The 267,734-nt window shown below is 39.1% G+C and overlaps 6 protein-coding genes and 3 long non-coding RNA genes across 20 annotated transcripts; 6 read left to right on the top strand and 3 right to left on the bottom strand.

Annotated features, from left to right (window-relative positions):
* Window positions 1-31,063: 31,063 nt before the first annotated feature.
* Window positions 31,064-56,349, top strand: CD99 (CD99 molecule (Xg blood group)). 2 transcript variants are annotated; one of them, XM_052664726.1, is made up of 10 exons: window positions 31,064-31,203; window positions 47,835-47,867; window positions 48,370-48,402; window positions 48,646-48,684; window positions 49,648-49,689; window positions 51,129-51,209; window positions 52,571-52,612; window positions 53,120-53,230; window positions 53,905-53,958; window positions 54,511-56,349. In XM_052664726.1, exons 1-10 carry the CDS (start codon window positions 31,146-31,148, stop codon window positions 54,534-54,536), a joined length of 519 nt encoding a protein of 172 aa, XP_052520686.1. In that variant the 5' UTR covers window positions 31,064-31,145; the 3' UTR covers window positions 54,537-56,349. The 2 variants fall into 2 exon arrangements, with proteins under 2 accessions (XP_052520686.1, XP_052520685.1); XM_052664725.1 differs by having other exon boundaries at window positions 53,902-53,958.
* A 4,698-nt stretch (window positions 56,350-61,047) lies between these two features.
* XG (Xg glycoprotein (Xg blood group)) lies at window positions 61,048-85,539 on the top strand. The gene is made up of 9 exons (XM_052664780.1): window positions 61,048-61,283; window positions 72,277-72,318; window positions 72,752-72,808; window positions 76,679-76,714; window positions 79,184-79,249; window positions 80,348-80,404; window positions 81,031-81,069; window positions 81,362-81,481; window positions 85,166-85,539. The coding sequence occupies exons 1-9, from the start codon at window positions 61,223-61,225 to the stop codon at window positions 85,537-85,539; spliced, it is 852 nt and encodes a 283-aa protein (XP_052520740.1). The 5' UTR covers window positions 61,048-61,222.
* On the top strand, window positions 85,404-105,805 carry GYG2 (glycogenin 2). The gene is made up of 9 exons (XM_052664718.1): window positions 85,404-85,676; window positions 91,885-92,026; window positions 94,041-94,215; window positions 95,471-95,633; window positions 96,154-96,280; window positions 97,195-97,417; window positions 98,842-98,982; window positions 100,665-100,775; window positions 102,395-105,805. The coding sequence occupies exons 1-9, from the start codon at window positions 85,670-85,672 to the stop codon at window positions 102,554-102,556; spliced, it is 1,251 nt and encodes a 416-aa protein (XP_052520678.1). The 5' UTR covers window positions 85,404-85,669; the 3' UTR covers window positions 102,557-105,805.
* A 3,402-nt stretch (window positions 105,806-109,207) lies between these two features.
* LOC128071714 (arylsulfatase H-like) lies at window positions 109,208-132,382 on the bottom strand. Of its 6 annotated transcripts, none has more exons than XM_052664710.1 (11): window positions 132,181-132,382; window positions 129,731-129,809; window positions 128,644-128,784; window positions 127,871-127,992; window positions 127,160-127,282; window positions 125,278-125,701; window positions 124,090-124,226; window positions 118,699-118,833; window positions 117,407-117,569; window positions 116,377-116,498; window positions 109,208-110,877 (listed from the first exon to the last, which is right to left on the bottom strand). In XM_052664710.1, exons 2-11 carry the CDS (start codon window positions 129,763-129,765, stop codon window positions 110,507-110,509), a joined length of 1,773 nt encoding a protein of 590 aa, XP_052520670.1. In that variant the 5' UTR covers window positions 129,766-129,809; window positions 132,181-132,382; the 3' UTR covers window positions 109,208-110,506. The 6 variants fall into 6 exon arrangements, with proteins under 6 accessions (XP_052520670.1, XP_052520667.1, XP_052520673.1 ...); XM_052664707.1 differs by having other exon boundaries at window positions 129,741-129,809; XM_052664713.1 differs by lacking the exon at window positions 132,181-132,382 and adding an exon at window positions 131,553-131,778.
* On the top strand, window positions 131,919-132,874 carry LOC128071727 (uncharacterized). Its single transcript, XR_008201997.1, has 2 exons — window positions 131,919-132,225; window positions 132,771-132,874. It is a non-coding gene; the product is annotated as an uncharacterized LOC128071727 (long non-coding RNA).
* Window positions 132,875-134,463: 1,589 nt separating this feature from the next.
* On the bottom strand, window positions 134,464-148,277 carry LOC128071715 (arylsulfatase D-like). 3 transcript variants are annotated; one of them, XM_052664714.1, is made up of 11 exons: window positions 148,141-148,277; window positions 145,428-145,493; window positions 143,120-143,269; window positions 142,224-142,345; window positions 141,154-141,276; window positions 139,261-139,684; window positions 138,213-138,349; window positions 137,869-138,003; window positions 136,149-136,311; window positions 135,396-135,517; window positions 134,464-134,950 (listed from the first exon to the last, which is right to left on the bottom strand). In XM_052664714.1, the coding sequence occupies exons 2-11, from the start codon at window positions 145,472-145,474 to the stop codon at window positions 134,583-134,585; spliced, it is 1,791 nt and encodes a 596-aa protein (XP_052520674.1). In that variant the 5' UTR covers window positions 145,475-145,493; window positions 148,141-148,277; the 3' UTR covers window positions 134,464-134,582. The 3 variants fall into 3 exon arrangements, with proteins under 3 accessions (XP_052520674.1, XP_052520675.1, XP_052520676.1); XM_052664715.1 differs by lacking the exon at window positions 148,141-148,277 and adding an exon at window positions 147,037-147,207; XM_052664716.1 differs by lacking the exons at window positions 142,224-142,345; window positions 143,120-143,269; window positions 148,141-148,277 and having other exon boundaries at window positions 145,428-145,499.
* On the top strand, window positions 134,703-157,970 carry LOC128071725 (uncharacterized). The gene is made up of 2 exons (XR_008201996.1): window positions 134,703-134,816; window positions 157,644-157,970. It is a non-coding gene; the product is annotated as an uncharacterized LOC128071725 (long non-coding RNA).
* On the bottom strand, window positions 147,506-170,714 carry LOC128071713 (arylsulfatase D-like). 4 transcript variants are annotated; one of them, XR_008201992.1, is made up of 12 exons: window positions 170,602-170,714; window positions 167,986-168,035; window positions 167,613-167,762; window positions 166,637-166,758; window positions 165,238-165,360; window positions 161,302-161,725; window positions 160,279-160,415; window positions 159,601-159,735; window positions 158,824-158,986; window positions 158,415-158,536; window positions 157,069-157,777; window positions 147,506-147,515 (listed from the first exon to the last, which is right to left on the bottom strand). XR_008201992.1 is itself a non-coding variant. In XM_052664704.1 (11 exons), exons 1-11 carry the CDS (start codon window positions 170,692-170,694, stop codon window positions 157,407-157,409), a joined length of 1,890 nt encoding a protein of 629 aa, XP_052520664.1. In that variant the 5' UTR covers window positions 170,695-170,714; the 3' UTR covers window positions 156,424-157,406. The 4 variants fall into 4 exon arrangements, 3 of the variants coding, with proteins under 3 accessions (XP_052520664.1, XP_052520665.1, XP_052520666.1); XM_052664704.1 differs by lacking the exon at window positions 147,506-147,515 and having other exon boundaries at window positions 156,424-157,777; XM_052664705.1 differs by lacking the exons at window positions 147,506-147,515; window positions 170,602-170,714 and adding an exon at window positions 170,115-170,395 and having other exon boundaries at window positions 156,424-157,777.
* On the top strand, window positions 155,121-157,524 carry LOC128071722 (uncharacterized). Its single transcript, XR_008201993.1, has 3 exons — window positions 155,121-155,418; window positions 156,733-156,940; window positions 157,413-157,524. It is a non-coding gene; the product is annotated as an uncharacterized LOC128071722 (long non-coding RNA).
* Window positions 170,715-267,734: the final 97,020 nt, after the last annotated feature.

The raw sequence follows: 267,734 nt of genomic DNA, 5'->3' as shown, positions 1-267,734 counted from the left end.
CAGAAAAAAATGAGCATTTCTTGAATAAAGTTTAAACAAGCACTTACTTGACAGGCTGAAAGAGTTGGGGCTTTTTATCCCGGAGAAGACTCCAGGGAGACCTGATAGTGGTCTTTCATATCTAAGGGAGGCTAGAGGAAAGAAGGGGATGAACTCTTAAACAGGGTCTGTGGTGATAGGAAAAGGGAAAATGATTTCAAACTTAAAGAGAGGAAATTGAGATTGGATATAGGGAAAAAATATTTTACAGTGAGGGTGGTGAAGCATTGGAACAGGTTGCCCAGAGGTGTGGTGGAAGATCTGTCCCTAGTGACTTTCAAGGCCAGGGGTTGGACATGGCTCTGAGCAACCTGAGGTAGCTGTAGGCATCCCTGTTCATTGCAGGGAGTTGGATTAAATGGCCTTTAAAAGTTCCTTCCAACTCTAAGGATTCTATGCTTTCTATAGTTCTATTATTCATTTAGAAATAAGCTCACTTGATGGTATTTAAGGGGCTAGGAAAAACAAGAAGACAACAACAAAGCATTACAGAAAGCAACAACTGTGAAAATTAAGTTTTCCCTAATCTTGAAAAACAAAACAAAACAAAACAAGAAAAGATATCAGGAGAATCCTGTTATAAAAGAGTGAAAGACAGATAAGTACTGATGTTTTTCACATTAATTGCAATTTACATGACGTGTGTTTCAACAAGAACAGAAAAAAAAAGTATCTCAGTCCCTGGGGAAAATCTTGAGGGCTCCAGAGTGCTGATCCACAGGCCTGCAATTGGCCTATTATAGTGAATTGCCTCACTCCTGGCCTGTTGACCAGGAGTCCTCTTTGCCAGAGGACTGCTGCTGGACTGCAGACCACTGTGGGCTCTTCTGGGATGCTTTGTGTTAGCTGTTTGCATCTGTTAAACTCATGTCTGTCTAATTTCTAAAGAAATTGCCAGGTATCTTTTAAATACTTTTCCATTAGCAGCTCCTGACATGGGGAATCACTAGAAATCCTTGCAGGCTTTTGGCAAAACGGGGAACAAGAAGTAAAACAAAAGACAATAAGGTTAGATGTACAGACATTTATATAAGACCCCTGAAATAAAACAAATGGAGTAAATAAGAACCCAAATAATGCTACTGCAACTTTACAATCCCTCCCATGCATGAAGATCCACTCTGAGCTGTTCAAGTCAGAAAACAGACTTTGAAAATCAAGCCACTGCAAGGGAGGAATAGTGCAGCGATATGGGCAACAGATGTGGTTCAATGGCCTTTGACTAGTCTTCAGATTTGCTTCTAAGCAAAGAGGAAGGAATGATCATCAATGTTTTTATTTCTTAGATTTCCAACACATTGAAAAGTCAGTATAAGAAATGCTGCATCAATGTTTGGAAGCATTTTTTCTTTTCTTTTCATTAGCCCCCAGTTCCGTTCCTTTCCTGGCACATGCTGAAAATCCAGGACCAGCCTCCTACTTTAATTCCTAGGTGTCTCCTTGATCTCATCTTATATCTCCAGCATTTCCATGACTCAGCTTCCTTATGTGTAACACCATCGAGATATCTCTAGTTGTAAAATAAGAAAAGATATGGAAGTTGGGAGAGTTGGAAGGACTGTGTTTCTGGAAATTTCATTTCAAAGTGTCATTAAAATACGGAATATGAACTGAGGCCAGGTAGGAAGAGGCATCACTGCATATTTCTAGCTGAAGGCTGGGAAGAGAGGGAGAAAGAAAATAGTGCTAATAGATTTAGCAAACCTTTACCTATGAGAATAATTAGTGTAGGAAGTTATATTGTCTTCAGGGGCCTAGATACATTTTATTCTGCTGGAATTAGATCAAGTTTTAAAAATTCCCCATTGCTTGGAAGCAGGTGTGTTTTGTAAGATCGGGAAAGCTAATTTAGGAAGAAAGAACTGTGACTGGCATCAAGCCAGTTACAGTTTGGAAAGCAGAGTCTGAATAATGGACAAAGTGTTTCTTATGCTGTTACTTTTTTCATTAAATCCCTACTGCATAGAGCCGGATCGGGGCTGCTATCACTTAAAAATGTCTCTGGAGAGGCAAACAGCACTGTAAACACTCCTTTGCATGCTAAAGTCATCTACCCTAATGAGATTCTATTTGCTGCTTCACCACAAAATTTCACTATGGGTCAAATTTTGTCATGGTTCAGAAGAAAATGAGTCAGGAATTAATAAAAAGAATGATTCAGCAGCATGGTAATGGGAAGTTAATACTGCTGCTGTTTCAAAAGCTGGGGTGGGGAGAAGAGGGAGGAAAATATTATCTACAAAAGACATTTGCTGCTCTTTATATCTTCATGGGCCTATTTCTTGGAACTTCAATTCTCCAAAGAGATCATCTGATCACTTATTATTTTATTAACAAGTCTGATTTCTTCAGTGATTTGAGCATTTCCAGTCTAGATACCTAAAGCCTTGTGAGGTTACCGAATACCAAATGCTACCAGGAACTAAGTTATGCTTGTAAAGCTGATGAAAGAATAACACAAAATTCAAAGACTGAACACAAAAGAATGTGTACATCATAGTTGCCTACAGTGACCTGAAAGGAGGTTGTGATGAGGTGGGGGTCTCATTCTCCCCTCTTCTCCCACATAACTAGCAATACGACTCGAGGGAATGGTCTCAAGTTGCACGAGGGGAGGTTACAATTGGGTAGTAGGAAAAACTTCTTCTCCAAAAGAGTGATGAGGCACTGGAACGGGACGCCCAAGGAGGTGGTGGAGTCACCATCTGTGGACATGTTAAGAAACATCTAGATGTTGTACCAAGGGACATAGTTCAGTGGGGAAATATTGGTAGAGGATGAATGGTTAGACTAGTGATCTTGGAGGTCTTTTCCAAACTTGGTGATTCAGTGATTCTGTGATCCATGAGTTGAGTCCATCTGTAACAAGCATTAATAGATTAGATTCCTCAACCAACAGCAGCACTCAGCTAAGGTCAGTCTAGCTACAGCTGTGAGCTTCAGGTGCATAGCATTGATAATGTTCTTAAAAAAGAGGAACTCTTCCCTTGCCAGCATGCATTTATTAGGGTGCTCACACAGAGCTCTGATCATATGCTCTTTCTCTCTTTACTTGTTCTCCAAGGAGCTAGGATTGGTATTAACATGACATCTCAGCTTGTTTGACTTCTCGTGGTGTAGTTCCTTATTATCGGTTCTCTGCCACAGCTGAGACAAGACTTATTAACTGCTAGTTTTGCAATGCATACTAGGAAAGTCATAACTTTTGTATTTATGAGACAAATAACAACATAATTATCTTGTCATAACAAGATTTCTCTCTTTCTCTCATAACAAGATTTTCTTGTACAAAATTGTAACTATTTTCTCCATCCATCACTCTTCCAAAGGCTTGCCTAGCAGGCTGCTGGAGTGCTTGTATAAAGGTCTAACAGCTGCTCCCTTGCTACATAGTTTCCCTTCAGGGCTATGAAGTGTAATAACTTTCTGTAAAAGATAATAAAATTAATCATGATTACTTTTCAATGCATCCTCTGTCCTCATACAAGCCATCATTAATTATTTATCTTCTATCTCTACTATCTTCACTGGTGACAAATGCAAAGACAAGGGAGTCATCATCTAATTTTGAAGCTTTCTTGCTGCCGCTGCTTGAGGTAAAACTACCTGGCTGTCAACAGAGAGGTGTGTTGTTTGTTTTTTTCATTTTACATGAAGAACAGGCAGTTCTATCCAAATGATGGCAAAAGTCTCGAGGGAGGACAGTAGGTGTGACACAAGCATGGGTGGTTTATTCCCATCAATGATATTTTACATTTATGTATATAGTAGTAGGGTCAAGAAGTGATCCTCGTTGCACAGTAGCACATGCATAACCACTGTTTTCCATCACAGCTTGAAATCCTTCATCTCTGCCTATTCAGGTTGGCACACACTGCTCTGTCTGAGATCAGGTGACCTCCGTACCAAAGCTGGTTTCTGTTCCTGTTATCTTCAGCATTCTTTAGGATAACCTTACTGTCTTCTTCACCACAGCATGGGGTTCACCTAAGAGAGAGATCAGTGACTGACTTGTGGGCAAGGTGTCTCTTTGTGGGGTGACTTGGCTTGTGCCATAGTCAGCTGTCTTCTCTTTTCTCAGAGGTCTGGGCCACTTGTGGGTAAACAGCTGCAGTTTGCAGCCCTGGATTTTATCTTTTATAATCAAGATCTGTTACAGTTTCAATGCATGGGTCAATGCATGAGTCGCTGAACTCATCACAACCAATTGCAAATTACTTGGTAGGGGCATGAACACGTCACTAGCCTTCATTTTCACAGGCTCCAGTGTCAGCACCGAGAGCTCTCAAAGTTTCTTGTAGCATCAGAATAGTTTTCAGAATAGTTCTGCTTCATTGTGTTCACCATACATCTTATATACCATTCACTTGCAAGCCAGGAATTCCTGTCCCTCTAATCAGTTAATTGGCCCAGCTTCTCCCAAGCAACAGCGATAAAGGATGAAAGGTTTCTTAAGTGTGATAAGATTAACAGTGCATACAAACAGAACCTCCCGTTTACCATTAGATGCAAACAGATACCATTTGCTCTCTGTCTTACACTCCAGACTCCCAAGGTTTCAGGGTGATAGGGCCTATCAAGGAGTCTGATAAGCTCTTTGCTGACTGGCTCACAGTTACATCTTCCCCCACAGTCCAGATTTCAGTTTCATCATTTTTCTCAAGCCAGATAGAAACCAGGTGAAATTTTGGAGGGATCAAACAATGTTGAGAAGAGAAGCAAGCATGAGCAGTGCCCGCAGGAGAATGATGGGAGATAAACTGGAATGGGAAGAACTTCCCGTTCTACTTTCTATTATCTGCAAAACTTCAAGAACTTTTCTCAAGATTTAGACCTATTGGACTAGTTACTGTCAACAGGAAAAGGCAGGGATGCACTCCAGGAATTAGGTCACACTCTTCACTTTCCTGATAGTAAATAATGGAACTGTATCTGATGGAACATAACAGTCAACAAATAAGTGTGTTTTCTTAAAGTCAGGAAGCCTGAATAGTTGAACTTTTTTGTTTTTTTCTTATACTGCACTTTGTTATTTTAAGTATCTTGAAAGATTCAGAAACATTGTGAAGTTATCTTTCAATTTCACTCAGCAGATCAGAAATTTTATTGTGAAATTGTATTAATAAAATTGAAAGTTTACTTCATTTTTGTTAAAGTTTATTGATTATAACAGAAATATTTATTGATTATAACTTCTGATCTTTCTTCCGTCAAGTTTCATTGAATTCAGAAAAAAGGGCAAATGGGATCCTGGGCTCCATCAGAAGAGGGGTGGCCAGCAGGGACAGGGAGGTGATTGCCCCCCTCTACTCTGCTCTTGTGAGGCCCCATCTGGAGTGCTGTGTCCAAGTGTGGAGCCCCCAGTACAAAAAAGACAAAGAGCTGTTAGAGAGGGTCCAGAGGAGAGCCACAAAGATGATCAGAGGGCTGGAGCACCTCCCCTATGAGGACAGGCTGAGGGAGCTGGGCTTGTTCAGCCTGGAGAAAAGAAGGCTGAGGGGGGACCTCATTGCAGCCTTCTACTGTCTAAAGGGAGCCTACAGAGGGGAGGGGAATCAAATCTTTGAAAGGGTTGATATGTGCAGGATGAGGGAAAATGGTTTCAAGTTGAGGGAGGGGAGATTTAGGTCGGACATTAGGGGGAAATTCTTTACCCAGAGAGTGGTGAGGTGCTGGAACAGGCTGCCCAGTGAGGTTGTGGATGCCCCGTCCTTGGAGGTATTCAAGGCCAGGTTGGATGGGGACCTGGGCAGCCTGGTCTAGCATTAAACGTGGAGGTTGGTGGCCCTGCATGTGGCAGAGGGTTTGGAGATTCATGATGCTTGAGGTCCCTTCCAACCCTGGCCATTCTGTGATTCTGTGAAGAGCCTGAGATAAGAGGTTCTATATCTGCAAATACACAGGAAACAGCATACAATAAATAAAAATGTTCTTACTGAAAATCCTCCTCTAAGAAATCTTGTCAAATTAGACTGAGCTTACTTTAATGAGCCATAAAAAGCCTTTTTTCCCTGTTAGTAGCTTCCAGCAGAATAGGCAGAATACGACCTACTAGGACCCTTCAACAAAGCCTTCTGGCAATTGGTGATAATGCAGAAGAAATACAGTAATGTGGAGGTGAAGTAATTCGTAATTTCCATGGGAACCTTAAAACCATGTCACCCTTTTCAAAGATGACAAGGTAAGATTAAGAAAAGTTAGAAGAACAAACCTCAGAATGAATTATCCCCACTGAACCTTGCAGTTAAAAACAAGATTTTCAGGATGTTTTTGAATTAAAAGCTAACTATACACTCTTGGTGTTCTTGCTGCTTATTTTGTTCCAGCTCCAGGACTGATCCTTTGAGAAACCTTGAGGTATTATGCATGCCACGTTACTCATATGAAAAGAGAAGTCTCCTGTCTGAAAGATCTTGATGGAGTCCTCAAATGATTAAAAATAGATGTTTAGAAAACAAGGAAGAAAGTGCAGGGTGTGGTGCATGTGAACAAGGGGGAATATTTGACAATGAGATGACAAACAGGAATGCTTATGAATCACTGAATGTCATGTGCTGAAAGTGCAGATGGCATAAACAAGAATTTGAAGCATCCAGAAAAGAGAAGCAAAGAATAACTATCGGCATTTTAAGATTTTGGAGCAATTTATCATTCCTGTACTTTGTTTTGAAGCAATCAAGTCATACAGAGAACAAGTAGAGTGACCTTCTTCTCAGAAAAGTCATGATGGTAGCTGAGATCACTTGTGGATTCCTGGTGACACAGCTGCAGGCTTTCATCTCTGATCCGAGCAAAGCTTGAGGAAATTTTTGATTCTTTGATTCATTGTCTTCTCGTTCCAAATCGTTGGCTTATATCTACTGCTCCTCTCCATGGCTGGCTGTTAATTCTAGCCTTCACAACCTTGTGTAGAGTCTGGATTGGATATGATGCACTGTTTGCAGTGACTCAAAAATCCCTCTACATATAGAATCATAGAATCACAGAATCATGGAACACCTTGGTTGAAAAGGACCACAGTGATCATCTAATTTCAGTCCCCCTGCTATGTGCAGGGTTTCCAGTCACTAGACCAGGCTTCCCAGAGCCACATCCAGCCTGGATCGTTGTAATAAATATAGTTGTGATAAACTCCAGCTCTTAGAATTATGTGATTAAAGGAGAATCTTTTGTGGCTTTTTTTTTCTTCATTGTCATGGTTTCAGAGAAACAGTTGAAAGCGGGAACTGTGAATGCTAAGAATACAGTGCAATAAGACAAAATACACTGACTTAAGTATTACAATTCTAAGTCACTACCATAGTTTTCTGTTTACTTTTTCCTTTGTTTGTTTTATAAGACAACAATTATGCAATGGTCAGCAATAGGCTTGTCCTGAGCAACCTGATACTGCTTGAGAAGGGCCGTTGGACTAGGTAATATCATAGATCCCCTCCAGCCTCAACAGTTCTGTGCTTCTGTATTTTCAATCTCAGGCAATTGATTATGATTTTAAAGAGATTCATTTCACGAACAGAAATGGCAGCTATTCCTTTCTGTTGTTACGTGCCAGTCATTCCCCAAGCGCTCCCCCCTCTCAGTGACTGCGCACACACACATTGCTCTTCACGCACAAACTCACACCCAGACGATCCTCGCTCATATCTAGTCTGTGAGTAATGGCTTGGATGTATTAAAAAGAATAACCAGAATTACTTTTAAATACCTGTGTCAGAAAAATAATGTGATCCAACATGAAGATGACATTAAATTAATCATATTAAGTCAGTGACAAATGAGACGAACATGAAAGTGCCGTTCTCAGAATTCTCCCAAAAGCAATTTGTTACAGAACTCTGAATTGTCACATAATTCTGCAAAAAAATGTGGTGATATTTGTGAAATAAGCCTTCGTGTGCAAGCCTACCACTTCCCACTTCCACCACGATCAAGCTTCTGTGGATCTGATGAAGAACAGTATTTCAGAACGCTCTTAAAACACTGGTGTACACTTTAATTCACTACCTTCCTGATCAGCCATGTGTGGACAAGCCTTAAGCAGATCACCTGCAGTGCCTAAGAGCTGTGATTCTGAAACACAGGACAAAATCAGTGGATTCAATTACACAATGCACTGTATGGAAATGATGAAGCATACGTGCTACTAGTTTTATCTTGCCATTTTTCACAATAGCTCCTCCGCTCTGTCTATGGTGAGGCGCTGGCACAGCTGCCCAGAGAAGCTGTGGTGCCCCATCCCTGGAGGCACTCAAGGCCAGGTTGGATGGGGCCCTGGGCAGCTGAGCTGATGGGGGGCAGCCCTGCCCAAGCAGGGAGGTGAGACTGGATGGACTTTGAGATCCCTTCCAATCTAAGCCATTCAGTGATTCTATGAAGTTATTGAAGCCACTGGCATCGGACTTCTAATGAAAATGGAAATAGTGGCCAGCCCTGATTTTAGGGCATTTTCTTTCTGCTCTGAGCACTTTAGTAATAAGAAGAATCACCTACTTGCCTTTTATTGATCAGATTCCATGCAGTTTATCGGAAAGTCTTTTTTTTTTTAATAATAAAATGGAGGATTGTGTTAAATGCAGTCTGAGGCTGTGATATACTTGTGAAGGACAGTAGAAAGGAATTACTGTTCATATAAAAAAATGAAAAGAAGTTTTTTTCCTTTGAAGTTGTTACAGTATGTTCAGTTCACTGACAACATAGCAAAGAAATTCTGCAGCAGACAGAACCGTAGGTTCAGTTACAAAAACATTGGTGTTCAGAGTTTGATAGAAATAACACAAAATGGTAGCAAGATATCATTTTGAAAGAATATACTACATGAGTTGAAGTTGTTTCCATCCTCTTTTTATAGAAATCTTAGCTTATTACAAAACCCATCTGTTAGGTAGGTGCTTTCTATTCCTAAAACAGCTGAGAGTCAAGGCCACACTTATGAAGAATTGCTCTGCCAGAACCACAAGCCTCAGGAATGCATGGCCTGCAGGGACCAGGAACCTGCAGCTAAGAAGCTGTGTAGAAAATTTTGCACTTGCTAATCGTCTTCAATGAATATATTTTACTTCTTTTTCCATTGAAAAGAAGTACTCTGTTTTCAGTTCCCAAGGAAAACTAAATAACAGAAGGAAAGGTCGCAACCTGACATCAAATGTCAGCGTCTGTCAGCATTCTCAATAGCTGTTCTCTTTATATGAAGAGTTACTCAAACAGTTCAACACAGCCGCTTGCGTGATTACTTACTTCCTTGCTGTGTAAACTTACATGCTTACTGAAGTTGTCCCTGCAGAAAATATCTCCACGGCTAAAGCAAATAGTCCTTACTTTATGGACTGAATATATTAACATTGCCCTAATGTGTTACTCTGCACGTTGCCATGCTACTGCACTGAAAGTGTACAAAACCACTTAGCTGGTAACTCAGCAGCACATCTGCAGTTGTAAATGCTGCATTTGTTGAGCTTTCCAATATACTTTTCCTATTTAGCATCTGGAACAGCATCAACTTCAGCTGCTCTTCAATCATGCACAGCAATCAAGCAATGTGAATGCAGAAATCTTTGTGAAAACCATTATCTGTCAGTTGTGATGTTGCCTGGCTTGACACTTTCTGTTCAACATATCCATATGGGAAATCTTACACAGTGACAACTACCTAATTTGCCACTCATCTAGTAACACTGTTCTTGTGTTATTGCTGTAGTGAAAAAATAGTTCCTCTATCTGCAAGAACAACTTCATTGCTCTAAACTTAAACACTGGTGTGTCCTTTTCTTTGGGAAAGCAAAGTAAAATGAATGAACAAGAGCCACAACAATAAACAGAACGATCAACATTAATCTGCTGCCCATTGACATTAATCAAATGTTAACAATGCATCTGTGGTAAATATTTACAGAATGCTTGCTCTTGCGTCCTGGGAACACACCGTAACTCTTACGGAATAGCTAGAAGCCACATGCTTCTCTGAGGTGCACTGCCGTACTACTATGTAGTTCTTCAATGTTTGTATCTATGTAGGAAGGGACATTTGCTACTTGTTAACAAAGAATAATTCACTCACTGTCTCTTGTTTTTATAAACATTTACTTTTCCATTAAAAAAAAAAAAAAAAAAAAAAACAATAAAAAAGAAATCTTCATGGAAAGCTAGTTGTTCCCCCTGTGTTTACAATAGATTTATCTTTCTGGTCTGTTAACCACTTGAATACACAGATCTCTATTGTATTTTAGGCCAGCTTCAAGAAGAGGCATAAAGTCTGTTCCCAAAAGTCGTTCTGCATTTTACCCAGTGACTGCTTCATGCAAAATCCAGACACAGGAAAAAGAGCAGGGACACTTACCTTGACATCTCTTCCAGGCTAAAAGCTCTCAGCTGTCTGACATGTCCCTTATGTTACCCTCTGCTTCTTATACCAATGGCTGTTTTATGGAAAGGTTCATTACGGGGTCTTGAAACATGTTTCTCACCCATCCCACAACCTGATGTTGAAGACTGTGCAAAACAACAGATATGGCATTCTTGCTTCGTACTCCTAAAGGATTTTAGAGGCAGTGCAGAGGGAATACACGCAGGAAAGTGTACAAAAAAAAGAGATTAAATACATATTATTACTCCCCTTTTTTCCTTACCTAGTCAGCAACTGTCATCCGTGTGATTTCCTCCCAGATGAATTTACTGCACAGAAATAAAGATTTAGAACAAAGTTGCCAATTTCCAATTGTGAAAATCGTTTTCTACAGTGCAGGAAGGAAGTGAGACAGTCTCCAGATATCATGTGAGTCATACCACACCAACAAAAGACAATACCACACCAACAAAAGGTGGGCATGCTAATTCACCAAGATTGAATAACATCTCATTTGGTGTAACTATTCTCTTAGCTCTCTCCTTCATTACACTGATATGAGGTGGAAAAAGCAAGAGGTTCTAGGATGTTCAACTTGTGAGATTTGCCATGAACTGCACAACTATGACTGATTCATTGATTTTGTCATCTGGGCAAGATGTGGGTAGGATGGAAACAGAAAGCATCTGCACTGTAGCTCTGTTGGTCTTGCAAGTATCATGCACAGCTCACAGGAGTGCTGCTTCCAACAGGGCAAGGGAAATGAATGCTCAAAGGGTTTTAACAACCATAGATGCTGTAGGTGTTAGGGCTTTGCAGAAATAATGCAGCACAGAAATAGAGTATTTTAATCCTGCAAGATTATGTAGGCTACATTTATTTATAATGCTTATTTTTTTGTCTACAGCTCTATGTCCAGGTAGAGGCTGGTAACAAGTGGTGTCCCCCAGAGCTCTATCTTGGGACTGCTGCTCTTCAACGTCTTATCAGTGACATAGACAGAGAGACTGAGTGTACCTGCAGCAAGTTTGCTGATGACACCAAGCTGAGTAGTGCAGTTGACACCACAGAAGGGAGGAATGCCATCCAATGGGACCTGAGTGTGCTCAAAAAGTGGGCACATGGGAATCTGAAGTTTAACAAAGCCAAATGCAAGGTGTTGCATTTGAGTCAAGGCAATCTCGGGTATGTGTACAGACTGGAGGAAAAACTCATGGAGAACAGTCTTGTGGAGAAGAACTTGAGGGTCTTGATGGACAAAATGCTGGGCATAAGCCAACAGAGTGGGCTTGTAGTCTGGAAGGTGACCTGTATCCTGGGCTGCGTCGAAAGAGGAGTGGCTAGCAGGAAGAGGGAGAGGATTGTCCCTCTCTTCTCTACATTTTGAGACCCCATCTGGATTATTGCATCCAGGGCTGGGGCCCCAGTACAAGAAAGACACAGAGCTCTTGGAACGAATCCAAAGGAAGGCCACTAAGATGATCAGAGGGCTGGAGCACTTCTCCTATGAAGACAGGTTGAGGGAGATGGGCTTGTTTAGCTTGGACAAGAGAAGACTCTGAGGAGAATTCATTGCTGGAGGGAAACCAACCTTTAGATGATCTGATACTGACAAGAGGAAATGTCTTTAAACTAAAAGAGGGAAGATTTAGGTTAGATGTCAGGAAGAAGTTTTTTATTCAGAGGGTGATGAGGCATTGGCACAGCTGGATGTTTGGCAGCTTGGATGGGGTCCCGGGCAGCCTGAGCTGGTGGGGGGCAGCCCTACCCATGGCAGGGAGATGAGACTGGATGGGATTTGAGATCCTTTCCAATCTAAGCCATTCAGTGATTCTATTAAATTGTTGAAGCCACTGGAGAAGGTTAGCAGACGTTCTCACAGTTCTGCAAAGTCAGAATCAAGTCAACCAGTGTAGCTCTCCACGTTTCTTCTAATTAGTAGCCCACAGAGGACTTGGACTGCTATGAAATTAAAGTAATACAGAATCATAGAACTGCCTGAGTTGGAAAAGACCTTAAAGATCATCAAGTCCAACTGCAGTCTAACCATACTACCCTAACACTAACAACCCACCATTAAATCACGTCCCCAAACACCACATCCAAATAGTTTTTAAACTCATCCAGAGATGGTGACTCAACAACATCCAGTGCTTAACAAACCACTCTGTAAAGAAGTTTTTTCTGATGTCCAGCCTAAGCCTCCCCTGGCACAACTTCAGGCCATTTTCCCTCGTCCTGTCACCTGTCACCAGTGAGAAGAGACCAGACCCACAGGTATTTGAAGTGCACAATAAGGTCTCCCCTCAGCCTCCTCTTCCCCAGACTAAACTGTCCCAGTCCCTTTAGTCTCTCCTTGTAGGGCATATTCTCCAAGCCCTTTACCAGCCTTGTTGCCCTTCTTTGGACCTGCTCCAGCACCTCAATGTCCTTTCTGTACTGAGGTGCCCAAAACTGAGTACAGTACTTGAGGTGAGGCCTCACCAATGCTGAGTACAGGAGCAGGATTACTTCCCTTGTCCTGCTCACCACACCATTCCTGATGCAAGCCAGGATCACATTGGCCTTCTTGGGCCAACCTGGGCACACTACTGGCTCATATTCAGCCAACTGTCCATCAGTACACCAAGGTTCCTTTCCATCAGGCAGCTTTCCAACCACTCCTCCCCAAGCCTGTAGGGTTGCCTGGAGTTGTGAGCAAAATGCAGTACCTGTCACTTGGCCTGGTCGAACTCGTACAGTTTAACTTGGCCCATCAATCCAGTCTATCCAGGTCAAATATGGTCACGCAGAAGTGCAAATCTCTTTCTGCAGCATAACACATGCTGCAGAATGTGGCATTGTGTCATTCAGCAGACATTCGTACCAGCTAGGACTCTGGCAATATTCACTCTTCATTAAGGTTTTGAGGCTTTACTCGAAAGTCTTTTCCCAAATGCAGAACAAGCAGAAATCTTGCAAGAAGTGAGGTCCTCTGTGCCTTCATGAGAACACTCCAAGCCTGCTCTATTACTGAGCAAAGCTCTCTGGAGCAAGAGAAGAAAAGGCAACTTTTGTTCAGCCAAAAAGTTCAGGCCCTTCTTACAACCAGAAGAGAGACTGTGCCTGCAGCCCTTCCCAAAAAGCTGCATCTGCTGTAAGCACAGGGCTGGGTTCTGCAGGATGTGCAGTAGGAAGATGACTAACACTCACTGCTCACACCCTTGCATTACTTCCAGTTTGACTTAGACAGGACTGCCCTTTTCTAATACTTGCCATACCTTCACTTACCTCCAGAGGCAATTTTTTTTTTTGATGTCTGGACTTTTCTCATGCAGCATTCAATCTTTTGACAAAACCATTTGGTCTCCAGCAGGCATTTTTAGGACAGCTGAACTGCTGTTCTAGCAATCTCAAATGAGCTGATCACATCTGACAGAAACCACTTTCTGTCATGACTAGTTTCATATCCTCCCTACCAAATATTTCTTATGCAAAATCCACCTTTGTTCCCTTATACACAGAGAATTAAATTTTGTGCCTGCATTTCCTTCTGACCTTTCTGCTGGAACACAAACTTATTCAAAACAAGCAGACAAACTTTGGAGGCAACACAAAGACATCACCAACAGCAGTTGCTCCCAAACCTTCCAGGGCCTTTGCATTAAGCTAGATGATGATCCCTTGCCAATCTTCTTCCCAAGACTTCAGTATCTTCTTCCCATAACCCTCAATCAAAGTTCCTCTTTATTTTCTCTCTTTACCAAGGAATGTTTCCTGCTCAGCTGTAGGACAAACTCTAGTCTGCACACTCCTATCAGCATTTTTACCTTTTTATGTTTTTCTGCTTTTTCTGGCTCTGGTAGGAAAAGAACACCTCTGTCAGGCATGAGTATCTCTACAAACATGCATTATGCACACTGTTCCTGAGTAGCTGCTGCTGAACGATATTTCTCTTCACAAGTGCATCAGGTAGTGCTGCAGACTTTAATTTGGCTTTTGCACCTCCATAGACAAATGCTTGATGATTGTATACAAGTCAAACCTCAGAGGAGGTAAAGCACTGCCCTGTTTATAAGGTTATCGTTCTGTAAGTGAAGCTAACATACACACAGGTACTGCTCTAAGAAGGACATGTTCATTATGAAACACGCTTTAACAATGAATAATTAACCTATTTTAGCAAATACAGTTTGTGACGAAACAAAGCTACAAATTGGAATATAACTTCTGTTGTTGTCAGTAAACCTGGCATGCTTCTCTCTTGACTGATAGAATGCTATGTTTAGAAATAAAGCTCCTGGCTTTGCTTACAGCTCACCATTCACACCTTTCTCTGAATATTTTATGAAAGCAACACAAGGTGCGACAAATGTTGATCTTTATGGCTGCCACTGCAATTACGAAACAGATCTCCTATTATTTTCCCCTTATCTGTATATATGAACTGCTTGTGTAATAGTCATGCCTTCAATTTTTTTGCATCCATGACTATATCTACCCAGAAGGACAGATGTGCTCCTCTGCAGGACCATGGCACAACTTGATTTCAACCTATGCCCATGGAAAAGACTGTGGCTCCCTCTCATGTCTAGATTTGCAGGAGAGATGTGTACCTGGGTTTTCACCTGACTCAGTACCAGGATAGCACTAGGTTGTACATCTGAAATCAAGGGTAGAAATCACTACCAGGATCTTCTGGCAGAAACACAGCCAGAGAGGATGCCAAAACATAGCTTTGGCTTTGCAGATGAGCTGTCAGCTCACCATCTCAAACAAACATGAAGGTTGGCTCCTTCTCCAGTTCCCAAAAAGAGACCAAATCTTCCTCAGAGCCTTCTTCCAGTGTGCACTTCAATTCAAATAAAAGCTGTCAAAGAATTTTTCTTACTGAGCATCTTCATGACAGCAGAGGCCAACTTCACCCAGACAACCCTAGGAACGCCCCCCCCCCCCCAGTCTATCTCCCTCTGAGACGTATGTAAGCAACCAGCCAGCTGCTTTGAACAACTCACAAAGATAAAAGCAAAGCAAATACTTTAAATTTTATGTTAAGCCTACAGAAGTAATTAGAGAAGTATAATCAACATAAAAAATCATGTTGAAGATGACTGTTTGTGTATGTGCTATGGGAAGCAAAATGGAGATTATAGATATTACAGCACAGATTAGATAATAGAGATACAGAAGTAAACCAGCCAGGCAATGCAGGACTGATCTCAGAGCTTAAGAGCTGAACATTAGTTTGTCTTTAAACGACACATTCAGCAACCATCAGTTATTTGGGACTAGCTGTGTTACACCCACAACAATTTAAGAGATAGGTGCAATGGCCTGAGGCTGGAATAGCTTCATTTTTTTCCACAGTCCCTTTTTCATACTGTATTTAGTCAAAAGATTACAAGCCCAATGCAAACAAACAAACAAACAAACAAACAAATAAACAAACAAAAAGTCAAAATTTTCAGCTTCAGTTGTTTGCAGCACAAGCTATACTGACCTTTTCCAAACAATTACATAAAGCAGCACTGATAAGCAGTAGGGATCCCTATTAAAATATAACCCACGGCTTTGGTATGTGTGCATTCCTTTATCTTGGCCCACAGCTATTGACGACACTGCAAAAGGATTTTATGAAGAAAAACACCAGATATGTTAAATTCCAGAAGAAATCATCTTCCAAATATGAATGGCAAGCATAACCACAGCTCAATCCCACATTAACTTAATTCACCAGGGATGGTCTGAAACATCTTTTGTCCTTTATATTCAGCTCAAACTAGACATGCCAGTAAAACCCCATTAATCTGCTTTATGAGTCATAGAAATTTCTTTGTGCTTTGCTGACAGTTTCCTTTATCTGAGGGTGGAGAATGTAGAAAGTTTCAAACTATGTGTAAGATATTTGGGGCACCACTCGTGCCCTAGCCAAGCTGCAGCGTTTTCCTGTATGACATACTGTTACAGCTAAAATTAGCTGAAAATCTTAAGCAGGAAATCTCATATTGCAAATGACAGAGTTGTGATTGGGTAGCCTGTAAAAGTAGGCTGTTGCAGTTGAACTTTAGCAATGAGCATAACTAAATCTAGCATCAGAAGAGGGGTGGTCAGCAAGGAGAGAGAGGTGATTGTCCCGCTCTACTCTGTGTTCATGAGGCCCCATCTGGAGTGCTGCGTCCAGGTCTGGGGCCCCCAGTACGAGAAAGACAGGGAGCTGTTGGAGAGGGTCCGGACGAGAGCCACAGAGATGATCAGGGGACTGGAGCACCTCCCCTATGAAGACAGGCTGAGGGAGCTGGGCTTGTTCAGCCTGCAGAAAAGAAGGCTATGGGGTGACCTCACTTCCAATATCTAAAGGGAGCCTACAAACAGGAGGAGAGTCAGCTCTTTGAAAGGGTAGATAACAGCAGGACAAGGGGAAATGGTTTGAAGTTGAAGGAGGAAAGATTTGTGTTGGATATCAGTGAGAAGTTCTTTACCCAGAGAGTGTTGAGGTGCTGGAACAGGCTGCCCAGAGAGGCTGCGGATGCCCTGTCCCTGGAGGTGTTCAAGGCCAGGTTGGATGTGGCTTCGGGCAGCCTGGTCTAGTATTGAATGTGGAGGTTGGTGGCTCTGCCTCTGGCAGTGGGGTTTGAGCTTTATAATCCCTGAGATCCCTTCCAACCTGAGACATTCTATGATTCTGTGATCTGTCACTTGTTGGATCATCAGTGCAGTGATTGCTGTTTGGAAATACATTGGGTTTTCCTTAGGAGAATGCATCACTGTATGGAAAAGCAATGTGAGCTTCTTCTCCACAGTTTGGAGAAGATTGGGCTTCAGCTCACTGCTGCTCATTTTGATTCTGCCAGCAATAGTAGGGATTAAGAAAAACCCCAAATGGTGTATGAGGATGGCAAAACAAATGATTTACTTTTCTTGAAAACAGGCTTGAAGACACAATTGATAATGCATATGTATTTACACACAAATACATCTGCATCTCCTTGGGAAAACAAACAAACAAACAAAAAAAAAGAAGTAAACTTCTACTTTTCTGGTCCTGCATGGTATTAGCTGAATAAGTCATTTTCATAGAATCACAGAATGGTTTGGACTGTAAGGGAGCTTAAACATCCCCCAGCCCCAACCCACCAGCTCAGGCTGCCCAGGGCCCCATCCAACCTGCCTCCAGGGATGGGGCATCCACAACTGCTCTGGGCAGCCCGTGCCACTGCCTTCTGCTGTCTCAGTGAACAAGATTTTATATACATTGAATTAGTTGTGCATATTTTATACTTGTAAAATCCTTTATATCATTACATAAGTTCCTCACCAAAGAAATGTTGTTACTTGGGGAAAAGATCATTTATATTAAACTATCTATGGTAATTAGGCATGCCTGGAAACTCACTGGAATGAAGAATATGTTGAATGAAGAAAGGATAAGTTACAATGCCATTATTATTATAAAACAATTAATGCTGGAAATCATATGGCTATTCTCAAGAATTGTGTGAAAATTTGGAAGAAAGTTCTGTAGTCAATTATTTGTAAATAAAGATGAAGAAGCATGTGCAAGAACAGCACAAATGAGACATTCAGCAGTTGCCAAGTGAGATGTTTAAGCCTCACAATAAAACAGTAGAACTGATATGCTGAGTTGATGTTTTCTTTAAATCCCATTGTGCAGAGTTTAAAAAGTTCACTGCAAAAGCACTGGGCCAGAACAGAACCTGTCAGTTCTGATGCATGTTTGCCTGCCACTTCCCACTCCTCGTGCATCTGCTCCTACTCAGCATTGCTTCTGAAGCAGAAAATTCATTACCATAAGACAAATAGGTAAGCAAAGCTCTATTTTCCTTCTCATTAGCCTGCTGTAGGATGGTGAGTAGAGTTAAGGCAGAACAGAGAAATACTGTGGATCTGAAGGTGTTACAGAAATTTTTCAGCTGTACTCAAGAAAGCAAGGAAGTGTTTCTTCTTCCTGCTTCTTCTCTGCATCATCAGCAGCAGCACGGAAGAGGAAGGGGGAGTGAGCTAGGAAGCTCTGGTTGACAGCAGTTGATAGAGGGGGGATGATACATGCTGACTCTATTGTATAAGGTTAAACTTCTGGAAATAGATGGATTGTTGGTTCTTATTGTGTTAGAGAAATAGCATGCTGTAAACATCTGATTTTTCAGATGTTGCCTGTTTCATGCAGCCCTATTTCCCTCTTTTCCTGCTGCCTGCTTCTGCTAACTGCACGAGCTGTAGAGGATATTGCAGTAGTGTTTCAGTTCATTTCACAGCTGTGCTAAACTCACCTAATAGGACTGACTGGGTATCTTTCCCAGGTTCTGTATTCAGGAAGACAGAAATTGTTCCACTTTCATATAACCTGTGGTTTTCTCAAGCCATCCACTGCTTTGACAATGACTGCATCCCAGCATCTCATCCTGAACACTTCAGCTTGTTAAAAACAAATTTTTATATATTCAAGGACATCAGTCTACTGTAGAGCTATGGAAAGAAAAAAAAAAAAGGAAAAGAGTCTGTTATTTTCAAAATCACAAATTAGAAATGGAAACTGGAATCTCAGCTACTAAGCTTTCTATATGCAGCACTTAAGAATTTCTACTTTTTCTCAAAGTGCTTTTGAACATTTCCACAAAACAAAAATAATTTCATGGGCTCCGTACTTGAATACAGTAGCAGTGGCACTTTGTAGTACTCAGCTCGTTTAATTATAATAGAAAACAACTCATTCCCCACAGTTACTCTCACGATATTCACAAAAGCTACATAAAGTTCTTTGCTTTTCTCTGACAATTTATTGGAACCACAGGCCACAGCTGTTGCTAATGCTCCACTGCACAGGAGTCTCCTATACAAACCCGTTCTAGGGGGATGCACGTGGAGGGAGGGCTCTGAGATGGCAAATATACATTCATCACTCAAAGCACAGATGCACTGTGTGCAGGCCATTAGTTCATTCTATCGAGAGAAAGCACTTGTAGATTTTTTAATATTTTGAATATGTAGAGAGACATTTATATCAGCTGATGTCAACCAGAACTGGGAACAATCTGTAGTAAAGCACATAATAGTGATAGAAATGTCCTGGATAGTTTTCTGAACTTTGCCTTTTCTCTGAGATTTGATCAGATCACTTCAACATGATTTCAACCACTTTCTTAGCTGGTTTTAAAGCATCTAAGTCTCACTGCACTCAACAAAGCCAAAACTGATGCGTAATCATCTCAATCATTAGGGTTTGGCCAGATTTTGCACAAGAAATGAGATACAGCATAAAAATCAGCACAGCAATATCTCATCAATACATATATTTATGCTTTTGAGCCCTCCTCTACATCTGATAATGCTAGGTAGGTTCTGCTTCTTTTAAGTCTTGACAAGCATAAAGCAGAATACATAGAAGCTTCAACCCAATCTTAAGCTGATTGGTGTGGCTGCTTTTTTACCTCTCAGTGACATCTTGACTTTATTGTGGGTGATCCTGAACCCTGCTCCTTCCCACGGAAACTTAAACACATGCATAGCCTCTTACAGACATAAATACCAGCAAATCTTACCTCCACACGGTCTCTCCTCTGACTCCATAGTGCCAGACGCAGCCAAGGGTGCCTGAAACCAAGGACACAGTAAATTCCTTTGCTGGATCCTGTCTAAAGCCCTCCGTAGACAGAAAGCAGAAGCTTAAATGGCTTTTCCAATTACCCAGATACAACAACAACAAAAAAGGAGATAAGACAATACAGTGGAATAGTGTATGACAAAAAGAAAGTGAAGCACTGATAAGAAAGGCAAGCAGTGATAGTCCTGAAATTTTAGAACCTGGTAATAACAAGCACCTAATGTGGAAATCTCTCTCTGTCAGAACCAGTGAGAAATCACTTCAATGCCTTACTTCTCCTCCACCAAGATTAAAGCGTACAATTTGCATTCATTTGTTTAAGTTCTCTGATACTGTTCTGGGCATTTAGGAAAAGAACAGCATAAAAATAAATGAGTTGGAAAAAATGGATGCGGGAATGACAAATGTATGAGCTATTTTTCCCAAGTGACATTTGCTTTCCACATTTCTTCAATTCTATGGAGAAGTTATTCACAGCTAGTGTTCCCAGGGCAGGTGCAGTTACGCTGGCTTGTTTTATGAACTCAGACTTTATGTGCTCAGATGGAAAATGCTATATTGTTTGACTTAACAACTTTTCCTACACTAACCAGACAGGAAAAGGGGGTGTTTCAGCTGTGGGGTTTGTTTCTCACACACAAATCTTTCCTCCCATTTTTGTCTGTTTTTTTTTTTTCCCAGTAAAAAATTATACAATCGAAATCAAGAACATTATAAGTTTACTTTAGTAAGCTGCAGTTAAGCTCTTTATCTTTTCCTTACACTATAAGAGAAAAAACACTTTAAGAACAGAATGCAACGTTGTGTGTTTTCATGCTCAGAATTACAGTGTGGATCTGCCCCCACAGATCCCAGAATTAGCAACAAATTCATATACAAACAAATAAACACTTACTCATGAGATGTCCTTTAAGGAAATAATAAAACAGAAATTGAATTACTCAGGCTCACTAACTGCCTGTCTGTTATATTTACTTTTTCTTTTTTTTTTTTTTTTTTTTTTGAGGAGGTGGAAAGGCAGAAGCAAAAAGGAAGCAAATAATTAGCAGAGAACTGGAGGAAAATTGTAGAATCCTAGAATCATAGAATGGCCTGGGTTAAAAAGGAACACAGTGGTCATCCAGTTTCAACCCCCTGCCATGTGCAGAGTTGCCAATCACCAGACCAGGCTGCCCAGAGCCACATCCAGCCTGGCCTTGTATGCCTCCAGTTGCCCAACCTCCTTGGGCAATCTTCCATCAGAACAGGGGTGGCCAGCAGGGACAGGAAGGTGACTGTCCCTCTCTATTCTGCCCTTGTGAGGCCCCATCTGGAGTACTGTGTCCAGGTCTGGGGCCCCCAGTACGAGAAAGACAGGGAGCTGTTGGAGAGGGTCCGGACGAGAGCCACAGAGATGATCAGGGGACTGGAGCACCTCCCCTATGAAGACAGGCTGAGGGAGCTGGGCTTGTTCAGCCTGGAGAAAAGAAGGCTGTGGGGTGACCTCACTGCAGCCTTCCAGTATCTGAAGGAAGCCTACAAACAGGAGGGGAATCAACTCTTTGAAAAGATAGGTAACAGCAGGACAAGGGGAAATGGTTTTAAGTTGAGGGAGGGAAGATTTGTATTGGATATCAGCGAGAAGTTCTTTACAGAGAGAGTGGTGAGGTGCTGGAACAGGCTGCCCGGAGAGGCTGCGGATGTCCCTGGAGGTGTTCAAGGCCAGGTTGGAATGGGCCCGTGGCAACCTGGTCTGGTATTAAATGGGGAGGTTGGTGGTCCTGCGTGTAGGAGAGGGGTGATTCAGGAGATTCATGATGCTTGAGGTCCCTTCCAACCCGGGGCCATTCTGTGATTCTGTGAACCTGTTCCAGTGTGTCATCACCCTCTGTGTGAAAAACTTCCTCCTGATTTCTAACTTAAACCTCCCTTGTCTCAGTTTAGGTCCATTCCCCCTTGTCCTATCACTATCCACTCTTGTAAACAACCATTCCCCCTCCTGTTTATGTGCTCCCTTCAAGCAATGGAAGGTCACAATGCGGTCTCCCAAGAGCTTTCTCTTTTCCAAGATAAACAAACCCAGTTCCCTCAACCAAAATCTATTTCCCTACTTAATATGGAAAAAATAAAAATAGAAAAAGAACACCTAAAAAGTTACTCCTGTTGCTTCAACCGACTTTAAATCAACAGTTTTATAAAAAGAAAGTCCAACGGAAAGTTCTTTCGGTTTATTCTCAGCTGGACTACGACATCAATCTTTGCAGCTCTTCACAGTTTTGCTTTTTTCCACCTCAGCTTCTCCAGCATTACACCCACTTCTCCACCAGTGCAGTACTGACAGCTGCAAGGGAAGGACATAAACATTCATCTTTCAGGAACCAAACTCAGGAAGTCTACTTGGTTCACCAGCAAAGTGCACGAGGATAGCCAAGCATTTCTGCGTTATGATCCAATAAATTGGGCTGAGGAGGGAACCTCGTGAGCTAGCTAATAGGCATCATCGAGCACAGAGGCACAGATCATCATATGTTCCTACACAGATGGTGAGACAAACCACAGGAATGATCCTGAAGCAGGAAATACACTCTAGTGCTGGAAATGATCCTTTAAAGAACTGAGCAGTTTTGTAAGGGAAATAAGAACACAGTTTTGCCACACACCTTCTTAAGAGTTGTGAGATACTTGATTAATTGGTTCATTAGTTCCTGAGACTATGGATGACTAGTCATGGTTTCAGTTGTCTTACATGTGAAAGGAAATTCTTTACCTATGTCTGAAGAATAATTCAAAGCATAAATACTCATGCCTGAGAGACAGACACTGAATGCTGTATGAGGACAAGGAAATATAATCCTATGGATCATACTGTGAGTTTGTGGGAAGAGAGGGGGCAAGAGGAGCACAGTGTGTGAATTCAAGGTAAATTAACAAATTATTTTCAAAGCAGCAGCAATCCAGACATTAAAAAAGGACTAGAAGCCTAGATTCTTCTTGGGTTATAGATAGCATTCACTGTTGAAGTATTCTTAGGTTGAGGAGTATTATTTCTCTGTGGCAATGTAAATCAATTATCGGTATTCTCATATTTAAAGCATTGCAAGGTTTCTGCTGCCATGATTTTTTGTCTATATAGCTTTGGCTTTACTAAAGTTGGCAGTTTCTATCACATAGCACAGACACCAAACACTGTCTTTCCATATACAAATGACTCGGAGACTCCAGCTTCTTTGGGTCATTGATTCCTTAGCCAGATATAAGTCCATACCAAAGTGGGAGTCGGCCTCTTCTTCCAGGTGATCAGCAATAGGACATGAGGTAATGGCCTTAAATTACATCAGGGGAAGTTCAGGTTGAATAATAGGAAAAGTTTCTTCTCAGAAAGTGTGCTGGAGAGAAAGTGGCACAGGCTGCCCAGGGAGGTGGTTAAGTCACAGTTCTGAAGGTGTACGAGAACTGTGTGGATGTGATACTGAGGGATGGTTAATGGGCATGGTGGAGATGGGCTGCTGGTTGGATGATCCCAGTGGTCTTTTCCAATCTTAATGATTCTGTGATTCTATACGCAAAGACTGAGGCCACTGTCTGTCAAATTATGCCAGGGTCCGAAGAACTCATTTAAAAGCTTTAAAGATTACTGCAACAACAGCATACTTCATAACACACTCTGGAACAGCTGCATCTTGCAGTCTTCAACACACAACTCAAATAGCTGATGCCTGTCTTAGACTGTAGACTTGTGATAGCATCTTAATGAAGACCTTTTCATACGGAGAAGAGACAAATGAATATATGCTTCTTGCCATATCAATGCAGATTAATTTTTGCCCTCTTGTGAAACATCTAGCACACATACACAAAAATCATTATGAGTAAAATGCCTTCACAAATGGCTGCTAAATTCTCACCACGTCTGTCAAATCTCCTAAACTCTGTAAAGAATACAGCTACACCCTCACCATGTTTATGAAATTGAGGCAGTTATGTAACCTGTGCTATGTAACAGGTGGAGATTTAGAAGAGAAGAATCCACAGGAAAAAAAAAAAATAGCTCTCATTAAACACTGGTATTCTTCCCTGCTAGAAAGCTATTGTTTCTAAGCTGAGCTCTCAGTATAGCACATGAGGTTATCCAGGTTACCTCACTGGATAATGACTGAAATTCTTAAATCATGTTGCCCTTAGAATTCATGCACTTCTGTGGCAAACTAACTGCCTCTTGAGGCAGCTGGTCCAATCTGTATCTCTGGAATACACGGCCTTGCAGCATATGCTGGAAGAGGCATTAGCAGGATGGTTCAGTGCGCATGAGGGAAAGCAAGCTGGATTCACATGGCAGAGAATGGAAGGGAAACACACACACGGATCTGTATGGCTGCTTCTTCCAGGGGGGATATTTTCTGAAAGCTTGATTCCAAAACTCCAGGATGTGAGCACTTGAAAGGAAGACTTTTTAGAAAGAGAATTTTCCACATGTTTTTACTGCCTAGACAATGTCAGTACTGGGAATACAACAGAAATCACAGTGGTTGAAAAAGAAGCCATCCCAACTTTGTTTTATCACTTGGGGATATTACAACTTATAGAAGTGAGTTATTTTTCCTCAGAGGAGAAATATGAACAGCAACAAAAATACTGAAGAAAGTACGTTTTGATAATACAGCAAATGGCAACAGTGCACGAACAAAACATATAATTGCATGTTCCTGTTTTATGGAATAAAACACCTCCAACATATAACAAGAGTGCCTAAATTGCATTCCTTTAGACTCAGAAGGTTGCAGCCTGATTAAGCAGTCTAAACTGAACATGACATTCACCTGTTTAAGAACTGGATTGGTCAGTTTTTCTCCTTCCTTCCACTCCTAAGAGCAGAGACTAATAGGAGTTAGCATCATGGAAAGAAATGTACAAAACCTGAGTTATCATCTTAAGACTGAGTTATTTTGCTGTTTTAAGCAAAATAAATATAGAAATAAAGCACCTCATTACTAAACATGTCACTTTATCAGAAACAGATATTTTAGATTTTCATTCAAGCAAACCAAATATTTACATTAAAATTGAAGAGGCTTAAAATATTCAAAACTAAGTTTCATCTTGAAATGCAGCGATAGGAGAAATAGGTTTCAAAAAATATGTGGTAGACTGTGAAACTTAAGAGATCTATCTACAGCATAACACACTACAACAAGACTACTGTCCTCATTTATTATAAGACTAGATATTTCCAGTCCATACTATTCTGAGGACAAACACAAAAACAGCTCTCTAGACAGAAAAAAATAAGAAAATCCATCCAGCTTGCTGGAATTTAGTAAGGATACCACGGTCTACTGAAGTGGGAACTAAAGAAAACAAATCATAAATCATGAACTGAAGAATACAATATTTTAATAAATAATAGAAATGTTGATATATTGCAGTAACTGAAGAAAATGAAAATCTGTTCCGACAGAAAATAAAAATGCTAAATGGTTACTAAAAAAAAAACACCACACAACCAACAATGTTTGGTACACATAGCCTAAACACTCCACAGTATTAATATCAACAAAAAGGCCTCTTTATAACATGCCTGTTCTGACACTACTAGATCTTACAGAGGAACTATTAAAATATGTACAGAAGGCCGTTGTTTATGCATAAGTACTTCAATATCCAAGATAATGGGTATCTAGCTGTTTAATGTCCGATCCTAATAAAGGTTTACTAGTTTCATTTCTACTGATGTAGGATACTACATAAGAAAAATAAGTTGACCTTAAGGCAAAAAGGTTGTATATGCATGTGTTAAATAAGAGAACTCATACACAATAGAAAAATATAAATAGGAGTTTGCTCAGAAAATCACAGCAAAGTTAGTTCCTCAAGTTTCAGTTATTGAGATAAGATAGCCAGAAAAGAATTATCAGTGAGTACTTGTAGTTATAGGTATTTAGATGGATACACTTGAATAGTGCATTTAACACTACTGCAAACCTGGCTGACAAACCTGAAAGGTATTACCTAGAGAATGAAATAATGCTTTATTTCTAATAAAATGGAATTATGCTAAAAAAAGCCCAACCAACATTTCTTATAAAGCAAATAAGTTCTCTATAATGTTTCTGTGAATGACCTGGGCAGAGGACTTGAATGTATACTAAGTTTGTGGATGACACTAAACTGGGAGATGTTGACTCCCTTGAGGAGAAGTCATGACAAAGTAGAAGGCTGGGGAATTACCAACCACTTGAAGTTTAACAGGAAAAAGCAATGGATTCTGCAGTCCTCTATTTGTGTACAAACTGGGGCCAAGAGGCTGAAACTCTGCAGAAAGGGGTCAAGGGGTTCTAGCTGATGGCAAGCTGAATGTGAGCCAGCAGCGTGGCTTGCAGCCAGAAGAGCCAACCATACGGTATTGGGCTGCATCAAGCCCAGCACTGCCAGCTGGGTGTCTGATGATCTGAAGGGCAAGATGTGTGAGGAGCAGATGAGGTGCCTTGGCTCGATGAGCGCAGAGCAGAGATGAAGGAAGGCCCGATGGCGGCTGCAGCTCCTCACAGGAAGCGGAGGGGCAGCGCTGAGCTCTGCTCTGTGTGACAGCGACAGGGCTGAGGGAACGGCATGGAGCTGTCAGGGGAGGGCAGCTGGGGGTCAGGGAAAGGGGCTGCACCACAGCGCGGTGGGCGGGGAACGGGATGCACAGGGCTGTGGGCACGGCCCCGAGCTGCCGAAATTCGAGGAGCATTTGAACACTGCTCCCAGAGACAGGGTTTGATTTTGATGGTCCTGTACGGAGTCATGAGTTGGACTAGATAGTCCTTGTGAGCCCCTTCCAGCCCAGGATATTCTATGATTCTATGATTAATGAATAAGCTGCATAGTGTATTACGGAACTAAACTCTGTATATTTATGCCATAATATGCGTTTGCTTTTTTAACAAGTCGTCACCTAATGTCTCTTCATATGCACATTAATAGGCAAAAAAAAATATGATCTATAAAATCATATTTGTTTTTATGTACTGTTCGGAAAAGTACAGTAAAATTTGGCCATAGATCTTTGGATAGTCTACAGCATAAGGAAATGTAGTCAGAGTATTTACAGAGGTTAGTGAAAGGGAAAGCTAACAAAAAAAATCTGTTGGAGAGAATCTGAATAGGAAACCATAATCAGTTTATACTTTCAGTAAGAGAAATGTCTGTAGTTGTAGAAATGGGATAAACTTTAAAAGAGATGGTATCCATCCCAGTAGCCCTGATGCCTCATAATTCGAGCTAATGTTTCATGTCACAAAGACAAGTGAAACAATTTCTGCTAGTAGAAGGGAACAAGTGGTACCAAAGGCATTGATAGAAGGAAAAGCAGAATGACTGAGACCAGGTAACAGGTCTTTGCAGATACCGCTGTGGAAATACACATCTTCTGCATAAACTCCTGAAAGGAGTTACTGAACAGGCTGCTTGTTGAGGTTTATTATCTGCATCCTTAGGAAGAAATTCTTATGCTGCAGTGCCTTCAGTCTAATCCTTTTCTGCAAAGTAGAGACCATGAAAACATAGCACACAACAGGAGAGCTAGTGAAGTTTACATGGTAGATTCTGGAGCCTGTTTGGTCTCTGCCTTGTTCTTCTTCAAGACTTTGCCTGTAGCAACTTCCGAGGTTGTGCCTGCCCCCAACCTCCTCCTTCAGCCAGGCTGTTATGCTGAAGGCCTCACTCAGAACTGATAACACTGTCCTGCTAAATACTCTGTCAGCAATCTTACCTCATAAATAGTGAGCAGCCCGAGAGTTCCTTGAGATGTAATCCCCATAACAAGACTGCATGTGACCTCCCCAATTCCTCCTAAATACCGAGAAGCTTGAATGACTACACTCTTGGGGCAGATTATGTGGAATAATTATTGGAAGTTATTTAGTGGGATACTCTTAAAAGAAGAAAAGCATTGAAGAAACCTTCAGGGTAGAATGCAGTGAATATTCAAGGATACTGTTCTATGATAGCTCCCTAAGTTGCATGAGACCTGCAAAGCTTAGATTAGGAGCACCATGGGAGGTTGGTGTGCTGACTCTAGAAGATACAGCATGGAGGGTGGAGCCATGCAGCCAGGCTCTGTTATAACATTGCAGGGAAGGGAATCTGGTGGAACTCTGGAACTGATAAACTTCACAGTAGTCACCCTGAGTGAGCTGTTGTTCATTTTTCTGTCACCTGAGACTAAGAAAACAGTATAAAAATGAATCATAGAATTATAGAATTGCCTGGGTTGAAAAGGACCACAGTGATCACCTAGTTTCAATCCCCCTGCTATGTGCAGGGTCACCAACCAGACCAGGCTGCCCAGAGCCACATCCAGCCTGGCCTTGAGTGCCTCCAGGGATGGGTCATGCACAGCCTCCTTGAGCAACCTGTTCCAGTGCCTCACCACCCTCTGAGTGAAAAATGAACTTGAAAAATGGCTTAAGAAAGGGGGAATAGGAATTCTGAGGGAAGATACCATCTCAGACAAGTCGGGAGGACATTGCTGACTTCTGTAAGAAGTTGATGGGCTGAACTTCTCTTCCCCCCACATAGGGATGCCTGTTGAATGAGATTTACACACCCAGTTATACCAAGTGATTCCCTCACAAAACTTAGAGATCTCTATAGAGATTCATCAGTAATTCAAAAGAATCTGTAATCTGCTACTCCAACAAAGAGCAATGTTCTGTACACTAGTCATAAGAGTTCTTCTCATTGGGCATAGTAAAATTCCCTGAAGGTGGTCATACAAGTCTATTTGAAAGCAAGCAGACCTAGAGCACCAAACTGGTATTTATCCCTTTAACACAATGCAACTAAATCACCATTTCTGTTTATTTCCTTTGCTTCTTTGAATATCCAAGGAATGATGCTGTTTCTGGAAAGGTTGAGAACAGGTAAAATGAGCAAAAAACTGTGTGGAGGCAGGAAAATAACAAGGTTTTAACTTTACAAGAGGAATTAGAATAAATTGAGAGTGCAGTTACCATCACAGCTCATGGACAGCTGCTAAGACAAGTCTTTCATTTAGCTGCTCTCATAAAAGTATATTCAAGCTCGGACAGTGTCATAGAAGTTTAGGTTTACAACTTCCAAACTTGATCATGCTACTTTAATATATTCTTCCTCAGGTCAAGCCACAGAGCATGCATGTCCTTTAAAGATCTCATTCTTTAAGTCTTAAGGAAATATTCAACTTGCTCCTCCTCTTCCTTGGAGATCTCCTTCCTTGATCCAAATCAAGCAAGTGCCTGAGCTGTTAGTAGAGGCTTCCTGGCAGTCTACAGGCAGGAGACAGTGAGGGAGCTGCTGCTAGGACAAGCACTGCAGTATGAGCAGGGCAAATACAAGTGTTACTGAAAAAGGTTGGTGTCAAATTCAGATTTCAGGTTGAATATTTGGAAAAAATACATTCTCAGAAAGAGCAGTGATGCAGTGGCACAGGCTGCCCAGGGAGGGGATGGATTCACCATCCCTGGAAGCGTTCAAGAACCACGTGGATGTGGCACTGAAGGATGTGGTTAGTGGGCATGGTGGGGGTGGGTTGACAATTGGACTAGATGATCTTAATAGTCTTTTCCAACCTTAATGACTCGATGAGATTATGCATATTACTCATGCAGTCAGATAAGCAGCCCTAGTACTCATTTTTTATTTTATTTTACAAATGTATTGGTTTTAAGTGTGAAATAGTAAAGACTGTGAATTAAAGTTACAGGCACAGTAAAGCTGGTAATCTCAAATAACTGAACTTGTTTTCACAAGATGTCAACTAAAAAAATTAGTAAGACTAAAAAAAAAAAAAAAAAAAAAAAAGGCTTGGTATTTATACATCTGGATAATTTATTAGCCATGTAATGACTGGCACTGGAGATCTATATCCATACCTCAAGGGTAGGGCCAACTGAAAACCAGGAGGAACCAGCAGGAGCTCCAGTGTCAAGTGCAAGTACGCTCATCACAGCTATCTCATTACCTCAAATAGGTGATTGCTCCCATCTCATCTGAAGATGGCAACACTAGTAAGGACTAATTTAGATAACGGGAAGTAAAATGGGCCTGATTTGATGTGGTTATTTCAGAGAGGTGAAGTAGGCTTTCTCTGCAAGTTATGCAATTCTTCAGAAAAATAAAGTTTTGGTACAAAAGAGTTAAATAGAGAATTGCGCTGCGCTGTGAGGAGTACTAAAATTCTTATTCTTTTTATCGGGAGAGCAACTTGGAAGGTGATGAGGCGATGATTAGCAACGGTTATAAACAAACACTCTGTTAAAGGACTTCTTTAGAGCACGTTAGTAATTTCCTACGGGTATCCACACAGCACCGCTGAATTACATGCGCATTTGTTCGGTCTTATCCTCTAGACAAGAAGTCCCAAAAAGAAGAAGGTTAAGAGGAACACAGTGCTGATTCCATAGGCATTATGACTAGAAAAGCTACTCTTGCAACTTACATCCTCCAGCCTGCAGTCCTCCAGGGACTCCAGTGCTCCTCCTGCAAAACTCACCTATTTTATAGTAGTTTATCCTTAATTTTAAGACAGTAATTTTATGACTGTAATTAAACTCCTTATTGCCTCAGGTTAAATCTGTCAAGGAGGAAAAATATTCCCATCAGTTCATGACAGTGATTCACTAACAAGCTGATTTTGTACTTTTCCAGCCGGCAGAGTCCCACGAATGCTAGAAGAGGAATACATAGGCTGGTGCAAAATGGATCCGAGTGGGCATGGTGGAGCTAGGTTGATGGTTGGACTGGATGGTCTTAGCAGCCTTTTCCAATCTCCAGGATTCTATGAAAGCCAGCTGCAAGTACGCATGCCTCTCCATGACCACCACCACACGTGCCAGTTATTTAAGCCCTGCAGCTCATTCCACCCACGAAACGGCCTGTTTGGGGGGACGCTTCAGTGGGGATACCGCTCGGAACCGGCAGCTCCCGGTCCCGCGCAGCCCGCCAGGCCGGGTTCTGTCCCGCGGCGGCAGGGAGCGGCGCGGGCACCGCCCTAATCCGAACGGCCCCGGCGGGCCGCGCCGCCCTCCTCTCGATGCTCCCCCCGCGGAGGCACGGCTCCCCGGCCTGATAGGGCGGAGTGGCCGGGGAGCCGCCCTCGAGCCGGTCGGGCGGGGTGGCTGTCGGCGTTCCCGTAGAGGGGGTGAAAGCGGAGTTTAGCGGGCAACAGCCATGCCGCGCAGCGGGCTTCTTCTGGCGGCGCTCCTCGCCCTCTTGGCCCCCGTCAGAGGTGAGGAGGGGCGACGGGAGCGGCCGCCCGGGGTCCCCCCCAATCGGGGGCCGCCTCCCGCCGTGCGTCCCGGGGCGAGGGGTTCCCCCGGCGGCCGCGGCATGGGGGGCGGCGGAGCGGGAGGCGGCGGGACGGAGGGACAGCGGGCGCCTCCTTTTCTTTGTTTTTATAGTTTCGACTAAGTGGAAAAGTGCCCATGAACTTTCCGCGTGGCTCTCCTGCTCGCAGTCCTGCCGTGAGCGCTGCGCGGGGAGCCCGCTGCCTCACCACGGGGCTCTGCCTGTCGGGCCGGGCGGTGCCCGACCGCCCGCTGCGGCGCTCTTCCATTTTAGGAAAGCGAGCGGGGTTACGGGGATTTCGGGCAACGGGGGCTTACTCATCAGAAATCTTCCTTAGGCCACGTTAATAAGCTTATTCGATGTTATGCTTTAGTGTTTTGGGGTATTTTTGGTTTTGTTTTTTTGTTTGTTTGTTTGTTTTTTTCCAAGTTCTTTGTGAACTGTTTGGAGACCTACGTCTCTGCATCTCTTTGCGGTAGGATGTGGGATGGAAGGAAGGATGCCGTCCCCCAGCCTTAGCTGAGAGCTGTAGGCACGGCAGGATGCGAGAAGCGATTTGGCTTTAAGCCTGTTTGAATTGAGTTCTGCTGTTACGGCCACACTGCAGTCTGAACTGCTGGATTAGCAAATCTGGACTGTGGAAAAATAGTACAATTGTATATTAACTGACTCCGTCTTACTACTTGCTTGGAAAATCTGCTCTTCTGCAAACAGTCCTCACAGCCTTGGACTACAAGATCTTTTTGTACGATGCTCTTAAGGTGCAGAAGTATTTGGAGTCACTCAGAAACAGCATTTCTGAATGCACTGCCTAGAAATGTAGTGCAAAAAACACCTTTGGGGATTCGGTTTGGAGTGCTGAAGAAACTGATATTACATTTTTAACGGACTGCTTCTAAAACTCGGGTTAGCTTATCGGAGTATTGGTCTATGCTGATAATATAAACCAAATAATTAGGTAATAATGAATTTGGGAGCTCTTTCTTGAAACAAAATGCCTATGAATGCCTAAGAATCCTGAAGAATGTTAGTTTGGGGAGGGTGGAGCCGCTCAGAAGAATTTCAGATCACTGATGGTGCAATCTTAGATCAAAATAAAGGTGAAGCCTGGATTGTGCCATTTTGAGAATCTGAATTTCACTGTTGGTAGGCTGTTTATAGTCTGAATTCACAGAACTACCATAACAAGTTAAGGAACTTACACTATAAGCAGTTCAGCTCTTGTGCAGCTTTGGACACGAGTTTCCCTTGGACTGTTGGCTTCCAGAACCCAGGCACACAAGCCTATGGCCTTGGGAATGAGAACTTATATTGAGTCATGCATTTTAGGCACATGAAAGGCATCGGGGTTAAAACAATATTCAATCTATCATGAGTATTTGTGTGTGTTATTGAACAGTGGTGAACTCTCAGCTTGTGTAGATGAGCTTGCAGTTTTAACTTCACAGCTTTTTTTTTTTCTTTTCTTTTTTTCTCCAAGCATGAGCTCTGCAAATCCAGCAGAGCTGGAATTTAACTATCATTGAGGCTGAATGCAGAGGAAGGTCGAATAGAAGTTTTTATGTCATCACTTTATATCTTCTTACAAGGGCAGGCTGAGAGAGCTGGGGGCTGTTCAGCCTGCAGAAGAAAACGCTCTGAGGTGACCTGATAGCTGCCTTTCAATATCTAATGGAGAGCTATAATTAAAGAAGGAGAGACTTTAGCAGGGTCTACTGTGACAAGACAAACGGAAGTGGTTTCAAACTAAAGGAGGGGAAATTTAGGTTGGATATAAGGAAGGAGTTTTTTGCAGTAAGGCTAGTGAGACATCAGAACTGGTCGCCCAGAGAAGTGTGGATGCCCCATCCCTGGAAACTTTCAAGGTCAGACTGTATAGGTCTCTGAGCAACCTGATGTACCTGTAGGTGTCCCTATTCATTGCTGGGGGTTTGGACTAGATGGCCTTTAGAGTTCCTTTCCAACTGAAATGATTCTGTGATTATATATGGCCAATCTAACAGTTTGCCTCTGCTGAGAAGTGGGATCCTCCCATTTCTCTCCATCTGCATTTGATCTAGTGCCCATCTGAACAGTACTGAGATGATTCAGCCTGATGAGTCAGCAAAGGGCTAATCCCGTGCTTTGAGCCTGTTCTGCACAGGGTTTGAGAGGAGTTGGAGCCAGCACAAAGGAGTGGCAGGGCTGAGAGTTAAAGAGTGGAAACGAGATGGGAGGAGGGGAGCAGATTAGGAAAGAGACTTCCTGCTTTGGCTGGTTGTGAGTTATGAGGTTGACTCTGCCTTTTTAGCTCTGCAAAACCACCGGATGAGCCTGGCATCTAATTTTAGGTATCTGCTTCTCAAACTGCACTGATGAGAAGTATTAGGTAACAGGTTTTAGTACAATTTATGGAAAGAGCTCAGGAGAATGAAATCCTTGCACGATGAACAGTAGAAAATTGCTATATCTTGCAAACAGGCAGAAGATGTCAGTTTTCCTTCTGTACTGCTGAGGGACCAAAAGATGTTTGCTCAGTGAGGACTCAAGACTCAAAGGTTATAAGCTTGAAGTATGATTACTCACAAGAATTGAGTAGAGCTTATTGACTGAAATACCATTGCTGCCATAAGTGGTTGTGATAGTGAACACTGGGTGGTGAGGAAAATGCTGGGTGCCTTCATATCTCTGTTACAAAATCAGTAGCCTCAGGTGTGTTACAGAGAGATCCCTTCTTCCTAAGGCTGCTGTAATTATAGGGCTATGAGTGCAGGGAAGGAATTGTGTCCTCTAGATTCTTGTTGAGGCAAGTCAGCATTGGGAAACACGGTTAGTTTGATGACAGCGTTAAGTGAGTAATCTTGTGGATAGAGCTTTCATCTGAAGCAGGGGCATGGTGTAGGAACTGCTGAAGACTGATATCTGCTTTGTGGGCTGTACAGCTGTGCGCCTTTTACATCTAAGTAAAGGAATAAATAAACTTTCAGTTAAGCATTATTAGTAGGAGTGTTAGCATGCATACATGGCAGCATGAACATGGAAAGTGCAGAAAATACTGTTCTGTGTTTGTTTCCTCTAATCTGAGATGGCTAAGAGCTTTTAATGTTTATTATTTATATGAAATGGCCACCGCACTGCTACAGCAAAATGACATCACTGCAACAATCCTTAGTCTTTCTGCAGTTACAGTGATTTAACTTGGCCGGAGTTAAATGTGACTCAGCCTGCTGCCATCCAGCCAAGACCAATTCCAATATCTTCTGATGTTACTCTGGTGTGTGTGTAATGAAGTTCACTGCACTTGAAAAAGAAAGAGCTAAAGCAGAACCCTGTCTTGAACCTCTCACTGCTGTGAAGTTGTATTTCATCAAGTGACAGCTGTGTTAGTGAAATACTGTAATAATAGTAATCTTCATCAGTTAATATCAGCTTGACGGGGGCAGGCCTCTTTCTTTTGGTCAAACTGCTTTTCCAAGTTCTGGCACAGGAGCCTACACTTTTGAGTATAGAATAAGTGCCTTGAGAGAATGTCATAACCAGAGCAGTCTTGACTTGCTGTCACTTAACATGAACTGAATCGTGGCTTTGAGTGTTGAAAAAAAGAATCAATCAAAGACTTCAGCAGTTTCTCTTTCTAAGGTTCAGCTTTAAGCATAACACCTCTCCTCCCTGCCTTCCTACTCTAATTTCGTGTTTTTTGATGTCTGTGCTCAGTCCATCCCTGCTCTTTCGATGAGGTGACAGGCAGAGCAGAAAGGCCATATGTCTAATGATTTCTTTCCACAGCTTCTTTCTGGTTTGCCTCTGCTCCTCTGCCTTATTGTGGGTTGCCCACAGTCCCTCAGGCTGTCCCTGCCCTGGTGAGAGGGGCCCATGGCTGCAGATCTTCAGGGACATACCCCCTCTACGTGGTGCTCTTCCTGCCCGCAGCACATCTCCAGTTGCCATCCTTTCAGCAGTCTCTCTGTATGCCTCGTGGAGCCGCTCCTTACATCTAGGAGCAGTTCAGGGCCTTCTCCCACAAAAGGCACCCTGCAGCCTTCTGCTACTGAAACCCTGCCCAGGTTGTGCCCAGAACATTTTTGAGAAACAAGCATTGAAGAACTGTTGGCACGTTCATTTTGTTCTAAATTCTACTTTTAACATCATCACAACCTAAACAGATGTTTGTCACAAACTCTGGCCGGTATTTTGTCATGTGGATGGATGAACTTGGTACATGTGATTTTTATGCAGGGCTGCTATGATAATATCCTGCCCTTATCTTATCTAGCTCTGCAGCTTCCTAGCTTTGCAGTTTTCTTTCCTTGGAGCACAGTTTTAAACAAGCCATTGTATCATTTGCCTCACTGGATGCCAGGGGATTACAGGGAATATGATAAACCCACTCTACTCCACAATCTTTCTCTCCTTTTTGGACCACTGTGTTTTTTCAAATGACTGCTGGTATCTGATTCCAGCCTAGGCTACATTCCGTGGTACCAGCAAGTATGTGTGTTTATTTTTTCTAGCATACTGCCTACATTTTACTTTCTGAGTGGAAAAACCTCAAGCAACTCATTGCTAGCTTTGCTGCGGTGGGAACACAGTACCTGCTGATGTTTGAAATGTAGATGCACACATCCACACCATGTGTTGAAGTAGCTGTTTCTCTGTGTGGCTATTATATTGCTTTCCATTCTGCTGCTGCTGTGGTTTGTTGCTCAATCTCCCAGCCCTGCTGGGAGCAAACAGCCAGCCCTGGAGCCACAAATGAGGGGTACCACGGCCACTGCATCTCCTTCCTGATGTTCCTGGTTCCTGCGCAGTGCTGGCCCGCTTCTTAGCATTCTCCTTCTGGCTGGCAGACGTTTTCATGCCATGGGTCCCCCATGATTCTGCATTTCCCACTGGTTAAAATCTCGTTTGAATCTTCACCATATGGAGTGGGCATTGCACTTCTATTTTAAACACCACCACCATTTCCCAATCTGGGAACTCAGGCTCTGTTTGGAGCTTTGGAGTCCTCACTGTTATCCTCATCCTGCGCTGTGCCAGGTCTAGATGCTGTCAGTGTTCTCCAACAGTTCCTGTGGTAAGCCAATCTCAACTCTGGGAACTTCTGAGTTTATCTTCCTGCTAGTTACTGCAAGCATCTTATCATAAATTTGTATACTAAGAAAGAGAAAACTCCTTCAGGGGTGTGTGACTAGTGTTGGTCATTTGGGTTGGGGACCCTCAGGGACACCCTAGTGTGCCATCAAGTTGCTCCATCCAAGAGCGCGTTCTCAGCACCATTTTCCCCTGCCAGTCTTTCCCCCTGCATCTTTCCAAATCCCTGCTGTTCTTTCTTAAATATGCTCAAGCTGGGCCATAGGTGCTCTTCTGGGACTTGCTGTGACACTTGCAGTTCTATCAGCGCTGTATCAATGTACCATAACCAGCACAGGGCAGGTCGTGGCTTACTGCCATATAGGGCACCCTGTAGCCCCCTGCTACCCAAGCCTTGCTGTTATTTCCCATAGGGAGAAAGAGTGTTTTAACTTATGTATCTTATGGCTTTGGGAGGTCCCTGCGCTTCCTCCCCAAGTCACTTTTTTGCACTTTGGACCAATACTCCAAAAGCTACCATTTAGAAGGCTTCTTGGTGTGATAAGAGCAAATTTTAGTTTGCTTTTCCATTTTAAAAAAAAAAAAAAAAGTCTTTGTTGATACACTTGCAATGTAAACTGTGGTCTGGAAAAGATTTCCCTGCTTGCTGCAAGAAAGCACATTTTCCCTGTGCTGAAAACAAAACTATTGCACTGAGACTATACACAAACTTCTTTCAAACTTGCTTGTTCTCTGCCTTTGATGTGACTGGAGAGCCCAGAAGAGCAAGACTCTAGACTGTTTTCTTTGGAGAATTCCAAAAAGTTATAACACAAATTTTTGTGATAGCCCAAGTGCTTAGTATAGTTCCTACATCTGATTTCTTGATAACATTTTATAGGAATTGTTCCATATCTAGAAAAGTTACAGACAGGACTTATGCCACCAAGAACTAAGACGTTCTAGAGAAAAATAGCAAATGAAGTGCATTTAAACAACAACAACAACAAAATTAAATTTAAGTCAGGTTTCATCACAAAACATCATTGGCTACATAACAAATCCTGTTTATGCTGGTGATTTTTTTTTTTTTGTACAGGTTTCAGTCATCTGTGAAGGGTTCACAAGTTACTAACTTTAAGAAACTGTCTTTAATTGTGTTCATAAAGGAAAGCTATTGACTGAGGCAACTGTTAATTAGCTGCAGATGGTAATTCAGCTCTAATTTCCTCTTAGCTTGAGTCCTGTAGTGTTCACGTTGGACCTCTTGTTTGTTATGAATGTTTTATAAAAAATGGCATTTTAAATTGTTTATTATTCTTTTATATATATATATTTTATATATATATATATATTTGCTTAACCAAAGAAAGTATTGCTTGCATCTTTTGTCTATGAATAAATCCAGTATTTTAAAGGAAAGAATAAGTGAAAAATCTGTTCAACTGATACTTCCATGAGAGCAAATTAAGTGAAGTGAATGTGCACAGAAAGATCATTTTTATGACACCTGATGCAACTATTGGACAAAGCAGACAGCACTGGAGGAGCAAGAAGTTTCAGGGTAAGGGTTCAGGGAAGCCTATGGAGAAAGCTTTGTGATAGAGTTACCTTTTTCTCTATCTTTTAGTCTTGTTTCCTCACTTGCCTCCAGCTGTACGTGCCTGTTTGCATTCTCCTTTTGTGCCAGAAATCTCTTCCTGCCTCTGTGTTTCTTAAAGCATCTTGGAGGCCAAGCGTCGTGGATTTGAATCCTGAATTCAGCAGTCATTTCAGCAATCATTCCCCACCTCTGCCTCTCCAAAATGTTGCAAAGAAGTCTGATACATAGCAGTAACTTCTTCAGATCAGAACTCTTTCTACCCGTTGACTTCTACGTCTGGTTTACAGCACTGCTTCCTGCTCCTCTTTTCACAGCAGCTTGGCCTTTTGAAAAGACTCGGTCTTTGCAAACCGAGTGAAGTCATGGACCTTTTTTTTTCCCTAAAAACTTCAGGCAAGAACTGTGGTTGTGAAACTTGTGGCTATAGTTAGCTGACAACTTTACTGCACCCAAACCTCTCTGACTCTAATCTGTCCTCCCTGCCCATTTTTTGTTCTCCTTTCCCTCTGGTGTTGCCATTTCATCTTTGTTGCTTCCTCTGCTGGCAGCCCTGTGCCCACTGCTCCCTTCAGCATATGGTTCTTACTGCCCTAAGGACAGTTCTTCCATCTGCTCCCACTGTTTTCATATGGTATTCTACAAAAGAGCAAGTGTACAGGGCAGATTAAAGTCTGGCATGCATAATGGCTCCCTGCAAGTGGTAGCTCTATTGTTAGAGGGGGAAATAGAAGCATGAGTGGAGATGGTGAAAGTGTTTCTTGGGTGGGGTATGGAAAATTCTTGATAAATGTTTTTGTCTATATATATAGCAAAATAGATGTGCTTTCAGCAGATGCACTTGAATTAGAAATGCTCAAGATTTATTCTGAATGCATTTCACATATTTTACTGTGTACATGAACATGTCAGACCTACTGTGTCCCAGGAATGTAGCCTTGGTACAGGAGGAAAGGTTTATCTTATTTCTCAAGTAATAGTAGTGAAGGATTGGAAGTAAAAATCTTTTTTTTTGACAGGAAACTGAAAGAAAACCTCATTGTGAAAGCATTCAGCTCAGTGGCAACTAGCAAGCAAGAAGTGTGGCACATGATCAAACTAGTCTGTTTAGTTTATCTACCTGCTTGGCAACGAAACCTAGTCACATTGACCTGTGTGCATGGCTGCCTTTCAGCAATATTTTCTTAAGGAGCAATTTCGTTTACAAGAGACTGTTATTTGAAAAGAAAAGCAAGCCTGCAGCGTTCCTCTTCATTCAGAGAAGCAGGTTGATATCACGTCACGTGTCTTGTGGCTGAAGTTAGTTCTGCATGTTTCCATACCAATGATGGTACTGTGCAAAGAAGTGCAAATCATGAAGGCCTGTCTTACTTAATTGTCATTTATTGCAGCTTTTTCTCAACTCATTGCAAGTAAATATTTACAGGAAGGAAAGTGTCCCTGCTGCTCCTGAAACACTTTCAGCATAACTATATTGCTTTTGTTTTAAATTGCTTGTTTGGTGCCAGAAAGGATTCAGTCTCATAGAAGTGGATTAAAATGTGAATTGAGTCATTGCAAATAATTGCACCAGGTCTGGTTTCCTCTGCCACTACCTTCCCCACAGGAAAACTAGATTGTAAAATGCAGTGTCTCTCTCTTCAGCCCTTCAGCAAAAGCTGTGGGAGCTATTTTTAAGACGTGGAGTTCTTGAAAAATCTGTTTGGTCATAGTTACACATGTCTAATGGAAAAGAGTCTGTGAAAGCAAACTAGTTCTCTGTTCAGTTAATGTTTCTGACTAGATTACAGAGTCTTTTTTTGCTGCTACTGTATAAGCTGTATTGAAATTGTATGAGTTCTTGTGAGAAAGGTAAAAGAGAATCAGGCTGTGAAATGAGTTGTCAGCTTACAAATGCCAATTGACCTAAAACTGTTTCCCTGCTTTACAGAGCCATAGTTTTAATGAAGTGCTGCAAATGGAAGAGTATTCTTGTCTTAGGTCTGTGTACATTGTCAGTGTATATCTCAAATTTTATGTTAAAGGAAGAATTTCTGAATGGAAGGCCAAGTTCTGTTCTGAAGGCTTGTTCACCATAAGTTATAATTTAAATTATTTTTCCTTGATCACAGTAAAGATTATTTTTCACTCTTTAGCTGTTGAGCTTATGGAACTTTTAGTTAATTGGCAGTCAATCCATAAATCTTGGCTCCTTAATTCTTCCCTTTTCTCTGTTCTAAAACATATTCAAGAGACTGCACAGTGCCCTGAACGAGCTTCTCCCATCCTCTGCACGTAACTGGAAGGAGTACCACGTAAAGAGTTCAGTGAAAAGAGAAATTTGAATGTTGATCCGAGTACAAGTATAAATAAACCTCTAGTAATTAAATAGCACTAATTTACTTGATGGACTAGCTGATACCAGAGAACCATTAATTTTATTAAATTACACAATTTGGAAGAGTTAGCAACTTTCCTGGAGAAAGTAGTTTTCTGAAATTTGAGACTGACCATTTGGTTTACTTCCACTGTGGCTTTTCCGTTGCAGTTTGCTTATTTTTTGGTGATAGTTGTAACTCAGTTATCTCTGTGAGGTTTTCACATTCACAAACACAAGTGTCAGCCTGGTGTGTGTGTCCTCCCCAGCCCCACCATCTGCTCCAGTGACTGCTTATTTCCATCAGTATGTATGCTGCTCTGCAGCTTTCTAAGTACAGTTCTGGCTGCTTGCGATGTGCTCTCTGTTCTGAAGTGCACGCTTTAGAGGAGAAGGCTTCAGAGACTTGAGTCCACTATGGTGAGGTTCCTGACAAAAGCTGTTGAAGCTTTAGGTGCAGAAATCCTCAAGAAGTAAGATGATCCCTTAGCTTCAGAAGAGGATGAGGTGCTGGCATGCTGACTTTGACCTTTGGAGAATAAATGTGAGCCTTGTGTAGGAATGCCGCTGGTTATGGAAATGTAGGCTATGTGAGTAGGAGCTGCAAGGCTTGGTGAAAGCTTGAAGACCTGTCAGTTGAGCACATAAACTTTGAAGCTGTAGAATGTGAGCAAAATGTATTATGAGGGTTTTGGTTTCTTTGGCTTAGAAAAAGACTACTATGGATGCTGCTAAGCCAAGACAGAATTCCAAAAGTGGCCAAAGCAGAAGTGGCTGCCCCATGACTGTTTTGCTTGGTTTTGGTGAGATTTGAGTGTAGGGCTTTCCAAGACTGATTCTGAGCTGCCAGTCCCACTGTGGTGTGGGTTTCAAAAGAGGCAGTGATGGAGAGCAGAAGAACCGTAGACACATCCCCGGGCCTCCCTGTGATGGTGACTGTGGCATCATCTACGACCTAGGAGGAGGGACAGTGAGGTGCTCCCTGCCCATCTCAGGGCTGGTGGGACAGGGCTGGATTCTCTAGATGCTGTGTTGAAGCAAGGCTGCAGTGGCCCTAGGGATAAGGATCAGCTTGCTGCTTTGGGAGGAAGCAAATTTGTAGGACTGGCATTGCCTATTAACTCTGATTTTTTTAGCTTGAGGCATTATAATATAGCTCACAGAACCACGATGTTTGGCTCATCCTGCTCTAAACTTGTACTAACTTATCTCTTCAGAAATTAGATTTTGTTACAGCTTATCTTTGGTACATACTGCAGATGCACAAAGTGCAAGCTGCTGAATGGCTACAAAAGTTCTAAACTTGGGTACAAGATCAAGCTTCTTGCTATTAGCAATGCTTCTGTGGTCTAGACTGTTATGAGAGAGAGTACCAAGAACTGAAGAGCAGTTATTAGAAGAAATTGTCACTATGCCTATCACTTGCAGGTACAAGTACCAACATGTAGGTTGTAAATAATGTAAGGCTCTGCAGTATTTGATCAGATGCCTGCAGCTTCTGTCTGCCGGTCACATTTTGCCTTAGTCTCTGAAGTTACATGGGAGGAAACTTAGTATTTGATTTTTATAAAAGTACTCACTGCTTCTAGTATTCTTTTTATGTGCCTGTTTGAGGTCAAGTATTAGATGAAATAGCAATAAGCATAGTACGTGATGTTTGCCATCTTGAAGTGTCATCAGGCTGTCCTGGAACCACAGGTAAGAAATGAACAAAAGTAAAATGAACATCTCTAATATATTTTTATTAGTTGCATTCTGAATTCACCTTATTAAAGCACCACACTTTTTCAATGTTTTCCCACCCTTTTTGATTCAAGAAAATAAGGCTTTCTGCAGTAAGGTTTTTCTCTGTCCCAGTATCCCTAATCTTACCTTGTAATTTCTATATGAAAAGTGCTTTGTTTTTGTCATGCCCAAACGTTCTTCCACCAGTCCTTATTAGTGTTGTTTAGGTCTCTGCTTACTAACTTTGTGCAATGGAACAATACATTTCAATTCTCATCGGTAAAAAGAATTGCAAGGCAACTGAGTGGTTTATTTTTCTTGTCGGAGGTTTGTAGAACAATTCAGTCAAGTAACTACAGCTGACCCACATCACAGAACCGCAAGATGGCTGAGCCTGGAGGGTGCCTCTGGGGATAGTCGCTAAGATGCTGAATATTTGCTTTTGTCTTTACTGCTCAACGGAATGGACTCACAGGCGTCCTCAGACATCGTGTAACCGTTGTGCAGTTCTCTTTCACTCCTTTTCTGGATAAGCTGCTCAGCATTTGGCAGCACTGTTGTCATTGTGTTAATTCTCTAGCTTTGTGGTGTGCCCAGTTCTTCTGCATAATTTCTGCTGATTTACAGCTATTCATTCTGTACGTTTATTCCTACATCAAATCCTTCCTGGGAAACTCTGCTTACAGCTGATGTTCAGAGCACCATTGTATTTTCATTGCTTCCTACTGCTCAAAGGGGCAACAAAAGTAGTACAGTGCACAAGAAGCTTTTACATAGAGAAAATTCCCCAAACTGTGCTTTGAGATGAAGGGTTTTCTTCCCCAGTGAAAGGCTTGTTTTATCACGTTCTGTTGAAGTAACTCAGATGATTACAGTTGTTTAAGCAAATACTGTTAAATCTAAATGTGGTTTTGTAGGCTTTCACTTTGTCTTAACCTAAAGTATTAAATTGTCCTTTAAGGGGGGAAGAAATTACTCAAAAATTTAATACAGCGCAGATTAGTCTAAGAATCTATTTCCCAGCAGCCAGATCAGGAAAAAAAAATTACACTGTGTTACTGTCCAACTTTTTAAATATCGTATTTTCCAGGTTGGTGCAAATAAAGTAACTTTCTCAGGGAAACAGCTTTTGGATGGCTGTTCAAAAATTAAACATGGTATTTATTAGTCTTACACATCTGTTTGCAGCAGAGCCCTAGCTGACTTCATTCCAGGCAGATACGTTGTTGAAAACTCCAGATGTGCAGAAAGAAGACACTCCCTAAATGCAGAAAATTGTCTTTCCTTTTTTTGTCTATTTTACAGTTGTTATCTGTGTTTGGACTGTATTTATTTTAGATAGGAGGGGGCTTTATTGTTCAGAACACAACTTTATGCAAAGCTGTTTTGTTTTCTGTCGCTCTGTGCGTCTGGTAGAAACTAAACATGAAAAGCAGTGTTAACAGGGGATCCTTATAGGAGGAACTGGGTTTGAAAGCCAACCACGTGGGATTTAATTCCACTAGACTTCATGCAGAACTAATTATAAACTGCTGCCTGGCAATGGGAGTAAACGTCCCAGTTGTGTTGCTGTTACAGAGGGACGTTGCTGAGAACCTCTGCCCTGGCTGAGAGCAATGGTGCGGGCGTATGTTCATTCCTCTGCCCACAGCAAGTGGTCTTCATGTTCCAGGCTCTCCATCTCAAATCCTGGAAGGCAGTTCTTGTAATTATATTTGGAGAATAATGTCATTTTTTCTCGCAGGTTTTTGTTTGTTAGTTTTGTGATCCAGTTGCTTATCTCGGTTTTGCTCATTTATGGCATGTTGGAAAGTAAGTGTCAGAATGTGAATTATGGTAGGTAACTAATGCCAGTGGGGCAAAACCTGAATTGGAAACAAGCTTAAGAAGCAATTCTAAGAGTGGTAATGACTTTGCTCTTATTTGAACTGTTTCATAAACAAGGTTCCCTGTGTTGGTCTTCCTGTACTTTCTTCAGCTTCTCTTACGATTAGGTGTTGAATATTTCTACTTCTTTTAAGTCCCCTGAGGAGAATGTGAGACATAGGAGAGTAAAAACCAGCTACCCAGTGGAAGCTGGGGAGGATGTGTTTAGATTGGTTTCCCACGTTTATGCACTTGCGGCTACCAGCCTTCCCCTCATCAGACATACTGTCAAACCACATGAGAAATTAGAGGCCTCACTAATATGAACATTTCTGCAGATTCCATGAAGAGGAGTGGCTAGGGAGAAGGGTAGAGGCTGAATCCAGGCCACTGAAGGAGCAGCAGGCAGCACTCAGAGGTAGGACAGGAACAAGCTCCCTGCTGCCACCCAAGTCTGTGCCAGCCATAGTGTACAGGCTCTGCACTGGGGTGTGAACAGGGCCCTGGGAGAGGGGGGGAGCTTCTGCCTTCCAGGACTGGGGAAGGAGAACACCACTGTTTTTAGAAAAACAACATTCCATCTGTCTGTTGCTCAAGTAAGAAAATTTGCCATGATTCATAGCAGCTTGCTTTTCTTGGTGTGTTGCCATGCACGTGACTCATGGAGGAACTTCTTTGACTCAGAGCTGCTGGCTTCTGCAGTACTGCATAGATGTAAATAATACTCTAACAGTAAATATCTGGGAGCACTAATGAGTTTTTGTGAATGACCCCTGTTTATGTAGCTGCTTGGCTGTCTTGAATACTTTCTGGCTCATCAGCTTTCCAAACGCTTGTGTTGCTCTGAGTACTTTGTCTTGTGCAAAGGTAAAGTATTTCACTTTTCATTTTAAGTGCTGTTTATCAGTCCATCTGACACAAACTCTACCAGTTACTGGGGATGGCCTGATGAAGGGACTGACTGATGAGAATTTGTATCGTGGATATGGAAGGAAAATGGTGTGAATTCTTCTGAGATGTTCTGGAATCTGCTCATGGCCCCAGGAGTTAGAAATACCTGCTGTATGGAGCTAATCAGCTTTATTTGCAGTAATCTTTTTTTAGGCTAAGAAAATGCTCATAAGCTCAGTTGCTCTGGGTGCTGCTTAAACCTTTAAGGAGCACAGCGCATTCATGCTGATTTTGTTTGCTCTTGGATCCTGCAACTACCTTTAATCTAATGCTGTATCTTTATCTGCATTATCTCATGGCTTCTTCCTGGTACGGAAATTCTCCCTTTTCAAGCTGACTATTTGAACTGTTACTTTAGTTGTTCCTACCTATACTAAAAGCTGAGTGGGTATAGTCTTAAAAGCAAGTGATTTAAGAGATGTGAAGGTCTGTCACAAGCAATGGGGAAATGAGACCACAAGCACTTTTGTATACAGATTATTGTAATGAGCTTGGTAAGGAAGATGATGATGATTTTGCTATCATTATTGGGATAAATTATGTTTTTGAAGAGCCTGAAATTTTGCTGGATGCTTGGGAAGTAGAACCGTGGTTACTGAATACTGAATGATTCCAGCCAGTGTTGAATGAGTTCTTCTTTATTAACCCTCAAGTTTCTTAATTGCTGTCTCAAAACATGTCTTATGTCAGATTGGCAGTTAGCAGTATCACTCTAAATTATTTCTTTGTGAACATCATGTGCAAAAAACAGTCTCTTAAAATAGTGATGTCATTGTGTGCACACTCTTTCATATGGTTTCTTCTAGAGAGAAACTGCTGTGACTAAGACCATTTGCAATCCTCAGACTGAGTTTTAAGGTGGTCACAGTGAGACAAACAGTTCCTTTTCCGCTCCAGCTGAAACTTCCACAGCATGAAAGTATAAAGATGAATGTGTATGTTTGTTCAGGCATTCCTCCTTGAAGGACTGGAACTGGAAACATATAGATACTTCAGGAGAAAAATAAGCTAGAATTCAAATTTGAGTAAGAACAATGTAATTGCTTCTTAAAATTTCTTTTATCCTGTGTGTTTTGTCCATTTGTGTTTGTTAATATGGAGATTTCTTGCTGGAGTTTAAATGAAGGGGTGACTCCAGAGGTGACTGAGATTTTGGTCTAGCAGTTTGGGTCTGCTCATTTTACTGAGGTTTTTGAGATTGTACTGCAAGATGATGTACATCTAAGATAGTGACTTGTAAATATATTGCAATCTGTGAATCAGAAAGAGCTTATGGTCTCCATCTGGAGTGATGAAATCCAGCTAAAAAAACTTTTTTGTCTCCTGTCCATGATCTTTGCCTAACAACCTTATCTAGGGGTTTCTAAATTCACTTTGCTCTTGTACCACAACAAAGCCATGAGTTACCTCTGTCAGTTTCTATGAAGGAGCAAGTAAATTCCCAGGCAGGGCTACCTCCCTGCTTAATTGTGAGCAGGGTGATACTCTGTTTGATTGTTAGAGTAAGGCAATCACTGATTATACTTCTTGAAATAGTTCAGTTGTTCAAATTGAATGAAGGGAACTCTAGTTTGCCTTTGAAATCTTTATTCCAGTTGTCATTCCTTTTTTCCTTTTTAAAAGCAAACAAACAAACACAGAAATGTATCTTAGTCATACTTATTCTGTGGAAAGCAAATGGTATTAATAGTGCAATTATTTGAGAAAGAAAAGAAGTTTCAGTTTTGATGTCATTTGGAATGAATGATGTCACCAAATACATGAGCATCCCTCAGTCCTGGTACTAAACTCATGGTTTATCTTTGTCTTAACTTGGTCTGTCCCATAAGCAGAAGAAACATTCAGTTTTATGGTATGATATTTTTTGGTTTCGTTCCCTTCTGCAGATTTTGCAGTAGCCATTTATGTTTCCTTTTCTGTAGCTGTGTTCTTAGAAGAAAAGCCAAGCACACCAGTGCTTTATGTATATATCTTCTGAATTAAATTAGCTATGACTAGAATTAAATGTACACTTCTGGTTCATGTCCAGCTTCTCGTCCCTTAGGATCCTCAAGTCCTTCTCCACAGTGCTGCTGTTAGTGAGTTGTTCTCCTGGTCTGTACACAGATCTGTGCATAACACCCTACACTCGGCCTTGTTGAACCTCATTCTGTTCTTGTAGGCCAACTTTTTGAGCCTGTGCAGATCTCTCTGAATGGTGTCCTTCCCTTCTATGGTGTTAATTGAGCCACTCAGATTAGTGTCACCTGCTAACTTACTGAGTGTGCTTGGTCCATCATCTATTTCATTGATAAAGATATTAAAGACTACTGGTCCAAAGACAGGCCCCTGTGGGATGATACAACTTTAACCAGATCCACCTTGACATAGAGCCATTAACAACAACCCCCTGGTTATGACCATCCCACCAATTATTTATCCAAGTCTAGACTTCATATCTTTCAACTTAGAGATATGGATGCATTGGCAGTGGTCTTGCACAAGTCCATAGAATATCCCAAGTTGTAACTGACGCCCAAGGATCACTGAGTCCAACTCCTGGCTCCACGTGTGATCACCGAAATATCAGACCAGATGGCTGAGAGCATTGTCCAGATACTAATTGAACTGCAGCAGCTCAGTACAGTGATCACTTCCCTGGGGAGCCACTTCTATGCCTGGTGATGAACCTTCTCCTGATAAACAGCTTGACCCTTCCCTGATAAAGCTCCTAGGCATTCCTTCAGGTTCTATCACTGTCACTAGACAGCAGAGATCAGAACCTCCTGCCCAGATCACACTACTTTATGTGTGCTGGGAAGCCACTTTGTATCGTGAATGTATTGAGGTAGTGTGTTGTGGGTGACTGGGTAAATAGCAGTCCTTGGGGCTGATCTTGAGAGGAAAACTTCTTGCTGTGTAGAATTCATCTTGTCCTTTCTGCAGTATAGATAATGGGCTTAAATTCGTCTTTTGTGTATCTTAGAACAGTGTAGGAAATTGTATTTCAACTTCTTTGTTTGTTTGTTCCTCTTTCCCTTGACAGGAGCTACAGTGAAGCCACCATCATCAGATTTTGGTGAGTTCTGATTTCCCTGTAATGCCTTTTACTGTCAAGTGTAATTGTACATACCAGTTTGAGACCTTGCATTTTTCAGTTTAGTGGCCCATGGAGCTGTGATATTTCTATAAAAAACAAAGTAATTCCCCAATGGCAAAAGAATTTCTGCATTTTGGAGTCTTTTGTTTCTTGCCTTTACAAAGTTGCTTCATGATTTCACAATCTTCGAGGTCCTGTGAGAATTCCTTCTGTTGGTTTTCAGTCTGCATGTTCTGAGCTCGCTCATCTTGAGCGTGCTTACATTGAGCTGGCTCATGGGATGTCCCATGATCTCCAAAAGCAGCATGTTGTTTGGCAGATAATGCCTTGTAGCTCTGTGATGCACTTCTGTGGACTTCTGTTGAATGGACATGTCATTATATTCTTGGTGAGAACATTGCTAGGTGTATTTTGTGTAAAAGTAGTTTAAAATTAATTCAGTTTTCACACCACGCTTAAAATGTCCCTTCTTTCTTCATAGATGACTTCAACTTAGAAGATGCTTTTGGGCCTAGTAAGTATCATGATTTTCTGGATACTGCTCAGAGGTATTTGGTGCAGTGTTTATCCATCCTATTTTATCTAAATGTAATAGGGGCACTGAGTTGTTTAAAGTAACAGGCCTCACATTTCTTAGCCAAGTCCTACTTGTTTCATTGCTGTGTGTTCACTAGGTGGCACTAAGTCCATAAATAATTACTTACAGGAAGTAGCATTTAAATATGAAGTAATCCATTCAAACACTCTTTGTCTATAGGTTCCAAGCCAGATCTACCTGCAAAGCCTAAAGACTCTGGTAAGGCTTCTAGCACAGATTCTTGAATCATGATGTGTTTTTACTGTCCCATTTAAACTTCTAATAATTATTCATTTTTAATTGGCTGCGATTCATGTGAGCTGTTGGTTTGGATAAACGCTTTGGAGAAGCGAGGAAAAATTGCCTTGCAAATAAGCTTTGAAACATTCTTGAAATTCTGTAACAAACCTGTTGAGTCAGTTTTCCTTCATACACCTGGTAGAAGAAACATCTAGTTAGGCAGATAATGCCTGGTAGCTCTTTGGGCACTGTCATTAGACCTGTTGCGGTACAGCCAGCTGAGCTAACACCACGTGCACACCTCTAGAAGACTTTTGCTGCTCTGATTGATTTAGCACTGAAGTTTTCTGTCTGTTAAAGCAGTCTGTTTCCAAATGTTGATATTTTGAAAATGGAGGTGGCTAGTTGGGAAACAATTGGGTGAGTGGATCAGATGGTTAAGGTAAATGAAGAGAGAGGATCCTCTGTAGGATCGGAAGCCTAAGTTGGGGTCTTAGAACTGTGCTCTCAATGGGCCAGCCTCTTTATATTGAGTATGCACAGAGCCTGTGGACACCTGATCTGACTTGTCCTAGAGCTAGGAAGAGATTGATCTGGTACTTTTAAAAGAGAAAACAGCAAAATAATTTGTATCTAGTAGAAAAAAAAACCCTGAAATTTGGTGCTTCGAAATCAGATTTAAAAATTGAAATGCTGCATAAGACTTAGTAAACTTTGCTGTGTATGTTCAGGTATAAAAAGGTCTGACATACAGACAAATGTAACAAACACTATTAATTGCATTAACTCAAAGTACAGTGCTAGCTAATGTTAAAAAAAAAAAAACAAACCATAATATGGGGATGATTGATACTATATATAATAATATATGTTGAGTTATAAGACTGCTTTTGATCTTTTAACCTCTCTTCGTTTTTCCTCTGTGTATCTTTTTTTGTGCAGATAACCCCAGGCCAGCTACACCTGTAAAGCCTAGAGAATCTGGTAAGGTTTCTAGCACAAGCACTCAAATTATAATGTGTCTTTACTGTCCCAGTTAAACTTCTAATAATTATTCCTTTCTAATTAGATGCACAGCATGTCAGATTTTGGTTTGGATGACACTGAGAACTTGGGGAAAATTGCCTTGCAAATAAGCTTTGTAGCAGTCTTGGAATTCCATAACAAACTTGTTGAGTCACTTTCCTTCCAACTTTAAAGAAGGGGACAGAGTGTGAGTGTTCGAGACAATGTTTTTGTTAGGTGCATATACTAGTGCACATATATATTGGATTGACTCTCTCTTTACAAACTGAATCCGTGCTAGACTTAAAAAAGCAAGGAGGAACTACATTTGATCTATATTCTTAAAGTATCTAAATTAAAGGTATGCTCAAAAAGTTGTTTTTAAAATATATATTTTTATTTTTTTAGGATTTTGTTAAAGCCCTAACTAAAGCAATACAGTTTTTTTTGTGTGTGTGTGTGTTACAAAGATCGGCAATACACACTCTTCCTATAGTGCTTTAGAGATCTTCTCTGTCTTTGCCCAGCTCCAAATAAAACAGATGAAGGTGGATGCAGCTATCCTGCTGCCTTAATTGAGGCATGTGATGATGAAGAGTTCTTACTTGCAATGTGTACCCTGGTTCATGCTCCTTTTCCTGCCTTGTAGACAATGTATGTTTGAATGCAGGTCACGTGTGCCTCAGTACAGTTCTTTTGCTACCCAAATAAAACCTCCTCTGATCTGATGGCTTTAGCTTTGCTGTTTCAAACAACTTTGCTTTTCATAAAGTAAAGATTCATTTGGCAGCAGAGGGAAGGAGTAGAACTTGTAGAATTTCAGGCTCTATCAGGTGGGGTCTGTTGGAAGTGGAAAAGGATTGGTTCTTCCCATTATCAAGCTAATACAGTAGCCACAGGACTGGCATGGTGAACTCCGGGTTTTTTTGCTTTTTTTTTTTTTTCTTCCCTCTAGCTCATTGTACAGTTTCAAAGGATCAGTTATGACATAGAAACTGAACTCTGAAAAAGCACTCACAGCTGCAACTTTGAACATAAATGTTCGTTTTCTGTCCTTTTTCTGCTTTAACAGAATAGTGAGGCTTGGATCATTCCAGTTAAGTAGCCTACAGAGGTTCTTGCTTGTTTAGCAAGTAATGTTTGGAGTAACACCTGATCTTGGACTGTGGCCTCTCTCATTTGTTCAATGTCTATATCTATATGTATATATATATATAATGTATAGTGCTCAGCTGATGCTAAGCTGAGGTTGGAAGGGCTTTTGGAATGTGAACATGTTGTAACCATGACCCTGAGCCTAGAACCCCCACAGATTCTAATTGAATGAACTACTGAATATTTGCATGTCATTATGTGCCTTTCAGTGAAAAGACACTTCACTTGGAACACATAAGATAATAATATTTAACTTTTTATAGGCAGCTTTGATGATTCAGATCTATTTGATGGTGATTTACCAAGAGAAGGAGGTGGAGGTGGTGGCAGCAGTGGTGGCAATGGTAAGTTAGTAGTTTCTGCTTCCTATTGATCCCAAGGCTACCTGAACTTTTGATAAAAGCTTATTTGCAAGCTGGTTAACATGGTCTAATTTTTAAAAACTTTGGTTCTGGTATCTGAAAACATGACAGAATATCTTTTAGTTCAAAGCCAATGTGTTCTGCATTTGGCAAAAAAAACCCAGATAATTAAGAGGTGAAAACAACTGTCAGGGGATTTTACTGTTATGCTTAGTTCGATAGATTTTAAAACTGAGATGTGAATGTGGCATTTGTTTCAGAATTCATCATGAATATGGTTTTTAAAGGCATCCAGGTATTTGATTGTTTTGTTTGTTTGTTTGTTTTAAGATATTCTGTGAAATACTCTCAATTTATTTTAGTTCTTGTGGTTAAGAAGCCCAAGATTGGGCTACAAGAAGGTCTTTGAGATGTATTCTCAGATTTCACCTGTTCCACAGAATGAATTGATCCTTAGACTTCCAAATAATGCAGGGTATATCTACACTGAATGATATGTAACCATTTTATAGCTTACAAATATTGCTGTAAATAGTTTTCTGAGCCTAATTGTAATGGTGCATCTGAGTATGGAGATGGTCATGGGGAGCAAGTCGCAATATTGATCATCGTTAGTGTGTGGTAGTCAGTCCTGTGTGCATTACTGCCATCTCATTACTTGCTGGTCAGTGTTAGTTTGAATAACTTGATGTGGATCTGACATGTACCAGGTTTCTGACCCATCTTAGTGGGTACTGAGGGTGGTTTTGGGGAAGTTTTCACCTTCCAAGATTCTTTTGGAGCGGTAACTTAAAAATTGACAGGTATAAATAGCATCTGTTGAGACACGTGCAGTGTTTTTATCAGCGTGAGTTTCTGTTTCAGAGTGCCCAAGTTTTATAACTTTTATAATGACAGATCAGGGGAGTGTTTATGGAACTTTAATCTTTTTTGCTAAGAGAGTAGCAAAGCTATTTAGTAAATGAGGCTGAGATTTGAGGAATGGTAATATATTTTAAGGCTAACCTAGAATTATGTGATGTTCCTCTCCACTGAGTATTCTCCTATGGTGGAGGGCAAGTTAATTAAATTGGCCTTCACAGATGTGCTGTGCTCATTTTTGTAGAAGCACTGAGTGCCAAAGCCTGGAGTTAACATTACAGTGACTTGTGCTTTGAAAAAAGAAATTTGGAATACCAGAAAGCTTAATATTACATGGATGTAATTATCTATGCTATATAGATGTATAAGAATTCCTTCATCAGCAAATGGCTTGTCATTTTCCTTGACTAACTGCCAAGAAAATTTGTAATACCACTATTCTTAGGACGTATAAAAACTAAACCTTCCGTTCATTCTTTTAGGAGAAAGGGACTCAATTTCAAACAAGGGTGGAGATGGTGAGGGTAAGTGCAAGAGTTTCTGTACATGGTGTCTGCATGCCTGAAACTTGTTTTCTGGCTTTTCTTTTGTTGCTAATATTCCACTGGAATGCTTATTGGTGTCAGAGGGTTTAGCTTCAAAATGTAGAATCTAGAACTCTTACCTTCAAGCTCTTTTATAAATCTTTAAGATCTCTTTTGGAAATGATTCAAAGTGGTAAGGTCTCAGAGATGCTGGTGCAGAGACTGTATTCATATAACTTAGGTTTGGTCATGAAAGGGGAGCTTTTTTAAAGTAGCAGAACTTAAATCACACGTACTCAAGTGTTTTAATGATAGACACTACTGAGAAATTAATGGCTATTAAATTAAAAGATTTAATTACTCACAAAGATATAAAAAGTTGCTTAATACAGTTTCATGTTATAATTTCATGTTTATTGTGTTTTACAAGTGTTCATAAGCTTAGATAATACAAGTTTGACATCGCTTTCAATACTAAAATAATGTCTATAAAACCTTTTTTTTCAGCTTCTCAGGGAGCAATAGCTGGGATTGTAAGTGCTGTGGCTGCTACTGCGATTGGAGCAGTATCTAGTTTCATTGCTTACCAGAAGAAGAAACTCTGTTTCAAACAAAGCGGTAAGAATTCTAAATTACTTTGTTTTCACCTCTTATAGCGTTGCTTTTTTTGTATTTTATATGGCAGATAGAATTTTTACTTTAGGCATCAAGTAGTTTTAACAACTCAATGGATTCATATCGACTAGAAGTAACCTCTTCTATCCAAGACAGGGATCCTCCAGAAAGCTGTGCCCAAAACTTAGAATTTCAGAAGCAAACAGCTCAAGTTTCTGTTTTCTTGAAATTACCTCGTGCTAAAGAGTGAGCAGGAGAGACTACAAGAAAAAAATATTTTAAGAAAACAGAGAAGGCTGGGGATTAAGACCATCTTCTTGCTGGAAAATACACAATCATTTCTGACTTCATAAATCTTGCGTATGTGTCTTCACAAAATGCTTACCTCTGTATAAGGTTTTTGACATCTACAAGGGCATTTTTCCCCACATGATCTTTGTTCTGTGGTGGTCTGTTCCTTTTCACCTGAATGGTTTGGCACTTGGATCAGAGAACTTGGAGAGCACTTTAGGTGATAGATGGGACAGAAGCTTTGTTTCTGTCTTTCTAGTCTATCTGATCTTTCTAGTACAATGTAGCATTGGTGAAGGCAGGTAATAATACATCAGTCCAAACAGGCACTGGTATTTTCAAATTTGGGAAAGTTCAGTGCTAAGCATCTGTTTATTTCTCAGCAGATGAAGAGAATGTGAATATGGACAGCCATAGAGGAGCGCAATCTGAGCCACCTGGTAAGAGGAGATTCTAGATGGAAATGCAGGTTTTTTGTGGGGATCCTATTTAAATACACTTTATCATCATCTAACATTGTGAAGAAAATCTCTTGTTTGTAACTAATGGTACAACTAACTTAGCGCTAGGTCAAGATTTCAATCCTGATCATGGGGCCCTCCTTCCCTAGTTTTTAGACTTGGACTTCTAAGAATGTAGGCAACAGAGGCTAAGATTATTTCCATCAGATATGCAGCTGCACTCCATCTCATTTCTGCATTGGCAGAACTGCAATCTGTAACTGCATGTTGGGTTATACAAACCACTAGTGTAGAGACCTGTATGGATCTACTAGGATGTGGTTACTTGAGTAAAAATCTGGAATGCAGTATCCCTTGTTAGGCAGGATACTGGCTTCATGGCATCAAGCCTCTGCTTACCTGAGTTTTTCCCACTGTTTCAAATGTCTACTGAAAATACTTGTTGTCCAAATATGCTGTTACTTAACAATATATATATTAGAACATATGTTAGCTTAGTGTACTAATCTTAAGTTGTTTCTCACTTTTTAGTTCAGCGCACACTTCTGGAGAACTAAGAGAAATGATGGTGACGGTTGAAACTGGATAGAGAGCCTGCATTTTGCCTGGGGGGAAAAAAAAAGAAGAAAAAAAAAAAAAGAAAGAAACAAAAAACTACAATGTAAACAGTAGAGACTGAAATTGTGTGAGAAAACAGTCCATGGTGTTTGAAACATTTCTGAGAGTGTGACTTAAACCTGAGTACTTCTATATGGTTAGTCCTATGAAGCAGTGTTGCACACCAATACATGGCCTTAATGACAGGAGATGTTCTTACCTTTACTCCTATAACAAATGGGTGTGCCTCAAGTGCATTCAGTATGTTTAACTTTTTCTTACCTCTTAAAAAAAAAATAAGAAGTTTATGTTTTGTTATGCCATTGCTTTTAGGCAGTTCAGACTTTTTTTTTTTTTTTATATATCCTCTATGGAGTGAATGTACCAACCAAATAACTTGGGATATGATGCAGGCACCTGGAAGTAAAGCAAATGAAATAGCTCACTGTGTTTGTGATAATGGATCTTGATGTGGGTGCTGCTGATACAATCTGTGTAGCTGCCTTGGTCAGCCACCAAAAGATAAAAAATTCAGATGTTTTTGTATTATTTTTCATTATATCTGTCTGGTACAGATTCTGAACAACCAAACTAGTGCACACAGACCCTTGATCCTCTCAGGCTATTCTTGCATAGCAGCTACTAAGCTGGTCAGATGTGGGAAAGTCCGATTTACAAACCAGAACCATGACTGTATTTTGTAAGACTGATAATCTGAATTGTTAATGAAGCACTGGAGAGTGGGAATTAATGTCACCAGGCTCACAGAACCAAAAACGGGAGAGAAAGTAATGTGTTACTTTGAATTCAGAAGGATCATAATACGCCCTTACAAGATGGAAACTGTACTGCAGTTAACAAATACAGACTAACAAGACTGACCAGAGCAACCCTGCCTCACTCCACAAGCATCCACTAAACATACGTGTGAAGAATGCTTTTGGATTTGTGAAGGATTGCAATTGCGATGAAAGGCAATGATTGCATTCTGAGCTGAAAGCACTTGTGGGATTTGCTGTGGCTTTTGGAAGCTACCAGGAGTTTTCAAAGATCCATGGAAGCATAGGAAACTCTGCATTTCATAACAGTTAAAGGACTAAGCCTGGAATAATAAGCAGTTCAGGCTGGAAGGAATAGCCCAACAGTTCTGTTGGCTTTCATTTTAAGTGGTTCTAGTTTTTGTGCAGTTTTACAATATTTGTCTTACTAATGTGCCTCAGCCACCTGACAGAGTTCTACAGGAAGATGGTATTTCGTGGAATATTTTAGAAGTCGTTATGAATTTGGATATTAAACATGTACATCTACGCATTCAAATATGAATGTATGCCAATGATAATTCATTTAAGAATTTATTGTACTTATTTCGTAGCCTGCAACAAAGCTTTACACAGATTTTAGTATTTTGTCATGATGGAATTAATTTGTAAACTTCTTTTTGCCCCACTTGTGCTTTTAACAGAAGAGTGCTAAAACTTCTAAGTATTTTCAAGGGTGGAAGAGCAGTTTATATGTAAACATCTGATCTACGTAAATAAAAGAAATTAAATGTACAGCTTATCTGCATGAAGAAACATATCAGTGCCAAGTGTAGAAGAAACAGAAATAAATTGATGTCTATTAAGAACAGAGTGAAGGGGAAGTTCAAACTTGCTTTTGGTAACTAGACTCTTGAAATCTTTTTCAGCTTTTGCAAGCCATAAAAAATACTTGCTAAACCCTCTTGTCATCATTGTGATTTTTCTTAAAATAAATAATAATTTTAAAAAATTACTTATTTTCATTTTTAGTACGTCCAGAAATGTTGGCAGCATTTTGGTGCGCTACCAAAGAAGCAGAATTCAAAGGGGGGTTGTCTTCCTGCTTGATTGGGAATTCAGATTTATTTCTTATAAAATCAGTTTAGAAGTTGGCCATTAGCAACAAGGCTGTGAGCTGTTTTCACGGGTTTTTGTCAATGCAGAGAAGACAACAACAGAGAGCAGAGAAGATGCCTGTGTGGAGGAAAGGTGCACCTTTTGAACAAGAACACCAAGATCTGGTAATGCAATCTGGAGAAAGCGTGTAGAGAAAGTTTAGTGTGGGAAACCTGTAAGTAAGTTAAGTGTTTCTGATGCAGCTATCATCTCAGCCTTTAGGAGCTGACACCATTGCAGAATTGTTTCAGTTGTGTTCTGTTAGTGAGAGGATCAAAACTAAACGAGATGGCAGTGTGAGGCCAAGTGGCTAATCAGTAAAAAGCTTACTCATATTTTCATTCTAAACAGGCATATGAAATTTGGGCACAACTATACTTCACAAAGCAGGCAAGCCTCGAGTAATGTTTGGGCCATTGTACTGCTGATTTCAGCTGCTCTCATCCTTGGCTTTGTCCACTTATGACTTCACTGTCTGGAGTTTTGAGAGAAGGAAGAAAGACTGGGTGCTGCCATCTAGGGAGAAAAGGCTGAAGGGAAGGCGTGAAAGTTCAGGCAGTTATGTAGCTGGGAGCAAGAAACTGCCAATTTCTGGATTTCTGTTAGTTATTTGTGGATAAAAAGTAGCGTTCCACTTAGTTCTCAACTATCAGGCAATTAATTGATACACTTCTACATGCCTTACTACTCACTGAAGTTTTGGTTTTGTGTTGCTGTAGCTGAACTGCTCTTGCACTGTAACTAAATCATAGAATCATAGAATGGGTGTTTTGGAAGGGACCCCTGAGATCGCCTAGTTCCACTATGCTAATCCATTAGTTCTCACACTCACTGGGTCAAGAAACATGAAGTAACTTTTTTTTTTTCCTCACCATTCTGAGGTGTATTGATGGTCATCTCTTACTGATCAGTTGCTGCCTATCATGACCATGTGAGTTGCTAGTGATCTTCAGATCCTGTTTTGGGAATTCTTGTTCCAGTTTCCATACAGGTCTCAATTTGCCTGTGCAGTGGAATGAAAAAAATTGTTCAGGCCCGAACTGACAGTTTCAGTCCTGCTGAGGTACTGTTCACTATTAAAAAGGGAATGGCAACAGAGTGCTCTATTTTTCCTATTGCTTATCTCTGAGTTCTGTTTTTTCTTCAGTCTGCCTCCTTGGAGGCATCACTCCTAGAGCTGTTAAAGTTATCTACAGTAATAGGAGAAAAAAGTATTAAGTAGCACTATTTTGTTCTAGGACATCACGTTACTTTTCTACAAGGGAATTGAGGTTGTAGGCTAGTACTTCCTAACAGTAAAAGGACTGATAACAAATGTTCTGATACTTTTCATATGTGATATCCATTTCAGTTGCTTCTCCAAACTTATCCAAAAGAATCATCAAATCGTGGAAGTGAAAATAAGCAATTCTTAAAAATGAGATCTGGAAGCCTTTTACTGTAGTTTTTATTCATGCTCATTTCAAAATCTGTGCCAAATTTTGAATGCTAAGGAAAACTCATTAATACACTTAGCCTTCAGTGTACACAGAACTAATTTGCACTCTCAGTTCTGTATTTCCATAGTTTTCTATTTATTTTAGGTCACTATCTAAACTAGATTATCTGTTTTTTCTTCCTTCTTTCTTCTACAGATTTCACTTGTCAAGATTATGAAATACAGCCTAACCTTTATATAGACTGAGATGTTTATCTTCTTTATGTCGTTTCTCTTAGGCAGATATAAAGGACAAAGTTGAAAGAAGATGTAGAGTTGATTAGGATTAGGAAAAGGAATGGAGTAAAAATACAGTTTTTCAAACCCCTGCATTTAGAGTACATAAAAAACCTGAAGGATGAAATAGCAAAATGTATGTTTCTCCACCTTCAATGATAAAACACTGAAATTCTAATTAAGATGTAAAAATTATATTGTTTTGTTGCCAAATTATATCACCGATTCTCTTGTGCATTTGGCTTACATTTAGATGACTGTCTGTGATAAGCAGATGTTTCAAGATTTTAATTAAAATACCTCTATTTTTATTATAAACAATACTGTAGGCTTTCCCTAGTAATTCTAGTTTATAATTCGATTCTTTCACCTCCAAACGACTCACAAAGTAGGTTGCCCATGCCAAACAGAGTAATGTCCAACCTCTCTCCACATGAAGGATGAGGTCAGAACTGGAGAGTTGTGATTGTCTTCTTGTTCTCCTATGGTCTGTCTCATCTAAAAGAGGCCTGATGTGCTAAAAGCAATTAGTGTTAGAGAATAGACAGACACTGGCTCCATTTCTCCACCCATTTGCTGTTTTTTAAATATATGGGGCCTTTTTTTTGTGAAAGAACAAGTCAAAAACAAATTAGGCAACTTGTCAGCTTTGTCAGATGAATATTAGGTAGAACTATTTTCTCTTAAAATAGGAAAAGATTGATAAATGCTTTCTCAAAGTGATAAAACTGCAATCTATGATCAGATAAAAAGCCCTATATTTGTGCTTAATATGCAATACTTGCCACCTTTGGCAAGCTTTTGCACATCTATTTGGCAGAGAGAGCTGAATTTAGTAAGTCCTACAGGGCTTGAAGAACATAACTTGAATAAATATTTGGGGTCTCCTGACTCCAGTGGTAGGTCTACTCCTTTAGTATATCCTTGGGCCTTTTCGATATTGCTTTTATTTAGCTTGATGAAGTAGTAGCTGGTTTTGGAAGAACTAGACAAGAGACACATCATCTTCAAACTAAATTTAATAATCTCAATATCCAAAGTAAGTATCTGGAAGAACTAGCTTCAGCAAACAGGTGACATAAGGTATTTTGGGAAGATACACTGTCAAGAACAGCTTTGAAGTAAAGCTACTGAAGTTTATGAGGTGCTTGGACTTGCCTGGGACAGGTATACAGCCTTGCTATCTTTTCTGTTCCTTCAGGCAAATTCATCACTGATAGGAAGATTAGTACACATGCCTGCTTTTTTTGTGTTCTGGAAAAAAACAATCCTGTGGAAATGCTAGTGTCATGCTAGCAAATTTTACGTTATATCTTCTGCTTTATTGTAGGTGACATAAAAGCATAAGTTCAGGACATAGAACTACTAGCATCCAAAGGAGAGCTATGAAGATGGTGAAGGGCCCGGAGGTCAAGACGTATGAGGACAGGCTGAGCTCCCTTGCTTTGAACAGAACTGAGGGGAGGCCTGATGGCGGCTGCAGCTCCTCGCAGGGTGCGGAGGGGAAGCGCTGAGCTCTGCTCTGTGTGACAGCGACAGGGCTGAGGGAACGGCATGGAGCTGTCAGGGGAGGGCAGCTGGGGGTCAGGGAAAGGGGCTGCACCACAGGGCGCTGGGCGGGGAACGGGATGCACAGGGCTGTGGGCACGGCCTCGAGCTGCTAGAATTCAAGGAGACTCTGGGCAACACTCTCAGACAGCATTTGGATTTTGGGTGGTCCTGTATGGAGCTGGGATTTGGGCTCGATGGTCCTTGTGGTTCCCTTCCATGTCGGGATATGTTTTTGGTTCTACAATTCCATACTTAACTCGGTAGAAATGCACTTAGGGCCAGCCAGCCTTTGCTCCTCACCAGAAGGGAACATCCAGCAACGCCAAGAGTGTACAGATATGCTATTAATAGTAGCAAAGTCCTGAGTGCATTTGCTGCCATAGTTGAAATATTGCTGACAAAAATGTCTGCAGCCTACATCCCAATGAAAAGGAGAGCTCACCAGTGTCCATGTTGCTTCTGTGTGCCAGTAAGATGATGGCAATAGAGTTCAGCAGGCAAATGAACTGGCATACATTTACCACAGAGGGATTATGGCAAGCTGCATTTTAATGTATGTAATTAACTGTGATTTTAATATAAGCTCATGCACGTATACATGATTTCTGTTCTTCCAAAGCTTTTTTCCCCCTCTTGTTTGGATTTTGGCATGGCACTAATTGCAGGATATGCATGGATATTTTTATTTAGAAAGTACATTTAGATTAGTGGAGAAAAGCGAGACAGACATATTTACCTCGTGACTAAGAGCATCCACCTGGGACCTGGCCATGCTCCAGGTCAGCAGTCTGACATTCCATGTTAAGTTCACAGTCTTAATTTTTTGTTATGCCTCTGTAGACTATCCCCAATCCTTGCAAAGCAGACTGTTGGCCTCTCACTTCCCTAACTATGGCCTTCATTTGGACTCCAAGAGGACTTCTTTTAGCGGCAGTGAGGTGTCAGCTGAGAACTGAACAGGGAAGGAGTGCTCTGTGCGCAGAGTACGTTTGAGAGATTGTTCAGGCATGCTTTGGAGAAAACCTACCTCCTCTCCCAGGTCATTTCAGCTCCTGTGGCACCACACCCTACTTTGGAGAAGACGTCAAACAGGTTGGCTTTCCTTCAGGGGAAGAGGTGGAGTAAAAGCACGCTGGTTCCCATCTCATTGGGTGCTGCAGGCAGCTCCCCTGCTCTCCGCCTTCGCCTCCTGGGTGATAAATGCATTTGTTAGAGGGCAGGTGTCACCTACGGGTGCTGCACGTGGCTTTGCCAAAGGGCTGCCTGTGTATATCACCTTCTCCATACCAGGTGAGGCATTTAGGGGCTTCTCCCTGGTCCTCAGTACATGAGTGTGATGGTGAAAGACCTCTTTGGACGTAGCCTCTGATTAAAAGTGTCTCCCTCAGACCTTGGCACTACCAACACCTACCCATCATTGCCTGGGAATAACAATCGGCGCAACCAAAGCTCTGCATAGAAGACCATGGGGAAATTCAGAAGCATCTTTCTTGTTTTCCTTGGCTATCTTCTAGTCCATGTAAGAGGTAAGTGAAATTGGCTTATTTCTAGGGTGCGGTTACTAAAAATGAAAAACAACAACAAAAGCAAAGCCTCAGCCCCTCAACAAATACACTTGTTTAGAAATACTTGCTATTTTTGTTGTGACTATTTCATGAGAAACATTCAAGAGCGTTTAGGTAAGTACTTTGGCAGTTTCTAAAGAGATACATAGCTTTTGGATCTTCACCGATAATAATTGTGCTAATTAGAGTTTGCTTATTATCATTTTGTAGTTTCCCTTTGGTGTTACTTTCCTAAAATTATTCACAAGCTTGAACTTGAATATATACTTGTATTAATGGAAGCTGTAAAATCAGTGTCCAGGAGAACTTAAAAATTCCAGAAAGATCCTTAGTCAAATGTTTTTCTCATAGTTTTAAAGTTTTTCTTGGTTATTGATGTTTAGAAATATGTTGTGTATTTTATAAAAATAAATGTTGCTGCAGTTTTAAAATGATCATGTTATAATATTGATATCAATTGATTAACTTTAGCCAACATATTCCTGAATATATAAAATCCAGACACAGGCATATGTATTTCTTTATATGGATCAATGCAGATCTGAAGATGTTTTGTGAATGGATTTTGAAAAATGAATGTAGGTGGAGAAAATGTAATCCCTTTGCATTGAGTTTTCATTGTAAACTCTGAAGTCATTTTCTTTTAGCAAAGCATTCTGTAAAATTTCATTTGCCATCAAACCAAATAGGATCATCCTCATGTGCATCTGACATGTAGCATTCTGGTGATCTTTTTATTTTGTTGTGTGTTACTGCAAATACTTTTAGAGCTATGTTTGACCGCAGGAAGAAGCTGATCATTAACCACTAGTTCTAAAATAGCTGCTGCTGCTCTTCCTCCTACCAGCCTGGATTTAAATGGAGTCCCAGGGAGATCTTGCAGGGATGAGCAGTGAAAAAACTCACCTTTAATTAGAAAGGGTTCTTGTAAATATCCCCTAAAATGCAGTAAAAACTTTGATGATAAAATTCAGTGTTTGTTACCATATACTTACAATAATTTCTTTAAAAATGAGGAACTACTTGGAAGTCTTCTACAAGTAATGTGTCACTGAAACGGCAGAGCGGCAGGTCAGTGATGGCCTGCCCTGTAGCATGTTGTGAACAGGGATGATTCACACTCTCTCATTACTGGCATGTAGTCTTTCTTGTTCTGGAGATCTCTCTTATGCTGAGTATTTCTATTTGAATTATCTGAGCATGGGCAAGCTGATTTCCATACACTGTGACACTGTAATTACTAGGGCAGCCAGGCTAACCGTTCCTGCTGCACACATGTAATTAAGAGGCAGTTCAGGCCCTGCTTCAGGGAAAAAGTCATTGCTGGAAGCTGCTGAGGACTTCTGGCACAGTCTTATGACTGTGGAAACTATTTAATCCACTTTTGAGAAACAAAATGAATTATTTTAATTCTGTTGCAACAGCCATTTAATTTTATCATCAAAGTATTTACTTGCTTCAGCAGACTTCTATAGGAACCATGTTTCAGCCCTAGTCAAGACACAGTTAGGAAAGGCTTGGGTATGCTATGGAAAAACTGGTCTAAGTCTTCAGGATATGAATGTCTATAGCATGATTCAGCCTTTTATATGCAGCCTTAATTTTTACCTAGGCTTTAACCATCTGTGATAGCTCCTAGAAACTGCCAGGTCACTGTGGCCAGGCCAGATGCTATGACTCCCCTTATGATCTAGAGCTTCCTTTGTATGAAGGCACCTTCAGCTAGTTGGCTGGACTCTTCTCAAGAGAGACACAGCACAACTAAGGACCACATTGCTCAAAAAAAGTGAGATCTGACACTGTTTAGAAACTTGCATGCTTACTGTGATTTTCTGTGCTTTTTCAGCTTCTGTAATTTTCAAGCTTGGGCAGGTTACACAAGTTCTCCTATACAAGTTGAGATGTAGCAGCTAATTGCCTGGGTGGCTTTTAGGCCAAATCCAAATGAAAGAAGCCTCTTAGAAACTTCTTTTGCCAAAGTTCATGCTAATTTCACAGGTCAGATACTGTGGCTCAGCTGACCTGTGGTAATCCAACTTCAGCTGTGCCTATACATCTTGCGTAGGGCGTGCAAAGACACAGTTAGGACCTCACCCCCAGTAACTGAGATTTTCACCTTTTAAAAACATATTGAAGGCTTCAATTGGGCAATACACCTCAGTTTTCATCCTATGTGTACATGTCAGAGATGAGGTGGTACAATCTGAGGTGTTCTCTCCTGTATGAAACTGGAAAACAGTTGAGACCCTTGCTCAGACCTGAATGATCAGAAATACTCCTTGGGTACCCAGTATAGATACAAACTAGCTATCCATGTTTTTTAAGACCAGATGGTAGGTTACATAGTTATTCAGTAACATCGACTATACAGAAGTTGATGATTCAGACAAGTTAATTTTACTCCATTGCATACTGAGTGCTATACAGGTAAAGGGAACAGCATTGCTAGCAAGTAAACTATATATCACTGTCAAACCAAGGCTTACTAAGATTTTGACTCAAAACTAGTTGTGTTCTCAGGTAATTGTCTGGGCATTTTGCAGGGAGAAAATTACAGACCTGTTTGGATTTTAGACGCCGTGTCTTAGTTATTATGAATAATGTAGTTTCCACTGGAGTTAAAAGACAGAATGGGAGAGGTGCAAACCCAGTCGCATTTATCTCACACAACTCCATCAAACTCCTGTCCTGCCCATCAGTGCGTGTGGTCCCTGCATACCTGCTGAAGTACTCATGGTATCAGAGGGGATGTATTAAACAACAAATTCCCTTGTTGCTGAGTACCAAAGCTGTTCCACTCCCAGCAGCAGAGTTGCTATCCTCTGTAGGCAAGTCGGTACTGCCATCCAAGGGTGTGACTGCAGTGCGATAGGTAGCATACCTGAACTGTTTGAAACACTGCTATCAGCTGAGCTGTTGCAATGCCAGAGCTCAGGAAGAGCCAACAACAGTTGTGTTTGCTCAGCTTCTCTAGTCGCTTCTCAAACACTGCTGCCACTTTGCAAGCAGCGCCCAAACTGCCGGTTTTCAGTCTGCATTTTTCCTCATTTGCATCAGAAATTGTCAATCTCTTTCCATCCTGTTGAGGACAACAAATAAACAACTGAATGCCAAAAGTCTTTCAAGAGCAGAAATCAACAAAAGTATGCATTTCTATGGCATTTTGTTTTCTGGCTCTGAGGAGATAATTCCATATTGTTTTAATCTTCTCTTTTAACATTAATCTTCCTTCATTTCCACATGGAATCTAAAATCCATGTCTGCTAACGAAAAATATATCTAAAATACTGATTGTAAGACAGCATCTCAGGAAGCCAAGTAGGCCATCCCAATTAAAAGAAACCACTTGGATGGGCTATGAAAATATGATCCAACTTCTGCTGTGTATGCTTTTTCTGACAGCCATACATTTGAATTTCTGAGTAATTTATTAACAAAGCTACATCACAGCAATATGTTTTCAGGAGTCAGCAATCCTCCAGATTAAATAAAAACAATGGCCAGGGTAGGCACTAAGATTAGCAGACAAAATAAAGCAAAGTCCTTCCTTTTTCCCAAAGCCTCACAGTAGCTGTGGTGGAGGAACCAGGCATGCACAGCACACAGAGAACAGGCCTGAACAGCCACAACCAATGGATCACAGTTTCACTTGTTGTTTTTTTTTTATTTAATCTAAATAAGACTGGGGTGGCACTTGAGACTTAGAGACTTTGTTGCTATACAGACCTAAGTGCTGACCTCTAATGCCTTCCAGCCTTATTGTCTGAAAGAAAACACATTGCCAATGGGGCAAAGCAGAGCAGTTGTAGGCCTTGCTTCTTTGTTACTTTTCTAGAGAGCACAAGTGAAGAATGCATATCAAACACACTGGCAAAACCCATTTTATGACATAGCTGTGTTATTAATCCCCTTGGAACCTTGGTAGTTATGCCCATGAAGTACTGTGACTTCAGGTGCACAGGCTTTGTTACACATGGAATTTCTGGAACAAATTTATCTTGTTGGTTACGGAACAGCACTGCTGAGGTCTGTGCTGCCCATCCTGCCTGCTGAAGAGCCAAAGGTAGTTCTCTGTCTCTGTTCTGATGGTGGAGAGGGGATGAGGTACATGAGAAGATACTCTGAGAAACCAAGGCTAGTATTTCTCTGCTGCTTTATTAGAGGTCCCAGCTCCTTTATTCTGCATGTAATTTTAGGAGACACATCAGCTTCTTCTGCACTCATTCTGGAGAAAAATTCAGAAAATTGTATCTATTTGATGTTATGTATGCAAGGGTGCATCACATCATAAGCAGCAGTAGCTACCTTTGAATAGCTGTTGTTTGTCTGCAGCAAAGCAAACACCATAAAAATAGAAGACCTTTAATGTTTGATGAGGCCATGCTGCCCAGACACAAAGCAGCGCTACACTCACGCTTTATTAATACATCTTATTGGCTGGTAATTATTTAAATGTGCTTTTGTATGAATAAGTGAGAAAGACTTTTTCATTTCCTTTGAGTTCAAAACATAAACAGAAGTGGCCTGGCAAAACACATGAACCCAATAATCAGGTCCATACGCTGTGGTCTGTAGACTGGATCTTAGATCTTAATTACAGATTTTAAAGCACACTCAGTTTCCACCATGCCACCGAGGGGCTGAAATGGCAAACATTGTTTATGAAAGGACCGTGGTGGAGAAAGAAATGATCTAATGTAACTTCATCAGGAAACGTGGATCATTAGAGTTTTACATCAAAGAAATATACCCGCTCACTGAGGTTTTGTCCATAGTGTCCACTGGGGGCATAAACCTTTATGTTCTCACACAACGTTTCTTATGTGAGTAATTTCCTTTAAACAAACATAGATGTTTTGTGAACAAAGCACGACCAGTAAATGGGTATGCTCTGAACCAAAGACTTGGGAGAATACGTACTATTTTCTCATAACAGAGGAAGTGCGTACAATGATTATATAATATCTTACCATTTCTGCTAAAAAGTACAGAAGTCCCACAGGTGACTTATGTATCATGTTCATTTCAGATACCTAATACTTTCAGAAAATTTGTTCTCATCTGTATGTCATTCTTTTCTTCCTCAGAATCTGCCAACTTCATCATCTTTTAAGCTCACTGTATTCAAAAAACAATTCTTCTCTAATCATGCTGAAGAAACCTTTTTTGTTGTTTTTAAACAATGCTAAATCAACTTATTTTCCCTTTTGAGATACTTAATATTTAGTTGTTACTTTATATATATAATATATATATCTTTATATATATATAAATAAATATATATAATATAAATATATAAATAGATATAAATATATAAATACATATATAAATATATAAATATAAATAAATATAATATAAATATATATTTAAATATATATAAATATATATTTAGTTTAGGTTTTTTTATTATTTTTTTTTTTTTTACTTTTTTTGCTTTCTGATTTACTTGTAACACAGTCAATATTATCTCAGTCGTATGACTGCTATCAGCGCACTCAAAGCCCATTAATTTAATCATCTAATTGACAGAAGGACAGAATTCGTCTAACACACACATACATTAAAGTTGTATGGCCATACAGATGTACATATACATACAAGCATATTTTCTCATGTATCTAAGCTTCACCTTGAACAACAGACTGCATGTACTGAACGCCTGAGAAATTAATTTCCTTTGCTCTATTACCTGACTCTCATTTAACAATGTTTATGCTGTCTTGTTTAAATGTCTGTCTTTTTTATGGCCACAAACTTTGTTCATACAGATGCAGTGCAGGACTTACTGAGGTTCAAAGTCACATGGTGATGCTATGGTAGCCTTTTGTGAGAAAAATTCTGTCCTCGGTCATGTCTGGAACAGGCTGAGAGATTTGGGGCTGTTCAGCCTGGAGAACAGAAGGCTCTGGGAAGACCTAGGAGCAGACTTTCAGTATCTATAGGAGGGCTATAAGAAAGAAGGGGACAGACTCTTTAGCAGGGTCTGTGGTGACAGGAAAAGGGGAAATGGTTTCATACTTAAAGAGGAGAGATTTAGTTTGGACATAAGGAAACAGACGTATACAGTGAGGGTGGTGAGACACTGGCACAGGTTGCCCAGAGATGCAGTGGATGCTCCATCCCTGGAGACATCTAAGGTCAGGTTAGACTGGGCTCTGAGCAAACTGATGTAGATGTAGGTGTCCCTGTTCACTGCAGGGGAGTTGGACTAGATGACTTTTAAAGGTTCCTTCTAACTCAAAGGGTTCTATGATTCTATAGTGAATAGGTGGCATCCACCTGCAGAATCTGCTCTTTCTCCTTGTAAACTCTCAAAAACTGTGGGAGATCTGAAAGAGCTCTGAAGTGTGATGAATCCGTTTAACATTTAGGCTTCATGTTCAACTACAGGCACAAGATGCTGCCATCTGTATTTTAATTACTTGGGCCACATTTTCAAATAACAAATATGGGCAAATGCTAGTGCGTATTAAATGTGTATCTGACTTTGCAAAGGAGTGATCACCTTGGTGGAATAAGTTGGCCTGGCTAATAGCAAATATGAGCACTAGTGAAAGAAAATATCCTGTCTGAAAGAATGATGCCTGTAAAAATAAATGCAATAACTCTATAATTTGAACTACTGTGTTTGGCTTCATGGAGTCCGTTCTCTCGTGTGGCTGTCACAGAGAAATCTAGTGGTAGCAATTGAAGCCAGGCCTATTCTTCAAAGTTCTGCTGGCACAACTACATATGTTTTGTGGAGAGGAAGGAATTACATCCCCAATAATCCTGGAAGTGCCAGAAAAAGTCCTGCTGTTAGTACTGTTCATTGTGTTTGAGCATATTGTACAAACATCATTGAAACAGCTTCTTTCCCAGTGCAAACAGCATATCCATCTGGAAGGCTTGCTTTCTTAGCTTAGCATTTTCTTGTTTGCCAGTAAGGACTGTACTGTGGTGTCAGACAGGAGCATATAAGCATCTTCAAAGAACAGTTTAAGAACAATTGTGGGCCACACAACAAAAAGCACTAGTGCAGTCATTTCATTTCTATGTGCAAACAGGGATATTCCCAGAAGAAAGGCTAGAACTAATGCCAAGAGATAGCACACCAACCCAAAGCAGTAATAACAGAGGTAATTCTGAGCTAGCACAATCTGCATAACTAAATCTTTTCATAACTTCATGCATGTTATATATATATACACGAAAGGAATTTTTATTTTTTTTTCCAATTGAAATTCCTCCCTTCTTCCTTCCCTCCCTCCCTCCCTCCTTCTTCTTCTCTCTCTCTCTCTTTCTCTTTTTCTTTTTTTCCCCGTATCTCTCTTTCTTTCTCATTCTCATGAGTATACTTCCTGCAGAGATGCAGTTGTTTCTATTATGGAAGCAGTTTAAAAAAGGTCATTTATTTAGGTGAAAAACACAATTAAGTCTGTTTGTTCTATGATGATGCTTGTCCAATTTATTCTTCATGCCATTTATCTTAAGAGATCCCTGAAGGGACTGTAGTTCCTATTGAGGAAAATATTCTCCGAGTCTCTGATTTGGTTTTCTTTTTATACCCACCGTTTTGTGGATGAAATTTGGGCTTTTCAGCTAGTTAACCATCTGTTATCCTCTCAAATTAGTTTCTTAAAATGTCTAGGTACAGTCCCAGAAATGGGAATGATCATTTAAAATTCTGTTCCACAAAATCTTACTTCTTGGCAACAATTTGATGTTATTATTGAAGGAAGTTGGGATAGAAGTCCAAGCAATCTTTTCAGTTTATTGGAATATCATTTACAGTGCTACACAGATGTCCACATACTGCCCATCTGTCAAGGCTTACATTTACATAACCAGAGAAACTTCAGTGTAGGTTCCTTTCTTACTCTCTATCAGTCATTCTGTGTTGGTGCCATGATGTCTGTTTCTTTTTATTATCTGTTTGATCATCAGAAATAATAAAAATCCAATCTGAATATTTTCTGCAGGGGATCCTCAGGCTTCTTTTTTATTCTCCTTAACATTTTGCTAGTCTTGCATTTCTCCCTTGCTGTCTCAAAACAGCACCTCTTTTCTTTATTTACCATTTTTGGCCATAGAGCAGACATACAGCAGAAGAGGGAATCCAGATGATGTATTTCAGGAGAAGGACAAATGTCAGCTACTGCTTCCCTTTCTCATGCAATTGGAGTCATCTGCATGATCTTGTCTGAATGCCACCTACTTTTGGATTAGAGAACTCTGTTATTTTTTTTCTTTTCCTCACTTGAAAGATATGCTATACTTGGAAGTTTCCCATAGGTTTCACTTAGAAACCAATTTTATCAAGTTCTCTAAGACCTCCATAGCTCCTTTCCCCACCATTAGTTGCTGCATACCAGGACTTGTAAACCAGGACCAGATTTGGCCAACAGCTTTTTGGTCTTTCAGAATTATTTCGATGACTCTCCCCATGGCAAAGTGTGAGCCCTTCTGGGATTAACCTGAAGTAGGGCTCAGATTAGACAGCCATCAGCTCTCGGGATGCCATTTGAGAATGATGATTTATACCGAGGACAAAATTGAAGGACACCCAAACTGAACTTGCTGGTATTTCTGTCACTAAAATATACTTCAGAGAAACATAATTTGAGCATATACGATCTCTGAGGTACCTTCCAACCCTAGCAATCCTATGTTTCCCTGTGCCTGATCCAGTAAGTGGCAACCCTGCCCACAGCAGGAGGGCTGGAACTAGTTGATCTTTAAGGTCCCTTCCAACCTAGCCTGTTCTATGGTTCTGTTGTTTGTGATTTAAGTGTTAGGAGCAGGATGCACCCAGGCTGGCAGGGCTGGGTGACGAGGCTGGCCAGTGGGTAGAATCTACCCTTGGCCTGCACGTTCATAGCCAGGCATGGCACAGCTGTGACACAGATCCAGGGGAAGGGCTTGGAGCCAGCGAAGGAGTACTGGCTGAGGAAACCCACTGTCAATTTCATGTCTTGTTTCATTTAATGGATTTATACAAAATTAAGAACAGGCATTAGGATATTATTGATGTAAGGGACTAGCTGAAAGGTTTGTGGACCCAGCTGGGCTGGTCAAGCAGCCAGGATAAGACTAGAGGACATTCCATGAGCAGCTCAAATAATGAGATAAAATGTTTGTATGATAGCATTAGCGGGACAGTGTTATGCTGTTACCTGCTTTTCCCTTCCAAACATAAGTTTGCCACATTATTGTGTAGGGACAGTTTTCCTTCCGAGACCACTCACTGTTCAGCATTCTGGCCTGGATTTATCTTTCCTGTCAGACACCAGCTATAATTAAGTTCACAGACTTGGGTGAGAATTTTCACAGGATTCAAAAAGGTTTCACTTTATACTTTTGTGCTGCTTTCTATTCGAGGATCATGCAGTGTTCTACCACTGATTAACTGATCTTCCCATGGAGTTCTCTGACACAGACAAGGGCCATTATTGAAGCAGCAATTAACAGGGGGAGTGACATGAAGTTTGCCAGCACCCGTGGAGCCAAGACTGACACCAGTGCTGAGTTGAGGGGCTTCTCCAACAGCTCACATCTACTTCCCAGCTTCCCCACTCCAGTAATAAGACTTTTCTTGCTGTGAAGACTTTGATCCCTTCCAAGAAAAACTTTAGCCTAGAGCTAGGTACTAAGCCTTTTATGCAGACTGATAAGCAGGTGCAGAGTAGGAAACCTGTGTGGTAGACACAATGTTTTCCTTCTTGGAAAAGCCAAGACATGGGGTTTCTTTCAGTGGATCTGTATGTGCTGACCTTTTATTTGGCATGCAGACAGGAAAAATGGGGTTTTGATCTGGATGAGAACTACTGGATACCTGATCTGTAAAGAGGTGAATCACAAAGGCTATGTATTAAAAAGACATGGTGGATCACAGAGAGAGGAATGTATGTAGATCACTGCAAAAGTAATGCTTCCTATTTATTTCCTTAGAAACTACAACAGATACAAAGAGTACAATAATATTATTCGATAGAGCAAATTCTCAGCTACAGAATCCTGTTTTTCAACATAATCACCACCATTATCTACACTTTTTTACCAGTGATGAATAAGAAAAAGCCTGCATGCCACACTTGTAAAAATCTGCACTAGCAGAGGAGATCAACTGTTGCTGTCACCAACAGCTGAAAAGCACCACCCACCTCTTCACTGTGCTCGTATCCACTGTTTGGTCTTCATCAATGTTCAGCATCAGTCAGTGTCAGAGGGTATCATTCCTTTATGCATGGAGGAATTCATTGAGACACCCTGGCTTCATCCACACTTCCATGTCAGATGCCATATGGACAGACTGCCCCTCTGCTACTATCTGTCACACAGCAACAACATGTAATAGAATATTGGTGAGAATGTTCAACCTCTACTGCCATACCATGAACATCCACCTCTGACATTGTGGGCCAACACTGTAAAATAGGAGGCACTACAATCAGAGCAGCCCTTGTAAATCTCAGATGAATACCTGTGTTCACTCAATTCAGACTTCAGTTTACATATATTTAATATTTTCCTTTTTTATTCTTTTTTTTTTCCACCTGCTAACTTCAAAGATCAGGATGCTCATTTCCCTGCTGTGACATTTAATGATGTCATTGTCACCTAAGACAGAACACAAAAGGTTCTTTTCTCTCTTTTCCTATTTTTTTAAGGTTCAGTGAAACTAAATTAGGTAAACACTTCTGTCTATCTGTTAGTGCTCACATATGTTACAGAAAGACTTGAAAAAACAAGCTGATTGAGGTGGCAAGAGACCTCAGGGCGGGCATGCCAGGAAAGCTGATGGCTGTGGTCATTCAAGCCTATGTGGGGCAGGGACAAGGGCTGACAGCTTGCTCTGGGCAAGCTCCTGTTTGGGTGGGTTTCCATTCTGCCTATTGTAAGCAGGGTTCTGGTTTTATCCAGAGCCTTCAGAGGTCACAGATATCTGCTTCTAATGGTCTCTGCTTCCTTCTAGGTCAACGTGACTTCGATTTAGCTGATGCTCTCGATCACCCAGGTAGGTGTCCTTATTTTCCTATGGTATTTAGATCTAGTAATAAATTTTAAGTGCTTTCTATTTTTCTTGAGATCTGGGAAATGAAGAGGGTTGTACTGTAATTAAAAGCGTGGAGGGCAGGGAAATGCCAGATTTTTAATTTGCATACAACTGAAAACTGCTGCTTTTTCTGTTTTGTTTTGTTTTTAAAACATAACTTTTTTGACATAAAATTATCTTTTCTCTTTAAAACAAATAAACAAAAAAAATAATTAAAAAAAGGGTTTTGGAAACATCTCAACATATCCTTTTTAGTTTAGTTTCTCTTTAGTTTATGATGCATAAAGATTTACTAAATACAGCTCTCTTAATTTGCAGATACTTTCTGTTGATAAGTTGAACAATGTTAAGAGTTAAATTGTGTTTTTTTTATATATATCATTGGGTCACACAGATGATATAATTACCAGGAAGCCCACAGTGATCAGAAGACCAACAAGACCTCTGATGAGTGAGTAATACAGACAACAATCATGACTTGATATCCATTATATATATAAATATGTATAATAGATATTATACATTACAGTCTTGTGTGAGATTCTTGCTTGTGTTTGTTAATGTGCCATTCCTAAGACAAGTTGTGTGAATTTGTGTCCTCTGTATGTAAAGTAAGTATTTTTTGGACAACTACCAATTGCATGTCTTTATTATTCTCCGTAAGTCTTTAGTGCATGGCTGGCCACAGATGGCATTTTATTTCCAGATGGTCCTCTTAATACTTTTGTAACATGTATTGACATCCCTGGGGTCTATAAAAGGGGTAAATGTAGCTAAAGATTGGTAACTGTGCTTCTTCTTTCTTTCTTTTTTTTTTTTTTTTTCCCTAATCTCTTCTTTTAGCTTCTTTTAGCATAAGTGTTCGTGATGCTTGGTAACAGACTTGAATATTATCTAGTTTTGATTGCTACAATGACCTAAGTCAGAAAGGAAAAAAACTGAGAAGAGCAGAGAGGACTGAAAGGTTTCAGCTGTATTTTTGAGTATTAGCAATGATAACTTTTCAATGAATGGCTGTTACTGTTGGACAAAAACAAACTCCAAACAACAACAAAACCACATGCATATTTATGACAACATTTTATAACAACACAGATATTTTTCACCTAAATTACACTGAAGGAAACTGTGAATCAGGAAATGCTGGATAACATTAGCCACAGAACAACTTTATACCTTTTCCTAATAAATATTACAGTAAGATTTTTAGGGTTACGTGTTCCACGTGATGCTGGTTCACTCTGTACAAGCAGGGCAGTGTTTTGTGAACATGGTAGCCATTAGATCCTGTGCACTCTTTCTTCCCTCTTGCTTTTGCAAAGAGAATCTGTGTTTGACCTAGATTAGAAGCACCTATTGCAAAGTACAGTGAAGCCACTGCTCTCTACTTCCTTTAAAATCAGTGGGGAGTAATCAGCAAGTCTAACAACAGTTCAGGTAATCCTAAATGTGGATCAGTTCTCATCCTAATATAGACATTCAAAGTAGGTTACTTGAATCATGCCCTCAGAGACTCTGTCCTTAGTCATGCTAGGAGGCCAAGTCAGAAATCAATAGTTACAGTGACACTACCTCAGTACAGTGAGAGGAATTGAGTTTTTGGGACTTCTGTTAGACATGTGACAGTGGGAGGGCTGCCCTACCTGAATCAACTTTGCTAATTCTTGGGAATGAAGAACTCAATGTCTTCCAGAGTGTTTTTGGAATCTCTCCCGGCACTACTAAGGATTGCAGGCAGTTTAAAATTGATTAGAACAGATTTTTAGAAAGTTCTGAAATATGTTGCTGGGTTTGGAAATGTTCAGAGACACAATATAAAAGGGTATCTTAACATGTACCTGATGTTTCATACTAACCTCGATGTTTCTTCTCATTTAGCCAGTGTCACTGAGAAACATGTCTCGTTGAGATGATGATGTTGATAGAGTAGGTCCAATTACTGTATGGGAATCACTGGCATCGCTTCCTACACAAGAATCCCTGTCTGAGTTGAAATTGCCCTGCAGGTATCTTTCAATGGAAGGGAAAGATTAAATTTATTTTTGAAATCTCTAAATAAGTAGGTTTTAGCCATTCATAGCAATCCTACATTCTTATCTGTAAATTGGAGAGAGATGGATTTGAGGGCTGGACTATTGGTTTTTTACTGAGAGAGTGATGAGTCACTGGCACAGCCGCCCTGAGAACTGTGGTGCCCCATCCCTGGAGGTGGTCAAGGCCAGGTTGGACGGAGCCCTGGGCAGCGTGAGCTGGTCTGGGGCAGCCCTGCCCACGGCAGGGGGTTGGAACTGGAGGATCTTTAAGGTCCCTTCTAACCTAAGCTGTTCTGTGATTCCACGATTTAGTTGTCGTACACTCAAACCCACACACTCAGGTGCTCTGAGATTTTTGTGTTCAAGTTGTCTGGTGAGCATCATGTGCAACCCAGGATAAGGTATATCAGCTGCTAGCCCCTGTCATGCCTCTGTGGTTCTTCTTGATAAGAGATGACAAGTTAGCTTTTGAACGGATTCATACCTTCATAGCTTTCACAAGTCATCAGCTATAATGGTAAGGTGCTCATAAACTTGCTTACTGAAGTCTCTCTGGACCTTAGGCCAGCATGCTGCCCACTGTCTGTTTTTACTTGTTTGGGGTACATACACTATGCTTTTAGTCTGTTTTATGGATCAACTAGCAGGAAAATAATGGTATAGGTGATATGCTGCAACGTTTGTGTTTAGAGTGCCCTTCTGCTTTTCTTCTGCTGACCTTTACTGCTGCCTTATCAGAGTGCAGGCTTGCTGTTTTTGACAGAAACAGCACATTCCTCAATTTTACAGCTGGGAATGGTGACCTTTACCATCTGTTCTTTTAACCCTTTGTTCAGCTGTTTCTTCTTGTGCTTACAGACACGTTTCTATTCATATTTAATTCATATTGACCTCAGCATCTCTGTAGCAAATCTCTGCATGAAGCCTCCAGGGCAGAACCCTGCATTTTACTTGAATTCTTAGTTTTGATAATAGATAATTGCTTCTTAAAGTACTAGCCTTTGACATGGAGAGGTATTTTTGCAATGCAGCCCTGTTCTAGCTAGACAGGATTAACACCTAGTTTGACAAAACACATCTACTCACGCAGTATGAATATGATTATGTTCCTGTCAGATTTCCTGGGGACTTCAAAGCATTTCTGAGTATTCCTATTTACATAGGATGAGAATAGATACTGTGCAAAAAAATAGCTTCCTTTGGATGGAAGGAAAGCATGAAAGCAGATAAGCACTGTGATGCCTTACAAAGAAAAATAGCATATGTTTGAATGTCTATCTAATTTTCTTTGGCAATTAGGATTATTATTATCTAGGTAGATTTTGCTTTTTCTTCAGATTCATGCAGATTTCCATATTTATTAGAAGCAAGAAAGTGATCTCTGGACTTAATAGCATCTCTCTAATATACTTCTGCATATGAATCAGTGACCTTTGAGAACTCACTGTTGTTCCACACACCCTGAAATATCACCTACGTACTCTTTCCACACCTGAAAGGCTTGCATCTTATGCAGCTCATTGGCAAATTGTTTATTTAATGGAAAGTTCCATTTCAGCTACTGCAAGGCACATGCACAGTCTTAGGAATGGTAACAGCCTGCTGATTCACTACATAATGTGCCTGTGCAGAATTTGAAGCACATTTTAATACTTTTATGGCTCTGCCAAAGATAAACAGATCATCACTCAACCTTAGAGAGGCACATATGATTACTTGAAGCACAATTTTTTTCTATCACCATGACCCTTACACAAATTAGTTAATTCAATTCTGTCTCCCTAAGTAGGTTTATTACTTTCCAAGATTTTTTTCTAGAAATAGGTGCAACAAATTATACCTGAGACAAGTATACACATAACGGTTTGACCTACAGACATAGAAGTTAATAAGTATGAACAAATCAAACAAATCAATAGATGCACCTTAATGTTCTAACATAACTAATTTCACTTACATAACCTGCACATATATGAAAGATGTACAGGCTTTGCTTCTAATATAAAATTTAATCTGAAGGAATGCAACTTTTGTAATCGGAGTGGAAAGTATGATATAAATTGTTAATTCTTTTGTGGGCACATATTAAATTTTACAAGGTTTTTTTTTTTTTTTTTTTTTTTTTGAGAAAAGTGGAATATCTTACTTGGATTTGTGGGTATTATCTGAAAAAAAAACGTTGCTTGTCAACCATTGTTTTACATTTTCTGCTAATAACTGATGTTTCACTTCCCTCAAGAGGTCTGCCCTGCTTTCTTATCTAAGCCTTCTTCCTTTTCGTTTCTTAGACAATGATCTGCATTTAGGAGACGCGCTTGGTGGGGGTGAGTACTTTCTTCTTCTCTCAGATATGTTGTGATTAAGTGAGTTTGGGGGGTTTTTTAGTACTTTTTTTTTTTTTAAGCCTTTCTTGGGCAAAAAGATTTCATGACTGCAACATAAGCTGTATTAAAGGAGGCCATACTCATGTCCCAGAGGGCACCATGCAGAGTAGAGCACCAGGATGGGCTGTGTCTGGCTGCCAGCTACAGAGATTTGTGTGGTGGCCTATTTATACTGAGGTCTGCTGTGGTTAACACTGCTACATTGGAGTACCATGGCCACGGATGGAAACTGCACACATTGCCCAGCCAGCCATCATGGTTCACAGAGACAGCCTCTAGCAGAAGGCTGAAGACAACAGATAACACCAGCAGTTCATTCAGCTATCATAAATTAATCTGCCAAAGATTAGGAATCAGAGGTGACAGTGAACAGAGATGAGTGTTTTAGCTCTGCTGGCCACAAATCAGAACTGTGGGAAAGAATGGTTCAGAGGTGAGCACTGATAGATATGATGCAGTTTAGGTTTCAGGCAGTCAAGATATTGTAACCTGCTATAACTTCCATTAATTTCTATAACATGCAAACCTCATCTAGGATGTATTTACAGCATGTGCTGAGGTATATAAATGCATGACATCCAAGATGCTGCAAAATTTTGCACCTCATTTTACCTATTGTGTTTGGAGGTATACCTGTGAAGTACTCTAGAAAGGTTCTTGCATGCTGTAATAATCTACAGCCTGAGTAGCATTGAATCAAGACATAAAATTCTGCTTGAATCAAGGTTACAGAAAATAAAAGCCAAACTAAATTAAAAAAAAAAAAGAAGAAAAAGAAATGTAAGTCCTATTGCAATGGTCTAGTTTATTCATGTTTCAGATGCAGAGAATCATACTGCTTATATTGTTCAGGTTCTCCTCTAACATCTCATACCTGTGCTGAATGACATTCATCCACACTTCAAAAGCTGGATATAGATTTGTTGATAAGCCCCACATTTCTGCTGTCATTTCTTCCTGCTCATACTGATTGTTCCATTCTTCAAAGTTTTTACTGAATATGCTGATGAGATGATGGTTATAACATGTTGATTAAATTACTAAAAAATTACTTAAGTATCTTCTGTAAAAAAACATCTCATTGGTTAGCACATGATGTTTCTTTTGACTTTTATTTCTTTGGTCAATTTTCAGTTCATGTTTTTAATTGAAATTCATACATTATAATGGAATTAATGATATACTTCAATATCAGTAGCTGTGAAGACATTATCTTCTCAGCATCTATGATGCACATATACATCTTGTTGTGTTTAAAGAACACAATTGCAGCATGGCAATGGGGATGAACAGTGACACTGGTAGTTTTCCACTTCTGTGTGGAGTCTTAGTTTGGAACACATGGTTCTGGAACAGAGCAAGTCTCTTTTCCTATTAAATAGAATGAATTGGGCAAAGTCTGATTCAGCAAAGATTTAAGAGTGTATCTAAAGTCCATTGAATGCAGTAGGATAAATTCATGCTTAAAGCTGAGCATATCTCTAAATAATTTGCTGAATCAGCACTTTAAAACAGCTTACAAATAGAAGTGTTATGTTTAGCATGTAGGCAAGAAGAGGCCATAATGAAAGAGCATCTGACATGAGTTGGAGGTAAAAGAAAGATTTAAGGAGAGGGAGGGAAGATGCCATTTATTTCAGTAGCCTGACTTTGATTTTTCAGAGCTAAATTTGCTGCCTGACTATGTGAGCAGTTAAATATGCTACTGACCTGGTTGGGGGCAGCATGAGGAGGTCTGCACTATGAAGTAAGAACAGCCATAGCCGGTTTTCCTCAGTCAGTCCATTACTCCAACGCTGTGTATGCAATTTGGAAACTGCTACTTGTGATCACATATCTTTCTCTATCCAGTTCCTCTCTTCCCAGTACTTTTGTGGAAATTAGATAAAATGCCAGCTCAAAAGGAAAAATGCTAAAATCTGAGTACATTTTGCACTGTTTAAAAGTATAAAATTCATCATGCATGAGATGAAATCAGTATGTGTTCAGTGAAACTACTGTCTGGTTCATATCAATACCTGCTGAGGGCACAGAGACAGCCTTGTGCCTCCTGACCAGCCCAGAACACTTTCAGGTCTGTGTCACTGCACCACTGACACCTGCAGTAGCATACTGTTCATTCCAGCTGTCAGAATAAAGTAATATGAGCATGTGCCAGAATTACCAGAAACGTTTCCCTTGGACATTTTTTGAGCTCTTCTCTCATTTCAGTTTTGAAAAATTTCCATTTTCTAACTATCTTCAGTACCCTATCATTTATTGACATACTGCTTGAAACTTTTTAACCTACTGACAAGGTTATTTTCTGAATTCAACAGGAACAGATGAGCAATATGCATACATTTTCAAGTTATCATACTCTTTATTTACAGCTGTTTCTCCAACCATCTAACTATTTATTGTCAATAGGCGACATCCCAAGACAACCATTATATCCACCTCTTCCACCACGACCAGGAAGCCACAGTAATACTGGTAAGAATATTTTCTCCATAGAAAATCTAGCACTAGGAACAGTTCAGAGAAGATATGTTGAACTCTTTACTCTCTAATTTCTTTATAATTTTTATTATTTTTATCTTCCTTCCTTCCTTCCTTCCTTCCTTCCTTCCTTCCTTCCTTCCTTCCTTCCTTCCTTCCTTCCTTCCTTCCTTCCTTCCTTCCTTCCTTCCTTCCTTCCTTCCTTCCTTCCTTCCTTCCTTCCTTCCTTCCTTCCTTCCTTCCTTCCTTCCTTCCTTTTGTTCTGGCACCATAAAGCTTTTCTGCCTCCCCAAAAGAGAGGACATTGACTTCTAAGCAGCATGAAACTAATATTTATCTTGTTTCTCCTTTCATTTTGGGTATGTATACATGGAACCACGCTAAGGTTCAAATTTGACATCTACCTCTATGAAATGGATACGGCTACATACAAATCCATACTGAGATGGCTCTAGGGCATACAACAGGTGGGACAGGAGAGATGGATTTAAGATTGCTTTTGATTGTTGTCCCAGACACCCACTTAAATACAGTGGAGGTGATACATCTATCCTAGCTACTGTCACGTATATCACTGACGGCATGACTGTAGTGATGCTCTGTGGATATGCCCTGCTCAAGTCTTTCCTAGAAGGGACCTACTGACTTCCCACTGCAAGAGCTGCTGGGATTTGAGATGTCCTTACCATATTAGGATACATTCTACTGAGGCCCAGGTTCACTCATCCCTCTAGTGTCTACTTTTGTGAATAGAGCTGGGCCAGTTAATGAGCAGGGCTTTTGCATATTGTGTTTAGTAGCTTAAAGCGGCTCTGAGATTTGGACTCCTAAATACAGAACAAATTTAACATATTTTCAAACATACGTGTCTTCACGCTCAGGATGGGTAGACAGCAACAGTTTCAGTACTTTAGCTTCTGGTGAATGTAAATGGGTGACTGCTCCTGTAAGACAGCTGCTGTATGGAAACTGGGATTTCAAAAGTCCCTCACCTTTCCCCAGAACTGTTACAAAAAAGCCAGAGAAGGGAACTGAAGATGTTACCACTGTTCAGATAATTTTGCAACAGAAATCCTAATTTTTATCTTGCAGGAGGATTTAATGATTTCGATCTCGTTGATGGGAAGCCTTTACCACCACACATTGCAGGTAGTATTTGACAATTTTCATTGCATTTTCTCTCTTATATTTATAAATCAGAGCTCACTGGTTTTGCTTAACACAAATGTTTATTACTGAAGGTGTAGGACAAGACTGCTGTTTTTATTTAGACTAGTCATCTTTCTCCATGGCTTTTAGCACCAAGCTTTAGCTCCTTTGAAACATATCTCTAAATGCCTTGCAAGGATAAGCCAGAGCCTTGCAGGATTCATTCCTTCAAATTCTGTTTGGACAGTCCCAAAGAGGCTTCTACTGAGAACTGAAAGTAGACACTCCAAGTCTATGACCTTGACATAAATCATCTTATTGTCCAGAAGTAGAGGATAACAAGAGTAGAGTTGGCCTCCTATTTCCTTTAAATCAGTCTGACATAGACAGCTAAGGATTCTTTTTGTTTATATTCTTCAGACAGTATTCTTCTACAAACATGAAGTGGCAGGAGGAAGGAACTCTATTCCTCCTACTGAAACTGATGCCAGTCAGGATTAGAATCAGAGCTTCTCTGTCACAGAATCCCACTCTAGCTGCCCCATTTCACATTGTAGAAAATGCAGAATACTTTGTTCTCAAAATATGAAAGACAATTTTTGATGAAACTTTATCCTCTATTCCAGGAGAAGAAGGGCATAATTTCAATCATGGTGGAAGCTCGGGTATAGTAAATATTTTATTCTATAATTTGTTTCAGATCACCATAAACAGTGAGAAAATGTTAGCCTTATAAAAGTAGTACATATATTAAATGATGCTGTATGACACTGTTTTCATATCAGCCGAGTGTACCATAATTGCCAGTCTCCTGTTTAATTACTTAATTACTTAATGGATTTCCAATGTTTCACCATATGATTTTCAAAGTTTTGCAAAAAACACGTACTTGTAGGTAATATGCCTTAGTCATACTATTTCACTGCATCTGAAAAAAATCTCTCTTGTTTTCTACAGATTCAGGATTAATAGCTGGAGTAACATCTCCTATAATTTCTGCTTTTGTGATATTAGTTGTTGGATCTATTGCAGCCTACACAGCTTACAAGAACAACAAGCTTTGTTTCAAGCCACGTGGTAAGACACAATTAGTCAATTTCTGTGTTGAAGAAGATGGGAATTTTACTAAAATAAATAAATAAATAAATAAATTCTGTGGGGATAGAAATAAGCTAATTATGGCCAAACATTCTCTAGCCTGTATGTGATCTTGGGAATTCTCAGTCAAGTATAGGAAGCCACGATCTACCCAAAGGACAGATATACACCACTTCCTGAAAGGAATTGAGTAATGTGAAGTCTTTGCACCCATGGAGATGACTGACTGTTATGGCCTTGAGCCCACAGATCTGCTTGAATCACCTGCATCAGCCTCTCATAGGGCTTCTCCATATGCCCTCTGTTCCGGGTTCCAATTTCAGCTCATTTCTTCCTTTCCTGGCCTTGTCTGCATCTCTAGTGCTCCTGCCCAGCCATGGTTCTGGATGGCTTTTTGTATTTCTTGACTTGGTCTTAGGCCTGGCTGGTTGTCTTGCATTTACCTGAAGGTCAGTGGGTTGCCACAGGACCCTTTTGCCATCACCACCTTGCTCTGGCTTGCCCACTCCTAGTGTGGTGGGGTGGCACTGTGCTGGCTAGACTCTGGTCCAGGCTGCCCTGTGAACATCCTTGGGAGCAGCCCCAGTCTTGCAACTCCCTGGTGCTTAGCTGTCAGAAAGGAATTTAAACTTCTGATTTTTGTTATCTATTCTATTATAGGACTAACAACCAATATATTTATCATGTATTAAAACATTCACTGGATTGTAAAGACACAAATGAAGTGCAGAACATGTATGGAAAATTCTTCTCCGTGCACATGGAGAAGTTTGCTAGGCAGAGTGCTGCTGGTGATGCCACGGAACTCCAGAGGGGCCAGGTTTTCTCTGAACAGTACTACACAGGAGATACCCACCTCATCCAAGGGGGGGTGTTTTCAGGCCTGGGGATGAACTGTGGGAGGTTATTTGTGTCCCAAGGGATCTGACAGTCACTTTTTTTCCGTGTCTATAGCTAAGGTGTAACAAAAGCATCATGTCAGATGATGCAGTCTGTGACCCCCCTGCCCTCTGAAAAGAGGAAGGAGATAGAGGAAAGGGAAAAGCTGCCCATAGTTCTGTAGTGGTAAGAGGTTCCCACCTCATGCCTCAAGGGGACCTGGAGAGGAATGAGCACAGGAAGCAGCTGATGTAGAAGCACTGACAAAGGATATCCATAGCAGAAATGATTCATGTTAACCTTCCTTCTTTTAGGTGGGGCCACAGTGTAAACTGCTGAAATGAAAACTGTCCTCTGATGACACACTCCTTTGATTGGCGATGTTCTGCCCACAGATCTGACATTTTTTTCAGCTTCATAAGTCTGAGCAAAAAATCTTCCTCTAATGAATGTTTTGCGGAGGCACTGCAATTCCATTTTCTTTTACATGACGTTACTCTTAAACCTGGAGATTTATATCATCAAAGATGTACTTAAAATGTGCAGGATAAGTATTGCACTGTATTCATAAATGTTGGATAAGTATTTTAATTCAGGAGCTATTTTAAATGCAGAATTCCAGCTTAATATGAGCTAAAAAATAAAATATTTTGGTTTATGAGTGTTTTTTTTTTTTTTTTCTTTTGTCAGCTTTTTTGGTTTATGAGTGAAGAATTTTTTTTTCTTGTTTTCTAAATTGCCCCAAATAATTAATCATTCTGACAGGACAGAAATAAGAGAAATGCCATTTCCATTCACACATTTTGCATATTTCTGTATTGTCTGTGGTACTTAAGAAAAAACTGAAGTAAATGATTGAGCATTTTAATGCCTTTACTTCGTATCTTATGTCTGAACTCTTGCAAAGCAGAAAGAGCTATAGATGGAAAATACATTCTTAATTTTCAAATACAACATGAAAAGAACACGTGCACCAATGAATCACTGATTAAAATTAATAAAATGAGGAGAGCACAAGTTAATTGTATTTATTTATTTATTACTGAAATGGCATTTGGCTCTTCTCAGGGAACTGGAATCTGTTGTAAATTATGTTTTCCTTCTTGAAAAATTAGAAGCCTCCACAGGCAACCTGATACATTTTTTTTCTTTCTTTCTTTTTATTTTAAGAAATGTGTTCTTCATAATTTCTTCAAAAGAAAACCAGATGCAGAGGTTTTGGAATCAGTTAGAACCAATCTGTGACATTTTGTCCTATGAATCTATGCTATCAACTTTTAAATGTTGTACATATCTTTTAGCAGAGGTATAGCTGATACTTTGAGTTTTGCTAGTGAGGCTGCTTCATCTTCTTCTCTTGCTCCTCATCAACCTTGCTGTGTTAACAATGTTTGTAGGCAGACAAAAATTATCATCAAAACCTTTTCCAGTCTCTCTATCTTCAGGGAATGAAATGCAGGTGAGAAGCTGGCAAAACTAGTGGTTTAGTGACATAATTCTATCATATGGTTATTTTAGCTAACTTATAAGCATAGAGGAAATACATGAAGAATGTATTTTCTTACAAATTTGCATGCAGATGGACGTAGGTGTTTGTCGTGTTTGTTGAATTGTTGAGAGAAAGACATCGTCTGGACAGGTGCACTTCATAAAATAAAGTATTATTCTATCTCCGTGATATTTGACATGGATATTTCATATCTTTATTTTGATCCTGAATGTAAGAAGTTATCACGTACATCAGTTCAAACATGGAAACACTTTGACAACATGCAAAGATAACGAGCAGCTTTGTGGCTACCGCTTTCAACTTATCATCAATAATATATTTTAATAGTTTTCCAGGACACGTGCTTTTTCTTTAAAGATACAAACTTCTCATGTTAATATTTATGAAAGTTACTGTATGTTTTGTCAGGTAGATTTTAAAGCTTTTTGTGGTTACCACCTCCATTGCTTGTTTAACAATAAAAATATCCATGCTCGTTCTTTCTCTTGAAAATATTCAATAAACACATACCCTGTTTTACCTAAAATGAAATGAAGTTTGCTCGTTTTGTGAGTTATTTTATGGAATGTATGCTGGCTGGCTGGTACCTTGAATGTCTAAGCTACTATTAGAGGAAAGAAAAAAAAGAAAAAGGAAGCATCTTATGCATCTCTTGTTCAGGATCAGTGTTCAAGAAGGATTTATGTGCAGTTTTAAGAGCATAAAGATTTTTTTCTTTTAAAATGCTACTACAAATTATTTAAATTTGTTCTCAGTTTTTCCTAAACAATTTCTTATTCAGTTGAAATCGTTTCTGTTATTATTATTGTAAGTGAAGAGACAGATTTATTTTTTTTTTTAATGGAGAATTTGAACTTGAATTAGTTGGAACTCCCACCAAGTGTTTAACTTTCTCAAGTTCTCCATCTAATGACATCAACACAGCAGTGTGCAGGCACTGCTTTCAGTGCTAATTTTGCTTCTAACTAGCATAACTGGGTGTTTATACAGGGAATATGTTTAAGTCTGAAGGGGAAGGAAGGAAAACAAAGTAGCTGTTAGAGCTCCGGACCACAGAATCACAGAGTTGTAGGGGTTGGAAGGGATCTCTGGGGATCATCGAGTTGCACAGGTAGGCATCCAGGTGGGTCCTGAATACCTCCAGTGAAGGAGAATCCACAACCTCTCTGGGCAGCCCGTTCCAGTGCTCTGTCACCCTAATAGTGGAGAAGTTCTTTTAGTACAGAACTTCTTATGTTCAAGCTTTAGGACGCTGCTCCTTGTCCTATCGCTAGAAACCACCGAGAAGAGCCTGGCCTCTAACTGTCCCCGGTCTCCCTTCAGCTTTCTGGCTCACGGCCAACCTGCTGTCCACTACGACAGCCACCGGCCCGGCCGAGGTGAGAGGAGGGCCAGGCTACGGGGCAACGACGAGAGAGCACTGCGTCACATTGCATCGCGCCGCGCCATCAGGCGGCGCCATAGCGCTTCTGCCACGCGTGGGGGGCAGCGGGCGGCCCAGGTGGGCGGCAGGTGCGGGGCTCCGCGCTCCTCGGGGCCGAGAAGGGAGCGACTCCCCCGCGTGAAAACTGGGGAGGGTCGCGTCGTGCCAACCCTGCCGCTAATGCTGGTTTTCCGCCCCTGCGCACAGGAGTCCGCGCGGTCGTAATTCACCTCCCACTGTTTTCAGCGGGAACGAGGCTAATCCCATTTGGTGATTTACCAGCCCGGGGAAGCAGGCGAGGCGGGCGGCAGAGCTCGGTCCCCGCCCCGCTCGGCAGTGGCTCCGCGGCCGCACGATGTCCGGTGAGTATCGGTGAAGCCCTCGCTGCGCCCGCTCGCCCCCGGCTCCCCGCTGCACCGCACGGCGCTCCGGGCTCGGCGGGCTCCTCGTACGGCTCGCCCCGACGGCGGAGCGCGCTGCCAGCGGCAGGCCGCGCTGAGATTAGCGGCTCCGGATTAGGGTTGGAGCCATCTGGCTGGTGGGTGGAAAGGGCCCGAGGGGTGGGCGCCTGCTGCCGGCCCGCGTGCTGCTCGGCCGGGCTCGGCCCGCCTGGGGCTTCCCGAGGGCAGGGGCACACAGAAGGGGACTCTGTTGCAAGATTGTTTTAAAAGTTGTTTTGCGAGGAGTGAGGAAACTGAAGGTGTCTAACGGCACGAGCTACGAAGTCCTCTGCCTTGTCCTGCCGACTGCTGTGTTCCTAGTTCAGTATTCTTTTTTTTCCTCAAAACGAGGTGTTACTCTTTTTATGTTACTCATCTGCGTATCATAATATTGTTGTGTTTGGTTTTTCACGGAGATTGCTTGGTGTCTCCTGAGTAACAGGATTGCAGGGTATTGACGCAGGATGTAACTGTTCCTAACTGGATGATACTTAATAATGTCTGCACAAAATGAGAGAGAAGTCCTCGCTGTCACCTGTCCCCATGAGTCCTAATCCTGCCTGGTGACATTCAGTGCTGCTTTAGTAATGGGTGGTAGAGAACCTGTGTTTGGATCAGGCAGAACTTCATTAGACCATGAGAAACACTGCATGATGTCAGATGTTGATTTGTATTCTCTGTGGAGGTGTTGGCAGTGCCAGCATAAAACTCATTGTCAGTGTAAATGTTTCCTCTCTTGGACCCAGACCAGGGAAGCATGGGAATTAATACTGCCAGCTCTTTTGATTACTATAGGGAGAACTGCCTATTTGCTGAAAATCTGCGTAACAATTTCTGATGGTGGTTTATGTAGCTGTTTTCATCTTTACTTGTTCTACTTCTTGTAACAAAATTCATCCTGACTGCTTCTGTAGTCCTGGGTGCTGCTGGAGCAGAGCGTCCTGTTCCACATCCCTCTAGTGATTAATGCTAAGTCAGAGGTCAGGAAACTTGTGACCAACAAGAACGTGACCAGCAGGTCGAGGGAGGTGATTCTCCACATCTACCTGGCCCTGGTGAGACTGCATCTGCAGTGCTGTGCCCAGTTCTGGGCTGCTCAGTTCAAGAAAGACAGGGCACTTCTAGAGAGTCTGGTGGAGGGTTGCAAAGATTACTATGGGCCTGGAGTTTCTGCATGAGCAATGGGGCTTTTCAGCCTGGAGAAGAGATTGGCTGAGGAGTGTTCCTGTCAACACCGATAAATATAAATACTTGTATAAATATAAGAGCAGAGTCAAATGGATGGGGCCAAGCTTCAGTGGCACATGCAGTAATAAAACAAGGGGCAGTGGGCACAAACTGGAACATAGGAAGTTTCCCACAAACATGAAGAAAACTTATTTACAGTGAAGGTGACAGTACCCTGGAACAGGCTGCCCAGAGGGGTTGTGGAATCTCCTCTGCAGAGATGTGAGATCTACCTGAACACTTTCCCATGCAGCCTACTGTAAGGAATCTGCTTTAGCAGGTGCTTAGACTTGATCTCTTGGAGACCCTTCCACTCCATATGGTTCTGTGATTCTGTGACTTACTTTATCATTACTGCGGTCTAATGCACCTTCACAAAAAAGGCCTGGCCCAGGCTGTAGTGTGCCTGCCCTACACAGATGGCAGCTGCAACAGAAGGGGAAAGTAAGATGAGAACAGCAGATAGTATCAGCGAGGAATGTGGGAAAACATTGAGCCAGTGTTAGTTTGCCAGGCAGAACACTCGGAAAACATAATCAGCCTATTGGGGATGTTTAGCTATTTTATGTACCCTTCTTAAGATAGCATCGTGTTATTTAGAGTAGTTTAGTAGGAAAGCTGTAGTATATGAGTCTCTGGCTCCCATTGCAGTTATTGCAGTTGCAGAGTGGGCAACTTGGCAAACTGAAGTTGTTACTCTAGGAGCAACTGCTAGGGCACATCTGACATTTCTCTATCAGGAGACAGAAATATGTTTACAAAGCTGTGTCAATTGGATTATGAAACTTGGTTTGAAGCTGGTAGGTGTACGTGTTTCATTTAGTGCTTATTACTGAGTCACTCCTACATCTCATTGGTATTTGATCATTCTCTGTCTCCCTTTTACCCTGACCATCAAAGGGAGCACTGCTCAATCTGCATGCTGGTGTGGATTCCAAGGTTTTTATGCAGCCCTAGAACTGGTTTTCAGGTCTGTTTAAGAATATTGCCTCTGGCAGGTCTGTCTGAAGTACTGCTGTGAGTAAGTAGCATAAGAAGTTGGTGCTGTCACCTAAAAAGCTGTAACAAGTTTCACACAAAATCACCCAGCCTATTGCGGTTCATATAACTTTGGTGATTGATTTTTACAGGCCACTCTGCAGCTTTGATAGCAGCACAGAGAAGATGGGAAAAGTAATTTGCTTGAAAGTCTGACCTGTTCTGAGAAACTATTGCAGTGCCAACAGCGATTTCTAAATTTGCATCTCCAGGTTGCTGCGTGGTAATCTAGGCAAGAGAAGTGAGCAGACTGATACATTCATACAACATAGTTATAATGTGCTTCTGATCGTACACAGACTTTTCTTGTAATTCACAGAGTCGCCGTAGGGCTCCACAGCTTGAAAACAATTTGCTTGAAAACATAATGCTGTTCACACTAGGTATTTCCTGTGAGAAAGCCTGGTGTAATCCAGCACAAAGAGCTGAAAGCAAAGTTGCACTTGGCAGTGAAAAAAAACATATATATGCATATGTATAGTCACAATGAATTTTAAATACCCACGCCCCTGGCCTCCAAACTTGATAGGTCAAATATTGCTGCTTTTGCAACTTGAAATCAGTGGTGAGTCTCTCAGTACATTAAATTTTATGCAACGTTGCCCTTGATTTAATTTAAATGGAGATTTCAGGTGAAGAGTTTGCTTACACAGCTTGGTATGAAAATCTGATCTGTAGTTTTGACTTTCTAGAAATAAAATTTTTCCAGGGGCAGTTTCAAGGAATATTCTAAACAAGGAAATTCAAGTAACGCTTCTGTCCCTTGAAAGCATGGTATGAGATGAAAAAAGACGTAATGATAGAATCTTTTGATTTTAACTGATACTTCTGCATGATTTCAAAACAGCAAGCATATGCTTCTTGTTGCATCAGTAATGTTTTAATGTTGCTTTGTTTCAGTCGGTAGTTTGACTGCCTGTTTAATTAACTTTATAATGGTTTCCTGTATTAAGAGGACCATAGTATGTGTCCTACAGCAGATTCTCAGAAGAGGCGATTGGTTTCTTTTCCTTGGTAAGTACTAGCCAGAGCTCTTAGAAGCTGTTTGCTTCCTTGTAGTTCTGACCACAGCTTTGCTCCAAGAAGGACTGAGCAGGAAAGCATGTGTAACTTGCCATGCCAACCTGCTGAACTGTTCCTTGAGTAGCTTGTGTAGTTCTGGATGGGCTATTTATGCAAATATTTGGTTTCTGTAGCGAAAAGAATTTGCAGAGGCAATAAGGAGTTTGTGCTCGGTTTTATGGTTGTTATTTAAAATAGTGTCTGAAGATTTAAACACCTACTGGTTTCACAGTTTGCTTTCTGTACTAGCCTACCCCCCGCCTTCCTCTCAGTAGTTGTTTTATTACCTTTTTATTTATTTATGTATTTTTGGCTGGAGATGCTTGTTGCCCAACACAAAAGCATCTTTCTTTGCTGAGTCTCGGTGCCTTTTGAGAATAATTTTATTGCTCGGGTGACCTTTGGGTTTTATGTATTTGTGTATGTGTGTGGCTTTTCCCCCTTCTTTGGGGGGTGTGTGGGAGCAGTATTTATTTTTAATGCATGCTTGTATTTGATTAATCTCTTGGAAAACTGCTGTAGGAACAACTAATGTGAACAACTGTCCTTACAAACCACTCCCTGTGAGCACCTCCTGTTCATTTTCTGAACTTCCACAACTTGCTCGAGCTGTTGTGCTAACGGGAGATGCAGATGTTTCCACAGCGAAGGCTCCTTTTTACTTTACTTGCATCTTCTCAGAATTGTGATTAAAACGGTTATTGGAATTCGTTTAGCTGAAAGATCTGCAAACTTTTCTGTTTTAATGAATGGTTGAGTGTTCAGACTAGGTTTCCCACTTTTGAAAAGAGAATGGCCAGCTGGATGAGGGAGCTGATCCTCCCTCTCTACTCTGCCCTGGTGAGGCCACAGCTGGAGTTCTGTGTCCAGTTCTGAGCTCCTTGGTTCAAGAACGACAGGAACTTGAGAGTCTGGCAGAGCGCTATAAAGATAATTAGGGGCCTGGGGCATCTCCTTTATGTGGAAAGGCTGAGAGACCTGGGGCTGTTCAGTCTGGAGAACAGAAGGCTGAGGGATGATCTTATGAATGCTTGTAAATATCTAAAGTGCAGGAGGCAAATGGATGGGACCAGGCTCTTTTCAGCAGTGCCCAGTAACAGAACAACAGGCAATTAACACAAACTGGAACATAGGAATTTCTGTACGAACATAAGGAAGACCTTTACTGCGAGGGTGACAGAGCAGTGGAACAGGCTGCCCGAGAGGCTGTGGAGTCTTTCTCTGGAGGTATTCATGACCCACCTGGACGCTTTCCTTTGCAACCTGCTATTCATAACCTGCTTTAGCTAGGAGTTGGACCAGATAATCTCCAGAGGTCTCTTCAGACTCCTATGATTCTGTGTTACTGAGATTGTCCCGAGTCACAGGGACATGTGGTAGTATAAAACTGTAGTGCCGAGTTCAGGGTCTGGCTGGAGATGAGTGAGTGGCAGAAAAGAAGCAGAGGGAGAGGTCAGCATGCCAGCAGGTCTGTGTTTCCTTCTGGATATGGATGATGTGGAAAATGGAAATGCTTAGTATCCAAGGGTTTATCACAGGCACCAAGCATACTTAATTGCATACCTTAATGTTATGTTATATTATGTTAGAGGTTTCAACTCTCTTATTTTGGCAGCCTGTTTCTGAGGCAGTCATGAGGTCATTCACTGGGCTCTCTGCCACTGGTTCTGTGAGATTCTTTCACAGCGTCTCTCATAGAGCCTGGAAACTGAGTGACATGGTGTTTTGGTGTTGTTATATAATAATTTAGTATCACTGTGTGTCCCTTGAAGTGGTGGTGGTTTTCTATAAGTAACTCAACACAAACACGGAAGCTCTGTTGAACTCACTGGAATTCCCCTCATCCTGTGTGACCCCATTGCTTAGTTCTGGTTAATTTTGCAGCTGAGCTATTCCTTCATCTCTGAGAGATGCCGTTCACCTCACAACGTTTGAGTTGTGAGTTGAGTAGCTCACCTCAGAAATACAGTAAGGGTGGCTCTGTTGGAGGACAGAACTGAAGAGCAGAAGGTAGTGGTACTGCCAGATGCCTGGTATCCCTACAGAACACACTGTATCTGATGTCGTGCTACAGTGTAGTTTTCCTTCTTTATTTAGAGTGACTCTTTTCTTCCAAACGTTTACTGATTCCGAAGAACTTTTTTTTTTTTACTTTTTTTTTTTTTTTCTTTTTTAAGTTACTTAAGCTAAGGATCCTTAGCCTTTGGTAACGGATGCCAATCCTAACATCACTTTCTCCATGCATGTTGGTAGATACCAGTTGTTCAGCCAGGTACTCCATTACAAATTGGACAAAGCAAAAATGTTCCTAAATGTTTATTCAGTGAGGTCATGGAAAGAAGGATATTTCTGCTCACTACTTTACATCCTGTGTTTTTTTCCCTTAGCTTTTGGCACTGTATAAACAGAAAGGAAAAAATAATCAGTTGTGTTACATATTATGTGAAATAAATGTACAGTCTAAACACTTATAGATCAGCTCTTTCAAATTGCCAGTAAGTTTAGGCAGATGTGACTTAGGGAGTTACTTGTTTAAAGCTACTCTGAAAACTTCATGATATTATGCGAATGACACAAAAAATAACAACATCCAGAGGCATAGATTCTGCAATCATATTTACTGGATTTTTCTATTCAGTTTTGTCCTTTGGGGGAGTTTGGAAAAGAGAGAGGCTTATCACAGGAGCTGCAGGTTGTTATAAGCTGTAGCCTAATGGCTAGCTGGAGGAGGGAGATAGTAGGAACCTGCCAAAAGAGCTTACGTTAAATCTGTAAAGTGACTCTTCTAAATTTTTATTCACAGTAACGGATCAGGCCTTTGTGACTCTTGCTACTGATGATGTGTATTGCCAAGGAGCTCTGGTTCTTGGACAGTCATTGAGGAACCATACAACATCTAGAAAACTAGCAGTACTGATCACACCAGAGGTCTCCAGTGGAATGAGGTAAGAATTTGTGTCCTTTTGAAAGCTCACAATGTGGGAAAATAAACAATAACATAAAAGATTTAAATGGGTTTCCTTAGGATTTCACAACGTTATGAGTAGAAATTCCCTAATGGCTAATGGTTTCTGAGGGGAGTCCCAAATCACATCCAGGGTAAGGCTGTGTGCCTAATAAGTATTTACTTGCAAAAGTAGAGCTTGTGGATGGAAGCTGATACTTGAGCCCATAATTGGGAGCACCAACTGAAAATTTATAAAAAACTAGAGTTTTACTGTCTTGCTTTTTTTTTTTTCTTCTTTTTCCTTCTCTAATTGCTTCTCATTTAGAAAGAGCAAGATATCTACCAGCCACGACATTAGAACTCTCCAAGACATCAGTGGCTCAACTTCAGATGTCTTCCGCGTGATGATGAGAAATACCCTTCTCCCTCTTTTTAAAAATCATTGTAATTCTACAAGCATGGCAGAATTGTGTGTACAGAAATCTCAATTAGATCAGTTGAACTTTAGCCCTGATATTTGGAGAACTGAGTTTTTTTAATTAAAAAGAAGATGACATGCTGTAATTGCTTGTGCTCTTAGTTCTGCTGTGGATTAGGAAGTGTGCAAGCTCCCAGCTTCTATATGCTGTGCAAAATTGTTAACAATACATCTGTCTCAAGAAACATATTTTCCTTTTTTTTTTTTTTTTTTTTTGTTTTTCTTGAAGTATGAGCTTTGTCAGAATGATGTAGTCTTCCTAATAGAAGTCTATTTTCTTTTTCTCTTCTTTTTTTTTTCCCTCTTTCCTCTTTTTATGGGGGGGAAAAGCTTTTTTTTTTTTTTTTTTTAGGCAAGGTTAGCACTTGAAAACGTTTGTCTCTGAACTAACCTTCTGTATCTATATTTAATACTTTCACAGTTAACTTCTGCCCCTCATATATCAGTCAAGCAAAATGTAGTGACTTTGAAATCTAGATAATAAGCACAGGCTTTTCTTCTTCTGTGTTTGAGTGACAGCTAGGAGTTTGTATTTGATAGTGTAATATAAATAAACTGTGTTTAAAAGCTTTTTCTTCTTGTACCTTGTGGGAATATTATCTCCTTTGATATCCTCTATTAAATTTGTGTGGAAGAGATGCTCACTACTACAAATAATCTCAAATTAGACTTCAAGGGACTGGAGCACCTCCCCTGTGAAGACAGGCTGAGGGAGCTGGGCTTGTTCAGCCTGGAGAAAAGAAGGCTGTGGGGTGACCTCATTGCAGCCTTTCAATACCTAAAGGGAGCCTACAAACAGGAGGGGAATCAGCTCTTTGAAAGGGTAGATAACTGCAGGACAAGGGGAAATGGTTTTAAGTTGAGGGAGGGAAGATTTAGGTTGGGTGTCAGGGAGAAATTCTTTACAGAGAGAGTGGTGAGGTGCTGGAACAGGCTGCCCAGAGAGGCTGTGGATGCCCCATCCCTGGAGGTGTTCAAGGCCAGGTTGGATGGGGCTCTGAACAACCTGGTCTAGTATTAAATGGGGATGTTTGTGGCCCTGCATGTGGCAGGGGGGTTGGAGATTCATGATCCTTGAGGTTCCTTCCAACCCTGGCCATTCTGTGATTCTAAGAAGACTTCTTTTCTCTGTGCAAGTATGTGCTGTCTATTTTAAAGGCCGTTTTTGCTCTGGCACAACAGGTGCAAAGAGACAGTACCTGCCACGTCCTGTACGATGTAGAGATGGTACGGTATGTATGGTATGGTGCTGTCACAATTGTGAAGAAATGAAAGCTCCTTTAATTTCTGTCAGTGTTTCTATAGGAGACTAAGTAATTAAGGTGTGGGTTGATTTCTCCTCTGTACAGTACCTTTAAGTTTTGAGATGGGTTGGCCCCTTACTGAAAGAAGCAGTGGCTTACAGCCCGGTGTTATTCTAAGCATCAGTCTAACCTTTGTTACTGTCACAATAAAAGCTGTGTCAGTGTTTTTATGAAAAAAGTGGTGAACCTCAATAAGTTCCCTTCTTTCTCTCCACTGTTTGCTCTGGTAGGTCTGTCCTGCGCAGCGTGTTTGATGAAGTCACTGAGGTGGATGCACTTGACAGTGCTGACTCGGTCCGTTTGGCTCTGTTGCAGAGGCCAGAACTGGGTGTAACCTTCACTAAACTTCACTGCTGGACTCTTACTCATTATAGCAAATGTGTCTTCATGGATGCAGATACCTTGGTGAGTAGTGCTCCCCAGAGCTGTGCTGTGGTTTGTGTCTGTCTTAGACATGCTTTGAGTGTGTGCTTCCTCATCTGGCAGCCCAATGGCCTAGCAAGTGACTGTATTTGCTGGGGGTCAGAAGGCTGCAGAGGCTCCAGCTGGATATTTTGACTGACAGCTTGGCTGCCTGCAGAGAAGTGGATCCTGTTTCAAGAGTAGCTTCCAGACTGTCCTCGAAAGATACCATGAACACATTGTATGCAAATTGGCTTCTGACAGATGTTGAAAATAGTTCTCTGTCAAATTCTGCTTGGAATTACTCTGGTCAGGAAGGCTGGCAAGTTATAAAAAGGAGAGGAAAACAAAACATTATCTGATGTATGGAGATTAAAAAAAAAACAAGCTGTAATTTTGACAAGGACAGTCATGTCAACCTTTCTCTGCAGCAGTTAAGAGTTTCATTCTGAGAGAGTGGGATGCGTTTTGATTTAATAGGATTATATTTATATTAGAAACCAAATTATTCCTCTCAGAGAGCGAGGGGAAGAGTTTATGATTTAAAATTGAAAAAGGCAAGTACTTGGTTGTGGTGTTTGTTTGTTTGTTTGTCCTGGTTTTTTTGTTTTCTTTAAGTCAATGAGATGATCTTTCTTCTAAGATTTACCCTCCTATTTTTTAGCGTCTCCATTTATAGTCATTATGAGTGGGGTACAGACTTCTAGTGGCTGCACAGTCATCTTTCCACTGATTTTATAAGTGATCTGGCTCAATCTGATTGATTTTTCCTGTTTCATTGTGAAGCTCTAAAACCAACCCAAAGCAAGACTCTGAGCTTAACTTACTTTAGAAAAACAGTTACAAGAGACAGTTGTTCTGTTTTAGTCTTTAGCCAGTCTGCTGCTAAATCAAATTACTTGGATTCTTGGCTTTGTTGTGGATACTGAGAATAATGGACTTTGAGAAAGTGAGCTTAGAAATAAGGAAGCTTTCACGATAGGATATTTAAGGGAACCTTTTGACCTTTTGAAGGATCTCTGACACTCATGAAATAATTTCATGGGATTTGCACTTCTGTCAGAGAATTCAAGGAGAACCACAGTTAAAGTTACTTAATTACATTAAAAAAAGTTATGAACCTTGGCATGTTTGCCTGCTTTCATGTTCTGCAAGCTTGGTGAAACTAAGAATTGAATTTGGTAGTAATGATGTAGCTACTCATGTTCCAGAAAAACACCTTTTGTAACAATTTACCTTTTCTCCTACATTCTCCAAGGTGCTTTGCAATGTTGATGAATTGTTTGATCGAGAAGAGTTTTCAGCAGCTCCTGATTCTGGCTGGCCTGACTGCTTTAATAGTGGTGTATTTGTCTTCCGACCTTCTTTAAAAACTTACAACTTGCTGCTCCAGTTTGCTGCTGAACATGGCAGCTTTGATGGTAAGAGATGAAATGCAAGAAACGAGATTCAGTTTTTTTGAGCCATTTCCTCCATAACTTCCATGCAGTCTGACAGAACAGAGGAAGGCAGGAGTTCTCTGGGCTTTAAGTAATTGAGCCCCTACAAAAATTTATAGTGCAGATCTTTTCGTCTTACACAGTATTTAAGACTCATTGAATTATTGCAGGCTGCACTTCCCAGAAAAGTACAACGAAGAGAGTCTGCTCAGTAAGTTTTAATTTTGCTGTCTTTTAGGATAAAGAAATACAGCTGATCTGCTCTGAGGGAGACAAAAACCCCTTCTTACTTCTTCATAAGTTATAGTAGGACTCCACTTAAACTGAAATTGCATTGAAGTGGATCAGGTATTACTTGCACCTGCTCATCTGGCCATACTGTGAAGTCCAAGTTGCACTCCCATGAATGCCCCAGTGTAATTTGCATCCTTGTACATGACATTTTGACATAAATTCAAATATAATTATACATTATGGTAATACTATTTTATATATTCTGTAGGGGGTGATCAAGGCTTGTTGAATAGCTTCTTCAGCAACTGGGCAACAGCAGATATTGGCAAACACTTACCATTCATCTATAACTTAAGCAGTAGTGCAGTATACACCTACGTTCCTGCTTTCCATCAGTAAGTAGTGACACTTTTGACTGATTGTAAATCTTTGTAGCTTGCTAATAATAAATCATCTACTGTAAAAGAGAGAGAATGAATAATTATGGCGTATTCCATTGATCTGAATCTCAGTAATAAGAAATAGTACATTGTATAAAAATCATGGGTTTAAAAACTTAAAAACAATATGAAAATTTATTGCATCTGGACAGATAGAAAGTCCCAAAGTGAGCTACTATGTCTCATATTCTGCTTCAGAGAAACTTTTCTCTAATTTGAAAGTATGAAGATTACTTTAACATCAGGTTCCAATAACTTGGAAAGTTATTCTCCCCCACCCCCTTTTTTTTTTTTTTTTTCCTTTCCACTCAGTTCTGTGGGAAATTGTTGGGGTTTTTCACTCTATTTATTCGGAGAACCTTTTATTATGTTCTTCCTTGGAACAAAATTTGTGCTGGTAATTATATTACATCAGTTAGTTTGGTTAGAGAAACTTTTCTGGCAAAAAGTGAGTGGTTTTTGAGATTTAGTGTGTGCCATGAATTACTTTTACAGTTGCACAAAACATGCAGTGGGGGGTGAGGTGAGGGGGATGTACTTTTTAGTCATTTTCAAAATGGCATCAGTACTAACCAATTCTGTTGATTTGGTGTTTGAAGTGGTTTTCATTCAGTTGTGAGCAAAGCGTGCGACAAAACTGGAATCAGGACAACATTCAGTTTCCTTCAGGAACTTTTCCACTAGAATTAGTAGCTAGAAGTAATGGCAATGTTAGCCTTTTCTTTTACTGCGTACCACATGAGATACCATATTTTAGATTAAATGTATTTTTGTTGCAAAGTACTCTCACCACACCGGTGAGAGTAAGTGTATTACTTTAGCTAAAAAATCATCTTTAATGTATGGTTTTGTATGTTTAATTCCTACAGTTTTGGTAGAGATACCAAAGTTGTTCACTTCTTGGGAGCAACAAAGCCCTGGAACTACAAATACAACCTTCAAACAAAGAGAGTTATGCAAGATGGCACCACTTCTGGATCCTTCCATCAGCTGTCATTTCTTGCCCTCTGGTGGAACATATACAGTGCCAGTATATTGCCGTTGTTAGAAAAATTTCAAAAGATGGAAGAATCAGAATCTGAGGAATGGAAGGTAACTATCAAGGAGTTTGTGGGCATATACTGGAATCACAGCAAAAGTTCTGAAAATCATGTTTGCCAGAGGAAATAATTATGTGGGAAAACATGCGTGTGAATTGGTAATAGGTTCCTCTAAAAGCCATCTCTGCTAAACTAACAGTTTAAGAAAGATGTCTGGCACTTGTAGCTTTACTAATTTTTTTCCACTCCCTTTCTTAACTGATGAGGAGTTTATATGGAAGTATACATATATGCATTCTGCAAATTAAACACAAAATACAGTGCAAGGTAGGCAGAAAAGGTAATCATCTGACTGTGAAACAGACTTCTGACTTTCTGAAGCTAACATGGTTTATACCTCAAACTAGGCCTTGAACTAGAGTAAAACTTACATTTTCAGACCTATGTTATCTTTTACTTTATAAGCATCGTAACAAACTGGATTTGAAAAGTCACTGTTAAATTTCATTTAGGGTATTATATGAGTTGCATGTCATCAAGCATTTACTGTTCTCTTTACATTCCGTTAGTTCAGCTACATTAGTAGGTCAGATAGATCTTTCATTAGATATTTTTTCTTGCTCCCTCTCTCTCTCACACACACATACATACACATACAAGTCAGTACCTACTACACAGTCTCTATATTATGGCAGCCTTCTGAACGTTTCTCAGCTCACAACAGCAATTGCCATGGAAATGTTGTGACAATCCCCTCGAGGCAAATGAGTGGTCTACACAACAGCATTTCTGAGCTCAAGAGGTCCCTTTTCAAGGTTATATTGTATTGAGTAAGTTACACCATTACACCATTTTCATCAAAGGAAGTGCAACAATGTATGGTTTTCATGAATTGAATAAAAAGCTGTTGATAAATACTTTCTTGGAAACCTACATTATAAACTAGTAAGTAGAAGCAGGATGCAATTCTTAATTTGGTATCAGATGAGACAATTTAGGTCACTTTTATGCATATATAAATATCTTCTTTGTGTTTGTTGAATATTAACTACATTGAACAAATTGCACAGTCCCATAAAATTAGTTGGACAATTACCATCAAAGCTCTGGAAAGGAATTTGGTTTATAAACCTGATGAGAGATTGGAAGGCAGAGGAATGAGTGGGTGGGTTTTGATCTTGTATTTAATGTGCTCCATTATTTTATTATTTTTTTTAATTGGGCAGTGAATAAATATTTCAGCTAGGGTAGCATGAAGATAGAAATATCTGCTGGATTTACCCCCCTGATGATGGCAGCGTAATCTTCAGTTAATAAATCTAAATTGAAATATGCTCTGAATCTGTGACCACAATTTTTTTTAAATGTATTAACTTCAAAGTTGAAAACCACACAAGGAAATGAATCTGTTCTAAGTCAGATAGTGATTTCCTGCAGAATTTTATTTCACTGATGGGTTGCTCTTGTTTTTGCTAGCATACTTTCAGTGGAGTTGAAATTACACTGAAAAAAGTTGATCCTTCTGTGGCCAATTCTCTGCAAATGCCTGTATTTCCAGAGCAGGCATATGAAGCAGATCCCACGGCATGTTCCTCTGAGGAACTCGGTTTCAAAGCTGTAAGTATGCTGTTTATTCCTGTATTAAGTAACAAAGTAAAATGATATACTGAAGTAAGTTGGGTTTTTTGTGTGTGTGTGTTAGAATTTTCTTGCTATCATCAGAAATAGTCTGAAGAACATTTATTTGCTTTAGGTTTTAGTCATGTCTGCTGGTCATATCCAGAGGTTGAGTTTGCACTGAATCTTACCAAGAAGCTCCATATTGAAAATGGGTCGGTACTTAATAAAACTTACTAAAAAGAAATTCCATTAACCAGTCAATCTTTTGAATATTCACAGTCCTGTAAATGAATATATCTAAAGCTAGAATATTCCCCCCCCCCCCCCCCCCTTTTTTTTTTTTTTTCTTCCTCAGAAGCATTGACTCTGAAAAGTGTTCCCCAGATTTCTCTGATTTGGGCAGCAAGGAATATCTTTGAAGGAAATCCCTAATGATCACTGCACTGGTTCTTGTTCTTTTGTCACTCTTCATGTATTTGGGTATTTCTGTTGCAATGATGCTCCTTATTTTGTGCAGGAATTTAATTGGAGATAACAGAACAATATTTCTGAGGTGTAAGTTGTTTGTATGATGAGCCACGACATAGCAAGGTAAAACTGAGAGGGAAAAAAAAAAAAAAATCAGTGGCATCATGTCATCTGCTGCTTTGATTTGTGGGCCATTCTCTAGAAAGATAAATGTTTTATTATATCCAGCGTTTCTGCACTTCAGATTGTAGTTACTCCATAACTCCATGCTCTGCTCCCTTCTTTTCCAGCCTGAGTGAAAAGAGGCTGAAGGAAAACTATAAACGTTCCAGCCCTACAGTTCAAATATCATTTGCTAATAATTTTAATCTTGTGTGCCTGATGCATCTGTCTGTTGGAAGTACTCAAGTCAAATAAGGAAACGTTTTTAAGATGCTACTTGGGGTAAAAATAAATACATGTTCATTTAAAGTACTGTCATGCACATTTAAACATACTGCACTGTAATTAAAAAAGTAAAGCAGGATTGGTTTATCAGAAGATTGTATTAATTTGAAATGAATAGAAAGATTCTGCTCTGAGGAACACCATCATCTGACTGTTGCATAGCTTCAGTAGTCTTGTGTAGACTGTTTTGCTTCTGACTGAAAAGACTTCAGAATGGGGGCTGTCTACTTGTTTATTTTGACATCTAGCAAAGGCAAATATTTGGGGTAGTATTTTTTGGGCAGCCCATTTTGATTTTGTTACAGAGCACAACGTACTGTTCTTGTTTTATGCTTACAAAGCTCAAGTTACAGAGCAATCTAGAATCCTGAAATTGGTTGTTTTTTTTTTTTGTTGTTGTTTGTTTTTTTTCTATTTAAATTTGGCCTTGTGAATGGTAGGCATCTACTGTGAGCTAGTTTTCCAAGCTGTTCCTGTAATCCCTGAAGAATGCCAGACAGTCTTGCAACTATTTTAAAGATGAGATGAGCTGCTCTCTGGAGATACTTATCCTAGACTGATTATAGTAGAAGCTTAGATTCAGTGCCATTTTGATAGCTAAAGCTACGTGAGATGAATTTTGTCCTTGGTCACATTGTACTCCTGCCCTCTGCTTTCTCAAATTCCAAGACTGAGGTCATTTTGTCTTGTGTGCTTTCTCATTATAAGGAAACTGGAGAGGGGAAAAAAGTTTTCCTAATAAAAACTCATTGGTTGTATTCTAGCAACCTGTATATGAAACTCAACAGCATGGTTCCAGCATTCATCTCTCTGAACCTGACAGACCTTCCAAGCAACTTGCTTCTCATCCTGCATTTCAGGAAACCTCCGAGCTGGTACATGTAGCTTTCTGGATTATACTTCTATTGCTAATTGCATGCATGTTGCTGTTGCCAGCATCATTCTAGGAAACAGTGACTAACTGATACAGCATACCAATAAATTCTTAAATCTTTGAGCAACATAATTAATTTATTAACCTCTTCTTCTTATACTGGCGTACATTCCATTCAGCTCATTTTACTTCTGGGTTTTAAATGTATAAAAATGTGTGCTATTAATTTTAGCTGTGCAGTAACGTAACAGCAATGTTTAACAAGCAGATTGTTTTGTTTGTTTTATTTTATGGTGTGTGGGTGGTTTTTTGTTTCTTTTTCTGGGGGGGGGGGGAGATGATGTATTGTGAGTCAGACATGGAGCCTAAGCTGCTTGGCTGTGCTTTGTGATCATGCACTGTGTTTTTTTGGGCAGTATGTCATACTTGGGCAGTATGAAACCACTTAATGCCAAACTTGGCATTAATGGGGTCACAGGGTGTCCAGGAACTGAATCTTTTAAGGTGCACAACATATTTTGCTACTGAGGAAAATATTAAGTGCTATGGTGAAAGTCTTAAAAGCTAAGAAACAACTTGACAGGTGAAAGGGTAGCTCTTCTATGGTCAGGGGTGTTTAGGCCCTAGCTAAAATTAATTTATGAAAATGTGATGATTACTGTTCTGTTAATAGCATCCAAGGCTGTTGATAATCCTTGCTACAGGTCGAAAAGAAAAAAAAAAAAAAGAAAAAAAAGGTATCTTACTGCATTTTTGCAGTTATGTATTTACATACCCTAAGAACTAATAATGTGTATATAGATACATGCACACACATTCACACATATACAGTAGAAACATGCTCTTCAGAGTGTTTATCCATCTTTCAAGTCATGTACAGACTGGATCCCAAGCAAGGATACATAGGAAGGATGTGATTGTCTAAATTCTTAGCATCATGTTTAGAGAGCAAAATATGTTTAGTTTTTGAGTACCAGCCTTATGCAAGGCCTGCACCCCAAATTGGCACAGGCCTTGCATATAATGGATATTGCTGGGCATTTAGGCAGTTTAAGCTTCATAATTGATCAGTTCTGGACATAGTTTTCATTTGGTTGAAATAATTACTAATATATTATGCATTTGTGCACCTATCATCTTGAACCATGGTACAGAATTTTGGAGTGTCATTCAACATTTATTAGTTACCATTCTAACAAATAATGTCAATCTTAGAATTAATTAATTTACTTGAGCTAATGTGGCTCATGTGATAAATAGTACAACCTCACTGGAGTTCAACTAAAATACACGATCAAAAAATACGGGAACTTACACTCCAATGGAAGTCTGTTGAAGACAATGCTCAATTCTCATTGTATTGTTGCTGAGTGCCAGGCTTTGACTTCAGATAGGTAAGATAAATACTTTGTATGTTCAAAGATGCTAAAGCGATTAGTTAGAAGCATAGAAGAATTGGGAAAATGAGATCACTGGTTTGGTGGTTTTTTTTTTGTTTTTGCTTGCTTGCTTCTTTTAACTGGCACTTTATAAAGCAGAAATTTTGATTTTTAAGGTTTAATTTCACAGCACTGAAGTGAAAACAATCAAGTGACTGCTTTCCTACTGTTCTTCCCACAGAATGAGATTGCATCTTCTGTTTCAGAGCTCTCTATTCACCTCAAACGTGAAGAACCAAATCCAGAAGATGAACGGAGAAAATGGGAGGAAGGGCGTATGGACTATATGGGAAAAGATGCTTTTGAACATATCAAAAAGAAGTTGGACACATTTTTACTCTAAGATGAACTGTAATGACTATTATGATGTTTCTTCTGTAAATAGAACCTTGAATATTTGGATATCTTCATAGTTCATTTGACACCAAAGCTGATGGAAGACTAACAGAGATAGACTCTTGTTTTGTTGTTTCTTTTTTTTTTTTTAATGGTTATGTGTGCCTCAACTTTATTGTTCTCTCATAGTGCCTTCTGACATACAATGAATGATATTTTCTGAGTATGAAACTCTCATATTTATCACTTTTCCCCACTGTTCTGCATAAGTACTGCACGGGAACAGTTGTAAGTGAAGTGTATTGAGAGTTGAGTTTATTTTACATACTCTTACCTCTTAACGAGAGACTGCAAAAACTTCTTAAATTAAAACTTCTTGAAACAAAGTTAATGATTCCAAGGGCAACCATGGTGTAGACATCAATGTGAGAGAAAAGTAAGATGAAATTCTGGCCTCATATAAGTCTGTGACAAAACCTTTTCATTTAAGTATAATTAGGTAAAGAGTAAATCAGGACTTTGAGGTCGCTACTGGATACTCTTACTGTTTTATATGGAAACTGCTCAAGCAGCAATGTGATGAAAAGATGTCTTAAGGTAGTCTTAAGACAGACTGAAAATGTGTACTAATCTTTTATATTGTTGCTAAAGGATGCCCTTCGTGTGTGTTTGTTTTTTTTTTAAAATATATGTTAGTTTTTACTTCCGTATTCAGTGTTGCATAGAGAAAGAAATGCTGACTGACACTGTGGTGTAAACTTTTCTGGTGCTTTATACTGTTTACAGTACTCTGACTGCAGTTGACAAAGGCATTCTTCTCATTCAATATGGTTGCTCCAGTTTGAGTGCAACTGACATAGTTAGTCCTTGTTTTAGTAAACAGGCTCTGAAGATCTTTTAAACAATAGCTGTGTGTGGAAACTAAAAAATCAGAGTGTAGTTTCAGATAAATCTATTGATGAGACTCCCTTATATTTAAGTGTACTTAGCAGGATTGCTTTATGAATTTTGAGTCTTCAAATACGAGTGGTCTTGGCAGGTTTTTTTTAACGAACAACAAGAAAGAAACACTTTGAAAGAAAGAAGCTTGATAGACATGCTAATGTGGTAACAGATTTGATACAGTTATGCATAATGCTGCTAAGTCTTCAAATGAGAATTCTGCAGTGCTGATCTAGGATCTGAAGTGTATTCCAGCCTTGATTTGTCACCAATCTTGGTATGGATAATCAAATGAAATAACTTGGGAATTCTGTTCAACAGCCAGTCGTGTAATGTTAAGCATCACAGAATCACAGAATGGCCTGGGTTGAAAAGGACCACAATGATCACCTAGTTTCAGCCCCCCTGCTATGTGCAGGGTCGCCAACCACCAGACCAGGCTGCCCAGAGCCACATCCAGCCTGGCCTTCAATGTCTCCAGGGGTGGGACATCCACAGCATCCTTGACCTGTTCCAGTGTGTCACCACCCTCTGAGTGAAAAAATTAATCCGAATATCTATTGCTGTAAATGTTAATGAAGAAAAAGATGGGGTAGGAGAGAGAATTTTTTTCTTTCTCCATCGAAAAAAAGTTGAAAAGAAGAGAAATAACTTGCACAAATTAGGAAAGGAGCAAAAGAGTCAGAAGGTCACTCGAAGGCAGAATAGTGATCTGAGTTTTTTAGAGTTATATACCACTGTTAAAAATAGTGTCATCACTTTTACTTCTGGGGCTATTTCTCATTTGTCAAATTCTTTATTTCTCATTTATTCTGAGTACTCCTAAGGTGGGAACTGTGGGTCTCTCTCTTTGGTTGGTCTCTTGAAGTTGGTCTTCTAGTTGAAGTTAGGTGTTTAAAGTCACTGAAGTTGAAGAGAAAGATGTCCAGAAGATGATTCATATAAATTTCTCCATTAATCATAAGAGGACCTATGATAAATTGCTTTCTGTTGGCAGGCAACCTTTATGTGAAAGTATAAAGGCAGGCACTTTCTGCATTTTGTTTTGAGTGTCCCAGTGCAGCACTACATGGAGATTATACTAGCTGCAGTGTAGTGGCATTTGATCTGTTAATTATTTCTTATTGCAGTAACTTGTGCACTTCTGAGGAAGTCTTCCATTTTCTAAGAATTATTGCTAGTACAATTCAAACAGTTCCTGAAAACTGTATACAACAGTAGGTGACCATGTGAACTCATGTTTCATGCAGCTGTAATTCTGCAATAACTACTAGATCTTACTGCATACATTAATATAGATTATGGGAAAAAATTACTAACGTAAAATCTATAATTGAAAAGTTTTAAAGTAGACATATGACTGTAGTAAAAGGAGCTGTTATGGAACGCAGTGGAAAGTGTTAAGATGTAGAATGGTACCGTGTGTGGATTATGCAATGTTTTGCAAAGAAATGTAGCAGAATAATGTCATGGAAATAAAGTAGAAGTGGAAATGGAAAGGTCGTATGAAGTTGTGCTCATCGAATGATGCATGGTTACAGATTATATTGTGCCAGGGCGTGCTATTTGTGACTGATTGGTTACCTTAATGGTTTGGATTTTTTTTTCATTTTATTGAATTGCTTGTCAGACATTTGTACCACCATCTGAGGAGAAATAGGAGATGCAGATTACAATTCTACAGACATATGTAACAGAAGCATTACAATCTTTCTTGAGTAAGTACCAAAGTAGTTGAGTTGCAGTTTCCCAGAAAAATATAACTGTGCTTAAAAATTTTGCCCAAGCTTTTGTGCATTTCTTCATTCAAGAAATCATTTACAAATAATGTTGTATCTTAGTGGATTCTTGCACTGTAATGCCTCCAGAGAGTGAGAAAGGACAAACTTTTAAGTTTATCCAGAATTTGCATGTGCTGTACTTTGAGCAGCTTCCTTTGATCTTTGTGGACATCATTTTACAACTGTGGGGCCACAAGCAGGTTTGGAGAGTGTTACAGGCAGCACATTACAAACTCTGTGGATCATGGCAGTCAAAACATGACTTGGAAATCACGTTCAAAGTAAACCTCACCCAAAATTTCTTACACATTAAATTGTGGGTAGCCTCAGGTATTTCTAGGTAAAGTAATTTAAGAAAAACAAACTTTCTGGCACTGCCACTGGTTCCTAAAGAAGAATTTTTCCAGGCCCTGATGACCCAAGAAGTAGCAGTAAGGGCTTTGAAAGGCCAAACTCTGATGTGGTATAGCGTGGAAGACTTAAAGTAAACAGGTTGAGTTAAAATCGAAATATGCTTATTCTCTCTTCTTCTGTCCTGGTCTTAATTATTTACAGAAAGACTTAAAAGGTAGTTTTATTTGCAAAATTATTGAGTGCTCTTTGTATAATAAACAGGAGATAGTGTGGGTGAGCCACAAGGAGAATTCTTGAAAATCTTAGACGAGTGGGTTGATGCACTTTCGTAGCCTACTGGAAAAGGAGGTGGTTATTCTTGTAATGTCCCTGCTTACTTCAAAGTGTCTAGTGAGGACATTTCTACTTGGTTGTTCTTTTGGAAAAGAGGAGATTTCTTTGTCTCTCTGGCTCAGTCAGCTCGCATGAGTTACATCTTGTAAGGCTGATATTTGGAGAAAAAAACCCACACATTTATTTCTCTGCAGTGATTTTTTCTGCCCATGAATATTAGACTAGGCTACTAGCATGTGGCTTTATACATCTGCATGCTCCTGAAAATCTCCACAAGTCTGTCTATTTATTCCTTAATAAATTTTGTTGTTTTGCTGAGCTAAACTGTTCTGATTCATATGATTTTAAAAATAATGTGAGATGGGCCTGTTGCCTTAATTTATACCTCTAATGATATTATCATTGCGTGAGAGTATTTAGCACAGTCTATAATAAATGTTTTATGCACTTGTTAGCTTTTTTCCCCATAGTTTTAATCACTGTAGAGTTCTGTTTCTGTGATTTCATGATTTTTAAATCGGCCCTGAAATAAGAATTGACTGCTTGGCATTTTAGTTAGCCTATAGAAATAAATGTCAGTTAATACTTGTCATTGAAATACCTTGCATTTTCAGTGTATGGCTAACAAAGTGCTTCAGTTGAAATTCTGTTCATCCAGAGCTGGCTGGCTAGCTGATAAATAAGTTTTTTTGGTACCAAAAGTTAGAAGGGACAACACCTAAGCAGTGTCTTACCTCCTGGTATAAACTTCCCACTTGTAAGAGCTATAGCAAAGGTAATTAAAAAGAAAACAGTTTAATTACAGTGATATATAATACTATGAATACAGTGGGGGGGGGGGTGAGCAGAGTTGCAAGTCTTATCCTTACCTTTGCTTTGGGTGTTATCAGGACTGTCAGAAAACAGGGAAAAGAATGTAATTCCAAGAGAGTCAGATTTTGATTTGTGGTTGTTTTAAAATTTTTATTTATTTTCCCCCCCGGGAATGACAGAACATGAACTGCTTGGTGATGTGTTTGTTCCTTTTTATGGGACTATACACGCTTCTGAGCCATGATACATGTAGATGGTTCTCCTTAGATATATATCAGAAACAGGTGATTATTTATTTTAGGCTTAAAGACCTATGATTTTTCAAAGCCTACTCATATTATTAAATATCTGGAACAAAAGAGATTGCTTGTGGTGGGTGGGTGTCTGTATTTCATTTTATAACTTCCTTGAATTGTTTCAGTAGCTTTTGGCTTATAGACACATGGCAGAACAGGTCTTTCAGCCAAGGTCATTCAGAATCACAAGCACAAGTATTTTTATTCCACTTCTTCCTTTCCCTCACTTTTGTAAATGAGTCCCCCCACAAAATTCAAGCTGGATAAAGTTTGAGCTGAAATTGCTCTTCTTAGCTTATCTGTTACACAATTATTTTGCACTCTCTCAGATGATGGGATCTGTTGATTTTTGCACTGGCATTCCTCTGGGTTGCACCAGAGAGCAAATGGGCATGTTTGAGGTATTTGAATTTGAAGTGAGTTACTTTAGAAGCTTATTGTCTCACTGTTGTGAGACTCAACAATTACTTTGTTGAGTCAGACTAGCGTAGAGATTCCAAATGTCATTTAATAATGATCAAACTATTTAGATAGAAGTCAGCTTCATACAGCAGGAATGTCAAACGTTTGTAAAGTTCAGCCACAGCTCTTTCAATAGGAACACTTATAATGTTGCTCCCCTCTGCTCAGAGTCTGTAGTTAACTATATGTAGGTGCATTCGCCTGAGGTTAACATAGCCTTGGTGATTTGCCACTTGTCTCATCTCTGCCTATTAGGTGAGTTTATGTAGCACTTCTTCCTTCTACAAAGGGAGAAGCCATGACAAAACAAGGGAGACACCATGATGTTTATTTATGTTCAGAAGGTCATTATAGATTGTTTTTAAATAAAACCTAGGTAACTGAGTATTTTTCAGTGTTACTCAGATGCAAGTGTGCTTTGTAACGTCTGCGGCTAGGATCTGCAGGGAACAGAATAATTGACCTGTTTCTAATTCTGGTAATAATTTACCATACCTCTACTGTGAAACAAAGAGCAGGCTTGAGTGATGGATGTCCTCCTATATAAGCCAATGCAAATCTCCCCTTCTCGTGTTCTAGCCTGCCTTTATCCTGGGGTCAGAAATGTTCATGCTGTGCTTGGAGATGTGCACAGGAGTTTTGTGGATGCACTGGGCTTCCCAGTCTGTCCACAGCACTGTGTCCCTATGCTTGTATGACATGTTGCTACTTGAACACCTCCTGCCATTAGTCCTGGCCCAGCCTGTGACTGGGCACGTTCCTGTGTATAACCAGATAGGCAGGGTAAGGAGGGTGCTGGGGTGAGCTGAGAACAAGCTTATGCTTAACTGGCAACGTAGATGTTATTGACAGGCTGGCTTGATTCTGGAAAACAGCTTTTGGCTCTGTTCCTCACTTAGCAGCAAGATTTCTCCTCCATCCCAGAATCGGCCAGACTAGCTTTAAAATGCCTGGTCTTTTATGCTATGTATTTTCTCTTGTTATGAATCCAGTGAAGTACAGCTGCACTGGTTTCAACCCCTGTCAGACACAGAAAAATGTCAAGTCTTTTGACAGGTTCTCAGCAAAGCTGATGTAGATCTAAATGCTATCAAGCTGTAAGAACAAATGTATTTTTAGATACTTCTGTCAAACCTGCCATTGAACTGTCCTAGCAGTTCACTGTCAGATTAGCCTTTTGATTTTTGCAGAGTAATGTCTGCATAGCTTCCTTGGTGTCCTTTTAGAGGAAAGATACCAACAGGAAATAACATGAAGAAATGCTTGTTTGGAGACTGTTTGGTACTGCATCATGGTCACAACCTGTGCTGTTTGGAACAAAAGAACATTGTGACTTAGCACACAGGTGACATCCATGCAGGGGATATAAGTCAGGAGCTTGCTTGAAAGCACTGCAGAAAGCATCTCATCCCAGGCACACGCATGCTGTTTTGTCCTGAGGCTGGTGAAAGGGCTGGGACCTGCTGCGACAGCTCAAGACCTGTGAGAGCTGCACGCTATTCTGGGTTTATCAGCCTGTCAGTTCTGTGCTGCCTTGGCCGCCTTATCTCCTTTTTCTACAAGATAAAAAAAAAAAAATGACTTGAGTGACCTCAGTATTGAACAGAGTGGCACTGGTCTGGTTCTGCAGTGCCGCTAGATTTAAGGAAACGTTATCTGAAGCTGGGCTGTTCTTACCTTTCTGTGCTGCCTTTGAAATCTTGCTGACATTCAGCTAAGCAGTAGGAATGAAGACGCAGTGTTCAGGAAGGTTTAGAGGTTTGAATCTGAGTCTCCGCCACACAATTTACTTCTTTTTTTGAGCTGGAGAATGCAGCAACCTCTGCCTAAAAACTGGATTTGACACAAAACCCCTGCAAGAACCTGGTCAGGATTATATATTGAGAGATGAATGCAGTTAGCCAGAGGGCAGTAAGAGAGGATTAGATATTTTAATTCCCTACCTTTCCCTAATGACTGTACAGAGTGCTGACACTTGCTCGGCTCATAGAATGTGACCTGTACACTGAAGTGATTAGTGTGTGCAGGGGATTTTTTAACACCTACTGAAACCAAAGTACTGTCTTCCAAAACAAAGCAAATTTTTAATGGGGGCATTTCAACACTCCCATAAAATCAGGAGCATTCATGCCGAAGTGGGACATGCAGCTTACAGATAGATTGGTCTCGGGGATTGTGAAATTTGGGACTATCTTGTCCAGGCAGCTGGATGATGATTTTCAATGCTCCTACAGGGGAGCTGATTTAACATGGAAGCTGTGTGTCAGTTGGAATTGCAGTGGTTTAGCATTTCAGAATAGCTAGATGCTTAAATGCTGGATTTGGAATTGTAACTTTAGCTACCTAATTTTTAAAACACATTTATCAGTGTTGGTTTGTTGGGTTTTTTTCCCCTCTTCTCCAGAAACTCTTACATGGCAGATAAGTAAATGTAAAGATGAGGCAAAATACTGCTATAAACTAGAATGTTTTTATTTCTTAGAGGCCACTGTGTTTTGGTGTGTTTCCAAATTAAATGCACAACTGTGCTGTAAAGCACATAACAGCCTTTTCATTAAAAAGATAAGACTTTGAAGAGAGATCCTTTTGGGCACAGACCTGTTGCCTTAACAATCATATTACCTGCAACACAGCAGCAATTCAAGTTTAATCTCTTGTAATTCATAATTTTGTTAAGTTGAAAATCAGTAGGGGAAGACACTTTGGTTCAGTTATCTGTGTATCTGATCCAGAACTATCCATTAGAGGCATAGAATTTACAGTTCACATCAGCAGAGCGTGTTTGGAGCATTTCTTAAAAAAAAAAAATCCAGCTTAAAACTACAGGCTTAGATTGAACAAAAAGCATCACAAATGTCCCTTTCAATTACTCTAGTGTAATTTGTCCCCCATCTCTATATGACTGTAGTCATGTGGATGTGAAAATTGCTACTTTTTTTGTTTGTTTTTTTTTTTTAAACTAACTCGATTTTGGTATTAAAGTGTGTCATTGGCTTTCTCGCTTTCTTTGTCACACCAACAGAATGGAAATGTGCCACAGCATGGCTGCAACCATGGCTTCCACATATTACTGTAAGGAGACAGCTGCTGTGGGACTGGGGTCAGGGTCTTACGGTGCTCTTCTACAGCTTTCCCTATTCTCTTCATTACAGAATCAAAGAAAGGCTCGGTGTCCATGGCTAGGGGATTTTCCTCTGACGGATCCTGTGACAGATTGAACAGCAGTGGAGGGTCATGATGGGTTACACCATCTCCAAAACATGGGCAAATTCCTCTTTCAAAGCAAGCTCCAGAGTCTTCTGGTTGGAACAGTGGAGTAGCATAATGAGCTTTCCATATGGTACCTCCTGTTGCAACAGAAGCACATTGAACAGCTTAATGGCAGTAGGCACCGGAGAGATCCCTGAGAAGTTGGTTCAAGTTCTGTGTTATTTGTGAGTGTGTATTGTGGTTGTCACAGACAGAAAAAAAAGACATGCTGGGAGCTGGCAGGGATTCAGAATGACTCATGGGCACACCTGGGCTGTCGGTACTTGCAAGGCTATTTACACTTCATGGATGGTTAGGTCTAACATTTTGAGTGTAGACTCTCTGCCCCTTTCCTGTGTTCCTTTAAAGCTGTGTACGCCTCTTTGTTGGGCAAAATGGAAAATGTGTTTCTGGATGTAGGTACGAGTAGCTGGTTCTTCTGTTAGCTCTCTGTATCCAAGCCAAGAAAGCATCTGGACACAACCTGATGCACCACATGCCTGTGCCTACTTTCAAGCATGTTTTCAAATATGGCATTAATGGCTGGCCATGAGAACAAAATCTTGAAAATAGTTTTCAAGTGAATGTGAGCAATCAGTTTGCAACTTGTATTTTAAGTGCAGATCTTTAACTGTTAATGAAAAAATGACAGAGGAAATACAGTTCAAGGGGATATTTTCTCTCATCTCCCCTCTTTTCCCTTTATTCCTCTCACTGTCTTGAGGAAGCACTATACTGAACTCACTCCAAGATGAAGCAGAACTGTGCCCAGCAAAAAGACAGCAATTAGATCCTGCCTCTGAAAATGGGCAGAGAATAAAAGAGGGACTTTAATATTTGGAGCCACTGAGCACAGCTAGCTGACATCTGCATTGTGCCTACACGGCATTTCTGTTTTGGTTCAGCCTGTCTGTCTGTTGTCCCTGTGCTGAGCTCTGTGACCAGGATTCTGTAGTTTCATTCTTCTGACTCTGCCGTATCACTACAGCTGGGACATGTTTGTTCAATCAAATTAAAAAAAAAAAAAAAAAAAAGCAATGTAAAAGATAATGAGGAGCAAATAACAGACATTAAATCTCGGATTATTTTTTAACTGAACGTCTTCTGTTGCTCATTGGCTACGTATTTCTACTGCACGCTTTCCAGGTCCTTCTAAGCTACTCTACTGCATTTTTGAGAGGGATGATATCTCAGTGCCTGTGTTTTTACATAGTACATTTAGAAATGATAGATTTTAGTTATATTTTGCTGAAATTGAGAGCAGGGATGCAAAGGTTGATTTTATAAAGGAAACTGGCTCACTGTTGCTGATGCTTAATGAGGACATGTATTCCTTAGCTCCTTAGCTTTTGGTGCACGCTTTGCTGTTCTAAGGCTACCTAATTTTCCCTATCTTGTGAATAAAAGTACATTTTTGTCTTGTGACAAAAATGCAAGCATTCTCAGTCATATCAGGGTTTCCTAAGTATGGGTTTTGGGTCTTCTATCTGTTGGCTGGGTAGCACAGATACTTACAGAAGGAATTAAGCAAGTAACCTTTAAGCCAAGCGCATTTCCCAGATTAGCTGTACTCCTGTAATATAGCTAAAATCACTGTTTAATAGATAAATACGAGATGGACAAGTATGAATTCTTACAGTAAAGAAGTTTGTGACTATTGTTCAGGAAAAAAAAAAAACAGTCACTGTTTTTCTTTAGTAATTGAGATGAATTCATCGTAACACGTTGCACAGTAATTCAGAGACAGGAGTGTAGTGTCTGAGGAGAATTGTTCACATTCTGCACATTTTTATCATCCATTTTTTCCCCAGCTGCAAAGAATTACTGAAGTTGCAGAGTGGGAGAGAGCCAGGTCCTTGTTAGGTCATTGGGAAGGATACAATCAGGCTGATTGTAATTAACCTGTATTGGTGAGCTGAGTAGACACCTGAGTTATGGAGAGTCATAAAAAATAAAATAAAAGGTGGTGGAAATCAGCACCACTGAAACTAGCAGGGGGGTATGGCCCTTCCTAAGAAGCAAAGGGAAATGCAATTTGCTACTGAAGTAGCTCTGACAGAATTTGAAGAATGTGTGTGAATTTTAGGGCAACGTGTTAATAGAATATATCCAAGGGAAAGAAAACCTGCTTCTTCAATCCAAACATCTCTCAAGCCCATCTGGTAACAATCAATCAACTTAATGAGCAGAAAGAAATGGACTATCGCTAATAAGCCTCTTCTAGCTTAACACTTCCAGCTCTAGTGGAGTGCTTAATTTATGATTGTGGTGATAAGACACAATGGCTTCATATTCAGCCTGTCCAGTAAATAAAAGGGAATGGACATTAAATTTTCTCAGTTGCGCTCATTTAAAGGTATATCACCTTCATATTGTGCATTAAATCAGATTATTTTAAATTAGAAGCTCATCAGCACAGAGCAAAGGAACAGAATTCCTGTCCCAGATGAAAGTTGAGCCAAACAGTAGTATTTAATTTCATATGCAGAATGCCTGATTGTTTCCAGTGACCTAGCCAGCAGCAGTTGTGTTTCAGTGGTATAAATGACATAAAGGCATGAATGACAGCTGTAGCAGCACTTTAGTGTCTCGTGGGAACATAAAATACACCTTACGTCTGGATGTGGTTTCCATATCTACGTTACAAGTAGTGTGACCTATTAAAAACTGATCTGTACAGCAAAAGCAGTATTAATGACTTGACTTCCGCACTGTACTTGTTTGGGGGTGCTTCTCTGGGGGTTTACTCTCTGGTCCTGTCTGCTCAACATCTGCTTGTGGTACAAGTGTATGGAGTATGAGTCTGTTTCACACTTTGGCTTCCTCTACAACTAAAGTTACAGTCTTAAGACCATTCTGTGATGCAAATAAAAACATGGTGAGTGGGTATGCTCAGAATGGGTTGCTTCAAAAGCATACTTCTGGTCTGAACTAAAATTCTGGTGTAGATCAACCTTATTACGTCCAAGGAGGACAAGATGTGAGAAGGAGCTCAACACGTGAGAAGGAGGGGAGGAGAGCAGTACTTGAACCCAAAAAGCAGTTCTTCAAACTTTGTGGTGCATGCATTCAGATTTCACTAGAAAAGTGTAGTGTGACTCCTCCAGCAGAGGTTTTCGAGGAGTCTGCAGCCAGACGAGGCTTCCTCAGTATGGAATATACGTGTACTAAAAAGAGATCTCGATGAATTGTGATGGATTCGGAGGCACAGGAGATCTGAGCTCCTAGCTCCTGCACAGTTTTAGGCACTGCTAACAAGTTTATGGGCTAACAAATTAGATGGGTTGAAGCCTGGAGCTATGAGCTGAGCTTGAAGCTCAAACTGCGGTTTCAGTGAGTGCAAGAACCAACGTTTTGGCAGTGAAGCTATCGCAGTTGGAAGGACAACCATCGTCTCTGCGCCGTGGCTGTTCTCGATGTCTCCTCCTGCTTTATAGCCCTACTCGGGTTCCTGGGGCAGCTCCACGCCTAAGCCTGCGGGGGGCCACGCTCGCTCGGCAGGCTCTGCCAAACTTGAAAACGAAAAGCGAGGCCGGCAACATCGCTGCAGGGCTATTGAACTGTTGTTAAATTTCAATTCTCTCCCCGTTTAAGCTGTTTATTTGACGCCTGACTCTCACGGCGCTGCTGCGGCGGTGACGGCGGATGGCGGTGCCGCGCTGCCCCCTGGCGGCGCCTTCCCGCTCCTGCTCCCCTCAGCGGCGACCCGAAGCAGTTGCGCCAAGTCTATAACGGAGCCCCTTGGCGCTGCCCCCTCAGCTGCTGAGGCCGGGGTCACCGAGCTGTGACCGCGTCCAACTGCTCAGTTGCAGCGGCCAGAGAAGGATTTGGCCGCTGGGACTGCAAGGCTGAGCAGGTCGCAGCGCTCAGCGACGCAGCAGAAGACAGGCAGCTGCAGAACCTCTCCCTTCCCCGTCTCGTCCTTTTATTTGTTGTTCTTGTTAAGAATTATTCTCTTTTCTCCAGACAGAAAATTTTCCTAACAGTTTTGTCTAATAACTGGGAAAGAGATAGTAAGAATTCCCAAGAAGGGATGGGGGACAACAAACAAAAACGAAGCCCTTTCCTAGAATAATGTAAGACACTCCACTTCATGGAAGAAGTGGATTTAAGGAATTCTGTTGTATTTACTGTTTTCTATCTTTTCTATATTTTCTCCAACTCTGATGAACAGAGGACAGGCCTCAACAGGCTGGAGAAGACTGGGGTACTTTGCCTCAGGCTTCACTGGCAGTCAGGCTTCCCTGCCTCGCACATTCCTGAACCTCTGGATGGGAGTTGGAGGAGCAAAATCCTTCCCACTGTAAGAACAGATGGAGTCAGAGACTGCTTCATGAGGCTGAATCTGCACAAATCTATGGGGATGGATATCATGGACCCTAGGGCCCTGAAGGAACTGGCTGATGTGGTTGCCAAGCCATTCTCCGTCATATCTGAAAAGTCACGGCTGTCAGGTGAAGTCGCTGGTTACTGGAAAAGGGAAACATCACTCCTATTTTTAAGAAAGAAAGACCCAGGGAACTACAGGCCTGTGAGCCTCACCTTTGTGCCTGGGAAGACCACAGAACACATTCTGCTGGAAGGCACATGGGAGACAAGGAGGTGATCCCATACAGCCAGCACAGCACGTCATGCCTGCCCAAACTGGTGGCCTACGATGGAGTGATAGTATCAGTGGAAAAAGGAAGGGCAACTGATATCATCTTCTTGAGTTCTACAAGGGTCTTTTTCACTGATGTGTTCCCACACCATATTCTTATCTCTGTATTGGAGAGATATGGCTTTGAAGGGTGAAGTAGTCAGTGGAAAAAGAATTGGTTGGTCACAGCCAGAGGGTTGTGGTCAACAGCTGCATGAAGGCCACTGACTAGGGGGGCCCTGCAGGGGTCCATCGTGGGCCAGTGTTCTTCAACATCTTCATTAAAGACATAGACAGTGGGATCAAATGTACTCTCAGCAAGTTTGCTGATGACGCTGAGCTGAGTGGTATAGCTGATATAATAAAAGGCAGAGATACAATCTCAAGGAATCTGTACAGACTTGAGGAGTGGGCCCATGAGAACATAATGAGATTCAACAAGTGCAAGGTGACGCACTTGGATCAGGGCAATCCCACATGTGTGTACAGTCTTGGAGAAGTACCCATTGAGGGCATACCTGTGGAAAAGGACTTGAAAGTGGACAAAAAGCTGAACATGAGCCAGTAGTACGTGCTTGTAGCCTGGAAGGCCAACTGCATCCTTTGCTGCATCAACAACAGGGGTGGCCAGCATGGAAAGGAAGGCGATTGTCCCTGTGCTCTTCCCTTGAGAGGTCCCACTGTGCCTACTATGTCCAGGCCTTACACACATCAAAAGCAATAGAAATACTGCAACAACATCAATATTCTTAAAGTTATGCTACTCAGGGAGCAAAACGCTTCACCTTAGGCAAGGCAGGATAGCCAACAGTGCTCATTCTGCACGTTGCAAAAGAACTGTGCTTGAATCAATAAACTTACTCAAAATGTGTATAAATGTTGTCACCTGTTATTCTGTTGGAAATGAGAGGTCATTGAATTATCTCCCACAGGCTGCAGGGGGAACGTTTATACTCACTGTCTTTCTGGTGCCACCGTACTGCATGCAAAACCACACCACAGTAGTGAAACATGAACTCATGCTCGGAGTGCTGCAATGTTCCCTGCAGTAACGGCAGCAAGGTGCGCCCGTCGATTACCCTGGTGAAGAGGACTGAGGTCATCAGACTGTTCAGGAATTGCACCCTGCCTGCAGTGTGATCAGTACTCACCCTCCATAGATAAAGCACTAGGATTTCAAATGTCATTTCTAAAATAAACTACAGTTCAGCTTATTACGTCTGACAGTTTTAATTGTCTGGATGGGTGGTGGCCAGTGATTAGTAGTTACTAGCAGTTTGTACAATTGCAGCTACTTCACACATCCTGGGGAAATAAGCTATCATCACTGTAATTTTCCTGGGGCTAAGTGATTACTGTAGAGAAGGGAAGTTCACTGGTTCTGGTTCCCTGAAATTGAGATCAGTGATAGGCGTTGTCAAAATGGTGACAATTAATTGACTAACAGTTGGTTTAGTTGTGCAACACTTTTATGCTTTTATGCTCCTTCTCAGAATGGCTTAGTCACCCAGCCTTTCACTTGTTCTTAGTGAAGACTAACATAGGCTCTATGTTTTTTTTACAGTCCAGGAACATACTTCTCTGTTACTGGCATCCAGGTGCAGGGCATTTGTTCCATATTCCCTGCTCACAAAGAACCAGGCTTGGAGAGGGCCCATCTTAAGTAAAATTAAGTCTAAAGCAGTTGTGGGTTTTTATGTTTGTTTGTTTTTTAAAGTCCTCTGAATTATCCCAGTTAACTAAGTGTCTTTTCAATGATTAGAATACTGAGTTAGCTAGCATCCTTGATAACATATATTGTCTTTCTCTTTTTTTTTCCATATAATCACATAAGATGCAGAAAGCTAAATAGAAAGATTGATGGAGAACTCTCTTTTTTAGCAACTAACAGAATTTAACCTGTGAGTGTTAAGATGTGTGACACTTAGTCAGCTTCTATCTAAAACAAGAAAGGAGAGCAAACATGGTTTAGGAAGCTTCTTTTGTACCTGTCCTGAGGCACTATCCCTCCAGCCAAGTGAACCACTGTTGGAAAAATGTCCATAATACTTGTTGGTTCGCTGATAACTATGCCTGCAGGCAACACTCCTGGCCATCTAACTATTCCTGGAACACGGATCCCTCCTTCCCAGCCTCCCATTCCTTTTCCACCTATAATAGGAGGGAAAAATACATATATTTATGTATACATTAGACATTTCTTATGCGTGCATAACAAGAAATTTTACAACTTTCTTATTCAAATACTTTTAATGCAAACACACTAAATTCCAAAGAATGGTAGAATGGCTACAGTGCAAGATCCATTCTTCAAAAATAAATTCATTACTTATTACTCTCTATTTTACACTTTAATGTGTGGCATCTTATGTTGGGATGTAAATGGTGGGAACAGTCTTCAGGCTGTTATACAATTAGTGCCAAGCTGCCCAAGTTATCACAATGGCTTTTCAGGGTATAGAAGTCTAGAGAATTAATTCATGACTTAGACAACTACAGAAATTCCAGAGGATCTCAGTCTGGATTAAGGTATCTCATCAGGTCTGTTGACATAAAAAAAAATATTGGTTTCATCTCCAGTCTTTGCTGCATTGATGTACACTCTCATATGAAGTAGCACTCTATTACTTCACAGTATTCAGTGAGGAACAGAGAAAGAACAATAGAGTTCATCTAAAAGAAGTGGAAGAAAGAGATAAATACTAATCAGCAGTGGGCTTTAGAAATGGATTTATTAGTTTTGTTTTAATTTTTTCCATTGTGTTCACTGAGGGGAAAACAAACAAACAAACAAACAAACTTATTTCTTACTGTGTGCCATAAAAAGTGGAAAAAGCAACCAGAAGGGAATATTTATGCATTTAATACTAAAGAAAGAATCAGTGGAGAATGATCATGTGGGAGGTGGGTTGGGAGAGAATGACCATAAAAAATTTAAAACCTCAAGGATAGAAAGAAGAACAAACTAAAAATCTCCAGAAAGGCAGGCTTTAATAAACCTATAAGACTGATAAAGAAGGATGTCTAGGAGAAACTTTGTGGCAATAATATCAAGAATTGGTACGTCTTTAAAGAAGCAATATTAAAGGACACAAGTTTATGTTTTCACATTTCAGAGGAAAATTAGGAAGTATACACATTTGGACAATCTGTGAGGTTTTGTTTTTGGACTTCAAGTCTGAGAAGGAAATATCTTTTTAAACATATCTGGACATACTTTATTCTATTGCTTTCTTTTCAATAGGCAGTCTTATGCATGCATGTGCCACTAAGATTTTACCTTTATAGATACCATTCCATCCACCCAATCTGGCATTTCCTCTGTGAGCCTCTACAGATCCTCCATGATCAGATGCAAAATAAATAAATGTGGTGTTCTTCAAGCCTTCTTTGTCAATTACATCCAGAAGCCTACCTATAAACAAAGCAAAACAACATAACAATATCCTGAGATATAGTCAGATTTTTCACTGACTTAAAATTCAGTGCAGCCAGTCATTGTGTTGACCTCAGTGAATTCTGTTATGAGCAACCACAAGCAATGCATAATCCTGAATTATGGAAGTAAGAAGAGCCCAACAGAAAGCTGCTGAATGTGTCCAAAATTTGTTTGTAGTGTCAACAAAACAAACAAAAATCTGTCTCACCAGGATCTACACGAGTGTTCTGAAATCGGGCTTCACACAATCAGCCAAAATGTTCTCAGGATGTTAGTGGTAAAAACTCTGCACAGTGCAATTCAAATCTAACTTCATAAGGAATGTTTTCAGTACTGGTAGCATGAAGCATTTACACAGAGTGTATAATTTACCCCTGATTGCTCTTTCTCATCACTCACTACATCAAAATATAATCACTGCAAACAGCTTCCATAGCTACAGAAGCAGCAGAAACAGCTGCTGTGTGCAAGGTAAAAACAAGAGCCAATGGTCAGCTCATTTTATTATTGATCTTCCCTGCAAATAGACACCTAACCAAAGAAGACTCAAGGCCTCTCTGGTCTGAATTAGACCCAAATCCTTTAGCATGTTTGTCCTCAATAGCAGCATCCCATTCAGTCAATGCAATACATGTTCTTTGTACCTTTGTACTTCTGCTGTTCTGTTCTGCTTGAGTAGCTTGTGCCTGAATTTGATTGTTGCCAAGTGACAGTAAGAAGATTGCACCAGAGTTCTCTGGTGCAACGAGATCTAGCAGAGGTGCTCAACCTGCCAATCACAGGCAGTCAGACTCTTCTCAAACTACAACTTTTTAAGCATGGTTTTTGGAGGTAGAAAAGGTTCAGAGAATCATGGACAGGAGATGAATACTTTGTCAGCAGGGTCTTTGCTTTTGAATAAATGCAAATAGGAGCTATCTTCCTCCTCCTGAAGTAAAAATGAACTACTAATTAAGGTTTAGGTCTAAATTTGGGCTCCAAGTGTATACTATGTTTTTAAATGTAATTAAATTGTTAAGTGAAACACCGTGTCCTTTTAATTTGGCCTTTTGGCTAGGAGAGAGTTCTGGTTTCTGTTCTAAGGATTAATTTTTTTAAAAAAGAACAAACCCACCACATATAATGTAGTATTCAGCAGCAGAACAAGTTTCATCTTTTGAGGGTATTCAACTGCAAAAACGTATATTCCAATTAATAATGTGATTGAAAAACTAAAGAAGGGTAATTGTTGTAAGCAACTCCCTTCTGAGAGGAATGGAAGACCCTGTATTTCAGCCAGTCCCTACCCACAGGGGACAATACTAGAAAACCTCCTAGTATGGTTCATCCCTCTGGTTACTATCCCCTGCTGATATTTCACTGATACTGATAGCCTGAGGTCTATCAAAAGGGTCTTGAGGGCATTGAGGCAGTTAGTTGATGGATTAGGAGTCTAGATGGTGTTTTCCTATAACCTTTCAGTGGCAACAAGGGATAGTGAGAGGACCAAGAAAATCCATCTCATAAATGCATGGCTAAGAGGCTGGTGCAATCACAGGGATTATTTATTATTATTATTATTATTATTACTATTATTATTATTATTATTATTATTATTATTATTATTTTTAATCATGGGGGAGTTTACTTAGTGCCTGGCCTGATGGCTGCAGATGTGTCTCACCTGTCTCAAAGGGAGAAACAGATCCTAGCCTAGGAATTGGCAGGGCTTATTGAGAGGGTTTTAAACTAGGTATAAAGGTGGAAGCTGTTAAAACAAGGCTTGCTTGAGCCGGGGGGAACGATGATGGGGTTGGGAGTGAGGCAAATGGCGCAGATTAAGTATATCTGATTGCTAGCCCTTGTTCTCAAGAGGGAATTCAGATTTCCTGAAATATACTAGAAATATAATATGGCACAGAGGAAGCAATCTAGGAGGTTTCTAGAGCGTGTGGAAGTTAACTTGATACAGCTGGTAAGAGATTCTACAAGGGAAGGTGCCCTGCTAGACCTGCCAATTCACAAACAGAATGACTGGTGAGAGATGTGGAGGATGGGAGCTGTCTTGGGCAGAGCAACCACAAAATGGTCGAGTTCTTTATTCTTGGTCAAGTTAGAAAGAACGTCAGCAATACTGCTACCTTAGACTTCCAGGTGGCACACTGATCTATTCAGAGCACTGGCAGGGAGGGTGCCTTGGGATTCAGTCCTGAAGAGTAAAGGTGTCCAGGAAGACTGGATGTTTCTGAAGAAGGAGATCTTAGAGGTGCAGGAGCAGGCTGTCCTCCTGTGCCATAAGATGAGGGAAGGGCCATAAAAGGCAGGGAAGAAGACTAGCATGGATGAATAGGGAACTTTTTCTGAGGAGAAAAAGAGAGTCTGCCTCCTGGGGAAGAAGGGATGGGTAACACAGGGAGAGCACAAATAATTTGTTGGATGTGTAGAGAGAAAATCAGAAAGGCATAAGACAAGCTTGAATTCAACCTGCTCACTAGGGTAAAAGAGAACAAAAACCTTTTTTTTTTTTAATATATTAACAGTAAGAGAAGAGCTAGGGAGAATCTCCATCCTTTACTGGATGTGGGGGACAATGTGACCACTGAAGATAAGAAAAAGGCTGAGGTTCTCAATGCCTTCTTTATGTCTATCTTTAAAAGTCAGACCAATTATACTTGGGGTACTCTACCATGTGACATGGAAGTCTCGGATGGGGAGCAGAATAAACTCCCCATAATTCTGGAGTAAACAGAGACCTGTTACTCTGCCTGGGCTGGGGACAGATGGAATCTGCCCAAGATTGCTGATTTTGCTGACGGTGGTGATTACCAAACTGCTTTCCATTGCCTGTCAGCATTCCTGGTCAACCGGAGAGCCCACAAGGGATTAGAAGCTTGCCAGCGTGACTCTACAGAAAGGGTTATAAGGAGAATCCAGGGAACTACAGGCCTGTCAGCCTGACCTCAGTGCCAGATAAGGTAATAAAGCAGATCATCTTGAGTGAGATTACTAGGCATGTGTGGGACAACCAAGGGATCAGGCCCAGACAGCATGAAAGGCAGGTCCTGCTTGACCAACCTGATCTCCTTCTATGATTAAGTGACCTGCATAGTGGATAAGGGAAAGGCTATTGACATACTTTACCTAAACTTCAGCCACGTCTTTGATATTGTGTCTCACAGTATTCTCCTGAAGAAGCTGGCAGCCTGTGACTTGGACAGGTACACTCTTTGCTGGGTAAAGAACTGGATGGTTGGCTCGGCCCAGAGCATGGTAGTGAATGGAGTTAAATCTAGCTGGTAACCAGTCATGAGGTGTTTCCCAGGGGTCAATATTGGGCCTGTCCTGTTCAGTATCTTGGTTGATGACTTGTGGGGATTGAATGCATCCTCAATAAGTCTGCAGATGACACTAAGCTGAGGGAAAGTGTTGATCTGCTTTAGGATAGGAAAGGCCTTCAGAGGGATCTGGACAGGTTGGATTGCAAGCTGAGGCCAGTGAGATGAAGTTCAACAAGACCAAGTGCTAGGTCCTGCACTTTGGCCACAGCAACCCCAGGCAATGCTACAGGCTTGGGACAATGTGGCTGAAAGAAATGGACCTGGTGGTGCTGGTTGACATTTGGCTGAATGTGAGCCAGCACTGCGCCCAGGTAGCCAAGAAGGCCAATGGCATCCTGGCTTGTATAAGAAATAGTGTTGCCAGCAGGATCAGAGAAGTGATCGTCCCCTTGTACTTAACTCTGCTGAGGTCATACTTTGAATACCGTACACAGTTTTGGCTCCCTCACTACAGGAAAGATATTGAGGCTCAGGATCATGTTCAGAGAAGGGCAGCGAAGCTGGTGAGGGGTCTGGAGCACAACTTTTATGAGAAGTACCTGAAGGAGCTGGGATTGCTTGGTCTAGGGAAAACGAGGCTCAAGGGAGACTTTATAGCTCTTTTACAACAATCTGAAAAGAGGTTGTGATGAGGTGGGGGTTGGCTTCTTCTCCCACATAACTAGCAATAGGATGAGAAGGAATGGTCTCAAGTTGCTCCAGGAGAGGTTCAGATTGAATATTAAGAAAAATTTCTTCTCTGAAAGAGTAGTCAGGCACTGGAAAAGGCTGCCTGGAGAGGTGGTAGAGTCACTGTCCCTGGAAGAGTTCAAGAAAAATTTAGATATTGTACTAAGTGACTTGGTTTAGTGAGGTTATTCTGATGGTAGGTGGACGGTTGGACTGGATGATCTTGGAGGTCTTTTCCAACCTTGGTGATTCTGTGATTCTGTAATATTTGATTATCTGACTTTATCCAGAGAAACCTAGATGGGCTTCAGCAGTGGGCCCAGGATAACTTCATGAGGTTCAACAAATCTAAGTGCAGGGTCTTGCATCTGGATCACAGTAACCCTCCGCATGAGTGCAAGCTGGGGATTGTAAGGATAGGGCACAGCTCTGCCAAAAAGGACTTGGAGATACTGGTGGATGGCAAGCTGGACGTGAGTCAGCAGTATATCCTCACAGCTCAGAAAGCCAACTGTATCCTGGACTGTATCAAAAGAAGCATGGCCAGTAGGTTGAGGAACGTGGCCCTGCCCCTCCACTCTGCACTGGTGAGACTTTACATGAAATACTGTATTCAGATGTGTAGTCCTCAGTACAGTAGAGACATAGACCTGTTTGGAGTGTGTCCAGATGAGGGCTACAAAAATGATCCAACGGATGGACCATCTCTGTTGTGAGGACAGGTTGAGAGCTGGGGCTGTTCAGCCTGGAGAAGAGATGGCTCTGGGAAGACCTAATCCAAGTGACATTTCCATATCTAAACAGGGGCTGTAAGAAAGAAGGAGACAAACTCCTTAGGAGAGTCTGTTGTGACAGAAAAAGGGGAAATGATTGCCAAAAGATTTGGTGGATATCCTGTCCCTGGAGAAATTCAAGGTCAGGCTGAACCTGGCTCTGAGCACCCTGATCTAGATTTAGATGTTCCTGTTCATTGCAGGGCAATTGGACTAGATGACCTTTAAAGGTTGTTTCCAACTTAAATGATTTTATGATTCTATGATTTTGCACTGCAACACTGAAGTGTGTTAATTAAAAATAGGAAAAGTTTCCACATTCACACTAAGAATAAGAAAAGAGGATTTGTAATGAAATGGCTACCTTTGGAGCTAACTATATATGCAAGGCAAGATTTTTCGTCATGTATAAATAGTGACTTCTGTCATCTTCCATATTTAAATAAATTATTTTCTTCGAGATCACCACTTACCCACCATCCAGTCCATTTCCTCTACATTATCTCCATACAGGCCATGCCTGCTTCTTCCCAGAAACTCCTTTGTGGTAATGAGTGGGGTGTGAACATGTAAGAAGGAAAAAAAGAGAAGAAACGGTCTGCGTTTGTTTCTGAAATAAGAGAAAACAAGAGTAGTCATCTCTCTGCAAACTACCACTCTAAACAAAATATAATAGCAGCATGGTAGTGACTATCTAGAAAAAAAAAATCAGATTTTGATATCTTGCATTTTTGAGGCTTTGAGAGACGGAGGGGATTAAAATACCCTTCAAAGATTTTGGTTCTGTAGAAAGACTAAAATAGTAATGGTTTTTTTTTTTTTTTCTGGTTCCAAATTAGATACATGTAAAGCATGAAATCAACCCAGACCATTTTATGATTCTATAATTCTAAATAACACGTTCAGTGGCAAGGAGAATAGGACTCACTTGCTTAAACTTAAATATTGGTGTCACTGAGTATCTGAGATATACATGTGAAACCAGCAGGTATGATACTGCACCCAGAAGGGAACTGCATCCCTTTAATACTGGCAGCTAGAGATAAAGCAGGATATTTGAGAAACCTAAGCTTGTCTGTGTTCAGAGTTAGGCACAAGAGATTTCTCTCACTTCATTTCCCCTTAAAAACAACAACAAAATCTTCAAGCAAGCCCTCAGGGAAATAATACAATCTTATTCAGGGATATGTCCAAACTTGCCACATGAATACTGCTAAGAACTTAGCAGTCAGTTTAACTCTAGCTGGTAGCATTTTAAATGAAAGACACTTTGGTAAAACAAAACAAATCTCGGTATCAGTCTCCTGCTTGCAAAACATTAACTTATGGAACTTCACATGGGAGTTCATTCATCAGGCTAAGATCATTTTTTCTGTCCCTACTGCTTGCAGGCCCAGTCCTTGGCTAGGACTCCATTGTGAACAAATCAAAAACGCAACAAAATCATCTTCCTTTTCCTTAGAAGCTAACAAGCTATGCAAAAGATGAAGGACAGCAGTTGGGTGCTGACCTTACATGGATGCCAGAAAACAGCAAATTGCTGATGGCCAACAGTAGGAGCAGATACTTCAGTGTGCCAGCTGTGTAACCCAGTAGTGCATGACAGAGCAATTGTATTATTTAAAAAATCCTTAAGAAGTGATACTGTTTTTGTTGGTTACCTTTCAATGAATGAAACTGCCTCCTTCAGCATATTAGAAGTAGTTTTTTCTAGATTCATTGGTTGCTCTGTGATTTCATGGTTTCTCATCAGAATACAGTTCCAGTACTTGGTGAATCCATAGCTGGAGAACCAGGAAAGGAAATACAGGAGACCAAAGATGGTAACACATACTATTATTTTCCATTTTACTGAGAATAAGCAGGTAAGTTTTCCAAACAAAAGCGTAAACACTGCTAGGAAGATTATCTGTGTATAAAGCAAATATGTATCTTGCAAAGACTTGGCCAGTTCAGGATCATCTGTGCCTTGACACTCATTCAGAAGAGTAAAAGGCATGCCGTAAAAATATTCAAAGCCATGATTTAAAGGGTGGTGGCAGTGATCACGGTGGGATTTGCAGTTCACACCCAAATGCCACTTCCCTGGAAATACAAAACAGAAGTATTAAAACTAACATCATTTCTCTCATGTATGTTTGCCTTTGTTTCTAAAAGGTTGGCTGCACTCCTCATTTAAAGCGCAACCAAGGGAGGAGCTAGTTGGAATAAGACAGGCTCTCCTGGCACTGTATCTGAGAGAACAGCTCTTTTTCTTCACTTAACTAACATAATTCCACATAGATAACAGTCTAGCTCAGGCACCTCTCTAAGTACTGATATGGTTGCAATATTTCAGGCTGATTGTATGATAAAGTAGACTTCAATTAAGTATATGGCCTGGTGGGGAGAATCCCTTGTGCCAAAAGAAACAACTAAGTGCAAAAAATATGAACTAATTTACACATAATTTCAACCTGACCTTCAAATTCAAAAATAAAGTTCAGGAATAAGTTGTACAAACTAGCGCTTCTAAAATGAGCAGCAAAATAGGCCACTCTAATTATCCACTACAATTGGACATATCAGAATATGTCACGCACTGATAATGAAACTTAATGAAGTCATTTTACAGAGCAGTGTAATTATTGTGATATTGAAGGACACAGCCTATAACCATGGGCTTTGGGCCTATTAACCAGACAAATAACATCAGAGATCTACTAATAAGCTCAGTGCTCCTGTACATGAATGTGTTTTATAGAATAAATAATACCAGACTGCAACGAGCTAGGGATAGATCTTCCATTTGAACAAGCTTGTGTGAAGCCCTGAGACTCTCATCACTGAGACTCATTTCAGTTTAGGAAATGAAGGACACTTCATTGTGCTGAATCCAAGTAGAGGCATAAAAATCATAGTTATTACAGTTAAGCACACAGCACCTGTGACTACCTAGAAGAGTATAAAATTGAGAGGTGCTTGAAGGACACATCATATAATCACTGTTCAGGAAAAAATAGCAAACAATTAAAAGGATTTTCTTTCTTGAACACAGATTCTGATCCCAACCCCCCTGGAGGCAATAGAACTCTTCCAGCTATTTTGTCTCAGCAGAAGGAAATTAAGTCATTTTTATTCTGTATGATAAGAAGGATGAGTAAGTAACAGAAAATCTAGCCATCAGATAGAATTAAGACCACTGTAGAGTTGGGTACCAACTGTCAAACAACATATTTTTGCTCTGTCTGAATGTTGGTTCTTCTAAAGCAAACTGTACTAGGCAAGAAAGATATTCTCCTCCTCTGCAGTTATTTTTCCTTGCTGTGTTCATCTATGTATTCCATACATACATTCCGTTTTTGAATTATCACCTATGTTGTATTGACAGCACTGGGGGTTGGGTTGTGAGTGGAATTTGAAAAACCCTGTTGATTTTTAAAGTTTTCCATACAAAAAAAAACTTCGGTTTATCTGATCCTGGATATATTTTGGCAAAGAAAAACATTTACAGAAACAATCTCATTTGAATAACATTAGATATCAAGTTTCTGTGTCTCATACCCACAAGTGCTGTAGAATAACCTTGCTCGTGCAGTACTCTGGCAAAAGTAGTTTCATTTGGCGGCAGTCCACCAGAACACCCATTCCAAAAAAGAATGCGCCGTTCTGTGCTGGATGCCATGCCTGGAGAGGAGATGCAATTTTTAAAATAAAGAAAAAGCAAAGCTAACAAACAAACAAAGTAACAAAACAACCAAAAACCAAAAAAGAACCCAAAACATTTATCCACGAAGCTCAAAGCTACAGCTCCTTTAGCAAGTTAGAGTGAGATCAGACAAGCTATCCTCATGAGATAACATGGATGGTTTTCTGTCTTCACTTTAAAAGGCTGAATTAAACGTGTTGTATCATTGAGAACTATTCCACACACTGACAGATTTCATTATTAAAATGTTCATTAGGGTAATCAAAATACTTTGCTTAATATAAATTTTAATACTACATTCAACATTCAACAACTACTTTGTTTATACCTTTGGTGCTTGTTTTGATTTTCATCCATTCCTGTGTTGTCATTTAACCACATGAAATGTGCTTTATGTGGGGATTTTCCCATGGAAATCAATCAGTAAATCTAGTCATCTTTATTTGTGCCTATCTCACTGAGGTCCCAAAGCCTTAGATTAACCAGTCTTTATAATGGTTTGTTTAAAGGGATTTTTAATAGCAACAATGGCTAGACAAACTGCAGTGAACTATGAGAGGTCCAACCTGATCTGATGGGGTATCTGCCAGTCAGGAAGGCTGCTCTGCTGGGAGTACAGACAGCAGCTGCAGCAATGTGCTGAGTAAGTCTCACTCCTTCCTTTGCCAGACCATCAATATGAGGTGTCCTAAAAAGAAAAATCATATCAATATGATTTTTATTCATGTGTAAAGAAAAGCTATTTCAGTTCTACTTCATATCACAAGCTCATGAAGCACAGTGAAAAAAATTACACTACTAGACATGGGCGCTCAAGTTGCAAGACTGTAACAGATGAGAAAAGACACGGGATAAATACACACAATCATTCTATCAATCAAGATCTATCCAGACTGAAAGCTGCAGTAGGAATAAATAGAGTGCTTTATAGATTGAGGTGTCACCCTGTAACAAGCCAACAAGAGTAATTAGCTGGTATGATATCCTGATCTCAGTCCTTAATGTTTCAGCACCTGAGTTGTGGATACACACAAACAGAGTTGTGGATACATACAAACTATACACATATCTGAAAAATATGAGGCATGTGCGCATTTACAAATTTCTGACTATACATACTGAAAATTAAAAGTCCATGAGAGTCACTCAAGCATGCTTGTGCAATTTTTATTCCTAGAGGAATTACTGTAGAACATTTACTTTAAACATGCTTTGGAAAGAAGTGTATCTAGATAAACTGGTCTGTTAATAAGAAATTTTCTAATACTGCCACCACTGCAGGGTTTTTTTCCCACTGAAATTTACCAGGATGGTGTAATTTATTTTGTAGAATTCTTACCTGATAGTATCATTGCCATAACAACCCACATCTCCAATGCCAAGATCATCAGCCAGTATCAGTAAAAAATTGGGTTTTGGAGGACTTGATATACAGGTTCTTAGAGACAAGCACAAAATGAGCCAAATACTTTGGCAGTTCCTGAAGTTAAAATCAAAATGGAAAGAAAAAAAAATGTTTGCAAGCTTTATAATGTACTTTTAATTATTAGAGTATTAAGATTGACCAGATGCAAGGAGCTACCAAATACTTCCTGCAGATGGAGCTCGTGAATATTTTCTGAAACCAGTACTTTTTCATTTCATTTGAGCAGAAATTTTGCCATGCAACTGGTTAAAATGGCAATAGCTTGAGTACTGTATCCATTGGGCACAGTGCTAAAAACAGCACCACATTTATGTACCATCTGCAGAAGCAAAGTTGCAGCAGTGGGCTTAACCTTGGGTATCTTCCTAGAAGTCTATCTCAGCACATATCTTAGTTGCTCAATGCGTTTGTGAGAAGTAGTTCACCTGAAATAAAGCACATGTACTAGAAAACATCTACTGACTACTAGTTCATTAAGAGATAGCACAATGTGATAAATCTATATTTAATGTAATATAGTACTTACGCTCCTAAACCTCTGCCTTTTATAAACAAACAAACAAAAAAAAAACAAAAACAGGCTTAAAGGCCTCAAAAGGGGAATGGTTTTAAACTAAGGGAAGGGAGATTTGGGTTAGATGTCAGGGGGATTTTTTTTTATAGAGAGATGGTGAGGTGCTGGAACTGCTACCCGGAGAGTTTGTGGATGCCCCATCCCTAGAGATGTTCAAAGCCAGGCTGGATGAAGCCCTGGACAGCCTAGTCTAGCACTTGATCGTGGCTGGCAGCCCTGCCTGTTGGCAGGGGCATTGGAACTTGATGAGCCTTGATTGTTGACATCCCTTCCAACCCAAGCCATTCTATGATTCTATGAGAAGATCTAGTTCTAAATCCATGTTAACTGCTCTTTGATTCTCAACAATTTTTATTTTTTAGAGATCTGTTTACATTTTAATACGCACAACATTTAAAAATACAAGAAAGATTCCCCAGTGCATACATTTTCTTACCGCTGTCTTCCCTGGTAAACTTCATGGCTTCCCCTTGTATGAAAAAGGCACATCATTTGTCATATGATTCTGGTTAAAGGAAAAAAAAAAAATAAATAAAAAAAGGAAAAATATATGTAAAATTAAAAAATATTTAAAGTAAAAAAAAAATGAGAGCCCAGCAACTCTGGTGACCTTGTCTGAGAAGCTGCTTATTAACTACCCTGTATTATCACAACCACATTGCCAGTGCTGTGGCTGACAACAAGAATGCAGTGCACTAGGGCTTGCCAGTGCAGCCTCCAACTTTCTGAACGTCTATTTGCAGAGCCTTCTTGAGCAGACCCTGCAATGTAGGAGAAAGCACTTTTGAGGGCACTGCTCAGCATGCAGCATTACAGGATCCAGCCTGCTTTCAGTTGCCATTAACTTCAGACTCATGTTTGGCAAGTGGACTAAATACTTTAAACTGGTGTTAAAGATGTTGGTTACTAAATAGAGGCACAAAACTGCTGGTCTTCACTGAAATGAGGGTTTCTATTAAGTGAAACAGGAGGCAGTGATATGTAAATCTAGTGTCTCACTCTTTATGTAACATCAAAGTGTATTTTAACTTCAGGAAAATAAACTAATCCTTACTGAGCTTAGAAATTATAAAATATGCCTCAAATAAAAGCCAGCCTGGGAACTAGTAATTACTGTGCAAATCTTAGGGAATGAATGTGACACTCTTAGATTTGGATGCCATCTATTGCCTTTAGGGAGGTGCTTCTACCTGAACGTTACTAAAAATTCTCCAGAAACATAAATATCATTATGATAAAGAACTTCCAAATTTAATGCCATTTATAAGTTTAACAGCCCCATTTTTCTACCTGCCAACTCTGTGAATTCACCTTGGACTTTAAAGCCTAAAAATAACCTTTCTGTTTCTAAATATACTGTTTTTTTCTTTTCAAGGCACACTTCATAAGTGGAAGCAATTTCCTATGCTTGCTGAAATAAAAGGTAGAGCTAGTTGCTTTGGACAAAAAATGGCTTGGGGAATGCACTCTTTTTGCTTGTGAATAGATGCAGAGCAAGAAATCTGCAGAAAATGTTGCACAGGAACTGTGTAAACAATCATCCAGACGCACAGGATAAATTGGTTGCTCTGGTACTGGCAAACTTCATCTCTCTGCTGTACACTGAATTAAATTAAAAATATTAATTTATTCACTGTGAAAGGTGATTAAAATATGAAATATCCAGACCATAAGAAATCCTTGTTTTGCTACCCTTCTTTCTCTTTCATTCCTATGGGTATTGAGAAGTTTTTCAAGCTGGTGCAGCACCTCTGCTGCCTTCCACTGCATCCCCAGAGTTTCATGTGCTACAGTTGACTGCTGACAGCAGTTACAGCCATGTTTAGACTGAGACTTGGTACAATCTTAACAACACTGCAATGTCAACTGAGGAGCTGAGTAGCACTGCAAGACATTTCAATCTTAATACCACTGGCTGTGGCACAATAAAAAGTGGTGCTCCTTGATTTATTGCAGGCCATTTTACAAACAGTGTCCCTATTGAAGGGCTAGAAGAAATACCTTTTTTTTAAAAAAAAAAAAAAAATAAATCAATTTAAATAGTATGTATATTCAGCTTTTTCTGTTAGAGATTGGTTCCTTCTGAAAGTTGTGCTCCCGTGATGCTCACACATCACCGTGAGTGCAACAAAGACTGTACTGGGGCCTAAGGCTTGTTGAGTTTCCTTAGCTGTTAAACTAAAAGAACAAATCTGTAATCCATAACTCCAAAAAGCACCATCCTCTAGGAATCAGCGCAGCAACTTACTGTTGAACCTTGTTGTACTGCGGAACTTAAAGAAATCCAAGAAAACGGCAGATAGCAATTTCCAGTAAGCCACAATAAACACCAAGTCCTGCAAAAACAAGCCAGCTCCTTTTAACAACATGGAGAACAAATTCTTCTTCCTGCTCTGGAATTCCTTCTTGTTCTCTGGTTCGCTAAACAGCCTGATCCCCTGAGATGTGTGTGGGAGGAAGTGGGAGTGGATTTACTGTGTTTGCTTTCCATCTCCCTTCCCCCAGTTCTGGATGCAGAAGCCATTGGGATGTCTGCCAGGAGCAGTGAGCGGGACCGCCTCTGAGTTTTCACACAAATTCCAGATAGAGTACAAAGTCTTTATTCTTTAAACAGTGACACAACATAACCACTGCCTTCTCTGGGCTGCCTATTCAGTTAATTCTGTGCAGATCCATGTAAAGCCTGGCACTGCTCAATTGCAGTGCCTCCAAAATCCTTCAAAGGATTACAAAATCAAACTTGGAGTCCTGTGGTCTTATTTCTTCTACCCTGCTTTCTGACCTCTCAAGCAGGATAAGAGGACTGGCTTGTCCTCCCCTTCTTCTTTCATGTTGTCTTTTCTTTCTCTTTGCATTTTCAGGTGAGCTAAACCTACCTGCACTGAAGATATTAAATGAGATGTCTTTCCCAGGAACTGAAGGTAAAGTATTCCCCTTCCCCACATCCACTTCTTTCAGAAGTCAGATCTGTTGTGATGCACTTTATCCTTTCAAAGATCTTGAGCAATGAGAGAAACACGTTTCTATTCACTTGCTGACATTCCAGCTCCTCTGGTCCCTTGAGCACTGTGAGTGCCAAAGTTAACATTGTACTCGAGATATATTAGCAGGGGTCAAGTGAAGCAGTTTAAACAAGCAGGTTAATATAATACATTGGAAGGGATAGCTTTGGCTGGAGAAAGATTTTTGTTCATCTCCTCGAACACATGGCTATGTTTGGTTATCCTTGTAAGACGTAAGTTGTCACATTTGTCTGCTTTTGCAAAAACCTATTTGAAGATAATACTTGTTTAGTGCAGTTACGTAACAGCTTGCAATATTTCTGGTGCAAAGCTTTCCCTTGAAAAATTGTCTGTCTTGAAAATTACCCCATACTTTGAGAAAGGTGTTTCTTTAAAAGTTCCCAATGATTTAAGTATTAATTTACATCTGTTTGGTCCAAATGATGACTAAACTTTTCTCTCAGCTTTTCTAGGCTGCTTCCATTGTCCTTACCATGAGATGACTACCAAAGATGTGCCCATGCTGCTGCTGGCTTGTCTGTAAATATAAAAAAAAAAGAAAAAACAAGCTTTGAATTTTCTTCTCATTACAAATCTATTTCTGGAAATGGAAGGGCATTCTGCTTGTATAGCCCTTACATCCTATTACTCACTAGTATGTTAGTGCCCCACTGCAAAGGTAACAGCTGTGATTAAGTATTGTCTTGAGCACAACTAAGCTTTGAACCAAGACCTTTTATAAGAAAGAAAAAAAAAACTTTATAGCAATGAAGCAGAAAGGACATTACATTTCCATACATTTTGAGCCCTGCACTATTTCCTCCTTTTCAGTTTTTGGAATTTTTTCACTGCACCAAAGCACAGGGAGATATTTTTTCCTCACTACTGCAAATTCTCTGCCAGCAAAAGCTTAATTTTGAGTCACTGGGTGCTTTATACTGGCACTCTATTTTTTCTCATGTCTGGGTACTAAAAGGAAGTGCAGGCGTTCATACATCCCCTTATAACCTTGACAAATTTTCTGTAGTAGTAAGGAAACAACAGATTGAAATGACACTACCGAAATTTGCATCATCTCTAAGAAATGCTAATGAAAAAACACTGAGATAAGAAAAATGAAGCAAATAGACTGGCTGAGCAAGTAAAATGTTTGCAGGGGCAGCTGTAAGGGGAGAAAAAAAAATATCTGCAAAATCTGTAAACAATCACTTTCTGTTAACTCACTTCAAAACCTAATTTCTGTACAGAGTTTTAGCAGTATGCTTATAATAAAACCTGACTTCATATACATCCTGTGAGGAACAGTCAATAGTACAGCTTAAAGCATTAAAGTCTCTGCAATTTCACTGCAATCTTCAGTACAGTCATGTGCCTCCATAGAAAGCCTAGCTAGGGTCATACCACTAGGTTTTTGCTTGCTTGCTTGCTTGGTTCTTGTTTTCTTTTAAACTAGAACTGGCTTGATCCCTTCTTAGGAGCTATGGTTTGTAAATATAGGCATATGACTGCCAAATATTTTAAACATTAACTCTTATGAGCTTCAAAAGGACCACATTTTGCTGACTATGAAACAGTGCATGGTATTTATCCAAAACATCTTTATTGGCAACTTTTATACAATAAAACTACTGTATGCCAACATAATCTGCATCAGGACCTCCTACTGAAGAGCAAATTGCTTCCCTCTTCTTTGTCACTATTGCAGAGTTATACTGGTCTTCAACATTTCCAACTTCATATGTTTTTGTGATATGTGTTATTGTCAATCAAGTAAAGTTGCATGAGAACTATCCATGACAAAATCACAATCACTCAACATCTCAATAATACTTCTGCAAAGATGATAGAAAAATGCAGAAACCAATAACAACAAACTGCTATGTTGGATAGAGAATGCCCATGAATCATAGACCACAGAAGCACAACTGCAATCATACAGAGATTTATCTAAGTCAGCATGACATACTAGGGTTTCTTCGGAGTTCTCCAAATTGTCCTGCTTGGGCAGGCATAAACTAGACAGAATTTAGGCATATCCCTCTACAGCTGTCTCTTAGATCTAAATCTGTAAAAAACTGTCTCCACTCCAGTCCTTTACCACACCGGACAGGATTTCCTTAAACCTTTGTTTAGTGGTAAAGAATAAAAGAGTAAATCTCAACTCAAAATTACTTTATTTTCATTCACTTGGCTTGCAAGACAAAGGACATGATTATTTTCTGAACGCTTGGTCAGCAAAGGACTCAGCGCCAAAGGACATGTTAGCAGTATCCATCTCACAAACTCTGTGTGTTTTCACCTTCTTTATCACACCAACAGAATGGGAACATCCCACAACAGGGCTGCAGCCATGGCTTCCAGATGATGTTGTACCTGGAGAGCTGCTGTGGGACTGCAGTCAGTGTCCTGCGGTGCTCTTCAGTGGCTCTCCCAATCCGCTCGATTACAGTGTCAAAGAGGGGCTCAGTGTCAGCTGACAGAGGCTGGGACTCAGAAGGGTCTCGTGAGAGGTCAAAGAGCAGTGGAGGGTCATGATGGGTCACGCCTTCCCCAAAACATGGGCAAATTCTTTTTCCATAACAAGCCCCAGCCCCGAGTGGATGAAAGACTGGGGTCACATAATGAGCCTTCCAGACAGCTCCACCTGTCAGAAAAGAAATCTTATGGCACAACTACAAGACAGTAGAGGAAAAGATGAATTGTCTTCAAGCAGTGGTTGCTTACTAAGGAGACATCTTGTCACAAACCCTGGCTTTCACATCACCACAGATAACATTCTCTGCACCAAGTACTGAGTTTAAAGATAGAAAACAGTGAAGAAGATGTATCAGGCTTCAAGTGTAGTAGGCAGCCAGCTTCTATTTCCATCCCACTTCCTATAATGCATTTCCTTTATTACTTACAAGTATTTTTTAGCTGTAAGACAGCTCCAGCTAGCGAGAATTACTGGTATATAATGCATAACAATTTCAAAAATCTCAGAGATCAATACAGATAAATGTCATCATGCAAGAAATCCGTCATACATCAAGAAAGATATCAAGAGAAGAAATCTCATACCATGGTTAACAGGAAACGTTTACACTTACTGTCCTTTTGGTGCCATCGCACTGCATGCAAGTAGGATCCGCAATAGTGAAAGAGAAACTTATGCTCTGACTTTTGAGTTCTTCCTTGGAGTAAAGGCATCAAGTTTCGTCCGTCGATTACCCTAATGTAATGAATATTCAGGAAGGGACAAACCTGACAGAGTTAACTGTATATTGTCACAGCCAGCAGATTGTCAGGCCAACATTTTAAATCCTTTAGACTTTTTTAATTTATTGAGTTAATTCGCTATTTTCAAAATATATGGAGAAACTTATTCCAGTTAGTAATACATACACAGTATTTAGGGTTTGGTCTACTGAAATAATATTCTTTATTCAGACAAATTGATACTGATCTCATAATTGTTTATATATAGCAAATTCAAAGGAGTTTGTAGAAACCTTTTGAACAAGTATGGGCTTCATGTTGTTAGGAGGAGTCTGTATGTGTCCATAGCTTTGGTAATTTGATACCAAAACAACTTCAGCCATCAATTCTTTCCTGAGCAATGCTGAATTTTGTTTAGAAATGAACAAGACCTGTGGCCACATGCATACCTGTGGGCATATCCAGGTGTGTATGGAGAAGGGAGGGAGGGTTGCTTTTGAGTTTAAAATCTTAGACTGGGTTTGAGACTACAGTATAGATGGGAGATCTCCTTGGATTATTAAAAAAAAAAAAAACCCAAAACACTGAAATTATTTAGTTGATAACTCTCCTTTCAATTTCTCCTACTGAAAATATCTCCATACCTGTCCTGTGGCAATATTCCTCCAGCCAGATGAACAACCGTGGGAAAAATATCCATCAGACTCGTAGGTTCATTGATAACAATGCCTGCAGGTAACACTCCTGGCCACCTGAATATTCCTGGCACACGGATCCCTCCTTCCCAACCTCCCATGCCTTTTCCACCTGCAGTAAAATTAAACAATATACAGTTCAGAGGCAAACTCACAAGGAAGTATTCACAGAGGCAGCAGACACAAGAGTGAAGAAATACTCGATACTCTGTTTAAATTTACACAAAACTTAAGAATTACAATATTACCTTAACAAACAGCTCTAAAAAATATTTATTCTCTTTGTAGCCATGGATTCCCTTCAGAATCATAGAATCATAGAATGGCCTGGGTAGGAAAGGACCTCAAAGATCCTACCTGCTATGTGCAGACTCACCAACCAGCAGACCAGGCTGCCCAGAGCCACATCCAGCCTGGCCTTGAATGCCTCCAGGGATGGGGCATCCACAGCCTCCTTAGGCGACCTGTTCCAGTGTGTCACCAACCTCTGAGTGAAAAACTTCCTCCTAATATCTAACCTAAACCTCCCCTGCTTAGTTTAAAACCATTTCCCCTTGTCCTATCACTATCCACTCTCATGAACAGACACACCCCCTCCTGTTTATATGATCCCTTCAAGTGTTGGAAAAAAATACATGCTTTTAATACAGAAATATTTCCAAATGCCTTAAACATCTTTTGTATTTTTCAAATTGAGATTTGGATCTGACTTTCCTAATGCAGTATCTCTAAACTCAGAAGCAAAAAATCTGAACTATGAAATCAAATCATATACACGTTACTTAAAATGACAGCAAAACACCTTTTCCCAGCTTGCTACTAACGTAAACTAACACAATACAGCATCTTGATACCAGAGATGAAATAAGGAAAGAGATGGAGAACAAGCATACTATAAATAAGACCTTCTCTAAGAGCCAGCAACCATTGCTTGGCATCAAAACATTCACCATGTGGGAGCCAAAGTTCCATGCCTTAGACCTCTGCTGTGCCCTGCAGAAAAGCTCAAGAAGGTTTGTAATTGGAAAAAACCTGTTTTAGGAAAGTAAAAACAAGAGAAGTTTGGGCAAGAAGTGGATGGTTCACTGGTGGTAAGAGAGCCTAAACCCTGAGTCCTGTCCAAGCACATGCTCATGGCAGAACACAGGAGGAAGTGATTTAGTGATTCAGTGTTGCTGGGGCAGATGGGAGAAAGTGCAATGAATGCATATCTTGTGGCTTTAAAATTCTACTGCACTGCTCAGGAAGCTGTAAGTTGCTGTAAGTCATAGCACAATGTGTCCTTACCCTATTTCATATCAAATAGGCAATGATTTCTGGAAATAATGAGAAGAAAAAAAAAAAAGTAAATCAGGAACAAACATATTTGTGGCCTAGCAGGGGAAAAAGAGGACCGTTAAAGGGATCTATCACATTTTATTCAGGGCTTTTTGCTTGAGAACACCGAGTAGTTTACAGGTATCAAACTGTATAGTACTGTTATCAAAGAGATGTGTAAAAATGCTTACATTTTACTGAAAGAAAAAGTAAGATTAAAGCACCTATGTTTGTTGCCTGTATTTCAAGCCAGAAAACAACGTAACCCACTCTAGCCTTAACAACGTCACCTAGGTTACATCATTGTGTTTGTATTTTTAATCAACATGTAAAGCTGTATTTCATTTCTTACCTTTATAAATGCCATTCCAGCCACCCATCTGGGTAGAACCATTCTGAGCTTCCAAGTGTCCTCCATGATCAGAGGTAAAGTATGTAAATGTATGATTTTTCAGACCTTCCTTGTCAAGCAAATCTAAAATTTTGCCTTAAATTTAAGAAGAGAGACATCAGGGTTCCAATTAAGCAGTTAGAAAGATCAATCCACACGTATAACATTTTGATGATCTTTTGCAATGTGTTTTGAGAAGGTTTTAACAGCATAGATTGCTGTGGATACCTGGCTTTATTGCTTCTCTTGCTTTAAAACACACAGATATACATATCTGAAACAAATCCCTCATCAAGGATACTTACCCACCATCCAGTCCATTTCTTCTACATTGTCTCCATACAAACCGTGATGGCTTTTCCCAAGAAATTTCACTGTGGTGTAGAGAGGTGTGTGAACATGAAGAAAGGAAACAAAGAGAAGGAATGGTCCATGTCTGTTTCTTAAAAACAAAGAAGCATAATTTTTGCTGTGCATTTTAAATATTTTGGAAGATTTCATATTCATCAATGCACAGACACAAACAATCGGTCTATACTGTGTCCACATACATTGCAACCCCATTGATCTTAGTTTATTGTTGCTTTCTTGCATGAAATGTAGACAAGACAGATAGGTTTTTAGTCAGATTCCCATGCGTAAACAGGCATGGCACTCGTGCAGTGCTTTTAAGAATCAGCTGCATGTCTCTGATTCTTTTTTTAATTAAAAGCAATTGGAAATAGTTTTATATTTACCTAGATTGACATGGCTTTTCTAAGATGGCCATTAAAGTTTTTCAGTATATATGTTTAAATATACTTTTAAGAAAAGGACAGTTACTCTCCCTGTTTTACAGAAAGACATCCGGCACACAGAAATATTTATCAAGGGCTGTATAGGCCAAAGAGGAACTTGAAGCTAGTAGTAAATTAATGCTGTTAGTCAGCTTCCTTCTCAAGTGTTCGAATGACATGAAAATGGAGCCAAATGTTTTGAGATTTTCACATGGAATAATTTTGTGCATCATTCCCCTTTTATCTCATGTTTTATTAAGATTATGAGAAAAAGTACAAATGGGGCTTGCAGAGTGACATGTAAGAATTAGCTGGTCAATAATGGAAGAAATTTATTATTTACAGATTACAGTGTATAGTGAGGTGTTTATGTATAATTTGGTGAAATCTTATTCGTTGTCTTTTTCTACGTGGGTAACTAAAATTTAAATTTCTAAATAAAAAACTTGGCTATGACTTTTAAGAAGTTATATTTTTAAAAGCTATATGGCTATAGCTAGAGTGGAAAAAAATACCCTATTCCAAGAGCCCAGAGCCTCCTATCACTTTTAAAGAAAACTACAGACAATCATTTTACCTTTTGATAAATGACATTGCCTCCTTCAGCATGAGGGAAGCAGTCCTCTCTAATCTCATTGGCTGCTCAGTGATATCATGGTTCCTCATTAGGATGCAGTTCCAACGCTGCACAAAGCCATAACTGGAGTACCAAGAAATGAAGAAAAGGCAGCCTGCCAACGTGAAACAGGCAATTATCTTCCAGCGGATGGAAACCAAACCAGTCAGTCTTCCAGCAGCAAGAGTAAGCACAGCAAGGGCAATTATCTGACTGTAAAGCCAAAGCTTGTCTTGAAGGGCTACATCCATATCTGGAGGCTTGTTTTCTTGACAGTTGCTTATAAGTGTAAAAGGCATGCCATAAAAGTAGTCAAACCCATGATTTAATGGATGGTGACAATGATCATTGAAGGATTCACAGTTTACACCTTGATGCCACTTTCCTGAAAGTTTTAAAGCATGAAAAAAATCAGAACATTTAACTGGACAACTTGAACAGATGCTCAAGTAGCATTGCAAGTACTTCCTTGGGAATTTGGTGAATCAAAGCAACAAAGTGCACAAGCAGGCAGGATGAAACCAGTGCTTGATGGGTAAATGTTGTGTCCTAATGTGCGAACCCCAAACGGTCACACAATAAAAAGAGAAATCTGCAAAATGGCCAGGTCAGGTACTGGAGTGATGAAGGTTGAGGATGGGATTTCAATTGCTTTTCAATGAGGATCAGGGGATCATAGTCTCTAAATCACCAGCTGCTTTCTTTAATATACCTCCTCCCTAACTTTCAGTTGCTTTACTTGCAACTTCTTTTAATACGTTATAAATTTACTAGAATATCCAAGAAACTCTTGGCCAGTGTTGACAAACACTCTGATCACCAGACTCAGAAAAATGATTTCCTAGGCATTGTCCTTATTCAATATGAAGAGGAGGAAAAGGTGTAAAACAACCTTTCACTCTATCCCTGCCTAGTCTCCCAAACAGAGCATGCAGACAAAAGCTTAGAAAATGTGCTGGATCAAAGAACCCTGAGGTTTGCTGGTCTATATGATTGCCAGGTAATTATAGACTCAGCCAGGAAGACTTTACCTCATTATCTTTCAATTCAATGCAGCCACATTTATTTTCAGAACTTGGAGATGACAATGTTTTTGGCACAGCTGAACTCCTTGGCTTTAAGGGATATACCTATAAATTTATACTAAACGATCCATTGCAGAAGTATCTTTCACTTGAGCAAGTAATAAAAGCAGGACAGAAGGGAGAAGAAATACTTCGCCAGTCCATTTTAGAGTATTTAGAAAAAGAATGATGAAAATTGAAACTGTAGAGGTCTGATCAATGTCACAGACAGGAAGGCACGTGCTCCAGGACAGTGTTTCTCTACTGTCCTTCTATTTTCCTCAGCTTCATTTGAGGGAACTGCCACAGTACTGTGCCTCTTTGAGGCCTCACAGCATCACCTGTGAGGCACTTGTGCTTCATCACCTGTTTTGTGGGTACAGACTTCATTCCTTTCTTTCCCTATCCTCTTTTGTTTCCTTGCCTTTTGCCTCAAATGCTTTTGAAATGCTCAAAGACTGTTTTATTTGGAACAAATAACAAAGTTAACAAAACTCTCTCACTGGGCAAAACATTCAAAAGCCTTAAGCCAAGTAAAATAAATGCTCACCCGTAATAATAATGGGTTAGGTTTTAATCCTTCCTGCTTCACATGCCCTGTGCAAATATCTGTATTGTCTTAAAACTCTTTAGATCACAGTGTTTTCAGTCTTGTAATTACAAGGTGTTGTTTTCTGCTTTCAATCTTCTGGAAAGGAATCATGTTCATCAACCATTTGGGACAAGGGCAGTGCCTAAATTCATGTCATTAAATCATTTTTCAAACTTATACTAAAACATTTTCACTTACCTATCAACCCAGTGGTATAGCCTTGTTGCTGTAGAAGTCTGGCAAAAGTTGTTTCATTTTCAGGGAGCCCTCCTGACCCAGCATTCCACTGCAGTGCTCGGTATTGATTGCTGGAAGCCATCCCTGATAGAAATAGTTCAGATCACCCCTGATGGTCTCATGCTCTGCTTGCAGAGGCTGGGATGCTCCTGTCAGCCCCCCAGGTCAGGTGCTTAACCTACAGCCAGCAGAGTTCCTCACTAAATGTAAATTTAGGCATATCTCAAAGGTAGGTGCATCCCATTAGAAATAGCACATCTAAATTCAAGTGTTATTTTTCAAAACAAATGCTGCCTAGTGCTAGATTTACCATCAAGCCGAAAATTAATTGGTGGGGAGAGTTTATAGAGTATACAGTAGATTCTCTTTTCCGCTTTTCTGAGTATATGTTATCATTTGGCCTCTCTGCTCCTCATCTAAAATGAGAGATAATTGCATTTCCCTATCTCAGGGGGATGTTGTGTAATGTTAGGTGAGATATAGCTCTCTCAACGCATTGATTTTCCACTTAGCTCTCCTAATGTAAGCACCTCATTCTCCTATGTAACTCCTACTGGGAGATATCTATTAAGTCTTCCAAAATGTGTCTCAAGTAGGTGGTTAATGGATCCAGTATCCCATTGTCACTTCAGTTTTGTGACTTTCTGCACTATCTTGGCTATGAACTTCCACACTTCCCTCTTGGGAGCCTCGTTTCAACCTTATCTCTAACCATCACCATCAAAATGAATTCCAACAGTTCAGCCCTGGCTGTGGTGTACTAAAGAAATGACAAATGGTACTCTTGGCATTTCCCTATAGCCATCTATTTTCATCATAAAGATTTTCTGAATCCTATAAAGTAAGCTGATGTCAGCTGGTGAGGCAGTGGTTTCTGACTGTAAATTACTTACAGAAAGTTACAGACACTGGCTATGCACTTTCTAACTCAGAGTGAGGAATTAACTGAATTCTCCTCCATTCCTTCTTATTAGCTATTATCGTCCCTCAGCTCTGTACATTAGAAATCTGCTGTTCAAAATGGGCCCAACCTGATCTGATGGGGTATCTGCCAGTGAGAAAAGCTGCTCTGCTTGGAGTGCAGAGCGGAGCTGCAGCAATGTGCTGAGTAAGCTTCACTCCTTCTCTTGCCAGGCGGTCAATGTTTGGGGTCCTAAAATAAAATTTCAATTTTTAAAAGAAGTGTCCTGAACTTTATTTTTACAATTTTTGTAATTTTAGTTTAAAAACAAAACTAAAATGGAAACACATTTATATAAGGAGGGTAATTTTTTTTATGCCAAAACTCCTGCTGTTCTTTTTTTTTTTTCAACCCAGTTAGATCCTTAATTTCAGAGTTTATTCAGTCAGTCTCCCAGAGCACATAGAGCTACTGGAACCAAGACTTTCTGCATCATGCTTTTAAACGCAGTGCTTATTTCATAATAGAGTGATGTAACATTACATAAAACTTATATTTTAAGATTTTGCATAAAACTTTAAATAGTTAAATTTTATGAGCCTAGCTCTCCCAGGTAAATGGACTACAGCAGCAGAAAGAGTTGAAATGGATACTGGAAAAGCACAGGGAAGTATGTATGAAATGGAATTAATAATTTCATGAATGAGAATGAGAGAAAATTTTATTACTAAAATATGTAATTGGAGAGTTAGCAAATGGGGGGGGGGGAGGGGGAGGAAATAGTAGAAAAAAATAAAAAACAAAATGAAAATATGATGCTTTTTCCCTTTCACTGTGCATTGTTTATTTAGGCTCTATTCCCATGTGCATAGAAACAACAGGTACTTTAATGTACCAATTACTGAACTACCTTGAACTACCTGAAGTGCCTTGAATTAAGAATTGCTCTTATTTTCTTGTTAGGTTTAATTACTCAGGATAGATATTCTGTAGTGTAAAATATATTTTTCTGAGACATTTTTTTACCTTATGGTATTGTTCCCATAACATCCTACATCTCCAATGCCGAGATCATCAGCCAGAAACAAAAGTATGTTGGGTTTAGAGCCCACAGCTGTGCTAAAGCCAAATGTATTCCAGAATAAACATGAAATCAGCACCATTAGGAAGCGTCTCCTGAAACACAACAAAGTAACTGTTTAAATCTGGGACTCTGAGAGTGGTTGTGAGCCCTCAGGCACCAGATGGGTAGTATTAAAAACAAATCAGTGGGAAAACTCAGTTTCCCAGTCTCACTTTAAGTGGAAAGCAGAAGGCCAGAGTTTTAATGATTTCATTTCTTGCATTTCTACCAGCCACATCACTGTAGTCAGACAGGTTGCAGTAGCCTTTCTGCTGACATTCCAACATGCTAACACCCACATACTGCTCAACTGCATTTAGTATCTGGTAAAAGGAGAATTTACATTTTTACACATAAGCACCAGACTTTTTCAATAAATACACTTAGTGCATTTGAAGCTAAGCATTTTGATGGACAGAGGGCAGCTCAGTCTCTCGCACAGGCTGAGAATTCTGCAAACCATGCCAGGACTTGCAGTTGTATTGTAAGATCTTATATAGAAAAACATATTTTTGAATGAACAAGCAACCGCCACCTCTAACAGGCAAATACAACATACAGGATTTTCTGTAAATAGAAGAGAACTCCCAGTTGTAAATTAGTAACTACAGTTACTATGGGAATTTAATCACCCAAGAGCAAAGTTCTAGCTTTTTGATTTGTTTTGTTTCTTGTACATTGTACTTCTCAGTTAAAACAGTGATTTACAGAGTTGTGATAAGGTCTTGCTTGTAGGAACAGCACAGGTATTTGTGATCTCTATACTTGGATTAATCATTTTAAATAAAGGAGAATTTCCTATTTGCCAGTGTAACATCTTGCAAAAGTTACAGAACTGGCATGATGAATCTTTCAGAGTGATAATGCATTCAGTTAGAGGATCAGGGGAAAGATCTCTAAAGAATGCTAGAAACAAGCAGCCCCCAAATGCAGTCCACTTGGGCATTCTTTCCCTGCTGAGGACAAGAGTACTTCTTCCCATGAATGAAATGAAATGAAAACGAAATAAATGATGAAATCTGTTTTACTTATGTCTGCAGCCCCATCCTAGCATTTTGTTTTTCTGGGTATTTGTTTTCATGGGTATTTGCTGACCCCATGGTGGGACCCAGCACTGTGGATTTATATAAGGTCAAGAATAAATTCCATCTCAGGTAACCTACTGCTTATAGTTTCATGTCCATATTCTAATGTAATGTAGTATTACAGTACGTTATAAAAACAAACAGCAACAACAACAACCTAAAATGATGCTTAGGGCTAAAAGCGTCACCTTTCAACAATATTTGGAGGAAGAGTGAAAGAATGTTTCACTACAAAACACTGATAAAGCTTTAAAGCAATAACGGTGAAAGAATACAAAACATGTATGTACATATACATAAACTTTTTCTACCTATAAAACTGCAGATTCTAGAAATGATGACATAGCCAGAGGATCCAATTTGGGCAGATATGTTGTTTAAAAACATGAGTACATCAAATAAGTCAAGATGGTTCTAAAATCATTTGGCAGCTAGTATTAATAGGTGATTTTACATCATCTGTCTAATGAATCAGAAAAGTGTGAAACATTGCAAAAATACAGTCTACTAAGTACATACTTTTTATTTACAAGTTGTAATACAGAGTTACACCCTAGATGAGCACCCATAGCTTTAGTGACAAACAATGATCTTCCAAGCACAGGTTAGAAACCACTGGCACAGGTACTCAGATACTGAAAAGTCTACTGAGCTCTTAATGTTTTGCTCCTGTCCTTGCCTTAGAACTATTCCATAAGGTGATACTCCAATGTTTGGTGGACACCTCAAGAAGTACAGCACCATGATATTATAGCAGACAGGTCCTCCAACAAAGTTTTACAAGGAAATTATATCTATATGGGAGCCTGGCACCTCAGAATACTGGTACAAGGGGCTGCACAAAGGGAGAGACCATTTTATAACAGTGTAGAATTCACATTCAAGAAGGAACAACAACAAAAAAAAAAGTGAGGAAGAACAACAACAATATGATTTCTCATGAAGTTACATTTCCTACATGAGGGTAAGGAAGGGAAAAAATACAGAGCAAACAAAGCATTGGGAAAAATGTTTCACTTGAACCCTGGACTGCTTGGAAGAAAGGGTGGGCCAAGTCAAACAACGTATGCTTAATTCTGCCAAGTACAAATGAATACATGAAGGGAAGAGCCAGAAATTTGTTCACCTGAATAGAATGGCAGCAATGGCTGTGCAAGGTAGGACTGCAATCATCTCCTGGTAGGCAGTGATCCTGAAAATAATAAATTGAGTATAGTCACTAGCATGATGTTATAGTAAAAATATAACTCAGCCAATTATTTTATCTCTGTACAAGAGAGAGACCAGTGAGGTGATTTTACATCAAAGACAGGAATGGATAGGAATTGTACTGTTTTTCTGACCAAAAGGTGACAATTTTCAACATGAAGTTTAAAAACTGGAGAGAGGGCAGAAAAAAAAGCCAACACCATAATTCAAGAGTCAGAAAAGATATTTTATACTGAAAGAGCACTAGAGCTTATTCAAGACAAAGACAGCAGGAGATTAATTAGTGCATAAACCCTTGCGGAGAAAATAAAGGTTCTAGCTGATGAGTTTTGCTGAGACTGAGACAGAATTTGGAAGCTGGAGCATGCAAATACATATGCATGATGTCTGTAGTCAAGGTGATTTATGCTATAATGCTTCCAAGGAAAGAGCAATATGATTGACAATGAATGCCTAAAATGGAAGAAAATAAAGTATTGTAAAGAAACCAGTTATGGGGCTCCACAGAAAGACAGTCAGATGAAATTTAAAATTTTATCAGAACAACAAACACATCTGTGTGCCCGTGAACCAGCAATCAGTTGTTGGCATTACAGATAAAGTTCACTGCATTTTCCCAAGCAGATACAAGACACCTTTTTAAAAGCTACCTGACAGAGCTCCAGTAAAGCCAGTTTGAACACTCTCACTTAAAGTGTTCAAATAACCTGAGGATAACGGCTCTATACTTCAGGAAGCTTCTTTTCATCAAATCTTCCCTGTCTTTATGTCAAGACTGCTCTTAGTGTTCATCCCAATACACCTCCTCAGTACAGAAATTCTTCTGATCCATATAATACCAAAATAATCTTAAAATACTAATTTTATAGAGTGCCTCATCTTTGCATGGACAAAGGGAAATCTGATGATACTAAATTATTTTCAGTAGAATTCTTCCAGGCAAAGAATGACTACAAGTCACAATGCAGTCCCCAAAGTTTAACTGAACCAATAAATTATGAGGCTATTTACTAATTGGCTTGAAAATAGTCATTGATGTTACCACTTAATTTCAGCTGAAAAGTTCTGAAATGTCATTATTTACTAAAAACTTAATTAAAAAATGTCATTATTTACTAAAAACATTTACAATCGGAAGTATATTCCCATCAGTTTTTCAGCCTAGTACCTCCCACACAGAAGGTCATAGGACACTACAGAAATTCAGTCTAAACACTTCTGCTAAACGAAGCCAAATCCTACCGAGCCATAAGCAGTAGCAATAGGCCAGCCCAACTCTGTGTGGACGAATTTCACTCCATTAAACATTTTTAATTGTCTGTAAGCATTATCCAGAACTTGCCTTCTTCTGAAAGAGCACATTTCATGTGCATATTACACGACTGCCATAACACTTTTTTTTCTCCAAATTTATCAACCATTAACAGTAGTTTAATTGACTTAGAATGCAATTCATTCAACTTGAAATCTTGGTTTATCAAGTGGTTGGATTTGTAACAATTCCAATTCCAAACAGGCTTATATACCTTTTTCTAGGCACCTTGTCACACTCCACTTTTCTTTAGCTTTGACTACAGCAAGCTGAAAGCCCAGAACTGTGAGAAAATCAGTCCTTCCTCCCTCACTGCATCTTGGCTCCAGGCAGTTCCTCCAGCCTCTGAATATTTCACATGTTGAATATATTCCTAGATTGAAGTCTATCCTTCATAAAATACAATAGAGAAGAAAAAGGACAAACTGCCACTTCAAAAATATCTGCCCATGACCACAAACACTCACTGATCAAAGTAAATTATATCTCATATACCTTCGCCATCTCCAGACTGGAGGGGCCGCTACCACACACCCTTGCAGCTCAAGAGAGCTGAAAGAAACACCTCCTCCTTAAAGATGTTAGAGGGATAATACTGCTTAACCGTCAGGTGAGAATAACTGCTTGCTTTCTGCCTTCTGTAATGACATATTACACAACAGGTTCATCAAGTCCAATCACAACCTAACCAAACTACACTAACTCTAACAACCTTCTGCTAAATCATGTCCCTGAGTACCACATCCAAACGGTTTTCAAACACATCCAGGGACGGTGACCCAACAACCTCCCTGGGGAGCCTATTCCAATGCTTAACAACCCTTTCTATAAAGGATTGTTTCCTGATATCCAACCTAAACCTCCCCTGGCACAACTCGAGGCCAACATGTAATGGGATGTTGGTGGGCAAGTTCAGCCATAGCAGCCATGATGTCAAGGGCCAACGTCATAAAAGAGGGGGAATCACTTATGCTTTACAGTTGACAGTGCTTCAGAGTACCTCCTGGCTTTGGGCTGCCCCCTGTAGCACACACACACTGTATTTGCAGCTGAGAGAACATCAACACAGGAAGGCAGAGGACCGGAGGCAGGAAGGAAGGATGCAAACAAACTACAGGGAGCAGCAAAAGGAGTCCCACAGCTGGAGCAGCGTGCATCACACAGAAGCAATCAGGAGGCAAACTGCACTTGTTTTGCCACTGCAAAACCATGGCACCTCTTGAAAGAGCAATAAAGAAAGCAGATAGCCTGCCCCTCAGCCCCAAATCCTCAAAAGCCTAGGAGGCACGAAGGAGGGAAGGAAACAATTGTTGCTGACCGCTGCACGCTTCTCCAGCCCCACCCACGCTCTTTTTGCCCGTCCAAGCAGTAGCGGATAGCGAATGAAGTCCTTTTGTCCTGTGAGGCCTGGCTGCTCGAGATGTACTGGCCTGCTGGGAAAAGAGTATTGGAGCCTGCCAGGGAAGGGGGGAAAAGTCCATCCCAAGGATAAAATGGAAAACGGAGGCTTTTTTTTTTTTTTTTTTTTAAATATCAGCTCAGCTTTTACTCACTTTGTGCTCACTGCACTGTAAGGAATTAGTGCAATCTTTTCTCAATTTTTCAAAATGTTGTGTATAGATTGAATATGGATTTTTAAAAATACTTGCTATTTTGACAAGTTAGTTTTTGAGACTATTATCGTAGATATTTTTTTGTTGAATTAACCGGTGTTAGGTAATGTACATTACACATCTGTTTGTTTTTCACCCACAGAAGTGGAGACAGCATTAGTATGCATTTTTGTGCTTTGCTTTTATCTGCAGTGTAAGTCACTGTGTCTTTATAGGCTGTTTTGGCATTTTTGTGACTTTAAATCCCAAGCTAAAGGCATTACAGTAAGGCTGCTTTATTGCTAGTCTTTCAAACCAACCAATTTGGCAGGCTGAGTCACAGCAAAGCCTGCAATACCAAGAAAGAGCATTTTGTGATGGGACTTGAGTGCCCCAAAAGAGCTAGTGTTTATGGAAACCTTAGGGTTCCCTTAGCTTTTGGAATGAAGACTTATCACCAGTGGAGCCAGTCTCACTTTTGAAATCTAGGCTTAAAACAATTTCCTTCATTCAAACAGAGAAACAAAGTGCCCCAGAAAAACAACAGTATATTTGCAGAGAAATAAACTTCAACTTTCAGTATATGATGCTGCTTCCCTTGAGATGTGAAATGAAGTCCTTTCCATCATTACTGGTTGTGCTGAAATTTCACGAGCTCTCATCATAACCCTGTTCATGTGTTTTACAAATCAGGACTGAGCAATAGGTGGCAAAGAACAAGACAAGAAAACCCGCAAGACAGGTGATTGCTTTCCAGATGATTGATATCCAGCCCGTGAGTTGTCCTGAGGCAGTAGTGAATATAGTGAAGCCAATCATCTGATTATAAAGCCAGAGCTTCACTCTGAAAGCTTTCATCAATCACAGAGGTTATCTGACAGCTTTTCACTAAGCTGAAAAGCATTCCATAAAATAACCAAACCCATCATTTGAAAGGTGATGACTGCGGTCACTGTGGATTTCACAGTAAATAAACACCTTAATGGTGGCTTTCTGAAAGTATGCATATTTTTAAATGTTAAGAAACAAAATATAAACTTGAGCTTTTCCACCTAGAGTCTGTTAGCCCTTAGCATTTGTTTATTTTTCCTCGATAAAATTCTACAGAAATTGAAGGCCACTCTGTAGCATAGGTCACCCACTAGAAAGAGGTATAAACCACAGTCTTGTACTTGAAGAGCCCATGTTACCAATACAATACAGAATAGCTCATGCATGCCTTTTTTGAATTACGAGAGCTTTGAGAAATAGAAAAGACACCCTGTAATAAGCAAAGGCTGACATACCATTAACGATCTTAATCACTGTCTAGAAAGAGATTAGTGATTTCATAGAATTAAGTATCATAAGTAACTAGTTTATAAATAGTTTATCTTAGCAGTGATAAATAAGAAATAAATACCTAATGGATGTGTTGGCTATCTTTCAAATATTTCCTGAGCTTGTAAGAAAGTAAACTCTGCAGCTACGTCAGATGTTTGAGGTTTCTAAGTATTCCAGTCTTCTGCTGAGAGCAGTAGAAGAGAAAAAAAATAATCCTGTGAACACTGAAGAATACAGATAAGAGAAAAACTCCGAAGCAGTGATAGAATTATTTGTTCTTTATGATAGTAGCAGTTTTCTTAGGGATTACTTTTTTTTTTTTTTGTCAGTACATATAAAAATGCATAATCGATTACAAACTCTTATGTTGTGACACCGAATGGGAATTATGAGGCAATGCTGTGACCTTTCCAGTGTTGCGGTACAGGCAGATGTTGTGTGATTTTTTTCTTATAATCTTATTTTTGATGTTTCCAAATACTATCCTTTATTTCTGATATTTTGCTTTGCTCTCAAAATGCCATTTGTCAGAAGCTTGAGATTGTGCTCAAGTCCAGACATCACAGATGTTAATCCATGGGGTCAGGCAGATTCTGAAAAAGTTGCCTCGTTTTCTCCACGTAAAAGCACATTCTTGAAATACTGAAAATTGTATGTGATCTTCAATTGTATGTGCTGAATTCAAGCTGTAGCACTTGAGAAGTGTGTCCTCAGGTCTTCTTCTTTAAGCTTGAAAGATAGCTTTTTCAATGTAACACATGAACGTTGTACAAAAAGGTTTGATTGAACAGAGATCATTAGACCTCCAGTAACTTAAACTGCACATGCAAATGTTGCTTGTTACTACTGTGCTGAAAGTCTTTTGAGCATCGACATTCAGATTTTAGAGTGTTTGTAGGATGTTCTTCAAATCCAGTCCTTAATACTATTTATATAATCTCAAGCTATGACCAGCAGAAATCCAACTAAGTGAATACTGCTGTGGCTAAATAATAAAAATTGATTTTCACAAATCGTTTGAAATAGTTGTGTGTCAATTTGGAGAGGAAAGAAATATGGACAAACTGACTACTATTTTACAATCTGTCTGTTTCCAATCCTACTGTTGTATGATATGGTGTTCTACAACCATAGTGAGGTGTTTCTCTTCCTGAAGGAGTGAATCTATAAATGGTGCTATTTGATAGTTTTGTAGATTTAATTTGTATTGTCTGAACCAAAGATAGCTTTCCAAAACTCAACTTACACATGTGTGTTTCTACAAAAAATATAGTTGAGTTATAGATGAGTCAATTTATTAGTACAATACTCTTGAGAGCATATGAATATATTTAAATCTTGGGTAAGTAATTATGGCTAGTTCTGATACACATCTTTTGGAAGGAGTTTTAGGAAGGATGACCTATTCTCAATGACTTTCTCTCTGATAGGATTCTTTTTGATTCATTGCTGCTGCTCAGACAAAATTCATTCAATCTCATCACTACTGAGTATCTCTGTACCTCTCATAAGCATGAAACAATCTTGTTCCTTTAGAATTATGGCAGAAGTACATTCAAGACAGTGAGATATTAGCAAATAAGGTATTTCAGAGAGCATGCAACAGGACTGCTCTCAAAAAACACTGGCCAGCTGCCTGGCTCCCACTGGCACCCTCAGCATGAGAATGGAGGAAGCACTCCATTTCACTCCTCCAAAAACTTTTAGATCAAAATCATTCTAGTGCCAGGCTTCATAGAGCTTCTAATAGAGACATATATAGTTAGTTGTTTTTCAGAGCTTTCTAAAGATGCCTGTTTGACAGAATAGATTTTCTTGAAAGAAGGAATTTCAGAAAATGATAGAGTTGTCAAACTGATGGCTATTTCACAGGATGAGCAAAATTTGATACACATCTAACAAAAATCCACTACAATCCATCCATTCTGCCCAGAATTCTGCTGGAGGGAATGAATGGCAAGTCTGCTTGGATTTACTCTCTTACCTCAAGGGATAACTGATTAAATATTTCAGAATAGGAATAATCTATTACAGAAAAATGATTTCCACATCTATTCACATTTCGGTTTTTTTTCATTTTTCTTCCCTGTTTTTTTTTTTTTTTTTTTTTTTTTTAAAGGGTGCATATTGGCAGAGGCTGCCACTGACTTCAGCATGTAGGCTTCGCTTGAGTTAGCAAGACAGGAGTTTATCCTCTCTCCCTTCATGACTCACCACTGAGCGTCCTGCAGAAGGAGAGCAGGAGCCCATCATAAGGGATGCTGAGAGATTCCTAGAGGCAGAACATGAGCAAGAGATTCAGTGACTTCGCTGTGATTTCTCAAAAAACTAATCAGATGGAGGGCCTAGCCCAATTCACAAGCAATTTCAGAGTGAAATAAATGAGGAAGCAACACAGACCAGGTTGAGGTATACAGTATATCTCTATGTGCAGATTTGTCCCAGTGGTGGAAAAGTTTCTGTCTTGATAGCTGTGAGGCTCCCAGAGAAATGCATCTGTCAAGGCCTAACCATGCAATAGTTTGTAGGGCTTTCACTGACCTAATGTTATTTGGTTGAAGAAAGCATGAGCTGTTTATCCAAGCCATCTTAAATACGCTAAAACTATGAGTTATGCAGTCTAAAGGGCTACAGTAACCATCACAACACAGCACAAAATCTTGCTTAGAGGCATTCCTTATCCTTGGAGGCTATTTAGTCAACCTTTTACTGATTCAAATGTGTTTTGCCTAGAATATAAATCATGTTATTTTTTTCCCTTTCATGTCACTATTTCACTCTAGCAACAGTTTTGTTGACACACTTTGCGCAGCTTCAAAGGATCTTTGTTCCTAGGCCCAGTATCCCAGGGCTGCTAACCACAAGCCTAGTGTCAGTAAATGAAACCCTGAGTGATGTAGAAACTGGGAGTAGCAGTATTCACTGGAGCAGTTTCAATCTAATAATAATGTACTGGTTTATAAAAGATATACAATGCCCGCCTTTGCCTTGTTGTATCATGATGTATGGTTTGACTAAGGAAGGCCAAATGCTGTGAACATGAGGACCCAAACCTCAAGGTTCCTGAGCATAGCAGAAATGACTTATTTTACATACAGAAAGAGTTTATAAAACTTACCTTGTGAAGAAGTAAAGCAAACATATTTTTTTTTCTCTCTCAAATTGGCTCCAACAATTACTACCTGGTTTTATTTTCTACTGCAGGGTTGTTGTACTACAAACTCACAGAGGTCTTCCACTGATTGCTTGTTTTAAACCATGTGTAAATAATTTCCATGTACTCTTAATGATTCAAACCTGTGATTAACTGCTACTTGGCCAAGAAAAGAAGTTAACTGACGACTGAAAATAGAGGTAAAAATTACACATTCTAGGATATTAATCGCAAGTACAGAAAAATATCTATATATATCATTTCCGTTTACCATCTTCATATGTTTAGGCCAGCATCTTAGTCCAAATGTCACCCGTATTCATACTTACTTTTCTATTTGAATAACAAAATGTATCACCTGCAGCACTGTTGCCTCTGTTCTTCCTTATGACTGTTCCTGTCTCAAGAGGAGATTGCCCCTGAAGAAGGATGCAGTCATTTGCAGTGAGCATGGATGTGCCTAGATTTAGCCCAGACAGTGTGTTCAGCTCAAAGAGGCACCTGAAGTCCTGTAGAAGGCACTTCATGGCTAGTAAAGTGTACTTTTCACAATAATAAATACTAAAATTCCACCCAGTTCTCTTTCAGGTGCTGAAATGACCTCTGGGGAGCTCACCATTACTACTTTGGATATACATACATTATCAGGGTATCTACTGTCTTTGGCTTGAACTTTCGTGTTCAAAATGTGCCTCCAGATGAGTTAATCCCTTCTTCAGCCTGAGAATGATGCTTGTCTCATGCCATTCCTTCTGGTGGGACACTGGCAGACAACAGCTGTCTGCTTTCATTAGACAAAAATAACAAACCTTATTTTTTGGAAGACAAAAATTATACTTGCACCAGTAGCATGCATGTAAGGAAGACTGGAATTTGAAAATATATTTAATACCCTAGGGCAGCTGAGATAACTTCTCAAATTAACAAATTAGCAAATCTCATCCCTTACAAAGGTGTATCATAACATAGAAGTCTATGTCTGAATTACATGTCTAAGCTCTCACTTTAGATGATAGTCCACAGCAATGCAGCTTACCAAATGCAAATCCTTGCCTTCATTGAAGCGTACAGCTCAATAACTTGAATTTATAAACAAGAAGGCAGAATGTGTTGAACTAGAAGGTCCCCAGGGTTGAAAATTTCTTATTTAACTCCTGTAACATTTTTAGGCTCAAACAGGTCTGTGTTAAACATATGCACCTTGTACTCTACATTATGATACATTATCACAGCAAAGCAATTCCAAGTTCATCACAACTCCACATCTGCCTTCATTCCATATACCTTTCCAAATAAATGTTAAATTACCACAGAGTGTGCTTTCCAACATCATACATGCATGAATGTTAGTAAGGAATGGCTGTAGAAAACATATGAAGCATCAAATGACCCTCAAGAAAACAGGCAGTTTTCTGCAGCACTGTGTAGCCTTCTCTGTAAACAGGAAGAAAAGGATGGAAGATCTGTTTGTTTTAAGAATGCCTGTATTGACCATCCTCTGCCTTCAGGCTTCTCTCATAACTGGGTTAGAATTGCCTCTATGGACATAGATAAAATCATAACAGCTACATTTTGTACACATTCTGTGCACTCTAAGTATGTTAGAGCCATAAACTACTGTAATGTAATTTAAAGACTGCCATCTCTGAAATTTCTTCTCCTGCTGCTGCCATTTTTTTTATAGTGTTGTAAATAGCATTTTTGCAGAATTTACAATACTGCCAATGAATGAGAAACCTCTTAAAAAGCTGACAGTTTTAGATCACTTCACAGCTATTCGTTTAAAAAATAACTACTTAATGACCTTATTCCCAGAATTACGTATGTAAATAGGTTTCTGTCAACTCACAAGTGGCCAGAGAACAAAGCGCTTGTTAAGGAACAATGTGATACTAGAAGAGATTAATGAGCTTCTGCGTATGGATCCTTTAAACCCCCTGCTTTGCAAGTAAGAGATACTTACAGTACTTTAAAAAATCCATGTATTTTTTTCTCAGTGTTCTGTGGATTTGCATGAAAATCAGTTTGGTTGAGCTACTGAGGAATTAACAGGACTGACAAAACAGTTGCGATAAAATTATCCTAATAAACTCATTGACTGCCTGCTCGGATGGGGTCATTGGAGGATCGTCGATGACTAGGAAAACCCTGTTACACCTGCTGCTTCACCCTGTGGGGGTGATATTGATTGTAATTAATTTGCATTTGGTTGCGCCTGTGTGCTGTCGTGCTCATTAAAGAGACCTCTGCCTGATGTTGTTGGTAGTGCAGGTTAAACAACATTGAGTACCCAAGAGGTAACACCCAGTACTGTTAACAGAAAGACTGTCCCAAAGTCCGTAGTCCCAGAACAGGTTAAGCCAATGTACACAGGGCCTCTTTGGTGTGTTTCCTACATTCTTTATGATCTGCAGGATCCCTAATGATCGGCGGCCATGAAGTAAGAACAACTTAGAAAGTTTGAATTGTAGATTGAGTTATTGGGTGGTTCAGAATCTCCCCAGATAGTTTGCTCTTCACTGAAAAGGTAAGTGAACAGATCTCGATGAGTACTGCTATTAATAACCTTTCTGGAATCATATTTTTATAAATGATTGTGTTCTAAATGAGTTTAATGTTGCTTGTGCCACATTAGCTCGGTTTAATTACTCATGAGCAACAGAACAGTACAAACAAGACCTGAATATGATGAGTCCTGTGATGGTCTGTGAGTCAAAAAGAAAAGCATAGCAGGCACAGCAGAAGAGCCATGCCTGAAACTGCTGGGAAGTACAGCATGACTTGTCATGGACTGATTGGCAACATGTGCCAATATGTGCTTATAAAACTCCTAGTAAAGGAGAGTGGGGGCTGGAATGACATTGTTAGGTGGCTGTTTGACAGCATATGAAAGAAGAGGACTGGAGGGGTGATAGTGCTACACGAGATGCCCAGAGGCTGACCTTGAGACTACAGGGAACAAAGCTTTCATTCACCTTGATACCTGTACTTTCATGGGCAAACACCAGTGACCAGTGCCAATTCTAGCTCTTGTACCCTCTAGCCCCAAACAGGCACCCTACAGTGCTATTAAGTGCTCCTATCAAAGAAAAAAAAAGGGTTTAGTTATATACACAGGTCTTAGACTCACATATTTTTAAAGGTATTAAAAAACCAAGGGTGTAAAATCCTTGGCTTGAGAATGGAAGTGAGTCTCAGATCTTGGAAAAAAAAAATTAAAAAACAAGAAATGTCCTGCCATAAATTCTTGTAAAGAAAATGTTGGATATTGAATATGAACTTTAAATCTAGCCAAGAAAGAAGAAGTGAAATCAAATAAATTCAAATATGAAATAAAGTGCATATTCTTAACCATGGAGTAATTAAGCAAGAATCTGGTATACATGAAATGATGGATTCACTTCATCCCTTGAAGTTTTCACAGTAGGACTGAGCGTTTTTCTCAATGAAGTGAGCAGTGAAGGGGCGTCTGGGTGCTCATCTGGGAGCAACAGTCTATGAAATGCATGAGATCACAGCATGCAATACATCATTGCTTTTAAGCTGTAGGACTTTTTATTTGCCTGTAGGTTTCTCAATGGATGAACTGAGAGAAACAAGGAGGCAAATAAAAGCAAAATAAGCTAAATATTTACCAAAGGAGATAAATGAGTCCTAGCCATTTTTAGGGCACCCACATAACTTATGTGACCTGTGCTCAAATGACTTTGTACTTGTGTGACCATCAATATCACTATGCACTTGCTAGTGCTGCTAATGCTGCTAGTGCTGCTGAGGAAGTTGGTTGCAATAGGGCTTTGGAAAACAATTTTTTTTTCCTTTTTGTATTCTCCATAAAAAGAAACTGACTGCAAGCAGAAGACACCTTTCCTCAGAAAGCAGTGGCAGATCCAGCTTATATGTATCCAAACTTCATGCCTCAACTAAGTAGTGACTTCTGATGAAGAAGCCCCAGGCTAACCAGCTGCCATCATCACTGCTGTTGGAGGGACTAGCTACAAGGAAGGAAGCTACTTTTAGAGGAGATTCTATGAGGAAATATTCTGGAGGTAGGAGGAAAAGTTGTCTGCAAAAATATATTACAGGGATATCTAGCATTGCCATTAACTGTAAAAAAGAAAGGAAACCTTAATTCCTGAATGACTTACAAATTCCGAAGCAAAAAAAATGAACCAACCACAACTTCTAAATATACATTCGTAAACAACAAAAGATAAGTTGTATAATTACTGGTAAAAGTCTAATGTTATTACATTTCAGTGTAATTGAATTATTCATTCAGTTGTTAGCGTATGCAAGTTAAAACACGCTCTTCAGATCATACTGTTCTCCCTCCCTGAGAATGTCCAGTCTAAAGACACCTTCACCAAATACTGTGCAACTTACTGGAACTATTCTCAAATAAAATCTCCATTAACAACAAAAACAAAAAACCTAAACAAACAATCCATTAATAAACACCCCCCAAAGAAAATATTCATGATCTAAAACCTTGGGTAACTTCAGTTATTTCCTTTATAGGTCAGCAAGTTTATCATCACTTTCTTTATCACACCAACAGAACGGGAACATCCCACAACAGGGCTGCAGCCACGGCTTCCAGATGATGTTATACACAGACAGCTGCTGTGGGACTGCAGTCAGTGTCCTGCGGTGCTCTTCAATGGCTCTCCCAATCCGCTTGATTACAGTGTCAAAGAGGAGCTCGGTGTCAGCTGACAGAGGCTGGGACTCAGAAGGGTCTCGTGAGAGGTCAAACAGCAGTGGAGGGTCATGATGGGTCACGCCTTCCCCAAAACATGGGCAAAATCCTCTGTCGTAACAAGCCCCAGCCCCGAGTGGACGGAAGTTTGGGGTTACATAATGAGCCTTCCAGACAGCTCCACCTGCCAGGAAAGAAAAAAGGCTCAGAATGATATTGATGGTTATTATCACCAAGCATCAGAGGACTGAATGTTTTCCTAGAGTTTATTTTTGTGAGATGGGTTTGCACATTGGGTCTACATTAACTACTCGATAGAGTTTTGTAATTTCATTTAAATTGAATGACACAAAATATAAACTAATACTGTAAAATGATTTCTGATTTTTCTAAATTTCGTCAAAATTTTCAGCAAATATCACTTATGCCTATTTTTGTTATTTTACATAGACAAGAAGAAAAGATTTGGGGTTTTCATGGCTTGTTCCTTGTTAGGGTAGAAGGACAGACAAAGGACTGAGACAAAGACTTCTGCCTGAGCCAAGGAAGGCATGGATTCTCCAGACCTTGCATTCAAATAGATGGATGGACAAGACCCATCCTGAACTCCAGTGTTCTGCTTGGTACAACAGCTTACTACTGCTTGTGTCGCATACTTAGAAGCCATGAGCAAATACTTTGTCACAAAAGTACAGGCAATGTTCTTTATCATCTTACACATGGAGCTATTTGGAAAGTTTGAATTCCTTCCGAAAATGGGTAAACAAATCTGTCCTACTGTAGACTAAATTGAGGTCTTGGGCAATAATAATTGTACTCACTGTCCTTCTGGTGCCATCGCACAGCATGTAAATGAGTGCCACAGTAATGAAACAGGAACTTGTGCTCTGAGTGCTCAACTGTTCCTTGTAGTAAAGGCATCAAATCCCGGCCATCAATTACTCTAACAGAAAAAATGGAGATCATCAGATTGGGGACAGCTGTTCAGTTCTATATTCCCTCTGGACACCTCTGGTTGGAATTGACAGCTCTGAACAAAGAAGATGCTTGTAGACTATAAGCAGATGTTGAATCTCAAATGCAGAGAAGAGGTGACTGAGCTAGAATGACTTATGTGCCTAGAAAAGGAGCAGGAGTGGAAAAGAAAATGTCAGACCCTTAGAATATATTTCAGAAATAGGTTTTCTATTATATTGAGAGAAAAGGAGGAATAAGGACACTTGTTTGTACCTGTCCTGAGGTACTACTCCTCCAGCCAAATGAACTACTGTGGGATAAATGTCCATAAGGCTGGTAGGTTCACTGATCACTTTGCCTGCAGGTAACACTCCTGGCCATCTAAATATTCCTGGGACGCGGATTCCTCCTTCCCAGCCTCCCATAGCTTTTCCACCTTTCCTTAGAAAAAAAAAAAAAAAAAAAAGCCCCCACATTTTCATTAAAATAAATGCTTAATTTAAAATAAAAAGAAATTTTAGATGAATGCTCTGTATTAGCATAAACTCTCTATCTTATCTTCTTGAGTCTTCCTCTTAGAGTTTACCACTAAGCTCCTTCTCATTAGCACCACTGATAAAGTATTGACTCAATCACTCCTTAAGTTACCTTCTACTCTCACTCCTTTTTGTTGTTTTATAAGCATGTTGCAACATTAGAACTCAATGTGGATAAAATTTTTAGGTATAAAGTGATTTCCCAACACTGTTCTCCTCCTTTGCAACCATATGAAATACTTGCTGCAGTTAAAGCAAAGTTTCAGATATTATCATATTTATGGATGTTAAGCATGCGTAATAACGATTAATTTGTGATCAGTTGCCCCTTAAGGAAGTGCCAGTTTGAAAATCATGGAACTATTTGCACATACTAGTTTTTGCACATTTTTCTATGCATAATTATCAACTCCCAGTGATAAAAACCTGTTAATTCTGAAACATGCAGTCTTACCTAAGCTTTAGTGGTACCCTGAATACTGTAGTAGTTGTTGCTGGGTTGTCACCATCTTACCTCTGTATATTCCATTCCAACCACCCAGCTGCCTTTTGCCTTCTTGTCTCTCCAGCCATCCACCATGATCAGAGGCAAAGTAAACTAGTGTATTTTTTTTCAAACCTTCCCTGTCAATAGCATCTAGAACCTGCCCTGCAAACACAAGAATGCATATATATTTAAAAATTAAAAATATAGTTCACACAATATACCTTTTAGCCTCTGACTTGCAAACATTTATCTATGTATGTATGGTCAATGTTTAAAAGAAAAGTTTTGCAGGACGGAGATTTACATTTGTTATTTCACTGTCTACAAAAGCAAAAAATGGTGATATGCTGTAAATGTTTTTATAATTAGCATTTTAGAAAAGGAGTGCAAGAATGACAGTTACAGACCAGGAGCCTCTACTGTAAAGGAGAGAATTATGTAAGTAAAACGTTATTCAAGGCCTCAAAAACTTAGATTCTGCATTTGCAGAATGGAAAGGCTCACTTGATCAAAGACTCTAGAAAATAAAAAGCTAACAGTGTAAACCAACAGTGACAGATATTAGGACTTTTTTTCTCCCCGCTGTTAATTCTGTTCCTTGTTCTACTCACAGCTGCATTTTTATTATAAAATGCGTTATTACACTTCATTGTGCACAGCTAGACATTAAGTAGCTGGAGCCACTTTTATCTGCTGGTGACTTACCCACCATCCAGTCCATCTCCTCTACATTGTCTCCATATAAGCCATGGCTACTCTTCCCAAGAAACTTCTCTGATGTGAGTAGAGGGGTGTGAGAGTGTAAAAATGAAAGAAAGAGGAGGAATGGCTTGTGCTTATTTCTAAAAAACAGAAATCAACACTTGGTTACTAAGAGCAAGGGTCTCAGTACTTACAGAGCTCAGTCATAATGGAAAATGGTATTATGATTTACATACATATTCCAATAGTAAACTCAGAAACGTCTTACAACGATTTGGATCTGTCTGCAAAATACTGGGGTTTTTTTGTTTTTTTGTTTTTTTGTTTTTTTTTTCCCCATTGAGTCACGCATAGAAAAGTTTCATACTGAGGTTCCACTTTCTGCTATTGCAAACTATCACAGTGGTACTGAAATGAAGCGGTTTGTCACCTGCCAGTGACTTCCCACACAAGTCTGCATGATATAGCTAATTCATTGCTTTTCTTTCCCTTGCTGGCAAACACATTTCTCCTATCATCTGCCATTAAAGAGAACTGGCCCTAACATGGAGCACAGTTGAACCTTACTACTGACTGGCTGCCAGCCTGTTTTGACCCCATTTAGTAGAACTGGCCCCTCAGACAGTTGTTTACCCATCACATTATGTTTTTGTCTAGCTGCATGTGTGACATTTTGTCCTGAAGGATACCGAGAGAAACAGATACTGTGAGAAACAGCTCTACTGAAATCCAGAAAGATTACATTAACTGGCTTCCCTTTGACAACTAAATGGGTAGCTTTGTCAAAAGAAAAGAGATTAAGTTGATTAAAAAGGACTTTCCCCTCATGAACCCATGTTGGCTGTAGCCAATTACTGCACTGTCTTTTGTTTTAGTACTATAGAATCATTATTAGCATATATTACTATTTGTTATTCTATCTTCTGTTAAAGAATATACAGAGACTTCACAGAGGAAAATGCTGTTTAAAAGTTTAAAGACATGCAGAAAACCAGAATAAGTGTTTGTAACAGAAATTCACATTACCTTTCAATAAATGAAATGGCCTCTCTCAAAATAAAAGATGTAGTCCTTTCTGTCACCATTGGCTGCTCAGTGACTTCATGGTTTCTCATTATAATGCAGTTCCAATATCTTACAAATCCATAACTTGAGAACCAGGACACAAAAAAAAGGAGACTAAACAGAGCAAGGCAGGTCACCGTTTTCCAGTGAACAGAAAACAAGCCGGTGAGTTTCCCTAGGGCAGTGGTGAGCGTAGCGAGGGCAATCATCTGAGTATAAAGCCAAACTTTCCTTCTGAAGGCTCTATCCATCTCTGGTTCTTCTGTTGTTTGGCAGTCACTTATTAGTGTAAAAGGCATCCCATAGAAATAATCAAACCCATGGTTCAAAGGGTGATGACAATGGTCATTTCGGTGTTCACAGTTAACACCTAGATGCCACTTCCCTGAAAATACATATTATTAAAAGGTAAAGACATAATATGTAAAAATGAGCTTTTCTTCATTAAAACATTTCTCAAAAAAATGTTTTGTTTTTTTTTTTCTTGCTTCTGGCAACTTCTTCATCCCACAGATACATACTTAAGTATGCATGGATAAAATGGGGTGTATCTTATAACTGATGAACGTTAACCACTGTAAATTATAAATTTCCACCAGAGTTATTGGTTCTCTGTATACATATTCATGTCTTGATCAAGTAGCTATGATCAAATACAAATAAGTCTGGACTATGAAAAGAACTAGATATATGGAAACAATCAGTTTTTCATAATTCTACAAAATGTATGGCCTTCTTGAAGATGAAATGGTATGAAATGGGAGAAGGGGGACCATTGGAAAGCACATGGAAAAATAACACTGTTCTATTGTCTTTTTACTTTCAAGATGCTATGAAGACTCGCTTTCATAAAGTTTTTAATAACTTAATGGAAGGATTTCAGCAAGACTCAGTGATGCATGGTGTGCATCAAATAGCATACATCTCAACAGTGGTTTTGTCAGGTAAACCACAGGATCCAGGGCTTACGCTCAAGAGGTCAAGATTCATCATGAACCTGTATATGTTTAAGTCAGTTTGTTGATAATATTATCTCCATATCCTGAATGAGAATATATATACATATATTTTGCTGTATATTTGTATTTAATCATAAACAGTCAAAGTGTTTTTCTTTTAACGTCTTCAAACATCAAAAGGAAGACCTCATGGCATTTTACAATACCATATGTTCTTTTTTTTTATGATCAGATGTTCACTATTATGATGAATGACACATCAAAATTATCTTTTCCTTCCTTTTTAAGTTTATGCAATCAGACTGGTTAGGTACTTACACAGAAACACAACAAGTCAGCTCCTTTGGCTCAAACACTGAGGCTCAAGAACATCTGAATGAAATGACAGGAGTCTTGTGCAGGAGGTGCAGCTTAATTACTTCTTACAACCTCTAATGCAATGGAGTCCTTGGATGTCAAATTTATAGATCAAAATGAACCCTCAGAATTTTACTGAAAAAACTAATTAAAAAAAAAACTAAAGAACTATGCACTTACTGAAATACATCATCCTAAACAAAGAAAGAAAGTTACTTTTTTTGGATGTTAATATAAAGAAAGGGGAAAGCTATATTCTAGGTGCATGAATTATTTACAGCCAAAATCTATATTCAGTTTACCTCTTAACATATTTAGAACCAGCTGTAAAATGAAACAGGTTTGTAATAAATATGTAGATGTATTGGTCATAAATACGGGTGCAGCTAAAGTATCCTTGGACTTCAGATGTACTTTGACACCTTAATCTCTAGTTGAGTTTGATAAAGGTTTCTGACATGCTCCAAAAAGCTCAAAACTACAGAAGTTAAATTGTCTAATAAGGATAAATTATTCCCTGAGGGTGTATGTTATACAGCAGTGGCTTTATGACTTACAAGGACTCTACAAAGCATTTCCTGACATCAAACCACAGTTTATCAGTAGGATTTAACTATGCAATTAAACTGATTGTGCTCAGAACAAAGCAATGACAAACCACTCAGCTGCAGCAATTAAGTGGCCATTCAATTGTAATGATATGGACAGATGTTATTTAAGATTTCTTGTTTCATGACTTGAATGTTATTTATTCTTATGGTTTCTTCTGGTAGTTTTTTATTTTGCTTTTATGTCACTATACCACCTAAAAAGTTCATATAATCAGAATCTGTGAATCTAGATAAACTACATGACTAAAAGACACTCTCAGGGAGGTGAATCAACAGGAGGGGAATCAAATCTTTGAAAGGATAGGTAACAGCAGGATAAGGGGAAATGGTTTTAAGTTGGAGGAGGGAAGACTGAGGTTAGATGTCAGGGGGAAGTTCTTTACATAGAGAGTGGTGAGGTGCTGGAACAGGCTGCCCAGAGAGGCTGTGGATGCCCCGTCCCTGGAGGTGTTCAAGGCCAGGTTGGATGGGGTCCTGGGCAGCCTGGTTTAGTATTAAATGTGGAGGTTGGTGGCCCTGCATGTGGCAGGGGGTTGGAGATTCATGATCCTTGAGGTCCCTTCCAACCCTGGCCATTCTGTGATTCTGTGATAGCTGAAATGCCAGGGAAAATGGTGGCCCATTTTGCTAGATACCTCCCAGGTGGGATGCAGCAGTCTCCCCACAGGGCAATTCTTTTTCAAAGTGGGGACAAATCTGATTATTTCATTAGTGATTAAACGCTGATGCCAAGCTGAAGAACTTGGCTAATGGGCACAGGCTGTTTTACGATATTGCTACAAATCCAACAGAAAGATTTGTTAATATAGAACTTAAAATGTTTAGAAGGCTTTACTTTGTTTGCTGTTGTTCTTTATTTCTCCAATTTATTCTGCTGGATGAATATAAATCCATTGCTGCAAACATTTTTTCGCAGTAAATTCAGTTTACTTGCACAACTGTTGTTTTTTTTTGTGTCAGTCATAGATTTTTGCTATGGGCATTTAGAGGCTTGGATGAAGTAGGGCAAATCATTGAATATTAATCTCCAGAACTTTTGTGTTTCCTCAGTTCTGCAGTGCCATGTGACATATCTAAGATGTGATTTATCTAAGATAAATAATCATAATCATTTGAAACTGCATCGTGAGGAAAAGTTACAACTATATTAAAAAAGCCTGTAAAATATAAAGTAAAATGGGATTTCTATTAATGCTGAAGGATGTAATGTTTTGTGGGTTTTGCTTAAATACTGGTGAACTACAAAGGCATGATGTACTTAAAAAGAAGTAATTGCTTTGTTTCTGTTTTTGAAAGACCAAATCCCATGACATTTTGAACTGATTCCGCTGTTTTAAGCAGCAGCTGTTCCCTTCTGTGCAAGTTGCGAGTCTGCTGTTTTCCAAACAAACCATAAATATGCATATTTACATGAAACTCATGCATTTGCTTTCTTGTTAAATAGCACTGGAATATCCTGTAGAATGGCATTCAGTTAATATATTTAACAACATATTTTCCAATATATTTTTTGATGACCTAATGTCAACATGCTTGAAAGCAGGCCAAGAGTAGAGGTCATTCTTTTTGTCAGACATTTCTTCTTTTATGAGATTCTTTTTGGTCAGAACATGCTATGCTAGGATCAGGAAATACAAATATTACTGCTGAGGTATAGGCATTTGCTAAAGAAACCAATGGGTTTGAGTGAGATTTATGAGTGAAACACAGTGTAAGCCATTATGTATTAGGAGGAAATTTCTTTCTCAGACAGTGATGAGGCATTGGCATAATTTGCCCAGAGAAGCTGTGGTGCCCCATCCCTGGAGGTGCTCAAGGGCAGGTTGGATGGGGCCCTGGGCAGCCTAAGCTGGAGGATGGCAGCCCTGACCATGGCAGGGGTTGTGGCTGGGTGGGCTTTGAGGTCCATTCCCACCTAAGCCATTCTGTAATTCTATGACTGATCCAGTGATTCACAAACGTTTCCATACCGATTAGTCCTGTGCTGTAGCCTTGTTGCTGCAGTATTTTGGCAAAAGTGGTCTCATTTGGAGGGAGCCCTCCTGAGCCACCATTCCAAAAAATAACACGGTAATTGTTTATAGCATCCATTCCTGCAAAATAATAGTAAAAAAAAAAACTCAATAAGTATAACTGGTAGTTTTATTAAATGGACTTCCTTGTTTCCTGGTTTCATTGGTATTACAGGGTTAAATATTTATCCTAATGCTGTTAGCTTGGGGACATGAATCTAGGACACTGAACAAGGACAAGAAAGAGTTAAATCTCTCCACTGCATAATACCTATCCTCTGCAGCTCACACTGCACCATTTTAATCTGCACTGGCACAGTTACACAGATGTATTTATATGTTGCAGTAACATCCAGGCTGCAAGCAGTGCACTGGCCTAGTGTGGTGGTGAGGACAGGGAGCACAGGAGGGAGATTTTGGACCTCTGTCACCCTCAAACTCCATCTTGCATATGGCTGCCTGGGAACTCAAAATGCTCTGCAGAGTGGCAGAGCTACTACTGTATGGCTGCTGAAACCCACAGAGAAGCTACATGGCACTATGGTCTTCTCCACATCTACAGGTTTATACCCTGTTACTCAACTTTATATACTGACATAACCCTGTCATATGTAATGTAAAGTATGAAATGCCATGGAAGCACTGCATGTCTTGGCCTTGCTGTTACAGTGGGAGACAAGGTCTATACAAGTGCATGTGCATTTTCCAGTCTCAGTGCAAGTTATCAGTACAAAAATAGGATTACATATTGGCTTCAAAATGCCTCAGGAATGAAGACAGTGAGGATCATTTGCAATAGGAACCAGTAATACAGTCACTGCCAGAAACATACAGAGCTACTTGTTTATCATACTTCTTCAGTTCAAGAAAGCATTTTGATAGAATAGTAGTTTTAAATCAAAAACAGAACTGAGAAAAATAATACAGCTGTCAAACTGTAATTATGTAGGACAGATGCATTCTGATCCACAGATAACAAATCTGTTCTGCAAACAACTTGCTCTGCACCCAGACTAGAGGGAACAAACAGAAATCTACAGAGATCTCTGCAGATCTTTGTAATGACTTACCTGAAGGTAATAAGCAGTACCAATTCCATTCTAGCTGCGCTAGAGCACCAAAAGGCAAACAGAGTTACTAGGTGATGGGGAGCAATCTACTCTGCAGAGCTGACTTTCCCCCTGCCCCCTCAAGGCTGGTTCATTGTACCCCATAAATACAGATGCAACATCAAAGGTATTAGACCTAGCTGCCTTCATGTCCACAGCACTCTCATTTCTTTTGTGGTGATCATATAGCACTGTTCCATTCAGCAATAAAGTAATGTTTAAAGGCCACTTGGCTGTGCAAAGCAAACCTGATCGAATGGGATATCTGCCAGTGAGAAACGCTGCTCTGCTGGGGGTGCAAAGTGGAGCTGCAGAGATGTGTTGGGTCAGCTTCACTCCTTCCCTTGCCAGGCGATCAATGTTTGGAGTCCTAAAAGCACAACCAGCATTGTCAGATATCAATTGTAGAGCCTTCAAAGGAATGGGAATGAGGAATAATACACTTACCTCTGTTTTAGGAATCTTTTTTGTACTTGAATTATTTTATCTTTTTTATTTTATTCAAGATTAGATTTTTTCTCCCCTTCATTAAAAAGAAAAAAAAGCTGTCTGGATACATTTCAAGACAATTATTCCTTCTTATTTCTTACCATTTCATATGCTACTGAGGTTGTTCGTGAATGGCACCCCACTACTATTGAAGAAAAGAACTCAAGCCTTGAGGATATCTTACGCTAGAGGCCAAGCCATGCAGAGATGACTGTCAGAAACTTGCTGGTTGGTGTTGATCAGGGTGAGATTCTGATAACTTTTCTGGCTTAGCAGGGTAATCACACAAAGTTTGGTGACAAGCTGGTAGAAGGCCAAAAGGCATTAATGTGGCATGATTTCCAAAGAAAAGGCAAACTCTATGTCCTCAAATTTGTAAACAGAAGTATTTCCTATTAACATAATTCACATCAGTGATTCGCTTGATGAATGACAAAGCACTTGAAAGAGGAGACAGTATTTCTATCTTCAGATACATGCAAGTGCTTAGCGTTTCTCAGTTTACATATTCCCAGATAAGAACAGCTCTGCATAGCAGAGCTGGCCCTGGGAATGCCCTCTAGGGTGTAAGATACTCCAGGTAGTGTTATTTACATTTACATAGTGACTCCCATAGGAAATCTCCCCATTTCTGCAGTAAATGAATTTGAAGACTGCTGTAATGGCTGGTGATGGGCAGAAGACTGAAGGCTTGCATCAAATATCAGCTCTGTTCTTAATATGCTGTTTCCTTACCTGATAGTATCATTCCCGTAGCAACCTACATCCCCTATACCAAGATCATCAGCCAACAACAGGACAAAGTTTGGCTGAGTGATAATGGAAGGCTGTGTCATTAGTGGCTGCAGAAGCAGACTGAAAAGCAGGGCTTTGAGCAGGCATGTCCTGAAACACAGGAGAAGGAAGGAAGCCAATGATCTGACCATTCATCCCTCTAATATTACAGTGGTAAAAGCAAGAACCAACCAATCAAACAAACAGAAAATCAGATTGTGAGTATGCTTTACAGAAAGCCCATTCTTTTATAATACAGTGTTCTGTCATTATTAAAGTTAGATGGCTTCAGATTTAATAATAATATTAAAATATTTCATGAACTTTTTCGTACCAATGTGACATTTGTTGCCAAATCATTTCTGCAATTGTAGCGTTCAGATCCTGTAAAACCAAGAGAAAGAGCCTGGTTAAATCTGCATCTTTCTAGTTGTCACTGCCATAAAAATAGATTAAAAAAAACTTAATCAAAGCCCATCAGCATCCATTTACTTGCTTTAGTTTGACTTTGATCAGCTTGTAAATGAAGAAGAGCAAAAGCATTAGTATTATTTTTATTGATAGGATGTCTTCATTTCTTAGAGGAATTTTGCTCTTTTGTGAAGTTGTTACACTTAAAATAGCAAAATAATTCTCCTTTATTACACAGCTCAGCTTTTTAAAAAATAGTATTTAGTCAAAAGGAAGTCACAATCTTTTTGAAATCCCATCTTTTCTATCATTTATTTTTTCTGTAATCACTATGATAGTAACAACCTTCTGCTTCTTCACATAACGTGCCAAGTTTCCTTTCAGGCTCATGAGATAAATCTTCAGCCATATAATCTCTAGTCATACTCTTTCAATGAAGAACAGAAGACACTACATTCATGTCCTCTTATTGTATGACTTCAAACTCCAAGCTGAGCTTTTTTCACCTTTGTATGTATCAGATTTTGGGGTTCTGTGCTATTTCTCCCCTCTGTCTACAGCCTTCTGCAAAGGTTCCTATGGGGATTTTTCTTCGACTATGAGGGCAAGACAAACTGTTTTAAAGTTAGAAAAATGATCCTCTATCCCAGGCTTTTCAATAGAATCCTTTCAATTTTATCTCGTGTCTTGTGGAACCACCCCATGTCCCACTTTTCAAAATTGTGCTGGTTTAACATTTTGTTTCCCAGAAACGATAATATTTAGCATTTTAGTTAGTAATCATGGTTAATACATTTTATTCCTCAGTGTTATAAGCTTCAATGGGAAAATTTACTCCTCTATACTTAGAAAATCATTATTCGGCCATTTACAATACCTCAGTACTGATACAACATTGCTATCTACACACTCAGACTTCTGCACCACGGCTTTTGTCTTTGCTGCAAGACAGATATTGGGGTACACTGCAGTTTTATATATGCATACTATATGCCTCCAAAAGTCAAAATTAATGGGATGTGGAAATACTCAAATTTAGGTGTAATTTCTTATCTCAACCTGCCTGTGCTTCATAGTTGGATTATCTTGCTTCAAAGCATGGGGTGGAACTCCAGGCTGGACTTCTTAGAAGCTGGCTGTGAATAGCAGGCAACATACAGAAAACAGCTTGCTGCACTGCCTGACAGTTACTCCTGCCTGGCCACTGCCTCACTGACGGCAGTGGGAATGCTGCCACAGAAACCTTGGTAGCTCCTGGGGGGTATGAGGGCTTGTCGGAGAAGTTCTCCTAGTTCATTAGCTTTTCAAGAAGTCAGCAGGGGCCCTGTTGTGGGCAGCCAGCTTCTCTCAGGCCTGGCTTTGAGTGCTTTGGAGAACCAACACATTGAGGGGCCTCCATGGCCAAGCTGCCACAAGCAGCTGCTCTGCACCTGAACTGAACCCAGCTGGAAGCAAAGTTCTCCTCCTGTCTCATTAGTTAGCACCTCCAGGAGTAGTATCTCTTTCTTCATCCATTTTAATAATCCTGAGGAGAAACAGCTTGCAAATCTTCTATAGTTTATTGTTTTCCTTTACTGACTGAACTTGTAAAATCTCTTTACTTCTCTATCAAAATTCTCACAAGATAAACATTTACATTTTCAGCTACACCGAGATTCACATTTCCCAACAGCAGCAGCCAGTTGTGACATCAGCTTGGCAGCGCTCCTCGAAAGCTCTCACAAGTTATATTCCATTCAGTTTGGTCCTTCTCAGTCTGTGAAAATTTCTTCTAAAATTTCCTAATTTATAGACTTCATTTAGGTAAAACCAAACAAAACAAAGACAAAACCAAAAAACAACAAAACAGGCACATTCAGGATAAATATTCTGCAGCTAACCACTCTCACTTTGAACACAGACATGAATGAGAACAATGCTGTTGTTAAGGGAAATGCCTTCTGAACACTTCCTTGAGATATTTTTATCTACAGCAGCAAGAAACTTTTCCAAATGCCCATTAAAATGTTCCTGTGCATTTCCAGAGACAGCAAGGGAATATGAATACGGTACCTGGCAGTATCAGGTTAGGCTCAATGCAGGCAGCTGAGGCACTGGACTGTGATCTTTCAGCCGACTTAAAACCATTCCAAACTTTTCAGCATGACCACTGCTACAGCAGTGCAGCTTCCCGCATCTGTTCTGAAGGCAGTCCTTAAATCTGCCCTGGCTGCTCATGCGCACTTCCCCCCAAGAAAAGCCGTGCTCTACCACACTTGGATGGGCTGACTTGTGCTGGGGTCCCTCAAGCTGTGTGTTCCTGCTGCCATCTGCACAATGGCAACATTCATGCAGGCAACAGGGTTGGGCTGGCATGCCAGAGGTGCAGCTGAATGGCTGCTTGCCCAGCCACTGGTTTCTCACGGGAAGCATACAATCTCCTTCAGGTCTGACATGCTCCAATAAAGATGCAGTAACAGCTCCTAATAAACCTCTCCTCACTTCCACTCAGAAAAAAAACAAAACAAAGCAAAACAAAACAGAAAAGTGCTGTACTTACAAAGCAGTATTTCTTTGCCTGTGGAAATTGAGCACAAATCTTCACTTTATAGCAGCCCTGAGTGCCTGCAGCAATGACAGTGTCACCCTGCATTTGCAGTAGGATGCAGACTTAGGGTGTGGTGAGGAGGTGGAAGGAAGAGACCTGAATTTGCTTATCCAGAAAATGAGTCATTTGGCTGGACATGTGAATGCTGCCTGGTTTCTTGTCAGTGCTCAAAGGAATGGTTTAGCTACATACAAGCTAGTGCATTCTTTCTTGATTTTCTTGTTTGAGCCCTGTCAGACCAAGTGTTTTGGAAAAGATACTATCAAACAGCTCTCTTGCAGTGCCGGCAGAGATTTTCCTGTGCTTTCATATGTTAAAAGAGAAGGGACATTGTTAGATTAGGATTTGGAGATGCACCAATGGCAGTGCTCAGGTTGGTTTATTCATGGAGCACCTGCATGGCTGGTGTTAGCAATGTCAGCAGTGTATATTATTCCTCTCCCATTTTCTCCTGAACCCAAACTTCTGTGCTGGGATGGTTACAGTTGGCACACACACAGGTGATGTGATGTGCTTGGTATCCCTTTTCTTCTGTTCTCAGTGCCTGCTCCTTATCCCCAACCTTCACTATAGTCACCCAATCTGTACATCTCTATTTCCTATTCCCATTCATGTTAGTATTTCAAGATTCATTAACATGCAAAGGATTCCTTGTTGTCGGATGCCCTCTGCTGCTGCATGTTGTCTGAAAAAATGCACGTTTGGAGGTACTGTGTCTTTCTGTTCAGGATGCCATCAGTCCCAGTGCTGACTGGAGCAGGCTCTCATGCTTCTTATTATTTTACTGCTTCTTTTATTGCTTCTTATGTTTTTTTCCATGACTTCTTACAAATTATATAGTATTTGTAATGGAGAACCACACTCTGTAACTGCTATGTTATTTACTAAATTTACAGTGTAGCAGAAAATCGAGTTCATGTCTGCAGTGACATGGCAGGACTGTACCTCCTGTCTCCTTGTTTGATCTAGGGCCTTCAAACCCAGAAAAAGCTGAATCAGAATACTACAGGAGGAAGCACTGCTTGAAATCTGCCTACTGGAAACTGACTCCTGGGCACAGCCATAGTGTGAGGAAGATGTAGAAAGAAGAGCAGACCTTGTGGTTTAAGCACACCCCTCTTATAACAGCAACTTGTATTTATTTTGGTGTATGATCTTGGAAGGGGAGAAAGATGAAAGCCACATACAGAGGGCTTCTCCCCAAGGCCTAGGGCTTTATGGTAAGCTAATGCTGTTTCCAAACACTGTGCTACCTAGCTCTGCCTATTTTCTGTGGAGAAATCTTCAGAAAGTCTGTATTTATTCTGAACTAGGAATGAATGTGGAAGTCTTGCACACTCTTGTCTTTTACCCCCATTTCCTTTAGAATGGGTGCTGGAGGAAGTAGCACTTACTGGCCTTTGAAGTACTTAAAACATCTGAGAATCAGAAACCCCAGACTGGTAGCAGTTTTGTATAGTACGATGATTAAGAAGCTCCCTCTAGTGACTAAATATTTTTGAAAACTTGTTGCATTTCAAACAATATTCGATTCATTCTCTGCCTTTGTGGAAGTTACTGCTGCTTTTATTTTCTATTCAGCTAAAAATATATATATATATATATTTTTTATGAATTTTGTTCCCATTATTATTTCTTTTTCTGTTAGAAACAGTAGGTGTAAAAAGAGCACTTAAAACAGAATGCAGTGGTACAAACTGAAACTAAGAAACTCTGTCTAAACGTCACGAAGCACTTTGCCACTGTGCAGGTGATGGAGCAGCGGCACGGGCTGCACAGAGGCTGTGGGCAGTCCTCCTTGGGCATCTCCAAAAGCTGCCTGGATGTGGCCCTGGGCACCCTGCTCTGTGGGAAGGCCCTGCTTGTGCCTTCCAGACTCAGCCATTCTGTGGTCCTGTGAACCGTGACTGACTGGATTTCCCTTGTGTGAATCCCAGCTTCTGTAAGAAAAGTAGAAGTTGGATCTCTTCAGGTAAGGGAAATCTTCAGTCAGTGATCCTCAGCGGGAAATAAATTTTCTCATGCTGCCTGCACATAATTCAGACTAGTAAGGCCATTGTGCTGCCCTTGGTCATGCCTATATTTTGTCCCAGGTTTTCACATGCTTTCTTTCTATTGCCTGCTTCTCACTTAGGTCTGTACAGCCCTGTGCTATCCACATCCACTGGTGTCTTTAATGCTCCAGGGGTTACTTGTCTCTTCTAAACCCATTATTGCTCCCACTGCTGGCCCCTCTAGACTATGCAGACTGTTTACAGATCCATAATGTCTGCATGGATGCTGCTATTTAGCAACTGTCGCATGTAAGTTAAATGATTAACAAGAGGTAGGTGGGCTCCCATCTTCCCTTCCACTGCAGTAAAGGTAGTCATAGCCAAATCTGTGTGAATATATATACATACCAGAATTTACAGAGCTTATTTCAAATAAATAAGCTCATTTTTTTCTTCCATGAGGAAGAGAGTCGAAGATTTCAGGCAGTTGAGATGGCTAGACTAAAATTTACACTGAACATACTAGAGAAACTACAGCAAAATAAGAATGTGCTGATCTTTCTGCTTGGGATATAGTGATGAGATCCAATAAACATGAGCTATAAAATACAAAAGATAGATTTTTCTTTTGAAAGTCTGTGGAAGCAAAACATGTATCTAACACGTTCTTAAAAACTCTGCCCTTTAGAACTGCTTTAACCTGTCAGAGGCTGGAATAAAGCATGTGCTTGAGAATCTGAAGGTATTACTGTCTTGTGTTTTATGAAGTTTCCAGCACTGCAACTGTTCTTGCAGATACCGAGAGCAATACTGTTAATGAAGACCTAGTAGATCTATGGAGGGATGGTTAGAAGTATGAACTATTTCATTTCAGACTGTTTTCTTATGCTGAATCTAAATATACTCACATGGGTGGAAACGATCAAGAAAACTATGAGAATTTTACAAAATTATTCTAGAAACATGTTAATTTATAAGATAGTGAAAAACCACATGCAGCTATTGACGCTGAAAGAACTTGATAAATGTCACAGATTTTTAATATTTCCTAAACTTGAGTATAAAGTCTAAATGCATCTGCACTAATACACTTCTTCAAAAATTTTCAAGAAGTAGAGGTAGTTTTAGTTTCCATTGTTTATTCATGAGCAATTAATAATAATGGATATTAATAACTGGGAATCATACAAAATTCTAGTAAAATAAGCAGCCTACAAACTTTGAGTATTCCATATTCAAGTCAATTTTTTTGTCTGTTGTAAAGTGATCCCACGAAAAACAACATGAGTAAATCCACAACAGAGGAAATCTGTTACACAGCATCCACAAAGGTATGGAATTTGAGAATGCAAAAGGTCTTGAGACTCCTTAAAAGCTGGGAGCAATATCACAGAGCATGTGTTCCGTGCAGATTACACATGGCTTGCAGGGTGCAGAACAACACTTGTGTGTCTGAAAACAGCTCAAATAGCGAAGTCAAAAAGGGAGCCTGGAGTATGTTTTGGTAATAACTTCTGTTCTAAAGTTACAGAAATGCTGCTCCTTGTTACTGCAGTTCACAGGCCATCTTAAAACTGTGGTATTTTCCTGGCAATTGAGAAAAACTGTAGTTTCTGAGTTTAGCATTTCAACAGCCATGACACGATTTGTTTTCAAGCCTACTAGTTGTAGTCCTTACCACTGAGAAAATAATGAAGAGATAAGAGGGTAATACTGAGCTGTACATACGAACAGTTTCTGTTAAATCACAGTCCTTTGAAACTGTATTTTTGTATTACAAAGCATGAGGAGGAGCACTTGTCATTCAGAATTGAGAATCCATTTCATAAAACAGGACGTCTTGCTTGTTTCAGATCACAGATTTCATGAGTTATCTGCTGGAACAACTGAACACATGAACTAATGGCCCAGCACTGCAGAAAGGGGACACATGCATTCATAACAGGGATGTTTGCACTCCGGGAACACAGTTTTTGCTCCAGAAATCAGTGGTGGGAAAATTCCTAATAAAGCCACATTGAAACAGATTTGCTGTGATGGTCTACATGGAACAAAAACATGGATTAGTAGCTGTGAAATGTTTTTATATCAATGGCATTTTTAAGCCAAGGCTGTACTACAGTCTTCTGCATAGCTTAGTTGGTCAAGGTTGTGACCAACCAGTTCACTGTAGGAAATCAATGACTAAAAGGAACCAAAATGCCAGAAATCAGGACATTTTTGGTACAAAATGTGTATTCAGCAGGAGTGACTAGCCAGTGCCATGCCATCCAAATGCTCCTATAAAGAACGTGGTCTCACTTTTTTCCACTCATGAGTGTACTGTATTTTCTTTTAACATCTCACTTCTGTAGTCTTTTGCAGGGAGGTAAGTGGACAAGCATACTGAAATATCCCTGAAGTTGTTGATTGCACCTTAAGTGCTGAGATCTGGAATTCAAATACTGTAGCATCAGTAGCCTTATAAAAAGCTGAGAACTCTCTGTTTTTTCTTTTTTAAATTTAAATTGCCATTTATGTGCTGTCTCCAATTACCTATCCATTTATGAAGTTATAGATTGAATTCTTTTTCCCCCATGTGTACCCTATATTTTAATATGTCTGATTTTTCTGCCCATTCCCTCCCTCTTGGCTTTTTGTGGTTTGTAATTAAACACTATGGGTCCCTCCTTTAAGGGTTAGTGAACCAAATTCTACATGGGTAGCTTGGGGAAGGTCACCACTAACAAGATATACCCACAGAGAGAAAGTTTATCTTTTTCACTTTTTATTTATATCTATGGAGGCATTAGGAAGTGTCTTAGAACTTGACATCTGTCATTTATTTTGTTGTTAGAAAAGTTTAAGTAGTGACTTCACAGTTGATATTATATTAAGCAGATTTTCATACAAAGAACTGAAATTCCCTTCTTTCGTTTTTAAACCGAACAAGACTAATGTTTGGCAAAATAGCAAAATAATTCTTCAGGAAACAAAATTTCCTCATGCTTCAAGTGCTATGTAGTTATTAACCTTCGCAGGCATTTAAAAGATTCCTTATTTTTAGGTTTTTTTTCCTGGAATTTACCGGCTTGGATTTACCAATGACGCAGATCAGATTTCCCAGAAACTGCAGGCTTCCTTCCTTCCTATATTGCATTACAGACACTGGCCAGTTCCAATATATTAAACAAACCAAGAATTTCCCCTATAGTTTTATAGCTTAACTGGTCTGCAACCATAAGTGTTCGGCAATACCAAGCACTTTATTTCTGCTCTGCTGCCAAAGTCAACCTTTGTCTGTAGGGCCTTCTCCACCCTTTGATCACCACCTTTCATCTATGCCCAGATTTATCAAAGACCCACAGAGTCTCCAGACCTCAGATTTCTTTCCCTTGCAAACCCTTCCTTCTCCAGCTCCAATGCACATAGCACATCCTGGCCTAAGCCTCCTTGTTCCAATCTTCACCGATGCTCAGCACTCCACTGCAGAAGGCCTGGAGATTCAAGTGCTCCCTGCGCAAATCCTTGTCAGTTCTCCAGCTCTGGAGAACCTTTGATGCTTTGGAGAGCCTTGGTCTGTCTGTTTGACAGCTGCTTTGTGTCTGCTAACATACCTGGGGCCTGATCCTGCTGTGTCTTGGGACAGGAGCTAGTGCCTCTGCCAGCACCAGGGTTGTGCTATGTCTGCTCTCAATTTGCCTTCATCTGCCCTGTTCTTATCTGGCTATGAAGGAAAGGAGCTGTGCTTCAGGTTTGAAGCTCAAATTCTTTCAGGCAGACATAACAACAGGGATTAACAAAATACTGGAAATGTCTTTCTGACTTCAGAAGACTCAGCTCTCATGTCTGCTGTTCCCCTGCTCATTTCTGAAAGCTGTCCAGAAGGCTGTCTTTGTTGTTTAGAGCAGAGATAGGACTTTTAATAGCACAAATACTCACATCTGTGCTTTACAGACTCTGCACTCTAATTCATTTGTATTTCTTATGCACTTATGAGACTAGACTGCTTTTCTCATGTATTTCAGTACGATATATATGTATATGTGCAGTATTTATATGTATATATGCACACAATTAAACTAAAATCAGAATATTAGCAATGAACACAGATTCAAATGCAGCACTTACAATGCTTTTTATGCTGTAGAGTTAGTGGGTTTGTGAGTATGTATGGAAAATGTCAGAAGAAATGTTAATTACCTTAGCTAAACAAATCCTTGTGATGAAAAGAAGATTATATGAACAGAGTTTGATGTTACTTTTATGCACAAGTTTCAGGCATTCTTTGATTTGATAACTGTTATCTATAGTTCACAGACAGTTTCCATACCTTCAAATTGATAAGGATGTTATTATTCATCATGTAGGCTCTGGTATTAACCATTGATTAAACTTTACTGTACTTACTGCAACATTTATAAGATCAAAGGCAGAAATTATCCAAAAGCCTATCGACAAGAAGAAGAAAAAAGAAAACTGGTTAAAAAAAATCCTATTTGTGGGCCCCTACAAATTTCAAGTATGTAGATCGCTCCTCAAGTAATGCCTCCTATTTATTTCCTTAGAAACTAGAACATAGAGAACAATAACGTTATTTGATAGAGCAAGTTATCAGCTACAAAATGCTCTTTTTCAAAATAGTCACCCACATTAGCTATGCATTTTTGCCTGCAATGAACCAGAGCTGCATGCTGCGCTCATCAAAAACTGCACCAGTGGAGATGACCCACATATATAATAACACAGGAGGCATTATCTTTGGAGCAGCCATTGTATTCTAATGCATTTCCAATGTACAGCATGCACATGACAGTTATTTCAGTTTTCCCAGCTTCTTGTGTTAATTTAGCCAGAAGGTCAAGTAGAAATTTAAATTATGTAAAACATACAATAACTCCAACTAGAATATTCGTTGTAACCTTCAGTCTTATGACTGGACAGAAGCCTTGCACATACTCTCCAGAAAAAAACAAGCTTTTTAATATAAGAAGTTGAGTTTGCCTTTTTCCTTTCGTAGGAATGAACTATAACATATGCTTGGATTATCTGTTAAAAGTCACACTCCTTGAATAAATCTTTTGCTGCCTTTGTTAACAGCATGTTGCAAATTCATTGCACTTTCAACCTGAGGTTCATAGTTAAAATACTCTAAGAAATAAGTAACAAGCAGTTGTATGAGTCATTCTCCATTTTCTAATAATGTCAGCATTTTTTACTAGTATGCATTGCAGCACTGACTCTTTAGAAGCTGGCTTTTGTTAACGCACTGTAGTGTCCTGTAACACTGTAGTGCCTTAAATGCTTTGGTATCCTATTATAATGTAAAAAGTAATCTTAACTCTCATTAAAATCCTCAAACAATTGAAAATCTAGGTAATGTTTTTAAAACTTGACTGATTAAAATTTTTTCCCAAAGGTGGAATTTTCACCACTAGAGGGTAGAAAAACACAGCATTGGACAGCTAGTAAAAAAAGTCCTCATCTATAAAATTGCTCTTCTATCTTTTTCTCCAACAGGATTGTTCAGCTGGAGTTAAGTTAACAGAATGCAGCGCTCAGACAAAAGGTGAATGGAATCCATGTAACTACCTCGATTTGGCTACAAACCAACTCTTTTTCGCCAGGGTATCAGAACATCAGGGCTCACGTCAAACTGAATGTTATGTTTGCAGCACTGTGCCCGAGTACTTTCTAAAGTTGGAAAGCTAAAGTCTAGCTATATGTTAAAAAACCCAAACTACTTATTAAAATACAAAGTATTTAGGTACTCCAATAAGCCCATTTTCATAACTCTAGTCAGAATTTTTGATGAGCTCTTGTCCTTTGCTTTGCAGTCCAAAACTTTGGGATTATGATATTCATTTTTAAAATGTGTTTTGAAATCCTTTAAGAATTTATTTGCATGGAAGAATGCAGCATCTGGGAACAGGCAGATGTTTAAAATACAATTAGACTATTTCTAACCATCTGGTGATAAAATCAAAATATGGTTTGTAGAGGAGTACATCACTGCAACTTCTCAAGGTTAAATTGGCTGGAGGTTTATGCGCTATAATTAAAGCATCTGTAAGTTACAAAATGGTCAGTTACATTCCAGGACAATGGTGTTTTAATGTACATAGCAGACAGAAAACACACTGAAGGACAGTTACGTATATCATTTTCCTCTCAGAACATTTTTATGAAATGAAATTTGTCTGCTATTGAAAACATTGAAAAGTCAACAAATTCTGTTGCTGGCAGCTCAGCCACTATCTAATGCAATCCTTAATTCTCTCATCAAAGAGAGAGCTTGAATGGCACACAGGGCTTTAAGTGGCAACTCAGGAGTAAGAGTTTGTTTGATATGAGTGTCTTCTAATTTCAGCACACACAGGTGCCTGTTCATTCATCAAACTGAAGCACATTAGTTCTGCTATGCTAGGTATTCTATTTAGAGTAATTGTACATTTTGCATAATTAAAACCCTCACCTTACTTTCTGTGAAATGAATTCACTTTCCTAATGGAGTTTGGAATGTGATACTACTACTACTGCTACTACTACTACAAGTTTCAGAAGGCTTTGTTTTACACTTCCCAGTGACACTTGTAATGGATTGCTGCTAAGATACTTATCATTATCAATAGAGCTTTGCAGCAGGGTGCTCTTCTTCAACAGAATTTAGAGTAGGATTCCCTGGTAGTGCACTGCAGGGGTTTTAAGCATTCCTAGTGAGCTCAATCTATCTCAGATATGAGAGTCTACTGTTGATGTAGAATGGTTACTACTGATGAACCTTTTCAGATAATTTTATTAGATCTCAATGAGATACAATAACTGGAGAGATTTTACAGTTCTCTTTTCTCTCATATTTTTTTTTTTTTTTTCAGTCTCTGGAATAAAAAACTTCAAAACCCAGCATTTTTTTTCCTCCAACAATTCACTCATTGTCACCAGACTCCTGAGGTAAGAAATATTAGGAGGCAGTGTTTTAGAAGCATGCATGTAATTAAAAGTGAGAAAAAAGACCCTCCAAAATCATATGTAAAAAAAAAAATAAAAAAAATCAGAAGTTGAATACATCTTTTTGTGAAGCTGGATTCTTATATATTCAGAACAGATTTTTACTTCCTTAGAGTGTGCTAAAAGCATTAGATGAAAAAAAACCCTCTCCATTTTATTTAAAAAACATCTGCTGTAAAGAATTCCTCCTTGAAGCAGTCACCTTTCATTGCCTCCTGCCATACACATCAACAGCTTCGCTTCAGCTCAGGCTGAGGCAAAGAAAAACAAAGCAAGAACAGAGGCAGCCCCAGTGTGAATGAAGGGCCGGATCACCATTGATCCCTCACCTTTTGGCACAGGGCATGATGGAAAAGGAGGAGGGGAAGGCCAACAACCTACATCTCTGCTCCAAGCAGCACCTGTAGCCCTTGCACACCTTCTCCTAGCTTTAGATGCTCTGGAGTAGAACAGGTATGTTTAACCTACTGCAGCCACGAGGAAAGGTATATTCCCACTGCTGAGCCTCTGGACAGCCTCACTCCATGATGACTGTGTTAGTGCTACTGGATGCCAAGCAAGGCAGTGCGACACAGAGAGATAAGAGTGTTTTTAGCTTCATAGAATCATCAAATCATTAAGGTTAGGAAAGATCACTAAGATCATCTAGTCCAACCATCAGCCTATCCCAACCATGCCCACCAACGAGTCCCTCAGTGCCATATCCACACATTTCTTGAACGCCTCTACAGTCTGTGACTTCACCACCTCCTTGTTCCAATTTTTCTTCACTCTTTCAAAGAATAAATTTTTCCTAATACACAACCTGAACCTCCCCAGCACAACTTAAGGCCATTACCATCTTTCTCAGCCTGCAAGTCTGCAAGTAATCAGATGAGTCCAGGAACAAGTGAGAAACGGTTCTTCACTGTGCTTGTCAAGGGTGTGTTTGCTCTGCTGACACTGTTTGAGAGACATGCAACTCAGAAAGTCCATCTTAGTCTTTGCTTCAATTACTGTTTCCTCACTAGTGACGTGTTCTTGGCTCCTTACCTCTCATGGGATTAGGCCTGTAGAAGGTGCTTCCTCTGGTCACCCCAGTGAACTGACCCCTGTGAACTGAGGGGTGTTGCTGGAGGGGGATGTATCTGTTGCTGAGTACAATCTAAAACAGTGGTAGATGCTGGAGGAGAAATGGCTCTCATGCTGCCTCATTGATAACCTCTTTACAAAGCAGACAGCTTAGTTATAACCCAAATTGGATGAGACAATTGTGCAGACATCATACCTTCTGTCTGTCTTGAAGTGAATGCTGCATTTACTTCATACTTAACTAGGTGTCAAAGGAAATCTTTGGCCTATTGCCATGCTTTAAAATAAATACTGATAATACCAGGGAAGTTTCAGAAATGTAGGAGAGAGGTAATGTGTTGCCAAAGTTTATAATGCACAGGAAGATTGACCTGAGCAAGCCTGGGCTAGCTACATTAGCATTAGCTGTCAAAGAAACCTGTTATTTTTGATTTGTGATTACTGGCCTGGGAGATGATAATTGCAGAATTGTGATCTACACAGCTACACATCTTTGAAAGGCTTTGTATAATGTGAAATGAATTCTGATTTACAAAGTGAATAGCCTACAATATCAGCCAAGCATATATAAAATGGGTTGAGAATAGACTAACTGGAGAATAATAGCAAAGGCAGTTGTTACTGAGGAAATGTGATCCTAAGAATTGTGTGTTTAAATATCTACCTTTGGTATAGTGGAATTGGCTTTGTTGATGTGATTTGGAGAAAAAAAAATCCTGCTGAAAACCTTTATTCCTAGGATTGAAGAATCCTAATTAATGATCAAGACAAAACTTTTCTACGCTGGAATCTGGATTACTCAATAAGCTGTGTCCTTTCAACAAGGTAGGTTTTAACACATAGGTCATTCACCCATGGGATCACAAAAGGAAAGCTCGGTCAAACAGAGAGCATACTGAAAAGGGGCTGGTCATTACAGTGTATTTTAAACCTGATATGAATGACTAGAATGCTACTATAGTGAGAAGAGTACACGATCATGCACACAACAAAGGAGGAGCAGAGTGCTGGAGTGCTGTACTTCTGCTGTCTACTTTCTTAAAAGAATTTTTAAAATAACAAAGAAGAAAAATAATTTTAGGATCACAGAACACAATCTACAGGGGAAAGTTTAAAAATACTTGATTAAAGAATGCACTGGGAGATGATTTCTCAAGAGCATGCAGCCTTCTCTGAGAGGGAACATAATGAATGTTGGAGTCACTGATATAATAATAATAAACAGCTTAATAAATATGAGTATCTATCTGCAGAGTGTGGACATCTGAAGGCAGTAAAGAAGCCACCATTTCTGATGAAATTTTTCAACACTCCAAACTATTGGAGTAGGCAGTTCTCTTTTAATGAGTTCAGCTCAAGGTTGGATGACTTTCTGGATGAAAAGCTTCAACCAAATAGATTATTGGGCTTAATACAGAAATAACTGGATAAAATATAAGGTCTTACGATATCTCACAGCTCAGATTAGATGATGTAATAGTCCCTGTTGATGTACAACACTATGAGTCCTGAAAAGGCTGTTACCCAACGTGGTCTAGCAGTTAAGCGTAGACAGGACAGTCTAGACTGAAGCACACACCAGGAACCAGTGCTTTTAAGCACTTTTGCAGGATTTCTTTTCATTATAAAGTAAAACCCACTGGTTCAGTACAGGAGAAATGCCAAACTGGCCTTAAAGAAGGAATGACCTTCCTGGACCATTTGTCCTTGGCAGCCCTATAATAATGCCAAAATAACAAGTAAGATGTCGTCTAGTCAGGGAGCGATTGAAAGCTACTGCTGTTCTACTGAAAGTTTTCATTTTGTTGTTCCAACTTACTGTACTTTTTCAGTCAAGTCAATTCTGGTTTGTTCATGAGCATATGAGAAAACAATTATGTCATATTTCTCATGCCAATACAAAATGTTCAGTATTAAAACTGTGTGTATTTTGTACTCCATTCATAAAAGCTATCCCTCCCCCATGATTGATTCTGCAGATTAATAAAAAATATTTGCAGTTTTTGTTTCAAACAGACATGGACTTGTGTTGTTTCTTTCTTGTTTTTTAATATTAATATAAGATTTTAAATAACCTAGATAGAAAAATCCACAATGAATCTTTTTTTTTTTTTTTTTTTTCCAGATAATTGTCTATCCATGCCTCTGTGTAAACTATAAGTACTGTTAAATTATTTATCTTTTAAAAATTATTCTGGACAAAGCTTTGAGGGCTATTCAAGAACAGCACACTGACTTTATAGAAAACAATTCAGCCTTGATTTTTACAAGATACAGTAAGCACAGTTGAATACCTAAATTCTGAGGGCCTTAGATTTTCCATAGATCCATATATAGAACGCAAATTTTTCAGGACTTACAAATCTAAATCCTCCATTTATTTTACATATAAGTACTAGACTTGTATGCATAAATAGAGAAATTGACATGACCTTTCTGCCTCTTAACCATGCGCAGATAAAAAGCATAAGCACAATTACAGCTTTATGCATTGTGCTGGTGTAAAAACATTATACAAAGACTTCATATTTCTTATGCTAATCCTGTTCTTATACTAATCTATACTTGCCTACAGTTTGAGACTTTGCTTAGGAATCTAACTTTCTGTGGATAAAAAAATTCCCTGGCTTTCCTCCAAACTCAGACTTCTCTAAGCAGAGTTTTATTCTGCCATTCCAAGTAGCGTTTTCTTTGGGCAAATCTGAATGCACAAACACAGAAACTTAGACTGATTTTGGTGAGCCACTGCAGCCTGACTAGCATGGCTGAGCCATTTCACATGACTGCAAGCAACTGATGAGTTTTTATTAGAGATGCCAAACAATCCTTGAATTTAAATGCTACAGATTTTAATGTTTGATTCTTTTTAGGCACCTGAAACAGTTCTGTTTCAGAGGTCTGAAGCTTTTGCACACCTAGTTGGTCCTAATGTGGCAAAACAATCTTTGTGTAGTTTCCAAACAAGTTTTTAATTCTTTTGCCATGCTATTTAAAATAACAGTTCTTACGTATGTTGGCTCCTCCCCTCATGGAAGTAGAAATGCGTCTCACAGCAATGATGCTATGAAGCAAAATTACACATAAACCTCCTCCAGTGATCTAGGCAGCTGGGAAATCGTGCAAATTTGATTGATTTAAACGTTGTCCTGAAATAACATGGAGAGAAAAGTAATCAAAATAATGCTCTGTGCCATGCACCAGGTTTCACCATTGTAGCCAATGTTTTGCTTAGTTTTTTGATATTTATTAACAGTATTAAACTGATCATTGGTATTTCTTGTTCTGTTTTGTGTTTGCTGTGGGGTTTTTTGTTGTTGTTGTTTTTGTTTTTCCCCAAGGAAAATTTCAGAGATGATTTTAGAAGCAAAGAGAATATATCAAATCACAAGCAGCTTCTTGCCATTTTAGTGCTTATACTACATTAGCAGTATTCTTGCTGGAAGCAAGCATGGAGAAAGCTATCCTGTAGTTTGGAAACAAGTACTCTGAATATGACAGTTTCAGTATTTCTTTGCCACCTGACAAGCAAGTAGATACCTACTGCAGAGATTCTTGAGGGAAGGTAGTAGGTAAAAGGCGGAAGGAGGAGACCAGCCAAGCTAATAACAAATAATATTATGAGGCTCCTTGACACTTACTAGAGTAACATTGCTTTCTATGCACTGTCTTTTCCTAGTCTGTTTTCAAGAAACATAGACTTGGAATGGCTTCCACTCCATGTTCTATAGCTTTAGGTGTCTATATTAAGCTCCTGTTTTTAAGCATGAGGAAAACAATGTGTCTTCTTGTGTTCCTCCTGTATGCTGGTAAAGTATGCCCTGTTTTGAAATTGTGAGCCTCATTTCTCTATTAGCTGTAATTATTGAAAAACAAAACAAAACATAACAAGAAACAACAAAGATAAGTGAGAGTCAAGAGAGAAAACGGAGTAATTGAGTAATATTTCTTTTTCATGCCTCAGTCCCAAGATGGATGTGTTTTTCTTCTCTATTAGCCATATTTTACTTCTCTATATATACTAGAATTTATGTTTCCCTATTAAGAAAAATACATATATGACTTAAGGTTATACATGGCAGCTAGTCAGAAATAATTTAGTCATGAGGTCGTATCTCAAGAGAAGTACACTGCCACTGGATAATGTTCTGGAGGTGTTATGAAAGTGCTGATACATTTGCAATAATCATTTGTATTAAAAGAAGCATTATTGTGATAATACACAGCAGCAAACATGTTGGTGTGACAAATAACCACAATTAGAAAGTGACATGTTAGCAACAGCTGATGATGAAGTCATAACTCAGATTAAGACTAAGAATGACTTGACAGCATATTTCGTTTACATGAGTGCTAAATTAATCACCACCCTTAGCTAATGCACTTACCAGACTTTGTGACAACATGGATGAAACTTAGATTCCTTTGTGTTCAATTCTTCCTTGCATTTACATGGAAAAATGTATTATGTCACCCTACACTCTGAACTCAGCTAGTTTGCTGTGCCAAAGACTTCAGAAAGAATTCATCACACCTCTTTCAGGAAGTTTGTACTCTTAATTATTGGTGAAAACAGTATTATTGCCACGTGGTAGTTTCTTGCTTGTGATTCTAGAAATAGTATGAGGAATACCAAAATAGATAAAAGATAAATGCAGAAAGGGACCTAAAAATGGGAAATAAGACATTATGAACTGCATTCTTGAAAACGGTCATACAAGATGGCAAGGTGGCAGAATATAGCATGCTGTGAGGCCATTTTACAAGAAGAAATAGTGTACAGTATGCAATATCCTGTGTTTTCCTTGCGGAAATATGAATTCTAAGCATATCATGTTAAACCTTTCTCTATGAAAAGTATGTTTTCACCAATGAAGGATGAAATTTGGTGAAAAAAGAAACTATAAGGTGATATAGCCTCTGTTTACATAGCAAGGACCAGGGGCCAACACATGGAACTAAAGGGTGAGGCAGTTGGTACCGTAGTCTCATCATGCACTATGGGTTTTTGACATACTTCAGTCTGACCCAAGAGGCTAAAAGTCCAGGAGCTGCTGCAGTACACTAGGTCCTGCTGTGTGTCTACCAACAGCTTAATTTTCCCTGAAAGAAATCCAGCTGATGCATGCCAGTTCATCAAACTAATGCAGACCAGCACACCACGTATGTGAATGGATGGGAGAGCTGTTTCAGAAAAGTAGATGCATCCATTGAAAGAAAAAGCCCAACTTGATCCATAGATGACTACAATACAGGGGAATGTTGTTCTTGCACGTAGTGAGGCCCTACATGCTTTAATGTTCAGGAGGCATTTCTACATGGATGCCAATCACTACGATTTCAGAGCTACTATATATTTACACCTTTTGATGTGTTCACTTAGTGGCTTGGGGCTATGTGGAAAAAAGATTTGTTATGAATTGCAGCTTTATGCTGCCAGTTCTCTCAGTAACAGAAATGCTGATTAAAACAACAAGCCACAGTAAAATACGCTTGTCTCAAATATATTAGCTCAGAAGTATCTAAAGTCAGCTAACTGTAGAGCTTTCCAACCTCAGGCCATAACTTATGGCAAATACATTTAGGCAGGGCTTGACACATTCCATCTCACTCTGCTTGTGTTTCACACTGCTGCACGCTCATTGAGTGGCAGATGGCTTCCTGAGCATGGTGCTGTGCTCTGACAGGCTGTGCTCCTCCAACACAAGGACTCCAGTCAGCTAGCAAACTACACTGAAATCTATGCCCATAGGGTCAAAACTGGTTCCTGTTCATCGGCTCTGGGATACAGGCATGGAATACCTGGGTTCATCTGCACCTGTGTGGGTGGGCATGCCTTAAGCACAGACATGCCCAACAAGCTGGTTGGGATTTCCAAAACTACTAATGAAAACTTGGCTTGCAAAGACATAATTATTACTAGTTTAGATGGTTTTAGTTGTATACAAAGGCTGTGCTGTTGCTGTTATGTGCCCTGGGTCTCCCACAGCTGCCCAGGGCCAGACCCACAGCAACCAACTGCTGCCCATGCGAGGTCACAACAGGGCAGGGCTCCAGTCCCCAAAACCTTGCCCTGACTAGACATGGCTGTGCTCAGTTGGGCACACACCATGCTCAGCCTTGGTCTGTCCCAGCCCCCAGGGATCTGCCCAGGTCATGGGCTGTCCCAGTGACCCCAGCTTTCTCCTGCCAGAGCAGTGGGACTGGATTTGCTGCCGTGGCCTTCCCTGAGACAAGTAGTCTTGTGGCCCTCAGTGAGACCATGGCCCTGTCATTGATGATAAAACAAACTGCAGTTCTGGGTAATCTTCTGCAAATTAAATATACTAGACCTAAATTAGGTCTGTACCACACTAAATTAAATGTAGTTCTCAAGATCTATGCTTTGTGCATTTCAGATGTTGTACCCAGTGACGAAACAATGGTCTAAAGAGATGGCCATCCCTTCACTGAGGGAGAATATCTTTGCTAAATGGTCACCTCTTCACCAAGGGAAAATGTCTTTGCTAATGTGGCAGTGGAGTTGCTTGGAGAAACTCCTCCTGAAGAGAGGTACTGTCCAGCCAGTATTGTCCTTGGCTTTGTCATTGTGGACTTAATTCTGAACAGAGGTCAGGAAAGGATTACTTATGTGAAGCATCTAAATATGATGCTGTCAGTGTGCTGACAGCACACTGGACTCTTGCACAAGCTTATGCAGAAGTTACAAAGCACAGAAATATGGGCAGTTGTATGCCAGTAACTTTTGGCAATAATTATGCATGATACTATTTCTTACTATTCTTAAAATGTTTATTTAACAAACAAGCTGTATGTTATTCTCTTTTTGTCTCATAAATGATAAATGTAAGCTTTCCTGCAGTCTTTAAAATAGAATACAGTTCACTAGCCAGTGAAACCTAAGCACGGGACACTGAGGGCAATATGTTTTTGCATTTCACTAGCACTCTGCAGTTTCTATGTGCACTATGATACCATGATGGTTTCTGGAAGGAAATTCATGTTAGTCCTGGTAATACTGACAGCATTCCTTTCATTCTCTCCCAGTTCTTCCCCTAACAGCCGTATTGTTTTCCTGCAAACCTTTAATTCTTTTAGAATGCTCCAACCCTCTCTCAGTCCTAGAAGATGATGCACTGATGTTGAAGTATTTCATGCAAAAGGATCCTTTTGTAGGAAGGATCCTTTATAGGATCCCCAAGCTGTTTACTTTGGGATCCAAGCAAATAGCTTGGGGATCCTACGAAGTTAAAAAACAAAAAGGATATTTGAACTCCAGCTATTTTAATTTGCATCTTAAAAGGAAATCCATTGTCCTAATTGTGCAATGTTGTACAAAAAAATATTTCATGAAAAAAAGATTGATGACCTAAGGGAAATTAAAACAATCTGTTGTTAAGAAACTAGACAAAAAATTCCCATTCATTAATTGAATTTATGGATAGTATCTCTATGCAATACTCTCGTTCTTCTTTGTTTGCTTGTTTGTTTGCTATTCTTCTTATATCTAAATTCTTACAATTTACAATTTCTACCCCAATAGCTGATATTTTCAATTAGCACTTAAAAAATATGACAATTATCTCTAGAGTCAAAACATCAAGCAAGTCAAGTTTACAATAAGCTACTTCATACAACAGTTAGAGATAAGTATGATAACAGTTTTAAATGAAAATATTTTGTTAAACTTTGTCAGTGTAATGCGTGGTATTTCGTAACACTACCAGCACTTTGTGTTTCCCTTGTCCAGAAGAGGCAATTTCTCTTCACATCTACAAAATGGCAGAAAATTGATTGTTAAGAGATGTGGACTCATTACTAGGTCAGCTGAAATTCTAGAACTTACAGTAAAAATAGTGAAACACACAGTGGCAGTATTGATAATCCTGTCTACATGTATTTTGGGTAAGTAAATGGAGGAAAAATAATTTCTGATGTAAGGACAGTGATATCTCCAGGATCAATGAGTACAACTTGGCTTCTGAAAAAAAATTTGCCGCAAGAATGAGACCAACAGGTACTTTAAACATACATCTAGATAATTTGCTTCCCTTTTTGAAAGAATTGTGTGAAATCTCTGCCTGTAAATCTTAAAGAATAAGACTCCAGGACCCAGAAAATTCTTTCAGTTCTTATGTGATAAGTTAACTAATAAAGTTGACTAATATATTACTATTATACACTTTCAAATTGTTCACAGAAGAGTTAAAAAAGAGAGCAAAAAAAAAATAAAAATCAGTAATCAATCAAGAATACTGCCTATAATGAAAAAAAATATATGTGAATTTCTTTTTGTCTGAATACATGCCACTGAAGGAATGAGAAATACTGAAAACTAAATGGAGAAGATTTATCTATATGACATTGTTTCAGGAGCATGAAATAACAGAAATGAACTCTTTTGCATTGAGACCAACTAACTTAGGAGGGATCCCAGGTCCCTAAAGGAGCTATTTGTCATTCTTTTTTGATGGTCATGTGCAAAAATATTTATGAGATTTATGCTTTCAATGGACAGAAACAAAATATTTCCCTACACTTATAAAAATGCACTTGCAATTACAGATTCATATATATTCTCATGGGTTTAAAACCAGCTTAGCAATTCTACATGTGCTTTTTGGCACAGAGTTTTAGCACAATTTTTCCTCTTTTCTTAAGTCTCCAAAGCAAAGTATAAAAAGGGACCCATATTCTGGAAGCATCTGGAGAATGATCAAAGGATTTCAGAAACCCTCTCTCTTTCTCTCTTTCCCCACTGTCTGCTTTTTTTTTTCTGTTTGGAACATGGTATTGCTTTTGGAAAAGAGTTTCTGCAGGGGAACAGTGAGCCCTGAAAGTCTGCCTTGGCCAGGAAGAATGACTGTCAGCCTCAACCCAGAGAAGAGGAAGCTCCCCTGCGGGCAAAGGGGCTATTGCTGAAGCACATTACGTGCTACCTAAAGAAGGCCACAATTGCTCATAGCAGTATTGGAACAAATTAGTAACCTCATGTGGCTGAGGAAAAATAATGCTCGGAACAGAAATGTTCTAATTTTTAGAACTGATACATTTACAGTTTGTCTTTCCCTGCTGTTTTATGTACTTTAGAACTGTCTGATGCCAGCTAAATAAGAGCATGAGGCCAGGGAGGAGAATCATTATTCTATTTTAAGGATACCCAGTGAATGCTGTACCCATGATGATCAGTAAAGTACCTACAACTTTGTTAAAAAGAAATAAAATGCAGACATATGATGTGATACCTTCATTTATTTCATTACAATATTTGGGAAGATTTTTCAGTATTTTTAAGAATTTATTTTGAAGACTTTTGTATAGAAGGTGAGTCCATGAAAAGTAAGAGGCTCTTTTACACAACAGTATGGTGAAAATTAGACTAGGTACTACAAAGAAGCAACAGAAATTATTCACTTTATTGAGAGCTATGGATACAAGTAGTGACATTTGCTGTATTTACATTATAGTAATATTAACTATTAATAATATAAATATTCATGTCTTCTTTCTACTGATTAATACAGTGGAGATTAATAAAAATGTATTAGTAGACAAAAAGGCGAATGCCCATGCTCACTGCTATTCAGTGTCTCAGTGGCTGCACAGCTAATGTGGGAACTGATGGAGAAGTGGCATTTGTCATGCATTTGTACAGGAACAGTATTACAGTGAAAAAGTAGAGAGTGAATCATAAAAATGTTGTGCAAGTTGCAAGATTTTGCATGAAGGGGTGGCACAAAGTCTCTGCCTTCCAAAGCAATGTTCAATCTAGAAACTGAAAGATTCTTTTGAGAACAAAGAGGATGTTGTCTTGTGAGCTATTTCTTGCTGAGACATATCTCAAATATCCTAAGTAAAAGGTCAAAAAAGGAAATTTATAAACAAAATTTAGATCTTTTAAAGAGAATTTTTTTTTTTTCTTAAAACCTTTCCAACTTTATAATTGGAGCTTAACTTTGCGTTTTCCAGAGCATGCAGTATCATTCTTTATGCTTGCATTTATAAAATAGAATTGAGGTCGGGAAAAACAGTAGAATCAGGTTATATTCTATATTTGGTGGGATAAGATCTTATGTGTTGCACCACATTTGCAGGCTGACCTTGTGGATCTCATGTGTTGAAACATGCGAATGCCAGGGGGCTCATTTCCTGCCAAGCCTGAGGAGCCTGGGTGCTGGTTTTTGCTGGGTCCTAGAAATGCGTCTTTCAGGTTCAAATCAAGACTCCTCCTGTAAGACCCAGGTGGCAGAGAAATGGTTCAGTTTGGGCAGGCTCCTCACTTGCTGTTATTTCTGGACTTTATGCTGCCTATAGGCCCACCAAATTAAAACATTTTGCCTGTATTCCAAGGCGAATAAAGACTCTATTGGAGCTGTATGCCAATGCATATTATACGGTGGAAGACATTAATTTTTTTCTCTTCCTCTGAACTAGAAACCTATTTTATCACTGCTAATTTAAGATAAAATTACTTCAAACTGTATCCCTTTTAGACAGCCTTTAATGGCCACATATTTAAAAATGACTCTGAGGATAAATAGCCACGTTCAGAAATGCTACTAACAGGTTTGTTGGTCACCAGCTTTGACTTTCAACTTTGGGAAGCTCAATTTTGGATAAAAAGTAAGTGATTTTTACTTCCTTTGTTTCCTGTGTATTTCTGTGGACATAAAAATAACAACAAGTTCAAAAAACTAGCTGTTTAAAGAAAAGAAACACAATTTCTGTGTCTGGAAAAAGCTGGTTCTTATTATCTCATGACCCACAGCATTGCTTTAAAGAACAATAAGCTCTTCACTGTAATATATTGTAGACAGTTGGTTGCTACTTAAATTCCCCAAGCTGCATTAGACTCTGTCTTTGGTTAGGCTTTTGGTCGATCACATTGCCATCACACTGGCAATGAAACAGTTACTTTCGCATTTCCTTTTGCAGTTTTGCATTACAATCTATGTGAAATCCAGATGTAGTTGTTTTCTTCCAAAGAGTTACCTTGGGATACAAAATCATGGCTAATGAATATGAATGTGTTGGATCAGATCCCAGTCCTGCTCCCTGGGAAACCAAGATTCCATTACCTCAAAAAGTGAGCCTCAAATACATTAAAAACACATTATATGCCAAATAAGCATGGCTATTGATCGTACTGAAATCTATTGCTTTTTGCTCGATAGAAGGTTGGGAAAGTGGAACAATAAACTGTGTAGTTAATTTTTAAACTCACTTTTTGAGTCCCTACATTTAAGAAAGAGGTAGGAAAAATAGACTCTCCTATACTGCAGATTTTAAAGTAAAATTTTATCCTTTCATGCACCAGAAAGATTTTTCTCCTGAACAAGTTCTAGTTCAGGCTACTGAAAACAGATAAAATGGAAAATTGGACAACATCCCAGCTGTGTTAAGGCACTGGCAATGTAGTGTCATATTGAAATTAAGGGGTTTTGTTTGTTTGTTTTTGTTTTCAATTCAAACAGAGGTGCAGGAAGTAAAGCTAGTGGGAATTCACTTAACACTTTCTAGCTGAATTATACAGAGGTGATAGCAAACTTATTTCCCCTTTCTCTTCCACCAGCACGGAGGATCTGCTGGTGATCCTCATGTGAGCTGTACTGAAAATCTGCTTATGCCTTCTATGACCACTAGTGACATTTTTCCTGTTACTGTTCTGACTACAATCAACAGCTCCATTGATGGTGTTTCTGTATTAAAGATCCCTTTCAAAGAAGGAACTGCTGAAGAGTCAGCTGCTTGCATTTAGCAGAGGCATAACTTCAAGGCATGTTTAAACTTTAGCACATACTCAGCACACAGGGCTGATTCTTGTATTTTCAATTGTCTAGACTTTTTTTTTCTTTTCTTTTTCTTTTTCTTTTTTTTTTTTTTTAAGCAATATTTTCCAGTGCAGAAACAACAAGTAAATGGAAAAGTCTTACTGTGACTCTTCACCATTTCAGGGGTGTAAACAACCATCAGATTCCAAGAAAATTTAGCAATCCCAAGGCCTATTCTATAGACAAGAGCTAAAAAGAGGATTTCATACAAGCAAACTTCTTTATAAATTTTATTTTCAGAAAAAAATTGCAAAGCTTCTTATGGGAAACCCACTGTAACTAAATTAATCTTTTTTTTCCCAGTTCTAAATTTTACAAACTAAAGCAGAAATGTGTGAATATTCCAAAAAGAGTTTACTGTATTCCATGCGAGACCAGAAGCCAAAAGACAGTAATTCAGAGAAACAGGTTTAATTTGACCAGATGACTTTCAAAGAACTCTCCAATACTACAGTATGAATTTTTTGACTCGGAAAAGCAAAATCAACCACAGAGACATCAATTTCCAGAAAATCCATCTCAGAAGAACAAGGCTTTGAATTTCAATCACACTATGACTTCTTGAGATAATACTTGTGTAGTGGAAATGGAACCAGTGATTGAGCACCTGGTGGGAAGGCAGGGCCAACCCAGGGGAGCTCAGGTGCATGCAGTGCCTGAGTGACCCAAAGGGGTGGTGCCAGGATCTACCCCTTCCCAGACCTCATTTAAGAGCTGGCAGTGGTTGTAAGGGTATCTTGCTGGAGGTCTTTGTGTACCTTAAGTTTTTTGAGGATTATCAGCTTCTTTCCTTTATTTCTACCTGCTGCTGTTGTATTTGAGCAGTTCTTCACTTGCTGTGGTCCTGGACCTTGCTGCTCTGCTGTTATTGTGTTGCAAGTTGATTATTGGGAAGGTGACTAATATGGAAGAAAATGGCGAAAAGTAGGAGAGAGTCCCTATCTGAATATCTTTAAAGGATTTCTTTCATCTCCTGTGTTGAATAATAAAGATCTTTTTCAAGATCACTCGCATTGGTTATGATATATTATACTATGTTTAAATTTACCGTGTATTATATTGAAGTTAAGTTACCTTTTATTCAAACTTCTGTCCTTCACACTGGAATTATTCACATAACAAGGTAAACATCCAAGATGAGGAATGTTATCTGATAATGAAGAAAACTATTTATTTCTGACTCATTCACCCTGATTCCTTTAGATTGTTTCTGTTTTCTTTCACAGAATGCTTCTTGAAAGGCCTTAAAAATCTCCAGACTTTGAAAGACGTGGGCATGCTGGGAATGTAAGGCCACCAAGATGAATGAAGGACTGGAGTAACTCTACTATGAAGAAAGGCTGAGAGATCTGGCTCTCTTCAACCTGGAGGAAAAAAGATTTGGGAGGGATTTCATCAGTGTCTATAAATACCTGAAGAGAGGGTGCAGTGAAGTTGAAGCTGGACTCTTCTCAGTGGTGCCCAGTGCCAGGACAAGAGACGGTAGGTGCAAACTAAAACAGAAGGATCCCTCTGAACACCAGGCAGCACTGGCACAGTTTACCCAGTGAGGCAGTGGAGTCTTCCCCTTGGAGATCTTTAACAGTTGTCTGGACATGGTCCTGGGCAGTCTACTTTGGGTGACTCTGTTTGCACAGGAATGGGTCTAAACAAGCTCTGTATGTCCCCTCCAACCTCAACCATGCTGTTATTCTGAGATTTCAAGCCCATGCTCTTCAGTTCTGGGTGAGACATATCTGAAGAATGGGATTGTTGCATAACTCTTGGAAGCTAGCAGTAACAGCAGTAGGAAAATCCTTTTAGTTGAAGTTTTGAGATTAAAAAAAAAAAAAAAAAAAAAAAAAGTTCATTGAACTTTTGAACTCATTATGAACTTCAAAGAATAAATTGTAGAACTTTGTTAACCAAGAGCATCAATCCTGGAGAATCTTATAACAAATCCTGTTTGATTCACAAGTGTAAATACTGCTTTACTGAGCCTTAATGTAGTTATTTATTTATCACTGGCAATCCAGGGAAATATGTAACTTATTGCTTCAGTAAAGAGCTATTCATTAAACTCACTGTGGGAGTTCTCATTGGACACAATCAAATTCTTTTAGGGGTGACTGTGTGAGCCCATTCAAATGTGACTAAACCTGTCGTGTCGAATTGGATGTTTATTCCCTTAATGTAACACCAGAAGCATTTTTAGTACAGGCACAGCTCTTGAAATGATGGTTTTCATGTACAATGGTTTCAGTAACATTCCAGTTTTATAGCTAATGAAGAACAGTCTTAAGGCAGAATTAAAATATAATAGAAAACATAAAGCAACCTTATAGTTGGAAAGGACATTTAAAGGCCATCTAGTCCAACTCCCTTGTAATCAACAGGAACATCCACAGCAAGATCAGATTGCTCAAAGCCTGGTCCAACCTGGCTTTGAAAGTCTCTGGGGATGGAGCTTCTATCACATCTCTGGGTATCCTGTTCCAGTGCCTCACCACCCTTACTGTAAAATAATTTTTCCTTTTTATCCAATGCAAATCCCCCTTCTGTAAGTTTGAAACCATTTCCCCTTGTCTTATTGCCACAGGCCCTGCTAAAGAGTCTGTCCACTTCTTTTCTGTAGCTCCCCTTTAGATACTGAAAGGATGCTATCAGGTCACCTTGGAGCCTTCTCTTGGGCTGAAAAGCCCCAGCTCTCTCAGCCTGTCCTCATTGTGAAGTGTTCCATCCCTTGGATCATTTTTGTCATCTGGTTGTGCTCAAACAGATCTATGTTTCTCCTGTATTGAGGATTCCACATCTGGATGCAATTCTCCAGGTGAAGCCTCACCACTGCAGAGTAGAGGGGCGAGAACACCTTTCTTCACCTCCTATTTATACTTCTTTTCATGCAATCCAGGATGCAGTTGGATTTCTGGGCTGTGAGGGCACATTGCTGGCTCATGTCCAGCTTCCCATCTATCAGTACCTCCAAGCCATTTTTGGCAGGGCTGTGCTCAATCCTTTCATCCCCTAGCTTATATTGGGAGCAGAGGATGCTTAGACCCAGATGCAAGACTTTGGCTTTGCTGAACCTCATGAGGCTCACCTTGATCCACTGCTCAAGCCTCTCTAGGTCCCTCTGGATGGCATCCTGTCCCTCTAGTCTGTCAACTACAGCTTACTGAGGGTGTGCTCAACTCTGTTGATATAGTTGATTAAGATATTGAAGAGTATTCATTCCAACAGTAACCCCTGGGGGACACACACTTATCTGATTTCCAGCCCCATGTTGTTATATAATCATTGTTAGTAGTCTTTAGGGCCGAGCCAGTACTGAGTTGTCCATTACATGAATTCACTTTGAGTGTCTGGGGGGTAGTTATAAATACTGGAATTCTGGAATTAAGATTTTCCAGCTATTTTCATGCTCACAGCTGTGAGAACTTTCACTCGAAAGCTTAGTGTGAGTGACAGAAAAGACATTTATTTCCATTTTGGAAAAAAGTCTTCCAGGATCCCGTTTGGATCTTGATACTGTTGGCATTAATTTGGCTTATAATTAATCTAGGTCTTCATCAGGACTGCAGTGAAGGAGGTGAAACTATTGGACAACTTAGGACTCATTTTAAAATGCATGAGGCCTAGTACTGTGAGGTTTTGAAATCAGTGACAGTGGGGTTCAGCAGTAACAAAGCAATTTTTTCTGTTATTTTTTGTGTAAAGCATTAATTTTCACTGCAGTCCATTTCTGAGGAAACTAATCACAACATGGGATTATGCTAAGAGGTATCCAAATTGTGTTGGCTTTGCCTTTAACTGCTTTTTGATTTCTCAATACTATGAATAGAAGAATGCATTTTTGCCCCCAAAACTCTTTTTAAAAGGAAAAATAATTCCTTTGCTAAATTTTATGATTTTAAGCAGTTGGTCTGAAGTTTCAGATATTTTTTTGGAAAACAAACCCTCCACCCCATCAATCTTCATTAGCTTCTAACTTTCCAACTTAAATAAATGTGATCACTGTTTGCGTGCTTTTGTATTCAAACAAAGCACTCCCAGGAAAAAAAAAAAAAACATTATAGAGAGTTTTATTTACATGGAAAACAGATCTAGCTGACAACATGGCTTAGTGACTGGCAAGGCGCCCTTGTAAGATTTGTCTCCTACAAATCCAAGATGCACTGTTTTCCAGGGGAAAAAAAAAAAAAAAGAAAAAAAAATATTTTCCTCCTCAAGTGACCTGCTGTTCCTACAAATTAATATCAAGAATGGATTTCAGTGCAGCGATGACAGATTTGGAGCACAGTGCAGTTTACATGTCAAATAAAATTATGTGGATATTCTTCACTTCTACAGTAATTGTTCGCAAAACTCAGGGCTATCAATAGATTTACAGCCTGCGGAGTGAAAAGGTTTTGATGAACAGTGTCACACCAGGTCACTCATCCTCAGTGATACTATTTTGTGTTTTTGCCGCAACAAAAGCAACTCGAGGCAAAATGAAATGTTACATTGGCCACTGCTGGCTTTCCATGTAGAAGGGTAAAGAGAAGCCATCAGACTCTGTACCCCACAGCTTCATTTATAAAGTAGTAAATATAGATTAAATTTTGTTAAAGTTTCCCCAGAAGAATGGAACATGCCTAAAAACCTTGGTGCTCCTGCAGTGAAGACAATTTGTCATCCTGACAAGCCATTGTAATAAATTAAATGTGGAGGACAGCAGATTTTCTGTCTCATAGTATACCTATTAAAAGAAACAAGAGGCTTGATCATTGAATAGTGACCTTTTATTAGATGTACACATGTGCTGCTAACTCTTTTGTCCCTTAGCCTCTAAACAAATGTGTATTTTAGGTTAAAACACTTTGCGGCCTTAGATGGGTGTTGTGGTTTAACCCTGCAGGTGGCTGAGCACTGCACAATCCAACATATATATAAAACGAGTGATGTACAAGCAATTGCTCACTAGCCCTCAAGTGATGCCCAGCTAGCACCCCAAGCAGCAGAAGAATGAGCTCCCACTCCCTTCAGAACTCCTTCCTCATGATGTCATATGGTATGGAATATCCTTTCGGCCAGTTTAAGTCAGCTGTCCTGATTCTGTTCCCTCCCATCTCCTTGGGCCCTTCTCTGAGAACAGCGTTGGCTCTGTACAACATTGCTTAGCAGCAACTATGAACATCGGTGTGTTATCAACATTTTTTTTCTCCTAGAAACAAAACATAGTATCATACCAGACACTGTGAAGAAAATAATTCTGTCCGAGTTGAAACTAAGGCAATGGGTCTTACTGCTGAGGCATTTTCCTCCTGCTCATCCTCACATGCATTCCCTTTTCCTCCTGTCTCCAGGTTCTGAGTCTGGGTCATGCCTTGGACCCTCTAGCAGTCACTTAGCCATACTGCTGGCTGAGCTCCCACTTAGCAACAGCTACTTTAACCCAGTGGAGTTAGTAGCAGCTTGGCTAGGAACTTGTGGTGCAGGAGCCTATTTTCAGTGGTGCTTTTTCTTTTTCTTAAAGACCATCTCCACCTCCTTTGAGTAGGGAAGCAAAAAGCCTAATATTTTATCTTCTTATTTTAATGGTAAGAGGACAGAGTTAATTACAAAGTAATTGCTGCTGTTTCATGAGATAGCAGCATGAGATGCTACCCTAAATTGTGTTATTTGTGGGAACTGGAGAGATTCTTGATGAAACTTTCCTTCCTTTCTTTCTGCACTGGAACTGGTCATTCCAGTTCCCCAAGCAGGTCAATATGGAAATCTTTGAAATATGCTTTCATTTTTTTTTCTTTTTAGAATACTGTGAAATGACTCCTCAACCAACAGCTAACTATTTAAAATGTGTAAAATCATCATATTTCGCTCAAAAAATTACTTTTTCCTCAATATATCTCTTCAATTCTTCAAAAGCTCAGAGGTAGACTTCCTGAATTATGGAGGACCACAGTTCTACAGGGTCTTACCAAAACCATTTTCCTAAGGGAAAGTATGAGACGTCATGGCTGGTTCTTGCTGCTTGCTATGAAGAATTGCAGATAGATTGAGAGTATGAAAAAAATGATGTAATTACAGTACACTAATGCATGAGATCACATTAGTATGAAGGTCTGTTAGATGTTAACTCATTGGAGCTGATACTCCAGTGTGCATTTGTAAGCAATTCTTACTTGTTTAACATGTCAGCATCTTCTGCAAACAACTAGGAGGACAGCTTTGGTCTGGAGCTTGGGGTTCACAGCCTTCATTACCTAAGGACTGTGTGGTGTTATTTTGGTGAAATCAGCCATCTTGCTTCACTGCCTGGTTCAGAAATATCAGAGAGGTATATTTTTCTGCAAATTGTTGGTACAGATAGCAGACCTAATGACACCTATTACACAGTCCCACTTTTGAGGTTGATATAATAAAGTGTGTGTTGATTTCCAAATCATAGCAGTTTTTTAAAAATTTTCAAATATCAGTGAAAATCATGTTTTATTATGATTAATCAAGAGATTTCAGGATGTGTGATGTTACATATATAATTTTTTTTCAAGGAGCTCGTTATACTTCTTTATATCTTCAACAATTCTTAAATGTCACTTAATCTTCAACTCTTAATTTGTAGGTGGAAGAGTAGTAAGCCAATCATACTGTGTTGTTACCTCATAAAACAATTTTATCAGCATGAGACTGCTCTTAGGTCACTGCTAGACAAATACGAGGAAGACCAGATGAAAGAGCAACCCCTATAAGAGGTGAGTTATGCAAAAGTCTTATTCACTGCCAACAAAATCTATATTTTTGTGTGCATGTAAAAAGAAAGCAATGATGGAAGGGCCAAGAATTGTATGTAAGGAATTTTATACATGAATGAAAGATTGATTTCTATGTCTAGAAATAAATGGTTTTATTTTAAAAGAAAAATACTTTATCTTACACATCTGGTGAGCCAGTGTGTACCTAGAATTAAATATCTGTGTCAGTGGCTTTTATGAGCAAGCACACACTGACAGCCTTCTCTTCTGCTATGCTAGATTTTTCAGACACAATAGTCCTTGTAGATCCTAAACCCTGCCCTAAATAGGGCTGAAATACAAGCACTTCCAATTCATGCAGGACTGAAAATGTATACCATTTAGTTGAAATATCACACATAGATTACTTGACTTCATACAATTCCTCTCAGACCATGTGTTACTCCAAGGTAAACAGACTCCAAAAAGATACAGCAGTCATAATAGTTATGGATTAGCATGTCATGTCAAGAGGAATGCATCTGACAGTCTAATTGCCTCACTCCATTTTGAAACCTCTAAGCTGTACACATCACACTGGCTAGAAATTTCTCTAGAAGCCTAGGAGGATTAGCTTTTCCATAGTTTAGTTTATTTTGGAGGGGGAGGAGAATAAGTAGGACTATAAATCTGTCCCTTCCCACCTACCTCATATTGTTTGTTCATGGCCCCATCTGTGCCCCATTAGTTGCAGAGCACCAGGGCTGCAGTCAGCAAAGCATAAGGCATGGTGGAACTCCTTACTGCTTAGCCTCATAACAAATGCTATCAGGGGAAATTAGGTCATAAAATAATTTCCTGAACCTGCACTGTATAAGGAACTGGAAGCAAGCATGTATTTCAAAACAGAGCTTTGTTAACTCTGTTGTGATGAGTTTCATTTCTTTATTTTCCTCCTTCTCTTTGATAAATTAGTTTTGAATTCACTGTATTTTAAATCTAGTAATGATATCAGGACAATATTATAGCAGTGTCTGTAATTGGGTTTGAAGTGTCTTGTATTTTCTACAGTCATAAAAATGATCTAATCAGATGTTGGTGTCTTCACCCATATGTGCACTGTATATTTGATTTTGTAAGCCAATGTATTAGCCAGCAGCGCAAAACTTTTATTCAAATTTAGTAGTTGAGTAGAATACTAAAAACCAAATAAACTCCCCGAAACCAGAATAACATAAATGCATATTTAAAATTTTAACTCTACTGTAGACCATATTATTGTTCTGATTTGAATCTAATCAACTAAACTGCATGTTAAAAGCCTGGGGTCAGGTTTTTAAGGAAGGATGTTCTCTGAAATCACAGTCACTGTAAGTTGCATCTACATGAAAATCAGTGTCAGCTGTTGTGTAATATCAGATCTTTCACGTGTGCCTGCAGTTCTTTTGAGATGCATTTGGGCAAGAGCAGCTCATCTTGCTGAAATCATTGAATCATAAGGTCAGTTGGAAGGAACCATTGGATGTCACCATGAAGGAACCATTAGATCACCATGAGGTTAGCTATGGCTTTGTCTAATTAAATCTAGAAAATCAACAGTGTTTCTAGATTTCCTAGAAACCTAGCAAGGTTTAACCTCTTTGGATATTCTCTTCTGAAAATGTACATTTCATTCAAAGGAATGAAAATTGTTATCCTAATATTTGATTTGGACCACCCAAGTGTCCTAAATCCCTTCTCGCAGACAGGGTTCAGAAGCAAGACCTGAAACAGAAATCAAGTCTTCTGATTTTCTGGGTACAGGGACTATGCTGGCATTGTCCACTGAAGTCCATTGGAGAAGGACTTGGGGGTCCTAGTAGACGAGAAGCTGGACATGATCCAACAGTGCTTGCTTGCAGCCTGAAAGGCCAACTGTGTTTTGGGCTGCATTAAAAAAGGGGTGGTCAGCAGGGAGAGGAAGGTGATTGTCCTCCTCTACTCAGCTCTTGTGAGGTGACATCTGGAGTGCTGCGTCCAGGCCTGAGGTCCCCAGTACAAGAAGGACATGGAGCCCTTGGAGTGGGTCCAGAGGAGAGCCACTAAGATGATCCGAGGGCTGGAGCACCTCTCCTATGAGGAAAGGTTGAGGGAACTGTGCTTGTTTAGCTTGGAGAAGAGAAGGCTCCAGGGAGACCTCATTGTGACCTTACAGTACTTGAAGGGAGCGTATAAACAGGAGGGGGAACAGCTGTTTACGAGGGTGGATAGTGATAGGACAAGGGGGAATGGTTTTAAACAGACAGGGGAGGTTTAGGTTAGATATTAGGAGAATGTTTTTCACACAGAGGGTGGTGACACACTGGAACAGGTTGCCCAAGGAGGTTGTGTATGCCCCATCCCTGGCAATGATTCATTGCCTCCAACTCAGATGAGGTGCTTATGTGAACTTAATCAGAACTTGCATCTGATTGACTGGATAAGTACCCAGTAAAACAACTCTTCTCTCAGTATAATATATCAGGAATATGTCAAGTCTTCATGACAGAAACCATATCAGAGCAAGTATTCCCACCCACTCCCTCCCCGTCCCCCCCCCCCCAAAAAAAAAGATAAAAGATTTATCTGTTTTTTTATTTTTATTTATTTATTTTTTTTGTTTTGTTTTTGATGTTCAGTTTTTCAATAAATGTGGACTGTTTACCAACAAAGGTGGAAGCACTTCAGTCACTATGTTAATCCAAACCCTTTTTCCAATTAGGGGAAAAAAGCCAACAACAGTATAAAGAAAATACATAAATCCAACACCTTGAACAACACTGTATGTTTTACTACAGTATCATAGGAGATCATACAAGCAGTAATATGGCATTCTTTAATGATGACAAAAATTTATTTCTTCATGTTTTTGCTGATATGCATAATGAGCACTGAAGAATATGAAAAGTTGTGGAATGAATGAAACATTGTCCTAGAGAGCCAACAGCATCCTGGCCTGCATTAAAATAGTGTGGCTAGCAGGAGCAGGGAGGTGATCATTCCCCTGTACTCAGCACTGGTGAGGCCGCACCTCGAGTATTGTGTTCAATTTTGGGCCCCTCACTACAGGAAAGACATTGAGGCCCTGGAGCGTATCAAGAGAAGGGCAACAAAACTGGTGAGGGGTCTGGAGCACAAGTCTTATGAGGAGCGTCTGAGGGAGCTGGGATTCTTCAATCTGGAGAGGAGGAGGCTCAGGGGAGACCTCATTGCGCTCCACAACGTCCTGAAGGGAGGTTGGGGTGAAGAGGGATTTGGCCTCTTCTCCCAGGCAATAGGACCCAGGGAAATGGCCACAAGTTGTATCAGAGGAGGTTTAGGTTATACATAAGGAAGAACTTTTTCTCTCAGAGAGTGGTCAGGCACTGGAATGGCTGCCCAGGGAGGTGGTGGAGTCGCCATTCCTGGCAGTGTTCAAGAGGCATCTGGATGAGGATCTGTGTGATATGGTTTAGTGCTTGTGGTGGCAATGGTAATGGGAAGACGGTTGGACTAGATGGTCTTATAGGTCATTTCCAACCTTGTGATTCTATGATTCTATGATTTTCACCTTGTATTGTAATAACCTATTCTGAAATGTAATTTATTATTCAACTGACGTTTTTCATAGGTTGGTGTTTAACCGTCAGGAAAAAAAGATGAGATAAACATATTTTGAACAAAATGTTGGAAGTAAATAGTATGATCTGTAAATATTCATGCTAGGCATGTGTTGCTAGCTAAAATTGTAGGAGTTTTAAAAACTTCTCCAGTTACTGCATTTTCAGCAAAGGGATTATAAACTCTTCCCCATGCTTTTGAATGTAAATCTAGTAATTAAAAATATATTTCTTCTATGGAAGTGCTTTCTGCTCATTTACTTGTGCATCCATATGGTCATCATCATTTTATGGGGAAACAATGGCAGTTGTCACATCAGTAGTGGAATATCCATAACTATGATGGATATCCTGTCCATAAAATCTCTCATTTCTGAATATTATGTGAAATAGCTGCAGGACAGAACCAGACTGAACTAGTGTGCTGTTGTTAATACATCCATTTCCAACGGTCAGGAAGATCTGACCTGAATGTTGTTAAAATGGAATGGAAAAATGAAGTACATTAGTATCTATTCATGGCAGTGGAAAAGACTGAAAGCAAGACAAGGTCATTTTGTCCAGAAAAAGAGGAATGTGAGGAAATAGAAATCAAACACAAGGCAGAAGACTCTGAACAGTCTGCGGAGCTGGCATCTGCTAATGGCTCATAGAATTGTAAATCAAAAATGTGAAAAGCATTCTACAGTGCTGGCTTAAAAGGAGAGACCAAATCCTTTGTTACAGTGAGGTTTTGATCTCATGCAAATTCAGTCTTTGAGTGTTTGAGGATAATTCTTTCATATAAAATGAGATATAAGAAGGGACAGTGATAATCAGTTTCTCCATAGGAAAGTATATTGATTAACACTTATGAATATTTTCTTTTGATTACCTGCAAGAACTATATTTCATTCAATATGGTTCTGCAGTCTTCTTTCTCTTAAACTCAAACTTTGCACATTCAAATATGATTTTCGAGAAAGGCATTGTAAAGGACAGTTTGTCTTGGCCAAGTTTCGTTTGCAAGTGGCATCCGGTTCTTGCATTAATTTCTCATGCTTGCCTTGTTTAGCTATCTGTATTTGGGCATGGGTATGCTGCTTTCCAAAAAGTAATGGAGCAGAAGTAATAATGAGCAGTCGTGCATTTTAGAAAAAGGATAGCATACAAATCACGTGCTTGAAGTAATAAGTTCATGCGTGGTCCCCATCCACTGACAGAAGAAATCTGAGAGAAAAAGCGAGCGCTGGTGTCCAGTGAAAGGGGTGCTGTAGGGAGTTTGGGAGCAATGGCCCTGCAAGGGCATGCAGTGAGAACAAGGAACTTGACACAGGATGGCAGGGAGGAATGAAAGAGTAGGAGTACAATGTTGAAATTATACACACATCAGTTGGTCAAATTAAAACCAGATGTATGCAGTGATCAATAAATACTTAAATTTTGTTCTCTGTTTCCTTTTTTTTCTTTTCCACAGTTCAAGCCAAGAAAAATGGACTATCTCCTGAGTCTGATGGCCAAACTGCATGTACAATATAATGAAGGGATAATGGTACTCATATCTAAAAGGTCATTTTCATTTAATTCAAATTCCCCATGGTTTTGTTGCAGCAGCACAAGCCCTTCTACTGTAAAGTGTTATTTATCCTCTTGTCTTCTAAGGGCTTTAATCTGCATGGTCACTCTATTTTGAAATGGGCCTGCATCTGTAACCTGTTTTTGCTTTTAGGAAACTCTTCTATGTATTAGCTGTTGTATGATGAGCAAAGACCAAGTTAATCAATGGAGCCATGTGCTGTGGCAAAAATAGCATCAGGAGCAATGATTTCACTGAGACTTGAAGCAGCCATAGTCTGCCTGGGCATGATGATGAGATGATGATCCTCCTGCCTTTTCCTCATGCTGGCAGCAGCATGGTTCATTTTAACATGGATTGGGATCTCTGAGCACTCTGCTTTTTATACATCCAGCTTGTCTCTTATCCCAAGCACTACACTGCTGATTAACAAAATAAATATGATCCTAAGAACTTTTAGCTGTCTTGCAATAGTCGTAAAACACTGCTGAGTTATTTTGCTTTTCTGAGTACTTTAGTTAGATTGTATATGGTTGATTCTCCTGCATCTTGTGAAGGTCTTTCGCTAGTCTTGGGGCATCCACCTCAGGTGGAGAGGAGCTGCAGTAACATTTCTTGTCCCTCTCCCAGAAGTGAGCAGAACAGGGCAGTTCATGGGTAGCGAGAAAGGACTGATGGTGCTGGGCTCTGGCTCTGAGTGATCAATGCTTTGAGGCACAGCTTGGTGTGGCTGCAGTAGCCAGCAAACCACTGCCAGCTCCCTGATGTCTTCCTCCCTTCTCTACTTTGGTGTCAGGTTCTTCCATTCGCATGGGAGTACACGACATCAGTTGTCATTCTCTTTCTGTTGTGAGTTTCTGCTTAAAAAATCAGCTAGGTGTGTATGCACTTGCTTGAAGAGAGAACAAAAGTCCTTCAGGGAAAGGCTTATTCAAGGTCTCCCTCCAGACAGGTGCTACATCTCCCCAGAGTGGACTCACACTACTACAAAACCTGCTCAAACCATGCAGAACACCTATAGGCTTGCCTTCATTAATTTCTTATGATTTTACAAGGCCAAATTTTCCAAGTCCTGGGAGCACTTTTTGTTTTAACTCATCTTCCTTATGTCTTTAATTGAGTATAGGGTTTAAAATGCCTATTGTGGAAAATACATTAACGCTAAATTCTACACACGGGGAAAAAAAAAATAAAGCAAAACCTCAGCAAATAACATTAGGAAAGATGCACCTGCATAGCCGTCTTCCAGCTGGGCAGAATTAGACAATTTTATTTGCAAGTAATACTTAGAAGTTGAAGAGTTCAACTTGGTTGGAGATTTTCCTTCGGGGTACTTGTGATAGTTCCAGTGCTGCTTTCTTGTTGTTATAGCTGACCTCAAATTGCTAAAGAAAGCAAAGTTCATTTCAGAAAGTTAATTTTACTGCAGGAATTTCCTTATAGTTTATTTAGCGTTAGCTTAGGAATGGTATTGGATTTTTGGCTACTTTTCACTACTTTCTTGCAGAATTGTTAAGCTAGCTTTAATACTTGTCATGAAAGCTGCCTTGAGCACAGCCACAAAGCACTGACATCTGCTGTCAGCTGTAGTATCACACACCCTGTGTGAAGCCCTTGCGTGTGAGTGGCCCAACAGTAGAAATATATCAGCATAGTAAGAGTTCAAAATCTGATAGAGAGCTCATAGCCCTGAAAAATTCAGGGAAAGGTGTCAATACTTCAAGCTGCAAGCTGTGCATGCAAGAAGTAAAAAGCACTTCCCAAGTGTTTAATCTCAGCAAAGGATCGAGCTGTGAGCCACCTCTCCCGTGTGTGTCCTACTGTGTCGTCTGAAGTGTGCATTTAGGACAGGGATGCTGCCACTCCAGTGGGTCATGTATCTACTTGTATGTCTAAAGTTCTTCAAATTAAAAAAAAAAAAAAAAAAAGCAACTTAGGGTATTAGATGTGAAGCTTTATTCTAGATGCATGTTTGGAGAACCGTAGGCTTGTTACAACTATAATCTTAATGAGGCTAATGGAAAATTTTCCATACACATTGGCTTTTAGAATAATATGATTTGCAATGGAGATATTACCATAGCAGTATTATTTTGCAGCTGACTGGTAATTTTCTGATTCAACATTATAGGTTATTATATAACATAATGTTTGCAATACCATTACCAGTAAATATTTATGTGGAAAGAAAATAGAAAATGTTCCTATTTCTGTACATGTACCACCAATGATTTTTGGCAATATCCTCAGTGCACATTATATGTCAACATACTGGGGGGAATATTATGAACCTGGAGTAAATAATTTCACCACTTAGTTCCTGTTTTTCAAATGTAGCATAAGCAGCTGGAGTTCAGTGTCCAGATGGATTTAGGCACTAGAACAAATACCACAAAAGCAAACTTTTTGTTTCATCAGAGAACCAAAGACCTCCAGTAAAATGCTTAGGCACTCTACGGAAGAGATAGGAAAATGGATAATAAAAAGAACTCACTAAGTTTGTCAGTGAGTAAAACAGTTAGGCTGTCTTCAACACTTTTCTTCTCTGACATTGTGGTTGGAAGACCACAGCTAGCAGCTTAGTTTCTAAGTTGCTTTCAGGATGGGGAAGTGATTTAGAAGGGAAAAAGCAAGAAAAACTCATCAAGATAAAGACTACTTAATAAGAGAAGAAAGAAAAAGCAAGCCAACAAACCAAATCAATCAAGCAAAAGCCCATAAGTGATTTAACAGCTGTCCATCCCTCCCTCCAACCAGCTGAACAACAGCTACCTTGGAAGGACTCTTTCCTACCGCACTCAGTTTTATTGCTGATTGTAATGCTGTACGATATGAAATATCTCTTAAGCCAATTTGGGCCAGCTGTCTTGGCTGTGTCCCCTCCCAACCTCTTATTCACCCCTAGCTGTGGGGACAGAAGGGGAAACAGATAAGAAACAGATAGAACTGTGCAAGCTCTCCTCAGTAATAGATAAAACACTGCTGTGTTACCAAAACTGTTTATTCAGAAATCCAAAACAGAACCATTCAGGTTGCTATGAAGAAAGTTAACTCCATCCCAGCCAGAGTCAGTGCAGTGCACATTTCCTGTGCTCTTTACTTTCTGCACAGACATCAATCTGTTCCTGGAGTCCCATGCCATTTCCAAACTAGATCAGAAGTAATTCCTTTAGAGCATCCTATGCCAAGAAGCATCACTGTGTTTTGTCTTGTAGCTAATAATCGCAGCCTTACTCTTAAGATATTGAACATTTGGGTGTAGGCCCCTCCTGTCTAATATCATTGAAATCCACTTCTTCCCTGTGCACGGCTAGTGTCATCACCCACCAGAGTGCACTTAATTACTTTATCCTGGAAGAGAAACCTGAGGATGCTTTAACTCTCCCATCCTGCAGTTCTCGTGCGCTGCATAAAGGAAGAAAATATTCATAAAGCCAAGGAGGTGAAGGAAGCATAACTCTCTTGGTTAGTGACTGGAAGAGTTATCAATGTCCAGTTGTTGCTGACACTGTATTTAAGGGGATGATGATCATGGCTGCATATTTTTACTGAGCCTGGCTATGTTCAGGCTGTCTACCCACAAGCTGGTACTTCTTGCATTGTAATATAATGGGGTGAAGCTGAAGAATTTTTGTCTAAAAGCTGTGACAGTTCTAGGGAAACAGAGAATGAGTTATTACCCCTGAACAGAATGGCACAGTGCGATCGCAGAGAAACCAACAAGAAAACCAACCCAACTTGCAACCACAGTCAAGAGGCACGGTGCACAGGAGAAAGAAAATACTTATTGGATTTGCATCTAAATCCAAAGACTGCTCAGGCAAGTAAGACGATGAAGCAAGAAAGTCAGTGCGGGTGTTAAGCGTTATGTTTAGTTTGTTCTTTGCATTACCTAAAGCAAAAGTGAGTAGATTTGGAAACCTTAAGAGTCCACAGGTCTGTTTTCTGCAATACCTTTAGCTGTATAGATGAATCATAAAACCCAAGATGTCCCAGTAGAGCCCTGGAAAAGGCTTATTTAAGCTATTGGTAGTTAAGCCAGTTAAGCTCACTCGTGTGAGGTGGGCAGGTTATTTTGCATGAAAAATGTGAGACTTGACGAGCAAGAAAGTCACTTTTTGATGCAACTTTGGACAAGTTTTTACTTCGTAAGACATCTTTGAATGTCATATAGAAGCAGAAGTTTGGTTGAGTTTCAGCAATAATTCAAAATTTAACCTGAGCTAAGTAGGGAGATTGAGAGGGTGTCAGCATCAGGGGCTTGATGGGCTCTGCAGCACTTCAAAATACAATGAAATGCTTCTGGATTTAACCCATTACTCTGAGCAGCTTTTGGCTTCATAGAGAAATCTGATATATACGCACATTTTAGTTACTCTAACTCTGTTTAGGAGAAACATCTGTGTTTATCACTTGGAAGCAAACTCTGCTATCAGCTGTAGACCACAGCAGAACTTTAACTGATCTTCCAAAGAGAAGGGAAAGAATAATTAGTTAGTTCTCTCCGACTATGTCGCATCTTCCACAGACTAGTATACCATCTACATCTAATTGAGGAGATCTTCGATTTGTATATATATGTATTTAGTGTTGGTATATTGTAATGCAGTATATGGTGAGAAGGAATAATGAACTTCATTTAACTTTCACTGGAAGAAAATATGATACCTGATCTCCTCTTTGGTCAGTGAAGAGAGAAATGCTCCTTTGCATTATAAATCATCCCCTCTGCATTTGATGCAGATCCTCATAGAGAAGAAATCTGACTTCTGGAGCTCAGTTTATAGCATAGTTAAAAATGCTAATGTTAGTTGAGGCCCACTATAAACGCACAGATGTAATTTGCTTCTTCTTAATATGCCTTCCATAGAACTATTCTCTTTTCGTGACTTGAATGTACCCATCTTTTTGCATTTACCTAAAGAAAAAGGACCAATGAAGAATGTAATTTATTTTACATTGAGGGTTCTAAATTAGAGTGGTGTGAAGACATTAAGAGAAATTAGAGAACTAACTTCTATTTTGGCTTTCTAATTCATCAAAACATGCTACTAAAATCTCCTAAGCTTTAATGCATGAGAGTTTGTTTAATATAGTTAAATTACAACTGAATTTTTAAAGTTTTGAATGCTAATTACCTTTGAAAACTCTATGGATTCTGCAGAACATGAATTTAATGACATGTGGGTTTTGTACATTAAGATATATATGCTCGCATTCCTAACCTATTAAATTAACCTTTACTGTGCTTTGATTTAAGTACATTTGTTAAGGTGTATTTTGAAATAAGACTTGGATGACCACATCATCATTTACTGGATTATGCTGGATTAGAAATGATTGATTGCTTGGCTTTAGTCAACACTCCTTTTTTGCCAGATGACTGTGACATAAAACTAGAGTTGACATTGGAAAGATAAGGAAGGAATTTAATATAAACTGTAATCACAGGATGTGGTGAGAAATATGGCTGCCCCAAAATGAAGTTCACATCTGTTCAGGTAATAGAGACTGTGGGAGAGGGAGGGAGAAGAATTCAAGAATCCTTCCCTAGCTACTTTAACTGGAAACTCTGGATCTGTTTTTGTTGTTAATTCAGGAAGTGCCAATATACAAGGAGTTGTGATAGAACTTTAAACAAGAGGGAACAGACTTTGAATTTTGTAGTGACATTTGAATGTTCACTGCAGCAAGAAAGAAACTTTTTAAACACCTTGGGAGCAGAATAATGTAGAATTTCATCTGATTAAATGCTACGTAGGACATCTAGGAATGATGCAAATGTAGTATTTTTGTATTCCAAATAGTGAAGAATAAAAGATCTTACCCAAAGCAAGAAATAGTGCTTGTTTTGGAATTTGCAGATTGTATTCTGCTGTACGTTTGCACTGTATCTCCGGTAGTGACATCCAGGGATTCTTTCTTCATTAATATTATTGATCAGTCCTGTCCTTCTCTGAAATCTCTAAGACTGCTATTTGTTTTCATATCAGCACTGCTGCATCAAAAACATGTGATATTGAGTATTACACTCTCTGAAGGTTCCTTGTGTGGTTTTCATTGGATTGGAATTTTACGATTTACTGACATGACTGAAATAGTTTTAAGAATTGCTATTACTTACTTCGCAATATAGATATAAACATATAAACATTCACAGTGGATCAGACTAAAGATGTTTTGATTTTTCCTATTTATACAAGTGATAGGAACAGCTGTATAGGAAAGAGTGTACAAATAGGGAATGTAGAGCAGCACACTTTTCACCTCCATCAGGGATTTCCTGAATTTTGTAGTTATGGGCTCTGACCAGGTTCTTCTTCCATGAATTTGTTTAATCTGTTCTTCAATTCTTGTAAACTATTAGCAACTCCAACAAATTATTTGTATTAATCATAAGTGTTGGTATGACTTTAACTGCTAGCACAACTCTATTGACTTGTTCTTATCTGGAAAAAAGCATCCCAGATGACATAGGGAATTTGGTCTCAGGAGCACATGTTAAACAGAAACACATTCAATGTTAATACTGCAATAATATACTTGGTCTTCCAGAGAACTCAATGATATCATAGACATCTGTGCTCGATCAAGTCAGACGTCTGAGCTGTGAACTGCTCGTGTACAAAGATTGAAAGGCCTCAGAGTTATGACACCAATGCATGGAATTTCATGGATGACTTGTTTATATATATTTTCCTACTCTGAGTGACAGTAAAACAAATAAAGAAAAAGGATGCAGATTGCAGAAAAGATTTGCTTGGAAACAAAACTGTAGCCTCTTTATTAAAAAGATGAGGCAGTCTTAGGGCTGATTTAAGACCCATAGTAAAGTGTGTTGCAAAAGGAATTAAGTGAAGATCTACAATACTGCACTTGACTTTATGAGCATATAAATCTCAAAGATGAAAATGTCATTTCAAAACAGCTATTTACCAGACAGAATATATGTCTACTCTGCACACAGACTTTGATCTGACTTTGTGGTTTCTCAGGACTCAAATTCAAGTGATAATGTTTTTCTGACCATTAGCAGTGAAATGTGAAAGGTTTTGAAGACTCAAATGTTTATTACTGCTGAAAAACAGACCAAACTTCTTTAGTAATGATATATTCAAGAAAAAAAGTAATGGTCTAAGATCCAGGCAAAATAAACTAGATGAGATTTTTCTTGCTATAGTAAGAATACAATACAAAATACATCTTTTGTATTAGCATTTTTGCTGCAGGTTGGCTAATTACCTAGTGACCTTCAATATCAAATACTGAAATATTTCTCTTATAATATGCCATTTAAAACTCATTAGATCCTCAAATTTCTGTTTTAGAACATTTGAAATACAAAAAAAAAAAAAAAAAAAAAAAAAGTATAGTTTTGTCTGGAAATTAAATAATAAAAAACAGTTTGGGAAATTGTTCTGGATCCTTACTTTTCAAACCAGCTTTTTTTGCTACTGAAGTTCTAGTCAGGGCAGTGTGTGTAGCAGCCCTGTGGTATCAGAGGCAGATGAGAGTTTCCATTGAGTCAGGAGCTCTGCAGCCTAACAATCCTGGGAGCCGTGGCTTAAACAGAGATGCTCTGGGGGTAATCCCTGAAGAAGTACAGCACTGCGAAGTTTCACTGGAAGATGATCCCTTCTGTCACTTTTTCATCATTTCCTTGTCTACATGGTGTATAGATTGGATGCATGGTGGAGGATGGTTTGAAGTTGGTGTTATTTAGATATGATATAGGCACACATCTGCAAATGCACACATTGAAGGAGATTTTCAGAGTATTTATCAGCTAAACAGATGCAAATCTTCACATAGGAGAGGTTTTCTGAAATGTTTTGGTTTGAAATCAATTTTACTCAAATGTGTTTGAAAGCCTCGCTGGAGACAGCACCACAGCTTTAATAACTGGAATGACCCTGGAAATGTCACCTCTACTCCTGGGAAAGGCCAAAAAGGAAAATAACAGTCTCAGGTCTGGGACCAGCATAACAGGAAGAGGTTTGGCGTGGTCAGGCCACAGAGAGTTGAAATTCATGTCAGCTATGGAGGGTCCTGAGCATGTTCCTTGTTGACGTAATTTCCTCTGAATCTAAACTGTGAAAGGCGCAGTGGCTGCAGTGCCCTTCGAGGTCTCTTATGAACACACAAACATGTCTCCTCCATTAAGTACCAACTCTTTGGTACTTTCAGATTTTCATACATCTTCCCTCACTGGTGAAGTACTGAACCATGGATTACATATTAAACTATCAAATAGGATGGAACATACCGAGTCTTTGTAGATTAATCAATTTCTTTTCCAGGCTTACATTATGACAAACCAAAATCAATGAACCCTTTTCCTCCAGAAAACTATCCCTTTGATGAAATTACTTAAGTTGCTGGGACATTTGATGAGTGTGATATATATTTATGAGGATTAATAACTATGTCTAAGCATCCAGTCTATGTAAGTGGGTCAGTAAGTCTCATGGCAGCTTGAACAAATATATTAATTCATCCAATAGTGTGCGCTATTACGGACCTTAAATGGGAGATTAATGGACAAATCATACTGTATTACTTCCTTCTTGTTTTTTCTTTTTTCCTTTTTTTTAACATAAAGATAATTCAGTTATCTTGTTTCATTGTTTCAACATATTTGTATTTCCTTTTTATGCAGTTATTTGGAGATAAAACTAGCCTTTTACAGAACATCTCAAACATCTCATTTTCAACTTTCAGATGTAGAAGCCAGGAATCCCATGCATCTCTTAGAATGGTTTCTGTTATAAATCATTACAGAAAATTGTTTGAATTACAGCTTCCAATTCTGAAAACTACTGGAATTTACAGTTACTAACTATGGACTTTTGATCCCACGTCTTACAGGAAAACAGTAAATATGTCGTATAGCTGTCTCCCTTTCCCTGAAAATTCTTTATTCCATCAACTTTGCAGCTTCAAGGATTCAGCTGTGTTTAAGAAGCTCATCTAATGTCTAATACCAAGATATAACCACTATTTTCTCTGTAAAATTCCCCCAGTCTTCTCTCATCTAGTGCAGTGAAGATAGGGAAACAAGCATGGACTGGCTTAAGACCGGCATGAGATAGATACTCTAAATGTATCCATAAAAGGGGATCTGGTCACTGATTTCTCTTTTCTTAAGTGGTAGCTTTATTTGATATTTGAGTGTTTACTTCTGAAATTAAATGAGCTAAAATTCAAATACATTTCCCCATGTCTCAGTCAATGCAATCTGTTTTAATCTTAACTTTGAGAAATAGAAAGATTACTTTCTTGAAATGGTAGAAGACTGCAGAATGTCCTTAAGAGTTTTGCCAGGCATCTGATTTTTGGTTTGGAAACTCCTGTAGCCTTTAATTGGCAGGAGTAATAAGTCTCAAAAAGCCTGCCAAAAATTACTGCAATTTTTTATATGTATATATTTAAAAGGTAGTATTTGGACAGAAGTGTGCAGTGCTGCTAGGTGAGGCAGTTATTTCTATAAGCTTGTGGGCTAGAAAGCTGCTGGGGAGTGTGTTACTCATGTCTGAGCTGGTTCTACTTACGGGAATAAAGTGCATAGAAATTTTGGGCATAACAGCATCTGGAGCTCCCAGAAATGCTGCTGGGGTTTGGCCAACTCAGAAGGAAAAAGAACAGATTTTCCTTAATAGTACATAAAAGCTTTCAAGTCATCTCTGCCTGAAAACTTGTGCAACCTGATGAAGAGGTTCAACTTGTATTTGATATTTCCTTAAAAGACGCTGATATTGTCACAACTACTTATGCACTTGGAAATTACATCTGATATTCAGTCTCCTTTATGTTGTGAACATTCCCAATGAAAATGTTGAGACTTAACTGAAGAATAAGGCAAGAGCCAGCTTGAGGAAGCTTATTACAGTACAGGCCCAAACTTCAAGTATGGAGGTACAGTTTGTGTTTGAAACATGGAAACTGGAGAAACATCCTTAAAAATATTGCTGAGACTCAGGAAATGAGTTAGTGTAGAGTATTGATCAAATGTTTTACAAGTATTGTAGTTATCTAAAAATGTTCACTTTTTTTTTTTTTTTTTTTTTTTTTTTTAACTTGTAGCACATGGTTTTAAACACTTTTGTTCTATGCTTCTGCTTTTCAAGATCAGCCTTACAGCCTTATTTGCTACAGACAGAACACATCCAGACTCAGTTCTTTGGTGCTGATCTTGTCAATTGATGTTGCACCTGTACAAGAGAAGAAAACATGATAGGAGAATTTGTTTTCTATACTGCTTGTGTGTAGCAGTATTAACTAGAGTATCATTTACTACTTTTCTGTTTTTTGGGGATGACCTATTCTGGGAAAAGTATTGTTCAATTCAGGAAACATGTCTCTCAATCCCTACTACTGGCCTTACTGCTCTGGCCAAAATGTGCCAATCCTGACAAGAACTTGTGTCTCCATTGCCTCATACTGTGGGTTGTCATTAACAGCAAAACCATTTTTTCCAATTGGGCCAATGCTTTGTGAGCACATCTCAATTTCATCATCTGCTGTAGATAAATCTACAAGGCACAGAACAGTAAGCAGTCCATTGTTTATTCAGCGGAGATGTGATGTATTATCATCCCTATCACACATACCAGTGTGGTATCAGAGGATAGCAGTTTCCACTCTTGGGCCAGAGGAAAGTAAAACTGAAATCATATTTTAAGTACAAGTCAGATAAAACCTTTTTTCCCTTCTCCTTTGTTTCCCCGATTAAGGGTTGAGGGTATGAACATAGGAAAAATTCTGATTTAAATCCCAGCTCCCCAAATTTGAACATGATTGCAGTTTACTGACACTAAAGTTTTGTTCATCATATGCTTTGCACTCGTAGGTCATCCAGTGGTGCTATGGCCATCAACAAAAATCATACTTATGCCTATGCATCGGTGAATGTGTGGACTCCATATAGTTTTCTATAGCTGAGCACAGATTCTGAAGTTGGAATATAGGTAAAAAGATAGCATGGTCTGAGAATAAGGCTCGCTTATTACTGCTGCTAATTTCAAGCAGTTATTCAGTGCTTCGATTCAAGCATACTGAAAATATTAGATGAAAAAATTAATTTTTGTAACTGTATTGAAAGGACTAACATCTTTCTTCAGGAATATTTTTAAAAGCTGTTTCTAATCCAATTATTAGGTCTCATTCCTGATGTAGCAAATGTCTTCCAGTGGCTTACCATAGAACAGCTCTCCTTCAGTTATTTTCAAAAAAAAGAAAAAAAGGTTGTTGTTTTTTTTTTTTTTGTATTTATTAAAAAAAAAAAAAAAAAGGATTCAGTCCTTCAGTTAAAATAATACCATACAGGGCTCATTGAGTTGTAAGAGAAGAAAAGAAACAACAAACAAACAAAAAAGTAAGAAAGAAATAGGCAATAATTTTCACATAATTTATTGGAGTAGTATTACCAACTGTTGAGATTGTTAAAATATAATGCTACTAATACACAGGGATACAAGCATTGTAAACCAGTGAATTGACTGCAGGTTACAGGAATGCTGTGCTAGGCACTCATTAGCTTTCTCACGATGGTTTAAAAAAAAAAAAATCATTGAATCAGTTTTGAGCCTGCAAGTTCCATTTATAATGAGAAACATCTGCTCCAGAGCTGTTCAAATGCTACTCAAAGCGAATTATCTGGAGAAAAAAAAATGTATGTAATAGTTAAGAAAGGTTTTCAAAAGATAAGCTAATATGAATTTGAAGGAACTGCACTACAAAAGGAAGAAAATATCTGAATTATGTTCCACTTATTTTATTTTTTAATTTTTAATTTTTATTCTCACTTATTTGGCTGTGCTACCACACCACAATGCCAATATCTAGATTTCCTCACCTGTAATTAATACTGAAATTCCTTTTTACCTGTAAAACTAGTATTTTCCTATATGTTTTGTTGAGAATTTTGAAGTAGTGAATCCCTATGGCATATTATATTAAATGGTAGATGAACTGGGAAATTGAACAACGCAATTTTAAATGTATTTGGTCATGTGTATACCTTGACACAGCTGTTAATAAAAACCAAAATGTCCAGTCAAACAGGAAAAACAGTTGTTAGCCTCCCTCTGCAATAAACTAACAAATCTTGTATCTTCGAATATCAAAAAATTATGGACCAGTTGGACATGTTACAACATTGATTATAGTATTGTTTAGTCATGAGAAGAGGAGGCTCAGGGGAGACCTTATAGTTCTCTATGACCTGGGGGAGGGAGGTTATGGCAATGTGGGAACCGGCTTCTTTGACTGTGGAACTAGCGATTGGACTAGAGGAGATGGCCTCGACTTGTACCAGGGAAGGTTTAGGTTTGACATTAGGTAAAATTTATTCTCTAAAAGCATGGTCAGGCACTGGAATGGTTGCCCAAGGATGTGGTTGAGTCACCATCCCTTGAGGTATTCGAGAATCATTTAGATATTGGTCTAAGGGACATGAGTTAGTGGGGAAATATTGGTGGTAGGTGGCCAGTTGGACTGGATGATCTTGGAGGACTTTTCCAATCTTGGTGATTCAATGATTCTGTGATTTTTTGCTATTTTTTTTTTTATCTTATTGGATAAATTTATTTGGATACATACTGAAAAAAGCCACTTTAGAAAAATAAAATTGAAATTATTTAGGTATTTGTATTGTAATCCTTGCATAGTGATTTTGTCAGTATTATAGCCTAGTAACTGAAATGTGTGCATCTTTTGCAATGTCAGATCTGAGGTACTTTTACAGAACATCATTGATGTGCAAAAGCTCTGTACAAGAAAGCCCAAATTAGCAAAGTCCAGACATGAGATTTAAATCTATCACCAGAAGTAATGTGTTTTTGCTAGTCTTAAACGCTTCTAGAGAAATACTAATAGATTGAGGAAGCAAAAAAAAAAAAAAAAAAAAAAAAAAAAAATCATAATTTCATGTTTGTTTGGCATAACTGACAGTCATGAAACTCCCACATTTCAAACAAGGAACTCAGAAAATATCTAAGAGTTATGAATCATTAGAATTGTTTTACTGTTGTAAATTTTGAGCCCATACTCCATCATTCTGAGTATATTGTGCTTAACCAATACCACTTGTTCAGAAAGGTTGCATTTTCCAAGGAAATGTTCTTAATTTCCTGAGTAGATGTAATTTTGCACCTCATTGTCCCTTGCAAGATATCCCAGACTGCTTTTCTTTCAAGGACACATTGTGGTGATTTAGCTGAAACTAAACTTAAACAACTTAAGCAACCTATTTCCGTGGTACATTTCTGTCTAAGGAAAGGTTGATTTAGATTTTATGCTGGCCTTCACAGACTTGGCTTGGAATTTGATTTGTTTCAGTAATGTCAACACAAAGTCACATCTGGGAGCTGTAAAGGAGCCTTTACAAAGCTTAGCTACATGGGAGTTGCATGTATCAGTCAAGTGGTGAAGCATGTCACTGTAGGGAAATTCCAGAATAATGTTTATATTCTGCTGTTTTCTCTGTGTCAGTGTAGCATCCTCATTCTCTCTACCTTTTCCAGAAATAAAAAAAAGAAAAAAAAAGAAAAAAGAAAACTTATCACGGACTCATCTAGGTTGGAAAAGATCTTTAAGATTACCAAGTCTCATTATCAACCTGACCTACCTCTCTGATCAGTAAACCATGTCCCTTAGTACCACATCCATACATCTCTTAAATACCTCCAGGGATGTAGACTCCACCACTTCCCTTGTCAGTGCTTTTTTATTCATCCAGAAATGAAGACAACTAGATGTGATGGAAGGATTCTTTACTTTGGTGCATCTTCTTAGGAGACAGCATTAGCATGTGTAGGAATTTCTGTTTTTCCAGAAAGCTCTCATTAATTTCTCACAGTAAGAGATTTTTTTTGTGTTTTTTTTTTTTGTTTAGAAATAATCCATCGGGGTATTTGATTTGTATTTCTGGTTTCTCATGACCTTTAGTCCTTCTGTGGGTGTGACAGCATTTCACTTGCTGTGTGGTGCTATCATTGATCATTAGTATGTAGGTCTGAAAGTACTTACTGAGTCCAGGAAAATACTTTTTTAATCCAGAAATCTGCCATTGCAATGGAAATGCTGTAAGCTCACGTTCACAACCACAAACATATCAAGCATCTCTTAAACCTCACTAGAGTGCTTTCAGGTCTCCAAATGGAAAGTTATTCAGGAACTCCACGTTCCTCTCATTTCAAGCCTCATGGTTTATGATCCTTCTGGTGAAGCACTGTTATGCACCGTGGGACAATACGGCCAAGCTGCATCACAGAAGATAAAGAAGCATCAGAAACAAGGGTTCAGCAGATAAATTATCAGGTTTTTAGTTCTCAGTCTAAAAACTAAACTTCTTGGTTTCCAAAGCATTTGATTTTTCAGTAAAGGCAAGAAACTTAATTTCACTTTTTCAGTTATCTCATTCACCTTTTGACTCCGGTCCTTCCCAAACTCTGTGATGCCCCCTTGCTGTGCCATCCCAACACTTGTCCTTCTCACCTTGAATTCAGACATGTCCTTCCCCATTCCCTACCATTTTTTCAAGTTCTCCTGAATTGCTTCTCTTTAGTAAGAAAAGTGTTCCTCTGACTTGTCGTAACTTTCTTTGATGACACTATACATACTTTCCTAATTCAACACCTTCCTGTTTCCTGAAACGTGCAAAGTTGAAGAACCATTCTCCCCAAGAAGAAATGTCTGGACTTTCTTCACTAGCCAGGTGGGAAACGTACCTAACAGCACTTGTAGCTGGTAGAGTTAGACCTGAAACTGTGTCATTTCCCAGGAGATGCAGGGGAATTACAGGGGGTCAGGCTTTAGTCAGAATCCTCAGAAAAGGGAACAGGAGAACTAGTAGTGCAGGTCATTTAGTAGTTTGTTCAATATGTATATTTCCATACACTCCCAAATGTGACCTAACTTTATGTTCCTAAGAAAATCATTACAAATCATTCTGTTATGTGAGGTAATTAGCAAGCACAAAGGAAGAGAAACCAAAGATATTTGTGCATTACCTCTGTTATAGCTTTCAGCAACAGGCAGGGGTTGCCACTTCTGCAAGGAGCCCGGGATTCCTGCAAGGGGTCCTCACCACACCTGCTCACAGCTCATTCATCAATATCTGCGAGGTTCACATCATGCAGTGCAAACATGTTCCTGATATTCCCTTTCTCTTTGAAGTGGGTCAAACAGCACAGTATGTGCAATATTTTGACACTTTCCAGTGGATTCTTCATGGAGTTAGTGAAGGCTCCAAATCAAAAGTTCTCCGACTCTACAGTAGGCTGTGCGTATTGTTGATTGATTTAGAAATACAAACATAAAAAAGATTCAACAGCTTGTGGTATAAAAACAGCTTATAATTAATGCATACTATTTGATTAATTCAAACCGCAGAATGTGTTAGTGTCACTGGCGAATCAGCACATCAGACTGGAATAACAAGAGGAAAGAATAATAAACACCTAGAAATATGCAAACCAAACAAGCAAAAGCAACTAAAAGCAAAAAGTATTATATACAGATTTCTGGCAGCTCTTGAGAGTTGAGTGCAACCCCAGGCAATGCTACAGGCTTGGGGCAGAGTGGCTGGAAGACTGTGTAAAGGAAATGGACCTGGGGTATTGATTGATGCTCGGCTGCACATAAGCCAGCAGTGTGCCCGGGTGGCCAAGAAGGCCAATGGCATCCTGGCTTGCATCAGGAACGGTGTTGCCAGCAGGAGCAGGGCAGTGATTGTCCCCCTGTACTCAGCTCTGGTGAGGCAGCACCTCGAGTGCTGTGTGCAGTTTTGGCCCCTTGCTGCAGGAAAGACATTGAGGCTCTGGAGCGGGTTCAAAGAAGGGCAACAAAGCTGGTGAGGGGTCTGGAGCACAGGGCTTATGGGGAGCGGCTGAGGGAGCTGGGAATGTTCAGCCTGGAGAAGAGGAGGCTCAGGGCAGACCTCACTACTTCTATAACTACCTGAAGGGAGGCTGTAGTGAGCTGGGGGTCAGCCTCTTCTCTTGTGTAACTGGTGATAGAACTACAGGGAATGGCTTCAAGCTGCGCCAGGGGAGATTCAGGCTGGACGTTAGGAAATACTGCTTTTCTGAAAGAGTGGTCAAGCACTGGAATGGGCTGCCAGGGAGGTGGTGGAGTCACCAACCCTGGAGGTGTTCAAGGAATGTTTGGATTTTGTGCTGAGGGACATGGTTTAGTGAGAACTATTGGTGATAGGAGGGTGGTTGGACTAGGAGATCTTGAAGGTCCTTGGTGATTCTGTGATTCTGTGATTGCCCTACTCTTACAACATATTAAGATTTTCATTTATATGTTGTTGCAACTATATGAAATTAATTCTTTATAAATGCATGCTGCCTCCAGATGTTTTTTTGTATTTATTTATCACTTTTATGGATATTTATTTTATTACTAGTAAATGAGATTTATGAGATACTGATATCTGGGCTGAATATTTTCTCTGATAATTTCTACTTTTTTTTTTTTTTTTTAACTGTCACACATCCCTTTTTACTGATTATTTCAATGTAAAATTCAATAATTCAGATATTTTTTATTTATTTCAAGGAGTGATATATAATACAGTTAGGTAATTATTTGGCTTGCAGTTTTCCATCTCCACTGATGGATTCTATGTTTTGCATATAGGTTGCTCACTTTTTAGTTCATCTATTTCATAGATCTCACTGTAGTGTTATTATTTTGTGTAGTAGCTGTTCAACTCCCTCTCATTTCTCTGTAATACTGAAGTCCTGGAGTGTATCCACAGAAGAGCAATGAAGCTGTGAGGGGTCTAGAGCACAAATACTGTGAGGAATGGCTTAGGGAACTGGGATTGTTCAGTCCAGAGCAGAGAAGGCTCAGGGGAGATCTTATTGGTCTCTACAACCACCTGAAAGGAGGTTTTGATGAGGCTGGTGTTAGTTTCTTCTCCCAGGTAACTGAGACGGGATGAGAGGAAATGGCCTCAAGTTGCACCAGAGGAGATTCAGGTTAGATGTTAGGAAGAACTTCTTCTCCAAAAGAGTGATCAGATGCTGGCACAGGCTGCCCAGGAAAGTGGTAAATTCACTGGACATGTTCAAGAAATGTGTGGATGTGGCACTGAGTGGCATGGTTAGTGGGCATGGTGGAGATGGGTTGATGATTGGGCTAAATGATCTTAGAGGCTTTTTCCAGAATTAATGATTCTATTAAGCAGCATTTCTATTCTATATTAATATAAAATTGACTTATGGAATCTTGTACATCATTTCTCTCTTTCAATTTATGTCTCATTGTCAAAGAATATAGTAGGAATAGAGTTAGGAATAATGTAAGTTTTCTAATATCTTTTTTATATCTACACAGCACTGTTTGTTTTTTAGATTTTGAATTTTTTTTGATTACAAAATATCACAGCTTTTAAATAAGAACGTCCTGCAGATGCTGCAGAGGAAATTGTTACTGTGCCATTGGCGTGCTATGATTTTCCACCACCCACTACACTGCAAAAAGCCAGCCAAAAAATAAAAAATACAGCAGAACTCCAATATTTCTATTCTCTCAACAAGAACTTACGTTTATTATTGTCCTGAACAGCACACATTGCAATCTCCCTAAAAATATCAGTATATGCATTAGGAATGCAGCAGACTGCAGGCCTGATCTCACTTTGTTCCACTGTTTATGTATTTGAACTTTGAAGGAATTTCATTTTGAATAAACACTGAAAAACTGCAGACACCTTAGGCTGCTTGAATACACTCACCTGTGAGAGAAATGTATGAGTATTCTTCCAAAAACATGCATGCACTCTATTGCACAGGCTGCTCAGATTTGGGTCTGGGTCTCACTTTCAGCATGTGGGATTTAGCGGTCTGAAGTGGCAAAATAAGTGAATTTATCCAGGCACACTCCCAGTGTAATGACTTTTGAAAGATGTTCCTTGGAATGAGAGTTTAGCTCTGCTAAAATGCATAACTGGCACCATAAAATGCTATGTGGAACTGGATTTTGTGTTTCACTGCATCCATCTAAAAGTCAAAGCTCTGCTGAACTCACTCATAGTTTTCTTTTCACAGAACTGATTAATCTTGGTTAAAAATATTGAACAGTGATAAGTTCATTGTATTCTTACCATATCTAAGAATGAGAATTTTTGAACTCAAGCCATGTAGCTTTCTCTGAGAAGAACCACAGAATTTGGGAAGTTCAGATATATTGTAGAAGATAAAGAGAGCATGCATTACAACATCTCTATGATGATGGTAGTCATGATGGTGTTGCAAAGAGCAGAAAGATACAGCTGTTGGATCCTGTGTTTCTGAAGAGAAAGAGTTTATTTCTTCAAAGTAAAGATTTTGATCCAAGAAGCAATCATACAATTATATTATAAACCAAATTAACTAATTTGTACGTTATCTATCTCTATTATTGAGATTGCAGTGATAATGGCTGTAAAAGTAGAACCGCTAAAATAATCCAGGTTCCCATTATTTTAATTTTTCTCTGGCAGTTTTCATCAGAAAGTACTCAATTTGTGATGAAATCAAGTTGGCCAGTGAATAATTGAATGCTTGTTTAAGGGTTAGGTTGATGTGCATGTTGGCTGCAGTCTCCAGTGTGGAGATTTTCAGAGTTCAAGAATTGAAAAAGAAGTCAGCTTCTATTTTAAAACAAAATAAGAAATGTATCTAAAAACCAAGCAAACAAAAAAACTTTCCATCATGATTTCACAGTAAAATGTAATTTCAATAAATTAAAATGTGCTGCAATTTAGAACTCATGAAAAGTTTGTTTTTCCAGTCTGCTTTTAAGTATAGATTAAAGTAAAATAAAATCTATAAGCTGTCAAGACCAATTTTCCTCTAAGAATGAGTGAAGGAAATTAAGTATCTGAATCTATTACAGATTGTTAGGTGTATTTTTAATAGTTGCTGAGTACTGTTTTCCAGATGATTTAGTGGTCTGATTGATTTCAAGCATCAGCACTCAAGAATATGGACTTTAATATTCTAAGGAACTGTGTCTTAGGTTTTGAGTTTGAGGAAGATGTGTTTATTTTTTCTGGGTACATACATGCACATACTTAACATGCATGCAGAAGAATAATAAATGACATAATAAAAATAAATTCTTGGTATATATCTGGGACTTAAAATAAGTAGTAAAAATGTAATTACATTGCTGTTAAGCATAAGGGTGTCAATTGGCCTCTCAGGAGATGGATGTTTTCCTCCAGGCCTAGATTATAATTAGAAAAGACTGCAGCTTGTCACACAGTAATCACAGTAATCGTTAAATAATAACCATGATTGATATTGTTGCACCTCGTGTATTTAATCTTGGTTTGCTTTGTATTTTATACACACAATTTAGATAAATTGAAACCAATTATCTTTCCTGCAATAACTTTTAACGTACATTAATCCTCAGTAAATGTTTTTTTTGTATGGATTAGTTGACAGCAATGGAACTGCTGCATTTATTAGGATAGACATTACAGGCTTTAAAACTTGCTTAATATTCGCATTTCAACAAAGGGTGGCTGTTTTGTTCAGAAGCACCTCCTCCATTCCATGCTGTGTGGAGGGAGTTGCTGGCAGGGGCTGTCACAGGAGACCTCCTGCGCTCAGCTTTGACTTTCACTTCTCAATGCATTTACTCAGAAAACCACAATCATTGCCACAAGACTTATGCATTGCTGTGTCTGTCAGGCAAAGGTGAGAGAGCTTTGTTCAAAAATAAGAAGTTAAAGCAGGAGGCAGGCTTGTGGAGAGAGCCCCTCTCCCTCTGTGAAAGGTAGCCTCTAGGAAAGGCAAGGCACAAGTAGCACAGGAAGCTTGACACTAATCTGACGTTAGCTATGGTTTTCCTCTGGCAGCGTTATTTTATTGAACTAACAGACTTTTCCCTATTTTGTTTATCCTTTAAATCACATGCAGAAGTTGTAGTTTTCATTTTGCCAAAGAATATGTCCTTGGAAAAAAAATATAAAATTTGAAGAAATATGATATAATTTAAACATTATTTTTGTAAAGGGAAAAGTGCTACAAGATAATTAACAGCAGAACGCCTTCAGAATTGTACAATCGATTTCAAATTTTGTTTGCTTGCTTTTCAGAGCTGGCAAAGCTCATGGAATAGTGAAGTGGTGACACACTTTATTCAAGATTAATCAAAAGTTGAGAAAGCTGAGGACCCTCTGAAAGCTGTGAGAGTGTGAAAGCTGAGAAATAAACTGACTCACAGCAACTTTTGCTTAGTGCCAGATGTTGGGCAACAGAGCAGACAAACCTGTTAACAAAGAAAATGAGATTGTGAAATGGGAGAGATTACAGTTCCACTGTATAAATAAGACTTTCCTATCTGAGATAATATTCTCATTTCTAGTCAGGATATTTCGTATAATACACACGTAGATAAAATGATGCAAAGACACATGGCACTGCTGTAAAAGTCTAAAGTGGTTTCTGTGCAAGGAAATATCAAAGACATTGGATCATCTCCTGCTAGAGTAGATACACAGGGTGATACTGAAGAAAAATACATGAAATACTGAGAGAAGTTCCTAAGATATTTATTTTCCCTAATGTTACAGTAGTAAGAGGTTTCCAACGTATCTGAAAACAAATGAACCAAAAATTATTTCAGAACATATAATCAAACCACATTCTTAGGGGCCACAGTGGAGTTTTGAAAGCATAAAATGCTCTAGCTTTAAGATACTAGTGGCTTAAGATAAGGAAGAGCTCTCAATGGACTTATGCACTTCTAATTGTCCACTGTGTTTTCATCAGATGCACCCATGCCTGGCTGCCTTATAGAGATGAGCTACAGTATCACTGGTCTGATCAGGAATGGCAAAATCTGCACTCCGCTGTTTTCTTAAGAGGAAGAAAGAGTCCATTAATACACAGGAATCTGCTTTCACATCACTCTTTGCCGGAATGAATTGTGAAGCCCTCCAATAGCTATTCCAAAGTTCTTTATTTAATGTGAAACAGATCTCAAAAAATGCAGCCAGATAAAGCAAAGAAAGAGAATAATCATTGGGATGAGCTGAACAGATAGTGGGATACATTTATCTTATTGCTTTCAGTAAGCAGTGTTGGGATAAGCTAGGTATACAATGGAAATTCAGGTCTCAAAATACATGTGAGATCTAATGTGTTTTCAAGTGTTTGAAATTGCTAATTTCATGGACTTTTAGAAAGGGACAATGTGTGACTAGAATTGAGGTTCTAAGAATACAATACTGTGTGTTTAAAACTTCACAGTGTTTATTGCCTCAGAAGGCATGTGATTTCTTCTTGTTTCTAGCACTGCTTGTTGTGAATGCTTTGTTTTTCTAATTTTTAAGATTTTTCAGATTGGCAATGTAGTTATTTATAAATCAACACTAAGAAAAGAATTATTCCTCCACAGTCTACAGCATGGAAATGAGAGCGAGCTTGGCCTTGCTATTTTTTCTCTCTTTTGAATAAGATGTTTGGCTTGCAGTTCATCCTTTCCTACTTAGAATAAACATCTAACATTTCACAAGAATTGCTTTAGAGTCTGATCCCTAAACCAACAGAAGCCAAAGCAAAGAACTGCATTGACATCAGTAAGCTTTGGATTAGCTGCACAATACACTATCAATCACTTTTTCATTTGCACAGGCCTGCAACCACTTTGCTACCATGTGGAAGATATTGACGTGGAAATATTTTGGAAAATTAGCAGAGAATGTAGAATTTCTTGCTGTAGTACGCTGCTAAAAAAGATCATACTGGACAGGTTATTACAGCAGCTGCTTTCTGTATGGTTACATTTAGAGTCTGAACATCTAACACAGCCTAACAGAAAGGAGTACAGATTTGCTTCCAAGTTTATCCTCTAATAGTTACATTTAAAATTTGGGAAATAATGTGCTTTTGAGAAGATACATTTATTATGTTTGGCAAATACCTCACATGAACACTGCACATTAACATTACTTCTTTGTCATTGCCATGACATTTTTCAGGAGATAAAATAAGGCTAAAAAAGAAATATGAGGAAAAGACAGATCAAAATGCAGTGCAATCTTCCTCCGATTTTGGCAAATATTCCAGCACAACACCCAAGGGATTGATCCCAGCCAGAAGAACACTTTGGCAAACAGAGGTCTTAAATAGTAGGCACATATGCTGGGAAAAATTGGCTTTTGATAAGCCAGAGAGACCTGGTTAAAGACCAAGCAGTTTTAATGTCTGCTGACAAGCCTTTTCTGAGTTGGTTTGGGATTTTAGGTATTTCACTGTCAAACTGATGATCTAATAGTAAGGGTGTGCAAAAGATGGAGATTTCCAGCATTACTGTAACTTACTGTATAATTATTAATAAAAAAAAGCACCACGATGACTTGTAAGGAATGTGGTCTCAGTTACCACAACACCCTGAGGTCACTTAAAAAACAGTTTTATTCAATATTCATGCAGAAAAAAAAAATCTGTAATACTACAGTTGCTTATTTTGCAACAGCTACATTTGGTACATAGTTTCTCTGCAATGCTTATTTTAGTTGGGAGGGGAATTCTGTATATTATTTAATACTTTTCTAGTAAGCTGCACCTTAAAAAGCAAGCACATGCCAAACTTCATGAGCAATTCTCCCTTGCCTCAAAATACATTCTAGAATGTAGGTACTATCTCTATCTCTTCTATGTGCTATCTCTAGTTTTGATGTGAGAGAAATTGAAATATTCATGATTAACCACAAGAACATAATTGTTATCATGAATTTAGTCTGTTTGGTGCATGAGTTATCTTTTTGTTGAGTGTGTTAGTAGCGTACAAATAATGATAGCTAGTCAAGAACCCTGTAACAGGAACAGAAATATAGCCCTTAGATTTTTCAGAATCCAGTGTTTCCTTGGACAAGGTGACACATTTCATCTTACTGTTCAAGCCTGCTTAATTGCTAAGTATAAAAGTAAGATTATTTCCTGGAAAGAATCTAAAGGGATAGACAATAGGAGATATTGCAGGAGATGCATGCACATCAGCTGATTTTCTGCATCAGCTTTTAGCCATAAACTGATGTGCTTCCTCCCTGCAGGAGGGTTTCAAAAACCTGTTGCTCATGTGCTATTTGGAAACAGCTCAGTACAGCAAAGAGTTGTGAGTCAAAGGATATCTCTTCTGATCACGCTTATGAGCTCTGCTGTTCTACTTACAGAATGCATAAAGCTGGGATGTGCAGGGCCTTTGCAGTTGGATAGACTTGTAAAAAGATACAGTTCACCTGGGTTTCATTAGCAGAGTGACAAGGGAGCTTATCCAGCTCCCCCGCTAGGAAAGGCAGAGCTAGTGCAGAAGGCCACCCTGCAGCTCCTGCCCAGAATTACTTGGCCAGCTTTTTCAGTAAACACTCATTTTTGGACTAGTTTCATTGCTCAGTAGGCTTCTGTCACTAATGAGGGAGCCTTAATAGGCGTGACACCTAGAAAAAGATGTAAACTATTTCTTCCAGCATTCAGTGGAGGGACCTCTCAATATGAGAATGAAGGATCTGCTTTTGTCTGATTTTGTTTATTGTTCCAGGACCTTTTTTGTTTCTAGAGGATTTTTTTCTGCAGATATTTGAAGGAAATCACTTTTCGAATGCTTAGAAAAGCCTTGCTCTTGACCACGTACAGGTGTATTAAAAAGTAAATAGCTTACCAGAACATAAATATAAGCTTTTAAAAATTAAATTGGACTTCAAGTAGTGTTATCCTGTTGTCAGGGAAAGGGAGGCCTGAAGGGAAGTGACCAAATGGATTGAGTGTTTTCGGCAAACACAGTTTATTCCTGTATGATTATGTACTTAAATTGGAGAAATTGGAAACTTTATTTCCTGGAGAAACAAATTACTGGCAGGTATTTAGCCAACTTGTGGTCAACTCCACATTTTTTTCTCTTGCTACATAGATGACCCTTATGAAATATTTTTTTCTCACTCTCAGGTACTGATGCTTTGTCCTGTAGTATCAGTTAGACAAATGATAACCCAACCACAATAAATTTGCAGAAATGCTGGGACATCACAGAGTCTAGTTTCTATTGCCTCCACAACTGAAATAGCTGTAATAGGCTCTCTGTGATTCTGTACGTGCTGTATACATCAAAGTTTCTAACAATATATTTAAAATAGAGACTTCAAAGTAGACATCTTTGCTTTGTGGAAACTATAAACTATAAACATTCTCTGGAAAAATAAAAACCCGTATCTGGCTACTATTTCTGACTTTCCTCCAAAGAGGAGGAAAAGATAAAACTACAAGACTTTACGGTCTTGTGCTCACACAAGCAAGTTGTTGAAGACAAAAGCTACATAAGCACTTGATCCCCTGTTATCATATAAGTTGCCCTGGTCTACCACGTAGCCTTCTGACTAATTAGAGCTGACACATCTGATATTTATTGCAGCTAACTCGGATTTCACAGATAGTGCTATGTACCATTTTTTGGCTGCCCAGATCTTCTAAAATGTTTTCAAGGACAAGAGTTTCTTTATGGAAGAGCTGTCCCAAAGTTTTTTTCATGGATTTGGAGTTGTTCTACAATGTCTTGCACACTATTAATTAAAACATAAGTATCTTTTACTCAATTCACATTAATGGAGCAAGAAGAATGGAATATGTGTTCAGATGCCTCATAGCTGTTTGTTGAACCACTTGTCATTGCTTTTTTCCAAAGGAGTTTTCCAAAGGACAATGGCTGAAAAGCTTCTGGAGCTGCTTCAGCTCAACCTGAAGCAGCTGAAATGGGGAGCTCCAGAGAAACAGTCACAGTTCCCTGCTAAGATTATTAGATGTGGTATTTCAGCGTTAATGAAGTCATGCCTGAACAGTGCCTCTAGGCTACTTCATCAACATGACATTGTTCACCTGACTGAAATGGAGCAGACATCCTTAATAAGGATCTTCATGAGGTACTGGACCTGTGCCTGTCAGGAGGATTAAGTACCCAATTTATTATTATTATTTTTTTTTAATTTTTTTTTTTTTTGACCTGTGCTTTGGCAGAAGCTCATTACAAATTAAAAGCATAAAGAAAAGACCCAGCATCCCTTTCAATCTCTGGAAAAAAGAACCACAAACAGAAAACAGTTGCATTTTGCTTGGCCCTCAGCTGCTTAGAGGAGGCCATTCGGTGAAAGATGTAGGAGAATATGTTCATTCTGTCTGAAGGGACAAAAATCACAACTTTTCATACAGGGAAAGCTGGAGCTTTAATTTTAACTTGCTGAGAATAACAAAGGAATCTAGCAATTATTCTGGCCAGGTTTATGTTTGAGGGACATCGTCAAGTACTTTATAAAACAGATTATAAATCACTTCAGCACTTTCTCTTAAATGCATGAAAATAATTCTCCACTACAATTCACCATTTGGCAGCAATCTGTTCCTCCTCCTCACTTTAATTTGTATTTTAAAAAATGCCATTACTCATATGTTATACATTGAATCTGTTCTTCAGTGGCTGTAAGTTCACCTCTGCATATCTGCTCCACAGAGGATCAAACTTCATCATGAAGCCTTTCCAATTAAATGCAAAAAAAGAGTAGTAAAGAGAAAATAAATTGAAATTTTGATATTTGTTTGAATAATCTTTTGGCCATGGCCATCATTACAAAAGCTGATGTGGTGCAGGAAATGTTATTGCTCAAATTATGTACTTTACCCCTGTGAAAGACAGATTATCAGAATCACATTTAACAAACAATAACCTCAGCTATAGGAGCTAATAGAAGGGAGAAGGTTGATGACAGGGTCACAGTGTAAATTGGTGAGAGTTTGTCTTCCGAGGATGTGTTCTATGCCAACCTGTGTGTGTGGAGAGGTAGAGAAGTTGAAAAGGAGGGACACCACACCTTTAGCCTTTTCTAGTAAATCTGTCACCAATAAGCATATTGAAAATGAACTTCTGGTAAAAGAGCAGCTCCAGAAAAGGGAGAGTTGTATCTATTTCCTCAAAGCCTTACACTCCCTTTTCATCCTGGCATATTGTATGAAGTTTTTCAATATCAAAGGGACCAATTCCTTACTCCTTTCATTACTGTGAACTCAATAACTCTTTCCAACCCTACCGTTGCACTGAGATGTATGCACTGGGTCCCCTTCTGCAGAAATAACATCCTTAGAGGCATTGAGTCTCAAGCCTTTATCTCTCCCAGCATAAAACAGCATTCTTTTCTACACTTCCCCTATGAGGACAGGCTCAGAGAGCTGGCGTTATTCAGCCTGGAGAAGAGATGGCTCCAAGGTAACCTGATAGCAGCCTTTCAGTATCTGAAGGGGAGCTACAGGAAGGAAGGGGACAGACTCTTTAGCATGGTCTGTGGTTAGAGGATAAGGGGAAATTGTTTCAAACTTAAAGGCAGATTTAGATTAGATATAAAGTCTTTTGCAGTGAGGGCAGAGAGACACTGAAACAGGTTGCCCAGAGATGTGGTGGATGCTCCATCCCTGGAAACACTGAGTGCTGGATGGCACTCTGAGCAACCTGATCTACCTGCGGATGTTCTTGTTCATTGCAGGGGAGCTGGACTAGGTGACCTCTAATTGTCCCTACCAACTCTGAGAATTCTGATTCAGTGATTAAATAGCAGAATCAACCTTGAATAATTTCTGTTACACTTCTGGGTCTGTACAGCATTTACTGGGTTTCTCTTTGGAGCTGATGGCAGAGTCCCTTAAGTGAGGTATTTGCTAGGAAGGGCTATCTGTACAAATGCAAGTCAGGGAAGAGCTGGCTGAACAACAGCTCTCTAACAACAATACAAAGGGTCTGTGCTTATTGTGGAACACAAGCTAAATGTGAGCCAGAAGTATTGTGAAAATTGCACTCCAGGAGACATATTGTCTGCACAACACATTAAGTGGTCCTTCAAGTCTTCTTGAAGCTCTTGAAGCCTCAGATGGAGTGCTAAATATTGTGTAGAGTATTTTAATTAAGAAAGGATGTGAACCATTTGGACAGACACCAGAGATGAACACTGAGAATAATCAGAATTTGAAAAAAAAAAAAGGCTTCAGGAAGAGGAAAATGATACATCTTCAATGTGCATGAGAGGAAAGAAGCTTTTTTTACCAGCTACTTACAAGAAAAATAGGATCTGTATTTCAGAAAACGGAGTTAATAGAGAAAAAGCAAAAACATTGTCAATAGCCATAGGACTGTGGAATAATTTGCTCAATAGTTTTGTAAAGCCTTACTCAATAAAGGTATGTATAAACAAACATGTTAAGCAGAGGCTGATGAAAATTACTTTATCTACAGATAACCCTTCTGTCAGAGCAGGGATGGAATAAATGTCTAAAATTTCCTCCTATTCCTGTTTCCTACGTGTCTTCAATTTTTTTCCCATCTTAAAAATAAGAATAAAGCCCAATAAAATGTAAGGCATTTCAAAAGTCCATATATATGCATTTCACATTAATATCTGCCCATGCTGTCTTGGACAGGAAAGTAAACCCCACATTCTTCAGACCGTCCCAGCATGCATCACCATACAACAATCTTCATTCTCTCCAAGTCCTCATGTTTTTAAGAGAGCTCGGTCAGCTCAGAGAAAAGTCAGCTTAAAGTACGTCTCTTCCAGGATTTTGAAGTAACCTTCAAGTTTTTCCTGCTAGTTGTCTGTTCCTCATCTTATGATGAAGTGTGAGGTCTGCCAGAAAACATACAGAAAGGAAAACGATGACCCTTCTTTCCTGTATTTTTCTAAACAACTTATTAACTACAATATAAATTGTAACAGAACTTTCCAACTCACCAAAACAACACACTTAGCATATGAATCACCAAACATAAACACATCTGTCCCTAAAATTTTGGATATTACAAGAGTCCACGTAATCTTACACCCAACAGAGAAACTGCAGACTAAGCAATTAGGTTTTGCCTTACTTTCTAAATGTATCCTGTTGAATTTCATAGAATCATAGAATCACAGAATGGCCTGGATTGAAAGGGACCACAATGATCATCCAGTTTCAACCCCCCCTGCTATGTGCAGGGTTGCCAACCAGCAGACCAAACTGCGCAGAGCCACATCCAGCCTGGCTTTGAATGCCTCCAGGGATGGGGCATCCACAACCTCCTTGGGCAACCTGTTCCAGTGTGTCAGCACCCTCTGAGTGAAAAACTTCCTCCTAATATCCAAACTAAACCTCCCCTGTCTGTTTAAAACCATTCACTTATGTCTGAAACTATTTTCCCTAAATTGGTCTATCTAGAGATGGACAGATGTCATCCAGATCCCACAGAGTTAGTCAAGATACCAAGGTATGTCCAGGCTTGCCTATCATACATTGATGTGACAAATCTCTTCCCAAATGTGTCCATTTTTCCTCCATTTTCCACAGAAAGTAGGCTTCTCATCCTGACATAGTTCTCTCTCGAATGTCCAAGAGTCAGGTGAGAAGACCTGTTATAAGTACTTCAAATTAGTACCAACCAGTCTGATTCTGAGGATTTAACTTTTATGTGAAAAATATTAGAAATGCCTGTTTTTGTTTTTACTAGGAAAACTCAGTGCCTCATCAGCTTCTTTCCATTGGTGCCCACAGAATGAGAGGTAATAAGTGCAAATTGAAACACAGGATGTTTCCCTGGGTGAGAAGAAAATGTTTCACTGTGTGGGTGGTGGAACACTGGCACAGTTGTCCAGAAAGGTTGTAGTTTCCTCCTTGAACATTTATAAAAGCCACCTGGTCATGGTCCTGGGGAACCTGCTCAGAGTGGCCCTGCTGAGGCAGGGGTAGGACCAGAGGGCATCCAGAGATCCCTTTCAGCTTCAACCACTCTCTGTGTTTCTATGCTTTAATTATGCATAACTCATTGGTAAAGTAGGGGATATTTATCATGAGTTATTTTAATAACATTTTGAAAATCTACAAAACAGATTTGACTATGATGTTTACGCTTGGGGATTTTAGAGTTTTCCATAGCACCATAAGAAAGTGAAGCATTTATTTTGCACAGATCAGTTGGGCCGCATTAAAGCAGTTGAGGAACTGAAATATATTTTTGACATTAGCAAAGGTTTATGATAAATTTTAAATTTCCTAGAAGTTATTAGGAATAAAGGTGTCATAAATACTTCCTTTGTAATAAAGTTGAACTGTCCAAAGAGATTTATTTGCTCTTCCCAGCCTATAGGTGTCTTAACCTAATGTTACGTTTGTACAGCTACTTAGATAGGGGAAATCTAAATGAGAAACTGTCCTCTCTGTTTTTTAATATTTTGTTAATATTTCTAAAATTATTTTCCATGGAAGATGTATTCATTTACTGAAGTCCCCTGGTATTTAATTCTACCTTAAAATTGTACTTCAAAGCAAACTAAGTGTGGTCAAAAGTTCAAACTGAAGATTATATTTGATATATACATGTCAGAATCTTCTTACAGTATTTACACTCTGTCCAGTACAGATATCTAAGATAAATGTTCATATTGCAGAAACAACCTACTACCCTCCAGCTACCTTGATATAGAAGAAACAATAAATGTTTTGTCAAAATCAGCTAATAAGAGGCTATTGAAAGTTCATGTTGATTCATTTTTTCTATATATATAAAAAAAAAGATTATTAAACTTGTTATATACCACAGCAAACTGAAATTACATGGAAGAACTCCAAAGTGTCACATAAATTATAGATTGACTCTATGATGACTTTTTCACATTGCCATCACAATATTTTGTGGAGCACTGTAGAGGTAAAGAAAACTTTTTTTTTTTCTTCTTACAGGAGAGACTCAAAGATATTAGAAAATACAGTTTCTTAGAACAGATGTAATTCACAGTCTGCAGTCACACATGAAATTAATGTGGTGATTCTGTAAACCACTGTAAACATCAACAAACTTTGGCTTAAGATGATGCAAAATAGCTATCTGGAAGGAATAGTTGCAACAAGGATGTAAATTATGGCCCTTAATTTCACTTATATGAATTTATTACTCTATTATTCAATAAAACAACTCACGTACATGAAGTTTGTGGGACAGTAACTGGAGGGTGTGCATTCCCTAAAGACAATCTGGCAAGACTGTTTTGTCCTTGATTTCCTGATCTAAACTAAAAGAGTTCTTGCTGCATTTGATTTATCACCTTCCAAACCCACAGCATGTTTCAGTCACAAAAATAAGTGTGTTATCCAGTCATTTATTTAAAAATGAAGTTTAAGGGAAACATGTAATAAACAATTAGTTGTACTTCTCTGTAAAATTTTGCCATGGAAGAGTGATCTACTTAACTGCCCTGTTTTGGTCTAGAAAGTTTTAAAAAAATTCTGCTATATTCTTCCGTGTTTAATTCTGTGATTATATTTGACAAATAACAGTTGCATGGTATTCAGTTCTGTAAATCTTTAAAAGATTTATGCAAGTCCTTTAAATAAATATTAAATTAATGATGTCAAGAAAGGTTGTCTGGATCTTCTTGGATGTAGATGCATCAGTAATGTTTATTTCCATCTTTTTGTAACCTTACATATAAACATATATTTATAAAGGTACTGTTGATGAACTAGGGATAGCCTTAATTTTCAAACATGCTTAGGAGTCTAAGCTCTCTTTTTGCCACCTGTGTAATCTTAAAAAACACATCTGAGAGACTTAGGAAGAAACTTAGATTTTCCTTGTCTGGCAGAGAACAAGTGTGCTAATTCAATTAGAAGACTGGGACAAGCCCTGCTACTGGTGACTTCCTCTGACTGCTTTCAAGGAATTAACATTTTTTCTATACTGTGCTACTCAGAGCTGCACGCAATACTCAATGTGAGGCTACACCAGCAGTAAATATAATAGGAGAATCACCTCTTTGGACTAGCTGGCCATTCTGTGTTTAATGCACCCCACAGTGCAGTTTGGCCTCTTGGCTGCCACAGCATGCTGCTGCTCATGCTGAGATGCTGTTACCAGCACACCTAGATCACTTCTTCCGGAGCTGATCTCCAGCCCCTGGTCTCCCAGTTTGTGCCTTTATGTGGTATTGTTCCATCCCCAATGCGGTACCCAATATTTTCATTTGTTGAACTTCATGTCGTTGCTGATTGTCCAGGGCTCCAAGGTATCTAGATCCTTTCACAAGGCCTCTGGTTCCTCCAGACAGTCAGCAGTTTAGTTTAGCATCATCAGCAAATTCGTTAAAGATGCACTCCGCTCCTGTGTACAGGCCTTTAATAAAAATGTTGAACAGTACTGGTGCTAGAACTGAGCCATGGGGAATACCGCCAGTGACTGGACACCAACCACATGTATTCCCACTCACAATGATTCTTTGTGCTCTGCCATTCAGCCAGATCATCACCCAGCAAAGAACAAAACTACGCAACTCACAGGCTGAACCATGACATTTGCTATTGATGTACTTAAAAAATACTTCTTTTATTGACATCACACTAAGTAAGGTCAACAAAGGTTGAACTTTGGCTTTTCTTGTTTTCTACCTGCAGCCAATAGTAATGCTTCCCAGCACTTCAGCAGAAGACAGGACTCATTCCACTAAGTTTTATTAATACTGATAGTATTATAGCTCTGGAAAAGGACCAAAGTTTTAGCTTGCCCTTCATCATAGTGCTTGTGTTGGCATTTTGGATGTGCTCCCTGGATTTATATAGATGCTTCCATTAGCCTTGCTACCCTTAGACAGTGCTGTATCATCCCTTGGCTTAACTTCAGTGTTCTTAATGATATCCCCCTCCCCCATTGTTCCTAGTTTAAAGCCCTCTCAGTCAGTCTCACCAGGCTACGATTCAAGAATTGTTTCCCTCCCTGAGACAGGTGGATCCTGTCAGGCCTCAGCAGACCTCTCATCTTGTAGGCACTTTCATAATTATAAAACCTAAAATTCTGCCAGAGGCACTAATTTTCTAGCCAGGAGACCTGGACTCTCTGTATAAGGCATAGTTTAGATCAGGAAATAAAATATTTTCATTCCTGGCATAGTGTGACTGCATCAGTTATTCATCAGTTATGCCTTTTTGTACTTTTCTAATTTTGTTAATGATAGAAACCCACGTTTATGGTTATAGATTTGTAGCTTTAGGTCATCTCAGTGGTCATCAATGGGGAAGAAAGTTTTGTGGTATACTTTTCACATGCAAGGGGATAATATGATGGTGTTATCAATCATAAATTCATTAGTAGTATCAGTTCAAATCATATATTAAGCAAACAACACAATTTAGTCAGCATAATTCATGCTGAAAAGAATGAAGAGATCTCCCAGTTACTTACACTGCACATGTGTTTTAAATTTATATACATAACTGAAAGGAAATGAAGAGGCACTCCAGAGCACAAAGTAAAATATTTCTCCAGCTATAGTGATGTACTTCATATTTTATTCACAGGTAAAATAGAATTGAATCATCTAAGAAAAATCAGACATATGGTCTCTGTTCTGATGTTTGTGTAGCAAAACAGGAGGAAGTAAATCTTGAATTCATTTGTTTTTTTGGAAGTGAGAGTGTTAGGAGAGCAGTGTTGGCTGGTTAGATCTCATTATCCAGATGCTATCACACTCATATTGCTTGATTGTCACAAAGCATTTAGAGAAAGTGAGTTCTGATGTCTAGGGAAGCTCCTTGTCAAGAAATAAATTGTGTCTAGTGCTATTTCTCCACTTGTAAAATATCTTTTTTCCAGCTGAATCCTGTGGCAGAGACCATCTGAAAAGAAAAACTGTCCTGTGCTATTTCCAAAGCAGGATATACTATAGATTATAAAAAATGGAATGAGTGTGGAAATAGTAAGATGAGTCTGACTGCTCACTCTGAACATGGCATGTACACAGTTACTTTTCACAGGGTAAAAGTCCAGGACTCTTACTAGAATTTTAAACTGATACTCAGGTGTTGCATGATATGGTGACTGAAGAGATAGAATCATAGAATCCTTAGAGTTGGAAGGGACCTCTGAAGTCCATCTAGTCCTACTCCCCTGCAATGAACAGGGACATCCACAGCTAGATCCAGTTGCCCAGAGCCTTATCCAGTTTCGCCATGAAAGTCCTTTAATAGATGACGGACACCCTTCATACTTGATGTTTTGGGTTATTTTCTTATTCAGAAAGTGTTTTTCTAGAAAAAGAAGACTATAGCTTTTTAAATTTATTATTATTATTATTATTATTATTATTATTATTGCTACTGAAAAGAGATAAAATCTTAAACAAAACCCTTCTGTTTAGCAATAAGCATAACTGATTTATTTAATCCCTTGGCAGTATCACTGCATCTCATCCTGTATATTTGTTGCTGTAAATGTGCCAGAAGTAATATCCCTGTTTTTGTGTCAAACTGATACTGACCAATGCTTTAAAAAAAACCCACTAGAATGCCACCAAATAAAATAGGTTTCTGAGACTAAGCTGGTGTGAAGTCATAAACGTCTTTTAAACAGTTTGCACACTGGACTTTTTTAGGCATTGAAATGCTTAGAAGGAGATGACAGGAGTAGCTCCTCCCAGTAAACTGTAATGCAGTCAGACCGCAGTCTCTGGCTGAATCAAACAGTAGTAGTAATGTAAATAGTCACCATTTTGGTAGGTCACCTGTTTCTAGTGCTCTGATTTACTTATGAAATGACAGTGCACTCTGTTTTCAAGAAATTGATTCCTTCTAGTTCAGTTAAGCACTTCAGTTAAGTGCTGGTAAAGACCAAGCAGAAAGGAGAGCTGAATCTTAGCTGCCTAGGTGTATGTGGTCACAACCAGTCCTCTTGTATGTCTGGGAAATAAATGCTCCCCTTTCTGCTTTTGAGCAGTCATTCTAGTCGGTGTGAATTTGGTTCATACAGTGCTGCAAAAAATGATTCTGATGCTCCTTCATTTTTTATGAAAAACTCTTTAATTTTTTTTGTGTGTGTGTGTGTGTGTGTAAATGTACACACGTTTCTGTCCAGCAACTCTCATGAAAGCTATTAATACCACTGCACCAGTCAGCTAGAGTAGAAGTATTTATTCACAATGGAAGAAATTTATTGAGATGTCAACAGGGATTCAACAAAATGGAGAAAATGATGGAATTGTGGATGAAATCCAGTCTGTGGAAAACTAATTACATATGAAACCATTACATAAGGCAGATGTTTCTTTTCATTTCCTTTGTGTACCAAGTCAGTTTGACTTGAGTATAATATTATGAGAAGGCTTTTATCATATATGGTACAGCTCACTGTAGGGCTGAGATTAGAAAGTGATCTTGTAACAGTCCAGTGAAAGAAATTTGTTATTCCTCATTGGAGAATGCTGCCTTTATAAGAAAAATGTTAAGTCCAGAGGTTACAGTTCCAGCAGAGTGGAAAAAAAACAGTCTTAGCCTGGTCCTTATTGCACACATCCAAAACACTATTGTACACATCTAAAAATACTTGTAGACCACCCTTCTTTTGTCATTTGTACAAGCATTCATGTCTGTACTTGCTGTTTGGAAGGAACAGATGTGCAGAATAATTAATACAAGCCTGAAACAGTAGGAAACATCCCTTGATCTTGCTTGGAAACACCAAGTGTAGCAGAATGAGAATATACCAAAGTGGCTTGTAGAGTAAGAATGATGTCTTCATCTGCCTTTTCCAGCAAATGTTTCCTGCCTCTAATTTTCTTTCAAGAATGAACTTGTATCTAGTAAAAGCCTCTTGACCAGATGGATGCTCCTGTAAGGCAAAAGAAATAACAAAATGGAGTTAAAGTTCAGAACATTGAATTTGCGGAATATTGACTTTCATCAAGACATTCCATCTATTACAAGAACACAATAAAAACTTTCAATTAAAAGTGAATGTTAATGATGAAAAAGTAATGGCATTAGGTCAAATAATTCATTTTCCAGACCAAAGCCAGTTTCAGTTCTAATTCATTTCTTCCAAAACACCTAATAGAATAATGCACTGATTTTATGCAGTCAAACTATTTAAAGGACCGACAGAGGGACAAAAGTTGTGTGGATGTATATGTTTACATTTGTGTTTTTATATCTGCTTATATTTATATCTGCTTAAATTTAATTTTTGCATGAGAGTCAGATGCACAGGCAGAATCTGTGTCTAATCATGGGGTACTGGTTTCAAGATATGAAAACTTAAAAGCCTAATCATTAATTATTATATTATCTATACAAAATGGATTATTAAATGTAGATAGCTTTTAGTTTTGCAGGTTCCGTGGGTTCTTCCCTGTTCATCAGCTTGGTAATTAATGATCTATTTTAACACTTCATAATCTTTTTTGAAAGCAGTTCACAATCTTGTTTTGCATTTTCCACGATTAACTTACTCATTAACAATTCTCTTTACTTTTACAAGGCCTCCTCACTTTGCATATTCATTTTAATATACAGAAACAATTCCCCAAATCTTAGAGAAACAGAAAAAAAGTCAGTCTGCCATAATTAATTTACAGTTGTAATCCTATAGTGACCAATTGTATGTCTTTCATCCCAATAGTATCAGAGTTAAAGAGCTTGGGGCGAAAAAGAGACATACCTGAGAGCTTTTAAAGTGACTGTTTTTCAGTTATGGCAGTGGCCTGGCCAGATTCAGTAATGAATGAAGACTCCAGCCTATCTGTGCTCCCATGATAATTATCACTGTTACCACACTCACAGTTTTCCTTTCTGTTTTTGTAAACACAGACATTGATAAGAAACAGAATTAGACACTAGATGTAGGTCCAGAGGAGGACAACGAAGTTGACCAGAAGGCTGGAGTACCTCCCATACGAGGACAGGCTGAGAGAGTTGGGGCACTTCAGTCTGGAGGAGACTCCAGGGGGACCTTATAGTGGCCTTCCAGTACCTGAAGGTGGCCTGCAGAAAAGGGACTTGGGGAGGGACCTTTTACAAGGGCATGTAGTGAGAGTGTGGGGGAAAATGGCTTTAAACTGGTAGAGGGTAGATTTAGACTAGATATTAGGAAGAAATTCTTTACTCTGACAGCAGTGAGACACCAAAGCAGATTGCCCAGGGAGGTTGCGATTGCCCCCTTCCTGAAGGCCTTGAAGGACAGGCTGGATGGGGCTTTGATCAACCTGGTCCAGAGGGAGGTATCCCTGCCTATAGCAGAGGGATCAAACTAGATGATCTTAAATGTCCTTTCCAACCCGAACCATGCTATGATTCTATGATTCTATGATAATCTGATCACTCATTGACTGGCAAGACCATGGGGCTGGAAAGTAATCACCTTGGTCCCCAAACACCACTGATTAACAGCCTTAGAGGTCAATGGTTTCCAGGACTCTGCCAATGGTATCCCAGGCTCCATCAGAAAAGGGGCGGCCACCCAGGACAGGGAGGTGATTGTCCCTTTCTACCCTGCTCTCATGAGGCCCCATCTAGTGTACAGCATCCAGGTCTGGGGCCCCCAATACAGGAAAGATGTGGAGGTGTTGGAGAAGATCCAGAGGAGACTGCAAAGATGATCAGGAGGCTGGAGCACTTCCCTTAGGAAGGCTGACTAAAGGAGATGGGCTTGTTCAGCCTGGAGAATAGAAGGCTGCGAGGAGACCTCAGTGCAGCCTTCCAGTATTGAAAAGAGGATTATGAACAGGAAGGGAATCAACTTTTTACAAGTGTAGACAGTGATAGGACAAGGGGGAATGATTTTGTGCTCAAGGAGGGAAGGTTAATTTGGTTGTCAGAAGGAAGGTCTTTACAGAGTGATGAGGTGCTGAAACAGGCTGCCTGGAGAGGCTGTGGATGCTCTGCCCCTGGAGGTGTTCAAGACAAGGTTGGATGGGCCTCTGGGCAACCTTGTCTAGTACCAGATCTGGAGGCTGGTGGCCCTGCTTGTGGCAGGGGGTTGGAACTTGATGATCCTTGAGGTCTCTTCCAACCCAAGCCTTTCTATGATTCTATGATTCTACAACTGAGTGATTCAGTGATTGTATGATTCTATGAACAGGGAAGGGGCTGAATGTGTGCCATATTTTGGAGGGAAGGAACAGTTTCTGTACAGCCTTTTCAACTGTTAAGTCGTGCAAAAATATGCCCTTTTTATGCAATTAGGTGTCAATTAGATTAAACATTTATGGTGATTTTTTATGTGGTAAAGAAATCTAATATTCTAAAAAATTGCACAGAAGTGAGACTTTGTATTGCTAATGGTAAATTTACTACTGGGCTCTTTTATTGCACTCTTTTTCAGTCAAGCTGAATTAAAAAGAGTAATCAGCAGCAACCGAAGTATACATTTTCTATAAAGAGTCTGGAACACTCGTTTAAAAGAAATGTCTACAGCTGATTATTATTATCATTATTTATGTCACTTATGTCATCCATGCCAATTAGTCATTTGTTTTCTGTCTTGTTGATGCTTGAGTAATCTATGTTTAACCAGATTGTTTGGAATACAGTGTTCATTTGAACCAATTGGAACAATTAAAGATGGTCTGGTACATTTTTTTCCAAACTGGAAATATTTCTGAGGGGAAAAGGAATTTTTATGGCAAATACAGCTCTCTTACACAGTTGGGATCACGTGAAGAACTAGGAGAAACACTTTCAAACTGTTATGATATAGAATTTATGAGGGATGTACAGTTGCATAAGCATTAACATTTGACTACTACATACATTGTTTTAGATTAAAATTTAATTTTGCATTACCATTGAAGTGAGCCTTACTACGAAATTCATTTAATAGTTAATTTAACATGGACTAAAAGTTTAGATAGAAAAAGGGAATAAATGCAAATAAGCAATTATTGAAAAACATTCCATTCGGATGTGAAAATGTTACCCTACAGTTTTAGCTGGAAATGAATAATTTGTTCCAACACTGAAGAAAGCCCAGTGTTTCATTAACTACTTATTTGTGGTGATCTAATTTGGGAATTGTATTTTCTAATCCAGATGTTTCCATTATTACACATCTTTACTTTTTTACAGACTGGTAAGAGCAGATGGGAAGGTGTCTTGCTGTCTCCAACACATGTTCAGGATTTTTGTCTCCCTTGGTTTTCCACTGCTTACTTTTATAAAGTCTTTAGATCTATTCAATGTCCTGCTACATTTCCTCTCCTACTCTTTTTCTCTCATTTTCTCACCAAAAGCAAAACCAACCAACTAAAATCCCTTAAACTCAGACACGCCTATGTATAATGACAGTAAAGACAATTGTTAAAACATAAATACTGACTAAGAGTATTTTTCATTGAAAAAGTAGGCCCTGGAGCATTTTCACAGAAGGGCAATAAAGTTGGTGAGGGGTCTGGAGCACAGGACTTATGAGGAGCAGCTGAGGGAGCAGGGATTGTTCAGTCTGGAGAAGAGGAGGCTCAGGGGAGACCTCGTTGCTCTCTCCATCTACCTGAAGGGAGGTTGTAGTGAGATGGGGGTTGGACTCTTCTCTCATGTAACTGGTGATAGAATTAGAGGGAATGGCTTCAAACTGCACCAGGGGAGATTCAGGCTGGACATTAGGAAATACTGCTTTTCTGAAAGAGTGGTCAGGCACTGGAATGGGCTGCCAGGGAGGTGGTGGAGTCACCAACCCTGGAGGTGTTCAAGGAACGTTTGGATTTTGTGCTGAGGGACATGGTTTAGTGAGAACTATTGGTGATAGGGGGATGGTTGGACTGGGAGATCTTGAAGGTCTTTTCCAATCTTGGTAATTCTGTGATTCTGTGAAAATGATTGAATAAAACAGAAAAAGGAAAAGAAGATAAATAAGAATTGCAGAAATGCTGCTGAAGACAGTAAACCAGGTTTTTTGTTCTTACGAATCTACTAGCCACAGACTTGTGCTAGATTAGTACCTCCACCATTTTATTCACTTAGGTCTGGGTTCATCTCATCCAAGTGTAAGTACCAGAGATACAGTACCTAACCATCCTATGCTGTCTCCCTTACAAGGAGGGAATGAGCAAGAATAATTTGGCCCAATCAAGAGCCATTGGGAAGAAAGTCCTGTAATGAATGAAAACAAACTGTGGTGTTTAGCTGGTTGAATCTGATTAGATAATCTCTTTCAGAAAAGTTTTTAAAACACAGGATAGCTAAAAGCACCTCCCTCTTTTTTGTCCTAATTATGGTTGTGAATCAGTAAATAAATAGGAGTATGTTCATCATCATTTCGCAGTAGATCATGGGAGGTAATAAGATGCAGATGTTTAGATATGAGTATTTATTCTGGTCAGTATATACAAATGCAAAGCCATATTTGAGAAAGAATGTAAAAGGCTAGGATTTTGTGCATTCATTTTAAAGAAGAAAAGTCCAGCCTCTTGAATTCTAAAACAAAATTAACCAGTTGCAGAGTAGGACAGAGCAGAGTGAATGATCAGAAGTCAAATAATCCTTAACAGCTTTAAAAACACAAGAGAATTAATTTAAAAATTAGTTTATTGATACTGGTTTCAAAATATTGATAGTTTCATTTCAGTATTACAACAAACATTTGAAATTTTTCTTCTCATACCTGACTTCCAGTGGATTAAAATGTCTGGTAGAAAGAGAGAGAGAGAGATGGAGTTCTTTTTCTGCTCAAAAACATAAAGTTGTGAGAAGGAGATTTAAATTTCACCTTTCAAAAGTTTCAGCAATTTTCTTTTTTCATATGGATACATATAATCTTTCAGCTGCTTTTCATAATGAAAAAAAGCTTATGGAATGTTATGTTTCCCTGTTTTTGAAGCCAAATACATCACAGTAATAGGCTTAGTCTGGGAGCACTGTGTAGGATGGAGAGGTATTGTGAAGCTGTGCTTTAACCTAAATCCTCAGTGACATTCCACCCTGCTACTGACCATATTCCCTACTAAATCACCTTATACACTTCTGAAGACCCCACAGATAGGTTCTTTAGAATCCTTCATGTATCAAATGTGGCAGAACAAAATTGTAAAGAGTAGAGTAAAAGGAAATGTTGGAGTGTATTTTTTCATATCCACACTCTTTGTTTCACATGCGACAGTTACAGCTTTTTTACTCTGAATTTATGTCTTTCCTGACAAATTCAAAAAGAAAGGAAAAACATACTTTCAACTGTTAAAAACAAGATAGCATTTATTCCAATAAGATACATTTTAAGTCTGATGTGATTAAGACAATTCAGATCTCAAACTTCTATTTTGTTTTTCCATATCTCTAGACTGCTGGCTTACAACAAGACAACAATGTGAAGATGGACAAAATGACTTTTCAGGTAGACATTTTACCTACTTAACCATCTCTTTGAATTCTGGCAAGGTAGCCATTTTTAAGGCTGTACATATCTGTCTTTGAGTATTTTTTCCAACAAGGATACTGAAGAAAAACTTGGATAAGTTTTTCTGCTTCATGGACTAACTGTTATGTTCTGACCAGAAAAATGCAGTTTATGGATCAGGGTTAGGTACTCTGGATCTAATTCTTTCAAGATTTGGGTGGTTCATAGGGTCTGTGGATACCATTATGGTACTAGGATAGTAGTGGCACTGAAGAAAGTCATGGCCTCAGTCCTGGGGCTATTTGCTGATACTGCAGAGAGTGTAAGAACATATTCTGTTTTGTGGGGAAAAAAAAAAAGTTGTCATCTTGTTGGGATTCTCATCTCCAGATTTGTCTGGATGTTTGTATACTGGCTCAGTCCTTCCTCTGACACTGACAAGAATGCAGGTGGCGATCCTGCCATGTATTTTATTCCACACCTTGGAAGTAAGAATGAGGGAGATACAGATGTTTATCTTCTTTTCTGTCTGGAAATATCCAGGCATCGTAAATAGTGTATGAGTAATGATTGTTACTTTACCCATTTTCTATTTAATCTTTTCTCATAAGCATAGGCCCCTCGCTGACCTCTGAAAGAGAGGAGGAGCGAGTGGATGAGCCTGTTACAAGTAATGTCACCTAAGAAAGGCACAGCAATGTTTTTGTCCCTTCTGCCCTGAACAGAGCCATGACTAACTTAGGCTTATTTTCATTCACTGTGCTTTATCTAATCATCCTTGCCAAATCTGTATTCCTACCTAAAGAAGGTTGTGAAATAAGTAATTTGTGAATCTTAGTAGAGTTTAGACCTATTTATTCCACATCTATGGTCATGTCCAGAATCATCTGTCAAATGCCTTTAATAGGTGATTACAGCACAGCAGCCCATATGTTTTAATCATCCCCCAGGATGGAGGGTAATTGCAGGGGAATTTGTACATCTATATTTTTTACTTGAAACCCAATGTGGTGACTGAACCTCTTGGCTTCCTCTAGTTCAATTGGCAGAGCTGATCCTACACTGTACGTGTCTACAAAATTACACTAGCCGTGTGCTGCTGTGATACTTCTTGTTTTTTTTTTTAGCTTATTTTAAAAGCATTCCATTTAACTAAGTCACTTGCTCTCTCAAACACTGAATAATTATTAACCTGATATTTTCACTGTAAGCCAGTGGAATCATTACTTACATAGAGATTTCTCACCATCTCTACAGGCAGTTCTGTCAGTCATGATATTAACAGGCAAGGATACCTTCTTTTCATCAAATTGGGGATCATTTCTCTTCTCCCCTTTCTCTTCTAATACAAAGAGGAATTTATTTGCAACCCTACATTGACATATTTCACATCTGTCATCAATTATTATAGGCATAGAGAGTAAAGATTGATATGTACTGTATAGTACTATAGATTACTTTAAAGGAATTCTGCTTCCACTGGAGCAGCAATTTGGTTGTACTTTTAGCATTTAATCCTTCTCTTGTAATTACAGCCTTTCCGTGCTTTAGAGTTAAAAAAATGTTTTATAACTATCTACAGAGACCACTTCAGGAGAGCAAATTAATCCACTGTAGCTAAAGATCCAGATTCACTGAAAACAATGAATTTGATAGACCCACTCAATGATCCACTTGCCACATATCAACTGCTGTTGTCCTCACTTTGTGCACAATAGGTCCACTGAGGGGAAAATGAATCACTGGTGTTCTGAGAGTGGATAATCAGGCCCTGGAAGTTTGTGAATAAGCTATTACAATAATACTATTTCCTAAAAAGAATGTACATAAATAGGCATGTGAATATAATACATATGAGTGTCTCTGCTTTATGTATGTGGTTTGTGTGTGCTGTGATTAACTCCTCCATCTTGGAGTACATTACTTATTTTTAAATGAATCTGAGGAGTACTTTAGGTTTCTGACTTACTATATATCTTAGAACCACATAGTTACATATGTAATTCATCACAAAGTTTAAAAACTTTGTCTTTTTTTTTTTTTTTCATAGAGATCTGGTTAGTATTTGTGAATTGATACAGCAGAACATTTGCTTTGAAAGTTTTCTGGAAAAAAAAAAATAAAAAAAGATTGTGCCTTAAGTCTACCAGGTAGCATATTGGGTCAAAATCGTACTGATGGGCCTGATCAGGAATCTACTGTAGGATTTACTCTACTATTGGCTTTACATGTCTTTGGAACATATCCATGCCTTGATTGCGAATATATATACACAAAGAATAAATCTGGCTCAAGTCACATAAACTGTTTAGAACAAACTGTTGGTTTAGAATTTTTCTATTATTACTACTGGTATTGCTTTCAGGATTTCTACTTATTTCAAAAAGCACAGTTTACACTTCCTGAATTTTCGTATATTCATTTATCCTTCACATTGCTTGTGTAGGACAATTACTTTCCTGTTTATCTTTCATTTAAAAATAAATAAATAAACAAATAAACTGAACATTCATCTTTAACCAAAAGGTTGATTAATAATTTGCTTTTTACTCAAAATATATTTACATGAATGCTAAGTAATATGATTAAGTCTATGTTTGTACATCATGCACTTAGTCTTCAAGCTGAGCTGGTTTTCATTTTCATAATCTTCTGATACATTCTTTCTGTTTGAACACAGAAACAGAAACACAAGACAATTATAATATTTCTGGCAGTATTTCCAGACCAACTGGGATATGAATGCCCAGACGCTATTTCCCTCAAGCCCACCGTTTGAGAAAACTCTAAAATGCACTTACAAATGCTTTATCAAAAGCAATAGCAATGAATCCGTATTTTTCCAGTATCAATGTTTTTGTTCTGTGGAAAAGTACTCAGTGAATCTTGCCCTTTCTTTTAAACTAGTACTGGTTTCTTTTGTGATTGAAAATCTTCAACAGAACTGTCCACCAATTTAAAATGACATTGGCGCTATGGAGAAAGCTGCTTTAATAAGTTAGAACAAACTCAATAATACTTTTATTCTCCTGCATGAACAGTTTATACACTGTCACACAATTTAGCTTTAACATACTGGAAAGTATGTGTTAAACTTCAAATACAAGCTTCCTTATTCCACAGTCTGTCTTCTCGGTCACAGCAGTTCTGTGGTTCTCCCACTTTTTGTTTTGGGATAGTGACATTACAGTGCAGGCAAGTTATGCAAGTGACTTCCAGGTCTCAGGACATTGCTGGGAAGTCTGATGTCCATGTGATCACTGATGAATCTATTTCCATTTCTTCATTTTGGCAGAGTTATTTAGGTTCTTGAGATGAACAGCCACTACATCTGGTTTGCAATACATCTTTCTAACCCACATATTCCCCTAAGAGAAGAGAAACTGGTAATGATGGAAGATTAGCATCTGTGAACAAAAAGTGTCATGCCCAGTACTATGGACATCACATCTGAGCTTCCATGCAGCTCTAATCACTTGATACTTGTTGAACAGTCTTATATTTGTTGCATATAAAAGACATCCAGGCAAGGACTTTGTTACAGCAGAGGTTGTAAATAATATATGACTGTTTCAAATACGCCCCTGAGGATCTTCTGTTTAGCATCTGGCCTTCATCCACCCTTAGATGCTCAGCCAACCAGAACCAAATACAGAATTCATCTCCTTATTATCAGCTTTCTCAAGTGTTGGAACTCAAATGATCATACACAGGGCAAAGGTGCATAAGAAGAGTATTTTTTTTGCACATTGCAAAGTGGATTAACTAAAGCATACTGTTGAACACAGAAGAAAACCTTAGTTGTTGAAATTAGAAGAGTTTAATAGAAGTAAGAAAGTGATCTTTTTCAAACTCAACTCATTTTCTTGAAAATAACTATAAGGCTAAAGTTATGAATCATACTTTATGCCATGGGAAAATTCTGACCACACTCAGATCTTTTTGTGTCACATTTTAGAAGATGATAATCTGAAAAGAAGATGAACAAAAAAGATTATGAGTTGGATGAAATCTTGAAGAGAAAAAGGCTATTTCTTTGTTAGACATATTTGCATTGTTCATTTAAGACTTGAAAAGTATGTGCCTTTAGTAATTTTTGTATTCTTTATAAAAGAAATGTAAAATTAAAAAACTGAAACATGAAATTTAGAATATATTTTAAAGAGAAGTTTTAAATCTACAATATGACTGATCAAGAAATACTGAGGCTAACTTTCTAAGTACTATGAATATTAAACTTTTTTTAAAAGAAATTCCTCACTTTCTGATGTCATCCAGGTGTTGAATAAATAATCTCCTAAATCTTGTGGTTGCTGTAATTTTTAATTAAATTTATTTTCATTTAAATTATTATCAATGATAGCGTAGGCATAACTTATTCTTCATAGTAGTGAACTGCTGCTAGTATGAATTGAAGGAAACTTAGAAACTTTTGTTATGACTTCCAGAATGAAAATTGTCTGATAAAATATGGAATAAAGGTAAGACACTACCTAGAGAAGATATGTCATTCCTTTCCAGGCCTATGAATTTATAAGCCTAAGGACCACATCTCTTCTGCTTATCCTGCTTATATTTGTTTTGGCCATGAAAAATGCTCTATTTTTACATATCATCTTGGCAGAAATGAAAAATAGTACCCAAAATGGATCCAAGGGAGAAACCATAGGATGAACCATTCTAATAGAACACATGGATTAAAGAAATACATCCAAAAGGAAGAGAAAGCATTGTTGTATTAGAAGTGGTAAAGCAGTATAAAAAAAAAGATATAAAAAAATTACAAAATATTTAGATGCTGGGTGTGGCTTCAGACTGTGTTCAGTTTTACTGTTCAGTAACATTTGTGAATAATCTGAGATTTTGTGTTCCAGTGAATGTTTTCAGACAAGCAGACTTGAAATTTGTAAGGCGTGATTCTGTCTGAAAATGCGTTCCAGCAAACAGAACTAAAATATGTTACGGGTGGAGAAACTGTAGAGCTTTGTTCTTCCAATTGAGGAACAGAATCAAAATCCTGTGGTGTGGCACTTAGAAGGTAGATACCAAGAACATCACTCAGAGGATGGCTATGTACAAATAATTGAGTCTTAAGTTCAAATACACAAACAAGAAGAGCAATGGCTCAGTAACTTTGATTGTCTAACTTCTTTGTAATAACAATTTCTGGTTATTAATAACTTAATGCTAAATGCACATCATGTGAATTTTCTTATCTCTTAGTACCCCGTCACTACAACCCTGCAAAAAGCATAATGCTTTCATTGGCTAAACTATTTCCTATATATAAAAATAATTGTCAGCTCTTAGAAGCATGTCTGTTATAATTCACTTCAGAAACTTTAGAGAAGATTATGCCAATGTAGTTAATAAAAACTAGAAAACTTTTAAAAAAAAAGTTAGTGTATATATGTAGACATAAATGGGTAAAACATCTCAATTATATAGAGATAAATCTAAATTGAGGAATTTACATACATGGCTTGTAATTCTTAATACATTTTTTAAAAATCTCTGAAAACTAATGAATACCAGTATCTTTAAATGGAAGCATCACAGGGGATAACTAGCATTATGTCAGAATAATATCATTAATGTTAAAAGCAAAGAAAGGACATCATGAAGCAAAACTAACTTGCTTTATTTGGCACTTAAACTTGCAGGTGATTTAATAAATAATGATTTTTAATCTTTCTTTCATTCTAGAGCATAGAATTTTGATTCTTTTTGAGACCTAGTGAGGGATGAAATGCTTGCCATAGCGCTGGTCCCTGCAGATTGGGAATCAGGGCCAAAACTGGGATTGCCTAAGGAAAGTAAATTTGAGGATGTCTGTTTTAGAAATGTTCTATTAAAAACAGGATTTTTCAATTCAGTCCAGTCAGCTGGCATGGGGAGGAGGGTTTTCTGTTCACACTTCCTTTTGAAGTATTTTCTGTCCCAATATATATTTTGTTTCTTGCTTTTGATGTCTAGAATCATGGCTCGTTCCATTCCTGAGGAAATAGACAATATTTTTACCCCTGCTGGAGAATTCATTCAGGTCCAGGATTTCACTAGTCTGGATAGGAAATAAGTCTACTTCTAATCTGTGTTTCTGTGATTGACTATGTTTCTCGCATGCCTGAAAAAATCTACATTTTTAGAGAAAAAAATTGTGAAGGTAAGATTTCAGTAATAGGTAATATCATATCTATTAGAGAAAATGTTGCAAAGTCTCTTGTTTATGTGTTGGCATTTGTGGCCCACCAGCACTCTTTCTATGAGAAGTTAACTCCTTGAACAAGACCTGATAAAAGATCAAAATGTTTGTTTACAGGAAAAGAGGAAGAATCTGTAAGTGTGATTTACAAATATTTTGCATTCTAAGTAGACAGCGATATGGTTCTTGAACTGTTTCATAGTAAAAAGAAAGTGGGAGTAAAACCATAGAAAAACCAGTCTCATGATAACTGTCAAAAGATGTAAATCTACTAGGTGACCTAACAAAACCAGCTAAGATTCTGTTCATTGTTTCCATAGGCATTCAATTCTATCAATCGTGAGATGTCAGAAAGATTTCCTCTCTTGGCACAGCTTCTTTTAATCATTATGCAAGTATACCCATGGATCTGTGTTTCTAGATACATCTGGAAATTCAACATTCTGAAAAAGGACAAATGGAGATGTATTCATGGTTATGCTGTTTGATGATATTTAGGACAACAGAATTTTAGGGAAAAGGGTGAAATATACATGTAAATCTAAATGTGCAAACAGTAATAGGTAATTTGGTGTCATAATATTGATGTTACAAGTGACTGTTAGTAACAGAATTCAACATTTGAACAGGTGAATGAAAATATCTAAATTTAGATAGTGGGGTACATTGTAAGTTTCTTAATAAATGGAGTCAGTTGTCAAAGCAAATGAGAATAGCTTATTCTGATCTCTTTACATTACTTTTTACATCTTTGCCATTGGTCGTACTGTAAAAAATAAAGCTCACATTTTAAAACTCTAAATCACTGCCTAAATTGCTTCTTCAAGAAAGTAGAAGCAATAAATGTTTCACAGAAGCAGTGGAAGGTAAACATGGTGATGACGTAATGTTTCAGTGTTTACTTCTGTAGAGATTCTATTTGCCAAAACAGTCTGTGGTGGCTTTTTTTCAGATGATGTTATTAAATCCTTAAAATACGGGTGGAAATGCAGAACAGCTGGAAACAGAGCATATTTATAAATGGAGGAAGATACAAAAATGGAATATGTGTAAGTATATTTAAAAAAAACATTGGAAAACACATGGTTTTCACTGTTGCAGATAAGAAGCAGTAGTTGGTTTCTGGCAAGTGCCCAAAAAGTAGATGCTGTAGTTAGAGTGGTGTACACCTTAAGATTGTTTAAGGTGGAAGGGCTACCTTCCAATTTGAATACATGATCATGACAGTGCCCATTGGGTCTTTTGAGAGGGAAACTTCCAAACACTATTTTCTGTTGATGCTTATTCTTGGTATCCAATTTTTTTTTTAATCTGAATCTTGCCATCAGTACGGTTTCTTTGAAAGACCTCTGCATTTCCTGTTAGACCTGGTTACTGTTAGAACAGCCTCTTCTACAGTGTTTAATTGTCTCCTCCTTTCATGCTTTGGTCCACCTGTCAAAAATGATGAAATTAAATAAGCATTCCTCAGACATCATTGTACTGACTCTGACTGGTTATGCTATAGTTGATATTTTTTCCTTTAGGAATGCCTGAATATAGTCTCAGCTTGTTTGGAATGAGACAAAGGTTTTCTTAATGATAAGGCATGGATTTATAGAAATTCCCTTTTTTTCTTACAAAAAAAGTTGTAACAAGCCAAAGAAAACATTAACAGGTCTCAAGCATAGCATAAGTGTTCTTTAACATGGTACAGGTTCATGGATAGCCTATGTACATATTTCTACTTTCTCTCTCTCTCTCTCTCTCTCTCTCTCTCTCTCTCCCCCTCTCTCCCTCCACATACAGAGACACTTGATAGACAACAGAAAAATTGTTCATATGAGATTAACTGATCTCATTTGATTAATAAAGTCGAACTCTTTGCAAAGAGAAGGAATGTAATATATAGCTGTGAATGTTTTGTGGTTAGGCTAGTTTAACTGAGATTTCTGAGTTTCCTGTCTAATAGGAGCAGGGAGGCACAGCTGGAGTCTTGTCTTGGGTTGGATCCAACCTAATTCTCACAGGAAGCCTGGATAATGGTTTTGATCTACTGCCTCAGACCAGAGCTTCACTTCAGAATTCATTGCAGCTCGCAAAAGGGCAAGGTTAGCTGAGCTAACTTTACTGGCATGCTACATGCTCAAGGTTTTCACCATGTCAGTTCAATTAAATGTTCATTTTCATATAAAATAAAAACTCTAAGAAAAGGTCTCACATTATTTCAGAACCATAATATTTAAGTGCTTTTTGCAATCTGCCTTTAGAACTAGCCTGTATTATCTGACTTACAGAAACAAAATAAGGTAATATTTCTGCGTATCAAGATGTGTATAACTGTGTTCAGAATTTGACTTTCATCATACAAAGCTTTTGAAATCTTTAGCAGGTCATGGATATAAATAAAATAGTCAACTGTAAGTCCACAATTGTTTTGGAGAAAGGAGTGGATAAAATTGGTGAAAATTCATACAGAATTTCAAATGTACTTCCACATAAAAGAAATGAAACTCTTCAACCCACACGTTAATTTAAATTTTAGTGGATTTTGCTTGACTGTTCTGCCTCTCTCATTCTCTTTATCTCGCCTGCAAATGACAAAGTGTTGTCTACTAATCTTTGCTGGGGGCTAAAGAGAGGACATCTATCTTACATTTGCATAAAATCTTCTCCTGCAATGAGTGGTTCTTCTGTGCCTAAAACAATACTAGCTGAAATCCTTCAACCAGTTGTCCTATGAAACTGGTGGTAAACAGACTGGCCCTTTGAAGAAGGCCAGCATATTTGATGACTTCATTGGCTCTTGTGAAAGAAGCAGGGAATTGCTTGATATACTGCACATACCAAATCTCTAACAAGTCAAATGAAATCATCTAATCACTGTATGATTTTAAAGGCATTCTATCAAATTGGGCAACGTGAAGTACTAATTAAATACACCTAGTAGAAAAGACACATATGCAGTAAGATACTTGGTCCAGTGTATACTAAAAACTGAGATCTTTAAATTATAAAAGACAGAGAGAACTTTTCTCAATGTCACAAAGCAAAACACAAATTACAGGGCAATAAAACCTGCAAAGCAATGCTGAGGGAAAAAAGTTTTATTTCCATCATAATCCTGCAATGATTTCTGATGACTACTAATTAATTGAGTTAAATATTTCCGAGGTGTGTGAAAATGTGCTGAAAATTCCATTTTTATTTGTACTACTTAGGACACATAGGCCTTTGTGCACAAATGTACTCATCCTCAACAGCAGACTTAAATTTATGTATGTTGTTAATAGGAACACAGTGTGATACAGAAATCTAAAGAGCTACCAAAGCTAGGAAGATAATTTTTCACAAAACCCTACAAATGTCTATGAAGACAGTTGGGCTTTTTGAGTCTAACTCTTAATGTGAAACTTGTTTTTTTTACCTCTGTACTGCTCCACCTTGGACTTCATCTTGGCCTATCATTTGTGGTTAGAGAATTAAAAACTCTCATTTTACAAAAAGAAGGTGCAAAATATTTGGTCCATTTCTGTCTTGTTGTATCTGTATCCTTGTTCTGAAAATGCACAATGACCCTGAAATACATGAGGGGCAACAACAAAGGCGTGGGGGCCAAAGACAGGAATGGTAGCTTTTGAATGACATTCAGCAGAGACAACAGCTGGTAGATCACTGGGAGATGTTTGTGAGAGCCAAATGTTTCCAGCTGCTGACTGCTGCTGTCTTGATTCCTGGGACACAGTATTTTCTGGTTTCCACAAGCACGGAAAGAGAAAAAATGTAATGTTCCAAACAACTCTGAGAAGATAGTTGAATTGTGCTAATACATTTGTGGGTTAGGGAGAAAATTCTGCTTTCCTCCTGTTGAAACAGCTTCTCTTTGCATGAATAGACTTGAGCTTCCCAGTCCGTGCCTCCACTGCATCTCCCAGTCTGTGCCTCCACTGCATCATTCATACACAAAAATGTGATCCAGATCAAGCCATAAGCACATACCGACATTTCTGTCCTGTTAAATCAACTAAAGTGCATGATATGGAGCTTCAGGCTGGCTGTGTGCTTTCGTCCTAGCTCCTTGCTGAGTACATGACCAGATGATCCCCAATACAGCTTAAATCCTCTGAGTGCTAAGTTAGCCTGAACGAATCCAGACCTCCTGGAATGCTCTCCATGCTCTGTAACCATGCAGTGTGTGACCTAAATGTACTCATTTAAACAAAGACAAATAAGATATTTGTTAGGTCCCGGAAAAAGTACGTTCATAAATGATGTTAGTATAGAAGTTAGGATATTTACTTCAGAGGCAGGGAAGGCAAGGGAAGATGGAAACACACTGACCCAGTCCAGTACTAATCTGTAAAATATTTGTAGAAGCAAAATCCATTGGTCTTTTGTTCCCACAAACAGGGATGAGAAAACAGTAAAGTTTTATTTAGTATCTACTTTTAAAATGCAAAAATATAGTGGTTTTTTTTTTGTTGTTGTTGTTATTCTGGTGATAAATTAATTGCCTATATGTATATGTATGTTTAATGATACACTCTAAAAGGCATACGTGTTTATTAGTATGCACTATGTTTGGAGCGGGTCCAGAAGAGGGCCATGAAGATAACCAAAGGGCTGGAGTATCTCCCATATAAGGAAAGGCTGAGAGTTGACTTCCAGTTTTTGTACAATGTCTAAATTACTTGACAACAAATCTTAAATAGCTTGATTTCTTCCTGGTGGTGTAGTTTGTGAAGATATTTCATATTTCCATCACAATCATTCTAGCACTATTGTTATTCATTAGTTCTTCTGTCAAATTTTTGTTTTCCATGATTGTATAATTCTCCACAGCACTTCTTAAAGAGCTGACATTCATACTGACATCAGCTCCAAGGAGGTAAAGCAAATTCTCAGATCTAGCTCTTTTCTTACAGAGTTTTGAATGAGTTAGTTCCATTTTTCATGCTGTCATTTAATATTCCTGTTTGAGACTGTGATGACAGAAATCTATCTTTTTGTGCTTTTTATCTTTTCTAAGTAGATCTTGTGACTTGTGTTCATAAAAATTGAGTTAATTTTGTAGTTTTTAGTAGTAGTAGTTTCTATACTGAAGAAGTATCTAAAGCATTATCTATGCTTCTCTAAATATTCCTTCATCAAAATCACAAAATTTACTTAAAAATGAGTTCATTCACATAGTATGAATAATATTTCTTGATTTTGATATAAATTTCTCATTCTTTCTCTCCATTTCTTCCTTCTATAGGTAAAATCATAGAATGGTTTAGGTTGGAAGGGACCTTTAAGATCATCTAGTTCCAAACCCCTGCCCCCCCCAGCTATAAGCAGGGACACCTCCCTCTAGACCAGGTTGTTCACAGCCCCATCCAGCCTGGCCTTCAACACATTCATGGTGGGGGCATTCACAACCTTTCTGGTCAGCCTGCTCCAGCATCTCACCTGGCAGTAAACAATTTCTACTTAATATGTTGTCATTTCAAATGAGGCACTAGAAAGCTGACCAAGTTTAAATAAAAAATAAAAATAAAAATAAAAATAAAAATAAAAATAAAAATAAAAATAAAAATAAAAATAAAAATAAAAATAAAACATAATAAAAATAAAAATAAAAATAAAACATAATAATAATAATAATAATAAAAACAGAAATAAATGAACTAACAGAAAACCCCAAAGATTCAAAAGAAAAGTTACCATGAGAAACATGATGTTAAACAAAGAAGTTTCTAAACAGCAAATTTTTACTAAAGATGTGGCATCTCATAGTAACGTGCTTGACTTCCTAGAAACAAACCAAAATGCTGTAGACAAGTTTCTTTCAAAACACCTGGTTCTGTCACATCTTACTAGATAAGATAGTATGCACCTCTTATTAAGTAGATTTGAATTTACTAAAATTAATGTCAAAAAAGATGCTGTGATCAGAATTTTCTGAGATAAAGTCTGTGATTAGTCTTGTTTAACATTCTTATAGCAAATTTTGGTAGAGAATAATTGTACTACCACAAAAGAGAAAAAAAGATAACTAGCAGTTTGGTTTTTGAAAAAAACAAAAACAAAAAAACCAAACAAACCAAAAAACCACAACAGAAGTGAAGGAAATACTACAAATCGAAGTGTGTTGGACTAGATGGTCTTGCAGGTCGTTTCCAACTTTGTGATTCTATGTTTTGCCTATTTCTCTACAAAACAACCAAAGTAAATGTGAGAAAGTTTACCAGTATGACCAGGGGAATGAAAACATACTGTATAGAAAGAACTTAAGGTACACCTTGTTTGTTCTGATGTGTTCAGCCTGGTGGGTGAAAAGCAGTACGTTTGGGAATAAAGTAAGATTTCTGGTTTGGAATACTATTCATCCAGACGTGTAATTTTTTCTGTTGACTTCCATCTCAGCTAAACATTTCTGAAACTTTCTGTGAATTGTAAGTTATAAGAAGTTGTGCTCAAGGAACACTATATAGAAAGTGCTTCAGAATAAAATAGCTCCCCAGATCCTACAGCTGCTTTGTGTTACTGACATTTGTGACAGCTTCCTGAATGCCAGGAGCACCCAAGAGCAGAATCTCTGTAGTCCTGAGCTCTTGCTGACTTTTGTGAGCTGAACTCTTGTGACTTTTGGTTGCTTGGGGCAGCAACAGGAACAACAAAAGAAGCAAAGCACCAGCTGAAACTCAAATCCAATGCTTTGCTGGCACAGATAAACTCAGCTAATCACAGAACTCCACAGCTGGGAACCTGTTTTTTGTCTGTTTGTGGTCATTATCTCTATGAGAGTAGACCTGAAAATCTACAGAACCTGGTACATAGATAGATAAAATTCTAAGGTCTGTCAGAAGAAAGATTTAGAGATAAACAAATTTGTATTTTTTAATTATTCCTATCAATGTTATGCTGAAGGATGTGTTGGGGTACATGTTAACAGCCATCTAACCATCAGAGAAAATAAATGATGAAAGAACCTTTCCATAAGCAAAAAGAATTAATATCAAGTTGAAAATAGAAAGTGGTACAGCTTAATTGTACGAGGACTGCTCCAAATTTGATGTCTCCTATTTTATGATGTTGGCTGTATGGAAACAGGGATTTAACCTTCCCACCAATATCACATTACATTTTGTTTCTGTACAACAAATGGCAGCAGAGGGGCAGTCTGACAGAATGGTGTCAGACATGGAAGTGTGGGTGAAGTAAATGTGTGGAACTTAATACCTCCATGCAGAAAAAAATGGCACTCGTTGGCATTCATCAGTCCTTCCTGAACATTGATGGAGACCAAACAGTGGACTTCAGTACAGGCTTAGGGTGGTGCTTTTCAACAGTGGTGACAGCAACAGTGGGTAACCTCTGCAGAATGTTATGAGTGCACCATGCAGGCTTTTGTTTATTGGGATAATGCATAGCTAATGATGTCTTTTGAAAAAGTGGTTTGTAGCTAAGAATTTGTTCCATCAAAAACTGTTTTTGTGCTCTTTGTAGCTGTTCTAGTTTCCATGAAAATAAACAGGAGGCATTACTTTTGGAGCAACCTACATCTATCACTTTAGGACCTTTTCTATCTGTCATTTCATAAATATTTAGTTTTCATAATTTGGAGTAGAGTAGCTGTAAGAGAGATACAGAAAGTAACTTTTCCCTGGGAGACACAAGTCCTAATATTCGGTAAGGTACAATTTCAATTCACTTTAGGAAGAGTATAACTGAACTAAGGAGAGAGAAGTCCCTAGATGATTAGCTGGGGAGGAAAGAGGGCTGTAAAACTACTGTGTTTATTAGTGTTTTTCTTAAACTCAGTGTAAATGTTTATGAACATTTATTCTCAGAACAGAAACTATAGGGCATGTTTTAGAGTTAGAACTGAGACAAACAGCATCGCCCAGGTTCAAATTTCCCTGGGCAGAATTTCAGTTGACTAGGAGAAATCAGTTTCTCAAACATAAATCAGATATGAATGTTAGTATCAAGCTTTTCATCTTTCCAGCTGAAGCATCACACTAAAGTCATGTAAAATATGAATCAGAACTTTATACAAAATCCTTTAATATATACAGTTTGCAGTTTTGAGATGTTTGCCTTTATACATAACATATATTGGTTCATTAAGATTTTGCCTGGGTTCATTTTACTCTTCCAAACAAAAACGTCTGATTTGCTTCACCAAATCTGAATTTTACTTTGGAGCAATACAAACCAAAGATCAAAGATGTACTGCAGACTTTTAAAAACTATTGGACTGATTGGTAAAATGGTAAGAAAATCTGATACAAACCAAGAAAAAGTTCTGTGGAGTGCATTATTTTTTTGGTAAGAGCTCCACAGTGCTAAGAACCAAAATGTTTGAGTGTCTGCCAAGAAAAGTTGGAAGGGGAGGGAAATTTTCCAAGTCAGGAAGGATAGCTCAGGCTAGGAAGGCTATCACATCACTCTGGAGTAAGCAGATAACGTGTGAGGCCTCAGTCCAGCAAAGCACTTAAGCGTGTGGGTACACTTTTTGACAATGGCTGGCTAGTTACCTTCTTGATATACAAGTTAACTATTTGAACACTTTTTCCCCAAGACAATAACCTACAATTTTTTGCCTCAAGTAGACTGAAGGCAGAAATCACAGACAGCTGCAGAATAAGACTTCCTTGTTGCTGTGGCTGAACAACACTCATAGTTATCTTTATGTTAGCATTTAAAAGATTTAAAAGTCTAATACTATATTATCTGTTCTTGTTCATACTGCAAAAAAAGCATAGAAATGGCTATACTCATTGTAAAAAATGTTATACTATGAAATGAGATGGAAGTTTTGTAAAAATAAAAGAAGACAATCCCCTTGACTCATAATGTAGGGAAATTTTTATAGCAATAAATAAAAACAGTGTCTACCAAATGTGACGCCAGTTTCAGCAGATACAGTAAGAGAAATCAAAACAAGCTTAAATGAAGTCTCTAAGGACTCTTTCAACTGAAAATAAATGGATGATGAGCACAGAGGAATCCACAGTGTATAAAACAACAAATACTTCAAAACTGCTGACAGCAGGGCTGGACTGCTAAGGTGAAGAATGCTCAGGAAACTATACAGCATAAACAAAAGGATGGTTTAAGTAATCAAGTGATCCTACACATTGAGGACAACGCCATGTCATTTCAGCTTATGTCAGATAACCAGCCTGTGTTTAGTGTCATCTCAGAGGTGGTAAATCCTCTGAGCACTTTCAAGCCTAAAGTCACAAAGGCCACAAAGGAAAAAATAATTGACCTGCATTAATACCCTGGGCAACAAAAAATGAACTGATGGGAATGCATGCACAAGTTCAGTAATTACTTTCCCCATTCGGAAGAAAATTGTTATTGTTTGGCTAAGATTTCAAACTGAAGATCACATTAGAAATATGTCATAAGGAATGCAAGCAGCAGAGTGATTTGACTGATTGAACAGACAGGAAACACAAAATCCTAGAAAAGATTGAAGACTGTAAAAGACAAAGTTAGAAAGAGTTTTACAAGTCTTAGGTTAACACATTTTAGAAATACTTGTAACTCTAGAACCACTACTTAAATTAGTATTAGGAGGCATTGTAAATAAAGCCCAAAGTGGAAACTGTGTTAGACAAAGACACATGTGCACACCCAGAAGTATCTGTACAAGGTGAATGCTTAGCAGATCCATAGTTTGAAGGCTTTTTTGTTTAAAAGAGAGGTAGTAAAATGCCATCTTAGCTGTAATCTGTAGGTAAAAGCCTGTCAGCCAAGCAAGCCACATCTTAGATCAAGAAAGAAAAAAAAAAAAAAAAAAAGCCTGGAAAGATTCTAAAGCAACAATATTTTTTTTCTGAGTACTTTTGACAATGAACATTTTTATTTATATTACTGAGCTCAGGAAAACATTCAAATTCCCACGTCTGGGTGCATGACCTGTTAGTACCACGTATTCAAAAGAAGGCAGGATATTGAAATGCCAGTCATCTTTCTGCTGCATGTTTGGGTGTTTTCTTTCTCCTTTTTTTTTTTCCTTTAAAAAAAAAAAAAGTATAAAGGACACCTGGGTATACGAGCTTGCAGGAATCTCTGACATGCTCTGACAGATGTCTGAACTGAAAGACTAAGAGACCAAGACTCTGCTTTTCACTGCAGCGAATCCCAGCAGGTAAGTCTAGACAACATATTCTTTTTTCAACTGTGCATTTTATTGCAACACAGGAGGAATTTGATCATTCTAGCAGTTCTACTTTATGTCCATGACTGTCCTGCTGGAAATCCAAGTAGAGGTTAAGGGCAAAAGGGGGCAAGGAGAAAGACTCATTTGCCATATATTTGGTTGCACTTTCCCAGAAGGAAAGTCATCTGAAGGAGCTCTTCTAGCAGGTCTATTATTTCTCACATATGTCTGAAAATAAGCTCTCTAGACTCACACAGAAATTTAAAACATGGTAATATGAGTTCACAATCAATTAGAATACTTTCTGGGAACCTGAAGCTATTTCAACTTCTTTCTACCCCAGGTTCAGGCTCTCAGAAAAGTTGTAGGTAAAATTATTAACTCGCATGTATCTTCATTCCTGCATTAATGTGGGACACTTTTTCATGAAGGTTATGGTCTTCTGATGCTTGCCTTTTTGTTTTACTTAGATTTTCATTTGAATTTTTATATGGTGATTTCTTATCCAGCAGTGTGCTAGATGTTGATTTGAATATAAGTATATTCATAAAAGTCAAGTAATTTAAGAAGTACATTCCTGTGGCATCATGAGTTCATCTTGATTTCCCATGTGGAATTTTTTTTTTTCCTTTCTGTGTAATACAGTTCAGCATTTTCAAAGTTTGCAATACTTCACAAGCAGGTCGAATCATTATTAAATTTAACTTGAGGTTTATTTGGGCACACTGAAGAGTCCTAGCCTATTCTGAAAGATGCTGAACATCTGTGCATGTGGCAACTTAATTTTAGGTTCTTTTCCAAGCTGGAATCTGGAATCCTAACAGGATGTGGGGGCACCACTGAGAATTTAGTTCAGAACATTTTCTTGCAGAGAGTCATATTAACCAGTGTGTTGTTTCTGCTCCCCTTATTCACATCATTTAGGGTGAGAGTCAGCCAAATGAGATTAAGGTGTAAAACAGAACACACACAGATCTCTGAGGAGTTGGATTTAATGATCCTTGTGGGTCCCTTCCAACTTGAGCTGTTCTGTGAGTCTTTGATCCTAGAGTTATGTTCTTCCAAACATTATAGTCTTCACCAAATGCTTCAATGAAATACTTGGAAATTGTTTGTAATATTGGCAGATATTTTTTCCTTTACTTCACTTTTGAAGCAACTGAGCCATTTTCAGTATAACCTTTTATGAACTACAAAGAAACAAAATAAAAACATGAGTCCTGAATCAGAAGCAAAGGGCAAGCTGGAAAGTTTCAGCCAAAATAATTAGTAATAAATTACTTTTAGCCCAAAGTAATAAAAACCTACAAATTGAGGCTTTTATTGAAAAGTGTTAAGTAATCTTGTTTCAGACACTACTGGTTGATATGACTATAGAATAATACACTCCACCATTACTGGATTAATTACTTGATGACTGCATACATAAATTTCTTCAGACTCTTTGTGCAGCTAATGTAGAAATAAGATTCCATGTCTGAAAAGTGTTCTAAACTGATAACAATTTATGAATAAATAATCAGCTACTATACTAGCAAGTATAGGCCAGTTAGGTAGCTCATTTTTGAATTAGTGTGCAAACAAATCTTGAAAGTTAGCTCACTGTGATTTTAACAACCCAGTGGATTCTAGTGCTGTTCATATTAACTTTGTTCTTTAGACTTTTTATTGTAATTCTTTCCAACATTTTCAGTGGTTGGTTCTAACCTACTGTTCTTATACAAAGATCTGTCCTGTGATTTGAAAATGAATGTCAAACATAATTACTTCTGCATGTTTCCTAAACTAAAAACAAGGAGGATAATATGGACGTGATAGTAATATGATAATTATAATTATTTTTGAGGAAGCCTCAAAAAATATGTGCTACCTTCTATCTCAAAGCTCTTAAGTTTCAAAATCATCTTATCTTTACTGAAGAGTTATGGTCAAGGTGTGAGTATACCTGCTTAAGCATCAGCTGCAATGACTGGTCAAAATTTTTCCTTATTATTGACAATTTAATCTCACCAAATTCAATAAGATTATACCAAGTAAAAACAAATAAGTATTCACTCACTTCTTACAACAGCAATATATCTTCTGATGACTTCTGCATGTGTTGTCTGTTACAGCATGTAGCCTTCCTTGTTATCTTTCTCAGCATGTCTTGCAGATCAGTACAAAAACAAAGGGAAAGGTTAAATAGGAAGTGCTGTATAAATATCCACAAGCAGGCAAGGATTCTTGTGTTCAGCAGATAGTATTTCCCCCTTAGTGTGCTAGATAGAGATTTTGGCTGTCTTGAAAACTCCTTTTGAGGAGCTTTGCATTTTTAGGATAAATATAGTGAGATCAAGAACATGATTAACTAGGAACTGTATCAAGTGCAAAGTCTTGCACTGGGGGAGGAGCAATTCCAATCGCAAATACAGGTTGGGCGGGGAATGACTTAAGAGCATCCCTGAGGAGAAGGATTTGGATGTGTCAGTTGATGAAAGACTCAACACAAGCCAGCAGTGTGCACTTGCAGCCCAGAAGATGAACTGTATCCTGAGTTGCATCAAGAGAAGCATGACCAGCAGGTCAGGGAGGTGATTCTGTCCCTCTACTCTGCTCTTGTGAGAACCATGTGTAGTACTGTGTCGAGTTCTGGAGCCCCCAACACAAGAAGGACATGGAGCTGTTGGAGCAAATCAGAAAGATTATCAGAAGGCTGGAGCACCTTCCCTATGGAGTCAGGCTGAGAGAGCTGAGGTTCTTCAGCCTAGAGAAGAGAAGGCTCCAGGGAGACGTTATAGTGGCCTTCCAGTACCTGAAGGGGGCCTACAGGAATGCTGGAGAGGGACTTGTTACATCAACAGGTAGCAACAGGATGAGTGTAAATGGCTTAAGCTGGAAGAGGGTAGATTTAGACTACATATTAAGAAGAAATTGTTTACTGTCAGGATGGTGAGACAATGGAACAGGCTGCTCAGAGACGTACTCAAGGCCAGGCTGGATGGGGGGCTTTGAGCAACCTGGTCTAGAGGGAGGTGTCTCTGCCTACAGTGGGGTTGGGCTACGATTTCACGGGTCCTTTCCAATGCAAACCATTCTATGATTCAGTGATTCTATAATATTGATAGCATTTTAAAATACGTATTTTTAAATTTGCAAAAGCTTTGAAGTGTGCTTCTCAGCAGATCATTTGTGCTACTTCTAGCATCTTCTCTGAATCTTGCTGGCAGAACATAAGAGTCTTCCAGAGCTGAGAGTTTTCCTGAGATGATGATTAAAGCATTGCAATATTCGCTGTTTTCACTGCAGCATCTGCAACTCGACCATAGCTTTCAAAAATGCCAGAGTAGCTGAAAGGAATGAAGAGAGGCTATTCAAAGTTATACTGGAAGATAATCTTTTTCTATGAAAGGCAGTAACTGAGCCTTTGAAGGGGAGTGCATGAAAGAAATATATATGTACATGTCTATGCATATGTATACACAGAGAGAAGGCACATATACAAACATGAACATTACATACACATACCTAAATTAAAAGAGTATGCCATACAAATGCACAGGATATGCGCTTTTAAAGAAATGGAATATAAGTATAGAATATTGCCCCATATTTACAATTGACTTGATATAACTGCTTAATTCTGAGGTATCTATGTGGACATTTGTTCTGGATGAAGACAGAAAACAGAATATTATACTGTTAGCCGTGGTGAACAGTATGAAATCAGATTACTTTTAGAATAAATCACTAATGACCGAAGCTGTTATAAACTGGACATAAGCAACCACATCTCACAGAATGGCCGTGACAGTGGGAATGGCACGGTCCACTTGCCTCTTGTTGAATGGGAGGCAGTGTTTAGTCATTTTGTTTTTCCTTTACTCTGGACCAGATCTTCACATTTCAATCTCTATTTAGTGAAATCTTGCAGTATATTTAGATTTATCAACTTCAATTTAATTACTTTTAATGAAAGAACATAGTCACAGTGTCTAAACCCAAGAAATTGTCAGTGTGACACAGTATGAGAAATTACTCTGAGATGTATTTTGCTCTAAGGGATGGTCTGACATCTGTAATTAGTGTTAATTTTTGCTTTCTTCACTTTGGAGAAAATCCATGTAGTGCCAGAAAGCTCGATTCTAATCTTCAGTAATTGAATTTAGCTGATGGGATATGTCAACAAATATGAAGAAATCTTCATCCAGGAAGGGCTCAAACAAATCTTTGTTCAGCAAGTCTCCTATGATAGAGTTATTTTGTTTCCTATATTTTGTATTTAGGTAGTATATGTGTTGCTTTGTTTTACATGAAGTTAATCAGAGAGATTAAAAAATATATCTTTGGGTCTCTTAGCTAACAAACCCTAAGCCTCTTGGTGTTTCTGTGCCTGATTATGTAAAAAAGCCTGTTTTTTATTATTTTTTTTTTAATGAGCTGGGAATCTCTCTCAGCTTCACTGGCATTCTGTATGAATCACTTGGACTATTTTTATTCTAATAATAATTCTTTTTTAAAAGCTGAACTGGATAAACTGAAAACTCTTAAATGTTGCCTAATAGTTTAAGAATGGAACTGGAAGCTGTTAGAGGAAACTGTAACAGGATACATTTTGTTTTAAAGGCTTGGCTCCACATAGCTCAAATACGCACAAAATGAAGATTCAAATACCAAAAAAAGGTTCACAACAAAGAAAATTCATTAGTCTCCAAAATCTTTTATTTCACGACACATATTTAGACTCTCACCTCATGTCTCCTCTCTATTTAACTCTTTGAAACCCTTTAACCCTCTCTCTCAACATAAGAACAGATAATTTATGAGTCAAAACACAATAATTAATGGAGCAGCATGACATACAGCATGACATCCCAGGACTGGGAAGACCTTTGTTATAAGTGTGTGTCTTACAGTGCTTCCCAGGGTACTCAAAATACCCACTAATAAGGGGAACACTGTTCTCATTATTGTTAGTTGCATTGCTATTAAATGCAGTTGTGTGTACAGTGTATTGAGATTACAAGGATATAGAACAATTTTTTTTGGTGCAAGTTTGAGAAAGATAGGGATACAGCCTAATTGAGGGCAAATCTTCAAGTCATCCACAACACAAGGTAAAATCTACATAAATTTCTCTGGCCTTTGAAAGCTGCTACTAATTCAGCTCAAATAGTTCCTTGTTTATAGTCTAGAGAATCTGAAATTAAGCTGTGTTTTGTGGAAAACAATGAGAACTTTTGTGAAAGATAACTTGTCTGAATAATATCTTTGGCTTTTATAATTATTACATTTCTTCACTAGAATGATCATTAGGTGGTGCAGCTTTCATGCTATCAAGAGCATTGAACAAATGGTGCTTTGCACTGGGAGGTACTCGTTCATTATCATCCCAGTGAGGCAGACACTCTGCCAAGTATTGCTTAAAATGGCATGTGCTAAAACTAACACTATTTAAGATAGGTAACCTTATCTCCCTTCTGATGCTGGAAACTCTGAGTTGTTCAGTGCTAATTTTGTCTCTAATTAAGGTGCAGCATGCTGTGTAGGTTGTGTCCTAGGAAGGGTTACCCCATTTTGGCCATTCTAGTTATGTTTTAGAATTAAACAACTCTATTCAATATTTTTTTTACAGTCAAATGAAAGGATGTTCATACAAGAACCACTTAATACTCTGTTACATAAAGGTAAGGCTGTGACAGTAGTAGACCAGAACAAATTTTGAACTGCTTGTGGGCTCCTCTGTTTCAGTTAATCAACTGCAGCCAAGGAATTTGCACAGCATAACACAGGCCAGAAAGACAACACTGTACATACAGCATGGTGTAGCATAGCACAGAATGGGATGCCTGATCCTGCTTAGGTTAACCATGATGTGGACCACCAACTTCTACACATAGAATGGTTTCCTGCTCAGGATCATTACATATGGTTATATATATACATATGTATGCTCCATGAAAGCATTCATAAGACTATATAGAAGGATGTACATCGAACAGCTTTGATATAATACAAAAATCTCATTATATTCTGGGAGTTTTTTTTTTTTTTTTCCCCCCAGTTACTCACAGGACAAAGTCTGATGGAATGTTAAGGTAATCTTAACTTATCACTACCGTTGGAAGAGGTGCTTCTGATTACATTCCAGATTGCTTTGTACTTTCTTTTTTGCTCATAGACTTTTTAATAGTTACCATTCCTAGATGAGCCAGTTCAGCTCTGCTTATCAGGCAGAAAGTTACACAATTACAGATCTTGCCCTTCCCTCCCTTTCTCCCTCCCTCCCTTCCTACATTAAACAAAATAGATGCTGTAAGCAATCTAGTGGAAAATTTCTGTCGGAACAGAGAAAATACAACAGTGCATTATTTGGTAGTTGCAACCCATTAAATCAGGCCACCCGACCTTGCCTGGCTGCCTTGTAAGTAATCTTCTTGCCCACACAAACAACATGTTGCGTGACAGACAGGAGATCCAAAAATGATATATATGAATTATTTTAATGACACGGGTTAATGTTACAGAATGTCAACATGCCTCTTACAGTTTTCTAGTGCTCAATCCATTGAGCATTTATGATAAAACCAAGAAAAACACCTACTTTTAAGCCAGAGCTTTAATGATTTATAACAATGGAAGTAAAGTTGACTGTGAGCCTGTGTTGTTACTTCAAGAGCTATTCAATATACATGTGATGCCAGGTGCTCTTTTGATACAAAGCCCCATAGGAGGCAACTGCATCTGACAGCACCACTTATTCTCTGAATTTTATAATCTGACTATCCATCTCATGTCATTCCACCCCTACACCTCTGAAAACTCATACTGTTTCATCCCATCTCCAGCCACCAGAAGTTC

The sequence above is a fragment of the Tympanuchus pallidicinctus genome, unplaced genomic scaffold (assembly GCF_026119805.1).
Source record: "Tympanuchus pallidicinctus isolate F22 unplaced genomic scaffold, pur_lepc_1.0 scaffold6, whole genome shotgun sequence".
Classification (NCBI taxonomy): domain Eukaryota; kingdom Metazoa; phylum Chordata; class Aves; order Galliformes; family Phasianidae; genus Tympanuchus; species Tympanuchus pallidicinctus.
This window is presented reverse-complemented; position numbering and strand designations above follow the sequence as displayed.

What these genes read in the sequence shown, in the direction of transcription:
- CD99 (XM_052664725.1), top strand. Translation starts at nt 31,146, where the DNA reads ATGCCGCGCAGCGGGCTTCTTCTGGCGGCGCTCCTCGCCCTCTTGGCC. An exon ending in AGAAGATGCTTTTGGGCCTA is followed by an intron (nt 48,403 to 48,645) that starts GTAAGTATCATG and finishes CTTTGTCTATAG; the next exon opens with GTTCCAAGCCAGATCTACCT. An exon ending in CAAGGGTGGAGATGGTGAGG is followed by an intron (nt 52,613 to 53,119) that starts GTAAGTGCAAGA and finishes CTTTTTTTTCAG; the next exon opens with CTTCTCAGGGAGCAATAGCT.
- XG (XM_052664780.1), top strand. Translation starts at nt 61,223, where the DNA reads ATGGGGAAATTCAGAAGCATCTTTCTTGTTTTCCTTGGCTATCTTCTA. An exon ending in AGGAGACGCGCTTGGTGGGG is followed by an intron (nt 76,715 to 79,183) that starts GTGAGTACTTTC and finishes TATTGTCAATAG; the next exon opens with GCGACATCCCAAGACAACCA. An exon ending in AGGAAGCCACAGTAATACTG is followed by an intron (nt 79,250 to 80,347) that starts GTAAGAATATTT and finishes TTTATCTTGCAG; the next exon opens with GAGGATTTAATGATTTCGAT.
- GYG2 (XM_052664718.1), top strand. An exon ending in CAGAATCTGAGGAATGGAAG is followed by an intron (nt 97,418 to 98,841) that starts GTAACTATCAAG and finishes TGTTTTTGCTAG; the next exon opens with CATACTTTCAGTGGAGTTGA. An exon ending in TTCAGGAAACCTCCGAGCTG is followed by an intron (nt 100,776 to 102,394) that starts GTACATGTAGCT and finishes TTCTTCCCACAG; the next exon opens with AATGAGATTGCATCTTCTGT.
- LOC128071714 (XM_052664707.1), bottom strand. Translation starts at nt 129,796, where the DNA reads ATGATGTGCCTTTTTCATACAAGGGGAAGCCATGAAGTTTACCAGGGA. An exon ending in TATGGCAATGATACTATCAG is followed by an intron (nt 127,993 to 128,643) that starts GTAAGAATTCTA and finishes TTTTCTTTTTAG; the next exon opens with GACACCTCATATTGATGGTC. An exon ending in GGGATAGTGCCTCAGGACAG is followed by an intron (nt 116,499 to 117,406) that starts GTACAAAAGAAG and finishes CCTCTTCACCAG; the next exon opens with GGTAATCGACGGGCGCACCT.
- LOC128071715 (XM_052664714.1), bottom strand. Translation starts at nt 145,474, where the DNA reads ATGATTGCAGTCCTACCTTGCACAGCCATTGCTGCCATTCTATTCAG. An exon ending in ATTGCTGCCATTCTATTCAG is followed by an intron (nt 143,270 to 145,427) that starts GTGAACAAATTT and finishes GTTGTGTTTCAG; the next exon opens with GAGACGCTTCCTAATGGTGC. An exon ending in GGAATATTGCCACAGGACAG is followed by an intron (nt 135,518 to 136,148) that starts GTATGGAGATAT and finishes TCATTACATTAG; the next exon opens with GGTAATCGACGGACGAAACT.
- LOC128071713 (XM_052664704.1), bottom strand. Translation starts at nt 170,694, where the DNA reads ATGCAGGGTGACACTGTCATTGCTGCAGGCACTCAGGGCTGCTATAAA. An exon ending in AGGCAAAGAAATACTGCTTT is followed by an intron (nt 168,036 to 170,601) that starts GTAAGTACAGCA and finishes TTGGTTTTACAG; the next exon opens with GATCTGAACGCTACAATTGC. An exon ending in CAGATATCCCATTCGATCAG is followed by an intron (nt 165,361 to 166,636) that starts GTTTGCTTTGCA and finishes ATTATTTTGCAG; the next exon opens with GAATGGATGCTATAAACAAT.